The sequence below is a fragment of the Ostrinia furnacalis genome, unplaced genomic scaffold, assembly GCF_004193835.3.
Source record: "Ostrinia furnacalis isolate ACB-3 unplaced genomic scaffold, ASM419383v2 OfSCF7613, whole genome shotgun sequence".
NCBI lineage: Eukaryota > Metazoa > Arthropoda > Insecta > Lepidoptera > Crambidae > Ostrinia > Ostrinia furnacalis.
This window is the reverse complement of record NW_021137852.1, coordinates 16,347-304,704: the sequence shown is the minus strand read 5'-3', so window position 1 is coordinate 304,704 and position 288,358 is coordinate 16,347. Positions and strand designations below refer to the sequence as shown.

The 288,358-nt window shown below is 36.5% G+C and overlaps 13 protein-coding genes and 1 pseudogene across 28 annotated transcripts; 7 read left to right on the top strand and 7 right to left on the bottom strand.

Annotated features, from left to right (window-relative positions):
• The first annotated feature begins 9,385 nt into the window (after positions 1 to 9,385).
• LOC114365694 (uncharacterized) lies at positions 9,386 to 18,508 on the top strand. Its single transcript, XM_028322328.1, has 5 exons — positions 9,386 to 9,579; positions 12,977 to 13,142; positions 15,522 to 15,630; positions 16,772 to 16,913; positions 18,368 to 18,508. Exons 1-5 carry the CDS (start codon positions 9,559 to 9,561, stop codon positions 18,506 to 18,508), a joined length of 579 nt encoding a protein of 192 aa, XP_028178129.1. The 5' UTR covers positions 9,386 to 9,558.
• Positions 18,509 to 42,248: 23,740 nt separating this feature from the next.
• Positions 42,249 to 92,448, top strand: LOC114365693 (uncharacterized). Its single transcript, XM_028322327.1, has 2 exons — positions 42,249 to 42,888; positions 90,710 to 92,448. Exons 1-2 carry the CDS (start codon positions 42,330 to 42,332, stop codon positions 90,793 to 90,795), a joined length of 645 nt encoding a protein of 214 aa, XP_028178128.1. The 5' UTR covers positions 42,249 to 42,329; the 3' UTR covers positions 90,796 to 92,448.
• Positions 92,449 to 134,957: 42,509 nt separating this feature from the next.
• LOC114365696 (homeobox protein ceh-19) lies at positions 134,958 to 141,148 on the top strand. The gene is made up of 3 exons (XM_028322329.1): positions 134,958 to 135,893; positions 137,198 to 137,308; positions 140,471 to 141,148. The coding sequence occupies exons 1-3, from the start codon at positions 135,443 to 135,445 to the stop codon at positions 140,839 to 140,841; spliced, it is 933 nt and encodes a 310-aa protein (XP_028178130.1). The 5' UTR covers positions 134,958 to 135,442; the 3' UTR covers positions 140,842 to 141,148.
• Positions 141,149 to 144,377: 3,229 nt separating this feature from the next.
• Positions 144,378 to 152,628, bottom strand: LOC114365699 (uncharacterized). The gene is made up of 6 exons (XM_028322333.1): positions 152,359 to 152,628; positions 151,866 to 152,066; positions 151,262 to 151,452; positions 149,832 to 150,037; positions 148,691 to 148,941; positions 144,378 to 144,520 (listed from the first exon to the last, which is right to left on the bottom strand). The coding sequence occupies exons 1-6, from the start codon at positions 152,607 to 152,609 to the stop codon at positions 144,400 to 144,402; spliced, it is 1,221 nt and encodes a 406-aa protein (XP_028178134.1). The 5' UTR covers positions 152,610 to 152,628; the 3' UTR covers positions 144,378 to 144,399.
• A 1,215-nt stretch (positions 152,629 to 153,843) lies between these two features.
• Strip (striatin interacting protein) lies at positions 153,844 to 156,995 on the bottom strand. The gene has a single exon (XM_028322321.1). It carries the CDS (start codon positions 156,817 to 156,819, stop codon positions 154,363 to 154,365), a length of 2,457 nt encoding a protein of 818 aa, XP_028178122.1. The 5' UTR covers positions 156,820 to 156,995; the 3' UTR covers positions 153,844 to 154,362.
• Positions 156,996 to 157,536: 541 nt separating this feature from the next.
• On the top strand, positions 157,537 to 162,297 carry Abi (tyrosine kinase Abl). Its single transcript, XM_028322337.1, has 8 exons — positions 157,537 to 158,048; positions 158,333 to 158,521; positions 159,305 to 159,429; positions 160,142 to 160,217; positions 160,514 to 160,581; positions 160,891 to 161,016; positions 161,255 to 161,351; positions 161,419 to 162,297. Exons 1-8 carry the CDS (start codon positions 157,616 to 157,618, stop codon positions 161,580 to 161,582), a joined length of 1,278 nt encoding a protein of 425 aa, XP_028178138.1. The 5' UTR covers positions 157,537 to 157,615; the 3' UTR covers positions 161,583 to 162,297.
• Positions 162,263 to 171,265, bottom strand: LOC114365703 (cell division cycle and apoptosis regulator protein 1). 2 transcript variants are annotated; one of them, XM_028322336.1, is made up of 15 exons: positions 170,467 to 171,264; positions 170,194 to 170,336; positions 169,717 to 169,942; positions 169,024 to 169,313; positions 168,379 to 168,643; positions 167,938 to 168,094; positions 167,559 to 167,848; positions 167,140 to 167,310; positions 166,593 to 166,835; positions 165,550 to 165,785; positions 165,085 to 165,187; positions 164,833 to 164,947; positions 163,941 to 164,176; positions 162,920 to 163,035; positions 162,263 to 162,839 (listed from the first exon to the last, which is right to left on the bottom strand). In XM_028322336.1, exons 1-15 carry the CDS (start codon positions 171,121 to 171,123, stop codon positions 162,674 to 162,676), a joined length of 3,414 nt encoding a protein of 1,137 aa, XP_028178137.1. In that variant the 5' UTR covers positions 171,124 to 171,264; the 3' UTR covers positions 162,263 to 162,673. The 2 variants fall into 2 exon arrangements, 1 of the variants encoding a protein (XP_028178137.1); XR_003656974.1 differs by having other exon boundaries at positions 162,264 to 162,839; positions 163,696 to 164,176; positions 170,467 to 171,265.
• Positions 171,266 to 173,554: 2,289 nt separating this feature from the next.
• Positions 173,555 to 182,186, top strand: LOC114365698 (uncharacterized). Of its 3 annotated transcripts, XR_003656973.1 has the most exons (6): positions 173,561 to 174,164; positions 177,783 to 177,843; positions 178,035 to 178,243; positions 180,079 to 180,244; positions 180,706 to 180,773; positions 181,643 to 182,186. XR_003656973.1 is itself a non-coding variant. In XM_028322330.1 (5 exons), the coding sequence occupies exons 1-5, from the start codon at positions 173,999 to 174,001 to the stop codon at positions 181,743 to 181,745; spliced, it is 705 nt and encodes a 234-aa protein (XP_028178131.1). In that variant the 5' UTR covers positions 173,555 to 173,998; the 3' UTR covers positions 181,746 to 182,186. The 3 variants fall into 3 exon arrangements, 2 of the variants coding, with proteins under 2 accessions (XP_028178131.1, XP_028178133.1); XM_028322330.1 differs by lacking the exon at positions 180,706 to 180,773 and having other exon boundaries at positions 173,555 to 174,164; XM_028322332.1 differs by lacking the exon at positions 180,706 to 180,773 and having other exon boundaries at positions 174,117 to 174,164; positions 177,767 to 177,843.
• Positions 182,187 to 182,279: 93 nt separating this feature from the next.
• On the bottom strand, positions 182,280 to 187,878 carry LOC114365697 (uncharacterized; annotated as a pseudogene).
• Positions 187,879 to 191,785: 3,907 nt separating this feature from the next.
• Or-60 (olfactory receptor 60) lies at positions 191,786 to 198,231 on the bottom strand. The gene is made up of 5 exons (XM_028322322.1): positions 197,300 to 198,231; positions 194,554 to 194,650; positions 194,257 to 194,370; positions 193,796 to 193,951; positions 191,786 to 191,927 (listed from the first exon to the last, which is right to left on the bottom strand). The coding sequence occupies exons 1-5, from the start codon at positions 198,229 to 198,231 to the stop codon at positions 191,874 to 191,876; spliced, it is 1,353 nt and encodes a 450-aa protein (XP_028178123.1). The 3' UTR covers positions 191,786 to 191,873.
• A 5,458-nt stretch (positions 198,232 to 203,689) lies between these two features.
• LOC114365692 (putative sodium-dependent multivitamin transporter) lies at positions 203,690 to 220,325 on the top strand. 4 transcript variants are annotated; one of them, XM_028322326.1, is made up of 11 exons: positions 203,709 to 203,994; positions 207,583 to 207,712; positions 208,497 to 209,059; positions 209,333 to 209,429; positions 213,589 to 213,753; positions 215,436 to 215,593; positions 217,226 to 217,430; positions 218,316 to 218,510; positions 218,934 to 219,098; positions 219,639 to 219,702; positions 220,047 to 220,325. In XM_028322326.1, the coding sequence occupies exons 2-10, from the start codon at positions 207,596 to 207,598 to the stop codon at positions 219,651 to 219,653; spliced, it is 1,680 nt and encodes a 559-aa protein (XP_028178127.1). In that variant the 5' UTR covers positions 203,709 to 203,994; positions 207,583 to 207,595; the 3' UTR covers positions 219,654 to 219,702; positions 220,047 to 220,325. The 4 variants fall into 4 exon arrangements, with proteins under 4 accessions (XP_028178125.1, XP_028178127.1, XP_028178126.1 ...); XM_028322324.1 differs by lacking the exons at positions 219,639 to 219,702; positions 220,047 to 220,325 and adding an exon at positions 214,512 to 214,623 and having other exon boundaries at positions 203,690 to 203,994; positions 213,589 to 213,641; positions 218,934 to 219,619; XM_028322325.1 differs by lacking the exon at positions 219,639 to 219,702 and having other exon boundaries at positions 220,047 to 220,158.
• Positions 220,326 to 223,761: 3,436 nt separating this feature from the next.
• On the top strand, positions 223,762 to 229,569 carry LOC114365688 (putative sodium-dependent multivitamin transporter). 3 transcript variants are annotated; one of them, XR_003656971.1, is made up of 11 exons: positions 224,858 to 224,925; positions 225,207 to 225,328; positions 225,941 to 226,503; positions 226,577 to 226,673; positions 226,782 to 226,946; positions 227,037 to 227,194; positions 227,669 to 227,873; positions 228,268 to 228,462; positions 228,547 to 228,714; positions 229,140 to 229,197; positions 229,465 to 229,569. XR_003656971.1 is itself a non-coding variant. In XM_028322320.1 (10 exons), the coding sequence occupies exons 2-9, from the start codon at positions 225,212 to 225,214 to the stop codon at positions 228,712 to 228,714; spliced, it is 1,668 nt and encodes a 555-aa protein (XP_028178121.1). In that variant the 5' UTR covers positions 223,762 to 224,023; positions 225,207 to 225,211; the 3' UTR covers positions 229,140 to 229,476. The 3 variants fall into 3 exon arrangements, 2 of the variants coding, with proteins under 2 accessions (XP_028178121.1, XP_028178120.1); XM_028322320.1 differs by lacking the exon at positions 224,858 to 224,925 and adding an exon at positions 223,762 to 224,023 and having other exon boundaries at positions 229,140 to 229,476; XM_028322319.1 differs by having other exon boundaries at positions 229,140 to 229,474.
• A 48-nt stretch (positions 229,570 to 229,617) lies between these two features.
• On the bottom strand, positions 229,618 to 242,126 carry LOC114365686 (centrosomal protein of 290 kDa). The gene is made up of 32 exons (XM_028322310.1): positions 241,852 to 242,126; positions 241,594 to 241,669; positions 241,111 to 241,382; positions 240,817 to 240,952; positions 240,404 to 240,540; positions 240,229 to 240,333; positions 239,875 to 240,165; positions 239,611 to 239,798; positions 239,232 to 239,498; positions 239,022 to 239,158; positions 238,663 to 238,837; positions 237,721 to 238,577; positions 237,478 to 237,643; positions 237,183 to 237,321; positions 236,996 to 237,105; positions 236,675 to 236,851; positions 236,337 to 236,598; positions 236,039 to 236,264; positions 235,294 to 235,969; positions 234,889 to 235,023; positions 234,717 to 234,822; positions 234,475 to 234,648; positions 234,184 to 234,383; positions 233,934 to 234,083; positions 233,299 to 233,433; positions 233,065 to 233,219; positions 231,448 to 231,617; positions 231,103 to 231,263; positions 230,785 to 230,912; positions 230,508 to 230,608; positions 229,850 to 229,987; positions 229,618 to 229,736 (listed from the first exon to the last, which is right to left on the bottom strand). The coding sequence occupies exons 1-32, from the start codon at positions 242,032 to 242,034 to the stop codon at positions 229,671 to 229,673; spliced, it is 6,399 nt and encodes a 2,132-aa protein (XP_028178111.1). The 5' UTR covers positions 242,035 to 242,126; the 3' UTR covers positions 229,618 to 229,670.
• Positions 242,127 to 242,585: 459 nt separating this feature from the next.
• Positions 242,586 to 282,210, bottom strand: CAP (Cbl-associated protein). Of its 8 annotated transcripts, none has more exons than XM_028322312.1 (17): positions 282,117 to 282,210; positions 281,197 to 281,336; positions 280,753 to 280,819; positions 280,577 to 280,612; positions 279,628 to 279,850; positions 278,107 to 278,221; positions 277,753 to 277,785; positions 275,919 to 275,984; positions 275,080 to 275,174; positions 274,417 to 274,586; positions 260,228 to 260,388; positions 250,336 to 250,590; positions 249,732 to 249,972; positions 248,405 to 248,566; positions 247,587 to 247,716; positions 246,370 to 246,515; positions 242,586 to 244,579 (listed from the first exon to the last, which is right to left on the bottom strand). In XM_028322312.1, exons 2-17 carry the CDS (start codon positions 281,269 to 281,271, stop codon positions 244,557 to 244,559), a joined length of 1,998 nt encoding a protein of 665 aa, XP_028178113.1. In that variant the 5' UTR covers positions 281,272 to 281,336; positions 282,117 to 282,210; the 3' UTR covers positions 242,586 to 244,556. The 8 variants fall into 8 exon arrangements, with proteins under 8 accessions (XP_028178113.1, XP_028178112.1, XP_028178114.1 ...); XM_028322311.1 differs by lacking the exon at positions 280,577 to 280,612 and adding an exon at positions 267,918 to 267,977; XM_028322313.1 differs by lacking the exons at positions 275,919 to 275,984; positions 277,753 to 277,785 and adding an exon at positions 267,918 to 267,977.
• Positions 282,211 to 288,358: the final 6,148 nt, after the last annotated feature.

Here is a 288,358-nt window from a genome sequence, read left to right as displayed (position 1 = left end):
GTCCCATGTGAATTTGAAGTCGGTTTTATTTTTTTTTAAAAGTTAATTATCATATAAAAAATCACGCGCAGAGACGCGTTATCAGTGTGAAGTGCCGCGCGTGTTTTCTATACAAACTGAGGTACTTGCATACAATGATTAAATCTGTCGGATACGGTCTGTAATGGAAGCTTGCGGTGGCTTATCTTTGCAACGAAAAATAAAGCCTACTGTGTGCAAGCTTTAGCATCACTGCAAAGATTTTAAAGTAGGTACACTTAGTGGTCTATGAATGGTCTTAGTGGTCTTCTTCTCAGCACTTGCCAAATTTTTGTCTTGAAGCGCTGGTAGGGCAAAAAAAGAATGAGACATGTATGGTAGGGTGGGTCACTCTAGTATGGAAAAAAATAAAAGTTGGTGAATCAAATTCTAATAGTAATATTATGTTGTAGTGTACTATAAAAAGTAGTTTTAGCTAAAAAACGGATATTTAAACATACATCTTCAGCCGGCGCATGCGCTTCAAAATTTTAGGTTTTTCAAAAAAACACGCATTACTAAATGGCATTGTTTTTTATTATAAATTACTTAAAATATTATTGAAACAATGCAAATATTTAGTGAAAGACATAATTATTAACGTTTAAAACAAAAAAATTAAACCAATACATATAATAGGTTATCAAAAAAAATCTTTATTTTTGTATAAAAAATTCAGCCTACTATTATTTCGGCATAACTTTCCTAGAAGCAAGTTTTGCATGAATCATGCCATTCCTTGTTTTTTTTTATTACATGCCGATATTGCAGCGTCTGTCACTATCTTTATACATAGTTCAATCGCCTGTGTATGTCAAGGCAGCCTAATATACAACATCCTTTCGTCACCTTTTTTCTCTATTATCTGAATAAGTTCGTCATTCGTATGATTACTTAGAATAGGTGGATCAAAGTTGGTATCTTGCCAGTTTTTTAGATCAATGTAACATTTAGCATCAAAATTAAGTTTAGCACTTCAAAAGTACGTGGTAATTTTCCCGTTTGTAGGTGAAATACGCGTTTTTAGAATTTTTCTAGCTGCAAGATTCTCTTATATGCTTTCCGGAAAAGAAACACTAATATCAGTATCACTACTCGTTGATAACATTAATTCTTGTTCTGGCATTTTGGGTGAGTTGTTATCGTTCTTCAGACAGATATTTTGTTGAAGCTTGCTTTCGTACAAACTTTTTTGTCAACTTTTTGTTCGATTGCGATCAATACGGCCGATTCTCATTTTTCTCTCACCCTGTTGATCAATCAAAAAGTTGTGTTCTTCTTTAGGGACTGTAATTTCTCTGGTACAATTGCACTGACTTATTAACTTGCATTTGCATGAACAAATATCGATCAAAATTTTGCTTAGCTGCAAGAACTCAGTTTTTTTCTCAGCAGACAGAATGATAAGCTTTCAGGAGCTGAATGAGTCTTGTATGCGAGACTACAGTAATTGATGCCTTTTGCCATACTTCTTCAACTTTCTCGGTTACAATTTCTGCAATTTCGGAACACGGGGGCTCTTAGTTACTGCTATTTTAAAATTTTACCTGTAGTCTATTCCACTCGTAACATTTCATGACATCCTGGTGTGTTGGTAACTCGTTTTCTTTTATATCTTCTATAGTTACTAATATAGGGCACTTGTATGACTGTTTATTGATACATGATAGAAAAATTTAACTTCCAAAGCATAAAACAAAAATTACACAATTCACAATTTCACATGATTTCAGAAGAAACTAGCCTGAATGTACTTACCTCAAAAAAATGTCTTTTAATAAACAACACGGTTTCTAACACAAGTAACGTGTATTTCAATGGATACTAATTAAAACACTAAACTATACCCAACTTCAAACGTGTAACTTAGGGTGTAAAAGTTGATACTGAAACTTTTTTTTTTTTTCAAAACTTCAATGACGTTGCGCGGGCTGTTCCACTTAAAATAATTCAATAATATTTTAAAGGGTTTATAATGATACCTAACTACAACATATTTTCGCTATTAGAAATCGATTATTCAAAAAAAATTTTTTGACCCACCCTAATGTATGGCTCCTTAAGAGCATTTGACGATTTGTAAGTACTTAATTAGTCTTACATATTATAAAGATAATTTTGATTTTGATTATGATTATGTACTATAGGTCTATCTCATAACTTAGTAAGTGCCTGAGGTATGGGAGCGGCACGGGAGGGTGTTTTTTGTTGTCAAATGTCAGTGAGACTTCAGATTTGTAAGCTCTGTCACGTTAGACTTATGCCCGTTTTCACCATCAATCCCTAATTTTTAAGTGACCCTTATGGTAACAGATAATATGAATTTTGTGTTAATAGGGGTCACTTAAAACTTAGGGGTTGATGGTGAAAGGCATAAGACTATAATCCGGTCCTTTTCAAGGCGAGAGTGAATAGGCACTTACAGGGCAGATAGTACCATCCTAGACTGCATCCCACTTAACATCAGGTGCGATTGTGGTCAAATACCTGCCTTGTTATGCTTAAAAAAAAGTTATAAAATGTCAAAATCACCCCTATGCCGCTCCTATACCTAAGGCATTGACTGAGTAAAGTATTAGTCCTAATAGATAAGCTGCTTCTGTGAGCTGTTTAGAACAAAAATGTGTCATACCACTGAATAATAATAAGTACTACGTACAGAAGTTTTACTTCGCGAAGGTATTTAAAAATGTATGCTCAATGTCATTAACAATATGGTGTAATTTAGCCTGTCTCAAGAGTCAAGCACCATTTTGTTGACAAACGTCAGTGATCGGCACTGCGCCGAAGCTATAGGGCTGACTTCGGTAAAATGATGTGACATGAGGTGCCAAACTGCGGAAAATGGCGGAGGAAATACATGATTGAGCATGAATTATCATGAATAATATTAACTACTTATTTACCTCTCAGTGTCTTGAGCCAACTTAAAAAAGTACATTCTGTGTTTTTATTATTATTTAGGCAGTTAAATACTGCACAGTATTTAGTAAACCATTTTCTTTATTTTCTTCCATCATACACAAGAATACGCGTGCGTGAGTCAATGTTCGCTCGTATATGAGGCCTTGTCGAATAGTATCCTGTAGGTGGGCTATCGTGCGTGTTTTGTTTTCGATGTAAGCTCGCGGAGATGAACAGGCCTGGTCATACCGCAAGCTCGCCCCGCTTACCTCTGATAACTTTTTCATTTGTTTTTGATGGCAATAACCTCGGTTTTGGAGAAGTAACTTCTAATGAATACAACAATATGAACAACAAGAGTTGTAGGTAGTTGAGAGATCGTTTGACGACTACATCCTCCGCGGGCCTCGAGGCAATTCTACGTATACTTCTCTCATAAGCAATATTACAGTTTCAGTACACCAACAAACTTCAAAGCAATATCTCAGTTCAGATTAAGTATCTGTACAAATGTATGTACCTTTGTATATTGCTTACTTACAATGTTCTTGACTTGAAGTTATTATTCATCTGTAACATTTGTAGGTACTCATAAGATTTGTTTTGTTATGCTTGTGACCACGGCTGCAGCATAGCAGTCGACGTTAAGTGAGTACATAGTATGTAACTCATATAAAAATGTCGCGTGTTTCTCTATTCTTTTTCGCAAAAAGAGAATATTTGCATTAATTTGATTGACCTCGCACTTGTGGAAACTGGGGAAGGTAGTTGTGAAACGTTTTATTTCAATTTCATCTTCAGCCGTAAAAATAAATTTACTTCTCCTTCTGAAGCTCGGCAGGGCAACATTGTCATTACTACATTGCCACTTTCTTTAACTACTTTCGCAGTGAACAAAGAAGATAATAAAGTGTTTTAAATCACTTGCAATTATTTTGAAGGCTCTTGTTGTCAGTTTAAGTGTTAAACTATTATACTATTGTTTGTAATCTCAGGGGGTAGTGGTCTGATTTAAAAAAAATGTATTGGATAGTCCATTTATTGAGGAAGGCTTATGGATATTTAAGATCACCCTTCAGCTAATAGGGACAGAGCAGTAAAGAAAAATGTTGCAAAAACGGAAAATATTATTCTTTTTTCACGCGGTTATAAAAATGTAGTTTCTATACTATCAGTACTATCACCGACTTGTAGATGGCAATAATCATTAGCCTACTGTTTGTTAATGACGATTTGCATAAAATAATAAAAACCACACGAGTGCATAAAGTGTAAATAAATCTCACTGTTTTAGCACCTTGTTTTGCTTTAAAAATACACAAAATAAAACTGAGTGTTATAGCATTTTTAAATGGACTTTTGTGTGTAACGTCTGTTGGTTCCAGTGTTATACTAATTTCCATGCAAATGAATCTCGTGCAATAATTGTCACCGGCGCGGCGAGTGTTTGCATAATGGACACAACCGCAGATGCTATGTTTCGGCACGAACGCAATGCAGTTATACTGTTGGTACTACAATGTACGCAATACGAATGAAAGAGCCGTGTTTTGTTTTGACAATAAGGTAGGGGTCTAACGAGGCCCAGCATGATAAGCACCTTTTGAAAGTCATGCGTAGAGTGTGTTGCGACGTTCGACAACATTTTTGCGGGTATACGAGTGAGTTTAAAAGATGAACTTGTTATTTTAAATTTTAAAAGGTCATAAATGTCAAAGTACTCGTACAGTTCGCACGCATTACATAGGTATATTGTAAAGGTTGACAAACGTGGATGAAGCTTTTTGCCACTTCTTCTCATCGCCAGCTGATAACAAAAGAGCGAGAGATAAAATTCGTATTAAAGATCATCTTTTGGTTAGCACATAATCTTGTCAAGGTATGTTAGTATATTATATGTTTGTGAGTGTAATAATCGGTTTGTATGTGACACGAACTACGGAAACTGTATGTTATTCTGTCTATTTATTGCCGCGTTTGTGTTTTCTGGTTAAAATAATATTCGGTGAGTAAACATCTTTTTTTTCATTTAGTATATTATATGACGAAGTAAGTATACTTATTTTTGCATAAGTTAATTAAGAAGAGCCTTCATAAAAATGATCACTGAATAAATAGAATTATAACAGAAAATGGTTTGTTTTTGCCAAATCTGCAATAGATTTTAATTGGAAAACTTATACTAATAAAAATAGATAATATTTTCGTTTAATTGAAAAAATCATCCCTTGTATCTCAAAGCCAAATAAAGTCTAAGTTCATAAAATAACTTTAACCTATAAATTAAGTTGAACTTTTGCGACTTTGACGTTGCATGGTATAAATTCATTCGCTTTATCTCAAACGGGACTTTATCTTCACCACTAACCGACAAATACTCGTACATATGATGTCATCCATTCCAGAATTCTGTGTCATAAGTCCTACACACAAGTATCTTCAAGAGACATGATTTCACTCTCACAGCTCCGGGGGCTCTCATATTTCACGTCCGCTTTTTTGTGGAATAAAAATGCCCTCATAACCTAAGTAGCGTTCCCTTTTGTTACTTGGTACCTTATGATACGAGAGCAAATAACAAGTAAGATAATGGTATGCAGGTGCTCACTTTTGCATAACATCATCCGAGGTCGTTGGACGAAATTGTTTTGCGTACCATATTGTTTCACTTCGAAACAAATGGGTTTCCAAAAACGCGTGGGAAATGTACTTTGATAATGTAAATTGCTTTTTGTTGCTTGTGTACACAGTATGTGTACACAAAACAAGCGACGTGTGATCTTTTTTGTACCTACCGCTTACTTATTCGTAATTAATGAAGTCATCATCAACATCATCTGTAATGATTTCAGCCATAGGACGTCCACTGCTGAACATACGCTTCCCCCAATGTTTTCCATGTTGATCGAAGGGTAGCGGTCTACGTCCAGCGCCTTCCTGCTACCTTTATGATGCCGTCGGTCCACCTTGTGGACCTTGTGGGATTAATGAATTATTTTACTAGAATCATGGTCGAGTAACTAGCCTAATGCAGTCTATTACCTCTATAAATACTCCGAAATTGCTTGAATCGAAATGTTACATCGATATAAACTGATAGAATGCGTGCCCCCAGCCCTGTAGACCAGGCCTCTACAATCCCCTCACGTACTTGCCACCTGTTACCAAATAAATAACGTCAATATATCAATGGCATACAGGTCCGTATCTATTGTAGGCTCAGTAGCCGTGGGGCAGCGAAAGAAAAACATTTTAAGTCAGATTTACATTAGATAACTTCTAAGAAGTATTTTTTCATTAAGTAGTTAATAAGTCAAGTGCTTTATTGGGCTTAATAAGGATATCTATAACAAACTTTTATCTTCAGTAATAGGCTAGTTGCCTAAAAAAATTTTTTTAGTCCGTAATGTTTAATATCAAAAAATATTGGACACATATATTTTTATTTGTCAATCTAACAAATAATTACATAGTTATGGTGCGTTGAAGTTGCGCACGACGTCACAACGTGCGGCATTTTTAAGCAAGCGTTGACGTCACGGGCCTCTTCTTATGAACTTTGGGGCGCTTTATCTCTTTAAATTTTCATTAGTTTGAAAAAGTGAAAAATACGTGTAGAGTATTTTTTGATAAGTTAACTGACGGACTAATTAAAACTCTTGCTTTTTGACCCAGGCAACATCCCCATTGACTTAAATAGGTACCTATGTACTTAATTGATCCCGCCATGATCTATTTATTTCTAATGCCATTGGTATTAGTTTTTGGTATTGTACAGGAATTAGATTCGTTAGTCAACTTTACAATGAATAATAAATACAGCTGCTTTTATGTATAATCTTATAATTATGTTATGTAATTTACATATTTCGTTTGCCTCAATGTTTTGACCCCCGTTAAGCCGTTTATTATGAGTTACAAAACTGACATCATACACGGCCAAAGTTTAAAAGTTATAAATCAAAACTCCCTTTGTATGTGCGTATGATGTAACTAAATTAAGGCTTACTCGTGGTTAGACTATACATACTCGTAATTGTAAATAGGAAAAATCCACTTTTAGCATAAATATTTCACGATAATCACAATTTATTTCAATAAGTTTCTGTTCAGTATTAGACTTTCACTATTTTGAAATAATGCGAACGTCCTTTTACCGTGTCTATATTTTCATACGAGAACATGGACCAATCACCATAGGTATGTCGCAGGCAAATTGTATGATTCCGCATTTTACAAACGCCGTCGTCAATTTACAAACGCTCGCTGTTCTATGAAATGCCGAAGGCAAATTGGCAACTCGTTCAATTGATAAAATTTCGACTATGATTGTTGCAATAGGGTGACCATCATAAAACACACGTTGGACAAATCAGACATAATTTCAGAAAACAGGTAGGTATCTATTCAAGTAAGACAAACCTAAAATACTTGCTACTCCTAAAGTAATTAAAATATTTTCGTAACAAAAACAACACTAGACTAATTTAAACTATTGACGTACCTATAGGTAGGTACATAAAAATATGACATTGAATAAGTTTCGATAGTCAGTCCTTTAGATAAGTCTTATATTTTAATTATACCAAGAAGAAGTCTAGAAGACATAACACAATATTTTTATACCAATATATTCCGCAGCAGTCCTCCGAGCACCAGATTCCATTGTCACCTTAGCGTGTTTTACGTGCCGGATAACCTCAAAAACTATTTTATTTTTCCATAGCTTTTTCACTGCTCCTATTTGTGAATCGTAAAATTTTCTTAACTCACTAAGTATAATAAATGTCTTTTTTTGTGAAAAGTCCTTTGAATACGTAGAATTTGCACTGTTTTCTGTATCACAAAACCACTATCCGACGCCATTTTTCTTGTTTTGATTAGCAGCGCCTCGCGTGGTGAGAAAAAGAACTAAATACTTCAATTTGCCGCGGCATTTTGTAAACAGCGATTGAATTGGCTATCAAATGTTTTGGCATATTATAAAGTGCCAAGGCAATTTACATTTTGCCTTCGGCATTTCATAGAACAGCGAGCGTTTGTGAATTGACGACGCCGTTTGTAAAATGCGGAATCATACAATTTGCCTGCGACAGGTATACTTAGTAGGTATGGATTTCACAAATGGAGGCGACCAAAAGTTTAAAAGTTACAGATAAGGTTTTTTGCCAGAATCGCGATAGTTCTTCGTAACTGTTGACTCAAGAGGTGTGATAAATTACGACTGTTAGTCAGGCATGGTGTCTGGTTTGGAAGGGATCGGGTGATGTCGACATTACTGTACCTCTAGTAGGAAAAACTTTCGAGTTCGTTTCGTTGCGTATTCAAAGTGTCATCGAAAAATTTTGTATGAAAAATTAAACAGCGCCCCCTAGGGCGGCTATAATATAGGGGGCGCTGTTTAATTTTTCATACAAAATTTTTCGATGACACTTTGAATACGCAACGAAACGAACTCGAAAGTTTTTCCTACTAGAGGTACTGCACTTTAAAACGCGAATCGTTCTTCAGTTTCAGCAATTTTTATGTTTGCAAAATGTCTTCTAACATAAGTGCTATTTATTTAAAAATACGAGTACCTACTTACTTGATAACACTACTGTAGCACTTATACTAAACTATAGCAATTAATCCAAAGATGAGAAGTATTTCATGATAAATAAGGCTGAGTTGCACCACTTAACTTTAACCGTCACTTTAACGATAACCGGCACTTTTTTATGGAGTTTGATATATTTTTGACGTTTGTTATAGTTAAAGTAAGATGATGCAACCCAGCCTAAGATAACTTGCCAGCCATAAGTTAAGAGCGACTGCTGCTATGATATTTCTTCCATAACATCACTAACTTCCTACACGCTCTCTCGAAACAGTCAAAACCTCAGGTCAAAATGCTTGCATAAACAAAGAAGAGCACCGCTGCGGTTAAGCATTTCAGTCCAAATAGCCATTTTAAGTATTTTTTTCCTGTTGCCCTCTCTGGCCAGCATCGCGCTTCCGTAAAATGAATTGAAGTTTTAATTTTACATTGTATTTTACGTTTTTTGCCGCGCCTGCTCAGTGGCGTGAAGACTTGGAACTAGCGCTTAGGGGATTGTTTAATTGGTTCGGCTTCGAAGTTTGTAGAAAGTTTAATGGATTTTTATAACTAAACTGTCACATAAACTTCATAAATGAACGTGGAAACTTACCTTACCTTACTTATTTACTGCGATCTGTGACCACGCTATTGCGTTTAATTGTTATTGTGCGTAATAAAGTGTAAAATATTGTCCAAATAAATACACATTCGTACCTACTAAAGTATCCTACGATCCTAGTCCTGTCCTAGTCCTACTAATATTTAAACGGCGAACTAAACCTGTGTATATTTTTAACTCTACTTTAATAGTAGTTATATTGCAAATTAATATCCTCACGAGAAAAAGTTCAATAAAAGTGATATATTCCCAATTCGTGTTTTCGCATTGCCGTCACGTGCCTACTCTTGTATCAGCTATTTGTGACTTTGAATTTTATTATCTCTAAGTTATCACGAACGCCTGTATAAGCTGGACCGTTGTTGCAGGTGCGGGGAGCCCGGTAGCGACCGGTGCGAGGCGATGATCGGCCTCATGGGCCGGCCGCGCGCTCACGATGCGACAGCCGTCGACCGACGTAAGTATATATCATAGTTTATCTTATAATCTATGGACTGCTTTAACTGTTATCCATCCACTGTCATCCGCTTTGCGATGAAGGGAAGTCGAACCTTAACTTCGAACTCCTCCTATGTTCTTCCGATTAATTTTGTTGCGTGTCCAATGACAGTTTAACTTTCCCGCGGGATACACTTGACCTACACTGGTTGGGTTTTTATTGGCGGTCAAGCTGTAGAGCCTGGATACACAGGTATTACAGCGGTGGGAACGAGAGTAGGGAAAAGTCCCGTTTAACTGTTTTATCTAATATTCTAGTCAAAAGCAGTGGGATTATTAGTATTGTCCAAAAGCAGTGGGAGGGGCTTCAAATGTGGTGTCGGATGATCGGATCTGAAATGTTATTTTAAGCAAATTATTTTTCTTATAATGTTGTTTCTTCTAATATTTAGCTTAGATTTCCTTTTTATTAATTGATTAAAGTCCTTGAAAGTTTAAAGATTGGATAGCCACTTATTATGAATGATGCTTACAATACATCACTGTCAAAAACTCATGAATAGTGAAAGATAGACTGAAATTGATTGAGCATATCTTTTTCATATAAAGAAAGAATATATAAGAGAATTTATACATATTTAATGAGATCCATCATGAAGATACAATTCACTGTGTTGAAAAATACACGTCATAATATTTTATTCTCCAGACTGTATAAAAGTGCACACGAACAAAAGAAGTGTAGCTGTGATTTTAAGACCAACCAACAAGAATTTATTTCAGTCATAATCGCTGCAATAAATCCTCAATACAATCGTTTATCGTAGCGTTTTAGAAACATATCTTTATTCCCTTCAAGTTAACGACCTGCATATAAGTACATAAACTAGCTGTACCCGCGGCTTCACCCGCGTGAAATTTTAAACTTCATCGCGCGCATCCCTGTTTAAAAAACCGGGATAAAAACTATCCTATGTCCTTTACTGGGACTCAAACTATCTGTTTTCAAACATTAAAATCGGTAAATTAGTATAGGCGTGAAAGCGTGACAGACAGAAGGTGGTATGAACTACATATCATAACTGTGATAATATAACTTTTCGAACCAAACGCGGGTACTATGAGCACTTCACTGATGCAGTGCAGTGACCTGGATCGCGCAAGCTGGAAACTTTCGGTCCGAATATGTTCGATCTAGCGCATAGGTATTCAACGTGTGCCTACTGTGAAATGGTGGAAATGCTACATTTAATTTTATTCTTAGAGAAAGAAGTTCTTTCTATTTAAGACTCTACTTTTGGTTCTTTCAAAGAACCAAAAGTAGAGTCTTGTATATTAATGCAACAAAAAACAATTCAAAATGTTGTTTTTCTATTGTATCATACAATATAACCACTTGTGTTTACAATGTCCGTAATGTACAATGTACAAAATAAATGTAGAGTTCAAAATAACCTAAATGTTATTAAAATTGTCTCAATGATTTGTTACCTACACAGTTCTATGACTTAACTGCTTTGATAAACCTGATATTGATACCATCTTATTATTATAGGTTATTAACATATTCAATCTCCATGCTGGGAATGTGTAGCACATTGAAGTACTAACAATTTGTATATCGTAAATAAATACGAGTAGTATTGCAAACTGGAAACTTTCAGACATTGCAGTTTGTGCATGCAAAACTATTGTTTTGCAACCTTAGTTGCAGTTGTTGTTTTAAATTACTACAGTGAAACATTCATAAAGCGAGCTAGGAGCTTTATATCATGTACTGAGTACCTATTTCCATCTTATTTTTGTTGTAATATGAATTCGAAAATTTTCCAGAGAGTCTAATTTTCAGTTTCTATGATGCCTTAGTAATTTTAAAGTAAAAAACAAAAGCTCAAATTACTTTGATATTTAACTTCGAAATTAATTTCATAAGGACCTTTAAACTCGGGATAGAGCTATTTGCTAAGGACAGTTAAAATTAATGTTCACATTATCTTCAGACATTCACTTAATGGGCTAGTGGTTTGTACAGTCTGGTTTACTTCTTATTTGTATATCTACTTGGCTTCTGCCCACGTCTTAGCTCGTGTTAAATCCATAAAGTATTCTAAATCTGTTATATAATCTAATATTAAGTATACTTTTGGAATGTAATGCTGCATGTTAATATACGTTCGTGTCAATCAGTGCGGTAGTTTTTGCGAGATGAAAACAAATGTTCAGTTCCATTCATTTATTAAACTTTCACGTTAGTATTATTTATGTACTCGTTTATTAATTACTAAAAATACAAATTACTTATTTCGCCCTACATAAAGTCATCAAATATGTATTTGGTGTTATTTCGAATGTTCTTACGCGCTATTACGTAGTCTATTAATGGATTGATTGTTGTGTGATGATAAATTACCACCATGACCTCGAGGCCGTCTCTTTTGATGGTTCACATGGCCAAGACAACAATCCATATAGCTTTCTATTGTATTGTAAAATAATCTACATAGTTTTATCTAAGAAACATATATCTGTTATTTTTCTATTACCGGCTACTTCACATTTTGGGCAGCTGCCAGTTCTCTTAGTGGTTAACATAGTGTGCTTAAAATGTCCTTTATAGAGGCCATTATACAAATTTTGCGGCTTTAATTTTGAAGTACAGCCCAATTTAGGTTTATTAATTTATTAAAAGGCTTTTATAAATATCAATAACAATTTACGTAGTCGTTTGGAAAACTCATTTACGCTTCGCTTTTCAAAGGGGATTTAATTGTTTCGTGTTCTTTGCTCGTGGCGGTAAACAGAGGAAAATAATTTGCATAATGTCTAAACAAAACAATTAATTTCATAAAATACTTTATTTCGAGTTTAATTAGTAAATTATTTTAATTTCCTGGTAAAACATTCATGGCAGTGAACTTATCGGCACTATAACTTATGATAAATGTAGGTACACGACAAGTTTGAAACAAAATCTAAAAGGGTATTGAGTTACTTCTTCTTCTTGTCGTATCGACAAAAAACCTACAGAGTGTCAGCCCAAAACTCAAGAGTAAATCTTCCTGCGTGTAGTTCTTTGGGCTCGCAGGGCACGACGACTGGGGAACAAAACCACACTTGCACTCCAAGTTTGAGCCATCCATGAATCCACTTGAACAGATTGTGTTACTGAAGTGGCTAATAACGCCCAAATGAAAGTCAAAAAGATTTTTGATACCGGTTTCAAAGACACAATTAAGGCTGGCAACTTGCTTTAACTTTGACAAACGTCAAAAATCTGTCAAACACCATACAAAAACACCGTATATCGTTAAAGTTACGGTCGAAGTTAGGTGGTGCAACTCAGCTTAAGTGTGACGTTGTATGACTCTCCTTTTACCAATGTCAACCAAATAACAAATAACAACTCTTGATTCCAGACGGTCGACAAAGCAGTATGCACGGAGGAGAGCGGCGCGGCGCGGCTGGAGGCGGTGCTGGTCGCGCTGGTGGAGCGCAAGGCACGCGCGCTGCACGCGGAGCAGGCGCGGCGGCGCGCGCGCACGCACCCGCTGCTGCTGCTGCTCAGGGACCACCTGCCCGACGGTCAGTACACCTGCCCTCGCTATGACGTCACTAGCTCAGTAGCACTGGAGGCGGTGCTGGTCGCGCTGGTGGAGCGCAAGGCGCGCGCGCTGCACGCGGAGCAGGCGCGGCGGCGCGCGCGCACGCACCCGCTTCTGCTGCTGCTCAGGGACCACCTGCCCGACGGTCAGTAGCCTACCCTCGCTATGACGTCACTAGCTCAGTAACACTGGAGGCGGTGCTGGTCGCGCTGGTGGAGCGCAAGGCGCGCGCGCTGCACGCGGAGCAGGCGCGGCGGCGCGCGCGCACGCACCCGCTGCTGCTGCTGCTCAGGGACCACCTGCCCGACGGTCAGTACCCTGCCCTCTATGACGTCACTAGCTCAGTAATACTGGAGGCGGTGCTGGTCGCGCTGGTGGAGCGCAAGGCGCGCGCGCACGCACCCGCTGCTGCTGCTGCTCAGGGACCACCTGCCCGACGGTCAGTACCCTGCCCTCTATGACGTCACTAGCTCAGTAACACTGGAGGCGGTGCTGGTCGCGCTGGTGGAGCGCAAGGCGCGCGCGCACGCACCCGCTGCTGCTGCTGCTCAGGGACCACCTGCCCGACGGTCAGTACCCTGCCCTCGCTATGACGTCACTCAGTAAGACACTGAAAGCGGTGCTGGTCGCGCTGGTGGAGCGCAAGGCGCGCGCGCACGCACGCGCTGCTGCTGCTGCTCAGGGACCACCTGCCCGACGGTCAGTACCCTGCCCTCGCTATGACGTCACTAGCTCAGTAACACTGGAGGCGGTGCTGGTCGCGCTGGTGGAGCGCAAGGCGCGCGCGCACGCACCCGCTGCTGCTGCTGCTCAGGGACCACCTGCCCGACGGTCAGTACCCTGCCCTCGCTATGACATCACTAGCTCAGTGAGACACGGAGGCGGTGCTGGTCGCACAGGTGGAGCGCAAGGCGCGTGCGCACGCACCCGCTGCTGCTGCTGCTCAGGGACCACCTGCCCGACGGTCAGTACCCTGCCCTCGCTATGACATCACTAGCTCAGTGAGACACGGAGGCGGTGCTGGTCGCACAGGTGGAGCGCAAGGCGCGTGCGCACGCACCCGCTGCTGCTGCTGCTCAGGGACCACCTGCCCGACGGTCAGTACCCTGCCCTCGCTATGACATCACTAGCTCAGTGAGACACGGAGGCGGTGCTGGTCGCACAGGTGGAGCGCAAGGCGCGTGCGCACGCACCCGCTGCTGCTGCTGCTCAGGGACCACCTGCCCGACGGTCAGTACCCTGCCCTCGCTATGACATCACTAGCTCAGTGAGACACGGAGGCGGTGCTGGTCGCACAGGTGGAGCGCAAGGCGCGTGCGCACGCACCCGCTGCTGCTGCTGCTCAGGGACCACCTGCCCGACGGTCAGTACCCTGCCCTCGCTATGACATCACTAGCTCAGTGAGACACGGAGGCGGTGCTGGTCGCACAGGTGGAGCGCAAGGCGCGTGCGCACGCACCCGCTGCTGCTGCTGCTCAGGGACCACCTGCCCGACGGTCAGTACCCTGCCCTCGCTATGACATCACTAGCTCAGTGAGACACGGAGGCGGTGCTGGTCGCACAGGTGGAGCGCAAGGCGCGTGCGCACGCACCCGCTGCTGCTGCTGCTCAGGGACCACCTGCCCGACGGTCAGTACCCTGCCCTCGCTATGACATCACTAGCTCAGTGAGACACGGAGGCGGTGCTGGTCGCACAGGTGGAGCGCAAGGCGCGTGCGCACGCACCCGCTGCTGCTGCTGCTCAGGGACCACCTGCCTAACGGTCAGTACTGTCAGTACTCCTTTCTCCTGCCCTTGCTAAAGAGTAACTAGGCCAACGGGACTATTTGCACCACTCGTTCCCATCGCTGCAACTCCTGTGTCCACAGCTTGACTACCAATAAAAACCCAACCAGTGGACCAGTGGAGTAACAAGGCCAGTAAGATACTGGAGGCGGTGCTGGTGGACGGATCAGGCTAGACTAGGCCCTAGCGACTAGCTAAAGTTGAGACACTGATGACCATGGCTCTATTCTTTCTCTCATAATCACTGAATTGGTATGTAGATAATCTAGTCAGAATTAGAACAAACAAACAAAATTTACTTTACCTACTTTATGTAGGTATTTAATAATAAATACATTGCAGCCAATGCATCAATTCGAGAAGACTTATTATGAATTCATATTGCGATGTGGTTGAATACTTTATTAGTATTATGATGCAAAACCTCAATGACCAAAGCTGATGATGTGTTATTTATACTGGTCAGTTTTTCGTTAACCTTAACGATATTTTGATTATCTTCTCAGTCTGAACTATTCAGATGGACTATATTTTAGATCTTGATTTTACTGATTTATATCGTTTACCGTTTCAGAGGAGGCGTCGATAATTGGCAGCCCGGGCGAGGAGCTGCCCTCCCACTGGTGCGAGCATGAGGTCTCCCGGCACAGGCAGAAGAAGCTTAAGCTGCAAACCCATCATAGGTAATTAGAGTCGCAAAAGTGCTTTTCGCTATGGTGACACTTTAACGACATGGATGCTGAGTCGAAAATTCAGGAGATAATTTGGAAATTCGTAATTCCGCTCACCAGTTGGCTCCAGTGGCGAGTGACAGGACCTTACTTTACAGTGGCGCTACTCTAGTGAGAGCAAATACGATAACCCCATAAGTTCACATTCGAGTCTATAACTTTTGCAAAGGCAGGTAAGGCACAAAATATGTATTTAAATAGCTTGTTTAGATGAATAAAGAACCAACTACGAAACCGCCATGTAGGCATGTAGCACCTAATCGTTTTCGCCATAATATGTACTTACTTTTTTTTAAATTTATTTAACAACTAAAAGACTGACAGTTACATTGGGACAATTACATTTAGATAGCTTTAAAAACCACTAGGGTTTGATGTAAAGCTAACGAGATTGCAGTGGGTACATTCACAATTTCACATACAATTACATAATACTTATAATATACTATATCACCAGCTGATGAGCCGTTAGCTTATCAAATAAATTATTCAGAGATCATTAACATTAGGGCAGGTGCGATTGCGTCTACCACCTACTAACGCCTTGTTCTGACACTTTTTAGATTTTTTACTTATTTTGATATTTGGTTGTGTTCCTCTGTTGATGAAGCACAAAATATCGTGACCTGCATGCCCATGCAACTGCACGCAGGAAGATTTAATGATTGCTACCGTCAAAGCCTCTCTTTTAGCAGAGTTTTGGGCTCACACTGAGTAGGTTTGTTGTCGACACGACAAGAAGAACGGACACTATATTTAGTGCTTGTTCACGTTGACTCGCGGACGCGGTGACGAAATATCAAACATATGTAGTGATTCCAAGTGTTCACGTACGAAACGCACGTGCGGTCTAACTAGCGGGCAAGCTAGCGACTGGCGCGCGCGGAGCGCTCGCGGTTATTTCAACGCGTGAAGATGTTTGTGTTCATGTCAAACTAGCGGCGGCGCGCGCGTTTCACTTGTCGCTAGAAACGATAGTACGTCACACTCGCGCGAACGCCTGGTCGTCAATGTGAACACGAGCTCGCGACGTTTCCCGCGCCCGCGCCCGCGCGTGCCTACGTGAACAAGCACTTAGTCTCGTTTACTCCAGGGAGCTGGGCAGCCCCGAGCAGCTGGAACTGGAGCGGCGGCGAAGGCGGCGCCGGCGCAGCCCGCACGCGCACACGCACAAGCCGCGCAAGCACCGTACGCTGCTCGTCTCTGCAATCGACGAGCAGGCTAAAGTCATCCATGTAAGTTCCATATTTGTGATCTAAGCACAGAATAATGGTTCTGGTACCTGATACCTCGCGCAAATGTCCTTCGCGCTAGTGTCTTTTCGCGCAAATGTCTTTCGCGCTAGTGTCTTTCGCGCAAGTGTCGATGCGCGCAAATGTCTTTCGCGCTAGTGTCTTTTGCGCAAATGTCTTTCGCGCTAGTGTTTTTCGCGCTCATGTCTTTTCGTGCCAACGTCCGTTCGCGCTAGTGTCTTTGCGCTAATGTCTTTCGCGCTAATGTCTTTTGCGCAAGTGTCCCGATACGCAGAATAATAGTAGTAGTCGAGAGGGGACCGTCGTAAGAAACCCTACGTCACTTGATACTAAGATAAGCTCCATGGCACACGTCCAGAAAACTTGTGCTAAGCTTAGAACAACCCGTAGTGACCCGTTTTATTTCCCGGGAAATAGCAATTTTTTTGTACTTTCGGACAAATCGGAGTTTATTAAATTATTGTTCCAAGCTTAGCACAACTTTTCTGAACGTGTGCCATGGAGCTTATTTTAGTATCAAATGACGTAGGGTTTCTTACTGTCCCTTCTCGTACTATAGGTACGTTGTTATTTCCCACCGAACCTCTGTATAAATAGGTAAGTTGGACTTACGCATGATTATTCCGCAAGGAGACACTTCGGCAAAACTTAGGTCATCAGCTGCCCCTCTCAAAAAAGTAACATTCATGGCAGTTTTAATTGCGGGAAGCAACTTTTTTTTTAAACGTATGTAAATATTAGTTCCCTTCGCATGAAATTGAATTCGTCGTTATTAATATTAGATTAGAGTGCTCTGCCCCAGCGTCTCTTTTTATGACTGGAATAGATAGTGGTGTAAAAAACTTTGGTATAAAGAACCGCAGGCCGATCGTAACCGTCATTATGAGTAGGTACCTACCTACCTAGGCTAAATTCAACCATGTTTCATTATCATCATTTCAGACACAGGAAGTCCACTGCTAAACATAGGCCTCCCCCAATGATTTTTACATCGCCCGGTTATTGGTAACCTTTAAATTATCATGATGCTTCTTAATTTTAAGTTTCTCTACGCTCATGTTTGTTAACGAACTTTAACTGTTTTTGTGTATTCGCCTAAACATTTCACATAAAAAAAACTTTGTTAAACATGACGCTTCACTTTGCCGCCAAAAAGTATAAAAATCAACGTAGAACCTCTTTTATATTTTGGTTGTTTAACGCCATCTATCCAAACGTTACGAAAACAAATCGCATGGAACAGAGGAGGTTCTCCTATTTTGTAGATACAGCCCCATCTGTTGTCGAAATAAGTCATTGGACGCTCTCTTTTAGTACATCCAGTGTTTGTAGATGACGTTTTTTACGTGTGGCAAGGTTTTTGGGTTTTTCATTAAGGTGATTTTAAAGTGAAAAGCCTGATTTTAAAGTTAAATATAATTATTTCTTTGTCCCAGGTTCTGGATCCTGATGAGCTGCCACGTCGCGCGCGTTACACCATCATGGTGACCGCGTGCCTGCTGTTGTTCCTTTGCTTGTTGTTAGTCGGCGTCACCCTGAGGATGGCGCCCCTTATTGATGATATGGGTAAGTTTTAGATTAGATTAAAACTATATAAACTGATCAGAGGTGGAATTGTGTAAAGCAATCGTAATCATTTGACAGTTCATAACGTGCGATAAAGTCAGTTAAACAAAGCGTTTGACAGAATAATTGTACGTTATGAACTGTCAAATGATTACGATTGCTTTACACAATTCCACCTCAGGTTCCAGTAAAACGAGATTAGAAATCAGTAATGGTTGCTTGATTAATTAATAAGAGCACAGATTTGAAAAACTGAAAGTAATAATATGGTAGAGACTCTAAATTATATTAATTAATACAATAATTAACTATCGATTGAAATAAATTTACTTAGTTTTTAAACCTCAAATAGCTCGTGACACCCAAAGGAGTCAAAAAGTTCGCAACAATTAGCTGTCATTGTAGCAACGTGTTCAGTATTCATAGATGTAAATTACTCACGCAATGTGCTTATGAGTTGTGCTCCAATTTTTGAACTTCTCTCAACTCAAATGTGTCTTACGGCATCATCAGAGTTACTGGCCTACCTATATCCTCAAATTAAATTCAAACTTTTCTCGCATAGGTATTTTAAAGAGTTTATTAATATTTACATAAACCTTCATGGTCAGGTATGTAAGACTGAAACATAGTACTGTATGCATGTTTCGGTCATAGTAGGTACTGTAAACATTTTTCTTTGTCTACCATTAACCCATTTAGACCGATAATTATTTTTGTAAATAAATATCGTTTTTTCAGCAAAAACTTACAAAGGGAAGCCTAAAAATCATGAAAAAAATATTTAAAAAAATAATCCGTAAATAGGGGGCCGTGGGGAGCCCGTACCATATAGGGTACAGTAGGTCTATAAGTAAGCAAAACATAGTCGTTGTTCGAAGAAGATTTTTATTTATTTTTGTATGATATAAAATTAAAATAAAATCACATGATCACTAGTATCACACTTGGCATATCTTGTAAGACGTTTTCTGTGATACTAACCACATTTGGTTCTTTTTTCCTACCTTCTCCTAAGTTAGTGAGGATAGCTGAAGAAGACCTGGCTTCTTCTGATTTGTTACGTTTAGTGCTATCCATAATCGCATTTAGCAACACGATGATGGAAATTTAGCAAATCCATCGAAGAAAACTCTGAGGGTTATTATTTACATTGACACTATCTTTATCGCCTAAATCTTCGTCAATCTGATCATCATTAGCGGTCATCTGATAAGACAGCAGTAGAAAAATACCAAGACTGCTTTATGTTTGCTGAAATTATCAAATTTTTCATGAGTTGTGGCAATATAGTGAAGCATCAATAGCCTAAAACAAATAAAAATAATAAATATTAATTATATTTTTTCGCATGACTTGCTCATGCATAGACCTACTGTACCTTATACGGTACACCTATTTTAGACTGGAATAAAATCTGAATAATCTGAATAATATTTTTTTTGTAGTCATGATATCTATTGTACCTACTCTATTTTTAAAATAAAATTGATAAATAACATAATTTACCATGAGTAATAAGAAATTATACCTTCTTATATCATTGTAAATATTTTTTTGGTTTTCTGTCGAGGAATTTCATAAATATTTCCGAAACCACTTGTTAAAACATATTTTAAAATATTTTTTTGTAAAATAATCACTTTAAGCTTACCTTCACGATCATTTTTACAAATTAACAACAGTTTGGTACTTCGAAATATTTTCAAAAAGATACCGTACCACATAGGGTACGGTAGGGCTAAATGGGTTAAGTTGGTACTTACTATTAATAAAATAAACACAGAACATTTCCCCACATGTGCCAGTAACATTATTGGGACGACATTTCCTCAAATGCTACAGACATTGATTATATTATTGAGTTGACCAACCAATCTTATGATTCGCGAAAATAGAAGATTGTTTATTTTTTCTCTCATGTATGTATTTGTGTTTGGACTCGACGCGCTTCATGACCGCTGTTCTTCGCATCTGAAAGGTAAGTCAGGTAAGTGTAGAAAAAGCCATTTTAAAAATACACCGACAGTTTCATTTCTTAAAATACTTACAGCATTCAGTAGACACAATGACGATGCGATATACTTACAGGTCTTATTGTAAGTTATCATCCTAATTTATCAAAATAGTAATAAAATTAAGTCCTTGATTCGTGTAGGTAGGGCCTACATGCCTCTACCTACGTACACTGTAGGTGAATCGGTATTTCAGAGTTTCCATGAAAAAACGGCATGTCTTTGTAGTGTAATATTTAAGTTTAGATATCTAATTTAATTTTAAAGGAATCTATTGGTCGAGCACGTTAGTCTTAACTATGTTACAGTGATAAGTAAGGGAGTTTTGAAAACACATAAAAGTTACCTTTATCTGATGTTCAACATAAGACCATCCACAAAATCATTATTTTATAACACGTGACTATATTATGTTATTACTGCAGTATTTTCAGCAATTATGCAGATAAGAGCCTTTTTAACAATTACGTGGGTCGTAAAAATCTATTAAGCTTTAATGTAAATTGAAATAAATAGGGTGTAGGAAGAAATATGGCCGCCTTTTACATCGTTATAAGAAAAAAATTCGGCATTTCATTTTAAAATCTTAAGAAACTTTCAGAAACGGTAAAATAAAAATCAGAAGTAGGTACTATCAAATTTTAATAAAGACGGCTAGGAGTTTGTGTTTACTTTACTTTTCAGATAACTTGTTTGCGGCTTCTTTATTATTGAAGTAAAATGAAAAATAGGTTATTCGTGAAAATTTTAAACAATTCAAAGTAATTTTCAACGAACTGCTTTTATTATGCTGGTAGGTATCTTGAAAAAACTGATCTTACGTACAATTAATAGATTAAATAACAATATATTGCGCAGCCTTTCATTTCAATTACGTTATTTACCTATTTTATTCTCCAGAGTTCATGTCGTAGGGTATTGTAGGTATTATGCTATGATTAACTCGTTATTAAATTTCAAATTACATCGTCAAGCTTTTCTTAAGAAAATCTAGAAAGCTCTATGGCCTAAACCATAGAGCTTAAACGTAAAAAAAGTTGTAAAACGAACTTTTAAAGATTTGCCACCTAAATTAAATTTTCTATGTAAGTATCAAAACCTATTTACTTATTCAGTTTACTCGTTAGCACAGATTAGGTACACTACTACCCACTCTATAAAATAAAATCCGCTAACATTTATTTGATAAAAAAGTGAGTAAATTAATGTTTTTCTTTGAATACTAAATACATAATTTATCGGTCTATTTATTAAGAAATTTTGTTGACGCTGAAGCGTGTCTTAATTAACTAATGACCGATGTCCTAGTTTATAGTCTTGATTAATTAATTACTAAGTTGATGGTGATCAATTTAAGTGTTACCTTTATGTCAGAATTAAATTAGCGGAGGTAGAAAACGATTTTGGTTTTACAATGACGACATGAATATTATTTTTTACGTTTTACGTTTCATTTAAATGAAACTAAGCCGATTATGGAAAGGTTTATTCAAGAAAGAAGAATATTTCTATACTATGAACCTACTAAAGTTTTACAAAGACATTTATAATACTAGCGATGATGGATTGGTAAAAAAGTTTTTTATCTTTGCACGAATATTTTTTTCATTTTGTTTGGCACTCTGCCAGACGGCAAATTCAAATTTATGGTTTGTGACGGTAATAAATATTGCATTTTCTTTGACCCATAATGTTTCAACTGCAGCATGACTGTCACTTGATACTTTGGGTTCTCGCTTTTGCACACTTGTAGGTACATAATCAGCGTCTATTCAGCCCGCGCTGTCAAGAGTTTCTGTGCATGTGAATGTAGAGACGCCGGTACATCAAACAGTGTGGCACTTATGTGCTTGAAATAGGAACCATTTTACAGAAACGATTTTGTAGACTGACAAGCTGTTGACTGTATACTGTGTGGTACGTGTTAGGTAACTTTTGTTGTAAGGGAATAGTTAGATTGTTAATATATTATCTATCATAATTTGCTTCTGTAGTGTATTTGTAATACCGTTATTACCATTTATCCGTATAAATAGTCGTTTTAACGAGACCTTTGCGTCTGAAGTGGGTCTATCAAACCGACATACTACGGTGTGAAATGACCTCTTTTTTGGAATCTTCAGTTTTAAAATCAAACTGTAAATAACTGACAATCGATTGTAGGATCTCTAGTCTAGACAACGGGAGACACATTGTCACGGTAAATATTACAGAAATTACGCTCTATACTTATTAGTATAAAACCGATACTTTCAACTTCCTGTAAAGATATTTTCAGTATAATTAAGTTCCTGTAATATTTTACCGTAAATCGATGTATTTTGGAATGTTATTGAATGCTTTAATAACGTTATTAATAATTTTAATAACTTTCGAAGCAATTTCAAAAAGAACGAAAATGTTAATTCATCTTGATTATCCCTATTGGCCTTTTAGTAGGTGTAATCGAATTCTAGAGTTACAAAAAGTTGTTACTTCCACATACATATAACATTTTTCACAATGAGTTGAGTATGTTGAGATCTATTAATTACTAGCTGACCCGGCGAACTCTGTTCCGCCTTAAAGGCAATAAATAAGCCATCGCAATTTTTCCTTATTTGCTCACCGTTTAGACCTTCCCTGGACTACGACAAACATTTTAAAACCAAAATCAGCTCAATCGGCCCAGCCGTTCTCGAGTTTTAATCAGACTAACGAACAGCAATTCATTTTTATTTATGTATAGCTGACCCGGCGAACTTCGTACCGCCTTAGCGTAGATAGAAGATTACTTTTATCAGCCTATTGTTTGGGTTTCAGTATAGTTTTCAGTACTTTTCAGTATCTTATTTGAATCCCGGTTATGAAACCTACTTGGTAAAAAAGTAATAATACTACACTGGTCATTATAAAGCTTCATTTCTTCGAAGGTTTAATCCATTGTTCGTAGGGAACCGTTCTTTGGGCGGGTAGTTTAATTTTGAGTCGGGATTACAGACGCAATCCCTTCGAAGTCGGGGCCAAGATTCAGTGCCCAGCTTAGTTTCATATGTCTAACACTTTGTGATGATTTCGAAGTATTATAATTTATGTTTATATTTTAGTTTATGGAACGTTCTGTGCCCGATAGATTCAAAATTCTTTGAAGGTGTTCAAAATGTATCTTTATCGTTATGCAAGTTTGTACGGCTTTTCACAAAATCGAACTTTTTCAGGAAATAAAATCTATCAGTTTTGTTTCAACTTAGGAACATGGTCTGACAAATCTATGTTAACTTGGTAATCTAACCCTCTCATATAAGTTCCTATAGAACAAAATGAGTTTAATATTAAACAAAAGAGTAAACTACCCTTTTTTCAACCTTTCGGCCAATCCTCCGGGGCTTAGCTCGAGTAGTTCTACTTTATTTATAACATTAGCTATTGGGGCTTTGTATAAACATAATACACATGCGTCCGTAATCACCTGCATTCACCGGCAGAGGGCGCCCGCGGCCGCGCCTTGAACTTTCTGGAATAGCTAATAGATTTTACCGCAACCACTCCAAGTTCTATGGAGACATTATTAAGCTAATGAAATACTTAATGGTGCAGCGAAGTTTGGGATGAATGAGCGTCTATCAATAAGTTATCACTTAACACACAGTTAGTACATTCTTGTCTTGTTAGAGTCTATCTACGTACGTTAGCCACAAAAAGAGACAATATGTTTTCGGTTTTATGAGATTTTTTTTAAACATACTTAACTACTGAATAACAAGGTTCCAATTTGTTTAGTAAAAAGTCTTCCGTTTCAAGTTATAATGAAAATGAGTGAAAATTGTTAGAAACATAGAAAATCGAAAAATATTCAGTATCACACTCCACACAATACTTTTTTGCATTTTTTCACATATAGATAATTTTATGAATTAAACTATCACATTAAGGCTTACTTGCACCAACTAACTTTAACCGTAACTATAACGATAACCGGTGCTTTTTGTAATGGATTTTGACAGATTTTTGACATTGGTTAAAGTTAAAGTAAGATAGTATTAAATAGAAATGTACCCTACATCTACGGACGAGGTTGAAGGTAAACTTAAATTGTGAAATGTAACTCCCATTGTCCGTGGCCTCTTAATCTTCCTTTGTTCTTGACCACGTTCAAATTGCAGTCGTCATTACGCTCGTCTTTCCGGGATGCCATTTATATCCGACGTAGGTAATTGCTGCACAAATACAGGGCTACTTAGGAATGTAATAAACTCATTGTAAGGTACTTGATACAAATAAGGCCTACCTAACTTTAAATGCTTATATTTCAATAAATATTAACGCCAGTCAAAAAAAACAAGGTTAATTAACTTCTTCCATCCTTTAATTTTAGCAATATTACAAAAAATAACACAATTTTTAACTTAATCTATTCAAAATAAGCAAATTACGAAACCACTGATTTTGGCTTTATTAAATCACCTACACGGAATAAGGCCTATATGATTCAAATGCCTGTAGACCTTAAAATTGAGGTTGTATTAAACAAAATGCGGTCTTATAACATTAAACACGTCGATTTGTTTGCGTTATCAAAATTTTACATACCAAGTAAACAGAAATATACTGTATATCTCTAGTTAAACTTAAATTCCAATTATTAAGAATAATACATAAATTATAGATAAAATTAAATATTCATAGTAACAAAGTAATGATTCCTTACTTAAATTATCAAAAAAAATATCAAAAACAAACAATGTTATTTTTTTCTATAGGGCTTATTAAAACACCGTGTTCGAATAAGGCCTACACATTAAACCTTTTAAATAAATCAGTTTAGGAACATCATTTAGTCTTGATTTTTTGTAAACAAAATGAGATCTCAATTTTTGTTAGAACCAGGGCATAAAAAGACTTCTGAATCATCTTTACGAACTCCTACACAATCTTTATGATACCACCAAAAGCAGTCCTTTATGGTAGCATATCTGCTACATTGTCTTCGAGACAGGCATGATAATATCAGCTTTAATCCTTTAGAATTATACATACGGCTTTTTTTTTCTTATTTTTTATTGGTTTTGTATTTTGTTTCTTTTTTTTTACAGGTTTTTTACTCTGTTTTCCTTTTATTTTCTGTGCTGTTAGTAACATTCTTATTAAATAAATATTTAGTTACTCTTTGACTCATTTAGTTTAATGAATTTGTCCGTAATCAGGTGTTAACATAAGTATCCAATATGGCCTACCATGCTGAAATAAGGCCTAGGCCTTATTAGATATTTCGCTCTTGTTGTCTTTAAAAATTTACAAATAATGCTTCTATAGCCAGTAGTACAAATTAAGGTAATTATTAGCTAGTAAGAAATATTTAGAAACGATTACTAAGAAAAGCTTAATCTAAAACAGCGTTATTTTACCGAAAATTTAAGATGAAATCGCCAGATTTTTATAAGAGAGCACGAAATCACCCACCACCTTAGAAGAACGCGTGCCAATTGGTGCTGGGATCGTGGATCGTGACGCTCTTGCACTCTACCGGGTTGTAGGGCATATGAGTACGTGTCCTTGAAGTATTATCTCGGTTGGATTTGTTTATCTGTGTTTTCTGATGTATAGGCCTTATCAGAACGTAGGCCTTATTTGTATCAAGTACCTTAATAGAATTTTAAAAAAAGACAAGGCATTTAAAAATGTAGCTGGATAGTTGAAAAAATTTTTGTTTGCCATAATAAATCGTTATAGCTATTCTAAATCAGATTGTATACAAAAATTTAAAATATGCGTCTCATAGCGATAGAAAAAATATTGGTTAAGTTGCTTCACATGTGAAATATGATTTAAATCTAACCTGTGAACCGAATAATTTATTTGATTCCTATTTTTCTTTTTATTTAAATCAACTTTTGGACATAATGCCAAAACACTACTTAGAAGTTTTCTCACCAGCAACCCACTCTATTTTCATCTCTAGGTAGGTGTAATCTTAATTTATTCGCTTTTGTATTCTAGGAGTTTTAATTATATCATATTCAGTGTAAAATTGTTAACTTGAATAGACATCAACATGTCAACGCGGACGGGAGCTAAGCCAGTTTGCTGAACTAGCCCGAACTAATAATTTTATTACCCTACTCGCTCTACTTATAGCATAGACTTTGATAGATGGATGACGATAATAAAACTTATCTAGGAGATATTATTACGTACCTAATTGGGTTCTATTGGTACATGAAATGTTTATTTCTGGATAATTCTAATGAAATGAATTTAACTGCTACAAGCAGGTAAAAAGAAAAAATAATAACTCCACGAGCTAATCGCATAAAGAAAATACAGTAAAAAAGAGTTTCAGAGTAAAGTTCTGGCTAAAGGGTTGAACAGTGTTTTAAAGTGACGTTTAGTATGGAAATGACATTTTAAAACAGTGTTCAACAACTGTGTAACTTTTTATTAGTAGGTAAGTCATTAACAAATCATACATTCCCAATCAAAATAAACTTTTCTACACATTTGACAAGAACTACTTATAAAGGCATTAAAATTTCCACGCCGCGAGAATTCGTAGAGAATCCCGTCTGAATCTATCACGGCGATAAGATGATGAATGTACTATGTTGAAAGCCGTAGTATTAATAAGGGCCTTCAAGTCGAGTTATAATGAACCGCAAGGCACAAACAAGGGAATGTCAGATGTCTCCAGCAGACGCCCGTGCCGACGTTCACCGCGGCTCACGAGTTTGGGCTAGTGATGAGCTTTGTCTAGAATGCCTATCTATTAAAACAAATCTAGTCGTGCGTACTTTATCGTCAAAATTAAAACTTGTGAAATAAGTTGTATCATAATGGATTTTTGAATAGTAATAGTGGTACTTATAATAATTAAATAAACATTTTCACTTGTCCTTGTCAAAGTATTTATCGTAGATCTGACTTATTAAATAAATATTTATTTTCATGCGTATTTATGTATCCATGGCCCTAGTATAAGTAGTTCGCAAAACTCTAATTATTGTTAGTGTTGTTGAAATCTGTTTTTGTCTTAGTTTTTATCGAACACAGAAAACTGTCTATGTAGCAACTTTCATTGAAAATTAGTTTACTTACATCTTGAAAAATACGTCACAAATCGATTACATCGATGAAATAGGAACACAAACGCATCACTAGTAACGTGCGTTAATTAAATAGTGGATGGTGGTGTTCCCGTTGACAATACGTCGATGTACGATGTAGGCAATTGTGGTTGCGATCCGCGCATTCATATGCCAGGCCTATGCCAGAGGTTATACATACATATGAACGTCTTAAGATTCTATAGGAAATTTTACTTGAGTAAAGGGTGTGTGTTCCCAAAAGGGAACTAAGCTGCAGTTATGCTTACGAAGAACTTTAACTTAGATCCAGCTCCAACTAGTGTTACAAGAAGGTAGCGAGGGTTTCACTAGGTAGCTTTAGAAATAATCGTTACAGCAAGTTTATTTAAATTTCACAAAGTTCCTAAAACAACAATTTTTGGTGTTAATCATTCTCAAAACTTCGAACTCGAATTTGGTTCTCACTAGAAATAAGTAAGCATTAATACAGGGTTCTAGATATTCAATTAAAATTAAATTTCCCTCACTGCGTAATAACAAAACGGTGCCAGCCTAAACCCTCCGCTATTTCGGCACCTAAATTCAAAGTTGATTAGTTCTGCATCGGACCTCGAAGACGTCTTGAATTTCACGTCAAATGTCAAATTATAAATAGCCAAAGCTTTTGCGAAGATTTGTTGAAAAAACGAGCTCCAAATTGGGGTAATTAAAAGCTCTCCAAACAGATGTTTGGGGGCTGATAAATTGTTTGATGCCAGGGCGGCGGGGGCTGCAAGTCACCCCGAGTGATAGTGTCACTCACACCGCCTACCTGCTTTATGCCGAGCTGTTTTTAGCCAAAGAAGATAAAAATATGCTTGTGGCACACCCGAATTAAGAACTCACGAAATAAGCCTCCTGATGCGCTCGGATTTGTACTGTTTGTTTAAAGAATTATTCGAGTGAAACAAACATACCAATTAGCTTGTAATATTATGAGTACATAATACTCGTATTATACTAAAATCTCTCTTTGTCTCTATATTAAGTTTTATGAACTAATCCAAAGCCTTCGGAGTTTGACGTATTGGGAATAAGTTGCCCACTGAATCGGAAAATCTAGTTATAAAGCGCCTTCAACTTTTTATAAAGAAAGGTATAGCGTGTAAGACTAAACCTAGAATAACTTAGGCATATGAAAAATTCCAATAGGAGCTGAAATCAAATAATACCCCGCGACTGTGTAATAGTGATACGTATTTATTTCCAAAGTCGAATAAAATAGAACGGAGCACCCGTTTTATTTTTTCGCCTCAACCCTCCACTACTTGCTATTCAAGAGTACGGGAATCAAATCCCGAAATGTCTAATTTTAATGTCGTGATAAAGTGGGAAAGAGTTAGGTCGGGTAGACGTTAAAATCGGACTAGTGTAACCTGCTGAATTAAACATGGCCCCACATGCCGACCTGTTGAGAGCCCTTGGCTTGGCGCCAGTAATTCAAGTAGTATCTGGTCTGTAATTTATACATGACCTGCTTGCACTTTCCAAAAGTTAACAAGTTAATTATTAATAATAAATAATAAATATCCTTGGACATTTTACACTGCGCCTCTAGTCCCAAACTAAGCAAAGCTTGTACTGTGGGTAGTAGACAACGGATATAAACATACTTTTTTTTTTTGATAGAAAACAACAAGTTGTTTACTTGGCAGTCATTTACAGTACTTAGGAACAATTACTCTTAGATAATTGAAAATGTTGTTTACTCTACATCGGTCCTTTTTAATATTCTGAAAAGGTCGCGGAAGTATTGATTGCTTAGTACTAAACTCTTGTTTACTCGTACCAAATAAACGTGGTTCAATTGCTTATTTTTCTCTGTTATGCCATCAGATTTATGTTGTTTTTGCATTTAATCAGAACATAAAGTTCTACCTCTGAAATATTTCACGATAGTTATTATAAAAGGTGAGTCATGTTCATGAAAACCAAGGGATTTTGTTTCGTGTTCAATTTATTTGATCTATTAAAATTTCGCGTTCGATATTGATTAAACTTTCTAATGGCTACGAGATCGGTTCGTCCGCTATGTGCAAATGTAAATATGTGCAAAATTGTGTGTTTGCTGCGGTGTGGGCCGGGTATACCGGGTAGTATCTCTGTCAGCACATTTTAATGGGCCAGGCTGGAGTACTCACGGCTTGTGGCTCGAATAACGAATATTGAGAATTTCGCCGCATATTCTTGATTCAATTTTGCATTTTACGCATCGACGAAGTTAATTTTCGGATGTTTGGCGCTTTTTAAGAAGTAGGAATGTTCTTTATATTGCAAAAAGGTCGTATAGGCACAACGTTTTGTTTTGTTTTTTAGATAGAGTCAAAGATACTTTAACAAGCCTGAAACTGCTGTCATTTCAGTTGAAAGGTATTATTGTATTTTTTTATGTCGGGATTCGGGATTATATCTACTCTTCTTCAATTCTTCAATTTCAGTGTTACTAACCATGAAAGTAATGGCTCGTTAGATGTCTATAGTTAATTAAATCATAACTTTTTAATAATGCTTTTAGTTGCATTATCTTTATAGTGCACAGAGCATAAAACTACGCCATTGATGGCTGCGGTATTATTCTTATTCAGTCGAGTCGTGTTTTGTGAAGGAAATAATCAGGCCTTTTGTATTTCGGAATAATGAAGAAATATTTGCTCTGGATCCCCAGACGTTGTTGGTGCTTACTGAAATAGATTTTAACGATATGGATCTACTATAAAATTACTTACTATTCTTTATTTGTGTAAGTGTAATTTACATTAAAAGCTGAACATTATTTAGGTCTGTTATCAGAAAAAAGCTCCAGATGATTGTAATAATGGTTTTAGAAAGTTATATTTCAGTAAAGTAAGCACAGTAATTGTTTTCGTATATTTTGGAAAAAATTACATGCTGTAAGGGATAGGTCGGCAAAAACTGTTTAGTTTGTTCCGACCCGCTTCTACGTTAAAAGCCGGTGGAATTTCATCCAAAAAGACATATTTTTCCCCACATTTTTTCAATGTTAGTACTTTTCATTTTTGTGTGTAGTAACTTGGTAAAAGTAAATACGGAATAACATTGATTAATGTTTTAAACTCTTATGTTAACACTATCTTTTTCCAATGTTTTTTTTTTTAAGTTGTTTCTTGTTTGTTTTTCATTATTTTTTTTAATATTTAGTATTAGCTAGACGCAGGTTGAGAATATCACGACAGAAGAACATGAACTAGAATCACCCATCAAGATGGAATAGTACAAGTCCACACTGAAAAATGATTTTCGTTTTATTTTTGTCTAAACAAAATCGTTTCACTGTCCAGTCAGCGCAGTTTTCATACCAGTGCAAAGTACAGTCGGCCACAAACAAACAACAAAGCCTGCAGATGTCACGTGACTGCTGGTGACACTCCGTTTAATTGGAGAGACCCTCCATAGGCATTTATAGTACAAAGAAACCTGGGAATCTTCCGTTTCTTAATTGTTCACGAAGTGACTTTCGAATTAATAAAACTATTTTTTAGTACGAAAGTTCAATGTCTATTAGGAAATGTGACAATCGCTATTATTAAGAAACACAATTTTGTTTAGGTTTTTAATAAGTACATTTCGCTTTACCACGGTTTGTATATGTAATGTAATGACTCCTTTAATAAAACATTCTTCAACATAAATATTATGAAATTGGTATAAATATCGACGTAATAGTTATTTTTCAGGTAAGTAAGTATGTGTAGTCTATGAAAGATCGTCTCGTAGTGCTATAAAAATAGTCCCACGTTGGGCGCCAATCATTTTATAGTATAGGAGCATACCTACACCAATCTTTCGGTCACGTAACATGTCACAGTATATTGTGTTGCGTTGCTGTTATGTAAAATACATTTATGTGTTGTCACTGAAAATGTTTCAGGCGAAATGTTCATACTGAATGCTATGTAATTTCAGCTGAAATTTTGTCAGAATAAAGTCTATAGCGAGCGACGTATAGTTTTTAGTCAATACACCAACGTTCAACTAATTACATATATCCTCAGGCTAATTTATTGTCATTCCTGAGACAGGTTATCTCGTGATTGAGCCGTTCATAAACTTAATCGACGAACGCGATGCTCGGAATTCCGGGCCCACAGTGATCTAATGAAATACCACGGCGTTGTTCGCATAGCAGACCGTTCTTTTATTGTAGTGAGTTCGGCTTGAAATTCATTGGTTACTCGTATTCGGAAAACTTGAATAATTTGTTCGTTTTCACAAGTACAGTCGAGCACATGAGACAATTTGTTTTTGTTGAAAAATCGCACCTATTACAACCGTAATAGATGTCACAGTGTCAAGCTTGATGTGCCGTCGTCCGTACAAACGGATCGTGGAACAGAGCAGGATGAATGCTAACTTGTGGTGAACTCGCTGTTACAATGGTGTCGACAGGGCTCGATGGTTTCGGAATTTGCTGTGTATTGTGTGGACTGTAGGTAATAGTGTGGGTAGTTATTAGGTATTAGTATGCTTTAATGAAACTAGAATAAATCTCATAATTTTAACTATGTAATGTGTGTCAATTCCTTCAATGTACAGTCGACAGCACATCAAGCTATACATTTTCGTTGCAAACTCGCCCCTATCGCAACTACGTAAGATGCCGCAGTGTTTACGTTGACGTGCTGTCGACCGTACTTTTTTTGGCCAAAATACATCTTGATTAAATAATATGTTACGTTTTATCATGATTTTTGTATTTACGACATAAATCATAATGCACATCCAAGCATCCTCAAAGTAATATCTACTTTGACTACTTACTCTAATTTGTTTTTCATGCAGCGCAATATCCGATTACAAATACTTTTCCAAGTAGGGCGGACTTAAAGAATTCCTTTGGAACCTCGGATGGACATACTTTTCCGGTTTAAAACGACTCGGAATACAAATAGCCTTTTAAAAGCTTGTGAGGGCTGTCAGACAATTACAACTTGCTCATGATTAGCGGGGCACTCGCGCGGAACGGATTTAAATCGACTTATTGGAAGTTGATAGAGCTAGTTTTACGAGACTATTGGGATTTAATTGTGGAATTTTTGAATCAAACTCAAAGATATCTTCCCTTTTGTTTGTTTTTAGTAAGATGATGGAATAACACCCATTTTGCTCATGGTGAGCAAGGAAGACAGGGGGAGTGGAGGATTTCGCAATCTTGTATACCCATTCTTATAAGATACACCATACAAGAATGCATGGTAAATTCAGTGAACTGCTCCTGAATCGAATGTACCTACTACTACTATTTCTATTTATTTATATTAACCGGCAGACAGTGGTGACTGAGTTTGTTGCGGCGCTTCTTCTCAGCACTTGCCAAATGTTGGTCTCGAAGCGCTGGTAGGGTAAAAAGATTATGAGACATGTAGAGGCTCCATAAGAGCAAAATGACGATTTGTAAGAACTATTTATTAGTCCAAACAAATAAAGAAATTTTGACTTTGACTTTTTGACTTCGGATATTCGGATGAAACTGTAGGTAGAGTTGATAATTTATTTATCGTCTTCTTATGTCGTTTCACATTTACGTATTTATTTCCTCCCCTTATCCGACATATATTTTCAATTATATTAACAGAAATAGCTCATCCTATCGCTACAAAGGACTACGGCAATAAATCATAATATAAATGAATCACAGCTACAAATCTCGGCTCACCCCATGCGATAACCGCGACCGTCACGTTATAGGGCTACTTGAAGGCATTAGGCCAACTTTAATACGTCCCCCGGTTCGTACATCTCGCTTCTTTACCAACAAACTTCGACCTACGCTTAAATGAAACTAAATGACCCTCATTTACAGTAACAAAGTGACCGATTTATGTAAAGACCAACAGTCATTTATCCTCATCGGGAAACTAAAAACAGGTCAAATTATTACTTAAGTTAGACGAAACTTGAGGTATTTGGGGAACTAACGATTGTATTTTTTGACCTTCGGCTGTTTGGGCCGGTGTTTTCTTTTGAAGCTCGGAGTTTCTTAGGAGTATTATTTTATCAATCAGACCGGGTTTTGTTTTGTCTCTACCCATTATTTTGGGAAAGGTAATACACATCGAAGTTTTCATAAAACTAAGACAAAAGAAGACGTATAGAGGATGAGAAATAACTTTTAGTTGATTGATTATTTTAATATGCAAAGAGTTTCTTTCTGTTAGGTTTTCATTCGTGAAAAGTTCTTCTTGTTTTTTTTTGCTTATCATTTTTGTTTACTCTTAAAAAGATATAAAATAGGGGTACCTACTTACATACAATGATAAAATAACTCTATTCATTTTTGGAAGATTTAATGCCTAGTTTTTGGAGGCGTTGCTATTTGTCAATAAATGGCGGGCTGTGTAATAAAAAATGTATAAAAACTACATTTGTGTTACATGCAAAATAAAGAGGGAGGGTAGGTGTTACACTTTTAAGGTCGGGGTTTGGACCTCTTAAAAAGCTTTTAAGAACCCTTACGCGTTACCGGGCGGTGTTAACCTAATTTTACGAGTTTAGTGGGGGTTTATTGTGGTATCATTGATTTATGCTTGTTTTTTTGCACGCCTACACGGCGAGTAATAAATCTCGAGGTTACTAAATGTCGCTTTTTGACTTGGGTTTTCTTTTTTAGTTCGGCAAGGACTTTATGGTATTACATTTTTTATGATAAGCCATAAAGTAAGTTAAAATTAATGAATAAATTAATTTAGTAAAAAAATAAGTGTAAAAGAAATTTCTTAAAAGCGAAACTGGTCAGCATTTTGTGTCTCTAGCCTGGATCTCGTTTTGAGTGACAGGTAAATGTATTAGAAAGTACGAATTTCTGATTACAAATAACAGATTTTACGTTTTGCGGCCATCCACTAAATTACACAGTGGAACGGGATGTTTCGTCTATGCATTTCACTGCAGACCTAATGCAAGAGTAGTACCTAAACACGTTGTGGTTATAGTCCAGTCATTATAGTAAGTTCACCTCGGAATTCGAGATACCCAGCTGTAAGTCTATAAATACGTGTATATTGACACCCTAAAAGTTGTCTCAAAACCTACATATGGTAGGGTGTATGCAACTATTAAATTTCAAGGTCAACGGTCACAAAAATCGGTTTTTTGCGCTTTTTTTAGAAATATCTCATTTCCTGTGGGTTTTTTGCTATTTGTATTTATTATCAATATTGTAGAATACTAAATTCTCTACAAATTTTGTTTAAAAACTTTTTTTATACGGTGAACCGTTTTCGAGATAGAGGGCGGAGAGCGCGCGGTCACTGCATCACTTCAGGTCTACTTAAGCGGTTTAGATTTTTCATACAAAAGGATTTTCCCGCTAATTCCTGTGGGAATTTCGGGAATTCCTTGTTGTAACTAAGCTTTGAGTTTACTAAGGTACCTACATGCCAAATTTCAAGCGTCTAACTTCCGTTAAGCGTTTAGATTTTTCATACAAAAGGATTTTCCCGCTAATTCCTGTTCCCGTGGGAATTCCTAAGTATACTATAACCTGCCCAGGTGTATGAAGAATAATTGTACCAAGTTTCGTTAAAATCCGTCGAGTAGTTTTTGTTTCTATAAGGAACATACAGACGGACAGACAGACAGACAAAAATTTTACTGATTGCATTTTTGGCATCAGTATCGATCACTAATCACCCCCTGATAGTTATTTTGAAAATATATTTCATGTATAGAATTCTGTCCGTCTGTATGTTCCTTATAGAAACAAAAACTACTCGACGGATTTTAACGAAACTTGGTACAATTATTCTTCATACACCTGGGCAGGTTATAGTTTACTTAGGAATTCCCACGGGAACAGGAATTAGCGGGAAAATCCTTTTGTATGAAAAATCTAAACGCTTAACGGAAGTTAGACGCTTGAAATTTGGCATGTAGGTACCTTAGTAAACTTAAAGCTTATTTACAACAAGTAATTACCGAAATTCCCACGGGAATTAGCGGGAAAATCCTTTTGTATGAAAAACCTAATCCGCTTAAGTTGACCTGAAGTGATGCAGTGACCGCGCGCTCTCCGCCCTCTATCTCGAAAACGGTTCACCGTATAAAAAAATTTTTTAAACAAAATTTGTAGAGAATTTAGTATTCTACAATATTGATAATAAATACAAATAGCAAAAAACCCATAGGAAATGAGATATTTCCAAAAAAAAGCGCAAAAAAACGATTTTTGTGACTTTTGACCTTAAAATTTAATAGTTGCTTACACCCTACCATATGTAGGTTTTGAGACAACTTTTAGGGTGTCAATATACAAGTATTTACAGACTTACAGCTGGGTATCTCGAATTCCGAGATTCTTACCTAATTTAAGCTTAAAATGACTGGACTATTAAGCATAGCTCGCGGCAGTGTGGCGCCACCACCCTGGTGGCAAAAGTAAAATAGTATTTTGACGTCACGTATTGTATGTCATTTGTTGTTGTGATCTCCTTTGATTCATAAACTATAAATAGGATACATAACCGGTGCTAAGCACAAAAAGAATTAGCTTGAGTGGTCTGGTCAATTTCATTTTTGATTCGTTTATAATGATAGTATTATAGCCCTTAAGGACCAAATCTTACTTATCAGAAAACCAAATAGTCCTGATAATTGGTATTGCGAAAATAATATACTGAACTGACCAGCAATGATTAGTTTATTGTGTACCAAGTGTGTATATGGCCAGCATTCGGTTAATATTTGTTCAAATTGACTTAAGGCTCCAATCACAGCGAGCAAACATTGGTCCGGTATAGCCAACGTTCTTAATTGTAACAAATATAAGAAATCGAAATAGCTCGGCTGATATAATGCAGGGAAAACAATTAGAGGGCGACACTTCACTTGACCTTCAGATAATATAGTAATAAATACAGCAATGGTTTAGCCTTTTCTTTCGAGATTCATGGATGTTTATTAAAAGGGCATAACTTATTATTATACCTACATAATTCTTCTATTACTTTATATTGTGATTCTTGTGATTAGCAGTTTTGTGTGGCATTCAATAAAAAGTAACTGTCTAGCTACTTTTCAGACACGCAATGCTTATTGTTTCCAGTAAGTACTAAGGCTGAGTTGTACCACCTAACTTGGACTGTAATTATAACGATAACCGTTGTGTTTTATATTGAGTTTGACAGATTTCTGACGTTTGTTAAAGTTAAAGTAAGATTGTGCAACTCGGCCTTAGTATGTAACCTGACTTTCCCATTTGCTTCCCTCATTGAGTTGCATATAAGATGCAGTCTGTAGTGACAGTGTAATTAACTTAGTTGTGCTGTCGCCTTTCCGCAATATTGGGTAGGGCATCTTGACCCACATCTATGGGTAAAGACGACGTTTTTATAAAGAGAATAAGGTACAAATTGGTGTAATATAAATGTGTAACTAAGGATCATTGTCCTGTACAGTCAGCTTCAAATAATTCGCGTGACATCCAAAGTAGCCATAAAGTACACAGCACGTCTTTGTCACAATTAATGGAAGAAGGTTATGTTGTCAACTTTTTGGTCATTTTCGATGTCACAAACTATTTGACGCTGACTGTACATGATAATATTTAGTATATTTCCAGAAAAAAATTGCATTTTAAATATTGGTTTGTATATTCCCGCCCGTTTGCCTACAAATCCGTTCCACGTGAAAAATGTCATTTCTAAAACCTACAATGGTTGTTTTAAGAATGGAACCTTTCAAGAAACTCACATTTTAAAATGTGCTATTTGCGGAATTTGTCTTTCAAAGAATCTTTCCTAGACTTGTGTATAATTTCTAAGAATTAAACCTTCTTACAAGAACGCAGGAAATGTGATTTTAAAAGAAATGTAACGTCAAAACCTTTATAATTTTTTTTTTGATGGAAGAAACTTGAAAATTATTTATAAATCAATAATAAAAAAAACGTACATTCATATACATTGTCCAATCCTGAGGTTCAATCTTAACCAGGGGCAAAAAGTAAAGTTAATTTTTCCCCATCATGAAAGAAACCAGTTTGTGCCTTGATGTTCATACTACGTCGTAGCAGATCATCAGTAGTAATGTAGTCGTAGTCGCATTTATTTTCCGTAGCACGTAGCACTGTAAGTTGTCAGCAAGTTAAGCTGGGTAATATTTACATTTCGTAGCATATTGTCAACCCTGTATTTGTTCCCTAATTGGAAGATTAGATAATCAAAATTTTTAAATAATTAGTGACTTACTAAAAACTTAAATGCAAAAAATATGTTTATTTTAATGTATCAAGAATATACGGGTGCATTAAAATTCAGTACAGTGAATTTTGATATTTTAATACCTAAATTAATAAATGTTTTGAATGTAAGCTTCTGCATTACTCCCTGAAGTCTCTGAAGTTTATTACATTCCAATGTAACATTTCTCCTGCACATGCAGTTAAATATTTCCTTTTAATAAAGCTCCACATGACCCATTTAATTGTACACGGGCATTTCACTTTACTTTTATGTTATTTCACTTAATTGGTTACACAATTGAACTGTACAATCGTTACATAATATCCTACAGCACACATTGTACTGTAAACTTCACATAAACAAGGTAGTAAGAAAAAAATAAAGAATGCTCTTGCATTTACGGTTTCAATAATAATATGGGTTATTTAGTATCAGGAAAAATACTTTATTCCGCTTAAAACTCGGACTACGGTCCATATTTTTAAGATAATGAGTATTTCATAGTTAGTATAATTTCGCGTCGAACTTTTTTCAATGAATGATAATAATATACTCTATTAGATACAAGAAATAATATAACACCAATACTTACAAAGTATGACCATATTTGTTAAAGGTTTTGTTACGCACAAAAGTCAGTTCGCGAATAATTTATGAGCAATCACTAAAAGTTGCGTTTTAATATGTTCTGAACAATTTTCAATGTATTTGTAAGTTCTCTGAGAAAAATATTTTGGTGACATCGATACGCATATTTCAATATTTCAGTAAATAAATTAAGGAAATTGGACGTTTCTATAATTTATAGGGCCCGCAGATAAATATTCAATTTATTGACAGTCGTCCGTTTTAGAGGACCGACTTATATTATTTTCTGTTGTCGATTGATGAATTTATCACGGTTATTGTTAAAAATACATTACGTAAGTTTTGTTATTCTTCCTTTCACAATTATTTTATCCAATAGCAAATGCTTGACTATATCAAGGTATTTAATATAGACGCAAAAGATACTCTGCAAGTTAACGTTGAAATTCAGGAACTTTTTTCTTGCTGGACATCGGAATTCGAGTTTTAAATTAGTTTACAGGGAAGGTAAAGTTTTTCTAAAAAATGCCTACTGATAAAAATAAATTTACACAGAAATATCCAGTAAAACAGTTAACAGGAAATTTAAAGAACACCTCTACTCGCAAATATCCGGCCGGATACAGCCATCCGGGAAATTTTGAGTTCAGAAATTACAGTTTCATCGAATACGGTTCGTTTGCCGAAATGAGCTCTAATGACTGTCATTGTGCGATCTGATTAAAGAATTTGATTGTCTAAAAAAAGAACCGTCCCGATATAAAATCCGTTTAAAGAAATCCCCTCAGTTAATTGCGTTCCGAGAATGTTCCTCGGATTTTTGCTTCTGAATACTTTATTAATAACACTAGGCTAATTTAGTAATGAAATAATTCCGCACTGCACAGAAATCATTGTTTAAACACTCCGAGTGATTCTATCCAGACATTCTGACTTGTTGAGGTTTTAACTGAGTGAGTTATTTATACAGTGTGAGTCACGTTAAAGTGTACATATGAAAATAGATAAAACTAGACCTGTTTTTACACACTGAAAACCAGCGTCGTGGCTTCCCTCACCGGGGGCCACGGCATATGCTGAGTGAGGTCCCATTGCGATGGGCATCGCTGTGCGACAGGGTGGCACTGCTTAGTTTATTCATTCATTTATTGTATGTTTTATGTCACCTCTGTCTTATTTGCTTTTTTTTTTCATTTTACCTCTTTTGTCTTTTGTGATGTCCATAGCAATAAATGTTTCTTTCTTTCTTTCTTTCTTTCTTTCTTTCTTTATCGACAAAAAAGAGGTCAAAAATTTTTTGAGATTTTTTTTTAATTTTTTATAGAATTTTTTTTCTTCCAATTACTTAATGTAAAGAAAACGTAATAACTTTTAAACTAAGCGGTATATCCTAATAAAATAAAAACAGTAATAATGCTAAATAACAGGCGATACTAAAAAATACATAAAATACACAAAAAAGGCCAAAAAATAATAAAAAATTATACTTTTTGAAAAAAATCTGCTTAAAAATTCGTGTTTTTTTGGTTATTTGATAAATTTCTCCAAAAAATGCCCCTATAACTGGTGGTTTTTATTACTTTGTATTATTCTCTATCGTATTACCTTCGTAAAACCAAAAATCGCATGTCTCTATCCCTATCACAACGTTTGCAATGATCGTTTGAACTAAGCCTCTCCGGGCGCGCCATTCAACGCTTCGTTAACAACAAAACTGAAAATGGTTCTAGATTTGTAATTTTGATAAAGACAAGTTAGATTTCAAATAAAAACAAAAGATTTCGAAGTAAAATAAGCATTTTAGTTAAAATTAAAATTGTCTCTACCTGTAGCGGAGAATAATGTTGTAGCAGGCCTTTGTTCAAACGATCATAGCAAATGTTGTGATAGGGATAGAGGCATGCGATTTTTGGTTTTACATAGATAATACGATAGAGAATAATACAAAGTAATAAAAACCACCAGTTATAGGGGCATTTTTTGGAGAAATTTATCAAATAACCAAAAAAACACGAATTTTTAAGCAGATTTTTTTCAAAAATTATCATTTTTTATTATTTGTTGGCCTTTTCTGTGTATTTTATGTATTTTTTTAGTATTGCCTGTTATTTAGCATTATTACTGTTTTTATTTTATCAGGATATACCGCTTAGTTTAAAAGTTATTACGTTTTCTTTACAATAAGTAATTGGAAGAAAAAAAATTCTATAAAAAATTTAAAAAAAATCTCAAAAAATTTTTGACCTCTTTTTTGTCGATAAAAATAGGTCTAGTTTCATCTATTTTCATATGTACACTTTAACGTGACTCACACTGTATAATGAATCCTGAAATAGCAAAATACGCCGTTAACTCAGCACAGATTACAAGGTTTGCTCATCATTTCCGTTAAGGTGGTTGAATTGTTTCGAATATGTCCCCGGGTTGTCTGGGAGAGATGGCTTTGTTAAGATAAGGCCGCCTAAATTGTACCATTTTAAGTTATTGTGTAAGAATTGTATAGGTATGGGATTATGGCACATCCAGCTGTAAAAAAATCTGGCGAATTATGATGTTGTCATTTTGCAACAAAAATAGGTAGAGTTCCATCTTGATTACTGTTATAAAACGTGGCCTAAATTATATATTATCTATTCTGTGACAGATGTGAGGAAATATTGCAGGTTTTTCTTTTGTTATCTAGAGTAGGTATACTCGTACTTATTGGTTTTATCCAAAATATTGCCAAATAAAATGAGCAGAACTATTTCTAATATAAAACGGTCATATATCTTGATATGAGTTCTATATTCGAAATAAGTGAATATACGAGTATTTTTCCATTTGTTATTGTACCTGTTACGGTTCGTATTTTGTTCGCATCAAAGGTTTGGAACGGAGCGTTTGTATCTTATCTATGGGACGGCCGATATCGTCCCGTCATCACTCGGGCATTGTGCGCCCGTGACAACTGCCACAGCGAAAACTTGCGACTTGTCAACCGACACATTCGTTCCGTGTAAAGAAAAACAAATCAACGTTTAAAAAAGGCGCTACATTTTTGTATACGACTGTACCATTAACCGTGCGCTTACTGCAGCATTAAACGAACAGCATTTCAACGCGTTACAATCTCGAGCGTGTTTGATGTTTATGTCCGAGTATTGTTGCGAGTCTGCGGGATTCGAAAATTAATTCTGTTTTCATTCGAAGAATTTTATTCACTTGCCGAAACAACGGCTGGCAATATTATGACGAGCATAGTACGAGTAGCGTGTCTCTGTCGTGCCTCGTATTGAATAGTGTCGATGTGGCGGCCTCGCGGCAACTTCTCTACTATCTGTTTAGTTTCCCGCCTCCGAGACAATTTAACTTGACAACGTGGACTCTGCAACAAAGGCTGCTCGCTCTATTTAGCTCTCAGCCTGTGCCAATGGGAGAATTGTAGATATTAAATGCTTTTCTACCGTGAAAACTTACTATCAAAGTTACTTACAGAAAGTTTACTAAACACTTTCAGTTTCGAAAAGTTAATAACTGCAATTGGTTTTGAAACAACAACAAAACATTTCAATTAACTCTACAAATAAGTAGGTATGTATTTATTGCATCGAAATGTCTGTACATAAACTTTTATTTACGAACACGGTTAACTTGTTAACTAAATAATTCCAAAGTTGTTGCAATTCCGGGGACTGAGCAAACGTTTGCTTGATAAGCGCGAAAAGGAAGTCCAAATACCTTTAATCGTGTAAATACGAAATCGGCGACATCCATTTGTGCGAGATTTCACGTAAACGTACCTTGCTATGTGGAGAATATTTTGTGAGCGTTCTTTGTGAGATCGGGGACGAGTGTAAACACGGGTGCGCGGCGCGGCGTGACCACGGGCCGGGAGGGCGGCTCTCGCGCGGCATTCGGGCGGCCGCCGCCGCGCGCTCCGCCCGCACCATGTCGGTGCGCGTCGATCACCGCGAGCGCGACCGCGAGCGCTTCTCGCGCCACTCGTCGCGCGCCTCCGTGGACCTGGCCTTCCCCAGCAGTTCCACGCGCGACCACTCGCTGCGCTCCGTGCACTCGGCCCGCGTGCCGAGGGCGGCCAGCGATGACTTGATGGTGCCCGTGCGCACCCTGCGCTCCGCCTCGTGCCGCGTGGCCCCCGGGGCCCCCCATCGCCTGCGCCGCCACCACTCGTCCGCCGCGGAATGCGAGCGCGCGCGCCGCTCCCGCCGGCACACCCTCGAGCTGCCCAACAGCCGCGGCCCCAGCGTCCGCAGCCGCTCGCCCGAGCCGCCGCCGCCGCCGCCGGAGCCCGAGGTGCCCCCCGAGGACGCCGGCAAGGAGGCCCGCCGGCGCCGCGTCGTGGCCGCCGTCGCAGCCTCCTTCTTCGCGCTCGCGCTGGCGTCGGTCCTCGTCGTGGTGGTGACGCTCACCCACAGCTCAGTGCTCCGAGCTCACAATCAAACGGCCAAGTACTACACGTTCTCCGTGCCGCCGCACCATCCTCTCAGTGAGCCCCGTTCATGTTGCCCCACCGTCGCCCCTCCCGCTTCGCATGCGACTGTCTCCGACCCTGAGTGCCAGGGGCTGCGAACGTCACCGCGGTGCCTCGTCTGCTCGCCACTATACGCGGTACATATTGTGCAATACTCACATGATTAAACAGACTGACGCCGATAACGGCAAATGCTTAGCGATCTTGTTGACTCGTTTGAACTGAACGCGGAATTCGAAGACCGGAGATCACAGGAACGCGAAGGGTTTGTGTGATGTGGGTTTATGGGGAACAGAACCGCTAGGCCTTTGTCAAATTAGGCGTCAGTACATACAGACTACACATAATACGCACGTTCGCAACCCCCTCTTCTGCATGATTAGATACTGTACTATAGATGTTATGTGTTTGTGATGGTTAATGTTAAGTATAATTAACTTAATCTATAAGTTCGTCGAACCACATACTTTGGTGTATTTATACTGTGTGGTGTGTTTATAAAAGTGGTGATTATTTGTATAGGTAGATATTATAAATCTATTTATAAAAGAAATCCCTGCATCGATCGGTTCATGGAAGAAAACAATAGCTAGACTTGCCACGCAGGTAATTAATTGCTATCCGCCGCGATAGCTCAGTTAAATCTCATACTTTTACGGGAATCCTTTTGCTGCACCTTTTCCGGAGGCTTACCCAGGTGAACTAATATATCTTCAGGGGTTTCCAGCCTCCGGCAGGCCGAGCAATAAATAAGTTTATGGATCTATCGGAAAACGTATTATTGCCATTTAAAGTAACGTTTACGTAGCTGTGCTCTTAAACAGACAATGGATATTTAACTTAGTTCTGATTTGATTAAACTTTAAGTACCTAAATTCACGATTCCCACCCAAACACAACTCATAATTCGCCACTTACTGAAATGTGATCGTAATTTAATTAAAGTGTCAAAACGTTCGTCACGACATAGACATTCATTAGAAATGTTCCCAAGTTTTGAAATGTTACTCCATTCAAAGTACATTTTGAACGGTAGTTAAATTTTCTACGAATACTCTCGCTTTTGGATACGGGCAATCTGAAACCAACAGGTTTTAAGTTTTAATCTCGTCGTCTCATTTTCATGAACCTTAATATCGCTGCCTTAATGAATATAAGGTGCGAACGCTGATTGGTGATCTCTCCCAAATCACGTTGTATAAGGCAGGTGGCATACGATCCCTCATCTCATCAATATACAATTCCCTGAGCTGTGTGCTCTAATCACAATAAGGCCCAGTAGCGTTTAGCGGACATTGATTAATGTTATTAAAGCCAGTATTGGACGTCAGTTGGTTAGTTCACTTGATATCTAGTCAAAATAGTGATACAATCAGAACATTTGCCATATTACAAGTGATTTACACCTGAATAGATAATTATAAGTATAATTTAAGAATACGATCGTTACTATTTGAGTCCTTTATCATCAACATCGTTATCTAACTCGATGAGGTAATTTACAATAACATAGTAATTTATACAAAATGATTTACGATAAAACTTTGGTTCAACTCTATCAGCGCTTCGGGACCAATTAATATGTTGAATATTACATTAATAGACAATATTGTTATTTGCTTTAAAATCATATTATTACATTACATAAGTTGTAGCTACTTTTGTGCGGGTTTTGACATTTAATTTGACTTTTTTTCCAATCTCAAGTTGTTCAGAGCCGCAAAGAATAGCCTTCAACTATCTCTCGAACGACTTTTCCGTAAATTAAAGAACGTTATAGCCCAGTTACTGTCACGAAGTGGCACCTAAATTGAGTCTGTTGTAAGCCGGTATAAGAGTGGCATTACGGGCGATCTGCAGCTATAAAGGCGAGCACAAACAATCCCTCATCAATATACAATCCCTCGTGCTGTTTGCCCTAATCCCAATAAAGCCCGTTCAGTCTATAACGGTCCATCTTAAGGGAACGATTAATTATGTCATGTTGCTGTTGTTGATGCGTTAACGGACACGTATCTAAATCAACACGATACATTAACTACTCGTATTAATAGATATTTTGACGATTTTGTTACTTTAAGTAGGTACAACACAGGAAGGAAAACTGGATAATCAAAATCTACTCTCTGAAAGTAGGTACATATTCATAAAAGTACCTTTATTGTATCCAAATAGTTAATGAAATGTGTAAGTAAGCTCTACCATACATTTATTTTCGCGTTTAATGAACCAAAACCCATTTCAGACGGTTCCTTTGGAGTCAAAGGACATCCATATTCCATTTTATTTATCTTGTTCCAATGTCGGTAAGTATTTATTATTCTTATGATAATCTTCCAAATATTTTTTTGGTATTTCGCTGTGACGTGAACTTTCTTTTGGGGAGCTACGTTAAAAACGTCTTTGTCGTAAAAGATAAAACTTTCAAAAGGGTCTTGTGACATTATTCCCTTTCGGAGTTATGGTAGCAATTTTAACGATGCAACCCGCTCGCAGCCTGCGAGCCGTAATGGCTGCCGACTTGTTGCGCGGGATGACCAAATCATTTGTCAGCTTTTGAGTCAAATATTTCGGTTGTAAAACATACAGTGTTACAATATTATTACCGTCTATCAAGTGCATTCATAAGTTCGAACTTCGATTAAAATGTTCTGATACAAACAAAAAACGTAATAACTTTGCATCCGCGTTAACTTCGTTATATTTTCACAAAGCGAACTCATTAATACTGGCCACTTTATTTTGTTTCTTTTCAAAAAGAATGCTAGCAAGTTTGAAACTCTGTGGAACGCGGTTAGATTCTGAGTTTTATTATTCTCCTCGTTGCGCGTTGTGGGATAATATTTCTTTAAATATTTGTGAGTTAATCATCCCACTCGAGATAAGCACACCTTTTAATATATTCCCGTTTTATCTTGCCTTTCTAATACCGCCACATGTTTCTGGCAGCATTTAAGACATTTAACGTGTAAGCAAGGCTTACATTCTAAGAACATTGTTTAATTTAGTTTGGAGTGAAAAGTGAAGGGGCGAAGGTAACGTTGAAATTACTTGTACATAGTTCTTCAGGTCACTTAATCAAGACTTTAATAGTAAATTATAATACAGCGTTGAAAGTTACTTATTACAGACTGCAATCCGAGCGGAAGACGAGGGCGTTATTTAGCTCAGAGTGTAATGACTAAACCTTCCACACTGAAAAGTAAAAGAAAATTTATCAACATCTGTGTCAACATTTTCATCTATGACTTTGCTCAGTGGTTATGGTGCTCGTTATGTAAGAAAATTTGTGGGCTTGACGCACGTTGAGCCCCACCTAGTTGTCGCTTTTAATTCATTAGGTAAGTAGTTAGGTATTACCTCGATTTTACGATAATAGATTTTGATTACTTTCCTAGTAACTAGATAGGTATACCTCGAGAAAATCGTATCACTAAATAATTTAATTTACACGTGTTTTCATGCGATGGCCAAGTCAATATATTTATGTAAAACGTTAAAGATTTCCTGGCCTGGACTTGGTATTACATGGATCTCACAACTTTTTACCGTAGAACAACTGAGTTGCGAGACTTGGTTTTTTTGACAAGTATTGTTTTTGATGGGATCTCATTTCTTTTTGTATTTTGTAGACAGCAGTTATGTATCTAGAAAACTGGACCGAAATTGAAAAATTTTACTCGACTTGGCGGTTGCACTACCGTGCCCCCAAATATTTTAGTTTTTCCTTGATTCATACACCAAACACTACTTATATTCCAAATTTGAAGCTTCTAGGTCTGCTAGAAGTGCCTTAGAGTTTTGATGATCGGTGAGTCAGTGAGTGAGTCAGTGAGTGAGTCAGTGAGTGACAAAATTAAGTAACTTTGACCCGTTATAATTCTTAAACTACTGGTTCAAATTGAATGAAATTTTAAATATACCGTGTCTTTACAATGCCTGCATAGCTAATGAAAATTCAGCCATCTAGTTTTATCCACAACGAAGTTACAGGCGGTCGAAAATGGCCTGAATTGCTTCGAGAAAAGGATGGTACGGCCGTGCCGCTTTTTTGCTCGACTTGGTGGGGGCACTGCCGTGCCCCCAGATTCCTTCCCTAATTATGGAAGACAACAATACAGAGAGCCCAATAATACAAGTTAAAAGGCTTCGTTATTATCATGTTCCTTGACATCATTCCGAATACAGAGCGAATCCAGCGGTTGTCCGTATCCATTCCTTTGTGAATGATTAATGGTATTATGAATAGGTTGTAATACAATACACTAATGTGGTCTCTATTTGTAGAGGCCTCGCTGGACAGAATCTGTATCTTTCGTTAAGTACGTAGTTTGGGGCGTTCGCGTCACTTCAGTGATACTTTTCACAAAAATACCTACTTACGAGTACGTTTGTTTTCTGCATTTAAAGTATTTAAATACCTATAGCTTTCATACTTTGTAGTTTTGGGATAGCCCAATCAATAGTATAGATAGACTATCGGTCAAGTTTGTGTAATGTGATCATTAGTAGGAAATATTTATGTAACTACTTAACGTTAATTAGTGGAATAGTGGTTCAACCCACCGGTTTATGATTTTCATAAAATTATTCACCGGTTAACAATTTGACACGTGAAAATACATAAGTAATTGATGTAAGACTCTTCAAAGTAAGTAGGTTACTTACATTATCTGTAGCAAGGTAAATATCACAAATCATCTTTATTTCTCGAGTAGATTATGTGGGACCACCAGTGCTCAGAGGAAGCTCTGCAAACTCAATCACTGTTGTCAGCCTTTTACAAATCTTCACAAGATGTAGGTAGATATACTGTACCTACTGGTGGGAGCTTGGGGGTTCTAAGTCAACACAATTTTGTCTTTTGAAGAATCTTTTAGTGACTTTCAACTTGCCGAGTAAGAAATGTAAAGCTCTTATTATTAAAATGCTTAAATAAAAGTGTTCAACGTTGAACTCGTGTTCATTTCGTTACAAAGTTGCAGTAATAGTAGATACGGAATATTTATTTATATGGAAACTACAGCAATACCTATGCAATAAGACGGATGATAAGTGAGTTTTCGAAAACTTAATTGGTCTTAACGCTGATAAAAACTACTACTGGATTCTTTGACATTGATATATTGATAGGTGCAATGAGATAAGAGAGACATTGGTTCAAGAAATAAGTAACATATAAGTTGATGCATATCTGAACACATTTATGTCATATGTTCATACTCGTAATATTCAGCATATCGTCTCCTCAAAGAATGATATCACAGTCGCATTTATTGCAGCTTTCTTGCAATAAATTCAAATATCATACGAATGGTACTCTTTTATCTCTCTGAGCACGTATCTGTCTGTTACATATTGAGATTCCGATAGTTTAAATATTTGTTAAGTATGAGTTAGATACTTCAAATCATAGTTAAAGTAAGTTCAGTCGACATCACATTAAACTAAGGCTGGGTTGCACCATCTTACTTTTAACTTTGATGAACGTCAAAAATCTGTCAAACTCCATACAAAATACACCGGTGACCGGTTATCGTTATACCTACTTACGGTCAAAGTTAGGTGGTGCAACTCAGCTTAAGTAGCCGTCTGTACATTCGATGTATTAACTTATATTTTATCGATATACTTTCAGGCGAACAAGTTTCAGCCTTAATTAGGTTACCTTGTATAAACGAACGGCTCACAATAGACGCAGCCATCGTTTATAATCTCNTTAAAGTATCGATATCTTATCGACTCCATTTTATCTTTCTTCTCTCTAATTGCTTTTTTCAAAGTGTGCGTCACGTCACGCGGCCATTGATTGGCCATAAGGCACGCCTTCTGGCCAATCACAGCACTTTTAAGCCGGTTGCACATGTTGTCGTAGACTCTCAGTCGCTTTGTTTTTACACAGTTGAATGTGTGTGTGGGAGCTGTGGTGGGGGAAATGTGGGGACACTGGTTCTCGTTGTAGTTACGCGCGACTTCATATCTATTCTCTTTCTATGATCTGAGTTTATAATCATCGGTAAAAATATTCACGGTATCATCGGCAGACGCGGATGTGGTTTAAATTAGGGATGGGTGGGTATTTCGGATAAAGATACGGATATTTTGAACCAAAAATAGGTGTACAAAAACGATTGTTTCCGAATAACCGTTACAAAAATCTGATTTTTTATTCTTTTACTGATAGCGGTGCGTGTCGGTTAAGAAGCGTGAGTTGAATATTTAATTTACCTATTTTAAGCAGATTAAATGAAAACCGGAGTTATACCGAATATAAATTACACCGGAGATAAATTACACTCACTAAAAAAAATAATTACTCCACAATATTAGTAACTAATACCCGTTTGATAGTGGTCCCTAATTTTAAGTGCTCTTATATAAACAAAATTCCTGTTTAGTTTAACCATTGGGGGACACTTAAAAATTAGGGATTGATGGTAAAAACGGCCATAAGAGTACCAATTTCGTAACTAAAACCCACAATACTAATAAAATCATTGTACTTGAGCAGATATACAATAGATAATAACGATAGCGTGATAATTAGGTAGGTACTCGTATATCACAGAATTCAATATGAAATTCTTGCTTTCACTGCACGAGATCAGTTAAAATGCAATATTATTTTCATTTCAGACGCTCATAACCATGATTGTTTTTCAGTTATAGATTGTAATTGATATTTTGCAATGCTTGGAATGGGACAAAGCTATTGGGTGTATTAAACGTTTTCGTTTGTTTTTTCGTTTACGGATATCTGCACATCCCTAGCCTCCGATTTATATTCGCTGGCCGTAAATACGAGATGATACTGATTTATTTCATCAAAGATAATTTCGGGATGCGTGGTAGGTACGTTCGTTGTTTATTTTATTAGATGCGTGAGTTCATGACTGTGCGCAGATAAATAAAAATGGTACGACCATTTATTAAACGCTCAAAACAATTGATGTTATTTTTAAATAAGGAAAAACGGATTCACAAAGATAGATGATAACCGTTGATGGACTCGGGATATTTTTTAATACCTAAAACAATAGAAACGTAAAATTGTCTTTAACTTTTAAAACGGAAGGATTTATTTATGGAATCGTTCAGCTTATTATAGCCATTGATTTGAAATAGAGTAAGAGGCTATTCCCATTATTGTAAAGACTGATTTCTAGATGTATTCTATTTCAGTAGTAATTCGTCTTTGCTTCAATTTACATTGAGAATGTATCAATATTTCAAGAAGAAACGCAAAAGCCCAGCCAAGGGTGCAATATACGTCAGAGTGATCTGACTTCAACTGAGCATGTATAAATCCAATCTGCCAGTCGATCGCATTCATCGCATTAGACACATTTCCACCTTCTGGCCCTACTACCAGACGGTTTCTTAGTCGAAGCTCACGTATGAGAATTCAATATTTATGTATAAGTCACTGAATGAAAGTTGAGACAGTTGAGACAAACACGTACTCACATTGATGTAATATTTGAATACGGAACAGAAACAACACATTACACATTCAAGTTTGAATTTCGAATACCTACACTAGCTAGCTTTTGTTAAAGGCCTGCAAGCGAGACAGAAAGCACTTGTCAGTCCGACTACGCTAAACGTCACGACAGCAGACAGCGTATACAGATACAATTTAAATCATCGCTTGAGTTAATAGACTCAACTTTCGTTGCGCCACCTATACTTATGGTGAATTTCCTCAACATAACATAAAATTAAACATATTTATTTCACAACTATACAAATACAAGTTTTATGATTAATATATTTCTATTATTTAAAGCAGCAGATGACAACAACCGTCGTCACGATAATGACAGCTCTTATACTAAGTTTAATTAAACTCGCGTACGAGTACTTTAATGGTGAAAATCCTCTCTTACACGTGTAACTGAAACTGGATAGAAAATAGGTAAAGAGTTGTAGGCGTTGTTCGAATTTAAGGGTAGTATTTTATTGCCATTATTTCATTCATTTACCTACGCCTGTCCCCAACAAGACCCGTGACAATAAATAACATTAAAGTGTTTTTGTATAAATAACGCACATTTAATTCTATCGAATGTACAGTCGACAGCACATTAGACTATACATTTTAGCATGTAGTTAGTTAATACAACGAATTAAGACGCCACTGTGTTTAGCTGGTTTAGCTTAATGTGATATCATAAAATAATATATTATACATTTTTGTGGCAAAAACACTACAGAAATGATCACTTTTGAAAGAAAGAAAGAAAGAAAAAATATTTATTTGGTACTAAATGATACATTGACATTACAAAGTAAAAATAATAATGTTGTTTTTAATTTGCGTGTTTTTTTCCAAAAAGGTTTAAGCAATCCGTTCGACTACATTCCGAGTTGTTCTTAGTAGCGCCTTCGTCGGGAACCCAGACATGGCTTACCAACCGGTTTCATTTAATTCGCGACGCCTGCCGCTCCAGTGGTCTGGAAACCTCCAGTACCATTTCCAATTTGAACAATCACACCACGGTCCGAATCATTCTTGAGCCGGCAGAAATCAAACAACGATTTGGATTCTGGCAGTATGACGTCTTTTCAGTGTCATGTTTAAATACATTGTCATTTTCATGTAAGTGGACATTTTAGGGTCTTCAATAAGTACTTATTGTTCAGACAGTTATTTTTGTGTACTCTTGTTCAGGCGAGGTCGGGCATCGCAATGTAAGTTTCATTTGTTTTCTTTATGAAGTGTTCTACAAGAGGCTTGATTGAGAGACTGAGGTGGAAGTGGAATGCGGGATTCCAGTTGGCAGACTTCCAAAGCCTTATAGAGGTACAAACTGCGAAAAACAAACGACTAAAAGGATAAAGCGCCATAAAAAATAGTTATTTCTATTGGTAGAAATTTAAACAGGACGCTGTGCTTATAGCTGCTGTCATTCACAGCGAAATCAGCTTCTATAATATGATACAATTCGAAACTGTGGAGAGAAAATGAACCCTACAGCGTAAAATGATTTGATTGTCGGTGTTTATCCCACGAAGGCCTTATAAACATACGAAAGATTTTTAAATTGTTTGGATGTCTGAAAGTTTTCCGACGAAATTCGGACCACAAGTAAACTTTCCTGAATGAATTAAAACTTTTTTATCCTAGTAATACGTAATGGAATAATCGTGATTTGTGGCTAACGTAAAAAAGGTTCATGAAAACAAATTCACGGATGAAATAATATATTTACCTACGTAGTATGTAATCAGGGTAAACTTAATCTAATTGTAAGTTAATCCATCACTATAAGGCTGAGTTGCACCATCTAACTTTGACTGTAACTATAAAGACAACCAGCGTTTTTCGTATGGAATTTGACAGAGTTTTGACGTTTGTCAATGTTAAAGTAAGATTGGTGCAACCCAGCCTAAGGCTTTTAGTTTGATTGAAGTTGATAGAGGCCTACAGATGAACCCAGATTTCGCTCTAAGTAGTCCTAGGATCCCTAAATTAAGGTGGACCTAAAATATCTATAGGAAATTTCTGCAATCGCTGTAAACAGCGTCATCGCAATGAAACCGAAAGAGGGTCATGTTATTGTAGGTAGATCGTTATAGCAGTTGTTTCCAATAATAACTGGAGTGTTTGAGTGCAGCGTTTTATGAGATGTACAGTCAACAAATCAGACTATTATGGTTGCAAAATGATTCCTATCATAACTACATAAGATGCTGTTGTATTTAGGTTTATGTGCCGCCGTCTGTACTGTCAGCTAAAGCATTTGACAGTTTGTGGATCATATTTATAAACACATAAAGCCCGTTTTCACAAACGATGCTAGCTTAAGTGAAGCAGCAAATCAAACGCACAGCGTTGAATAGAGCTCTGTGATTGGTTCGTGTGTCACCCTGTGCGCGCACTGTAAGACCTCATAGTAATGTTTGCGAATACGGGCGTAAGAGTCAATAGCTGTGAAAAGTTTGTCTCTACTTTTGCTGCAAACCCTATAGAGCGTTTGCGTTGAGTCCATTCTTGACAATACGAGTCCGCATCATGCAAAAAAGTGGTAAAATATCGTATATTTTCAGTTTGTTCTTTACAATTTTGTACCAATTGTTCTACCACTCCATGTATTCGAGGTACATTTATATGCGCTGGTGTGTAGTTTTCTATTTTGTATTTCATAACTTTTCAGATGCATGAAAATTTACCGATTCTTGACACCTATCGTAGTATCTCTACAACCCGAGTGAAAGGCCAATATTTTAATACTTCGTTGGGGTACCTATGTAAGTAAATGTTTTATTTTTGGTACTTACACCAGAATTCATATTATATTTCTGCTACTTATACATATTTCTATTTATTTCTATGCAACAGTACAAATAGAAGCTGCATAGAAAACTATCGTGGAATGAATAAGTCTAGTTTAACCAAGAAAATATCTTAACATTCAGTGGGTAATTTGAATTTTGCGATTTATGAGCGTCACGACCGCGCTTGGCTCAGCCCACTGCCTGTACACTACAGCTCTACAATATTCGTATTTGCTGCGAGCAACAGGCTGGTGCTTTCATTTGATACACATTGGACCCAGTTTCGAGATAGTACTATTTCTTTTAGACAGAGTTTGTCCAACACTTTCTTTTGTTGGTAAAAGAGTTGTCATTTGAAACGGGAAAACTGTATTTAGTGACCTGCTGCAAGTATTGGAGTAATGTTGTTCCAATATGTCTTATAGCGCTTATATTATTGCCAAAATAAGTGTGATTTAAGCAAGTTAATCAATATTACAAAATTAACACATAAACATAACATTTTATTACATTTAGGTTACCAGGAGTTAATTATGATGACGTCAAAAATATTTTCATTGAGTAGTGCCAAATATTCAGACCACAAACCAAGCGAAATTGACAAAATACTGCAGCACAAACATTGATTTGTAGTGTCCGACCGAATGTTCGGTTTCGGTTTCGTTTTCGGTTGAGTTTCGGTAAAAACACGAGTTTCGGTTTAGTTTCGTTTTCGGCGGCAAACTTGCCGAAACTACGACCGAAACCGAATGTACATTCGGGAGTTTCCTCGCTGCTATCGGTCATGTTCGGCGCGTTGAATGAGTGAATGAATCCGATCAGAGCCAATGTCGTGATTCGCTCGCTTGTTTGTTTGCTTGGAGAAGCAGCTTTTCCTCAAGACTACTCCCGCTACCTCAAGGGCGAGCGCACGCAGCGGGCACCCGCTCCGAGGCTAAGGCTGGTTTTAGTCTGGCTGGACAGGGACAGTCCACGTGACACTAAAACCAGCTTACGTGGAGGCCCCTAGAGTAATAATCTTTAACGTGACATGTGTGTAAAAAAAAATGCACTATTGAGTAATTAATATCAACTTTGAAGTAAATCACCATCAAAATAACTTTCTACCCCTTTTTAACATAGTTTCACTAAAAATACATAGTTTCACTAAAATACGAAACACGTCTTCCATTAATTGTGTTATAGGAATGTTTATGCAAAATTTGAAGTATACAATCTACAGATTGGACGAAGGAATCTCATTATCCCATATAAACTTTGCCCCCCCCCCCCCCCCTTTTTACCTCCTTAGGGGTAGAATTTTGGAAAATCCTTTCTTATCAGATGCTTACATCATACAAAGAACACATCGTCCAAGTTTCAGGTCTCTNGAAAATCCTTTCTTATCAGATGCTTACATCATACAAAGAACACATCGTCCAAGTTTCAGGTCTCTACGACTTATACCTATTGTGATTGTGAATATTAGTAACTTTGTGATTTAAAGTGAAATCTATGTGATTTAAAGAGAAAACAATAAAGTCTGACTGATTATAATAACGTTTTCTTTATTTTCCCTCAAAATATGAGCCTTGTAAGGAAGTTTCGGTTTCGGTTTCGGTTTCGGCCGAAATAGACACATTTGCCGAAATTCGTTTTCGGTTTCGGTTTCGGTCGTAAAACTAGTTTCGGTCGGACACTATTGATTTGACCTGAAAACTACCTCTACATGAAATTTTAAACGGTAAATATTAATTACCACATTTATACATATCAGGCAGCATTTTAAATTATGCAAACACTAAAGTGCAAGATAACCGCACGCTGCGTCGTGTTGTGTTCGCAATTTATTACGCTCTCGTATCTGCTAAGTAGCCATTTGTTGCACGATTAAGTGCCGGTTGGGTAACACACAGCAATGTGAAACCATATTAAACAAATATAAGCCATAAATTGTGCTGTGAACTCTTCTAGTGGGCTGTAACAAACCTAGTTACACTCTATGATACGAGTAGCAATACATACATCTTGTTACACACATAAAAGCACTAAAAGTGTGAAATTTTTTTCAAGGATATGTTATGTATGTAATTTTTTGATGATTGTACGATATTATTTAGGTTACACGGCGATATTACATACGTAGTTTAATAATTTGAATTTACCTATTATGTAAGTATACCAGCAGTCACATGATTTCATCTACACAAAAACCGAAATCATGAATACCCTAGATTTAATGACCACTACATCTAGGCGTTCAAATGCCTACTAAACATAATATTCCGTTTGTTTATTCTGAACAGAAATGAACCTAATTCACATAATAGTCTAGCTCAAAGGTAACTGATCCTTTGATCCATATGAAGTCTTAATTAGATTTGTTAATCCTAAGTAGACAATCCTAAGCGTAATCAAAATCCGCTCGCAACTTTTCGGGGAAATCACGGCCGTGTTACACAGTTGGGAAGGTAAACAAGAGACGTGTGTTAACTCGCACGTAACGTTTTCGAAATAAACTACACGTTTTTTGTACAAGATAGTTTCAGCTGCACACGTTCTGTCCCTTTGTGCGATTTCACTCACTTTTATAGTAAAACTAGCTTCTTCCCGCGGCTTCACCCGCGTGAAATTTTGTTTGTCACAGATCGTCATAAATTATAGCCTATATGTTATTCTGGGTTTATAAACAAAGCTTTCCGCCCGCGGCTTCGCCCGCGTGGAATTTTGTCTGTCACAGAAAAACTTTATCGCGCGCGTCCCTGTTTCAAAAACCGGGATAAAAACTATCCTATGTTCTTTCCCGGGACTCAAACTATCTCTATGCCAAATTTCATCAAAATCGGTTGCGAGGTTTAAGCGGGAAAGCGTAACAGACAGACAGACAGACAGACAGAGTTACTTTCGCATTTATAATATTAGTTGGGATAATACTGTAAAGTTTCATCAAAATCCGTTCAGTGGTTTTTGCGTGAAAGAGTAACAAACATCCACACAAACTTTCGCATTAATATTATAAGTAGGATATTTGAAATGTCTAACAGTAAATATTTGATGATGAATTGTACTAAACGTAATATTTTAAACCTATGTTTGAAAATAAATAATTTTGAATTTGTAAGTAAACTTATTTTTAGCCGTTGTTGTGATTTTTTGTCTTTTAACGTAGGATTTCCTTTAAAATTTAAATCAATAGCCTCTTCAAATCTTACAAAGTTTCAGATTTTAACTTATGATAATATGTGAATGGACGGAACTCCTTGCGCGCTTGTTTGACTTGCATTTTATTGGATTTTCACATCATTGTGTTACCTGTTTAATTTCCCTTGTGCTTATGTTACGTGCCGTTTTATTGTTAATTCATAATAACCGAGAAAATGTATTTTCCTTCCCAAAGTGAGCCTTTAAAGGTACTTCTGTTTACTTTGCATTACGAAATCTCAAACACTTCACAAATTGTTCAGATGTTTTGCGGTGGTTAAAAATTTTTGCTCTGCTTGGTAAAGAAAATTCTTCAAATGTTGAGACTATTACAAACAACTTATGAAAGGATTTATAAAAACAAATTTTTAGGTTTCGGATTTTTAGGTAACTAAGCGCAGTCTAAGCTATAATCTTCAATGAATTTAAATCATAAACCTCACGCTGGGTGCGTGGAGGCCGTTAGTTTAGTTTCGCATTCGGAGTTAAGGCTTTCTTTTTTGGATATTTAATTACAGGTTTAATGAGTAGAATGAGTTAACACGCATCTGACTTATGTAATAAATTTAAAAAAATATTGAGGAAAGTCGTAATTTTGTATTAAAATGTGACTGATTGCGCATTCGATGAAGTAATCACATTTAGTAAAATATCTGTAAAATAAACATTTTTAAACGTAAACATAATGCAATCTCCTTGTAAAGCATTCATTCTTTAAAAACAGATCTTTGTTGGTGATAAAAAGCACAATAAGCTTCGTGCCGTGTAATCTGCTTGCTTTGTTTTCCACGGTTCTCCTAACTTGCTCTTTCTTCGAGAGAATTTTAGTTCTGTAGACCATTATACAATATACATAAATATAAGACTGTTGAAAGTAACACTTATTGTATTTAAGAACCACTTTAAATGGAAGGAAGTAACAATTTCACGCCACAAATTATTCCCAGAAAGTCACTTATGTATTACACAGTGAATTTATGAATTAAGTAATATTTTAACCTCAAGTAGCGCGTCGGCTTATAAAAATGTCACAAAGAAAAGGTTTAATAATGAATAGCACGAGAAAAATCTGGCATCCGCCTATAATACCTTGAGAGCTTTCTTTAGATGAAAAGGCAAAGGAGCTGTATTTTGGGTATTTTAATCCATTCAATTGAATCACTCGGGGCGTGGTCTACCCCAAGATTAATTATAAGTTTAAATTCTACCACTGTTTCTTCGGAGTGGGCATAAACGGTACATTAATCAATCGGTACATGATACAACGCGGATTTAATTAAGAAATATAATAGTTCGGGTTCATTGAGGGGTTGGTCGGCTAATCAATTATGTACGCCATTTGACACCCCATTTATATTTTCTGCTGTAATTTAATTTATGGGTAACTAACTGACCTTACAGTTATAGACGACTTTCTGTCAAAAACTAATTGGCTTTTTACGTCTTCTGAGAAAATTTTCTCCATTTTCTCTTATTATCCTACTTCGGACTTCAGTAAATATGTATTGGAAAAAATGTCGAATGATCCAGCGGTAGGACTCAAGTTTGCAGCCATTTATCAAGCCATTCAAAACAGCTAATCTCAGTTTATTAGAATATGTACATATTAAACTAACCCGTATTCACAAACGATGCTTGCTTATGTCAACCAGCAAATTGAACGCACAGCGTTGAATAGAGCTCTGTGATTGGTTCGTGTGTGACCCTGTGCATCCTCGCGCACTGTGAGACCTCATAGTAATGTTTGTGAATACGGGCGTATGTTATATTTTAGCGAAAGCTAAGTGCGGTTGCGCGTATAAATAGAGTGGATTATAGGAACGGCTCCCGCGCTCGGAGCCTCTGCGAGTGCCGTTCTCAATTTGACTCAAACGTCAAATTGGGGGTGGCAATATGCACTCGCCTCATTTGCAACGTTCACTGACGTTATTCCGTTGGAACGAACCAGCTTTGGCATTGCCTGATCGAATAGATTGAACCAGTAGAGACGAACACACATTCGTCTGTACTAAAAAACAAAACAAAAAATGAAATGCTTACAAAAATTAATATACAAAGTGGTATGAAAATTAGAATAAACTTTAATTGATAAAAAATTGAAAAACGCGTTTCTTAATTTCAGTGTTCATAATGTTCATTTTTAACGGATTTTATTCGTTTTACTATTATAATCATGTAAATAAGTATGTGGGTTTGTTTTATTTTATGTAAATAACGTTTGTTTTTTTTTGTTCGATTCGTAATCACCCCTGAAAATTGGTCTCTACATTTTACACCTTGTTTAGACTCCTTTGTAGAAACTGACAACTAATTTTGCAAGGCAGTTTAATCAGTGGTTTAACTAATGATATTTGTAACCATTAGTTACGCGTTTAATCCGTGGCCCGACTGACGGAGGTAATCCTCTCGTGATCATCGGCCGTACAAATTCTATTATTAATTTGACTGACGTTGGCTTAACTAATCTTTGTGCTTATGGTGGAATAAACCTGATGATTTTCTAACAAATCTTTTGTTTACTTGTGTAAATATTAATAATGTAAGTTTACGTGAAGAAATAAGGAACTCTATTTTAAAAGTGAAGGCTGAAAAGGAATACAACTTCGTTTCATTTAAAAAAATATTTTTTTAAGTACCTACCTACCCTACCTACCTTACAGAACGCAAGAATGGTAGAAAAATAGACATAAGTATTTACTTGAATGAAAATACTTAAGAAGGTCCTAAAGTACTTAAGTACTTGAAAGGTATTTTAGCTTATCATTCAAAACATAGTTTGATCGGGGCAAATCCGTTGTAATCTCTTTGAAGATTTCTCAAGCACATGTCTGAGGATCATTCTAAGTATTTTATAAATAAAGGATTATGTCCACATCGTGGGTTACGTACCTTAAAAATACCTGGAGGTCAAAATACATAGCATATTTCAAACATTAAAAAACTCTAAGTGGGTGTATGATGGTTCAAAGATCGAATGTTTGAACGCTCTATCACCAGATTTGTTTGTAATATGTGAAGAAAAATATTATAATAGGCAACCAAAATCCTTTTATACGATTATAGCGAATAAGAAAGAGCTTACGTAGCAATATCTGATTTAGTAGATACAACTCACAGGTTATTATTGATACAGAAATACGGTGCCAAAAACGATTATATTCGCATAAAACGATCAATACTTATAGAATAAAGTGGGGAAGATAAAAAGTGTAGCACCATTGATTTATTACGCTCTCAGTTTACCGAGTGAGATACTAAAGAAGTAGTAAAAAGTCGGATATTGCGCCGGCGATGTAGGTATAAACACACAGCAACACGGGCTACTGAGTGCGTAATATTATGATATCATTTCCAGACCATATACTTTGTTAAATCAGTTTTGTTTTTTATGGTTGTGTTCCATTATTTGCTTTAAATTATCTCGCGTCAAAGCTATTTTCGTTTGCACCTACATACGACGGCGCGTGAATATTGTTGCTTCTTATGTCGTTGTAATAATATGCTATTTTGGAACGAAATACTAAACCAAATTGTGTTGTTACTTAATTGTTAATAGTAATACCTACTATTGATTATAGTTTTAAAGTGTTAAGTGTAGACTTTTGTACCTAAACAACTCTCAAGTCGCCGTTTGACTCTAAATAAACTTACTACCACAGCTATGTAGGTAAGTACTATTAATAGTACACGCTGCAAATATAAACCTTATTCGACCATCGGCCTGCTCATTCGCAACTTTCAGTGCAAACCACTAACAAGCAACCAGTGGCGCGTTCTCACTGTAGATATATGAAACTTTTTTAATCTCACGCTCCATTCGAGCCGCGTCCACACGCCAAGAACGCACTGTTGTCACTCCGCTGCTGTGTGCAACTGACTGATGTGTTTTCTTACACATCGCTGGTTTGATAGATCCCAGATTTTCGTTTTTCCAACGCGAGACATCAATGTGACGTTTATTCGAAACAGACGCTCTGGCGCGAGTAACATTTTAGATCGTCATTTATCTTTTATGTGGGTAAATAAATTAATGTGCTAATACATTAAATGCTCGTGCGTGACTGTACCTACCTAAATTATTATGATTGATTTACCATAAAATATTTTCAATAACTTTTCGTACTTTTTAAGTTTAGACTTGACGCTTTTAAAACAAAACTCCGCGAGATTTTAATAACTTTTAAAAAGCTTTAAACAGTTTTCACGTAAATGTTACAAAGGAGAAAAAATGGCGAATTCAAAGAGCGCAAGTACTCAATAATATCGGCGCCAAAACAAAAGGCATTTATACTTACGTACTTAATACTTATTAAAAACTTGCGAACGGCAGTTCCTCTTCCTTTTTATTCCAGATCACTTAGCGAGTTTGTCAGTTTCACAGAACTTTCTTTAATTTGTTCGCTGTCTCTGAAACAGGAGAATCACTGTGTCATTTCAAATAAGTTGAATGTTCAAATATTGCTTACTTACCTCACTTGTCAACTTTGTAACACTTGGAAGTAGAGTATGACGTTTTAGAGGTGTGTCATGGTGTCGGTTTTATTTTGTAAAGCCTGCTTGGAAGAATTTACACCATTTTGAGTGAGCAGCTAATAAAAAACAGTTATCGTAAAATAGAGAAATGAAAATCGTGTAATAATACGTTTTATGAGAATGATTTTAAAATATTATTGTATTAGATACATAAATATTACATAAAAGATTTCGCCCTTTTGTACGTATCATTCTTATGTGTGTGCAATAAACTATTTAAATAAATAAATAAAAGATTTACATTTCGCCTTAGGCAGATCGATTTTTTCAAGTTGTTTATTTAAAATGATAGTTATAAAATGTAGGTACGTTTAAAAGGCTCATGAAGCTCTCGTTATTTATTTACTTTCCGTATTTATTGAATGCTGTGTAAATAACTCCGCATTTGCACATTTATTACATACTGAATTTATTCATCCGAGTTCCAATTTAATAAACTTTACAGTGTTGTTTTGAATTTCTTTGGTAATTATCTGTTTCTGTTCTTTTTATAACTATTTATTTTCAACTTCTTGTTCTTTGTTGTACTTTATATGTGAATTCCAAACTTTATAAAAGTCTCTTTCCCTTTCAAGTAGTTTAACGGATGGTATATCTTTCAAGATTCGAGGGATTAAGGAATTAGTAAGGGTGGTTAAAGGGAGACCCGAGTAACTTCAATAATATCGGACTAACTTATCTAATAGATAGACGATTCGGACGATATTGCGAAGTTTACTTTGCTAAGTTTTTCCTTGTAAGTTCATATAAAATGGGCATTGCGAATGACTTGGTTATAAGTTCATATAAAGTACAAAGTGGATGCTAACCTTAATTTCCTTAAAATGTTTATTATTAAGTTACTGAACTTGGGGTACTACCACTGATTTGTGACTCACAACCTAGTGTCAGACTTCATGAGGCGATACAGGCGACGTGATTCAATTGGACTGATGGCTTTTTACGTATAGTCACACAATGACATCGCCATCCGAGGTAGGTAGGTAGGGAATAATGTTTTTCTGAAATCAGAAAATCCGAATGAATCAAACTTGCGACCCGAGTAGCAAAATCTGGTACTATAAAAGAGAGCGAAACCTTTTTAGAACGTGCTAATTTTTGTTCAAGATTAGCACTATATTAGTGTTGTAAACGTATCCTAACCGAACTGGTTACAATTATACACAAAGTAACTACTTAGAGATAAGTAATTAAGTTAAAATATGTTTTTTTAAACTAAATTCTACTTTATAAACAAGAAATCAGAGCTTAAAATAAAATTGTGTCTCATCAAGACGAACGAAATAGACTATTTTCTTTGAGCTGTAGTAAACAAGTTAAAGCCCAATAAATCTCTTAGTTACATTTAATACCTTTTATTACTACCTGCGTTGGGAAGCACAATGCTCTCAGGGAATTTCGCTCTATAAGACATATCCAGATTAAAGTTGTTTACATCGTAAATTCCCCAACGTAACGGCCTTAAACGCATACGTTGGATACCTTCACCTTCAGATTAGGCCAAAAAGGACTCGGTTTAGTTGTGATTCTTGGAGATAGTTTAACATTAAAACTGACTTGGATTCGTCTCTGGATAACAGTAACGTACTCGTATGTCTGTATTTTTAACAGTAACAATGATTATTTTCAAGATTTAAGTTCTTTTAAATTATGAACTCAGTAAAGTAGTTTTTAATTAAAGATAAAATGGTTTTGCCTAGAGATGAGAATCCCAATGTTTCCGACCCAAAGGCCACATTTCGGGAAAGCTGCCAGGAATATTTCAAAAGTGGAATGATACAGACGAGTATCGCACTGCTGGACTTATAAACGCCAATAGTAAGTTTGTACTTTTCATTCATAGATTCATAGGTTAAAAAATAACTATTCTCTATGATCTAGCGCGGGTAACTTTTTTCAAAAGAACTGTTTCAGTTCATGCTGTTCATTCGTTTGTCCTGACGGATTTTGCCACAATATTTGATGTTTTTATCTCCGTCACGCGTGCGAGTTGCCCGCAGTTGATGTTTGTTGATAGACAGTGTTGCCAACAGCTACCAAAGGCTCGTAGCTAGGAATTTAACAGAAAGTAGCTAGATTGAGTATTTTTTTCTCCCTAAAAAGTAGCTAGAAGTAGCTGAATTCAGAAGTAAATAAAATACTAAAGAAATAAACACTGCAGTTAATAAATCAGCTATAAACTTTTAATCAACTTAACTTTAATACTGTGACTACTTAATTAACAAATAAAAGAAGACAATATTTTGATTATCTACCGAATATTATAATTATCTAATATCCCATTTTGTCAACTAGGTACGGCTTTAGGAAAAACGTAATTGTGACAGCACTGGCCGCTTTTCCTGAGCGAATCTTTTATGCATAAAATAGAATTCAGAGTTATTAAACTCATTCTACTATTCCTCTGTTTATTTTTTATTAATTCATTTGGGAGAACAATCTTTCTACCTCAGCATTTGAATGCGGAAGTGAAAGACATGCTATAGCGAGTTACAAATACTTTGTAAAAATTTATCATAATCAATAGTTGCTAGAAAAAGTAGCTAAAAAATTTAGCTACAAGTAAAAAAAAATTGTAGCTGCCTGACATCAAAAAGTTGCTAAATCTAGCTATAAAGTAGCTAAGTTGGCAACACTGTTGATAGAGCCGGTTCGCCACGATAATTCCAACCGCACTGTTGAATGAATCTCAGAGATTATGGAAATCCCAAATCCCACGTTAGCGAGCTTTTGTATCGCACGTAATTACTAGCGGACGCCTACATACTCGTTTGCGTGAACTTCAAAACTTTAATACCCCGTCTTAACTTTAGAGGCGCAGAATATACAAAAACATTACTACTGCTACTATATTATTACTTAGTCTAAGCGGATTTTTATAGACTGTAAATTACATTTCAAAACGATATCTTACGTCATAAGTACCTGCATTGGCAGTCCACTGTCGCACGTACCCAAATCTCCCCCAAAAATAACAGAAAACTTGATGGGCTGTCTAAAGATGCACTGGGTCAATTTCCCAAACACATTTTTTGAGCGGCGTAGCTGAAAATCATATGTTTTTTATGACATAGAACTTTGATTTTTTTTTTACACGAAAATATACAGAGGTTCCATTTTGAGGACAACATTATTAATGAGTATTTTCTTTTACAAATTCGACAAAAAATAATTGAACTAAGCGTTTCTAATTTTGGTGCAGTGTCCACATCCTTAATTTCTTACAATATGTATTTTTTTAGCTGAAGATCAACACAGAACTTAGGGAAAAAGTATATTTTTGGATTATACAATCTATCTATTATCTAAGATTACCAAATTAAGCAAGTTTCCCAAATAACTGTGATTAAGTCAAGTCCTTAAGTTTTGTCCGCGAAAAATTTATGATTTTGGTGTCAATAATGAAATAGCTCGTCAGTTTCTTTAAAGATCAAACAGGATTTAAACACTCCCATCATTCGTTAGGTTTAGTACCGCCCCCGCGAGCAGTGACGGCAGACGGGTGCAAGACCTCTGCGTCTTCCCGCCAAAAACGTAAATGTGTTGTTTTTTTTTAAACGGACAACAATTCTGCAATTTTGGTGTCTTTTTGTATAAGATTTCTAAGCTATTCTTTTTAGTTGAATTCCTCGTATAATGTAAAGGAACTGTTTTCATACCATGTGTTAAAATGTTATTGTTATATTTAAAACAGATTTCATATAATTTAGCTTTTTCAACGAGAATCTAATTTTGGTGAGTCAATTTTGGTGTTTTTGGTGGTGCACCAAAGCATTTTTAACCGACTTAACTCCGTCAATTGTGAACCGATTTTCAAAATTCTTTTTTTGTTCNATTTTAGAAACAGTATAAGTTTCAATAAATTTGATCTATAATTAAAGAATAAAAATACACAAATAACAATTTCCACCAAAATTAGGCAAAAATATGCACTTGTTGAAATTCACCCCACTAAGAGCTATTTGGCACTAAAGCCTTATCCATTTATATTTTGAGCATATTATAATATGTTCTTTAAAGAGAACATTAGCCAATATCCCCGTCAAAACTTTAATACTCTAACGCCAATCTACATTAAACAGCAATCCAACAGTGACAAAAGCAATAGTTGATGATACTAATCGCGTTTGCAATCGCAATACATTCCAATTCGTCGGCTGCTACTGTGAAACTGCTGTCAGTCAAACTCGATTGCCAAAACTCATCTGCGTTCAGTTAGTTTGGAGTTAGTTTCATGTTTCATAATTAGAAGCTATTAAAGCAGATCCGAGATGAAAGCGCTCCATTCAACCAAAATATACGCAAGGTTATTTTTTCTTTACTATTTTTAGACAACCTTATTTCAATAGTCTTATGGAGTGTTGTGGTATGAAAGTTGTTCATTTGTTTTTATAAATATTGTATAAGTACTACTTACTTAGGTAGTTAAACTACTTTATTAAAATGAATGTACCTATAACTTTACATGCCTCACTACAGCGGTGGCTTATCATTTCCAGCACGGAACTTTGAAAGCTTTCAGTTCTAAGTTTTCCTTTTCACGTAGCTCAGAATCACGGTTTTCTTGAGGTCTAGAATTCAATAAACGATCTTTAATAAACTGCGTAGGCAGAGACCTTTTGCTACAAAATGTACTCGTATTTTCATAAAGGTGTAAACGCTGGGTTAGGTAGACGTTGTTAAAATGTAACTAGAGAACTTACGTTAGTGATATTAATTTAGCGTGTGTCTATAAAATGACGTGCACTTTCAATATGAACGTTAACTTGGGCGCGGCTTATGCAAGCAGTGTAAAACTGTTGAAAGCATCGAGGGAGGTGGGTACCACACTAAAGGGAGGTTTGCCCTCATCCATCAAACCGTTTCTGCGGCGTACACACTGTAGAAAAACAAAGCAGACGTCATGTAAACCTTGTACTCATTGACTTTACCTACAGCTCAGCCCTGAGCAAACGGATTTGGTGTGCCTAATACGTTCGCTGGCAAACATTATAACAAAGGTATTGGCGCTGGAACTGTGGACGAAACGATATTGATGTCAGGTTTATGTCCCGAATGTACCTTAAGTTTGTTATTTAGGTACCTACATTGCCTCATTCTAGCTACGGCTTGGCGTTCCTACAATACAAATTGTACTTTATTAGTCAACTAGATTGTGTCTTTTGGAAATTAATTGAGTTTCCTTTAGTATACTGTAAATCTTCAGTGATTTTCGTTGCGATGTAATGTTTACAGAATCCTTAGTTACTAGAAGCATTTGAATTCCAATTTGTATTTAAATTCGTTCCAATCATGTGTATTCATAGACCTAATATACTTTTGGGGCAGATGCGAATGCGAATTTCAATTTGAATGTTTTGTACAATATATCGTGGTCATTTAGCGTCTATTCTATTTATCTGAGAACATTAGAAGCGTCGTGAAATATTTCCTCACTGACAGGTAACATTAATGCATCTGCGAGTGCGGTAAAAAGATGAATAGTCAGACGCAGCCTGGATTTTAATCCCGCGTCTGAGTTAGATTAGTTCGCTAATGTTTGTTTATACCATCAATCTTATGTTAGGTGTGTGAATGGAATAATAACTTTAGCTAACGGTTAATATAAATGCTTTTGCTTTTATCATTGGAATTTACGTTTGTTTAACTGTTACTATGTTAGAAATCAAGAAGATATAAAATAGTTTGAATATAAATGGCTTTAGTTTAAAGTAGCTTTATAATGGTCTATTAATATAGCAGTTTGAAACAACATAGACATCGTTTCATTCTGACCGAATATCAGACTTATCGCCCACACAACCATCTCAGTTTCATGTACAAATAGCGTTTAATGGTATTATTGCTTAGGCTTCTACAAAACTCTAAAAATGAAACCATGCCTATGTTTAAACAACGTTTTCCGTCGAAGAAGTTGCGTGCCTCCTCGCGCATACGTGGGATCCTTAACTGCAATAATGTGAGCAGTACTTGTTAACTTTGCGAGTGGGTTTAGCAAGCAAATAAAGTGCTGCAGCCTCGACCAGCAAAACGAGTTGTTCGCCGAAGAAGAAGTGGCGTGCAGCCTCAAGCATACGTCGGATCCTTAACTGCAATAATGTGTGCAGTGCTTGCTAACTCTGCGTGAGTTTAGCAAGCAAATAAAACGCTGCAGCCTCGATAAGCAAAACGAGTCGTTCGCTGATGATGAAGGGGCGTGCATCCTTGAGGATGCTTAAGCATACTTACGTCAGATCCTTAACTAGAATAATGTGAGCAATACTTGCTAGCTTTATGTAAGTTTAGCAAGCAAATAAAGTTCTGCAGCCTCGACGAGCAAAACGAGTCGTTCGCCGATGAAGAAGTGGCGTGCATCCTGAGGATGCTTTAGCATACGTCCGATCCTTAACTGCAATAATGTGTGCAGTGCTTGATAACTCTGCGTGAGTTTAGCAAGCAAATAAAGTGCTGCAGCCTCGACGAGCAAAACGCGCCGTTCGCAGGTATTTGGCCGAAAGTTTCTCCATTGAGGAAGGAGTTCCACAATAAATTCCTGTCGTCGACTGGTTTGTTCGGGTTCCCGAGCGATAAAAATGCAACGACTATTTTTCAGCTACGCTCCTCACACGGCGTGCTTATGGAAAGTCCTTTGTTATTTGTTTTTGGTACACGTGTACCTTTCTATATCTATTACTCTAGTACATCAGTTAATACATATTTGATATTAAAATTTATAACAAACTAATCAATTATGTTTTGTAAGAAAAAAGTATAATTATAATTGCAGGCAAAGTTTATTATGATATTTAATATCCAAGAGTTATTTTATCATTAAAGTTTCTTCATACGAGTATTTAAGAAAACTAATTTTGATAAGACTCCATTCTGGTCAAGTCTCTGCGACGTTTCATCACATTTCTTGCCGCTTCTAAAAGGTTTTGTAATGTCAGGTAAAAGATTCGCTGTCTTTTTTTCTCTTTTAGTTTTCTTAAGAGCTGGTTAGACGTTCTTTTAAAAGCCACCCAAGGCGACAGACTTAATTGCCTTTCTTACAAATAAGCCAGGCCTATATTTTTGAAGTAAATCCATTAATTTCAGTATTCAGGTAAAAGTTATACATTTTCAGCACATCAACTTATTTTATCAAAAACGTTGAACCTTATATGTATTAACGTTATAAAGTTCCAAATCGGACAGAAATTTAGTCATTTTACCTGTTGGTAACTATATTTCGAGGCTGTTCATAACACATGAAGGACAGGACGTAACCAGGAAGGCCCTCTATGGGCTATGAAAAGGGTTGATGGGGTGTAGGAAATATTGTATTATACTTGTTCTGTAATACGACAAGTTCGAAGGAATCGTTGGGAAAATATGAGGATAAATATTTTCCCTATGCACTACCTGATTTTTAGCAATAGTTCAATTAATCGACGTTGAGTCAGAGATGATTGCACAGTGTTATTTTGTACCTGGACATCGGACCAGGGCTCTTCGGATTTAGGCCACGGAAGCATTCAAATATAACATTTATACTTACCACAAAATAAGTGAATCTGAATTGCCAATATTTTGAATCTCCCAAAAGTTATATATTCCCATTCATACATTTGCATAAAAGTAATTTTAAACTTTTCCCGTCTCATATTTTGCGAGTGCTGTGACATAAAAAGAGATATCGTGGAAATGATATCTCAATTGAATCATATTATTTTTTGTTCAAATGCCTACTATGAAGATATTATGAAATATCAATATTGTGTTTGGGCATTTTACTGGTCTTTAAAATATGTTTTGAAAAAATTGGGGCACTTAATGATTTTTATGAAAATCGTTCGTTCGTTCGCTTCAGCCGAAAGACGTCCACTGCTAGACAAAGGCCTCCCCCAAGGATTTCCACAAAGATCGGTCCTGCGCCGCTCGCATCCAGGCATCTCCCGCGACCCTCACCAGATCCATCGGTCCACCTAGTGGGAGGCCTGCCCATTATGAAAATATTTTATAATAATATGTGTCTGTGTACATTTGCCAGGCTAAGAGCCTAGGATGAAATGGATGAAGAATAAAGCAGACATTTTGAATAAAGCTACTTCAAGCATTTCTATTATGGACTTAATACAATTAAGTATTCATTTTGAGTAGATCCGAACTGCTTAAAGTTATTTCCAAAACATTGTAATGACTTTAATGTATTTTTAACCCTTAGCAGATCAGGAATCAAGGTGCTTAATTATGGGCCTTGTCGCTGTAGGATTACGGATAATTCCAAAGTACTTAGAAATATCCGAGTTCTTGTTAAAATGGCTATTCAACACAAATTTTCATAATGGCTGCTTCGATTCGCTCGGAGGGACCATCGCGACCCCTATTGTGATGAATATTGTAAAGAATGTTGACCTTACGCCTTAACTTTCCTTTGCCCTCTTATTTCTTTTCAGTTATCTATTATTACGAGAGAAAATTCATTATTGAAACGCAGGAAAATTATGCACGTCCTAGTAGAAATATCTATGGTGAAATGACAAAGAGTATCTTTAGGTGAGTTTTTACAATTTAAATGCTCAGTTCAGGGAAAAAGACGTGTAACTTTTTTACAATGCGAGCCATTAAAGTTTTGTCTTGGCAACATTTTACATGAAAATCTACTGACTAATTTCAATATAAAACGGTCAGAAAAAAAAAGGTTTGCATGAAATGAAAATAACATAAGTGTAGCATGTATTAAATCCCGCTCGCCGTTGGCAATGCGAATTTATCAACTATGCTGAGTACTAAGAAGTTGCATCGCGATGCACCCGCGCTCGATGCATTAACTATTCAATGATGAGTTGCCTATCATCGCACGGATATTTTAAGTACCTATCAAGCCCTTTAGGGAGGTACTTATTACATTGATTTCGGTAGGTACTTACATGTTACATTCAAAGTCACGTAGACTATTCTAGAGTTACAAACAAATAAAACTTTACAACTGTTTAAAATATTTTCCTTTCTGGTGTTCAATAACAGTCGTGATTAAGAGTTTTAGGTGTTGCTGGTAGTAAACATAAAAAAATTACCTTTACCTTCTAGAAAATGTACCTGTAATTCGCTTGAATTAATCGGAGCATGGTTGTAAAATTACGTCGACATCACATTACATTCGACCGTAAAACCGTACAACCCAATAAAGAATATGAAATTTGAGAAAAATTTCCAGCGACAACCGTCGGTGGAACATGTGTTTACACGCTCAAAAATTACGTAAAAGCTTCCTAAAAGCGGTGGAAGCTCGCGCTGAGTTCCATTAGTTAGGACATTTTAAATCCGTGCTCGTGTGCTCACACATTCTGATTTAAAGCCGGTACACACTTGGTCGCGTCGCACTTACTCATCGCGGTGAAAAATCCTGATCCGGATTTCTTTTGTTTGTGTTGGACTAATATATCACACACAGTAACATATAGACTAAGAGCTAGTGAACGCCAGACCTACGTCATTTTATAAAAGCTGAAAGTTTGTCAGCGTATGCTCCCAATATAGGATATAATGTTGGTGAATTATGAAGTTTGGGTCGTGGTGGCTTTGGGAGCTACCCTAAAAAAACTGTCTGGCAAGGAGTTGGAACTGTCAAAACTGTCTGGCTGTTGGGGAAAATACTTCTAATTATTATCCAAATATTATACATAAAAATCAGATTTAATGGTATAACTTTAGTAGAATTACAGTCTATTGAATATACAGAAAAAGCCACCGTAAAAGTTAGACTTACATTAAACTGTAAAATCTGATTTTTATGTATAATATTTCGGCAATAATTAGAAGTATTTTCCCCAACAGCCAGACAGTGTTGACAGTTCCAACTCCTTGCCAGACAGTTTTTTTACGGTAGCTCCCAAAGCCACCACGACCCAAACTTCATAATTCACCAACATTATATCCTATATTGGGAGCATACGCTGGCAAACTTTCAGCTTTTATAAAATGACGTAGGTCTGGCGTTCACCAGCTCTTAGTCTAATACGTATTTTATGATGTGGCTTGCTGAGCAGAGCGTAAACGTGTCTGATATTTAGAGGATTATTTTAAATACACATTTGTGTTTCACCTTTACATTCCAGCCTAGAAATGTCCATAACTAAATATAGATCTGTTTAGGTAGGCTTTGGCTTGCCGAACCACGGGGCTATCTCGAGTGCTTTTCCACGTAATACTACCTATTATCATACTACTGAAAACTTGTTATTATTTATGTTACCTGTTGTTGTGTGTTATCGTAGGTACGACTAAATATTGGCGTCAAAAAAACAAACAGGCTGGGTTGCACGATCTTACTTTAACTTTGACAAACGTCAAAAATCTGTCAAACTCCATACAAAAAGCACCGGTTATCGTTATGTATAGTTACGGTAAAAGTTAGGTGGTGCAACTCAGCCTAAGATGTTATTTTCAAGCTTTATAGTTCGAAATTAACTTAACCTTAAATATCGTACGAAAATTCAATAATTTACTTATTAATTCTTATGTTATCACGTAACTAAATCCATTAGATATCACGGCAGCCGTAATTTGCTTTGCGTCGAATCTCCGCACTCATCAGCCCAGCTTTGTTATAATGTTGTCAATATTGTGTTGTCATTCGATTATCTTACAGCCTTCGTACCCAATTTGAATCCATTATCGATAAATTGTTACGATTTTTGACGATTTTTCCTTAAAGCTACTTGAATTATTTCAATTAGGTACCTTTGGGTGAATCTGTTGCCGACAATGTTGACAATTCATTTCGTGATTGCTCGAATAAAAATTGAGTGTGTTTAATTCAATTCGTTATTTATAAAGTGTTTTTTACTCACGGACTTATACTAGCCCAGCCAATGGCTTTCATCAACCCATAACAAATGTAAAATTCTAAATGATGCCTAGTTTTCTCTTTACGGACCTGCGGTCTTCAGCTACTATCGACAACAATTATCTAGTAGTAGTGAAATTAATAATAAACAAAACATCGAATTATTGAGTTCAAATATCTAGTTCATTATTAATCAGAGTCCAAATTGAAAATGGATGTGGTTTGTAGTATTTGCTGTCCATATTCGAATAATTTCCTGGATCTCCGATATTATTACATTAAAATAAATGTAGGCCATTGAAAATCCACATCTATCATTCAAAGGCTTTTGAATAATGTTAGGTGCCTCTATACACAAATAGTGAACAAACCAATTAGCATATCGTACTAACGCCCGACATTTGGTTTCAATCTGTCGTCTGGTATTTGAAAACGATTGATGGATGAAACATTCATTGGAATATAAATGGGTGTTATTCTCGTGTATTGACAGCTCATAATATTGTATGTAGTATATTATGTAGTTTAGGTATGTTTTCGGGAGCATGAAAATATTTTTGATTAACAACATGCGTAACATGGTCTAAACTATTATGAAGACAGTAAAAAGACTGATAGACTAAGAACAATAATTGTCAAACTTCCTCTTCGTTCATCGTGTAGGTACGTTGTAACAACTACTTAGCGGCTGAGGGCTTTTACTTACATGCAGGAAGTGGCAGGTAACTGACTTTAACATAAGAGTAAACCACTCAGCCAAATCTTCAGCACCATCTATCCAAAAGACCGAATAAGCTGAAATGATGATAATACATTTGCATGCCGGAATTTGAGGGGTTCTTTTTTCCATTTTATTTGCGGATAACGTTGGCCGTCATGAGGAAACTCACCATTCATTAATCTGAGGGGCGCCTCGTACAGATTGCTTAAACTTTGCATCCGTAAATTCGAAATTAACTCACATTGTTCCACTTCAAACGGCGAACAAAGGCCTTTATTCTCAAATCCCTTTTTCGAGCGAAATTGATTGATTTATTTTGAACTGTCTAATTACTTAGACGAAGATAGAATTATAACCTAACACCCAAGCCTTCTAATTGGATTCTGTGTGTAATTAACTCAAGCAACCAATTACATAGTTGAGATCGAAAAGGCTCACAGTTGGTAGGTATTTATAACGCCTATAAATATTTAATGACGGTTCGTATTGTACGGTAGTACGTACTCTTTAGTTAATCTCGAGAAGTCAGAATTAGTAGAGATTCCTTCCGTTTTCATTGTTTAAGTAATTAGTGAAGTTAAATTAAGTGTTGAAATATGCGAGTGAATTTACTTAATGTGTAATGATGAATGAATCATTATAAAATTAGAACACTAGGATTATACTTAACCGGTGTTTCATTGTCACTATAGATAAATAAACACTAATGAGTTTTACAAAAGTAACTAGGTACCATGTAATAAAAGTTCCAGATTGTCACAACTTTACATCATAGACTAAACTTTTTCATTTTCTAGAAGTTTTCACCATTATAGTCTGACCAGTTATCTGAGAGCTGAGTTCTAGTCTTAGATAAAAATAGAGATAAGTAGTAACCATGATTAAAAACGTGAAATCGTTTTGACAAGTTTTGGAAGACTTATTTTTTGTTAAATGAAAAGTAACTTTTCTTTTTCGCATAGAAAAATCTACAAGAGTGAATTCTAATTGCGGTATCTCAGAGACACGCGTCAAAGAATATTTCAGGGGTTTTTAATACGACATCAATATTACTTACGAGCGCTCGCTACGTTTGAGCTGACGTTTGCGTTCGACATTGCGAAATCACGGTTTTCGACTCGTTCAGGCGTTTTATGAAACTAGGTAAGATTTTTAGTAGACTAAAAGCTTTTTTGAGTGCTCTTCTGCCATAACTACGAGCATTTTAAGATAGTATGTTTTCTGGTCCAATTACATGCTTGTAAAAAAGACGATGTTTTGAACATTGTGTACCGATCTAATAATTAATATGAATACTGACCTATATTGATAACTACTAAATTACGGTATTTTAGTCTGAGTTATGTAATTGACTGGCTATAAAATACAAGTCACCTTTACATCGCGGCTCAATTTGGTTTTCCATCAGACGGTTGAAGTTTCTTTGAAATGAGCTCAATGCATTACCGCGAAAAACATTATTATCAATCTATTAAATTCTGAACAGCTCGAAATTGCGCTTGGTTTGACGAAAATTGGAATGTCGAAGTTCAGTATTTCGGAATACGAGTATTTGAGTGTCAATTTTCCCCTCTTCTGAAAATGCTGGTCTCTGTAATTATCAAGTATAGGTACCTATTATCAGGTCTGTGATCTTTCTCGACAGCTTTTGCCCTCAATCTTAGATCAGAATGCGACAATATTAGATTAGAATGCGACAATATCTCTCATATTTTAGTACGTAGGTTTGTACAATAAATTACATCGCTAACTCAATATTTATTTAATAATCAAAATTAGTTTTAGGTAGAGTTAATAAGTAAAGCTGAGTCTGTACCTACTTCTGGTAGAACATACCAATCCCAGAAAATAGAGAAAAATGCGTTGCTGCTTAGAATTAGGTAATCTTGGCTCCGCCATTGCAGAAATACCTCATGTTGTAATTTAAACTAAACGCAAGCTTGGTGTTAGGTTTTATAAGAATTAATCTTCACTTTGTGTAATCGCAGCACACCTCCGTCTCAGTCAGGCGCCTCCATCATGTCTCTCCGTTATACTCTACACCTCGCATTTTCCAGTATAATTGTTTCACAAACTAAGTTAAGAATCCACACGGGAAATTCGTAACCGGTTGATCAATTTATTACTTCGTTATTTTCGTATCGAGGCATTTCTTATGTGATCAGAATATTGGAAGTTCTACCTCTGACGCCTACTTGTTTCGAAGTGTGAACAAAGTTACGAGTACATTGTTTCCTACTTACTTCTGTACCTAAACAGAACCCTGTGAATTGGAATAATGGACGTTAATGATGTATCAATACTGTGTACAGTAGTTAGGCCCTAACCGGTATTCACTGCCATTAAATTAAGAAAAAATAGATTTAGTAAAATAACTACTTAATAAAAACAAAATAGTATATCAAACTTTTTTCGAAAAAAGACACAGAACTTTCAAATAAAAACAAAACACGATCGCCATTTAAAAAAATATCCAACTCTTTGCGACCAGTTCGCGCTGCCAGTCAAAGGAGGTTGTAATTTAAACAATGAAATTAACATCAGGACTCTCGTAACAACGAAAATGTACTCACTAAAATCTCAATCACAAACAATTGAATACATTAACTCGGCCACTCCCACTTGACCGAGCTCCGAGGGTCGAAGCCGCGGGCGACATTATGCTAACCCTTATGACGGCTTAACGGGAAGGTACCACTTATTCAACAGATGAACTGTGGCATTTTGATAACTTACTGCCCGTTTTACTGCTTTAGGTGTTCGTATGATATGATTTATAATTTACATAAAGTTACTTGTGGCAACCACATGTTTGGGTGTCTAATAGTACTACTACCTAATCAGTTTCATACTTACTTACATAAAGTGGGTAATCTATGGTGATTGTAAGATTGATCTGGTCTTTGAAGACAGGAATTGACAGCTTATTATAGTGCCAATCAATTAGGCTGGTTTTAGAATCGCGCTGACCGCTCGCTGATCGTCGGCGCTGACAAATCAAAATGTACCTATGTTATTAAAGGGAACGGTCCTGAGTGACGCTGATCGCTCGGCGCCGACTCTTCATACATTTCGGCTGTCAGCGCTGACGGTCAGCGTGCGTCAGCGTGATTCTATAACCAGCCTTAAGTTGGCACATACTCGTAAGTAAGTCACATAATAATTTTTAAGTATTTTATCTCTTATCAGTGAGACTTCAGCTATAAGCAAATATTTCTACCTACCGCTAATATTAAACACTGCCTTGGTTAGTTTATGAAGGAAACCGTCGTTGTTTCCTACCTAATTTAGGTTGTGTAAACATTTTATTATAACCATTAACATATCTACAACCTTTCACCCCATATCAATACGAAACAATTTAAGATTTCTGGGAAGTCACACGGCAACCCTCGTCTGAAATGTAGTCGACAGCACATCAACCTGCCACAAAGTGACAAATTAACCCGATAGTTTTTGAACTTCATGCCTCTGGTTGTAAGGTGCAAAATCAATTGAAGAAACATCTGTCCCCAAGTGAATACGAAGCTATCGCTACAAGCAAAGACATCTAGGGATGTCACAAATACAAATTAAATAAACCCCAATTTACTGTCCACATTTCCACAAGCATTCCCAATGTTTACAGCGCCACACGTCTTTATTTATTTTCCACATAAACTCCACACGCGTATGCTGACCGAGAAGAATATTTTATAATTACACGCCATTTTAAATGAGGCGACTTTTTTTGAAACTGTCTGCTGCATACTAATTACTCATAATTTGGTACTAATTCAAAAAACGAGAGAAACGCCGGGACGTGCGCATGAATGATGGGTGCTTTGTCTTGTGTTAGACGTACTAAGTCCCCGCTAATCTAATTTCCCCGTGACGTTGTCTGCAATAAATTACCGATAGGTATTTTTTGAGTTTACCTGACGAGAATATTTATTTCGGAGGGGAGTTTCAATTTGGGGGATTTGGTTTTAGAGTTCCGTATCTCAAGAGAATACAGGATAATGAATTATTAAGTAACCCATAGTTTATCTTAAAGAATCAAGTTGTTTATTTGTCGGTTTGTCAAAACTTTTAGCTCGAAAACACGTAGAGACAGTCGTTAGCCGTGGAATTAATGTGTTCATAGAAACCAACCAATCCTACTCGTCATGTAACAATATCAGCCATGTTTTTAGTTCTAAGTATTAGTTACGTGTCATTAACGCGACAAATAGGATTTCTGTTCTAATTATTGTTATTATCATTAATGAGATTTTCTTTGAAGTCAATAATATGCTTGTAACAACCTGAGCCATAAACTCAATAACTAAGCTCGAATCTTGTTACGGGTAATTGAAGGAGACTCGCCCAAAACAAGTTATAAACTTGTTCACAAACTTTTGCTAGAATATTGTTCAAAAGTGAGGGCTAAGTGGTAAACAGTAGCTAAACAATTTATATGTATTTATCCATCTAGAGTGCAGAGTTATGTTCGGTAGTGGACTATCGATGAAAGTACCATAACTTTTAACTCAGTTATTTTCTGATATTGGTTTATGGTTCGGTGCAGTCACAACTTATAGCATACCTAGTACAGGATATAATGGTAGACAAGCATTGCGGCCTATCGCCCGCGCTTCCCTTGACCAAAAAAGTCCTGGCTACATTCGTCTATCGCACTCCTTGGAAGGTTGGTAGTAATTCGCAAGCAATCTCAGAATCCGTACTTAATTGACAATTATTTTAGACCATGCTTTTAAGTTGAAAGTCCTCATCCTCTCGGAAAATTAACTGTTTTAGACAGCAAGAAACATTCGTGGGTATTAGGTATGTTCTTTCCAAATTAGTTTTTGAATAACTACTTGCAAGAGTTATTTTTCATGCTAAGTATCGCATCTCTCATTTCTATTTAGTCGTTCAGGTGCTTAAGATTGCATTACAAATGGTCTACTTGTTGATATTAAAATTGTCTAGCAACTTTCTTGTCAGATTTTCATTTTCATGTTTAACGCGATGTAGTCCTCAGGGAATAGTCGAGTCATCGTGAGAAACTCGAAACATCAATTCGGTTCGTGTTGAGAGCTTAAATGACTTATGTTTTGTTTAAGTCATTCGACCAGAAACAGATTACCTTAGACCTTAGAGGGCTTGTTCCCACGGAGACATACCGTTTTTTGCAGGATCCCATTTAGTAGTATACGTGTTTTAATATTCAATCACGGTTGCAGCACGGTTGCAGTCACATGAGGTTGCAGTGTTCCGCAAAAAATCGATCCGTCCGAATTTGTAATTCGAATTTCAAACATACATACATACTTATGTGTGTTCACACGACAGTCCAGTGGGCTGAGTGTGAGTTTTCTTCAAACAAAAAATGACATTAAACGATGACAGATTGTACAGCGCCCCTAGCGGGAAACGTTCAAAAACTCACTAGTGAGCACGTTTGATGTAAACTCACACGTTTTGCGAGATCCTGCATTACTGGATTACCGTGGGAACAAGCCCTTACTTGTCATCTTGAATGATTGCTATTCCCAAGTCATAAAAGTTGTTGTTTTTGGAATTCGTCACTGTTTTGTTTCATTACTGTTCTGATTCTCGTTGCTGTGGTTTTCCTTGAAGATTTTTCTGGAATTTAATTGAAAACAGAATTCGCTGCTTGAGAAAGACGAGCTATTATTAATATTATTTTACATAATACTATCTACTACTCCGGTACAAAAATTTAAAGAACAATTTAGCATTAAATGTTCTCGTCTGTTACATTTTGTTTTTAGTTAGGCTCATGTTTCTAAAATCAATTCGATGTTATTTTTCTGTGATGAAATGAAATTTCCGTTTAGTATTACATCATTTTTACGAACTCAACTCAATTTTCTATTACGTCGACATGATATGGATGATAATATCGAAAAGATGACTACAGAGAATTCAATCGTCTGAGGAAGGTCATGTCCTAAATAGGTAGTAAATAAATTGCGAGAGGAAAGAACGTCCTGGATGGAAACAAATAATTCCGGAACAGTTCTACAATGGTCACTATTGATGATCACTATTATGAGTATTGGAAATATTGCTCTAGGCTAGTAGCCTAGTTCAAGTTTATACTGTTTTGTAAGTTGCATTTTGACGTATTCTCGTTTCTGTTTGGCTCGTTTTTTAATCATCAATGTCAAAATTTTCCAAATTATTTCCGTGGTGTAGAACTTATAAACGACTATTTGAGTTGATGGGTAACTTAAGCAAAATTATTTCTGCAGGTTTTTCTACTCAACTGATAGTTGTTAAAAAACATAATCTTGCGTCACTGATTTCGTATAACCAGCTACATGAGTGACACGACTTCCTAAAGTAAGGGTAGAGCAAGCTATGTATATTTGGAACATGTATAGTGCCCTGAGAGAGCCTATAATTATAAATGAACAATTGAGTTAGCCTCGTGATTAAGTTTTGCTAATTTGAAAGGTGGTCATATAAACTTGGATATGGTCGTGTATACCCCGAAAGCAAACTTGCAAGTTTGCGGAGGTATCCCTAACAGCACTCGGGACGGGTAGACATGTCCGAAGTTGTAAATGAATAAAAACAAGTGAAGCGAACTTCGTGGGAATGAAGTAACTAGCAACCGTCCCTTTGGTGACCCACTTAACGTTTACATTCTCTGGACTTCGAAGACGGTTTCTAAAATGGATCAACGGTTGTTCTGTCACACGCAAATGTAATTGGACCAAAAATGTAACACAAAATTAAATCTACTCAATTTGGATACACAGTTAGGTTATTAGCCCATAATAACGTTCCTAAGCAGGGCGCATTGTCTTGGCTAACTATCGCTTGGTTGCTGGTAGTGGCTCCATCTCTTAGGCCCAGTGGGATTTGATGAAGTGAAGGAAGTTTGGAACCAACCTCAAGTTTCAATACTATCTATGTCGAATATATTAGGTAAATAGGTAATCGAGTCAAACTACAATGTGCCAAGGAGCCTAAAGATACTTGTTGAATGTTAATAAACATGACGTGTACGTGGATACGTATCTACGACGTATGGATACGTGTTATAACAAAGTTATAATGTACCTGAGCTAAAGAATGTTGTTTATTAATTTATTATACAGGGTGTTAGGTAAATGGGTATATGAGCCGACACTAGCCCATGTTAACATGGGCATATAAATGGTATGGTGAAGTCAGAAATAGCATCATTTTATTTTTTTTAATTTTCATACAAAATAAATTTTATAAAATCCGATTTTTATGAAAATTAAAATAATTAAAATGAAAATTATACCCATTTACCTAACACCCTGTATAGGTTTTTTCACCGAAATGAAATACGTACCTACCTAAGTTATGTGTTTGGAAAAGATATAAAAAAGTTGCGCCATTGAGTGAATCTAATTATAGTAAAGAAAATCTATGAGGAAACAGCAAATTCAAACCATAAAAAAGTAGGTCAGTAGACTGATGGTGTTTACGTCTCTATTGTTTTTCTATAGTTACGTAAGTACTTTAACTTCACAAAAGAACAAGTTCGTGAAATGAGTAGAAGCAAACAGCTGTTAATTTGGGAGTTATTTTGGATCAAACATGTTAATTTTACTTATTTTCTAAACATCTTCACTTCAGTTTTTCTTTTTGTTTATAATAGTCATTTTGAATAAGATGTACCTCTATCAGCGAGTAGAAATGATGCAAAGTTCATTTTAATTTTTATGATCCCATTTTATAATTTTTCTTCTGTGACCACTTTTCCAAGAAGTTCTTAATTGCTTCTTACCTTCTAAAGAACTAAAAATGTATTTAAGAGTTGAAAGAGCGAGCAATGTAATTGCCTATCATTTCAGTTTTCTTGTGACGTTTTATTACCTTTTTCTATCAAAGGACGTCTTTCCGATATTGCATCGCGTGGAGCAAAGGGTCTTTTGAGTGTATTACATTACAAAACGTGAGTCGTCAAATGCACTCCAATAAGGTGCCTTCGTACGTTTCTGTGACACCTGAACTATATTGATAACTAGCGCCCGTGCTGTTCTGTGACACTTAGACTATATTGGAATATGAGGGTGTACTTCGACTTATAATTTTTCAGATTAAACTTAGGATAGGGCTGAACATTTGCGAAGGATATTACAATAAATATGCCTTACGTTCAATTTGCTTTCATTTAACTTTTGGCCCCAAATCACTTGAAAATACGTTATGCTCGTATCTGGGGGCACGGCAGTGCCCCCACCAAGTCGAGCAAAAAAGCGGCACGGCCGTACCATCCTTTTCTCGAAGCAATTCAGGCCATTTTCGACCGCCTGTAACTTCGTTGTGGATAAAACTAGAAGGCTGAATTTTCATTAGCTATGCAGGCATTGTAAAGACACGGTATATTTAAAATTTCATTCAATTTGAACCAGTAGTTTAAGAATTATAACGGGTCAAAGTTACTTAATTTTGTCACTCACTGACTGACTCACTGACTCACCGATCATCAAAACTCTAAGGCACTTCTAGCAGACCTAGAAGCTTCAAATTTGGAATATAAGTAGTGTTTGGTGTATGAATCAAGGAAAAACTAAAATATTTGGGGGCACGGTAGTGCAACCGCCAAGTCGAGTAAAATTTTTCAATTTCGGTCCAGTTTTCTAGATACATAACTGCTGTCTACAAAATACAAAAAGAAATGAGATTCCATCAAAAACAATACTTGTCAAAAAAACCAAGTCTCGCAACTCAGTTGTTCTACGGTAAAAAGTTGTGAGATCCATGTAATACCAAGTCCAGGCCAGGAAATCTTTAACGTTTTACATAAATATATTGACTTGGCCATCGCATGAAAACACGTGTAAATTAAATTATTTAGTGCGATGGCCAAGTCAATAATTTATGTAAAACGTTAAAGATTTCCTGGCCTGGACTTGGTATTACATGGATCTCACAACTTTTTACCGTAGAACAACTGAGTTGCGAGACTTGGTTTTTTTGACAAGTATTGTTTTTGATGGGATATTGCTTACCTACCATCAAACGAAATAGCAAATGTGATTACTTTTTACCTAGGCTCCTAACTCATAGGCTTTAACTATCTTTTTATAGTTTAAGAACAATCTATAAATTCACAATTCTCTATTAAATTAGGTATAATAGGTACCTCCGAGATCTGTTAGAGGCTTCCCGGAGTTCTGGGTTTGTCGATTTATTAGATAAGGCACTTTAATTGAATAATAACTAATATCATTATTTAGGTATCCAATTTGCCATAACAGGCTGGAGAATTACGGATTTTAGTTAAGATATTTTCATAAATTGCAAGGCACATAAAGTCGTCATTCTGATGAAGCCATGTGCAGACACCTACTCTTGCAAAAACTATAACCCATACGGTAATAGAAGATTAATAGAACTCTTTAACATCGGACGATATGACTCTACCTGTACCATTTCCATTTTAAAATACTTTTTGACTTATTCTCTGTAGCTATGAGCATCACCTTAATATAAGGTTAATGGTGCTGCTATCAGATCCTGGCTTTCATCTTACTTCTTATTGGTGTACGGTATCCCCGCTATCGTCGCCGGAGATTAGACTCCTCGTAGCGAACTTGGTTAGATTAAACTGTGAAATCATTTTTCGCTTCGACTCATCTCAACTTGGAATATTTTGCACATTTTTACATAAGGTTGAGATTTTCTTTAGAAAGTTTAGATGATAGTTCTACACTTACACTATTGAATATAGTTTTAACCAGTTTCTCATCATCTGCTACTTGTTTACTTACATGTTACCTATAACAAGTTAGGTATAATAATATTATTTAAAGGATTGTTGGGTAATTCAGTTAAATCTTACCTTGGAGTAAGTAAACTGTTGATTCAATATTGATAATTTTTTGTCTTCTTCTGTCTTGATTGGATCTTGGAGGAGACATTTTTTGGCCGCATAATTCTTGGAGGGGTACATTTTTGTTGTACAAAATAGCACTTAAGTACTTTACAAACACATAAGAGTTTAGCTTGTGCTTTTACCTGCAATATAATATTTCTGTTTAATTTCGATGAAGACTGAAACCCATGCAAAAATATGAAATCAGTACTGCATTATGATCTCAAAACTGGATAACAACTCCAAATTCCAAATCTTCACACAAACTTCCCCCAATTCATCCGCAGTCTATCGAACGTTTCCGAACCAATTCAACCGGCTATATTTGATTGTTTCTACGTCTGATAGTTACGTTTGTTGTTCATTCAAACAACTCAAGATCCGGGCATCGTCGTTGGCGGATCGTTAACTCAACTGCTCTCAACTAGTGCTGAGTGTAATCTTCTCTTGAGAACGATCAGTCTTGAATTCGTGTGTCTTTAACTTCGATCTTGAAGGTAATATTGTTTCAAAGTTGATAACACTGTTTGCGTGGAGCAGGGAGCTTCCAATCTGATGGTAATAACGGTTCCGTGATAGCCAACACTATTTTCTACTGCTTGTTGCTTTACGATTCAAGATTATCTTCCTGTAACATAGGCCGTTCAATAAATTGGTCTAAAACACGGAAATAACATAGTTATAACAATTGATGCTGAAATAAGTTACCACATGGTAGGCAGGCGGTAAAAGGCTTCCATTTTTTTAACATGAAATAAATGAATAACTAGGTTTTAGGTGTTTTCTTCTTCGTTATTTAATTCAAGTGTACTCGTAGGAACTACTACTATGTAAACCCCTCTTGTAACAACAATTAAAATCAGGATAACTGTGAATTTCCTTAAGGCTGTGTGTTGTGTTGTTTATAAATCTGGATTGGCCTTTTTTTAAAATATATTTTAATAAATACCTTTAAAATCTTCTGACTAACTAAATCTAATAACCGTACGGCACGTCTCTAGTCTGTTTTGCTGAATCTAGGTAAATGCTGGGTGCTCCTACAGACCGATACTCCGAAAATAAACTCGCCGTTGACTCTTGGCAAGAAACTTGTTCGGCAATTGTTGGGTTTGTGTTTTCCAAATTAATAGCTCCTGTTGAATGTTGGTTCAGGTTCGTCTACCTGGAATAATTTCCCATTAAAATTTCGGACGAAAATAATTAATTTTATAATGCCACCCTGAGTTCCCTGACAGTACGTTTGAGTGTTTCTCGTATTTGTGTTTGTTCGAGAAATCGAGAATAATAGAAATATTTTCTCGAGATTGCATTGTACTCGTAATTCTGTAAGTTTTCAGAAAAAAATAATCAGGAGTTTCTGTAAACGCAATTGAAATAGTTTTATTTTAAAAGTTATGTTCATTTTACTAAGTTTTTTGAAAAACCTTTAGAGCCTATTTTTTTTTGTTCAATGTTTGTCGGCCGTTTGGTGTAGTGGTTCAGAACGGACTACTATGCCGAGAGGTCCCGGGTTCGATTCCCGGCCGGGCAGAAATTGAAATGATGAATTTTAATTTCTGTGACGGGTCTGGGTGTTACTATGTATAATATGTATGTATTTAAAAAAAAAAAGTATATAAGTAGTATATCCGTTAAGCTAGCACCCATAACACAAGCATATTTTATATATAACTAGCTGACCCGGCGAACTTTGTTCCGCCTTAATGGCAATAAATAAGCAGACTTTTTTTTTAATTTCGAACGGGATAAAAAGTATCCTATGTCCTTCTCCTGGCTCTAAACTACCTCCCTGACAATTTTCAGCTAAATCGGTTCAGCCGTTCTTGAGTTATAAATGGAGTAACTAACACGACTTTCTTTTATATATATAGATTGCTTACTTTGGGGCTAGATGGCGCTGTGTGAGATTGTCCAAAGATATTTATTATTATTATTATTTACTAGCTGACCCGGCGAACTTCGTACCGCCTTAGCGTAGAGATTTTCTTAATATTTTTTTCCGTAAGAACCATCCTTGGACTTCCACAAACATTTAAAAAAAAGAATTATCGAAATCGGTTCAGCCGTTCACACGTGATGCCGTGACAACGCGAAACGGGTTTCATTTTTATATATATAGATTATTATTATTAAAATGTTAACAACAAGTTAATTCCAAACTCTTCCTTTGCTGTTTTGAGCTGTTCTAATTTTTCCGAGAATAGATTTTGATATTACTTGCCACGAGCACCTAAATACGGAGTGGCCAAAGAGTGGCTACGTGAGAACGAACTTGGAGTGCGGCCAGACAATCACATTCCTTCGGATTGGCTCTACTTGGAACTGGATTTTAGCGAAACTTCTTGGCCTTTCACGGGATTATGGCTCTATGGTAGTCTTCAGAAATGCGAAGCCAGCGAGTTCTTGGAATTTTACAGCCATTGCCTATTTGAATCGTGTTCTATTGTCGTCTTGCAAAAGAAAATTATTCCTTCTTAGTAACTTTAAAGGTGTGTTCTCTGGAACGTAAACTTTGTGAGTTCTCTGGAACGATTCCGAAACTATTTTGATTGATAATACCTACAAACTTTCACCAATTGCTATTATATTACTTAAGTAAGGATCGTATCAGAAGGATGGAACTACTTACGTGAAACAACTGATGTGAATTTGAACTATAGTCATAAATTTTATTTAACCCAAGAAATAGTACTTATATCTAATTATAATCTACTGGTAACTAGTTTCTTTTCCTACATACCAATAGTTTTTCGATCAATCTGTCTTCTTTCTAAAATCTCCAGGGGTTTCTTAGTAGCAAACAGAAACCCCTTAGAGTTCCTATTACGAAGTTGAAAACACCAGTTTTCAAATGTCTCGCAATTCAGTTGGGACAAATTTTATGAGAATAGATTAGCAAGCCAAGTCTGCGATGGATCACAATACCCTCCAGAGTTTCATACATGCCTATAAATATGCCATTCCCGTCATTGTTGGCGAAAGTGACCCTTTTGTTGATAACTGAATAATTTGATGTGAGAGGCCCGAAACCGCCCGTTGTGGTTTTCAATAGAAACTCTAAGATTAAGATGTCTTTCTGTCGATGGGGACCCTTTATGATATGCAAATTGTGTTTTCAGCCAGATATCATTTGGTTAAGAATAAAGGTCGCAATTATATTTTAATTAAACAACGTTTATCGTATTTAACCTTACTAATAAAAGTTACGTGCGCGTTGGACACTGTTTAAAGTGAGGTTTAATATGGTAATGTCATTTTAAAGCAGTGTTGAACATTATGTGTAACTATAATATTTATTTATTAGTTAGGTCTATAAATATTGTTTCTACTTTCTACATTTGCAGAAAGTTGAAGGACTACAGATTATGAAAGTTCTTCCACTTGTGAAAAGTAGTCTATTTTTATTTGTGTATATTTCAGTCATGTTTTTCACCGCGGAAAATACAGTTCCCGGGGGAATCACGATAGTAATTTAGTGATGTTTCGAAATCGACGGGAAGAGCCGCGGGCAATGACTTGTAGTTGGAGTGTAAATAGATATCAGACATTATTGCTTTTCTTTTAAGATTTCATAAAGTACTACTTACCTTTTATAGTTATTACTGAAATATAAAGCCTGACATTTAAGTCTGTAGACAACAACCTAAGTAAATATCGCTTTCTTTCTCAAAAGCTCTCAAGTTCGTTAAATGCAGCTTAAGTGAACTTTTCAGTGCATTTACTTATGCTCTGTTATTTTCAAGATACGAGGCACAAAAATATTTCTCATTTGTTTATTTTCTAACGAGATTTACGTTGGGGATTTCGTGAATAAAAAGATATGATGAAGTTGTTGTGTTAAATAATTAGGTAACTATGAGGTATAGCGTGTTTCTGTCATTGAATATTGGGTACGTTAGCTTCAAAATGAAAGAATATAGGTACACTTCTTTTTATACGTAAGTATGTCGAATCTCAAAAAACTCTAAGAAATTGTTCCACATATTGATGTGGTTTTCAAAATATTATGTCGTACGGCAGGAAATAACTAAGTACACATCGGGAAAATCCGATTAGAGAACTATTTCCACAACCCTGCGCCCAGCATACTCTGCATCGCAATTCGTTTTTCATCTCTATCCATCGATCTCGCTCTTGCTGTCATCTCCGTACGTGCGACAAAGTCGGATAGATCGTAAACGGACCTTGTTACGTAGCCGAGGTGGCCGCCACGGGAACAATTGCAAGCACAGCTAGTTACAGATAATGCCTCCCTATTCTGCATACGTTGCCACTCGGCGGGGCGTACATTTGAAATCGCTTACAAATCCGGGAGTTCTGGCTCACCGTCCGTACCTACTTTACGTTTGGAGGGCCGCCAGAGCTCAGATGGTCGTGGATGATATGCCTGGGGAGTTCTAGAATACGAACAACTGTATAGCTTTACATGATGGTTTTTATTTAGTTGTAATAACAACGACTTTGGAACAAAAATGGTAATCGATGTACACAATAAGGTCTTATTTGACCATTATTTTAAAAAGGGTGCGTTGTTGACGATTAATAACTGGTAAACGAATCCACCGCACGAGGGCAATTGTTTTTGTTGTTATTTGCGCTTTTTGTTTAACATCTACTTCATACATGTACACTTACTTAAACCATACATGTAATATTATTTTGATAAGTTACACCAATTTTGAAATTCAGGCAATAAAGTAGTACCTATGTAGAATTGTAGATAGAAATTTCCAAATAAGCTACTTCTAGTAGCAGAATAATATACTCACATCACAATATACCTAATCTTGCTCTGACGAAACTCAATCTACGAATGGAAATGAGAGTAAGGTCTGTAAGTGATAGAGAAGCTCAAGTTTCGTTGAAAGGTGGGTATACCTACGAGTACGTCCCTATTACACGTACGAGTTATTTGCGATCATAAATAAGGCTGGTGATACATTCTCGACGCCACTAAACGATGAGTGTCCCGACTTCCCAAGTTTACGCCATGACAATGTGTTTACGATAGCACTATTTCACGACCACCTGTGAGTCTTTCTTACAAAACGTTCAGCGTTCAGCGTATTTCTCTTGTGTTTGTTGGTGTTTCAAAGTATCGGAGTTACAGTTTGTGGGGAAACTTTCAACAGACCTGAAATAGTATTGAAACAACATGCAATGTAAAACACCTGTTTTTTGTGAAGTCACACTTTATTAGTATTTTTTTTAAGTTACTAACATAAATTCACTAATATTTTTTTTAAATTTATTAATACAAGTAAAAATCATGTTTTAAAATGTATTACCTATTATGTATTGAAGTTAGTCTTACCATAAGTTTTATATCGTAAAAATACAGCATGGAAAAAGCCAACTGAAATAATTTACTTAGCGAATGTAAAATTTAACGGCTCCGGAAAGAATATGAACGAAGTCACGGACACAGGCAATAAAATATATTCGACTTAAATTGTTCTGTTCAATCGCTTTTATGTAGGTAAAGTATGTACTCTGCTTTAATCAAACGTTAAGCCTTTAATAACTGCGAAAAATTTAGCTGTACACGTTTGTGATGAACAATTCTGTTTCGACAGAAAATAATAAATAACGTTGCAAGTTATTGCCGAATGCATTCTGGCGTATGAATGAAACTGAAATAAATAATATTTCCAAGAATAATAAAATACCGGACGATTGAGCATTTCTACGGAAAAGCTTGATTGAGGTCCTTTGATAGTTTATACCCGAATATACATATTTATTTACGCTGATTACTTTTACTACGAATTCCAATTCGTTCGTTCGTTCGTTCGTTTCAGCCGAAAGACGTCCACTGCTGGACAAAGGCCTCCCCCAAGAATTTCCACAAAGACCGGTCCTGCGCCGCTTGCATCCAGGTACCTCCCGCGACCTTCACCAGATCGTCGGTCCACCTAGTGGGAGGCCTGCCTCCTGATGAATAAGAATTGGCAGTTTTGATTGTCTTGAACCAGTTTCAGTGGTTCCTCACATAGGTTTAGATGTATATCTGACATCAGTAATGCTATCTAATCTAACAATAAGAGACTGTCAGGGACTTTATCAGCAAATGATGTGTGATGTCAAACTAGAACAATATACTCGTACCTACGTGTGTTGTTCATTCAATGTCTTTCATAATGTGTTTGTCCTCGCAGTAGTTCAATACAATTCCTTCTAAGCCCTTTCTTTCACTGATACCTACTCTCTATTTAACTTTGTAGGGTCTTTTGCATATTTATAATGATGTAAATCTTACGTACTTTTTACATGCCCTAATGTTTTTGCATTAAAATAAAAAAGTACCTTTTAATCTTTTAGAACTGAGTAGAGTGATATTACCTCTTATATATCGCTTTTACAAATATTCTGACCTCTTTAAAACTATATCCCCATAAATAAAATGTCTATTTCATTGAATTATATTCTAAAAATGGGGGCCTTAATAGCTGCGCTCTCAACGTGAGAGTTTTAACAACGTTATCCTTTGGCCAATTTAATTGCACTGTAGGGGTGCCACTTCACTTCAAATGATATTTTTGTCACAAAAGAAGTCTAAAAATAGCTTCGCAATATTTTTGCCATACAATTTTCAGCTTACGGACTCTGCTATTCGGCATCACGGCACAAATTATTTGTTATTGAGAATCATTAGTAAATATTTTTTTTAAAAACTTGAGACACTCAAAGCACTTTACGCAATATTATTACTGTATTTCAATAAATTGTTTAATAAAGTTCATTTAATATATTGTATATTATCTTCTAAAAACGTCGCTCTTCTCCAGGTATCTAGTTAATAAAGTAAAAGTTATTTAAACTTGTAATATGGCAAAGATCCATACAAATTAATGTAGTCTACCAACGGAATTGAATAGAGACGTATTCATAGATATCTCCACGTGATTACTTAGGGTCTTTCGTGAAAAGGAAAGCAATTTTCTCGGTTCAATCACAAGTTTTCTTCGGCCACATTCATTAATCTTCGTATAGTTGACATAGTAGTTTCCGTAGTACTGTCACTAAGGTCCATCATCCACCGCTGCTGTGATTCTAAGAGACCGGCGAACAATTATTTCTTCCCCGCAATCCTTGCTTTGATGTGCGACGTGCCTAAATGGGTTTACGTCAGGAACACGCCAAAACAATTGGTATCAAACTGAGCGATCTCCTGTAGGGAATAGAAGGCCCTTATCTCGTACAGTCATTCGTTCTTTGTTATGAAACCAACAATATCAACGTGAGAGTAAGTCGATAGGATTAGACGGTACTAATCACCTAAATAAAAGTGACATGTCCCTTGAAAGAGTCGGTATTCGGACAAGTTTGAATACTAATCCCTCTTGCGGACGCGACTAACTATATTCCTTATTTTAGCACCTAAAAACAACATAATTTGTAAATATTAACGTAACCCTAATATAATTGGAAAGCACGAACAAGTTTTTTTTGACACTCTATCTCGTAAAGTTTATGGTCACTTTGCATTTTAGAAATAAAATAAGGCTCTTCATTGAATATAAGATATGTTGTAGAAAACCGATCTTAAGACTCGTCTTGACAGCCCTGAAGCATGTCATCATGAGGGCCTTACCCTTAGAGCACCTTAAACACGTGTGTATTTGTTTAGGACAATTAGATGTCGTTTCACCATTTTGAATCACTTGGGGCACAGTTACAAAACGCTGTTCCAAGTACTTACCTTCTTTATTGACATTTCTATCTTATTCGCTACAATACAAAGAAGACGTAAACATTAATTAACTACAATATTAACAAAAATGAATCAACAAAATGTCACAAGATCCAAATTAATAAATCATATTTGACTACCCATAAAATTGAAAATCTGAGCTGTACTCGTACAATAAATAACGTGGATGAATTATGAAATTCATTTAAATGTATTACTTACTGCCATATTCTGCTACATATTTGTATTCATACCTTTCATTATTCGCTCCCGTGCACAACCACAATCTCCAAAAGAAGTCGTAGGTAGAGTCGTCTGTTGGCGAGAGGAAAATATTACTTTTTAAATGTTGATTGGATTTTTTGTGTATAACATTTTAATACTCGGGTTTTACTGCCCACAAGATATAAGACGTAATAACATTTACCTAATAACTTTCAAGCTAAATGACATTAATATTTACTAATAAGATTAACATAATAACATGTCACTTAGGTAATAGAAAGCACCTTCTAGAACTTGGAATTCGTTTGGAATCCCTGTCCCGATTACAGAAAACAAATAGCCCCCTAGAACTAGTGTGATGTTAAGTCCCGGTTGAGTAGACCCCAACCACACGTGCTCGAGGAAATGTAAACACCTCCAAATCTAATGACGGTGGATAGAAATCTAGAGCTGTTAGTCCGAAGTGTGGTCCTGGCAAAGTCCGCCCCTGTCGTCGCCGTGTCACTATGATCGTTAAGCTCCCATTTTGTTTGTCGGCAGTTCGGCAGGAGAACGAGCGCATGATGTACGACGTCCTCCAGGCGGGAGTCTTAAATCGCACCCAGTCGTCGGGGGCATCGCGCTGACGCCGCGCTACTCGCCGCGCCCGCGGATCGACAACGTCCGGCCGGCCGCCGCGCCGCCCGAGGAGCCCCCCGACAGCGGCCCCCAGGAGCCCGGGCCCGACCACACCGGCGCCGGCGCACTGCCCATCACGGGCCACCCGCACGTGGCGCCTCTGACGGGCCACGCGGCGAGCGACGCCCCCGTCGGGCACTCGTGAGCCACGACGCTCCGGCGGCCACCAGCCTCGCCCATGACCAGTGACGTCATACTGTGACACTGTACAGACAGAATTTTTACCCGTTCGTGATTTGAGTGACGATGCTGTGTAGGTAGATAAATGTGAAATTGTGAATAAATAGTCAAGAATGAAATGTTAATTGTTCAAGTGTAACGGATAGGTTATTAAAAGACAAATTGTCAATAATCCACGCAAGAAGGGTATTTGACTATTTTTGGTGTAGGTATAGATAGTTCGGGAATTTATGTTAAAGATTGGGAGCTTATGTCTTGAGATGGAGCGAACTTGGTGTGGCAATGCTATCTATGCTCTAATAGGTAGGTACATGCTTAACGCATGTGACTGAAAAAATACTCGTGTGAAATGTTAAGAAGTTATTTAACTAATTAAGTATCTGCGCTTAAGAAAGTGTCCATCTTCAGTAACCAAGTAATCTTTTAGCTTACAAAAGTAGACAAATACCCTATTGTAATTATAACTTAAGACTTCAATTATTATGGGAAGCTAAAGGAAGAAATCTAACTTAACTTTGTGTTTTAATATCTGTAATAATAATGGTATTAGTAAACTAAATAAGAATTTTATAACATCAAGGGAATTGTTGCCACATCGAAGTGGTTAATATTCCCTTTGTTTTACCTCTTTATAGGCGTTATGACTTTGAAGTTACAAACACTTGATTCAATACCTAAACATAAACCTATTAAGGTTGAATGTTCGATTTGGGAACAATGTTTATCCGTAAGTTACATTTCTTTCTTTAGAATGTAATTAGAATAAAATACAAAAATAAATGTGGAACAGGTGCCATAATAAGCACAATGAAGTATACCTAGTCAAGTATATGTAAAATGACGCCGATATGAAATAATGTAGAATACTAGCTATTGAAATGGTGTATGAGATGTTAATGATGATATTATTCTGTAATGAAAATTTAAAAGCCTATAATTTTACTAATAAGAGCACAAAGTAATATATTGTTTAAATTAATCACAGTACACTTGTATGCTAATATATCCATAAGCTTGGATCTGTTTATTTTCTATTTCCGAACGAACTAACGCTTGGACACTTGCTGATATTTCATAGCCCATTATGAACCAGATTCTAGTCAAATGAGCTTTCGAATTTGTGCTTAAATCTGTTAAGAATAAGAGCTTTTTGTAAAGTAGTTGTTGTAGATATTATTCTAATGTGCAACGATGGGAATTTCTTGTCGATACAAGCAGGTACGCTTCAATAAACTTGTCGTGGGACATGGTGTTGGGTTGTCACAGGATTGTGGGCTGTATTGCGGGTAGATAAGTGTTAATGAGGCGTGCACCTGTGTGGGTCGTGCTCGGGTGAGCGGCAAGGGAGAGGCATCGGCCCGCAGCCCCGCACTCTCTTCTTGGCTGTTGGGTAATCTGGCGGCTTGACGTCAAAGTTACTGTCTGAATAAAAATTTTAAATCCGAATATCTCTTAAGTTCTAACACCACTTAAATCAGAATTATTAATAGGAGAGCAGCTTTACTAAGCTTTACTAAATTCTATTTGTAAGTAGTAATAACCATTCTGTTCCTTATGGTTAATTTGTGAGTTTCATTAGGAAGTTTCTTGTTTCTTACTGGACCAATCGGCGCGACTTTCAATTCTCTAGCAGACGTCATATAATTTCATTCCATTACCACTTAAACTTTACAAAAGCGGTGTTAGAACTTATACTATGTAAAGCTTTTTCACATACTTATGGACTTTCACTTAGTATGAATAATTTAGATAGGCCTAGTTACTAATGGAATCACTAAAGATTGTTATAAGACTTCTAAACAGTGCGTTCAATAACACCTCATGTTTCATGTGTAAAATAATTTCTTTTATCGAGTTAAAGCGTATCTATACTGTTGATAACGCTATGTCGAGAGTTATGAGAAAAAGCTTCACCTATTCAGATTTATGATAATAATAAACCATTCTTTTCCTGGAATCTGTGACAATATTGAAATTATATTATTTCCATTCGTTGTTCATACCTACTATGTATTATTTTATTTATACCTACTTACTTCATTTGGTATTTGTATGCTTTTCAGTTATTGAAAAATATTAGCCAAAGCACACGATACGTTGCGGTGCCGCACTGCAAATATTTCGTGTGCCCGCCAAGATGACGCAGCGACACCGCTCCGGCGTCGCACCGCCGCCGCAACGCATCGTGTGCTTTGGCTCTTACTGAACATTTCAAGTTTCAGCGTTTTCTGAATTCGCCCTGGGAAATCGATGGAAATTACATTGGGAACTTCTAGCAAATATTGCGGGCCGATACGATAAGTGTTACGCTGTTATTGACACTGTGTTTATTGATTCTGACATATTATTAATAAGTGCTGTTAAATTAATGTAGTAGGAATCCATTATCTCCAAAAACAAGATATTTAAGATAAATTAATTATTATAAACGTCGAAACAACTTAATTGTAACAATTTATTCATTGATTACACATGATTTGTAAAATATCGGTAGAGCGATGTTATGTCTACCAACACAATTTTGTATAACACTGAAATTACACTTAAGAACTATTTAAGATTCTAAATACTAATACAAGGAAGTATACATTAATTATATTAAAGCCACTTGATAATTAAAGCACAGCGCATTATGCTCGAGCAAAATAAATTATTATGCAATATTGAAAAACATAAAGGTACCAACTCACTGTATTTTAAAGCGCGGAATATTCGGCGCAAATATGTTCGCCGATTCTTTTTAACGGTAACCGTTAAAATTCGCTTAGGCGTAATTTTTATGGGACCCGCGTCCACTCGACACAGTGACTAATTGCAGGGTAACACTCAGAGGGTTACTGTTCCATGTTACGGTACTATTTTAAATGTGGACGAGCGTACAGGCGCCAGCACATCAGCCTGTAAATTTTTGTAGCAAAAGAGCACTTATTACAACGGCATAAAACATACAGTGTTAGCTTGACATGCCGGCGTCTGTACAAAGGTGCTCGGTTATCGGAAATTTCCGCATCGACGCCGACCGTTGGATTTCGTGTGCCATTCCGCGTTCGTCTTTTAAAATAAACCGCTACATAGGTTGATGGGCGGCTCCTTCTAGACTTGGCGAGATGTGGCTTGTACAATACAATACAATGGGGTGTAAGTGAGAACGGACTTGAGTACTGTAAGATTCCCTTGATTGTACAGGGAAACTGCGATTCCTTGTCAATATGTAAATTCATTTTATCCGCTCAAAAGTTTAAGACTGTAAAATTGAACTTGCGTTAACCCTAAAAATTATCTACTTTCTCTCAACTCAATGGAGTTCATATTTCGTACTCTTTAGAAGAACCAAAAATATCGCATGCGAAATTAATAAAATTCATCTTTTAAGTGCTAGGATTGATTTCAAATTTTTTTAGAATTTTTCTGCAGACACTCATCCGCATAAAGTCGAATTTTTCGCGTTCTTTTTGTTACGTGCAGTTTCAGCAGTTACAAATTTTTGTTCGTATTTAAAGTTATATTCAGTTGAACACATGAATTCATGCTTTCATCAACAACAGTTTACATGCTCCTTTAAGGCAGTTAGTTCATCTTACATACTATTTTTCAAACATCGATTAATTTTACTCTTACAAATACTTTAGTTCTTCGCTTTAAAAGCAATAGTGTCTGATTTAAAGAGCTGCCATATACATCAGACAAACCTCCACCAAATCGAGACGGCTTTGCGTGCCGTTGCATATCAATTTCCTATTGGACAGCAAACCTTTTCAAGTCTACAATATCCATACAAAACTAGGCTTGTATCTGGGTATTTCTCATCGCCACGGTTCTCATCGTCACCTTCGTGGCGAATTTTATTTCTAACTTATTTCAACTTTTTGTAAACAAAAATTGTAGCGCTTGATGTGAAGATTGTATTCTCAGTAAATCAGTCAAATAGTGAGTCTCGTTTGGAAGATTTAACGTTTTGAATTTTTTGATGCCACGAAAGTGATTCTGTACTTCACAGCAATAATTTTTTCAAACTTTACTACTGTAAATGACTCTTAATTGTTTATAAAACATATATTTTGTCTTATTTTCATAGATAAATAGCAATAACAAAATATAAATAGGTACCTACTTAAATACAAGATAAAATTTTACCGATTTATAGGTCACCTACTAAGTTACAAGATTCTACGCAATTGGTTTTAAGGGTGACACTGGTGGCATTCTGAAATGCTAAAGAAGCAAAAAACGGATTATCAATACCTCAATAAAAAAGAACTCTAACTGATTATTAGTCCCTCAACAAAAATATTTTTTTTATTTAGGCCAGAGGGCCTNGTTTAACGGCAATCTTGTATTATTACTCAAAATTTTAGGTACCTAAAATCGTGTGACCAACGTATTTCGCTTTCTCAATTCAAAATAATTATAAGAAGATATATTTTTGACTATTGTGTGGAAAGTATATTTAATTACGATGATTTTAGTATATGCTACACACAAATTGAATGAAAATTGTGAATGCAGTAACCAAATGTTTCATTGCAACCGAAGGTGTGACACGATGAGAACGCGAAAAATGACCCCGTTTTTTATAGTTTCATATGATTTTTTTGTATTATTTTTGCTTCTATTACGATAAAATTGATTTTGTATGTAGCTAAATAGATATTTTATCATCTGATTTCAAAGGTATTGTTCTAACTTATACCGTTTATGAACTATTATTGTGTGACCATCAAATTTGAGTGTAAATGAGAAGTACCCATCTATCTTCTAGGATAATTTGATCCTACGCTTTGAAACTATTTCATACTTCAAATCACTTTAAAAAAACTACATAACATAAAAGAAGTTCTGGTGTGGACAAATCTCTTAAACGTCTCACTTGTTTTGATTCGGCCGGACTTTTGGCGGAGATTTATGAACAGAAACACCCTGACAGCTGCAAATGGACTTGAGATGATTAATTGCTCTTCGGACAGTACAAAACGTGGATTAACAGGGCAGTGTTTCTGTAGAAATTTCCGTTTGTAGTACGATGTTCATTTTTTGAGCGGATGAAAAAGGAATCGAAAAGCTTTCAATTTTGTAAAAAATTGAGTTTTGGACGCGTTATGAACAGTCAGCGTCAAATACTTGACACTCAAAGTGGTCAAAAAGTCAAACAACACAATCTTACTTATTACAAATTGTAACAAAGACCTTTTGAAAACTTTTTGTGTACTTGGGGTGTCACGAACTATTTGACGCTGACAGTACTTACTTATTTAAAAAGGTGTTGGCGCCCAACTTGAAGTATCTGCCAGTCTCATAGTCAAGGAAAAATATTTTTAGCTCAGCATAATGTTGTATGATAGAGCCAGCTATGGGAGCCAGCCACGGATTGAAGTAACCAATAATTATAAATAATAACAATGTATGTATCAAAGTTACTAATATATGTATCGACATTAATGTATGAATTGTATGTATTAGCAAATGTAATACGACCCCATCCCCTCCCATCCTAGTGATACGATACGCTACGTGTTCAATATCGTACAGTACAACTACACTTAGGTAAAAATTGAACGAACATTACCTTACCTTAATAGTACCTACTATGAGTACAACTACTTGCAATAGCTTTGTACCTGACCAGTATAAATATAGGCAATGATCTGAAAAAAAAAAATTTTTTTACTTTTACCAAGCGTTTTTTCATGCATTAGTCATCCTCAAATATTTTTCATACTTCTTAGTTAACTCTGAAAACGTTATTTAATATTACAATTTTCATACCATTTGTATGATTGTTTAAAAATGATATAGCAATTAAAATATCTGTTAATAAAATAACAATGATTCTAAGTGTGGTTGTACTACAATCGTTTTATCCCTAGTTCGCCTCCGCGCGAGGACTGTGCATCCATTCGGCTATACTAGAGATCAATTCCAAATATTAAACAGGACTATTAACGTAATTAGTGTTAGATGGAGAATACAAAGAATTTTATAGTTGTTTGTTGTAAATGTCAGTTTTAATTAATCTATTTTACAGAAAAAATGTTTAATAAAATCTTTATAAAATAGTGGGTTTTTAATTTTTACATTCTTTTCGTAGTTTTGTCCAGTCGAGATGCCTAGCACCTGGTAAAAAAAATTCATATACCTAGTTCATAAATAAAATTTTAACGATGTTTAAGATACCTCAGCATTTTGATAATTACCTACCTACTTACGAGTTCGGAAAAATCTTACTTTTGCGACTGCTGAAAAACCACATATTGCGGTGCGTGGGATGCCATGATGTTTCTTAAATCACATAAAAATCATAAAAATGATTAGTGTAAGGAAGTTTGTTAAAACATGGTGTGTCATACTACGTATCCTATACGAAGTAAGTACGTATTGGTATTTAACCGTAGATACGTTTACGTTAGTTTTTCGGCCGGCCATTTTCAGTCAAACCACGCGAGAGGTAATTTGACTAGGGTCGCTCGGGTGTAAACATACACCGAGGGAAAATCACCCTCTGTTCAGTTTTACGTACTGTGCAGAACTCATGTGCATTCGGTATATCCTTTTACAACCCGACCGAGTTAACTGGTAGCGCGGTACCAGGTACCTGGCAGCCGTGACGTCACATCGACGCTCTAGTACGGACGGGATGAATGCGGGAAGGTGTGCGAGTGCAAGGTAGAGATGAGACGTATTTACTAGAACAGATCCACACACTAGGTATTTTACAGTACTAGGCGGCACCTATTCCATTTTAAAAAATACTTGATCCACCTAGTATTTTATAAATTACACGATTTCCGACCCTACCCTGAAAGTAATAGAGGTTATTATTGCGTAATCCGTAGTCGTGTATTACGCGCACCTAGTATTTCTCGCTAAGCTTATGTGTGAACGTAGAGATTCACTCCGTCTCTGTCTAACCAAACAAATTTGAGCGCGACGAAGCAAACGCACACAAACGTAGTCAAACCATATTCATGTAAATAAGAAAAAAGTATGTAAATATTTTAATGAAATTGATATCTTTTAAATACGCCAACTTTTATTTTGACAGTCCAAAGCCTGTTGAAGTATGAAGGGAGGAATTATATTATTATTCAATTTCAAATTGCATTATTCATACTACGGTTGTATCTTTTCAAAGAAAATTGTATTTTAATGTCATATTACTTGGATTAGTCCGCACTAGTCGCGTCAAGTATGCTAAATTACTACGTACTAGGTGGAACAGGTATTTGGATCGAGTATTAATAAATACTTGGAATAGGTGCACCTAGTATCAAATTTACCTAGTATAACCCATCTCTAGTGCAAGGGAGAGTCGCATTTCAGCGAGATGCGCAGTTAGCTCGATCGGGTTGTATACTTTCAAAGTTTCTCTACATTTATGCACAGTCAAAAACACGTAAGTGACATTATGGCATCTAATGTGCTTGTAATATGTTTCATTTTGGCATCAAAAATGTATAGAATAATGTTCTGTCGACTGTACAGAAACACCAAACGTTATACACTTAACTTTTAGAAATTATCGTTAAGGGACTCGACAGAATGCATGGGTCTTAATGATGACAGGTTTCGGTAGAGTGGCAAGTAAAACAAAAGAACAAATGATAGAGTAAATGGAATATTTATAATCAACAGAATCTCTACTAGAAAGAGAATCTACAGACTTAATAAAAAGTAAAAATCAACTGTTTAATCATGCCGTTCAGATTGTAGTAGTTTTATATTACGAGGATCCTGAAAATAGTAATTGTAAGAACGCTTGAGGCAATCATGTGAGAAGACTGAGTGGGTGAGTTTCTATCAACAGTTGTCTGTCTCGTATTATTGAAAGAAACACTGCAGGCTATAAATAAATTTAATTATGTGCACCCAGCGTGCACATCTTCGTAATAAAATTATTTTCTAGAATGTAGCAGGTTTATTTAAAAAATCAACACAATCTGTTGTGCCTAGACTTATATTGAATAAGCTTAGCTTCTGCCCAAGGCAACACTCATGTGAAATATTTGACACTAGCGGCCGCCCGCGACTTCGTACGCGTGGATCCCGTTTTACCCCCTTCATCTATCTTACGCGGTTTAGATTTTTTCATACAAATGTTTTTTCCCGCTAACTCCCGTTCCCGTGGGAATTTTGCAATATCCTGTTGTAACTAAGCTTTAAGTTTACTAAGATATCTGCATGCCAAATTTCAAGTGTCTAACTTAAGCGGTTTAGATTTTTTCATACAAATGTTTTTCCCCGCTAACTCCCGTTCCCGTGGGAATTTTGCAATATCCTGTTGTAACTAAGCTTTAAGTTTACTAAGGTACCCGCATGCCAAATTTCAAGCGTCTAACTTAAGCGGTTTAGATTTTTCACACAAAAGGATTTTCCCGCTAATTCCCGTTCCCGTGGGAATTCCTAAGTATCCTATAACCTGCCCAGGAGTATGAAGAATAATTGTACCAAGTTTCGTTAAAATCCGTCGAGTAGTTTTTGTTTCTATAAGGAACATACAGACAGACAGACAGACAGACAGACAGACAGACAGACAGACAGACAAAAATTTTACTGATTGCATTTTTGGCATCAGTATCGATCACTAATCACCCCCTGATAGTTATTTTGAAAATATATTTCATGTACAGAATTGACCTCTCTACAGATTTATTATAAGTATAGATAAAAAATCTTTAATTTCACGCATCCAAAGTAAGTTACCACTATCATGCCAATTCATTTCAATCAGTCAATCATAATGATTTTCTTACCCCATTTTAACCTCGGAGTTTTATTTCTTGAGACAAAAGGTAGCCTAGCCTATACTCACAAGAGATAAGTATAGAGATAAGTAATAACATAATTGAAATTGCTTAAACATTTTTGGCATGAAAATGTAACAAACAGTTACTTAGCATTTATATTCTTACTAATAGTACCCATATTTCATTACATAACCTATGGTCTAGATATCTAATGCTGAGGTATCCTAAACACACAAACATGTAAAAAGTATAAACATAAATCTGTAAGATATAACTGTGTGTACCCTACGTAAGCCAGACGACAAAGGTTGTATTCGAGCGAGGGCGGCATTCCTCCGTCCTCCGGGCCTCGCAACTATGCGGCCTACCTGCCGATGGCGCATCTGACAGCTTGTTAAACAATTTTATGTTAAACTTGCCAGCTACTTCTAAATTATGTACCTACGAGCAGCTTGCTTAGAGACTTGGTTTTGATGGAGCACAGTAAATATAAATATAGTTTAGCTACCAAGTCCCAAAACTTAGTAGTTTGTTAATACTAAAGCCTAAGTAAACCTAAGTAAAAATACATTTTGGAAGGACTACACCAAGCTGAACTCTGTGGCATATTATTATAGTGGTATTAAGGTGCTATTTTGTAACAAAAATAGCTGATGTACTACTACTACTTTATATTCGTTTTAGCCAAATGACGTCAAAAAGTAAAAAAAAAGTCTCTTCCAAGGATTCCCACAATGGCCGGTCCTGCGCTGCCCGCATCCAGGTTCTTCCCGCGACTTTCACCAGATCGTCGATCCACCTAGTGGGAGGCCTGCCCACACTACGTCTTCCGACCCGTGGTTGCCACTGGAGAACTTTTCTGCCGCAACGGCCATCAGCTCTACGAGCTATGTGGCCCACCCACCGCCACTTGATTTTGTATGCTTTATAGGTACACTAGTTTATTTATGCTTGCTATAAACTTCCATACAGTTCTCGATCCTGATGTTTCCCTCGTAGTGTGACAACGATTTCGTCTTGCTGTACCAACTTTGCCGACCTCTTCAAGAAGGATTAGGTAGGTAAATGCAGTAAGTATTAGAATACTAAAATAGCTAGTAGGGCAGGTGACCCGGTTTTGGCCATTTTAAGAATTTTTTAGACTTTGAGGCTATATCATTTTACAGTTTTTGTTATCACGGACCTATTTCTTGTAAAAANGATAAAAACTAAATGGCCAAAACTGGGGTTCTTCGTGCACCACTTTTGGCCAGTCATGTGGCCAAAGATGGGAAAATTCATTCATTCTGGCTCCATTAGTGGCCATCTCTCATAAACCCACTTAATAAACAAATAGCGATAAAATATCATTAGTACCACTTAGACAGTGTATTCTTTATTAAGGATTAGCATAAACATTTAAAAAAATAAGAAGGATTTAGAAAATAATGATTGTTTACTCACCCGCTCGCCTTAGCCCTTTTGCTAAGACTTAAAACAATTAACGCTTCTCAAAAAATAATGACTTGTTGGATTGAAGTGTAGCTTGACACAGCAAAGCTGTTAACGCTATCAGTGTTGCTAATATTAGATATTTTTATTCCCGTAAACCATAGAGTAATATATTAGTCTTTGCCTTAGTTATAACGATTTAAAGTTCTAAATGGCTACAAAGGGGTCGGTGGCCACAACCGGGTCACTTGCCCTATGTTGGTCTATAAGCTAATGGAAGTTTTCAATACTACTCAAAAATAGAGGTTAACTATTAATATTTGCCTCTAAATTAGAAAATGTAGTTTTAGTAGGTACAAAATACAGAAAAAAGAAAAGCTATCGTAAGCAGGTAAAGTTCAACTATAGGAAAAACGATCGATGGGAAATGAAGATATGCGTAATCTCACCTACCCTTATTTTTGTTTTCCTCTATCGTATAGGTATTTCATCCCTTTCGAGATTGGAGGATGATTTTTATGAATAAATTGGAAAAAAACTGGTTGTTTTTTATACTGCTACTCGTATAAGTAATCTTGCGTGCCTGCTATGTCACAAGTAAAACCTCTTAGACTAAATTATGGTAACATAACTATTTTCCATAGGTTGATTCTGTAATCTTGATAAAAAGTTCCAGCATCTAAAAACTTTTTACATTGTCTTGTTACCATTTTAACGAAACTTGATTTTTGATATGACAAAAATCAGCTATCCATTTTTTGAATGAAGTCGTAAACCCACTTTGGCTGACGTATTACATACATAATTTCAAGGAGATTTGCCCACATAAGTACCTATACAAAAGCTATACGTGTGCGTGCATTCAGGTGGGCTTTTGTATCGGCTGTCGCTAAAGTTCCGAGGCTTGTAATACAGTGTGAGTCACGTTAAAGTGTACATATGAAAATAGATGAAACTAGACCTATTTTTATCGACAAAAAAGAGGTCAAAAAATTTTTGAGATTTTTTTTTAATTTTTTATCGATTTTTTTTTCTTCCAATTAGTTATTGTAAAGAAAACGTAATAACTTTTAAACTAAGCGGTATATCCTGATAAAATAAAAACAGTAATAATGCTAAATAACAGGCAATACTAAAAAAATACATAAAATACACAAAAAAGGCCAACAAATAATAAAAAATGATACTTTTTGAAAAAAATCTGCTTAGAAATTCGTGTTTTATTGGTTATTTGATAAATTTCTCCAAAAAATGCCCCTATAACCGGTGGTTTTTATTACTTTGTATTATTCTCTATCGTAGTACCTTCGTAAAACCAAAAATCGCATGTCTCTATCCCTATCACAACGTTTGCAATGATTGTTTGAACTAAGCCTCTCCGGGCGCGCCATTCAACGCTTCGGTAACAACGAAACTGAAAATGGCTCTAGATTTGTAATTTTGATAAAGACAAGTTAGATTTCAAATAAAAACAAAAGATTTCTAAGTAAAATAAGCATTTTAGTTAAAATTAAAATTGTCTCTACCTGTAGCGGAGAATAATGTTGTGGCAGGCCTTTGTTCAAACGATCATAGCAAATGTTGTGATAGGGATAGAGACATGCGATTTTTAGTTTTACAAAGATAATACGATAGAGAATAATACAAAGTAATAAAAACCACCTGTTATAGGGGCATTTTTTTGAGAAATTTATGAAATAACCAAAAAAATACGAATTTTTAAGCAGATTTTTTTCAAAAAGTCTCATTTTTTATTATTTGTTGGCATTTTCTGGGTATTTTATGTATTTTTTTAGTATTGCCTGTTATTCACCATTATTACTGTTTTTATTTTATCAGGGTATACCGCTTAGTTTAAAAGTTATTACGTTTTCTTTACAATAAGTAATAGGAAGAAAAAAAAATCTATAAAAATTAAAAAAAATCTCAAAAAATTTTTGACCTCTTTTTTGTCGATAAAAATAGGTCTAGTTTTATCTATTTTCATATGTACACTTTAACGTGACTCACACTGTATATTAATAATCCCTCTTTTACCCGATCTGGGTCGGCTACGAAAAATCTTCGCTCAGGATCGACGCTTAACGTAAGTGATTTGGGCTGCAGGTCTCAGGTAAACAAACGGACTTTACACCATACTTTAATAAGACAAAAAAATCAGGGGATGAGTAACATGAGGGAAAGAAAAAACATTTTTCATAGACACGAGTTAGTTAGGAATACACTTTAATTCAATAAATAATAAATAAATAAAGGAATACACTTTAATTACATTTTATTTGATCTAAAATGCCTGATAATAAAGATGATAAGTATTGAGAGAACTATAATTATTTGAGTTTAAGTCTGTCGTCAAAAAAGCTACGACCTAAAAGAACGTCAGGTCTTCTGTAGTAGTTATCTTCTTACCTTTCTGTAGTAACTTGTAGAAGGTACTTATGGTATCATGTTAATTACACTTTCAGTATTACCATAGATACTCGCATACTTATATTTATTAACTAAGCGACCTTACCAATGTTTAACATCAGTTGAAATAGCTTAAGTAGAGTTTGTTATAGGAAAGATGAAATCTGGTAATGTTACAATATAAAGTAAGTTTGGTCAGGTAAAGCTCCAATAATTTAGTTAGAAACATCTCTCAGTAAAACATGTGATGAAATTAAAAAGAAACATAACCAGTTAGCTCCATTTTACGACCCAAAATTAATTGTCCCAAACAAAGGGAAGAAAATGTATTTAACCTAATAAAATGGTGTCCGACTGCGTACCTAAAACGTTTTGGTTGTTTAATACATTATTTAAAAGGGTGAAGGTAAGTGCGTACATCCAGCTGTTTTAATATAAATTACTTTACAAATTACAGCATCATACTCGTATGACTATGCCTTACCATTCCTGTCAATATGCAGCTTTTTCTAATGGGCACCGTAAAACAAATCATGGGACACCAGATACCAAGTACCTACCTAACCTACAAACATTTTCAATACCAAGTGAGATTAGATATTATTTTTTGCAGCTATGGGCCCGTATTAAACAAAGCTAAAAAAATAGGTAAAAGCATCTGATTGACTGTAATAATTGGATTTAAAAAACACGGACTTGAATATAGATACCTACTCTTAGGCTGGGTTGCAACATCTTATTTTATCTATAACAAACGTCAAAAGTCTGTCACACTCCATAAAAAAAATACCGGATAACGTTATAGTAATGCTTAAAGTAAGATGGTGCAACTCAGCCTTAGATTAATAAGGCTTTAATCAGTATCCATTCACAGCTCCCACATCGCTGTTTACCACGTTTACATCTTTAGTATCTTTACAACTACATGAACTATTCCAGGCACCCCGTAAATAATTAACAATATTCCATAGTTTCAATGGAAACTTGGATTATTCCAGAACATTCAGGAGTGCAATATAGGTGCGGGCAGGTAATTATCCTCATACTGAACTTAGTAGGTTGTAGACATATACCAGCTACTGTTGCGGTTAAACTTTGACAGGTCAACTATGCGACACACAAATTTATTACAATGTAATATTACGGTGTACCCAAGTACCGAAACAGACAAAAAAAGGCTTAAGTAATACAGAATGCGATACATATGTATAATAAATGTAAGCTTAGCCCATTAACATATGCCATGGGTCACTTTTGACCTTTTGACCTGTAAAACAGGTTCTAGAAAACGAGAGAGAAGGAAGAGCAAAAATATTTCTGAGCTTAAATGAGTTACTGTAATAAAGCATTCAGTATATTTAAGCATACTGCTACTTTTTTTATTTTTTTCACCCTCTCTATAAAACACTTAGCAAAAGATGTCAACACGTTTCCACGAAAAAATACTACATGTGTTACTTTTATACACCTAATTCGTTTTGCTTGGGTGAAACGTAAATTTCATACTAACCAGCTTTCAGAGTGTGTCGCGACAGTGGAGACAAAGAAAATCTCTACAGGGAGCATTTTCTTGTTTTCCTCAAAGCGCCCTACACTCGGGTTTTAATTTGTTAATGTTGGTCATATTTTTTCTTCCAACGGGCTCACCTAGTGAAGATAATAAGGGCTATAGTTTCAAAGGCGATTGTAGCCTGAGAGTCTCAGGGTCTCAGGCTGAGACCCTTGAGGGTCTGAATGAAATCTAGCACCATTTCTGTTATAAATATAGAACGTAAATCAAATCAGGTTTCTATGTTAAATAGGCTTACACGCGAATACAATTAGACATAAGATACATAACAGAAATAATTTATATTATTGTCGTTTAATGTTCACAAATTAAATTCTCATGTCGCGAGATAAGAACAAAGGTACAACACGTATGGTCTTCTTAATAAATTAAGGTGTAAAACAAAAAATATTTAATAACAACATACTTACCTACTTAATGTCTATTACATATTATACCTACCTACATACGAGTATTTACACACTCATATAACGTGAAAATATTAAGTTATTATTTAATATACATTTATGGTTAGTTACGTTAACCGTTAAGGTAACTTCCAGTAACAAGATAACAATGGATAACATTACACGTGGATAAGCGACCCCAACTTCTGCAAACCAATATCACTAAGTACTACCATTGAAATAATGGAAAACAATAATTAAGCAAAGTGAATTAGCGTCAAAACTATCGTTTCCACGTGAACAGTTGCGAAAGTGGATTAAACATGTAATAAGTGTCAGTTACGAGTTAATCCTCGCAACCGGATCGTCGGTTTAGTGAATTTTAAATTCTAGTTTGTAAGTTAGTTCATTTTGCGGTATGGACCAAAATACATTTTCTACTTCTGACGTTGACCCTGGCGTCACGAAAGTTTTGTGACGGGCGAGTGAGGTGGCAACTTTGAACTGTTCCTTGACTTTTTAATTTTATTTAGTTTAATGGCAAACTATCGTTATTGCCTGAATATGTAACTGACAATCAAACATTTAGTTCTTGTAAGTAATTTATGGATGTTATTACAGTAATTGCAGTAAGGCTTTTGTTATCAATTTGAATTAATTAGAACAAATAGTCTTTATGCACAAAAATAAGTCAAAATTAACTTATTTTTGTGCATTTATGTATTTATTTAATTTAGGTAATAACTTCCCAAATAACTATAGAAAGTAAGTTGAGTTGATCTATTGGCGATCAAATCATCTCAAATATCTTCAATCAAAGTTTCACACTTCATATCCGAATATAGACTTTGAATCTAAGTGATTCCGTTACAACTTAACACTAGCAATATTAAATCTGATAACGCTGTGATGTTCAAACTTCGACCGAACTTCGCAAAGTAATAAGATCCTTTATCTCCTGAACCTGAAACACTAACAAGGTCTTAAATAACGTTTTTAAGAGAACTTGACTTTCGTCGGCTTATTCAAATGCCTCTTAGGGGTCTGTTCAATATTCCCAAGTCACAATATCGAGTAGCCGAAAAACAGTAATCAAATTCTTTCAAGTCCTTCCTTTTGGCTTCTTCGGTGCATAAATATTCAGCGGGCGGTGTAGTGATGTCGAGGCCCATTCTCGGAATAAACCTTTAAATAAAAACTCGCAGTTTGTGCTGAGTACTCTGAGTTATATGGGTAACAATGGAGAAAATTAATTTTACCCTTAATTTTCTTAAACTTAAAAGAAAATACTTTAAATGCTGAGAATTTTGTAGAATGGACCTAGTAAAGACTTAAGGCTGTGTGCATATAGGTAGTTTTACTTAAGGTTATGTGCAGTATTTGCCCTTTGAATATACAAACATATTATTACTTACCGTTAAAAAAGTACGTTCAAGGCTTATTTATTCCAAGAGATTCGTCCTCACATTGTATCAGTAGATGACAATAAATCAAAGATTTTCCTCATTTTGAGTAAGAACTATCGGAAAAGAGGAAAAGTGCTTTAACCTTCTCAAATGAGACGACATGAAAAGAATTTACGCCTGAAAATAGGTGGAGATGATTTTTTTTATAAGTAGATTATGAAAAGTAGTTAAAAGATTTCAGGCATCATGTTTACCTAATCAAATCAAATCATTTATTTATGCAAGTAGGCCCAAAGAGCACTTTTACATTTCCCAACCCTACCACTGCTACCTTGTAAAGTAACTAGCTCCGACTCTATGGTAGGACCCTATTAAATGCTTCAATAACTCATTTTAAACTATTTGTGCACGATCATTTTCGAGTAACAGCGTGAAAACCTTTCCAACCTCAGCCAAAAACAATTAGCTTGAAAGTGAATTCCTGACAATGAAGTGTAAAGTGAAGGATTAACCTAATACCTGTACCTCATTAAACCGAGCCAAGAGTGCGTAATTAATAATAATTAAATCCACGCTCCGCCGAGCGATGTCGCCACTGCTAAACACAGGTACCGTAAATCCGCTTATCGCCGAGTTACGAAATTCCATTTCATAATGCATATTACAAAATGAAGCTTTAGCTACGCATCATCTAGGCACGGCTATGGTAATTATTGTCTATATTCCTGGAACAGATTGTTAATCAAGTAACTCAAGTCCTGCCTTAGTTTTATGTAGAATTCCCCATTGTCGAAGAATGTGGTCATTATTATTGCCATAGTTCTGGAGTAGGATTCTCTGTCTACGCCCAAGCTACCTACACAATGCATGTAACAATAAGACCTTTAAGGCTCTAGTTTATCTAGTGAATGAATACCTAGTACCTAGGTAGGGGTTTCTTGGACAAGCTTCCTTCACCATGGTTCGCATCAACACACCCTTCAGAGAAGATTGTGATCAAGAGGAAGTCCAAATAAGTGAAGTCAATTACAAATGTCTTTTTTAATTATCATTTTCACACACCGCTACTTCTACTACGGTTTTCACAGAAAATACTGAAGGAAGACCTTTTGACATTTCCAATAATTGCTAAAATTCGTGTAGGTACATAATATAATCTTAACGCGCGCAAAGTCAGCAGAACTCCTTACTAATAAATAAATGAGTAAATCTCAACACCAATATAGAACCAAGTAGAACTTGAGGATGCTAATAAACCTGTACGTTTATAAAGATGCGTAATTTTGTGAGGATGATGGATGATACCTAGACTTTAACCAAAAATTTAGACAGATTTAATGAAACTTTACGCATTTCACGGATCTTAATAAACACGATATACGTATATAAGGAGTACGTCATCCGCTGTTATTAATTAGGCTACAAAATTACGAACGAAGTCGCAGTCAAAAGCTAGTAATTAATGAAAACTTGACATAAACATAAATGTTTACAATGACGGTTGGTGAGTAGCCAAAATAGTGATGTATCGAATTCGGGGAGGGGTTAATGTTAGTAATAAAGTCGCGTATGGCCCTCGATCGCCTCATTAGCGGACAATGTGACCGGCGGAGTGGAACTGATCCATCAGTCGACTGTGAACTACCCTCGATATCAAAATAATCGATAGTCGTTGCTGACCGTCGTGCAGCAATGTCATCAGGAATCATGTCGGGGTTAACAGTAACGCGCGTTGGCTGCGCTTGGAAAAGCCATAATACTCGTACCTAGACCTACATAAGTACTTATCGTGATATTGGGAGGAAAGACAGTGACAAAGGCACCAAACAATAATACATATTTGATAGACTTTTATCGTCATCATCATAGCTATCTCTTTCCGGAATAATATTATCTCCCGCTTTTTTCATCAAGGCATTTTCTTCTCGAAGTCGTCTGTCCGTCGAGCAGGAGGCATCCTCTAATTTTGGTCTCTACTTATTCTAGAGCCTGTTTACTGCATCTTTAGTCGATATTATCGTAGTTAAAGTAGTGTATTTTATTACTTCCGTAGTAACAAATCTGTTAAGTGAAAGCTGAAAAACAAAAGTTTCCCTTATACAACAGAATAATAATAAGTACAGAAAAATACTATTTATGTTTGTTTACTTCTACACACAAAACTTAATACCTTAATTGCAAATAAAGAATTGCCCCGTGCTTCTACCGCAAACAAAAGGTACAAACGCGACCCTATCCGCGGGCACGTACTATCTACAGAACAACTTTTGTTCTACGAATATGATTTCAGCGCTCTCATAAAAGAATTCTCTTTGCATTTCAGTAGCTGCGCGATGCAAAACAACTCGCGATTTGTCCGTACTACAAGCAAATAGGTCAAATACGAGTAACTTTTACAAAGATATTGTTTTCGAGCATGTAACCGTCGGAATACTTGCCATGGACCTAGAATTTTTACATTCTTTTTGTCATCAAACTTTGATTGTAAAAGTTGTCAAAGTGTACTCAAAGGTTATTACGAGTATTATCGACGTTATTTTATGGATGAACATACTGTATAAAATAATCTTCTTAAACATAGATCATTATTCAGAAGTTTGATCTCATACTACTTACTTATTATGCATGAGCAAACGATGCATTGTATTGGGATTTTACTGCAGTGCTCCTTTTAGTGAATTTTTTCGAAACTTATTACATATAGCTTTCCGCCCGCGGCTTCGCCCGCGTGGAATTTTGTCTGTCACAGAAAAACTTTATCGCGCGCGTCCCTGTTTCAAAAACCGGGATAAAAACTATCCTATGTTCTTTCCCGGGACTCAAACTATCTCTATGCCAAATTTCATCAAAATCGGTTGCGAGGTTTAAGCGGGAAAGCGTAACAGACAGACAGACAGACAGACAGACAGACAGACAGACAGACAGACAGACAGACAGAGTTACTTTCGCATTTATAATATTAGTTGGGATAAATAAAAGAAACCTGATAAATACAGTACTTAGATGATACCGTTAAAATATTGAGTTATTAATAAACCTCAAGAAAGTTAGAACATTAAAATGAAAAAATCAACTTCGAGTTCTTAAGGATAATTTATTACTTACAACTTTGTTCAATATCCGCGCTTCAGTAGACAGACAAGTAGGTAGTCGTTACATGAGTCATGTCTATAACAGTTCATAAAGTAGAAACCTAACCTACAAAAGATTCACGACTTCGAAACTAAATCTTCAACATACAAATACAATAGATACAACAATCTTTCGCTAGATTTGTGAAATGTGACATTTAATTTTCTTGTTATTTTCACAACACTGTAACGCGGTAAACAACGTAAATTTTTCATTTTCATTTAAATTGGGTACAGTGATAAAACACTGGTTCCCCTGAAAGTAGTTATTTCTTGAAGCACTGAGGTAATCATGTATTTCTACAATGTAGAATTGCATCCTCTGTAGAAGTGAAGAGAATTTACATATTAATGGACAGTCTGATCATGATAGTAAGATGCGGTGGTTAATCGCTCTCTGTAAATGTAGAGACTTCCATTCCATTCTTAGCGGTCGAGAGATTACAGTTAATACGAGCTTGTGGTAGAACGTAATCCTGTATTAATTCTTACTTCCAAACTAATTCGTAATTGAGAAAACTGTACCTGTTTGTGTGTCACGTTTTCGCGTATAGACCATTTAACCGATTTAGATGAAAGGCAAAGAGATACTTTGAAGTCCAGGGAAAAACATGACAAAGTAGTTTTAGTCCCTGTATTAGAAAATGCGCGCGTCCCGCACTATATAGTATATTTTTGTGATAGACCGAAACTGATGTGGGCAAATTCAAATTTAATTATTGTGAAACAAAGGTGTTTACAGATAATATTTGGTTGTAATAGTCTCACTATTTTTCGCGAAGACGCGGAAATTGTAAAAACGAGTATATATACGAAATAAGTTGCAGTATGTTTTATACAGCTCCATAGTAGAAAGATAATAAAAATAACCGTTCCATCAGATGTCTAGGGAAGTACGACCGCAATTATAGTGCCGTCCCAATTTCGCTTTTTGCAGCAAACTGCTACAACTGCTAAGGGCTCTTATGTCCTTAGTCAAGAAGCAAACGCTACGTAATATTCTCTTTTTGCGACCACATTATGGCTGACGTCATCGACAATATTGCAAGCTGAAGGGAAGTACGATGGCGGAAATTGTGTCACAGTGTTGAGAGCATTCTTGTTTGGTTTACATTATCTTTAATGAAATGTTAAGGGCTTCAAAAATATTTAATTAGAGAAGTACCTACCTAACAGTTAAATTAATTTTAGATTAAGTATTAATATCTTCTTATAACTAAGTTAATCTTTATTATAACTAAGTAACTATCACCTCAATCTAACTATGGAAAAAGTCATAATAATTTTTGAAGCTTTAAGATTTCTGTAAAAATTCTTCCAAGAGTGGGGCACTGCATGCAAAATTAATATTTTCTTGCATACAAGTTGCTTAGTTTAACATTTTTATTAGCTCCAAGAATGCCATACATTATAAAAATATGTATAGTCAGAATATTTTTTGCATAATTATTTTCATCAAAGGACATAATTTCCCGCGATCTGCGAACGCGTAAAGACCGCAACCCGCCGAGGCGTCACAGCAATTTAACTTTCTTTATTATCACATGCAAATAACATTGAAGCTTATTTGAATAACATCTAATTAAAACGTTCATCCTTTAGCCTTGTTCCAACACTTTAATTAAGGAATCGTGAAGTTTCTTCTAACGTATTCATAACGCCCCCGGACACCGTAAACCTTTATCTTGCTTTATTATCTAGTATAGAATGTACAATATGTTTCTGTTTATTTATGATTGTGTAGCCTTTACTTATTGTAAGTTTTTTTCCATACTCTACTTCTAGACCATCATAATTTAACACTCCTAACTCAGAACTCTACAATTCAGTAATTTTAATTTTCTTCTTTTGTAAAGAACTTTTAAAAAATTTCCAATTACTCTTCGTCACTTATTAAGTTTCATTAAGTATGTCACATTTTTTAAAACCTTCTAAGATATTGTTATTTAAAATAGTGAAAGGTTTTATGCGCAGTTAGGTACCTACCTATTAATAAATGTTCGCTTACGCTTCGCCGCCATTACTTAAAACCTCATAAAAAAGATTGGCGACTATAATATAAATAAAGAAGCGAATGCAAATAAAGATATATTGGATACATTTCGTTTCAACCTCCCGTTTCATGTCTCGTTTGCCTAAACTACACATGACGGGGCATGTGCTCCCAAAAATGATATTAAATCACCAAAGATCTGTCGCACGCTATTCCAAAGCTCATTTCTTTTTATTATTATGATGCACTGTGATGTCAAAAAGTTTCAACTTGATAAACAACATTACAGATGAGTGTTGCTAAACTTTATAAACTCCGAATACTGATAAAAATATTTGCTGCTGGGTTCGTCATGTTAAAACTTGAGTTTTTCTTAAACTTTTGTACACTCGATCACTTGATTAATATTGCTTCGGTAAAAATCTAGATTAGGTACTATACTCGTATCTGTATTAGTTTTATCTTTGTACCCTCACAGATACATAAATACAAGTTTAGGGTGTGAAATAAAAGTAAGTTAGCTGAATTTATCCAAAGTTAAACTACCTATGTTTATACCAAGATACTGAGGAGAATTTGAAAGCTAAACCACGGCTCTTATTTATACTTGCTCATTACTTTTTAGATTAATTTACAATTTTAAGCTCTCGTGTTGAGATTGCTGCTGAAAATTAAATAAAAATGGAAAAAACGCAGCAACTGCAATGTATGCATGAAAATGCAAATTCCTTGCATGTTATCAAGTGTGTTATTCCGCGGTATGTCCACGGGGATACTGCTAATGAGCTTCAATAATTTTTACTATTTACTAGATTACAGACACTGCAAACATTCGGGAAATGTCAGATTTAACTTAAGGGCAAATGGTTAAAAAACCTAGTTTATGATTTTTCCTGGAAAGTAATGTTTTCTGTTGCGAAATACACTATGTAGTGTTTTCCCATTTATTCATATAAATATTTCAAACTGGTACGTAACTATTAACAACTAAGTATGATCAGTGTGCTTACCATGAGTTTACGTTAGGTGTGCTCGCTAGCGACTGCGTAAAAAAATTGACATTAATTGTATGACATATTGTGCAGCGCCCCTAGTGGCTACTTTCAAGTAACAAAAACTTCATAGAGATTTTTGACGTACTCGCTAGCGAGCACACCTAACGTAAACTCATGGTAGGTACACTGGTCAGGATCAACGCGACGCATAAAACCCTTTCATCCAATGTTAGTAAAATTACATTTTTTCCGCCTCAAAAGATCACACTCTCTATAACGTTTATGGAAACAGTACAGGTTACTATTACGCATTGGAAATAGACTTGCAAAATGTAATATTTCTCAGTTTCGCTTTGATCTGGTGAACATCCATTTTTCCCGAAACATCCCGAATTTGGATTTTCGGAAGCTATCTACATCGAACATTCCCGTGATTTGACACACATTCCATCGTTTATACCTTTAATATCGCATACTTGCGAGACATCCTGTAACAAAAATAGCGTAACAAATAATGCAAATATAGTTGACTTTTAATAAAAGTTATTGGATGCCAAGTACTTTTACCGAACATTAGTAATATCAAAGAACAAAACGAACTATTGATGTTTCCATTATAACAACTAACAGCCGCGCAAAGAAAATTCCCGCAAATTGAGTTGTTCATTTGTTTTCCCTATAGAACAAAGTGTAATGTAATCAATACAAGCGAAGTGTATTTATTTACCGCGCAAAGTTCCGTGCGGTGTTGCCGGTACGTAAACCCGGTGACGATCGCCAGGCGCATCAAAAGAACAGCCTCGGTAATGGAAATTGACGCCGGCGGCTAATGAAAGCGTTACAAGTATACCGGCTGAACTGTAATCTCATTACTGGTTTAAAAAAGGTTTTGGCGGAAATATTATCTGCGTTAACTCGGAAACTGGGACAGGATAGAAGCTTATTGAGACGCTGGGCTAACTAACTTAGTACCTACTTCAACAACAACAAAACTAAAAAGATTAAGTAGGGATTTATAATTTAAAAGCTTAGATGTTAACGTCTCCCACACTTAAGATATGATATTAATAATTTATTTATACTAAGCTCTTCTTAGTTAACAAGCAAACGCTCCGATGATGGAATCCCAATACTTTCATAGCTTATTTCCAAAATAAAAGTTGCTCGGGGGCTTAAAATTTAACAGGCCAAATTAATTAGAATTCCACGAAACTACAGTTTGCTTGTTTTCTGAAATAAAAATGCATCAATGGCACAGATTTAATATTAAAGCATGTCATGTCATGTTTCACCGCGCTTCACGCGGCACAAATACCTACTTATAACATTTGGTTACAAGTAAAGTCTGAAACTGAAAATTGGGGGCTCAGTAAGAAAAATTGCACCCATCAAATAAAGATATAGACCCCAATTCGGGACAGAGTTGGTGCCAATTTAACTGCGTAAAAGGGTCAGCCCTTTTAAGGTAACGATTGGTGCACATTAGGAAAATCCCTTAGGGTCGACAGACAAATGTTCGAACATGTTAAATTATTGTAAACAACTGAACTTTTTATTAATAAAATAATGTTAACAGGAACACAGATCATATTCATTTTCATCACAGTAAAATCAATATTTGACAAAAAGGTGGCGTAAATAGGTAACGAAAAAATTTTTTTTTTTATTGAAGTGCTATCTATCGGTTTGTACTTACTTACTATCGGAGCTAATGGGTTACATGATTATTTTGGTGTCAATTTATTTCACTCGTCTTTTGAATTACCAAAATTGCTATAGACTTTATTGGCAGTGCCTAAGTTTCGTTAGGCTTGTTTCTAAATTAAGTTGTAACATGTTTATACATACACGTAAACTTTGAGTCAAGCAGTAAATAATAAAGTACTTAGTACTTGTATACTTTAAGCTCTATACTAATGGTTAGAAACTTCGATAGCCACGACACTGACCTTCAATTTGGGGAACAGAAACTCGGAGATTGGACGCGAGAGTGGACCGAGCTATGACGAACTAATCAAGATTTAGGCGAACCAATACCGGTGGTGTCATGGCAAGTTTTATTTAATCACTTTCTCATGCAATAAATAACGCATTACATAGGTAATAATTAAACCTCACAAACAAAGAGACAGTGAATAATATAACACATAGTACTTACATAAATTCGTGGAAATGTGGCATAACCAAGCCAGTTTAAATTTTTTCTAATGGGAACATGTTTAACATTACTAAAAACTTTGTAGTTACCATGGATTTACTAGAACCAATAAAATAAAGAATAGAGCAAAAGAGATAAAATATTCACGATAGCTCTTTCGAAAGCCGACAGTTAGATATCAATACCAATTAACTATTTTCTCCGGGGATAACTCTATAGTTATAATTAGAAGAGAGCCTATATGCTCTCTTCTAATAATAACTATAGAGTTATCCCCGGACAAAGTCAACAGTGTGTAAGACGTAAAAAAAAAACAATAAAACATTAATTTGTTTCATACTCATTCCAGTAACCGAACCACGGAATAGTTTTACTTAATGTATATTTTGGCCGACTCTCGGAAAAGTAGGACAAACAATAGTAAAATGAATGCCGTAAAGCTATTTGTTATTCTTGTAAATACGTCAAATCCGAGTGATGAATCTGATTCGCGTAACTTAAATAACAACTATACCTACTTCCAATTCTCATTTACGCCAAAGGAATTTAACGCCCGTATTCACAAACGATGCTTGCTTACGTGAAGCAGCAAATCGAACGCACAGCGTTGAATAGAGCTCTGTGATTGGTTCGTGTGTCACCCTGTGCGTCCACGCGCGCTGCGAGACTTCATAGTAATGTTTGTGAAAACAGGCGTAAGAGGCGTCTATGGTATAATTGAAACTTGGTTTCAGGAAATAATGAAAACAAACAGTGCGGCTTAGCCACTGAAGGTTTTGTATAATTAATGGATTTAAGGAAAATCATTTTTCCATTAATACGGACTTGAGCGTTTGAAATACACGTCAGTTCTAGCTTTCATAAAATTAAATCCATTTTCAGTTTTACAGTTATGTAATCAGTGCCGTAACTAGGGCGGTGCCAGCGGTGCCCAGGCATAGGGCGCAGACCCTGGAGGGGCGCAGAAATGACCAGACCAAGCATTATTCAAGGGCGCAGTTTTGAAAGCTCGCACCGGGCGCATAAAAGGCTAGTTACGGCACTGTATGTAATTAGTACTTATAGATTCGTCAGCAGTAGTAATTCGATTGACATTTTTTTAGAAAACCATAATAGCCTTTCATTATAGCCTACCATAGAGACCTCGGGGAGCCCACTCTGACCACCAAATCTTTTCTTGAACTTGTAGCTAAAAACTCTATCACGTTTCAAAGTAAAAAGTTAATAAGCTAACAGTAAGACTGGATTGCATCATCTTTCTCAATCTGTCAAAGTTAGGTGGTGCAACTCAGCCTTAACAAGTTTTAAGCCTTAAGGGGCAGCAGTTGTTTTGTGATGGATGAATATTTTATATTAATTAAACCTACGTATAGAAATAAACCATAAATATTTCCCGAGTCTTATATACAATGTACATAGCACTCTTGCATATTATTTCATACCAACATAAATGCAGCAAAGATGGGCGGAACGTTCAAATACCTCGCGGCTTGCAGCGGTATCCCACCAATCTTTTAGGTTTGGACTGCCATATTTGAAAACTGGCCCAAATAAACCTCTGTAGATAAACAGGGAGTATGAATGCAACCCTGACTATTGTATTACACCGTGGCATGACATTTTGTGTATAGTTTATTTTATTTAAGTAATATCTAAGTTATTTTACAAAAAAACATGAAGACTAGGATATGTGTTGACATTTTGGGAGCAAACGCCCACAAATCTTTGGTGACTTGGTAGAATGTCTCTAATAAATACATTGAAATTATAAAAAAACTAAACACCTATATCCTTATGGCATGAAGTTAGGTGTAGCATTCAATTGAAGTCTTTACTCTGTAGTGCGTTTTCTTAGTTTGGCAAAATACAGTTTTATCAATCTTAAAAAAATGAATTTCTTGAAACCATTTTCTTGAAATTATATCCATACTTTTGTATTAAATAGGCATTAAGGCACAAGCAAAAGTTTTAAAGGAATACCAATTGTCTTAAATCTAAAACATTCGTCAAAATATTTTGTTACTTTCTTTCTTAAGCCGCAGCAGTCAGAGCGTAAATTCTTGTAAATCTTTGTAGTTTTACTTCAAATGAATTCTTTGTTATGACTTTGTTTTTAAAGAAAAAAGATGTTTACTATAACTTTAAAAATATTTGTATATTATTTTTATTTTAATGTAGAATAAGTAAGTAGGTACTTACCTGTACTCAACTATTCTTCCAAGTAAATATTTTGAGTCCTGTTTTATTAAGTAATTTTGTCTAAAGGTTAGCTGGTACTTAAATAACACGAGCGCCCTAAAAGTAGGCTTATGCGTCCAGATGATAGTTCATAAATTTTAAATTGATGCGCCCATAAAACACCGCGTTATATTTCTCGCATGATCTCTTGTGACAGGTATATTTATGTGTGCTGCCTCTGGGGTCTATTTATATGGGAAATATCATGATTGCAGTACTTACTACACATTTGTTTCCTTTTTTTTTTAATAAATGATGCGTTGTGCCTTCAGTGGGCGTTACATAAGTAGGTACTTCTATTTTGAAATGTGTACTCAAATTGCAGTAACTTAAATTACAGTTATTTGTGATTTTCTACCACTTAACTGATTTGCAGATTGACAAAATCTGCAGTCTGCAGTAACAAATGTGTTCATAGCCATAAATCCTTAGTGCTTTAACACCCTAACTTTATTTAAAATATTCCTCTGAGAGCAACTTATACATAGGTATAAGTCACTAGGGCGGTTTTTACTTTAACTTTGACAAATAACCGGTGTTTTTTGTATGGACAAAAACACTGGTTATCTTTATAGTTACGGTCAAAGACAGGTCATCTCAATGTAAAAAATAGGCATGTTAGGCAACAAAGTATTTGTCAGTGATCCTAATAACTTCATAACAGTGGATGTACTTGTACAATTCATATTCACAATCACAATGTACCCGCAATTCGGGCGAACCTTACAAAAAATGTGCGCCCAACAATACAAGGGTACAAGTGTGAATACCGTTCATTGTTAGTGTTATCTTTCCATTTCATTAATTCCTTTCAGTTAGTACAAGTAGCCATTTCAAACCTGTAGTGAACCGCTGAGAAACTTGTTAATAGAAGGTTAATACGTTTCTATTTGACTGATTATTGAAATAATATATCTTTCAGGCAACCTAATAGAGCATAAATAACCTAACTTAGCCTACTATTTAATCGTTATGACTATTGTACCTATGTGATGAATTTGAATAATAACAACTGAAAATACTCGTTTACACAGGATCATTAACTGTTCGGGTCTATGGTAAGAGATTACACAGCTTTTTAAAAGTTTAAATTGGAATCAAAAAGGACGATATTAATTCCGCAGGGCTCAGGGTTGACGCATGTAAAAAGGAAAATGATTGATAAAAGCTTAGTCAAAGTCAAAGTCAAAATTTCTTTATTTGTTTAGACTAATAAATAGTTCTTACAAATCGTCATATGCTCTTATAGTCCAGTCAATGAATGCCTTAACGACGGTGTAGAGAGAAATCCGTGGAACACAATTTCTGACCTCGGGACTTTATTTAGCCTAGTTAGGTGGTGAACATAGCAAAAGTCCCCGCCCTTAGCCCTTGAGCCGGCGGGGAAAGGGGGGTTTAAAGGTACCACTTTTCGGTTTTTCGCTTAATCCTCGGAAACTATGCGTCCTAGTGACATGACTACTATGAACCAAAAAAAGCTTATTCAATTTGCTACAGGTGAGACCGTCAAGTTTTTCTATATCTTGTATAGTTTTTGCGGCATCTGCTCTAGAAGGTCTGTAAAATTGGAAATTTTATTGTTGTCTTACATGTTCCTTTCAGGAGAAAATCGACTAAATCAACATTGAGCAAACACTATAGACATGCGGGAGCATGTTAAGCCTAGTTCCATGGAGGGGACTGCACCGTGCGTATATTTAGACGAACCAATTAGAGCCACTTTTGACTCCTCATCATTCAAAAACTAGTGTGCATTAACACTTCAAATTTGGCTCATGTATTGAGACTTGCAAGATATACATCAGCTTCAAATTTCATAAATATACCTCAAACGGTTATTTAGGTATTGACGTTCAAAAATCGATATTTAGAGCACTAAAATCTATCTATCACATGTAGGGTTTCTGATTTCTCGACTTATTTTTTTTCTCGAGTTTCGAGAATTCTCGAGGCTAAAGTCTCGAGTTTTCTCGGGTCTCGAGTCTTTTAATGAAAACTGCTGAAATCGGTTGAAATTTAATAAAAACACAGGTTTTTTTTAATCTAATATACCTACTTTTATGCACAACAATCAATATTAGAACTTAGTACCACTTATTTTGGGGTCCGTGGCCGAGTCCCCCAGTTTTCGACGCACCCGTGGTCAACGCCCCCGGTCAGTTAAATTCGATTTGAAGCAATTTTTAATCAAATGTACAGTCAGGCACAAAAATGTTTATAAACGAATAAATATTTATTAGGCCAGTAGAATTAAACACAGAAATGAATTTAATGAAATGAAAATAATTCCTACAAAAGTTTTTTGTTTCTTACTACTGCTGGTTTTGGGTTAAAATTTTGCTCCCAGATTGCATTAATAGCGTCAAACATGCATAGTTTAGTATAATAATTAGCTTGTGAAACTTTTTTCGTTGACTGTACTTAGTGCAAAAGCCGAAAAAAATATGATATTAAATTTATTTAAATCGGGGGCGTCCACCACGGGTGCGTCAAATACTGGGGGACTCGGCCACGGACCCTTATTTTGGTAAGGAAAGAAACAAAAAATAAAATCTTCTTTCATAATTAATATTTACTAATAATCATTACTAAAGTCTCGTGTACTTTAAGGATAAATAACAATAAAAATCTGGAGCTACAATTGAATCACTTGTTTTCTAAAGAACACAAGTCCAAATAGCAAAATTACGATAAATAGTTTTTATTATGAACAAAAAAAACTTTTTAGTAAATTTTTAAATTTCTTACAGATTACGACTTGAATAAACTTTACGAGGAGGCACGAGTACCTAACCTAACGTCTGTTAGGTAAGGTTACTGTCTAGTTAACAAGTTTTTCAGTCTTTAAATCAGTCAGAGATAAACATACATAATAAATATGTTATCATACTCGTTGGTGAACATTATTATTACTTAGTTTCGATTCATTACTTGTTTGCAAATCTAATCAGTTAAGGAAAGACTAGGCCAGTCTTAAAGCAACGTTGACCTATTAAATAATTTAAACCTTACTTTTGTATAAGAAAATAGGCTTTCAAGAATATTAAAGCTTCAAAATCGAAACTCGAGAATTCTCGAGCTCCGGTAATTTTTTTCTCGTCTCGAATGAAGCCAAATTTCTCGAGTTTTCTCGAGTTCGAGAAAGCTCGAGCAGAAACCCTAATCACATGTGAAATGTTAAAATTTACTGGTTTTTTATTTGTTCCTTTGTATTTACATAACTACCTTTCTGGATGCCTTTGAACCTTCGAGGTCATCTGGAAGTGGTTAGAATTTGGTCTATAGGTCAGACATGTAGATTTTTGGACGTCAATATCTAAAGAACCGTTTGAGGCATATTAATGAAATTTGAAACTGATGTATATCTTGCAAGTCTCAACACATGAGCCAAATTTGAAGTGTTAATGCACAGTAGTTTTTGAGTGATGAGGAGTCCAAAGTGGCTCAAAGTGATTCGTCTAAATATACGCACGGTGTAGTCCCCTCGCAGGAACTAGGCTTAACATGCTCCCGCATGTCTATAATGATTGCTCAATGTTGATTTAGTCGATTTTCTCCTGATGGGAACATGTAAGACAAAAATAAAATTTCCAATATTACAGACCTTTTAGAGCAGATGCCGCGAAAACTATACAATTTATAGAAAAACTTGTCTATCTCACCTGTAGCAAATTGAATATGCTTTTTTTGGTTCAAAGTAGTCATGTCACTAGGACGCATAGTTTCCGAGGATTAAGCGAAAAACCGAAAAGTGGCACCTTTAAACCCCCCTCTCCCCGCCGGCTCAAGGGCTAAGGGCGGGGACTTTTGCTATGTTCACCTCCTAACTAGACTAAATAAAGTCCTGAAGTCAGAAATTGTGTTCTGCAGTTTTCCATCTATAATGCTTTATTGACTGGACTATTAAGGAGCCTCTACATGTCTCATAATCTTTTTACCCTACCACTTTACGTAATAATTTAAATAGGTAGATAGAAGCATTCCTTGTTGCTACTTTACTTATTACAAGTTATACTAAAGCGCAGGCTACACCGCGAATGAAATCAATATACCTAGAGCTCCCTAAGTAGCAAGAGAGCTTAAGTAGTTCACTTAGTTAACTCTATGTCTATTAGCACGCCGCGTGAATCCGAGTGCAGAATACCTAATACATCCACCTAGAGCATGACTTAGCCTAACTAGTACTTAAGTACTTAGCTCAAACAGTTGGTTGGTAGTTGGCTCCATAACCATTTTTGCGATGTTATGTCTGTTCGTGTAAATTAAGTAATACATTTCTAAATGTAATTGATTCGATAGAACTACCTATTTAAGTCTCTAATCGAAATCAAAATACTAAAAACCTTTATTGTTAACAATCTACAACGCGAGGAAAGAAAAATACACATTACCAATTTTTCTTAGAAATCGTTGCTAACCTACAAGGTAATCTTACGCATAAGAGAAAGCAACACCATATTTACCTAATCCAATCATTAATACCTTCTTCCAAGAAACTCATGAATGGGATTCACCAAAACATCAAATACTCACGTAAATGTGTCTACACTCTAATTCTTTGTGCTTTTGTGATGCTGCTCACCACAATATTCATCAGTTTCACTGGAGTAACTTCCTTTTACGCGCTTATAATTTCCAAATATGAATGCACAAACAGACTTCTCTGAACAGACAGCTCGAAAGTAACCAATATTCAAAAAGCTACTTTATTGGAAACAAATTCTGTCATGGATTTCAAAGCGAGCTTGAATCAGTTTCCGAGAACATATTACATTTGAACATAAAATCATGTCAGAGTAGGTACAACCTACACGTATACAAGCATAATCGCAATAGTACAAAAAAGTAAAAACCGGCCAAGTGCGAGTCGGGCTCGCGCACAAAGGGTTCCGTAGCAGCAAATATAATAAACTTATTATGTCAATTTAATCAACCTATCTCAAAAACTATAAGAGATACTTTGATCAAACCAAAAATCGTTGAAAGAGTTAATTAGCATGCATCACCTCTATTTTTTTTAGAATTTTATACCCCGTAGTTATAAAAATAGAGGGGGGGGGACATACTTTTTACGACTTTGAGAGCTGATATCTCAAAAACCGTTCACTTTAAGAAAAATGTTTTTTAGAAAACTTTATATCATTTTAAAAGACCTTTCCATTGATACCCCACACGGGTATGTACATCGAAAAAAAAAATTATTCACTTATTCCGATTACTGATTAATTTTAAATAAAAAATATTTTATATGATACTTTGTTTAGTTTTCCAGCGATAACTTCGACAATATTGGAGATAACGTAAAATTACTTTTCTACTTTTAATGTTTACTTTTTCGGATGCAGTTTAATTTTTAGTCGGTTTTATTTAAACGAAATTATTTTACTTTTTTATGCAATTATGCTTACGTATTGTTTCATTGTTTATTTTTAAGAAAATAAAAAACTTCTTTCTATGAGTGGATTTTGACATAATTATCTGCCAATAACATGTCAAAAATAACCAATCATGCAGCATTTGAACCTCGCGTCTACGTATTGCTATCTGGTGGATTTTTCAATCGCGAAAACCCTCATTGATAGCATCTTAAATTACCTCCCTAGCGGAATAGAGCAACAAAGAACTGAGCGAGCGAGATGTCACTAGTAGCAACACTGTCAAACAGAACTTTTTGCAACTATTTGAAGTTTAATAACTTTACGGATATCATTGATTGTTTTACTGTCCAGTGTGTTTTTTGATTACATCTGTGCATACAGTTTGTTTCCTGTTCTCGAAAATTTCATAATCTGTTCACCCGGCGATGATACGCAAGTACTACAATATTTCACTTCGCGATTAACGAGAGGTTTTGTCGCATCACTAGTTCACAGACTAAAAATATTTTTATATCAGTTGGCCATATTTGATGACATTTCTGCTGATTTCTAAAAAATTAGACTGTAGGCGCAAATATTTTTCTTACAAATTATGCAAGATCTTCGTATACCAGAGAAGCGTTTCGCGTAATTCGGCACATGTTCCCGGTATTCGTGTCCCGCCAACCGCCGCTGATATTAGGAAGCATCCCGGAACGTCATCCCACAGAATCTGAGCAACATTTCTCCGTTAGAGATAATGTAAGAAAACAGGAACTACCAGATTTAGCATTTTCATATTAAATTGAACAGAAATCGTTTTGGCAATGGTGCTACATTCGTTTGAAAATTAATCGGTGGGTAGTTTTAAAATATAATTTATCTTGAGAAATTGTAATTACATAAGTAAGTAAGAGTAATTAATTTAACACCTGAACCAGCATAACAGTACACGGAACTGGTGTGAGTCCGTAACATACTGAAAAAAATGTAGACAGCTGTAAGCACACCTAGTTCATCTTCATACATATTAAACTCTAATTTATTTATTTGATAGGTCAACCAATACACTAGAAGACAATCAATATTTACAACGTATTAATTACGAGTATGTAGATACGTTTATTTTATCTAACCTATAAATCTAGCCATCTTTTGAATTTTCGACAAAATTCCCTTTTTCAAAGTCTAGCTGTGACATTAGGCCGAGGCCATGAGACGTAGTTTCAATTCCAGGGCTTGCTCACAATGCAAAGGTGTGACATTTCACATCTCACATTTAACACATTCTGGTTAAAAATAACTCGTGACATACCTAATTAATGTTCAAACGTGTATTAATGTACATTGGCAGAATGACTTAGTGGCGGATAGTCCATTATAAATAATGGAAAAAATTAATATCCGATAGGTAACGTAAGAGATGATGTCATTAATGAACTTCACAATTATGACCACTTTAGTTAAAAGCTGTGTCAATGCCATTAGCATCCAACTGGGCGCGATATTAGTATCTACCCCATTACCAACCATATAATGAATTTAACTAGTTTTTGCACGCGAATTTACTATGTTGGAAGTTATATCTACCCCATATTTTTCCAGGAGTCTTAAGTAAATATAGTGTTTTCTCGCGAATTTTTAACGTGTTACCCTTTAGTTTTCGAGGAATGTTTTCCTTATCGTTTAAAAAAATAACATCCTTATCTCAAAAAACTCAAAATTCTCAGAGTTCGACATCGCGATGTAGATAAAAATAAGTAAGAAATAAGTTAGCTAACTGTGAAGGTGAAGTAGCCATCCATCAAAACTTTCCGTTCGACAAGTGTAGCGGAGCGTGTCAGTCTCGCTTGACTTTTGATGCGAAAGTGAAATAAAGGATTAGAAGTTAGAATAAACTTAGAAATAGGTAGGTACTCGTATTTTTATGAAGTCTTACTTATCGTCGGTCTAGGATGTTATAACTCGTAAATAAAAGCTTTCAAACTTTTCAGGAAGGACAAAAGGGGTAATAATATTTTAAAGGGACAGGAGGCAAACGAGCAGACATTTCTATGTATGTATTGCAGGAAACATTTATTTTAAGTGTGCATCAAAATCTCAATTTACTAGAAATTTATTCGTGATTTATAAAGTAATAATTTACCGTAGGTATCTTTATAAAGTACCACCTACTTACTCAATGCTTTGGTGGGCGTTTCATCATCAGGTCATTTAATTCCACTGCAGGAACACGAAGCTCTCCTATTCACCAGAGGCAAATGGATCATTTGGCTTACACTCCCCAAGCTGGCCAGACGGGTTGGGGAGGCATTTAGCCGCTATGATAATTGCACTAATTTCCTCTTATTACAATGTCAAACTAACAGAACTCTACTTGATACTATAATTGCTGTTTTAGAATAGATTGGAATATGCAGAATCATAATTTAGTTGTGGTAGAGTAACTTTAGACGTATGGGTATTATATTTCGTTTTCTGATCATTTGTATTGATACCTCAATTTAAAAAAAAAAGAAAGAAAATAAAAAACAAAAAAAAAGATAAATGCCCTCAGTATTGTAGCTTTTAACATAAATGAAAGAAGGCCAGAAAAATAGCTAATCTCGTAAATAAGGTGACTACCTCTATGGTGAATGCGAAAAGAAAATAGAGCGTCATGGCATAAAATTGAAAGATTAAACAAAAGAACAACGGTCGTTAAAATATTCACTTTTTAAGCTTATCTTTTTTTTCAACAAAATAATGGCAACGCACACGTGCAAAGACAATAACCGAAAAAAAAAAACATATTTATCTTTCAAACCATTTCTCGTTTTCATTTGTTTATCGTTTTCATTTGTTTACTGACATCGCGGCTATGATTAGATAGTACTGATGTACTATGCAAGTCTAGCCTCATTTGTAGTTCAGAGCGACACATGAAGCATGCTTGATTGCCCAATCAGGCCCTTTATTCCAGTGCTTGCATGTTATTTGGAACTCATTACATGTCTGTCAAACTTAAATTGTATCAAACAAGAGTTGCGTTGATATTTCAGTAACAGACGACTATTGTGTTACTTAATTACTGCTACGTAACTAGTGTTTATTATTGGAAGGTAGAGAGAGAGAGAGATGTGAACGTTAATAAATTACAGTACACTGTGTGCTAATAACTTGTAGAAATAGAACGTAAAATTCATACTAGGCATGATATTTTCAAAAATAATTATGACAACCATTAAAATGGAAATTAATAATGTGTCTTCTTTTGCTATTAATGTTCTTAGTGATAAATATTTTTAGCACTAATTTAATAATTTTTAAAAGTGTAATGAAAAATTGGACTTCAATTTTCAACCGACTTCAAAAAAGGAGGAGGTTCTCAATTCGACCCGTATGTTTCTTTTTTTTTCTATGTTTGTTACGCGATAACTCCGCCAATTATGAACCGATTTGAACAAATCTTTTTTCGGTGTATAGGTAATACCTCAAGGGTGGTCCCATTTAAATTTAATAATAAAAAAAACAACCCCCAAGGGTGGAAAACTGGGGATGAACTTTTTTATACGCAATATCTCCGCCGATTATAAACCAATTTGAACGATTATTTTTTTGTTGAATAGGTATTATTAAAAGGGTGGTTTCATGCGAATTTGAAGAAAATATTTCACCCCCAAGGGTGGAAAAATGGGGATGAACTTTTTTATACGCAATATCTCCGCCGATTATGAACCAATTTTTTTTGGTTCAGTGTACTGCCTACCTTCAGTGGTAATATCAAGGTAATAATTAGTTAACTAAAAAGCAAGAAATAAGTAAAATTTTATAAAAAAAAATAAAACCGACTCCAAAAAACCTACACTAAAACGTAGAAAAATAATTACTAATTACCTACTTATTTATTAGGACGAATTATTAATATTTATGTAGGTATACCATGATTGATACTTTTGGAGTCGGTGCAGGCAAACTTTACATGTTTCATAATCTTGGCACCGACTCCAGAAGTATCAATCATGGTATACCTACATAAATATTAATAATTCGTCCTAATAAATAAGTAGGTAATTAGTAATTATTTTTCTACGTTTTATGTAGGTTTTTTGGAGTCGGTTTTATTTTTTTTTATAAAATTTTTAATTAGATGTTTCATGATGATTGCATCCATAGGTATAAGGTATTCTATGGTCTTATTTATAGCCCGAACAATAGTGCTAGTAACAATATCGACGCGGATTGATACCAGATACTAAACAATAATTGTGTACCACAACAGAGCCTTATCGATGGCGTTACCCTCGTCACAGTGACGTCACCGGAGACAAGCGTGTCGCTGCTGTAGTAACGGAATACGTTACACCATTTCTGTGACTATAAAGACTAGGTCACAGACTGATGATTTTTAGTATTGTTAGGTATGTGAAAAACATACACTCGAATTGAGAACCTCATCCTTTTTTTTAAGTCGGTTAAATATATTTTTTAAATTACTTTGTGTCTTTGTTTAACCAGAATAAACCGCCTTTATGGCACTATTATTTACATTAACCTACCTACTTACTTACATTATTATGTTATCTGCTAATTCAAGTTTATGTTGTTTTTTTATCTATCCCACATAATTTGTATAATGATCCAGAGATATTGATAGAGTGCCACTTATAGTACGTAGGTAAAATTACTTAGAAGGAACTACCTAAATTTACCACAGGGGCTCTATGACCTTTTCCCTACTACTTAGACTATTAACTATTGCTTAAACAAGTTAATAAACTTAACACATCCAAAATTATAAGCTTTGTTCTTAATTATTGCTTCTAGCTTAGCACACTGATTATGAACCCTAGTGTCTGTTTAATAAATTACATGGGGTCACGCAACTGTAGCACGCTTCATCCATCATCGTGTTCTAGACCACATCACTCAAGACCGACATCTTAGAAAAAATGTTTGACCTTTGCCAAGAGAAAAACTACGAACATCTTTTGTTTATTGTTTGTTGCAATTCGGGCTACTCTAGACCTGTGACATGTTTTCGCACTTATGGTGGTGTGTAAAATTAGAGATGTGACAAGCCCTCCGTCTACCGAGAGGACAATACAAATTGTCGGTGTAGACTAGGGATGTTATGGATATGTAGTTTCGGTTATGGATACGGTTACGAATATAGGAATAATATTAGGTATGTATACCGGTTTCGGTTACGGTTACGGATATTTTTTTATTTCGGATATCCGAAAGTTTCGGTTGCGGTTACGGATATCTGTGCTTTAGAATGCAATTTGCAATGGGTAGTTGTCCAACACCGTTTATTCATGGCCGCACACTTTACATCGAATAAAAAGTAATAAAAAAAATATTGATACTAGATGGCATCATAAAGGTAAATCAGGCTGTTATGCCTTTACATATTATAATGATATACAAAAAACAATTTAAACTGCCTACATCCGAAACTATCCGAAACTTTTTAATCGGTTACGGTTACGGTTTCGGATATTTTTTTATTTCAGATACCCGAAAGTTTTGGTTACGGTTACGGATATCCATAACATTCCTGGTGTAGACGGTAGCACCTCTAACTCAAAGGGCGTTCGATAATATATCGATAAATCGCTACCCTTGTCACCTGACGACATTCGACTCAGGTGTACTCATGAGAACAATATTAAAAACGCGAACGTGACCGTACATAATAGTGAGCTTTGTGGAAGAAAACTAACACCTTGTTCAGATTTCATCATGCTTTTTCAAAAGCCGATAACGAGGTCTACTGATGCTGATGAAAATGTGTATGATTGTGAAAGCAGTTGGACTCAGTGAACAATAATATAGAGCCACTAAAGTTATACAACTAATAATAAAACTATAACCAGTAGTTAGTCCAGCAAACAGGTGTGCCAAATGCAAAGTACATTTGGTTCAATTTACGTAATTGTGATAACCTATTACATGATATTTTATGTGGATTTGGAAATTGCTTACATTGTAATTGTGCAATCATGGATAACGAAATTGTTCTTATCTTGATCCCCGAAAAGTAACATATTATTATGAATATTTTTTTTACATTATTCGACAAACTTTACACGTGCCGATAAGCTTTACTAGCTTACAGTTGCAAGTCAGTTATTATGTGCGTCAACAGCACATCAAACTATACATTTTTGTTTTAAAATCGCACCTATTCCAACTCCACAAGGAACCACTATGTTTAGGTTGATAGGCCGCCATCTGTACTATGGTCGTGATTAAAACAGTACCAGCGGCCACGTGACAACCTTAATCGGTCCAATACAGGATGGATGACGCGATTCGTCATCCCCGAACCAACGAACAAGGCCAATATTGCAACGGATACAAGTTTTGCTAGGGAATTACTCCATTGGTGCGCAGGGAATTTCAATTCTTTGATATAAAAATAAGCTGCACATACCTATGTGTCGTAGTATTAATAGCATAATAATTAACATGTTTTTATGTTCTTGATACAAACTTATCTGAAGAGCTCGCCTTGAAAGATGGCAATTCGTCAGTAAAGTTCTCTAACAGTGCGTACCTAAATCTAAAATGTGCATTTTACAGGAGATTGATCGGAAAAAAATACATGGTTTTTCACGGACATCAAAATGACAGAACCGTCATAAAATTACTTACACACCTGACGAATTGTTATTTTTTCCACTTGTTCAACAACTTTGTATTTTTTTGGCAACGATGCGTTTGAATATGAGCTAACATTAATTACATAATTAGGTTTATTTCTTTTCACCTATTTCTTGGTTATTTTTTTATTCAGATTCGCCTTTTTTTAATGGTACGATAAATGGTGTAAAGAATTCCCAAAAGACTTCATTCAGCGTCACGCTAGCGCCACGTGTTGCGCTTCAATTATTGCCTTAACAAAGCATCAAACGCAGGATTTAATATTTTATTTCTTTTCTTTTTTGTATTCTCGGAGTTCTCGGAGTTCTCGGAGTTCGCGGAGTTTTGTATTTGTCAGGAAATCACTAATTTTACTCGTGCTTCTTCAATTTGCTTTATTTTTTACAAATGTAAAAAGGATATTATATGTTTTTGTACCTAATACATCACTAGGTACCTATATTCATCAAGACTGCACATATCACTTGACTACAGCTATTACAGAGCTTCAGAGCTTAGTTTCATGCAAGAAAATTAAATATACTTTTTAGAAACAATGCTAAATTATCCGACTCTATTTTACTTTCGTCTAGCTCCTAAGTTTCGTTGACAACTGTATGTTTAATACAATAACTTAAGTTTAGCAATTAGTCTAAGAAGTATCATAAGCTTTAAGCTCCAACTTTGGCGCAACTAGAATCCAATGAAGATTAAAGCTCGCCCTGGTCCAATGTAAGAGCTTTCCAGTGAATTTGTGCAATTTCCGACACGTCACTAATGTAAAACATTATTTGATTAGTCAGTTTAAATGCTGGAATTTAACAGACGGTTTAATTTAACTTTCAAGCTCATTGACCTACTTACAGAGTTTTCTAGCTCAATTTTCTTATTTGAAATACTTTTGCTTTGAGAGATGTAATAATAGAATACCTATGAAATCCCAGAACTTTCCTTACATTCATGAGTTGTAGAGTTGTATAAATGATTTGAATAATTTACAACGTATAGATACCTACCTACTTTAGGTATTACAATTAAACTCTAGAATTCAATCCTCCTGTCGGTTTTTAGGGATGTATAAAAACATATTATATCTAAGGATACAAAATTATATCCAAATCTAAATATAGAAAGCTAGCACAGAACATGTACCCGTAGGTATACCCCTTGATGGGTTGAATTATACACAATCCAAAACATTTAGGTATAAAAGAGGCTCAGACCACTGTATCAAAAGAAGCGATGGAATCTGAAGTACTCAGAAGAACCAAAAAGCCTACGGGCATGAAATCAACGAAGTAAAAGATTTGTAAATAGAATAAGCCTTCTCTCAGACGCCAGGTTTAAATGGTATAAGTAGACATTACATTTTTAGAGTAACAATAATATTTACTCTGTCTACAGCCACTCTCCAAAAATAACTTTCACTACATTTATAGTCCACTTTGATTAAGGAAGGTCATTTTGAAAAGACGCTCGAAGTTCAATTGAAACTTAAAAGCATAATTAATTATTAGGTTAATGTAGAGTCAAGTGATTGAATTTTAATTTTGACTAATCTATTCATGAGAGTAGATTCATATTTCAGAGTTTAAAACTCGACTCAATCTCAGTTAGATCCTGTCCTGTGATTGGTTTAAATCAATTTAGAAGCTCATCAATGTTTTAGTTGAGATTGAGATAAGTTTTGAGCGTTTTTTTATAGTAGAGCGTGTCTTACAGAGGCAGTCTTTTGTTTTTTCTAACATTCAAGTCTGTGTCAACATTGAACAACAATCTACACAAATGTCAATAAATAAAATAAAAAACAATTCTTATAGAATAAACAAACACCTGATCCTTGTGCTCGTTAACTCGTGTCGGATATGAGCGATACTGCTATTTTATTGAATGTAACGTAATCTGACAAGTTACCAGTGACAAAGGAGTAAATGGATCCCAGCCGCAGCCCTGATGTATGGCGTAAAACGAGAGAGGTGTCTGGAAGGATTTTTACTTCATTATAAATAGGGTTGGCGATGTATTCTTTTAAAATACTATCATCATCATCATCATCATCATCATCATCATCATCATCATTTCAGCCATAGGACGTCCACTGCTGAACATAGGCCTCCCCCAATGCTTTCCATGTTGATCGATTGGTAGCGGCCTGCGTCCAGCGCCTATATTATACCTAAATCCATATTCATCATCGCCATCCTTGTAAATTTATTTTTGGGGGATATAAAATCATTTTCGTAACGTAATTTCGTTAGTGTAATAGTCTTCCCCACTCAGAGCGTGCGCTAATTTGTTAACATGGGCGGTCAGCTTCTCCTGGTATTTCAGGCTGTTTTGGGCTATTTCCTGCCGAACTGTTTTTAGGCCGAGGTCGAGGTATATGTATCTATTACTTATACAATGTGGAATGCCAAACATTATTCGCAGAGCTTTGGTCTGGAATCTCTCCAGGATATCTATATTACTGTTGCTGGCGCTCTTCAACACACCCGGCTAAAGAGAAATGACATACCGAGCCTACATGAAAGATTTACCACCTGACATCAAGAGAGTCGTGTGAAATGAATTTTCATACAAGTATGGCTCTCGAAGAAAACATAATCTGAGGAATCAACCAAAGAAGTGGCTTATTGTTGAAAAAACAGATCGCCATGAAGCAGAATCATCAAAAAAAAAAAAAAAAAAAGTAATCGGTTAAAAAAAAGTGAATGAAGTCTCTCTATAACGTAACCTCAGCTCGTATCGAGTACACTATTTAATAACACACAATTTAAACACCCAGTGTGTGTACATTCGCGAACTATAAACACAAACAGTAAGTCAGCTCCATAAACCGCTTATCGTGTCATGCCAGGCCCTACGAATGTGGAATGACGTCATAACACTCTTAAAAAGACTAATTGTCCTACATTTTGCAAGTTTATGTTTTAAAATTACATGTCTCTAGGAGTATAATACAGACTCTCTTATTGTTCTTTCAGCATAAACTTTAAAACCAAGAAAAAAAAATCAAACGCAAAATTGTTATAGGAATTTTCCAGTTTTAGTGGTTCAAGATACATACATATTTCCTTATTTGACACTTGATTACTAAACTCTTATGATGCTCTCAGTAAAAACATTAACACAAAAATCAATAGTAGGTAATCTATACCTACATGATTTTTTTTATCGAATTGAATACAATAATAAAATAGAGTATGTGTAGTGTGTAAATTACCTATTCATACTATTACACTGTAATGCATTTTATAAGTAAGTATATTTGCTATTCTCCTCATAGTTTTACCCTATAATTATGTTGGTAGTTCGAACACAAAGCCAAACTTTTTCTTTCAACAGGTTGTTTAAACCTGAAGCCTTAAATGTGAACCACGAGCGCCCTCTCTCACTAAACGTAAGAAACATTTACCATTGGTTAAAATGAACTCATTCGTAGAATCTGTGTAGAGCGCCATCTGTAGTGAAAGCTGTAAATCACATAACACCCAACGTCTCGTAGATCGTAGCGCCGTTACGTGCTACAAAGTTCGTAGCGTACTTTATTCGTAGTATAAAATAAGGTGAGAAGGTGGTTTATGAAAATTACGTAAGATGTAGGCATGTTGGCCAAGACAGTCGAGATGAGTGATTTTAAGATGAGCTCATCATGAGCCAGCTCTTTCAAATGCGCCGGACGTAAGTCGCATGAGCCAGCTCTTTCAAATGCGCCGGACGTAAGTCGTCCGTTTTCAGAACCGCACTAGGAAAATTGTAAATATGTCAACTGCGTTGGAATAAAAATGTTTATTACCATGCAAACGCACAACTTACATACTGATAAGTAGTCGGTAGGTATTTAATATTACTACTACTACGAGTAGAATTTAATGGTTTAAAAGTAGCAACCAATTCAGAAAAGCAAACAAAATCACTTTTTTATACCTTTTATTTGCTAATTACTTACTTATATACCCGTGCGAAACCGGGGCGGGCCGCTAGTTTATATCATAAAGAACATCCCGCTTGCAAGGAATGTCTCGCAAAAAACCGATCTTCGTATTTTGGAATTCGAATTTCAAGCACACACTGTGTGTTCACAGTGTTCACACGCCAGTCGCCCAGTCCAATTTTGTGAGATCCTGCATTACGGATCATGCAAAACTGGATTGCCGTGGGAAAGGACCTTTACTCAGTGAACAGTTCACTTTCTAGTTATTATAATTTACTCTATGTAAGTATAAGTAACGAGTAATAATTTAACACTAATACGAGCGAAACAAAATGTACAATGTTAGTAGAAAGTACTTTTTACGCTAGTCATAAAAATTTAATACATACAACAAAAATTAATCACTGCAAAGTGAATGCCACTTTTTTTCATATGCATCAGAGGTGGAATTGTGTACTAAGTATCCGTTCGCGATAAGTTTGCCGCTGGCGATGTGACGTCACTCGAAGGGAAGCGTCTATAAATAGTTGTATACCTCTAAAAAAAACACCCTATACATTAACATGCCCCTGACAAGTTTGTTCCAATTTTTAAGTTTATTTACCATGGCAATTTAATACTAAGGCTGAGTTGCACCACCTAACTTTAACGGTAACTATGACGATAACCGGTGTTTTTTGTATGGAATTTGACAGATTTTTGACGTTTGTCAAAGTTAAAGTAAGATGGTGCAACCCAGCCTAAGTCTTGAACAACATAAGTGAGAATATTAGGTATTTGCCATCTTATGTGAACCATAAGCTTAGGACTTATGTATTATAGTGCCGCAATAAAGTGAATTTATTAGGTGGCAAACCTCAAAATCTCCAACGTCGAGCTATTGGAACGCCGCCCTGGCACGAAATTCCGATCGACCAGCAGATCAAGCGCCGCAAGTGGAACTGGATTGGCCACACTCTCCGAAGGGACCCCGATCGCATCCCTAAGCACCCCAAGCAAACTTGGCGGCGCACTGTAGCAGACGAGGCGAAGAAAATCGGCAAAACCTGGAGCGAGATCGAGCGCGAAGCTCAAGACCGAACGCGATGGAGGACTGTTGTGGACGCCCTCTGCCCCATCTAGGGGACATAGGACCTTAAGTCAAGTAAGTCTAACCACAAATTGGGCAAAGATCGAATAAGTACTAAATAAGTCAGACTTTAGTTAATATAAGAGATCTGTTTGATAAATTAAAAAGATAAATTGGACTTTCGAGGGAGAATCTTATTTTTGGTAAGATAAACAGATGTTCAGTTTTTTTAATATTCTCTTAAGGCATGGCATTATTCTAATTATGGGCTTTGAAATTTTATTTTTATCTTTGCATTTCACTTGAATTTTTTAATTGAATATGTACGTAGATAAAACCTTCTTCTTGTCTACGACATAGGTACATACTCTCGAAAATCATGGGGTTTTCTGAGTTAAAGCTCCAAAATTAAGTAACAAAATATGAATTAATGAATAGAACTGAACTCCAATGATTATTACGGTACAAAAGTATGAACTCTAATCACTTAGTTTAAGATAAGACCATCAAAACATTAGTGGTTAAATCTACATCATCTCTACTCCATTATCTAATGCTGCCATAAATCACTTAAATCGGTGACATGATCAAACAATAAACTGGGAGCAATTCGATCCAGCGCTCATCACAACCTTTTAGAGATCCTTTGTGCGGTAAAGAGCCCTGACATAACGTGTTATCAAATAAAAGAAAGGTGTGAATTTTCACAGGCCGTCGTGAGGCCCCTCCTACTTAAGATGGCGGTATCCCCACCATCTACTTATCAACCAGTAGCGAGCCAGCATCTCGTATCGCTCGTACCTACAGCACCACCTATTTTCAAATTCAATTATCAGATGCGACCATCTCAGATCTCCGGCTACGAAGAATTAGTCGCACCATCGGATTTCGGACACAATGTCTTTCAATAAATTGTAAATGTGTACTTTAATGACGACTGCAATTTGTTAATGCAAATTGTACAATAATGGACGCTACCAACGATATATCGAGCACGTGTGAAAATGATTCTTTATCAAGAAACGACAAGTTTTGTGACTCAAAAAACCTCGGAAAAAACTACGAATGTGAATCAGAATCAGAATATGACAGTGAAAATGAAACTATTGATGTTATTTGTGAAAACAGTGGTGATTCAAAGTTTGTTGAAAGAAACAGTAATATTAACAATCCGTATCATATTTTAAATAGGGAATTTTTTGAAGCCAAAACTTTTCAGTGTCCGAAAAACTTTGTCAGTGCGCCGCACCGAAGTAGTGCTAAAGATACATTAAGTAGTGAAATTAATAATAGAAGTAAAACATTTCTAATAGATAGTATCTTAGGTAATAATAAAAATTGTAGCACAAATAGTACCAATACAACGAATACAAACGAGGAAAGTGACAATTTTGAAGAGTCCACGGATGAACACAACGGTAAGAGAACTCTCATAAGTTAACCATTCCTTTAAATAAAGGTAATTTTAATAAATAAACACATGATATTAAAATGGTTAATAAAGTAATTAACACAATAACTCTTGGAGATCATTTTTTTAATAATTAATGTAATTAATTAATTATGTCCATCATGGTTGTAATCATCCGCGCAAAAATAACTTTGCTGTATCTACTCTTTATTATCTCTATTGAAGTGACCGTGGTAGCATTAATTAATTTGATTTACTGTGTATAAAATAATGTGAATAATTAAATTAAGGAATCATTACACAAAACCTATTTTTTTAACCCCGACGCAAAAAGAGAGGGGTGTTATATGTTTTTTCCGCAGTAAACAAAACTTTATTTATGAAGGCCTTCATCACTTAAAATCTTCTGAAACAAGTATTAGGTACTCTCAGTTTATTATTTGCCAAAAAAACTCTCCTTTGTATATATTTCGTATCTGCATTTAGACATGACTCTAAAGTCTCTATTTATTGTCAACACAACGACTAAATAAGTAAAGCCGTGGTACTCCGTAAATTAAGAGAAGTCACGAAAATAAAGAGCTTTAAAAAGATACCTACATTATTATAACTAGCTATCTTTTTTCACTTTTTTGTGATCTACGGTTAAGTAGACAAATCAAGGGATCGTCTTCTATGATGTATCCGTTGCGCAGAAAATTACTGATTACTAGACTAAAATGCTGCAGGTTCCAGTATCGGTGTCGGTAAGGTAGTTAGTAAATAACAGAAGTTTTTATTAACATTTAATAAGACTACTAGGATAGTAAACGAGAACTCTTCGGTGTAGGCATATTACCAGTATTACCTACCATAAAAGTTAGGAGTTGCTTTGTCGTCTTATTAATCCATGGATATAATTGTTATCATAGATTGCAGTACAAATCAGTAACTACTCCAGAACTTTAGCATGAATGGGAGAAACGAGTAGGTGGAGATGATATATGTATACATAAGTATATCAAGATCCTTTTGAGGACGGCTCTACCATAAGATTGATGCATTCTAAGTACCTAGCTAGATCGCATTACATATTCGTATTTCTTCTTCTTAGTCTGGGTACTCTTGTCAGAGTGGTCGTGGTTGCGCTGACGAGGTACATGGTGGGGTAATTTCATCTCCGAGGGTAGCTCTCCTGGCTATGTGCTTCCATTTCTGACGGATAGAGGCGTCGCGAGTACACTTGACCATGGTGGACTCAGTGGCCTTTGTGATGGCGTCTATCCAGCGGGTTCGTATTTATTTACAGTTAATTTGTTTCTTTGTTATCAGTGACGTCGTCGACGTGCCCTGAGTTGAGCGCGCTGACGGACGCAGGGCTGCTCGCTGGGCATGCCTATGCGCAGTGGCTGGCCTCGCACCAGCCTTCGTCTACATTCTATGGTAAATAACATTATAATCACTACATAGTATAAAACAAAGTTGCTTTCCGATGTCTGTCCCTATGTATGCTTAGATCTTTAAAACTACGCAACGGATTTTGATACGGTTTTTTTTAATAGATAGAGTGATTCAAGAGGAAGGTATATTTTGCACCCGTGCGAAGCCGGGGCGGGTCGCTAGTGTTTTATAAATACAGCCCTTTAAATGTCAAGACGTCAGTCGAGTGATAAAGGTCTTTAAGCACTATTAAGAATTAATATTAGTCTCTGTCATCAAAACTCGAACATTCTAGTATTTCTGTGGTATTACCATGTTCTTAAGCAAATTCCTCGACTTTTCTTCTTCATAGGCTTTGTGTAATTTTAAAGGGCACCAAAGAAATCCTAATTATTAAAAACAGCGGAGTTTTTTTAGGAAGTTTGTTAATCGCAACAATGTATCTACCTACATATTCGTTAGTTATTTCGGATTTTGCAATTACACTACTTATCTTGGATTAGCAAAGATATTAGCAAATAGCGTTTGCATCTCCAATAGGTATTGATTACGCAATACTAACCCCGAAGGTGTTTAGATAATAGTATAACATGCGCAATTGCGTGACGCGCGCGGGTGTGAGTGTTCACACGTCTCCGCACGCGATGGTGCAAGAGCTAGAGTCCCACAATTTCACTCCAACTTAATCAGTTTTCCTAGTTTTTTTATGAAGCCTTTGCTTCGAGTCTTTGATGTAACTGTAGCAAGTGTAGTATCGACATCTTTCCCAGTCATATATTTAAAGATTTTTAAACATGTTTAAATTTTTTACGACTTTGCTTTTCACTTATCAAAGTTTTATCAAGTTGAAAAATGTGTGTAAAGTAGCTATGATAGGTACAGTTAAAAATCAAGCTGTTTGAAGTTATCTATTAGCACTCAATTATTTTAGCAGCTTTACCAACTCGCTGGTCGAGGTTATATTGATTCCAAGTACAATAAGAGAGTCTAATCCACTAGCTTATTTCATGTATTTGTAAATAATAATTGACATGCCAAATCATAAGTAGTCCATCCCAAGAGAGAAGATTTAAAAAATATTGAAATAACAGAATATTGACGATGCCTAGCCGCAAAGCTAGGCTTCCTCTTTTAATCTGTAGAGATCATTCATTTGCCACTAATTTATGACCAAGTAGGTACTGTGCCAAGTGGTCCATACCTATAAAATATTCATTAGTTAAAGTGATAAATTTTTGTACCGCTTTTTTTCTTTGTGTGTGCAAAAAAGTCTTTAAAAATTAGTCATTGTTGCATAGTCTTTTACTTCAAGAAAGCGTGAAAAAAGCTTTCGACAACATAGCATACAAAATAACATGAGACCTAAATTGGAAACAAAATCAAAACCAATAGCAAATAAAATCAATAAATTATTTCGTATCATGAAAAGCGTTTTTCCTGAAAATAGGTAAGCTTCTCCGTTAAGCTTGTTAAATAACTGTAAGGTACTAAAGTGATTTAAATTCAGTGTGAAATACCTGATAAAATATGTAGGTAATAACGGTATGATTACTAGGGGTACATTTATTACCAACAAGTAGACATTTCTCGTTGTTAAGTCAACAGCTAAGAGGCATTCGGTGGCTATAAAATTAGTGTGAGCGTGTCATCTCTGGGAAAAACTGACGAGGCGAGGTCTACTTGTCCCCAAACTTTCTTTGTCACCTAAGTAAACCCAGCATTCTTCTACTACGAGTAGAATTTTGAAGTAAGTCGTTTTTAAATACTTGCCTAAAGACTCAATAGTTTTTCAAAGAATCTCGTGCCTATAATTTTACAGCTGAAGAAAAATTTCAGCTAGCACATGAATAAACACAATAATTGACTTTAGTAACGTTTGGTATCTACCTACTCATGTGGTTACATGGTAATTACTTATCCAGATCTCGAAGAATAAACTATTTTAAGTGAATCTTGTTAAGAAAATAACGTTTTGAACACTTCCAAAATCATAATCTTGATGGCTCAGACTCAAGAGCGAAGTCATAAAAAATATTAATAGGCACGCTAACATTCGCCTTCCCCATGCCTGCATCACTTCAAAACTAACTAGCCAAATAAAACCACCAATACCAGCGTACACGCTCTAATTGTTATAGCCCACACTGCGTTACGTTTCGCGCGATCTGTCCCGCGACATTCGTTGAAACGTCGCTGGTGTCGCGGTGGTCGCGACTTCGCACCGAGGTGACAGCAAACAGCTGCTGCCGCGATAATTACCAACAAAGCTCGCTGTTTGCCAACTGCCTTTTAAGAACGCTACAACACTTCTGTGAACTGTTGAGGAATTTAATGTCCTCCGACTGGTTAAAGTTAGGACTCGGTTTGAAAAGATGCCAATTAGCAGACTTCTGACGGATGGAATTCTGACTTTGCTTTCTGCAAAGCAAATATTACGGTGTGTAAAGCATTTTTTTTACTTTGATTATAGAAACACTGGTTTTGTTTAATTTGAGAAGAGTCTATAAAACTTGAGCAGTAAACATCAGATTAAAATATTTAAGTATGGATAATTTTCAAAATCAATTAGGTATCTCAGTAAAACTTCTGCAGAAGTTTATTGATTCGTTTCAAACGGTTGAAAGTTATTTAGAGAACTTTGAAGTAGGTATCTCTGTAACTATTTATACTCGAGGATAAAAAAATCTAGTTATAACAATTCGCTTGCGCAAATACTTGACGAGCAGTTAGCGCTCGCTAGCACACACGGCCACAATGCGTGTTGACACACGGCGACAACCGGCGCGGGCGCAGGCAAACACCCTGATTGTGTTTATAGCCAGTTAACAAGCGCCCGCGACAATTCCGATTAGTGCACGAAAAAATCTTTACCACGTATTTGTTTTTAGCGAGAGCAGCTACTTTGTAAACGGGGCGTGTTTATGAGTGTGCACTGTGCGTAGGTGACGATTGTGGATTTTAAGATTCAAAAGACTATCAGAACGGTAACGGTTGAATAAATATTTTCGGATAGCACTATCTACTGCAGTAAACTAAAACTAACTCGATAACATTATTTTAGGTCTAAGTAGGTTATTTGTACAGATGTGCTCATAGTATTTAAACTAAATTTTTATTAAAATTACGTACGAGTACATAAAGCTAATATATTTCTTAATTTATCAGATGATAAAAACAACAGAAGACCGCGGCGAGTGGGTCCAGAGCGCAAACCACGGCAAGCATACAGCGCAAAGCAGCTCGAGAGATTAGAAGCAGAATTCAAGCTGGACAAATACCTGAGCGTGTCGAAAAGAATGGAACTTTCCAAAGCACTGGGTCTGACTGAGGTACAAATAAAAACGTGGTTCCAAAATCGGAGGACGAAATGGAAGAAGCAACTGACGTCACGGCTGAAGATAGCGCAGCGACAGGGCTTGTTTCCAGGGCAAATCTTTGGACACGCGCCGCAAGCGTATTCTCTTATAAACCCGTACGGATACCCACCTCTCAGTTGCGTATTTACCCCGGTCACTTTGCCGTCTTCGCCTCCGTAGGTCTATGGTAACAAGATGTAGTACGTTAATTATTGGAGTACGATCACAGTTAGAAGTCTATTCTTATAATTTTTCAAATTACCAAAAGGTAAGCTAAGTTTTCGGTTTACTCTTTAGTAGGTATCAGTTTAACAAACATAATACTCCTTATTTCTTTCTAATCACGTAATCTTGACGACTTCTAAGTGCATCAACCATAATTTTATAGTTTTTCAGGTTCAGGTTTTTATAGGTTTCAGTAATCTCATGGAAATAGGTCTTTATTCATAAATTATAAGAGAAATCAAACTAGCCAGTAGATAACATATTTTAGCCAGTATTAAGTATTAATTTAACCATCCATGACACAACATTTGTAAATATTTTATCGTTTTGTTTCAAATTTTTATTTATAATTAAAATGGTTTTTAAAATGTCTAAAATTTTAGGCCGTCTTGTCACCGGGAAGTAATATTAATTTGAATTTCGGATATAAGTGAAAAACTAACTACATGGTATCTAACTGAACTTACAAAATAATGGTAACGTTCAGTATCGGATCTGTGGCTCTTAGAACATCTTTATTTAGCTGAATAAAAATTAATTCAAAGAATCTACAGCCGGAGTGTGACTCAAAAGTTAAGCTTTCTGAAAATGTTTCATAAATAGATAGGTATCGCGTATTTAAGTGACACTAGTTAATTAATTCAGAATACGTAATGACAGTAAAGCAATGTTCAAACACATAGCAGTATGATTTCAAGTTTACTATTAGTATTTTATGTCGGTGTTAAGTATTTTAATAACTGTGCGAAAAGCACACAATGTCACTTCGTGTCCTAGTTTAGAATAATTTACCTAGGTACCTTTTGATTTTAGATATCAATACCTCAAAAATCATTGTTCCAAACGAATATTATTACTTAAAAGTGATCATTTCCTTTTTGAAAATAACATTTAGTTTTAACATTAATCGATTGCTTAGGTAAATCATAAACGTTTAAAAACCATCCTTATGTACGACGTGCAACATTTTAAAAAATATGGATCCCTAACCTGTCTCTGCATTTTCTTAGAAAATACTTTGTGGATCAACTTGAGGTTAGATGAAAATTAAGGTATTTTGGTATTAACCTCTTACTTAAAATGTGACTCAAAAAGGCGTGTTATGAAAATATATGGATATATAAAATATACGGAATACTTATACGCATGTAACTCGCAAAATATTTAAACCACTGTTTACAAATTAGTCAAAAATCAAAATTATCTTTATTTGTGTAGACTAATTAAATTAGCACTTACAAATCGTTAAATGCTCTTATGGAGCCTATACATTTCTCATTATTTGTTTGCCCTACCAGTCAAAATCAAATATAGAAATGTCCATTCACAAACTTGGTGTTAGGCATCGAACACTTACTTATTAAGTAGCTATTGTATAATTTTATTCATAGATGTTAAGATGTCTCTTGACACGTTCGGTCATCCTCGTAAAAGGGAGTGTTAACTATTTTTATGACTGCGTTGCCGTTGGTAGTGCGAAAAGTACATACATTTGAAACATACCGAGCAAAATAGCACCTATTTCAAGTAGGTACACAAAGATGCAAATATTTAACTTCATGTGCTCTAGTAAGTACTTGCACGCACCCAAATTGACACATTTTTGACTTTTGTTTATTACAGATCATGTATAAATTATTTACCTACATAGCAAGTAAGTACGAATTAGGTACTAAAATTGAATTAAAAAAATATCCACGAAAAGTTTTTTTAAGCTAGTAAAACATTGCTTGCAAAAGTCAATTTATTGTATTTATTATTTAATTGTTTAGGTGATTAATACTTATTACTTGTGTACCATTCTAAGAAGACAGCAATATTTTGTGTAGATACAAATAACGTGCAATAAAATATTACTTTACAATTTATTACGATTGTTTCATTCTTTGTATTCCCACATTAATAATTACTTTAACAAATGAAACAAACAATAGTCGTTTAATAAATGTAAGTAGAATAAGAGTATTTCTCAAAAAAAATGTACGTAACGAAACGGTAGTAACGAAATAGTAAGGCCATAAGGCTTGTTATACATTGGCGAAATATTGTGAATGCTCTAAATTTATTCAATTCGAAATATTTGTAAGTATGCACCCAAATACGGGGTAATATTAAGGGGTTAGAAATAAAATAAGGGAGTAATCATTCATACTATTTTAATAAAATTATTTTTGTTCCATCTTGTTTATCCATTTTGAGTCGTTCTCTGTAAGCTTTTTGCCTTTTGGCATTGGTTTTTGGCGGCATTCCTAAAAAAACAAAAGAAGTAATCACATAAAAACGTAATCTAAATGATTTGATTATTTTTTTCTGGTGGCACTTCTGTAAAGCAGATAGTATCCAATCCTTTTGTTATTGACGCTCTATATTTTTTGAAATAAATTAAGTAGTGAATATTACTATGCTTAGTCAGGTAATAACAGTATACACTCAGCATTATGTTGTACTTTTTCGTAACGTAACGAAATTCGTAAAAAACGTAACGAAATATTAGACAAAATGAGATCAGAAACAAGTATTTTTTTGATAAAATTTGTTACAGCAAATATAAAAGCTTACTAAATGTTCGTACCACACGTATTACAAAAAATGGTTAAATGAAGACTTACCGTTCTATATAAAATCGCTGATTTTACTGCCTGTTACGAAAAAGTAATCCCACAAAACACACACGTTTTCACTAATTTTCGCGATAGATGTCACCCCCTGGTACCCCCCCAGGATTTTTGGGGTTTCCTACCGATTGAAAGACAATCGCACCCCCCACCCCCCCGTATCATGACATAGACCGCAGATTTGCCATGCAGATGCGCCAGTGAGTACTAATCTGCGCGACTTGTGTCACCCCCTGATGCTTGGCACCCGGGGCGGAGCGCTTTAATTTTGTCAAACTGGTAATGACGTCAATTTTGGGAGAAGGGGGGGGGGTCATTAAGAAATGACGCTAGGATGATTGTAGGGGGGGGGGGTCTAAAATCTGAAAAAATCGATGACGTAATTTATGGACGGCCCCTTGTTCAGAAACCATGGGAAAGTAGAAATAAATCGTAACTAAAGAGTAAATAACGAAATAGTAAATGAGAGCGACTCATTTTGTTTTTTTGCTTTAAATTGCCAATTCATTATGACACCCCATAGAAAATCAATTTGATACAGAAACTGCGATTACTGTAGAACGATAATACAAAGAAATTTACAATAATTTAGTTACGTATCGCATTTTATGAAACAAAAACATATGAAAAAGCTAGGGTGGCAAACAGGTTTTTGTATGAAAGGTAAAAAAGGACTATTTTTAAAATATCTTAATATTTGGTTATAAGTAGGATTATAGCTATAATTCTTCGTTATATTAAAGATTAATATTCATCCTTCAAAATTGTGTGTGTGTTTTTTTTGTGTGATGATTTATAAATATAAAACTTTTGAACTGTTTCAAAGCACACTTTTTTTTCAAAATGTACATTTTTTTTTGAGAAATACTCATAAATTAGTTTGTATTACCACTTCGCGTTATCGCTGTTCTTGGCAGTGGGCGGGCGGGTAGAGAGTGTCGCATTGGGCGCCGCCCAGCCCCAGCGCTGCCGCCTTCAGGGCGCCTAACGCGCTTCCCTGCGACCATGCCACACCCGCACTGGTGACAAGCATCTTGGTTACGACCTCAGATCATAGAAAGAGAATAGATATGAAGTCGCGCGTAACTACAACGAGAACCAGTGTCCCCACATTTCCCCCACCACAGCTCCCACACACACATTCAACTGTGTAAAAACAAAGCAACTCAGAGTCTACGACAACATGTGCAACCGGCTTAAAAGTGCTGTGATTGGCCAGAAGGCGTGCCTTATGGCCAATCAATGGCCGCGTGACGTGACGCACACATTGAAAACGTTAGTGAGAGAACAAAGATAAAATGGAGTCGACAAGATATCGATACTTTAAATCGCTAGGGGCAAGGCTCGAAACTGATTTCACAAAATGCTTATGTATGAAAACCTTTTTATTATTATACGTTATTATTAACTACTATCACGCATTTACTTTTTAATTATGGCGATCTGCGTACCGCATTATGTTTATCAAAAATAATGCCTATATTAGGCTTTCAACTAGCTCTTATAGTGATTACATAGTTGACAGTTACTAATTACTTCTTACATAGTTGACAGTTACTAATTACTTCTACTGTTATTTTTTTTTTTGTAAAATCTTATAATCCCAAGTAACACATCATTTTTTTATTTAAAATTACAGAATAGAAAATTATAATTTACTTCTAATTTATCGATAATAGGAAACCGCATTAGAACACGAGCACGGCACTATGTTACGACCGGCACATGCGGCCGTACTGTGTATTTTCACACGACAGTGGATATCGAAAGAAATTAAATACATTGCGCAGTAGTTGAGCATGACATAAAGTGGTGGCTAACTAAATCGTCAATGTACAAGTGTGTTAGAATTTTTATCACCATTGATTTCGATATCATAGTAACTGTTACGGCACTGAATTCGTTCGTAAAAATGTTTAGTTTTTTTTATTTATAAGCAAAATACCAATTGATTTGCAATACTTACATGTAGTAAATGACTCCATTGTTCCTGTAGTTCTTCATTTCACTTGTTTTATTGCACGTAACGACGCATTATCCAAAATATCGGAGAACATTTCCTTAGTACGACTGAATCGCGACTAACCTAGCTACGCGGCCGATGTTCGTTTCTGGGCATATCGCGGAGACACGCGCCACGCCCCCGTTTCACATCTATTCCCTTCTATGATCTGAGGTTACGACTAAAGGTCATAGCACACTTATCAACCTGGAAAGGGATCAACACCGTATCGCCTTTCGCCGTGCCGCGTGCTATTAACCGCGAGGCGACGCGTTTACGTTACCTTACGGTGCAATAAGTGTGTGTTGCAGTATGGAGTTTCTACAAAAAATACTGACCGCCTCGCGTTGATACGGTTACGATCCGTTTCCGGGTCGATAAGTGTGCTTCGTCCTTAAAACTACTAATAAAATATATTAATGAAGAAACGAAGGAAGCCTACTCGTATAAAAGGGTTTGCATGGACACTAGTCACCATAATTCCTTGAGCTATACAGCTTAACCCATTTAGACCGATAATTATTTTTGTAATTAAAAATTGATTTTTCAGCAAAAACTTACAAAGGGGTGCCTAAAAATCATGAAAAAAATATTTAAAAAAATATTCCATAAATAGGGGGCCGTGGGGAGCCCGTACCATATAGGGTACAGTAGGTCTATAAGCAAGCAAAACATAGTCGTTGTTCAAAGAAGGTTTTTATTTATTTTTGTATGATATAAAATAAAAATAAAATCACATAATCACTAGTATCACACATGGCATATTTTGTAAGACGTTTTCTGTGATACTAACTACATTTGGTTCTTTTTTCCTACCTTCTCCGAAGTTAGTGAGGATAGCTGAAGAAGACCTGGCTTCTTCTGATTTGTTACGTTTAGTGCTATCCATAATCGCATTTAGCAACACGACGATGGAAATTTAGCAAATCCATCGAAGAAAACTCTGAGGGTAATTATTTACATTAACACTATCTTTATCGCCTAAATCTTTGTCAGTCTGATCATCATTAGCGGTCATCTGACAAGATAGCAGTAGATAAATACCAACATTGCTTTATTTTTGCTGAAATTATCAAATCTTTCGTGAGTTATGGCAATATAGTGAAGCATCAATAGCCTAAAACAAATAAAAATAATAGAAATAAAAAAATATTTTTTCGCATGATGTGCTCATGGATAGACCTACTGTACCTTATACGGTACACCTACTTTAGACTGGAATAAACCCTATAAAAATAATCTCAATAATATTTTTTTTGTAGTCATGTTATCTATTGTACTCTATTTTTTAAATAAAATTGATAAATAGCATAATTTACCATGAATAATAAGAAATTATACCTTCTTAAATACATTGTAAATTTTTTTTTGTTTTCTGTCGAGGAATTTTTAAAATATTTCCAAAACCACTTGTTAAAACATATTTTTAAATATTTTTATGTAAAATAATCACTTTAAGCTTACTGTCACAATCATTTTTACAAATTAACAACAGTTTGGTTCTTCAAAATATTTTCATAAAGGTACCGTACCACATAGGGTACGGTAGGCATCGAAGAAAACTCTGAGGGTAATTATTTACATTAACACTATCTTTATCGCCTAAATCTTTGTCAGTCTGATCATCATTAGCGGTCATCTGACAAGATAGCAGTAGATAAATACCAACATTGCTTTATTTTTGCTGAAATTATCAAATCTTTCGTGAGTTATGGCAATATAGTGAAGCATCAATAGCCTAAAACAAATAAAAATAATAGAAATAAAAAAATATTTTTTCGCATGATGTGCTCATGGATAGACCTACTGTACCTTATACGGTACACCTACTTTAGACTGGAATAAACCCTATAAAAATAATCTCAATAATATTTTTTTTGTAGTCATGTTATCTATTGTACTCTATTTTTTAAATAAAATTGATAAATAGCATAATTTACCATGAATAATAAGAAATTATACCTTCTTAAATACATTGTAAATTTTTTTTTTGTTTTCTGTCGAGGAATTTTATAAATATTTCCAAAACCACTTGTTGAAACATATTTTTAAATATTTTTATGTAAAATAATCACTTTAAGCTTACTGTCACAATCATTTTTACAAATTAACAACAGTTTGGTTCTTCAAAATATTTTCATAAAGGTACCGTACCACATAGGGTACGGTAGGGCTAAATGGGTTAAAATAACGACTTTTATTATGTATGAAAATCTGGACCAATTATTTTGAAATGCAAGGGGCTGATAAATAAGTATGTAAATGACTCTACATATGGGTGTGTAGACACTTAAATAAATAAAAAATGTGGCTCTATTCTGATAGAGGGCTGCCTACCTGATACCATCCTCAGTATTTAAGCTAGTGGGTCCAAATTCCACCGGGGGCCAGGGCATAATTTCACACCCGATATTGTGTAGTATTTAGAACATCTAATAATTACTTGCATGCTACTGCATAATTGGAAGTGATACTGATGACTAGGTCGTTGATGTTAAAAAGGAAACTCAACATTTCCCCGAAGCATGCCAGCAGAAATCAGATTCCTTGCCGTGACACAGGTAGCCAACAGAGCATGTCTTTGTAGCGTGTTTATGTATAGCAATACAGAAGGTGTAGCAAGTTATTTACCGTCTTGATAGTAAACTATGAAGTTTTACTTCGTCTTCACATCCATTACTCGTTTATTATACGAAAGTAAATATTGTAACTGTAACCAATGATCCATTTTTGATGACGCAAATTCCCAAAGTATAGATAATAATATACGTATTCGCAAACATTACTATGTCTCACAGTGCACGTGGACGCATAGGGTGGCACATGAACCATCACAGAGCTCTATTCAACGCTGTGCGTTCGATTTGCTGCTTCACTTAAGCAAGCATCGTTTGTGAATACGGGCGTGACAATATTACCTACATAGTAGGGATAGGTAAAATGAAAACTACTTATTCAAGAGTTTTTTAATGAAAGCAAGTCGCGAAATGATGATTTTACAGGCTAAAGTCCTCGCAAGAGAAGTCGCGAACAGAAGTTTAGTATAGATACTAAACATTTACTTACTGCCACACAGGAAGCCAATAGCGACTGCTATCCCGCAAGTCGCGAAATGATGATTTTACAGGCTAAAGTCCTCGCAAGAGAAGTCGCGAACATAAGTTTAGTACACAAAACATTTACTTACTGCCACACAGGAAGCCAATAGCGACTGCTATCCCGTATCTGTCTCGCGTGCTTGTTGCCTAGACATAGCGCTCGATACAGGCACTGGGTAGACCGCGGCCTCAGCGCTATGAGAGCGTAGCGCGCTAATGTGTTCATAGAAGCCACGACGCTTCTTCTAGGTTCCGTGTCGCGTTTGAATCGAAACACGTCGTCGACGTTCATAGAATCGCTGTTGTCGACCATCTGCATCACTTGAGTTTGTTGTGGATGCTGTAAAGGTAAACGAATTAGTATCACGACTCTGAGAAATTGGCAGTAAATAGGGTACAATGTTGGGATTCGGGATAGAAAAGTTCTCGAGCGGTAACCACACGGGCCGGAAGACGTAGGGACCTAGTGCCCAACTAGGCAGATTAAGTGAACCGACTATATCTTTTGAGGGTCGCGATAAGCCTGGATGCGTGCAGCGCAGGAAAGATTGTTGTTGGAATCCTTGGAGAAAGCCTTTGTCTAGTATTGGTTGAAACTAAGATACAATGTACCTGTGTACTTTTCGACGGTAGGTACGCCGGCAAAATCGCCTACAGTCTGATGTTATTTCGACTGTAACTACTTACACTCGACTAGTCCGCCTGGCTAGCTACCACCATCTTACCTAAGTCTGTCGCAATAACAATAATGTTAACAGCATTGTTGTGTTCCGGCATTTAGAGGTAAGATAGCCAGCTCCTCCGTGGTTGAGGATTCCGTTCCAGGTGAAGCTTCCACCTTCAATCTGATCATCACTTACCATTAGGCGATATACAGGCCTAGAGCTTCCTCGTTGTGGATAAAAAAACTTCTATTGTGAACAAAGGTCGGAATTAGGTAGAGTTATTCATGTACCTACTTACCTACACTGATTTCATACAGCGAAAGAATAAAGTGGAAATCCCGAGATTAATTTTAAAGAGCAGAACAAATCCGCGCGATGTTGCCACATATCGGTTTACTTATTCACTCTGCTCATTCGCTTACCTCGGTTCGTCGAATGCGCTTACTTGTTTCCTATTGTGTTTTGTTTGGTGTATCGGAAAGGTCCACATTAATATCAACATTTCGATGCAAGTACATAAATGACTCTACCTGATTCTGACCTCTGATTATGAATAAGGACTTACCATGGTAATACACATAAGCACTTGCAGCACGAACATGCCGAACGACAAGAAGGCTATCCCCGTGAGCGATATGTCAAACAGTTCAGAGATGCCCAGCCCGTGGCCGTCTCTCTCCACCGAGTATTCCTCGTGCTCCGGCTCCTGCGATGACGGGTGGTGGTACAGTGGCGGCGGCGGCGGCGGCATTGAGTATTCGTAGGCTCCACCTAGAAATAGTCTTGTTAAAGGACGTGTGTCGACGAGGCCGGTGCCGGACGGGGTAAAAACCGGCTCGTTAAGATTTAATAAGTTTGTACCTAGACGTAGGTAGGCTATGTAGCTATGGTCTGAGAAGCCAATATAGCACTTTTGGCAATAAATTTAAATGAGCTGAAACAGAAATTGTGTTACAGTACCTATTCAATTTCGATGGGTGCCTGGAATAAAGCCGCAATAGCCATAGCAGCAGTTTTCCGATTAAGCGATTTTCGTAATCTGGGGGTCCCTATACACCTTGTGATTTTTTTTCAGAATTTTATCTTTGAAACTGGCTGATTTACCAAAAGCACTATGGATATTGAATCGTTATTCCCGGAAATTTGTTTACCAGAATAATCGTGGCATGTTCAATGTTAAAAGTTTTATTTCAAACTTCTACAAGTAATATTCAACTTTGTACTCATTTCGATACGGACCATATGAACATATAATGTACACAGCACTCACCAGTACATTTTCCAAGTCGATCATTAAATTCAAGCAAACCGCTATTAATGTATTCGCCATACATCCTTCAGATCAGCGCACAACGCTGCAATGCACTATTGCTGTATGATTACTTTTGCACTTTTTACCGGAATAAAACCACAATGGACTCTTACGGAACCGATTTTCAATGTATGAAGCGGCAATATGTATTTCTACCTTTTTTAAGGTATATTCTAAGCACTATAACCTTATGCACATTATATGTTACTCCAGAAAAAATAACGCATCGTTTGATATACAAACCATTTGGATACGCCTCGTAGTTTAGTTATTATTCAAAAATTTCACTAAATCTCTTCTCCTGTAAAATTGTGTTTTGTCGATTGCGGCTTTATTCCAGGCACCCATCGATTTCATTATGTTTTGTTAAAGCTAAAATAGGTAAGCAAATTTTTCAAGAATGAGACTAGAAACTCAAAAAACTATAAACTCAAGGTTTGGCAAGGCGCATAAGTAGGTAAGTAAGTAAGTAGTAGGTACAACCACAGAATAATAATAACTTTGATTTCTGTTGTTTTCAGGAACCGAACTAAGTAGAACTACTAGCTAGATCATATTATATTCAGAAATGCTTTCTTTCGGGGTAGAGTGAAGGGGTCCCGATTTTCGGAATTAGAAATCACAGTTGATCTATGGAATCTATCCACCTCTGTTAGTTTATCCTAAATAAGTAAAAGATTTACTGTATTTGGATATATCCTGGTACGCCGCGTCTGGTTCGTTGTACGTGGCCTCTGGTTCAGCGGGCTCGTAGACCTCATACTTGTCCCGGGGTTGGGAAGGGCCGCTGGCAGTTGGAAAGGTGAAGTTACCCCCAGCTTCGAGGTTGGGGACTGCGCTCAACTGGCGGTAGCCGTTGTTTATTGCAGCTATTCTAAAATGTAATGTATCAAAGATATTATATAAAGTGTAAAGCTGTGATGTAAGTTCCACCTAAAACTAAACTTTATGAAAAGTACCTACCTACCATGGACAACATACTTACATGTAAGTATGAACAGGGTAGTCTACGACCTACTTAGTGACAAAAACTTCTTCATCAGATTTTTAAACCAATTAAGTAGGTAATGGGTACTTAAAGCACTTAAACTCTTGATTTGTGTAATGTAGAGCTCTAGCACCCTAATCTTAACTTCTTGACGCATTCTAAATTCAAAATTAATGAAAAATGCAAAATAACTTAAGAATGAGAGCAGTCGTCCAGCAACGAAAGGTGATGGGTTCGATTCCCACTTTACCCAATTTGACCTGACTAAAAATAAAATTGAATACAGTTAATTTACTAACTTATTCAGCCACTCCTGGTAGTTCGCCGAGCCGATGTCAAACAGCGCACTGCTCCTCAGGTCTGACGAGCGCCGGTTGACGTCACCAAGATCCTCAAACCCGAAGGGCTTCCCGACGCGGCTCTGGACTACACTTTTACCCATTTCTTCCAGTATTTGCTCAGCCACGTAGTTTCTGCAGTGGTACTCGTTCATCATTTGTCTGAAAGGTTTAAATGGTTAAATTAAATAAATACCTAACTATTAACAGTTCACATAAGTAAGTTGGAATATTTTATATTTTACCTACTCATACCTAGCTACTTACATTGATGATTGCGAAAATAGGTGGTGGTAAATACTAAATAGGTAGGTGTTATTCGGAGTCAACTTCGGAGAGAACTTTGTGAAGGCTTGAATCACACTTTAGGGCTGTAAAAGCCCACATGATTGAACAAAACCTGAATTTATGTATTTTGAAATGATTTTGAACCAAAGATGGACGTTAACTTTACCTGTGGAACGCCAAAGTGGACAAAGCTGCATCAATAGATCCATTTATTGATTTGTAGGTCGTTTCTTCAGCGCTATCAGTGGTCCTCATTTCCGGAACACTCTCAGTCTTATTCTCTTCTCCACTCAACATAAAGAAGGTCGGCATCAGATCAGTTCGCAAAATATCATTCACATTAAGATCATTAGAATACATCTTTGAAGAATACACTGCTTTTAAAATTAACAAAACAAATAAACTTGTAGAGAACATTTTAGAATTGTCACTCAGAAAAAACTGTCGTGAAATGACTAACAATCGCTGTGCGTGCGCGCATGTTGATAGCAGTTTTCTCGGTTTACGAAGCGGAAAATTCTCTAGAGCAAATCTTGACTGTTCCGACCCAAATGAGACGGCGGCTAACGGCTAATAACTAGTTTAGGATAAGGTACACATTCGCGATTCTGGAAAAGAATTTTAAAACATCTTTGTTGCCATCAGAGAATCAAAGATCTTAAAACAGTCATGTCTGCTGGATTAAAAAAAAAACATTTTCTTCCTTGATCAACTAAGAGTAAGTAGGTAAATATTTAATCCTTAGAAGATTGTCAATGAAGATTGTAAAAAATGAGAAGCGAAAAAATTTTTCAAAGAAAAGTAGCTTAGTCCCAAAACCTGAATCTAAACTGATGACAAGAAGAAAGGATATCCAAGGAGATCCAACCACCTACTTTCACCTCGTTATACCTATTAGCATCCCCAATAAAAGCTTCACGCCACCCCCCGGCCGCTTAAGTGCTCAACCGAGCTATAAAAGGGTCCTTTGCATTGTTGGAAGCATTACAAATGTTCGGATGTCATCTAATAGACGTTTGATGTGGGAACAAACCACCTGGCTCTGGGAATATTATTTTTCTATGCTCCCGCTGTTTGTAATTAAATTGATAGCGGTAAAAGAACAAACTACCTACTTAGTAGCAAAAAATTGATAATGCAAAGTGAACATTGTCGTCTAATTTAATTAAAATCTTGTGTTCAACTCCTATATTTTCTTACCTACCTACCCTTTAAGCATTTTACATGTACTAGGTACAAATTTTTCTTGACTTCAATGAAACACAAACATCTACTTACTAGAGCCGAAATAAAGTTGCGAACTTGAACGAGATTCATATTGTAAGGATCTTTCCATACAACAAAACCTCCCAAAAATTCTGTATACAGGATAAAACGGATGGGTTCTTGATAATGCAATAAGATTATAAAATCAGTGATAATCAAATCATACCGTGATTTAAAACAAGACACCGCCATCTAGTGGCCTACTATGTTACAATGGTATTATCGCTTTAAAGCGATCTCTTCCATCAAACTATCCCACTAGGTTAATAAATAAGAAGTATTTAATGTCTCAATACAATTTTATTGTTAATGTAACTATTTAACTATACATTATTAAGCTTGTTTAGAAAACCATAAAAGATCTAGCTTCAATATTGTAATTCCATTTCATTATTTTGATTACTCTATTTAGATATTTTAACAAAACTGGTTCAAAAAACAATTTGTTGTCAATATCAGTTCTGATGTTTAAAGGCAACTTTATTTTACTTCATTATAATTAAATGTTACACATAAGATGAGACAACTACCACTCTAAGCAAAAATTGCATTTAATACATGACAATTTAATGCATATCTAGTTATTTAAAATTTGATATAACATGCTTAAATATATAAATACTGTCATGATATAGATATTTTTAATTTTTTAAATTCCACTATAAAATTACCAATGAAGTAAGAAAATAAATCTAAAGCAAAAAGACATCAATTTGTAGTAAAAATATTACAAAAAGAATAAAATATTTCTTCCCTGTCTAATGACATCTTGAATTATCTTTGAGTACATTCATAATCTTCCATAAGCATGTAATTTATCAGGGAATCTCATTATTATCAATTAATATTAAGTATTAAGAAAGTATATCAACATGAAACCTTAACAAACTTTTATAAAAGTGATTCATGCTGTCAGTAATATGTCCCAGTTTATTTCGTTATTATACACCTCCTGTTCTAGCCATAGCTCATAGTTTTCTTTAAACTCTTCATCAAGCTCAACATTTGCTTCAAGAATACTGTTAATATCTGTTTCAAGGGGAGTCAGATCTATTTCTTGTTCACCTCCAGTGCCATATCGCCTGTGATTGAAGCGGTCTACGCTTACTCTCAATGCACACTCCTCATCCTGGAAGTCCCAAGGCCTTGCGTCTACATCATTACCAAAAGCCCAATCATCGTTCAACCGATGACGTACTTTGGAATAAATGGCACTGATGGTCTTCATGTTCGTTTTTCTCCATTGTCGCCCCAGATATTTCGTCTGCATTTTGAGTAGCTTCAAAACATAAAATTGCATAAGAGCATGCCTAACCTTGAGTGTGCGTTTCAAAATCGGCGCACTCTTGAATACTACAAGCATCATGATTCTTGCGTTCTTCCATTTAGTTAGTTTGTTTAAAATTCTCAGCAGGTTTATGCACGAAAAAACATTTCTCCACGAGTACGGAACTGATGAATCTCCAATATCCAAACATTCTTTGGTCAGCTCAGGTTGTTCTCCAATGACACAAGCCGGGAAGTCAAATATGGGTATGGAATTCTTAGCTCCAACATATGACAAAATGTTTTGGTTGAAAAATTTGAGTATTAAGGGCATGCAATTAGCATAAACCAGATGCTGAGACATAAATTCAAATTGATATACATGATTTAATTTAAAATGCTTCAATAGTAAGAGTAATATGGCTGTGACTGCTTTCACAATGATTTCTTTGTGTCTATTTACATCAATGCCCAGTTTTAAAGACTGCAGGACTGTCATGGGCATTTCTTCAGGCAGTAGATCAGCCATGATGTTTATTGAGTATGTTTTAGCTGTAGACGTGGGTGCAGCAGCCAGAAGTATTTTCAGTAAAGCAATCATATATTGGGGTAAGTTTGGCAACATAGCTCTATACAATACTTCAACTTCAGTTTCTTCCACATCTCTCTCACCCTTAGTGAGTGGACTTCGAGCAATCTCTATTTCTCTTTCAGCTTGGATTTCAGATAAGCTTGTGTACATGTGTTTCTTCAATATATCTATGCCTTCATGAATTGGCTGTGGGAGGCCAGCTATCGTCTGCCTATCTCCAGGAAGAGAATAACCAACGAACTTTATTCTGACATTGTCCAAAAACATGTCTATGTCTTTCTGTCGCACTTTGGACTGCCACGGCAAACTTCTGGGCAGAGGTGGTGGCGGAGGTGGGCTATCAAACTGTTTGAAGTACATGTAGTATGGACATTGTTGGTTGTTGTCCCCTCTTGTGCCATCAGCAGGCATAGTCTGGAACTCCATTGAGTAATCTTCAGAGCCATTCCCAGTTTCCTCTTTGTCAACAAATATTTGTTCATCAGACTCATCCAAAGAAGTCTGCTTCATAAAAGTTTGTCTCCTCAATGCTCTTTCATTTTCCTTCATTTTTCTCTGTCCAGGATTTTGATTTTCCAACATATCTGCAGCACTTGGAGGAGGGGAGCTGGCACGCATACCTTTAATGATTTCCAGAGTATCTTCACGAAGAGGTGGAAGTCCATGTTTTTCTCGCAATCTAGCTTTTCTCTCTTTCAATTCTTTTGAACCACCCAAATATACAAGTAACACTTTCCACAAAAGAAGTAAAACCTTTTTCATAGGAAAGTGTGGAGTGGTTCCTGCACACAGATGTGTCACCATACTGAGGAGTTTCACTGGCAATAGTTCCTCACCAAAAGGTGTACCAAGTTCTTCCTTGAAATTCTTCACCAGATGAGCATATTCTGACTCAGGATTGTCTTTTTCAGTTCTCATGTATTCTGTGATTAAATACAGGACAGATAAAATGACACGCAAATTGGTTGAGTCTGCTAGGGACTCTGCTAGTTTTCTGGATGCTATGGCAGTACTGCTTCTCACAATCTCAAGGTTTAGAAGTTCTACAAAAGCAGCAAACGTTCCCATATCATACAGGGTCATGACGTTAACCCTGGCCCAATGGGCCTGTTCGGCATCAGACTGCATCTCAGCCCAGCAACCCTGCGCCAGGTAGAATATACACCTCGTCGCACGCATACGAATATCACTCACTGCAACATCTAAATGCTCTAATAGTTTCATTATCACTGTTCGTTGTTGTTTATTTGTCAATCTCTGCCAGCTAGGAGGGTAATTGAACTCTTCCATGATATCCTCGAAAGCTTTCACGTTCAGTTGGAACTCCGGGTGCTCAGTGTAGCTGTAAAGCTCCGCTATTTCGTTTGTTTGAGTGTCGCAATCGTCGTATATAAAATCCAGCTCTGGGCTCTCCATATCGTTGATACAATCGCCTTCTTCAATAGGGCGACGGACATCGGGGAGTTTTGTGCCCCCGCGCCTCCCGTTCCCGTTGGTTCCCATCGTCTTATGTATAAATCTAATCAGATTAATAAAGTTTTGTCAACGATTCTATCAAATGATTTAAAATTCCAGTTGATCTCACAAAATCACTAAAAAGAAACTCGGAATTTTTACATCATGAATGAAATTACGACAAGTACGAATTTGTACAATTGAGACCACAGACAAAACAGATGATAAAAATGACATAACTAGAGGTGAGCATAAGTGATTGAAATCGAAGAGCTATTAAAAGTCCGGTTTTATATCTCGTCAAGTACTAGTTAATTAGTTCTAGATTTTTGGTCAGAAATGTGGTCATAACTTTAGAGTAGACTACACATACAAATCAGTTGTAAAAATTAAACTTTAATTTTATTAAATTTGTACTGTTCATTTCAATATCAATTGAATAAATAAAAAAAGTAACAACACTAAAAAGTGACGTAAATGTCAGTCACTTTGATGACACTTGAGTTTATTTTTTCTGTGATTTTTCATCCGACAAATTTTGGGTGTGTGCCTGTGTTTGTAATTTCTGGATATTTTTATTTTGTTTACAAAATCAAAAAAATGTAGTTAATTAATTTAAGTAAAAAAACGTCTCGTGTATTTTCTATTTGTGTAAGAAAAACATTTACTTAGAAATCAACTATTGCAGAGTCGAGTTTCCAGCGGAAGGAAGTGTTTCATTACGCATTGCAGACGCTACTTCATACTCTCTAATCTGTGCGCTACTTACTGATAATACTACCTACTTTACAATATTTTATATCTAAGATTATACCAGCTAAAACAGAACGAGAACTACAGCACAATGGCCGAGTTAGCGGCTTTACTCCAAACGGAAATCCCGGAGGGTCGTAATCACCTCACCGACAGTCACACGAACCTTGAACGGGTAGCAGAATACTGTGAAGCCAACTATTTCCAGTCGGAAAACAAGAGACTAGCGCTAGAGAGTACGAAGAACTACACGACACAATCTTTGGCGAGTGTGGCCTATCAGATCAACACACTTGCGTTCAACTTTCTTCAATTATTAGAGCTTCAGACCATGCAGTTGGCTGAAATGGAAGGTCAGATGAACCATATCGCACAGACAGTTGCTATACACAAAGAGAAAGTGGCGAGGAGGGAGATCGGTGTGCTAACAGCCAACAAGGTCATCACTAGGCAGTACAAAATCATAGCTCCAGCCAACCCTGAAAAACCAATCAAGTATGTTAGGAAAAGTATTGATTACACAGGTAAGCAATAACGTAGTAATAAACCTAGTTAACTAATAGATGGGTTTCTATCTACAGTAGATCAATAAGATTTGATAAAAAATTAGTGCAGCTCAAATCTAAGAAAAAAGTCTTAGAACTTTTATTTCTATCAAAAATCATATTGGCGGCTGCGATACAAGCTTTCTTGCTTAATCCAGAGACCGCCAGAATAAAATTGTACATGTGACATCTCTTAGTAATAAATACTTTTTTACTTTCTAATATCATACTTTATTCATAAATTCTACTTTTGTTTCAATCAGCATTAGATGACATTGGACACGGGGCCCGTTGGAACGGAGGCCAGACAGGCACCCCCCGTGGCCGCCGATCAGGGTCGGCCCCAAGCTCTGCTACACTCCCAGCTCCCACTACCAAGCCTCCCACTCCGCCTGCCGCTGTTAGGGCTGCAGCTGCTGCCAACACTGGCACTTTGGGACGTGGCACTCTTGGTAAGACAAACATGAAATGAAATAGTTTATTCAGTACATAGGCACTTTCCAGGGAACTTATACATGTCCCAAATATAACTTGCCCTGCCACCACTTTGGGACAACATATGGGCTGGTGCTGAGAAGAAGTGGTGGAAGAAACTCAGTCAAAGGTGACTGACTAAGGAGTCAGCATCTTTTTTTCAATCATCATCATTTACTTTCCATCACAGAATAGGATATTGTGGGTCATTAGTAGCTAAAAAGGTTCAAATATTGTAATTGAATAATTACATAGAGAGAACAGAAGCCAACTGTGTTTTTGAACAATTGAATAATCACTTTTTCTTTCATCTATTGAAGTAATAAAAGGCAAAAATTTTCATTCAGAATAGAGCTTTATTTTGCTGTCACCATTTAGCATTCCAAAAGTTTAAGACACATCGAAATTATATTTCTGAAAATATTTTTAAACTAGCTTTCTGCCCGCGGCTTCGCGCGTGTGGACTACATTATCTACATATTTTACGGAACCCTATTTTTTTCCAAAATTAAATTTAGCCTATGTTACTCGTGGATAATGTAGCTTTCAAATGGTGAAAGAATTTTAAAAAACGGTCCAGTAGTTTTTAAGCCTATTCATTACAACCAAACAAACAAACAGTTTTCCTCTTTATAATATTAGTGTATAAAAGTAAATTGGTATGAACCCCAAGTTAACTTTACCCAAATGCTGCAACACAATGGCTACTATTGTGCTGAAAATATAGAAAAAAAAAACTATAATATCTATATCTTTTGCAGGCAAGTCATCACGCGAGTACCGCACGCCGCCAGCCGTGGCGCCGCCTCAAGTGCCGTCGCACTACGCGCCAAACTATCCACGCAGACCTCCTGGATACTCCACACTGCCGGTGGCCCAGCCTCAGGTATAGGCTTATTCCACTATTAAGGGGATTAAAATGAACAAAAAGTTCATTAATGCCCGTTATATTAGGATTTTATTTTGATTTTATAAGTTCACATTGGCGTTAACGGGGAATAGTGAACAAAAAGTTCACTAATCCCCGTTGACGGGTATTGTCAACGGGGAATAATGGAATAAGCCCAGGTATAATAATTTAGAAAGACAGTCTCAAAGCCTAATTGATCAAGCAGCAAATATGAAACTTAAGTAATACGTAATGGTAATTAATCTAGCTGTTCATTATTCATAAAACTATTACTTTATTTTTTAGTGCGCAATTATTTTTCAATTATTATTACTCAGTGTATAAATATTGTCAGTGGTATTTAGTTTAAAGTAATGAAGCGTGACATAATTGCTTGATATTACCACATCAAATCTAAATAATTACTTATACCTTTCTGGTTTGTGAATTTTAGTTAAGAATTTCATAATTAACTAGCTGACCCGGCGAACTTTGTTCCGCCTTAATGGCAATAAATAAGCAGACTTTTTTTTAATTTCGAACGGGATAAAAAGTATCCTATGTCCTTCTCCTGGCACTAAACTATCTCCCTGACAATTTTCAGCTAAATCGGTTCAGCCGTTCTTGAGTTATAAGTGGAGTAACTAACACGACTTTCTTTTATATATATAGATTGCAGAAAAAATACACAAAAACATTATTGTTTTAGGTTGGTATGGTCCACCCAAATCAGCATCAAGTACCATCAAACTATTCTCAACAAGATCTGCACTCCAGTATGCCCCGTAAGTGTGTTATAAGCTTACGATTATTTCTAAAGCCTGGTCCGTGAGCACGTAGAATTTTGTCCAATGACCCCAAGCTACCCATCCTTATCGCTCGCGCGTAATTATGTTGCTGTCGCACTCGCACACTCACTGCGGGCGCCCGTCGCACAGTCGCGACAGCAATATAATTACGCGCGAGCGATAAGGATGGGTAGCTTGGGGTCATTGGACAAAATTCTACGTGCTCACGGACCAGGCTTTAGCTCCATATTTTGTAACAATTCACTTATTCCATGTTTTTTGTTTCATTTTAGCTCCGCCATCTCCATTGATCGGGTCTGATGGTGAACACAGCCAACATTCCATGAGTTTGCCAGGACAGGTAAGAGACAATCAAGATAGTGAATCAAGACTGCCATTATTCCACGTGAAATAAGCAACTATTTTTGCAGTGCAATTGTGCAATTGCTATGATTAATGTGCTGAGGGCTGAGTGTGAGTTTTCATCAAACGCGCTAACTAGTGAGCGCGTCAAAAAATGACATTAAATGTATGACGATGATATTATATTGTACAGCGCCCCTAGCGGGAAACGTTCAAAATCTAAGATTTTCATACATTGTTTAAACGCGCTCACTAGTGAGCACGTTTGATGTAAACTCATACTCAGCCAGCCCACTGTTTGTTTTAGCGTGCCTCATCCTCATCGACTGGCGGAGCGTCCATTCGCGGTGGCTCCGTGTCCCCGCCGTTGCCGCCACCGCCGATGGACGATGAACTGGCCCACGATGCCTTTGGACGACCGCACCATCTTAGCGTATGGATTTTTATTAACTTTCTGAGCTAGTTTATAACCACAAATTGACTAAAAATCACCAGCATTTAGGTACTTGGACAAATTTGTGACTAAAATAGAAAGACACGGGTCTTAACGCGACATTTATAAATGAGTTACATTATGTACTCACGGCTTGATTATTTTAGATGAAATGGAACGCGAAAGTTTAAAATCTTACATTTATATTGTGCTTATGGAAATTTTGTTTATTTTGCAGAGTAAGATGAACTCTCAATACACAAGTGCTGTACCAGCCATCGTTCCTGATGAAGAGGATTTGCCTGGTTGGGTGCCAAAGAATTACATTGAGAAAGGTCAGTTATTAGCTTCAAAAATTGTCTTTAAAACTGTGCAAGTCATTAAAACGTTGTCTGTTTCCAGTGGTTGCGATCTACGACTACTACGCTGACAAGGAAGACGAGCTGTCATTCCAGGAGAGTGCAGTCATATACGTGCTGAAGAAGAACGACGATGGCTGGTGGGAAGGCGTCATGGACGGGGTCACTGGCCTCTTCCCAGGGAACTATGTCGAGCCGTGTGTTTAGAATGACACGCACAAGTATAGATTGTTTCATCCATGAAGACGTGCCCCACCACTTTTTGGTCGAGGGAAGCGCGGGGTGCGGGGAGTTTGATCCAAGCGTCATTATTCTAGTGTGTGTGAACTCATGGATAATTTAGCGTATACCGATAACACTCAAACATTAGCGGAAGAAAGGTGGGGTTCATCTTCGTGGATGAAACTATCTATAATTATCATGATTATGACCCTTGAGGCAATAAAAATAAGGCACTCACCGCCAACATTCGCTTTTAGAATTTCCCCCAGTGAGTGCCTTCTTTTAGACTAAATTATTACTGTAACTTTTCCATTTTAAATGATATTTACACACGTTATTTTAAGTAGAATAAGATTATAATAGATATTCACGTATTGATTTATTATTACTGTAATAAGACTTATGTGCACATGCATTTATTGTATACTGCATTCATTATTTATCTATAAATATATCCACTCTAGTATGTATGATCTATCTAAATTTTTAAGTGTAAACATGTTAGAGTAATCTTGTTTAGATAAATGTAGTTTAGTGTAATTAAGACTTGGATTGTAAGGGAGAAAGAAATAAAACAGGTAGTTATTATATTTTATGTCTATTATTGAATTCAAAGCACAATTCCCTAATCAACAAATTAACCTACGTTACATTTGTCGCTTAGAAAACATAAGACTTACAAGCTACAGACTCTTACAATAATTAAAATAATGGTGACACAATAAATTTGTGTCAATGGATCACCTGTAACCCCAAAATAAATCGATCATTATTGCGTTATCCTCTCGGATAAATAACTTCTAAGTTAATTGAAGACTCCATCAAAAACATGTCACTTGGTTCTCCATACTTTATCAAACAATGATTGTAATGATTCAATGAAAAATGCAAATAATCTAAGTACCTTATACTTAATGAACAAGATTCACTGCACTCATCATCTCAAATATTAAATTGTATTCTGAGTCAAGTTTGTATTTACAGCTTTAATTTAGTGTCCTTATCAGAAGCTCCTGCTTCTTCTGAATGCTATAAGTATAAGAATAACTAATTGTTGTTTATCTTGATGCAAGAGTTTATTCTTTGTCATCAAGGTCCATGCCTGTTGCAGTGGTGTCGTCACCTTCTTTATCTTTTTCTTCCTCTGTCACTGTGACCTCTTCACAATCACTTTTGTCTTCCTCTTTTTTTGAAGCGTCGGATTTATCATCAACTTTCTCCTTCTTTGTTTCTGCATCCGATCTAAAACATACATTTCGATTAATATACTGTAAATATACACATGAAAAGTATGTGAATAAGATATGAATGTTCGAAATTACTTTGTGGGGCCGTTAACGATTTCCACGACGTCATCGTCTTCGTATTTGATGTTGACCACAGCTTCGACTTTGGACTGGATACTCTTCAATGCGGAGTGGAATATTTTGGAGCTCGCCTGTAAACAAACAGAAGTGTAAGTATCATGGTACCACTGTGTTCAGCAAGACGAAATTGACACCTTGCTTTTCTAGTTGAAGTTCAAAATGAAGTTTTAGAATGGAAGATTATTTAGTTTAATCTGGGGATTACTAGAGGGAATCAATGCAGCCTACGATTGTTATTTCACTGGTATCTATTCCGTTCCAGGTGTTCAGCTTTGTTGTGCTCAGTGTTCAGTTCCACACAGATTCGCCCTGCTTGGATGCTGAATCGTCCAGCTGGCTTAGACGAAGAGCCTATAATGGTTGATAGTTACCGTGAGCGAGGCGTGTTGTTGTGCGATAGATCTTGACAGTTGTCTTGGCTCCACGTTCCGCCTACTGCGTGGAGGAGGCGGCTGCTCTCTAGAGCTGACAAGCTGACACTGATGCGCACACTGATTGTATAGTCTGGTCGCCGAGCACGTAGAATTTTGTCCAATGAGCCCAAGCTACCCATCCTTATCGCGCGCGCGTAATTATATTACTGTCGCGATTGTGCAACGGGCGCCCGCAGTGAGTGTGCGAGCGTAACAGCAACGTAATTACGCGCGAGCGATAAGGATAGGTAGCTTGGGGTCATTGGACAAAATTCTACGTGCTCGGAGACCGGGCTTTAGGTATAAACGACTATTTATCGTGAGCGACGCAATCCTTGCGCGCGCAGCCGCCAGGTTATGTGACAGGTCAGACAGCTGCGTCTTAGCTCCCCGTTCCGCCTGCTGTGTAGAGGCGGCGGCGGCGCGGGCGGCCCTAAGCGCGGCGCGAGCGCTCTCTAGCGCTGACTCAAGGTGAGCGCGCGTGAGTTATAGGTACTATGCGCAAGGTAACATTGATGCGCACAGCACTGAAAAATAAGTGTATAAATGACTGCAATAGTTACCGTGAGCGACGCGATCCTTGCGCGCGCAGCCGCCAGGTTATGTGACAGGTCAGACAGCTGCGTCTTAGCTCCCCGTTCCGCCTGCTGCGTAGAGGCGGCGGCGGCGCGTGCGGCCCTAAGTGCGGCGCGGGCGCTTTCTAAAGCTGACTCGAGGCGAGCGCGCGTGGCCGACCCGCGGGCCTCGGCCGCTACTAATGCCCCCACGTCCACGATGCGAGACTTGTACATCACCACTCCTGTTCAAGGAATAGAGTGCAATTTAGTATTTTAAACTATTATGTTGCAACCGAATGAGGGCTATCGTTTTTATACTTAACAGTTGGCACCTCTGGCGATTGACAGGACATTACTCTACAGTGGCGCCATCTTGATGAGTGCAAATGCGATAGTCCTCCTACCACTTTAGCGCTCACCAGTTGGTGCCACTGTCTTCGCTACTAGCAAGTGACAGGACCTTACTCTACAGTGGCGCTAACTGGTGAGCGCTAAAACGATAGCCCTCATTGAAACGTCGGGAGGGTAAATATCTTATTTACCGTTATAAAAGTTTTGTTGTAAAATCCCGTGAAGTGATAATTTTAGAGTGCAATTTGCAATGAAACATATCTCTTATTGTGTTTGTTGTATCAAACGAGGTCAAAATACTCAATATGATATTCTGACTTGGCTCAATAAGGCGGTAAATTAAGGCTCCATGTATACTATCAGCTGCTGGACATGGCTTGGCTTATATCGATACAATCACGAAACTTTTATTAGGTACGTCCGGCAGTGACGCTGCACGTGATAAACAAGTACATTCGCGCTATTCGAAAAGTTTAACTAGAAATAGCAAAAATGAGAACTACAGCTTCAATTGAATCAAATAAAATTAAATCAATTTCAGACATACCTGTGTCGCTAACATCTTGAGTTTCACCGGAGCGTCCTTCTTCGTCGCTCGGCCGGTTGAATACAGGCAATAAGTTGCGGTTTCCTGTTGCAATTGTTGCTTCTAATTCAGCAATCTATGAAAGAAAAACAGTTTATAAAACATACTGACCATTTACTTCTCACGCTTATGGTTGTGTGGCCATAGCAATATCTTTTTGGCTAATGGTAACGTCAAAACGTTCTGCGCATCTCTCTTTGAAAAATAACTTACATGAGGCGGTACTTCGGTAGTCGCAACCGTGGTGTCCAACGGCAAGTCTTGAATCGCCTCTGGCGTGCCTGAAGCTAGGTCTTTGATGGCTTGAATCAGAGTCCTGTGCAAATAAAATATATTTATTACACAATGAGCATTAATCGTTATAAAATACCTATAAAAATTAAGCCTCACTTTGTCATAGGAAATTCATTTTTATTTGCTATTTCATTATGTTTTGGTTAGACCTACGTTTATGCTACAAACGTGTGTAATTATTTATTAATAACTGTAAATACATTGACATGTTAAGGTTTGTTGATTTTTCCTTTATAGAAACAATAATCGATTACAATAGACTGTTTACACAATTGGACATAATATTTCTGTTTATTACAGAAATAGCTTGTGTACAATGTACATACAGTGGAATTGTATTCCTAGAATTAGTCCAAATAAAACAATGATGAAAATAATACTCACTTGTAGCTGAAGTTATCCTTGATGCACACTTTCTCAAGCACAGCCCTGATCTGAGACCTCGACAGCGAGAGTCCGAGGCCCATGAAGAGGTTCTGCAGGTCTTTCTTTGAGACGTTGCCGCCTCGTGACGTGTCGAAGTAGACCAGAGACAGCAGTAGGTAAGGGTCGGCCGGTAGTTCCACGCCTCTGCTGCGTCGGCGCGGGGAATTGCTGCGCTCATCATCGCTGTGGGACTCCTGGGTAGAAGATAGGCACGTTAATTAGAATATTGATATGAGACTTGCTGCCTTATCAACGCTGTGGAACTCCTGTAAGTCTAGGATGCGCGCCGCGATAAGCGGTTATCACGCTATTATATCAATTTTGCCCTTACATTTTGACGTCGATAAAATATATCACGGCGCGCATCCTAGCCCGACTGGGTAGAAGACAGGCACGTTAATTAGAATATTGATATGAGACTTATCATTTTTTAATAATAATTTCGGCTCAGCTCAGTCGTCAATAAAGTTGTTATTATTATTGAGAACTGATAAAATACTGGGTAAATATCTTTGTTTTTGTTGTTCATTATTTGCTCAACTTAAGTGTTCAATTTCTGAGAAAAGAAGCAGACATTTTAAAATGTATACAGAGATGTCTAGAGTGTGCTTGTAACCGGGTTACAGTACCTCTTAATACAAATTACTTTTGTCATCTAAAATTATTCGCTTTTTATGAAAATCAGAAGTTAAGTTTTATCTGATACATCTTGAAATAAAACGAACGCGTGGCCATTGTCAGATAAATCTTCTTTCTTCTTTCTTTTTCAGCCAAATAACGTCCACTGCAGGACAAAGGCCTCCCCCAAGGTTTTCCACAATGAACGGTCCTGCGCTGCCCGCATCCAGGCTCTTCCCGCGACCTTTACCAGATCGTCGGTCCACCTAGTAGGAGGCCTGCCCACGCTACGTCTTCCAGCCCGTGGTCGCCACTCGAGAAATGCCTTACCTAAACCAACAACAATATAGTATCTTTTAGCAAAATAAGCAAGTTACACTTACCCTCCTGTCACCACGTCGGCGGGAATCGCGCCTCTCATCCCGTTTGTCAGCCTTGTCTTTTTCCTTATCGTCTTTCTTATCATCTTTCTTATCTGTATCTTTCTTGTCGCCCTTTTCGGCGGTTTTCTCAACCACTTCTTTCACCTCCTCCGGTTTTTCAGGGAGAGTGTATAGTGTTTTGTAAATGTAGAAGCCGAAATCGCGCATCAGCATCTCGTTGAATAACTCGGCGAACACAAACAGCTGAAATAAAATATTATTATAGATTTAGATAATTTGATTATTTATTCTACTGCTGATTATCAAGTTCATGGTGAAAATGATCCTCTTTCTTATTTTATTCTTGCCATAAACACAATGGTCAAATCACTCAAAACTCTAGTTTCAGACATGATGTCATATCACCCTTGGCGCATAACATAGCTCAATTCTAGACTAACTGCTACCTATTATCATTAAAAACTTTATTTTAACAAGTAATCTATCGACCTAGATGATTTTATCATAAGTAACAAAATATTTATAAACCTCATTTGCAAATACTAACCTCAAAGCTGTGTTCTTTGTTGTCTGTGACCCTGTAGTCCAACAAAAGGGAGAGAGTGGCAACACTGCAGTTGAATTTGCCGCCCTTCGCCGAGTTTGAGGGATGCACAATGATGTGGGGACTCGTGGGGAGTTCATAGCGGGTCTTCATCTGTTGCTTTTCTTTCTCCAACTAAAACAAATAAGATTTTTTTACATTACAATTTTTGAAGATGACTATCTTCAAGACACATACAACCTCTGAAATATAAATAATCTTTGGACAATTTCACACAGCGCCAGCTAGCCCCAAAGTAAGCAACTTAATGCTTGTGTTATGGGTGCTAGCTTAACGGATATACTACTTATATACTTTGCTTGTTTATATAGTTTGCAAATATAGTTTGCTTGTGACAATCAAATTCCATAATAAATACTTGCCTTTCTCTTTTCTTCTTCCAATTCCTTTTCGGTTTTCTCTTTTTTAGGCTCCTCTGGCTTTTCTTCTGGCTTTTCCTCATCCTTTTTCTGTTCATCTTTGTCACCTTCATTCTTCTGTTCTGTTACTTCAGGCTCTTTCTCGTCTTTTCCCTCTACATCATCAGATTTCTTTTCCTTGCCTTGTTCATTGTCTTCATCCAGTTCCATTGATTCCTCTTCACCTTTGGACTCTTTGTCTTCCTCAGCTTTCAAAAGTTTCGACAATCGAGACACCAACTGTGCACGCAAACCTAAAAAATAAAAATAAATCGTTAGATACCTATGCTATGGCTGTAACAACAATTATTTCATTTAATTTATTGAAAAGTATAAATCATACCTTTGCAGCTAGTATTTCGCGCCCGCAATTCTTGTCTCAATTGGTCTACTTTGATCGTTCTGATATCAATCTTTGAATAATGCGTCGGCTCAGGTTTTCCTTCCTCATCATCATTCTCATCAATCGTTATCGTGCTATCGTTGAGATCAGAGGTCTCCTGAAAACATTAGAAACAACCATCAGTCATCTTATAATCTTTCCAGAAGTTGCAAAAAGGCATTTAATGTGGATATAATTCTTTCATAATCTACTAGCGTAAATTATTGCCGAAATTCAATCAAAACTGGGGCACATGGTTTCGTAATGAGATAAATAAAGAAAAAAATGTGGATGTTTTTATGGCATCCATTGGTAGATTGGAGTCGGCAGCACTGCAAAGAAGATCTTCAATTTAGTTGCGCACGCAGCCGGAATCTTAACTGAACAAAACTAGGAACAAACAATTTGTGATTTCTCCGCCGGCGCCGGGTCCGCCGCCGTCGCCGTGGCCGCCGCGGGCGCGTCGGGCTGCGCTCCGGAGTCCGGCTCGCCGTCGAGTTTCCTTAAGGCGTGGTCGCAGGCAGCTTTATACTGCTCCTGAACGTTGCTCCACTCGATACGCGACGGTTGCGCAGACCACACGTCTGGCAGGAACAACACCACACACTCGAGCCGCGACTTGCCGCCGCTGCCCTCGCGCCAGTAGTAAAACTCCACCATTCGGTACCTGCGCGGGTAATACAGTTATAGTACATACTCACTAGCGCGCCGCCGCCGCACGCATGGACACGACACATCCGGTACGAGAGTTATACAACAGCGTGGTAGTCACTACATCAACTCAGCATCCAATTAGTTGCGCCACTGACGACGTACTAACGCCTCCGTACTCTCACATAATGAATGTGTGCTGTACCATGACTACTTCCACGAACAGTAGCCCAAAGCTTTTTCAGGAACAAACAGCTAGATTGACTTTATGATGGTTATCGAATTTGCAAGATGGACGTGTTAATGAAACTTTTGGCCACTGTTAGATAAAAGAACACAAACCAGAAATCAGGACACATCACCAATAAGGGGAATATTGATGTCAAAGATACTTACCATTGGGTACAGGAGGATAAATCGATACCCGTTAGGGCTTTACATGTACGTATAGCTGTTTTCACCAAAACCTTTGGGTCAGTTTGTGGGTTTTCACCATCTAAGGAAGGACTCCATGGCCCTCCGATTGCGAAGTTTTCTCCACCTTTTCCTTTTTGCCCAACTAAAAATTTGATCAGTCTTGTTGGGTGTAATGGTGATTTACTAAGACGCTTATCTTTGTCATCAGTTTTGGTTAATCCGCACTTTTGATAGAGGGATTCTAACGTAGGCATACTAATCAACATAACCTGAAATAAAATAATGGTGTTAAGTACATAGTTGTGAAACAAAGTAGCTATTGTGTGAATCATGTGAATGCCACATAAATTCAAGTTGATCAAATATAAAAGGTCTACACACATCAGTATGAATATTTATGCAAACAAAGGACACTTTTAAGGATAAAATATTATCAATTGAGTAAATTGTGCTAATTATGTTGCACTAATCAGTCAATACAATATTCATTGCAAAACCTTGCACATCAAATTATCAAGATCCAATATACTAAATAAAAATACCATGTTCATGTAATTACAAAACATGATGTAATTTCATGGTATTATTGTGTATATTTTTCTTACTACAATCAATAATCTCAATATAGTAAAGTATAGACCAAAGACGCAGTTCAAAAAGCAAAAACCTTACCTTTGCTGAAAACCTGTAATCTGCATCTGGAGGCTCCAACACGGAGTCATTCGGGTTGGGGTTATCAATTTCTCTGCTCATGATGTGGTATCCACAAGGGTTGTTCAATGAAAATGGTGTTTGGGGAGGGAACGTTTCTCCCCACTTGACGTGAGCATTGAAGAAGTCAGAAGGGATGTACAAATTGGTGTATCTTTGAGAAAGTCCAGGTACATCCATCTTTTGGCTGCAAAAAATTATAGTCATTAGATTAGTGCAATCAATACTAATTGAATCATTAAAAAATACCACTGGCAATTGAATATTTTAAAAATACCACTTGCAATAAAATTATTTAAAAAAGACCACAGCAAAACATCAATTTGCAGTGGTATTTTTTTAACTAAAATTGTAACAAATTAAAATAGGGCATGATAAATCTATGATTTTTATAATTTTGATTATTGATGAATCAAATTCCTACAATGCAATACTTACATATCCAGAGGTATGCGAGGAACTCTGACGATGTATTTGACGGGCGATGGTTGGTGAACTACAGGCCTCTTGCGAGGAGGAGAATCTCTGCGGTTACGGCCGCTTATCCTTGATCGGGAACGACTTCTTGAGCGAGATCGCTTCTGTGTTAACAAATATAGGATTTAAGTTTGAGTGCTACGATATATAAACAAAACTTTGCATATTTTTGATTCACTTTATTGAATATACTGGAATACTATAAAAATATAACCTCAAAAATTTAGAACTTACTCTTTCTTCTCTTCTAGGTGGCCGATCATCATTATTTCGGCGTGGTGGCGGCTGCTTTTTGTTTGAAGGTGGCGGCACTGCATTATATGAATTAGATTTTGGATTGTTACCCTTTGGATTGGGCCCTCCTTTGGGCAAAACTTGTACACGGGTAGCATTCCATTTGAAAGGCATGTTAGGGTTGTAGGTAGCTTCTACCAACACTCTGTCGTTTACTTTTGGAATGATACCTTTAGCGCAGACCGACGTCTGATAAAACACATCATGGTCGACGAAGCCGAAGTCATTGTGTGTCTTTGTCACAGTTCCTGTGAACACACGCTGTTCACTGTTTGGTTGAGACGAGTTAGACTGCGAGTTTTGATACATGCCAGGGTTCATCGCACGTGGAGTAGGATACGCGACGACATTACCGGGATACATTTGACCTTGGGCCATCTGATTCATCGGCATCTGACCGGCCATGGGCATAGCCATTCCTCCTTGGGCTTGCATCATTCCAGGATTAAACACCGCCTGTGTTTGTTGAAATGGCATCATCCCTTGTTGAGTCATCATGGTGTTAGGATCCATTATTTGAGGATTCATGCCGGTCATGTTTGTATTCACGTTGGATCGAGCCCATGGTGGATTTTTCGTACCACTCCCTGATTGCATCGTAGGTCACTTTGGTAACAGTTTATAAACACTTATATTCCATTCACAAAACAATACGAGCGACAGTAATCACGTAACAAATAACACTGAGAGACGCGTTCACAGTCGCGGCGCGGTCACAACAATATGGCGCGCGTTTCCGCTTTTTTTACGCCCTCAGTGAGGGCCCCTCACGCACGCCTGCTTTTGGGGATACCAGCGTGAAAACCATTTTACCCTAAAAGAAACATATTTTGCTTAATAGTGTTTATGAATTATTATGTTTCTTTTAATATTTAGCTTAATATGTTTTTTCCCGTGGTCTAAGATTTTATAATTTTAATAAAATAGTAAGAAAAAAGTCATTAATTGAGTATATTAATTGGTTAGATCGACTCGTTGAAATACTCGTAAGTTGTTAATTTAATTACATACTTTATGCCTCTATATCTTCGCCGTAATTTCGACGTAGGACCAGTTAGGCTTATGTCTTACTAAAATGTGATTTAAATCTCATTTACATGCAATATTTTTGTAATGGGTAACATTATAAACGGAAAGGGCAATGACATACAGTATTGACAACATAAAGGAAAAAAAAATAGGGTTGTGCTAACTTTTGTATTATTCGTTTGCAATAATTCAATTTAATAATCGATTGTAGTTACGATTGATAAAATCGTTGGGCTCGTGTGAGCTGACATTCTTGCTTCCTTGCTTAGATTATTCTTCGTTGGATATTGGTCTTAATATTGGTTGACGGCTCACATCGCATTATACTTTAATTATTGTCTCCGTAGCTCAGTGACTGAGTGAAGTCATCCGGCAAGCAAAAGGTCGTGGGTTCTATTTTACGGGGATGATTTTTCAAGCTACATCATAATAATTTATGTATGTGCCGCAGACATGTCATTGTATTCTTTCTTACTCGCCTTTAAAACGTAATACCTAAACCTATGTATGTTTAGGTATTACGTTTTAAAGGCGAAGGCATCGGCCTAGCAAATAGTTTTAAAGGGTTGGTACCTACTTAGATAGTAGTAATTTGTCTAGATTTATTATTTAAAAAAATAACGGACCCTACTGGTTGAAGGTCACCTACAAGAATTTCCAGACTGGTCCTTTGCTGCCGCGCTGCACGCATCTATAACGCTACCCGCGACCATCGTTGGTCCAGCGACTAAGATTTACGTACCCAAGTAGGTATTCAAATTCAAATTCAAATTGTTTATTTGCCTACTAAGTGTACATTAGAGGTCTTATCACTAATACATGTGTGCTTATTACTTAGTTACCTAGTTAAGGCATTGCAAAGGTTTGATGGGAGAGCTACATTATTTATTTTTATAAATACTTAAGTAAGTATGAGTGTTACATTAATATTAAATCAAATATTCTATTGAATATCATACAATTATGTTATATATAAACTATGTCGTCCATTCTGGTGCCCAGACGGCGAATAAATTGTCCTTTTGCGTGGGCTGTGACATTGTGTGTTGATGTAATAAGAAATGTCGTCTAATTTCGTTTAAAAGTTGTAAAACATAATTTAGTTATTTATAGATGGGTCAGCGGCGGCCAATGACTTTCTCAAAGGCATTTTTCTGCAAAATAATCGTAAACTGAAAACAAAATTATTTTTGTCTCATTTATTTACATGACTTTGTTTCTAGTTACGTTACATCTTTAAATTAAGTAAAATAGCCTAGAATAGAATTTATTAGCCATAATAATTAACTCTTAAACTCATAAGCTGATGGACACCTAGGTGCGTGTCATTAGTTTATTAAAATAACATGTTTTGGAAGATACCAACTTAATGTAGACCTAACGAGTGGGTAAGTTAGTACCTACCAATTAATTAATTACGTAGGTAAGTAGGTAATCCGTAATAGCTCAAAGGAAGGACAAGTACCAAATTAGTTAATGTTAAGTATTTCTGTTTATAACAATGACTGTAAGACTGTTAAAATCCTTGCAGGGGGGGCCTTTGTTCAGCTGTGGACGTCATTTGACTGAAACGAAGTAAGTAGGTACGAGTACTTACTCGTACCTACTTACTTCGTTCGAAATTTAAAAAACAATAGCAAATAAGTAGGTACTAAATACAGGCGGAAATAAATATGTAATAGCATAAGTATTCCGTAAAAGTATTATCAATAATTCAATTATTATTTTAAGTGTAGGTTCAATCAAGATAGGTATACGTAGATTGTGTGCTCGCAAGCAATCTCTTCAAGAGCGGAAAGACGCGCTTGTTCTTTACGCACGCATGAATAAACAGAAACGGACTATTGTACAGACGGCAGAAAATTTTCGTTGCAAAATCGGAGTTATTACAACTAAATAAGATGCCTCAGTTTTTAGATTGATATACCATCCGTACAGTTTCCATATCTGGAGGATGCGACGTCGGCTTCGTCTCTTCGGTGTCTCAGTTATTTCTAGTCCACGGCCGAGAGCGCCCGCGCGCCCTCAACATGCAAAGCGCGATACGCGAAGAAAAGCGGGGAAAACATTTCCACTTTTACAACTTTTTTCCCAACATCTAACACTCACTCAACTATCAAACATGGATTTGCAGTTCTGTGTATAAACTCGAGACCTAAATAAATACACAAACAAATCTCTGTATTTCCTAATTTTTGTTACGAACGGTTTTCAAGGTGCGTGATATTTTCGTATCCGGGCACATCGCCAGTGCAACTATAAATGCAATGATACGTTGTGTAAACATAAGATTTCGTGACAAACCAAAACGATGGCGGAATTTGACCGGTGATTAGTGTGGAATAATGAACTGTGAAAGCCTTGAGATGAGCATGTAAAAAATAAACAGTTATTTAAGTGATCACCTGAGTACGCTTATCTTTTGTATGGTAATGACTTCGGAATGAGTATCGATTCAGAGTGCGCGTCCAGCCTTCAGGATCGGGACTCGATCAATCCTCATTGCCGTACGAGGAGGACCTATGAGCATCCTCCAAAATCAGTGGCATCATTTCTGTGGGACTGGCTGCAGCCACTTGCTAGATTATGGGGACTCATAACAGCTGTAGGTAAGTTACCTAGGTATAAAGTGAAAATTGCGCGTTTTCCATTAAACACCGGTGAGGGCATGAGGAAGTCAAACGAATCACCTTTTCTTTAACAAACTCTACATAGTTTTATTTAACTAACGTACACACACATAACATTACTTAAACGCTCTTTGTAAGTGAATTAATGATAATTATGTGAAATACTATTGTAAGTAGGTACCTAGGAGTAAGCCAAGGAGTTAGGCCCAATCAAGTATAATCGCGGTACCTACCTATCTGTATTTTTTGTTTAGGAAGCCTACTTCCTATACCTACCTTGAAAAACCAGAGCAATTACTTTATGGCTATAAAATAATTTATGTTTTGCAATTAGGCTTTTAAAAGTCGTTATATTAACTCTACCACTGCTCCGTTACTTAAAAGGCTTCATTACTACCCTCTACTTACTTCGGATCGGGCCGCCTACATTGTGTAGTTAGTATTCCTTCATTATCTACCTATAGTACTCTTGGTTTGTCTAAGTAGGTATACCTACATCTAATTCCATTTCAAATTATTACTTAAATTAAATGTAATTTGTGCGAAGTCGCGGTTACACGCTGTAACGCTAAGTACTTACTACATAGGTATCCAAGGTTTTGGCATTTTTTTTAAAACCTTTGGATAATTTACGTTATACAAATTGCAAGTTACGATTGTCTAACACCATACATTCAGAAATTACCATAGAAAACTTCTGTTCTGGCTGCAGCTCTACAGTGTGTTCGGCCAAATTAAATTTGAAAAATTGTAAAACGTAGCTAGATCTTTATCATAAAAGACAAATATTTATCAACCTTGAAAAGTCACTTGATATTTTTGTCTGAGATAACAATGATTTACTTGTATGGAATTCTTCAGTGAAAATATTGTAGAGAACTACATTGTCTGACAGATTGCGTTGCAGACATCCAATCTATGAAGGTCAATAGCTAGTCTATCAGTATAAATCATTTTTATGAGGCATCAAGGACTAAATGAGTGCACAATACCTTCCTGCTTAATAAGTACCTACTAATAATTAAAGCATCACTAGGGTATACGCAATTGCTTGTGTATCAATAAAAAAAGTCCACTTTGTCGTAATATTTAAACTAGTTTGAGCTAGAGATCAATCATCACGCGTTGTTGTAACAGTTATTTAGTTATATTGTTTTGCAAACTCTCGACTGCGTTATTTATTTGCCAACCAATATCTAATCCTCTTACTAATAAAACCTACACGCTCGTTGAACAGTGTTTCAAAGTGACGTTTAGTATGGAAATGTCATTTTAAAACAGTGTTCAACAACTGTGTACAAAACCAAACGCAAAACATACGCAAACGCAAAACTCAAGATCAAGAACCCTGTCGTGGCTAAACGCAATCCGCGAGAGCCAGAAAGAAGAAGAAAAAAAAAACAACTGTGTAACTTTTTATTAGTAAGGGGGTTAATGTTTTAAAGAGGACGGCACATAAAGTAAGCACTGTAGCGAGCGACTGTACAAAGTTAGCATAATAATACTAAATACATACGAAATGCAATGTGTATTTATTCTTATTCAGTAAAGTGTATTAATACGACTCGTTTGTGCAGCTGTCGACGCTTTTAAAGAAAAATCATACCTATTTTTTTGTTTTTAACTCTTCTAAACTTTCTAAAGTTGAACAGCATGTGTTATTGACAAGATCGAAGCGTCTAAAACAAGTATAACGACATAAAGTTGCGTAATAAAAGTTATAGAAAATGCTAACAGAACTGTGCTAGAGCCATAGATAGTATTGCTCTACTAGCATGGGACTTTAATGATTGTTGAATCTTATGTTGTTTATTTATTTAAATAAAGGTGCTATAGAAATGGATAACAACATTAGAAATGAACTTGACTGATGCAGTATAGAGCTACAGCTGAAAATAATTATTCAATTACTTGCGTGATCTCAAAGTTATACCTACTTTGTACTACGATATGTAATTTGTTCACGAAATTTATCGGTTAGGCACTTGGTAATGTTAAATAATCTAGAATCTAGAGTCAAGAGGTTAGAGGGCCATAACTATCAGGGTGAAATATTCGCTAATCAAAGCGATTAATGACGTCATTTTGTCTAGACCCACGGAGCAGTTTCCGGAGCTTTTGACCGATAAACTAATGTCACTTGAAAAATTCAGGTCTCGGTTGGGAGTTTACGTAACTCTTGCAGTCACTTTTAATTTTTGCGTAATATTTAGGATCGTTCGTTCGTTCGTTTCAAGCAAATACTTTTTAAAAATTATATTCAGCTGAAAATTGCTGGACTTTATAAAATCTTCTAGAGAAATAAGTACTCGTATTTTATGTTATTTTTCAAACTACATAAATATTTTTCCTCGCCAATTTACCATAGGATTGGAGGAGTAGGCCATTTATTCTGATTAGGCCTACCTACTTACACTCCTCAGGTTGACGGGTCGGGTTGTGCTAGCAACGCTTTTTTGACTCGTACTATTGGCTCCGTGCACGATTACAGCGCCAACTAGCGTCCACAACTTTGTGGGCTCTGTCACATTGACATTTAGGTCGTATATTTGTGAAAAAATATCGAAATGAAAAAATAACAAATATTTTCAACTAATAAATTGTTGTGATACCACGATTTGGGTGGAAAAAAGGTTTTGAAATCATTTTGGTCATTCAAATCAAATGAGGTAAGTCCAAAAAGTGTGTTTAATTTTGATTGTGTCAGGGTTTGTTTACTTCATTTATAGTTGTAGTTTTACAGTAAAACAAAAAGAAAAAGCTACTTTAACGGTTTCATTATATAACAGTAAATATATTTAAATGTTTCTGTATCGCTAGTAATAAATTAAATATCGTTTTCAGATCGAAATGAGTATCGTTTTGAAGACCGGGTTTGTGAGAGTTACAATATCAAATTCCAACCACAAACCGTATTTAAAGGAAAGTTGTTGGTATTGGCTGGACAAGTCCGAGATGTAGAAGAATTAAGAACAAAACAAGGGCAGAGTTCAATAATTCACGCTCTCATCATAAGGCAAACATCTGTGCACAACAACTACTGTGACTCATTTTTGTACTACCACGTTGTATAGTTTAGTTATTTCCAAATTGTAAACGGCTATTAAAACAGCCCTATCGAAATACAGTCCACTCTTTTATTTAAGTTCCCAGTAGGACCCTTTTCATGCGATTAATTAATGATATTAAAATGTATTATGTAGAATCGCTTTGCCATTGACAGATACATATCTGATGACAGAGCTAACATTATTTCTACTTTTGACCACCATGAGCGCTGCGATAGATTATGTCCCCCCCACCTAGTACTTCGCACCCAGCGAATAATCATAATTATTGACGGGATTGCTTCCATGTATAGTTCCAAAATACTGGACTGTCCTGTCGATGACATTGACAGTGGGGCGCCACCGTCAATACCGGATCGCTGTTTCAGATTTTTGCCATGTTGGAAACCATATAGTTGAACGATGGTAGCGCCCCCCTGTCATTGAGTTTGGCGGGACAGTTCAGCGTGGGTCATCTATACTTTAATTTCTTAATTTAGTTTTTTAATAATATGTTTTGTTTAGGTAATGTAGTATTTCCTATTTTCAGTGATGAGCGGCGCAGGCGCGGAGCTCGCTGTGCTAGGATACGAGGTGGCGCCGGCCTTGCTGTGAGTACGTTGTTTTTTATATTTTGGACAAACCCACCAAAACTTAATTTGTATTATTTATATTATATACAAAACAATACACAATATCACAATATTATTTAATGCCTTATTTACTATTTAAATACTGGGGTCTTGCGGCCAGCCTTATTAGTCCTGTACTATCTGGTACCAAACAGTATTCTTGTACACAGCGTGGGTGCAGCCGTGGTCCTTATTCTGGAGACGATGTGGGCCGTAGCGATGTTTGTGGACCTGCTAGCCCGGAGAGGAGAGTACACGCTATCGCTGCGATGCTGGGACTTTATGAGATGGTCGTGTGCTCGAGCGCGAGCGCCGTTCTACGCGTGTGTGGCCACGGCGCTGCTGTTCTCTCACCTTACTCTGCTGGCTACTGCTGCAGGTATTTGTTTTATCTTCTTAGTTGTTGCTTGTCTATAGAGTACTTGTGGACCTGCTGGCCATAAGAGGAGAGTATACCCTATCGCTGCGATGCTGGGACTTTATGAGATGGTCGTGTGCTCGAGCGCGAGCGCCGTTCTACGCGTGTGTGGCCACGGCGCTGCTGTTCTCTCACCTTACTCTGCTGGCCACTGCTGCAGGTATTTGTTTTATCTTCTTAGTTGTTGCTAGTCTATAGAGTACTTGTGAACCTGCTGGCCATAAGAGGAGAGTACACGCTATCGCTGCGATGCTGGGACTTCATGAGATGGTCGTGTGCTCGAGCGCGAGCGCCGTTCTACGCGTGTGTGGCCACGGCGCTGCTGTTCTCTCACCTTACTCTGCTGGCCACTGCTGCAGGTATTTGTTTATCTTCTTAGTTGTTGCTAGTCTATAGAGTACTTGTGAACCTGCTGGCCATAAGAGGAGAGTACACACTATCGCTGCGATGCTGGGACTTTATGAGATGGTCGTGCGCTCGTGCGCGAGCGCCGTTTTACGCGTGTGCAGCCACGGCGCTGCTGTTCTCACACCTTACTCTGCTGGCCACTGCTGCAGGTATTTGTTTATCTTCTTAGTTTTTGCTAGTCTATAATAAAGTACTTGTGAAACTGCTGGACAAGAGAGGAGAGTACACGCTATCGCTGCGATGCTGGGACTTCATGAGATGGTCATGTGCTCGAGCGCGAGCGCCGTTCTACGCGTGTGTGGCCACGACGCTGCAGGCTGTTCTCTCACCTTACTCTGCTGGCTACTGCTGCAGGTATTTGTTTATCTTCTTAGTTTTTGCTAGTCTATAGAGTACTTGTGAACCTGCTGGACAAGAGAGGAGAGTACACACTATCGTTGCGATGCTGGGACTTCATGAGATGGTCGTGTGCTCGAGCGCGAGCGCCGTTCTACGCGTGTGTGGCCACGGCGCTGCTGTTCTCGCACCTTACTCTGCTGGCTACTGCTGCAGGTATTTGTTTATCTTCTTAGTTGTTGCTAGTCTATAGAGTACTTATGAACCTGCTACCTTACTCTGCTGGCTACTGCTGCAGGTATTTTATTATCTTCTGATTACTGCTATTACAAGCATTCGTGGCTGAGGTGACATTCTGGAGACAATGTTAGTGAACTTACTTGGAATCGATGTAGAGCTACTGCTGCAGGTTGGTAAGTAATTTATTCCTGTCATTGGGTCAGGTGACATTCTGGAGAAGATGTTTATGAATCTACTAGTAAATACGTGTGCACACACACCGTTGCGTTCCGTACCTAATATTGTCTGAACATTGTATGAAATTAAAACCTTTGAACTTTTAACGTAAAAGTCACAAAAGTGCTACGGCTCGTTGCGCGTAGCTACGTCACGTTTTCCTGCGTGGCATCTCAAATGCGAAATCATTCATTTGTTTTTTTTTAAACACGACTGCACGGCGCAAAGGAGGGTATTGTGTTTATCAGCGTATGTATGTAGATTGATATTGATAATGGGTTTGGGATTTTTAGAAAATCATTTTTCTCGCCTTGAGTTTTTCTTTGAAATAGAAAAGTAGGTAATGAGTGTGTTAAATAACCCTCCTTCTGGCGCGGTCGGGTAATTAGTTTAAGAATTGTCCTTAACTTGTAACATCTCCAATTTTACCAATAAATCAGATATGCAAAACTTGGAACAACGATAATAAGTACCTACAATTACCGACTGAATTTTACAATGGAAATTATTGTATGAATGTCATCATTAACCTTCATCAAGGCTTTTGTTCTGATGACGTAAGCTATTGATAATGACGATTGTGTTTTGTTCTTGAGGTGGCATGCTGCTGGTTCTGGCGACCCTCCGAGCGATGGTTCCGTTCTCGCCGTATGCCAGTCATGGCCGGCATACTCCTCGAGCTGGCAGCTCGCTCATCAGCCAGCATGATTCCCCGCTACCGAGTGTGTTCTACAACGCTGCCCACTCGAGTGAAGACGCGAGGTAAGTGACAGAGTTCCATCACTTTTTTTAACATCTAAGGGCGAATTGTTAGACAGGTCAATTTCAAATCCCTGTTAACAGAATTTTGGTCAAATCTGAGTGAGTCAAAGAACATTATTTTTAATTAACAAATAAGAAAATGTATGAAATCTTCGCGTTTTCGGTAGTTTACGTTTGGTGTTTAGGTATCTCCTCAACAGCTCTTGTGTTTGAAATCTTAATGTTAATGTTGATTGCTTACAATTAGCTGACTCACAATATGTACGAACAAGTAATACCTTTTTGCCTTCTAATTATGTAGAGTTATGTTCTTTGACTTTGATAAATTATACGGTACACCTACAAAGCTGATCAGGCTTTGAGTTAAAATAAAAATACTGTGACGCTGTTTTGTTTACAATTAAAAGTCGTCACGTCCTTTAATTTCCGTGTATTTACCCTACCTTTTTGTTTTTTACCAGGAAATAGCTTCAGAATTCTTGCTTGTTTAGGAAGGGCGTGAAATAAATCCGTATTTCTATAGCAAACAGTACGTACGTTCCCATAGGTAGACATGTTGTTACGTGACTAACATACTGAGTAGAATTCAAACACCGTGGTAATGTGAAATGGAAGAGAAATATTACTTACGCACCTTGTAAATTATGTCATGTTTATTTTTTACTTTTACATTATTTTTCTTTGAAAGGAAAAATGACCTTGACTTGTTTGCGGTAGTATTTAGTTTGCACTTTGCACTTCGATGAGAAATGTCGATCCGAAGTATAGCTGTAATTATTTGCATTTTTTTTAAATCCGCGAGTTTTTATAACCTTCTTACAACAAAAAAATTACTAATTTATCCATGCTTCAGTCTAGTAGAGTAAAAAACTTGACTAAAAAACCATACATTTTATTTATGTCTAAATCTATCATCTACATAGGCGGTTATCCGGGGCAACAGATTTAATCATTGTATGCAAGTACCTTAGTTTATATAGAAAACACACGCGGCAATTCACACTGACAACGCGTCCGCGCGCGTGATTTTTTATATAAAATTCACGCGCTCCGCGGCGGAGCGCGGCGCAGTGTGATAACCGCCTTAATCTGTACCTTTCATGGAAAATAATTACTTCGGGCTGAATTCTCGTGATTCGAATCGGCTGCAGTGCGTAATCAATCTTAGTAGAATTTCAAAAACATTAGAAAATTTTCATACGCACGCTCTACTTCTAATTTTTATCTTGTGCTTAATGCATTTTTGTGCGTAGAAATGTACACGAGTGAAGATTTGTTGTAGCTTTCACGAATTCTGATCATTAATCTTAGATTTTATAGGTCCATAACATCTAGTACAGTGCTTTTTACTAATAACTCGTATTTTTCGTTGCTCTGAGCTGAAAATGTTTCTTCCAGGTCGGAAGAGATGACAGTTCTCGACGTTAAGACTACATTGCCCATGGAAGAAGGTGAGCAGTCCCGCCCTGTCACGCCAAAGCAGCCTCTCTTAGAACTATGATGTACTACATTATAGACATGGAACATTTTATGAGACCGTATCTTAAGAACAAAATGGTCTTTCGATAATCTTGCAGTAAACTGCTCGGAATCAGGATCTTTAGTGGAATTAATAATACTTAACTTTGACAAAATAATTACGCGACTCAAGGAATAAAATCCAGTTGCGGTTGTTAGAGAGAGTTATTACATTTTGATTGAGACCACTCTACGTAGTTACAATTTTCATTTTGGAGTTGCGTGCGTAAGCTACTTACGTTCCCAGTTGGCAAAAAAATATGTACCTAAGCGACTTTATCGAATCGAAATCTATGACGAGCATTATTTTATCTAGAAGCATTATACCTACTTTTATATCTTGTGAAACTTCCAATGCTTCTAATGCTTAAAGTACAAAGAAATACCAAGAAAAGTACGAGTCCCATAAAATTTTCCTTCTAATTAGACACAAATTGTATCAATAAATTAAAGCTCAGTCTTTGTAACTACGGGTGGAGGCGATAGAATACATAAACTAGGTCTAGGGTTATTGGTAGTTTATTTATTACTTTTGTATAATTTTATACCTGCGGAACAACTGTGATAGTTTAGAGTTAGTCAATGCGTCAATAAAATTAAGCTACAAAGGTGTCAAATATATAAATTAAGAAATCATTTGAGTGTTTTATTCTGCCTTCTGACTCAACACTGCATAATATGAATACGCTGCCTTCATTATCTGCAAATGAAAAAAAGACAAAACAAGTTGGAAGCTGAAAAATTGGCGATAATGTATGAGGGCAAAGACAATGTCTGACGCACAGACGAGGGAAATTCAAGTTAAACACAGCTTTATTTAGTTGTAGGTATGTAGTTAGTAAGCGTTGTTTTGCAACAATACTCATAAGATGAAAAAAACATTATTTTTTGTTTAAATTAAGTGTGAGTTTCGTATTGCCAACTGTTGTCAGCTAATGGATACACAGCTTGGACGAATAAACCACTGGACGCGTAACGAGTGACGTTTTCGTCTTTACCCCGCTAGCACTTGCCAAGGCTAAATTAGCCATGGTAAATGTTGTCAGGTTGTCACTTTGTCAGTATGACGCGAGCTCTCTAAGAGTAAAAATATCACGAAAAATGGGTAAATGCGCCATACTTTATTGCAAAAATTATTCCGGTCACACAAGAAAAGTTTCTTATCACGCGTAAGTACATTTTAAATCTATTATAGTAGCTATTTTTTCGTAAAATAAATAAAATTTGATATGTAAACAAAATATGATTACGTTATTTTAAAAAGTACTCATTGTACATGTAAATGCTTAAAACATGTAGCATATTTAATTTGGTTGGATTATAGGTTTCATTCATTCATTCACATCTCATTTTTTATGACGTAAAGGGCTTGAAAAATGTCGATAAGTTTATCGATATACCAAACAAACTGAAACTGAAATTATTCAAATTAATTTTAGATTTCCAGTGGATCCAAATAGAAGGAGAAAGTGGATAGAGGCAGTCAGAAGACAAAATACGTGGATTCCAACTAAAAACCACTGCATTTGTAGCATTCATTTTGCGGAAGAATCGGACGGATTCTCATCAACAAAATACTGTGACATTAGGATATACCAGCTCGCCTGTACGTACAGGCCGGCACGCACACATTCATACCCTGATACACCACTTCGAGTGCAAACTTCACACAGTTGACACATTTACGCGGCGAAAAAAAAACACAAATACGACATGTCTTGCGTGGTGAAATTGTGTAAAAACCGTTCTGATCGAACGAACAAAAATCAAGGAATCACATTTCACAGGTAAACTAATAATCTAATCACTTATTTCCCCGATTTTATAAACATTAAAATATTAAAATCAAACGTCAATCACCCGACAAAATAATACGTCAAAAGCCAGTGTTCTCAGTTATTTACGTGGGAAAATTACCCGAAAAGTGGGAAATCTATAATTTTAAGACTTTTTAGGTTTTTATTACGCATACTATTGAAATAAAATAATGTATCATAATAACTGTGTTTTAATGGGATAATATATATTTTCGTAGGCAGATTTGATCCTTCCCAAGGGCGTGGAACTACGAAATTCAAATTTTCTTATATTTTTGCAAGTCAGTGTCAGGTTGTATGTTAAAATCTATCAGAGATAATAATATTGATGATACATAAGAATATGATTACGTAGGTACACAAGATTGATAATTTGTAACTGCGTGAATCGTACCTGACACTGACTTGCAAACAAAGTAAGAAAATTTGAAAATTTCGCGTCTACCTCAACGTATTCATCTTTCATCCTTTTCAAATGGCACGATATAATTTCGTCTACATTTCCAAGTAACATATCTGCCCATCTATGTTTTTCTTAAGATAAATGGGTAAAATGTTTTGGCTAACATGGCATCCCTAAATTCACTCACACAATAGACAAACGCCAAAATTTTGCGTCACAGTTTTGTTGTAGCGCGAGTTCCGTCCGCCTTTTTTTATAGGTCCATGGTGTTTCCTTAGAAATTTTGTAGGTTTCGTGTCCAGTGGTTTATTCGTCCAAGATACACAGTCATGGCCATAAGTGACATACCTACTCCTATTCAAACTACACCGTATACCTACTTACACACCCCCAAAAATCAGTCGTTAATATAAAGCAAAGCCCTCATCATTAGAGATGGGTAGTGGGTAAAAACCCATTTCACCCGATTGGGTTTAAACCGGGTGATTCGGGTAAAAACCCGGTTTTTACCCATTATCACCCATTCTGGCGGGTGAAAACAAAAATAGCGTTTTTTTAAAGTGAGAAATGGTATTTGTTGCTAAGGGGACGTTCTAGTGTTACGTAATGCAANATTAATTATACGTATATTTTCTACTTTGCCGAACTTTAGCGCGAGAACGGTTTGTCCAAAACATATGAATTTGGTCTTATTCAATGCAGGATTAAGTGCCCTTCAACCGTCATGAAGACCATTTTTTGATAGGGTAAGTTCTTTACGCGGTATAACCAGAAAACCGAAAAATTGCCTCTTTCGGGGGCCCCCACCACTTAAGCACAACTCCGTCGAAGTCGAAAACTTAGGAGAGTCTTAATGGGCAACCAATAAAGCCATTAAAACAATAAAATCTTTTGTAGGAATTATTTCCGATTTAAAAGCTAATTCTACTGGACTAAATTAAAAGAAAAATTTAGATTCCTTACATCAAGGTGTACCTAAATCACCCCCATGTATATTATACGATTGTGCTTAGTTTAGGAGATTGAGTTAATTTTGTGATATTTTAAAATTTTATGACCTAGTAGGCTTTAAACATTTTTATCTTTTTTTTTGGGTTGACTTTTTTCAGATTTCTTTTTTTCGACAGATTTGTTATGAATTGCAGATGTTTGAAAACAATAATCACCTTTCTATCTTTGATTTAAGATACAAAACTTTTGCTAGAAACATTAAAATTATGCTTTTATCAGAACACTATCAAATTTTCAACTTAAAAGTTTAAGTAAAAAAAAGAACTTCCATAGGTCCAAAACCATTTTAAAAACTGCGCCGTTTCCTGAACTCTCACAATAATACAAAAAAACATGTACTTAATAGGCCTCTATTTCCTGTAATCGGTCCACTAAAGTGGTAAGACGGAGATTCCTATACATGTTTTTGACTTTCTTAGAGTGAATTAATATTGGGAATCCTCTACGTTTACATTACGTAGAACAGATTTAAAGCAGTTACTAGGCAGAACATGTTTTTATTCTCAACGAGGAAGCTCTTGCCCTTCATCACACCTGGAGGAAACTGATGATTAGGCTGAAGGTGGAAGGGAACTTCAACTACAGGGGAACTATGGCTTCCTACCTCCAAATGCCGGAATACAGTAATGCTTTTAACATGTATTTTNAAAATTATTTGTTTTCACCCGGTGTAAACACCCACGGGTGGAATGAAACGGGGTTTTACCCTCATGTGGGTTTTTACCCGGGTGGAAACCCATCTCTACTCATCATCATTATAACAAGCATCTTAAGAAGGCGCCAAGCCTTGCGCATGCGCTCCCACATTGCACTGTGTCACTTCTATTCATACTGTACACACTTATGCCAAACTTGGTGAGCCATAGGCGTCTGACTCGGCTCCTATTTATACAACACCAATTACTTACCGCCACAAAGCAGTCGTTGTTCATGTAAGCGAAGCCCGCAGCAGACAAGCGGAGCGGACGCTGTGCCCTCATCATCACCATGATGAGCATCCTCCGAAGGCTCGGCGGCATGCGCTCCCACTTACACTCCATCACTGCATCTGAGATGCGAGCCGCCTGGAGGTAAGTAACTTTTTATTTATTAAACACATTATGATAGAGTCAAGAAATATAGGTAGGTAAACGTCTGCTGGCTGAGAATAAAATACAATTTATTTGCATTAAAAGTGGTAATATTCTGAAAAAAATATACTTACTTCTAACGTAAGCTCATTTCCAGTGAAACATTGTAGACCTAGTTGAATAATCATGGCCATGAAGAATGCTAGGGAAGTAACCAGACGAATAGATTTGAAGCTAGAAGCATCTTGCTGAAATTTTAAATTTACATTACAGCACTTCCATGGTATTTTATGTCACAGAAAGATAACGGAAGAAATGAATAAAAGACAGATTAGAGAATTCTTTTTTACCTATGTGCAAATAATATTACGCAATTAATGCTATTACTTAGTTAATATTAATAATTATGGCTATTACCGAAACTTGGACCATTACTACGCAAATGGCCGTCATCTATCTATCTATATATATAAAAATGAAACCCGTTTCGTGTTGTCACGGCATCACGTGTGAACGGCTGAACCGATTTCGATAATTCTTTTTTTTAAATGTTTGTGGAAGTCCAAGGATGGTTCTTACGGAAAAAAATATTAAGAAAATCTCTACGCTAAGGCGGTACGAAGTTCGCCGGGTCAGCTAGTGCTAGATATAAGTGGAGTCATGAATTCGTACGAGTAAGTCTCCGCAAAATTCTCGACGCATCTGAAATGTAAACAGTTTTGGTCGAAGGACATAGAATAAGTATTTTTTCTTGGCAGCTCAAACAGCTTGATTTATGGCCATCTGCTCACTGCCTTATTTTATTAACTAAGGCACCCTGTTAGTACCTGGTGTTGTCGGAAGCAATTTTTCAATGTTTCTTGCAGCGTTAACTCTACCTCTTTCTCTGAAAAGCGAGCCAACACAAGATCTTCCATCTCATCGTGCGTAGTGTGGTCAAAACTTTCTTCGTCATTTGGAATCACCGCTTTCGAAAAATCATGCTGATGTTTTGCATTCATATACATCTTTATTATAGTGCGATCGTATGCCGTCACAATAGCTTCTCGTAATATAGTAAACTGCGAGCTCATGAGCAGTATAACAGACCCAATAAATGTGTCGATTCCCAGAACAATTATGCCCCGTCCATAATAAACCCATCGTTTGAAGTGCGGAAGCAGAAATGTACGATTGGTCTGACTGATAATTCCATGGAATGTAAATCGCCCATGGAAGGGCTCGTGGAGGCTTAATTGACGATGCATTTAATTTTGCGACTTCAGCTCTCCAACGAAAATCCATTATTGTACTATAAACATCCGTGTTCGCAATAACTAACCAACCGAAAAACACGAATGATGCAGACATTATTCTTGTGATTTCAGAATGACTGTTGCTCGATTTTTTCTATTGTTTTGATAAAAATTGTACAAATCCACTTCTAGAGTTCGCACGATGTCCTGTATCTGAAGGTTCTTGAAGTAAAAGATGCAGAGTTTGATGAGGGTTAGGTCGTGGGTGATGACGAACGAGATGCTGATCATAAAACGATCGATGTCTTTCTCACCGATGAAAGGATCGATGGACTCGAGTGTGACGAAGCCGATCACGCACAACACTTGCGTTACAATGGAGTAGTAGAGATACCAGCCATGGAAGTTTCTCGTGTCGCCTTGATCAGGGTGGTGCCACAAGCCCAGACCCAAGACTCTAAAAAGGATATAATGAAAGTAAAAATAGCGCGTAGGCCGACTTACAGAAGCCATGGTGCCTAAAGCAGTGATTTATCAACAAGTAACGAATGTTCAATTCCCTTGAATTTACTCATTAAAATTTCACGGTTAACCAACGACGAATAACACAATAATTACAGGGTGGGTGGGTACCACGTTGCAAGAATCAATTATAAATGACACTTACGGACATTTGTAGGAGCTGGCCGTCTTCAATCGTAATATTATTTGGGATTTCTAAAAATTCTTTAAAACTCATTTACCTATTTTCATGAATTGTTAAAAACAATCACTACACCTGAACTCGGCGTTACACCTGAAGTCGCTATACAGGGTGGCCAAAACAGTGAGTAGGCCAGTAGAATTAAACACAAAAATTGATTAAATCGGAAATAATTCCTACAAAAGATTTTTTTGCTTTAATGGCTTCATTGGTTGCCCATTAAGACTCTCCTAAGTTTTCGACTTCGACGGAGTTGTGCTTAAGTGGTGGGGGCCCCTGAAAGGGGCGTTTTTTCGGTTTTCCGGTTATACCGCGTAAAGGACTTACCCTATCGAAAAGTGGTCTTCATGACGGTTAAAGGGCACTTAATCCTGCATTGAATAAGACCAAATTCATATGTTTTGGACAAACCGTTCTCGCGCTAAAGTTCGGCAAAGTAGAAAATATACGTATAATTAAAATGACCCTCTCCACGTCCAATGGCTTGTTTAAATCTGTTCTACGTAATGTAAACTTAGAGGATTCCCAATATTAATTCACTCTAAGAAAGTCAAAAACATGTAACGGAATCTCCGACTTACCACTTTAGTGGACCAATTACAGGAAATAGTGGCCTATTAAGTAGATCTTTTTTTGTATTATTATGAATGTTCAGGAAACGGAGCAGTTTTTAAAATGGTTTTGGACCTATGGAAGTTCTTTTTTTTACTTAAACTTTTAAGTTGAAAATTTGATAGTGTTGTGATAAAAGCATAATTTTAATGTTTCTAGCAAAACTTTTGTATCTTGAATCAAAGATAGAAAGGTGATTATTTTTTTCAAACATCTGCAATTCATAACAAATCTGTCGAAAAAAAAGAAATCTGAAAAAAGTTAACCCAAAAAAAAGATAAAAATGTTTAAAGCCTACTAGGTCATAAAATTTTAAAATATCACAAAATTAACTCTATCTCCTAAACTAAGCACAATCGTATAATATACATGGCGGTGATTTAGGTACACCTTGATGTAAGAAATCTAAATTTTTCTTTTAGACCTCACTGTTTTGGCCACCCTGTATATGAATTTTGTACTAAAATATTATGTTCATGGCAGTCAATCCAAAGTTGATTTGAAAAACCATAACTCGAAAAGTATTTTTAGTCCGATATCAAAGTTTTTTATTTAAATCAAAGTTCTAGTGTGCAGAAAATATCCAACAAAAACTTTTCTCTACTCCAATTTTTAACACTCTGTATTAAAAGCGATTGCCATTGAATTTTATTAATACCAGATATAGTAATTATAGATAGAGCAAATGCCAGTCAGCACAAAATTTGAATTTGTGCAATGAATGCCTTCTGTCGTTATTTTTATAAAATCTGAAAGTCTGTTAGCGCATGCTCACTACGTTGGACCATCATGAAGGTTGGGTCATCGAGGCTTTGGCAGCCTTGTGCTTATTTGGCAAGGGATTGGAAAGGTCAAAACTGGCTGATGAGGAAAAATCATCTAATTATTGCCCAGGGTGGAATTTTATAATGCCACCTGGAGGGCCAGTACTCATAATACTGTAAGACAGAAAAATTTACTTAAAGAAAACATTCCTTTATTTTTGAAAAGAAAGAGAATTGCATTCAAAGATTTCCGAATGATTTTTATTTTTAATAGGTTCAGAGTTGAAATCCCCTAGAAGATGGCGAGCAATACCATCCTGTCACACCAAAGCAGCTTCATTCAGAACTTATGATGTAAGTACTTACGACCTAAATAATTATAGACATAGAACATTTAATTTTTATAAGACAGTCTTGAGAACAAACGACCTTCTGATGAATGCCAATTAAAATAATAGCTTTGACAAAATAATCATACGATTCAAGGAGTAAATGCAATTAGGAGCCTACTATGGTTAATGGAGTTTTTAATTTGAGACCAATCTACACTCGTAGTTACAATTTTCATTTTCAATATTGTTGGAGAATATCAATGAAAGTAAATACTAGGCATTTGAGTAATTATGAATGCCGATTAACTTTGCATCTAATTGTTATTGAAATCGATTTATTTATCTAGAAGCACGTGTCCTGTAAAACTTCAGAGAAGTATCTATTGGTGCCAATGCTTTGAAGTACCTGCATACAAAGAACGACCAGGAAAAAACTAACACTTACTTACGTGTCCCATAAAATGTTTCTTACAATTAGACACAAATTATATCAATAAATTTTAAAGTCCAGTCGTAGTGACTACTCGGTGGAGGCAGATAAAGTACATAACTACTTATACTATCAGAATGTGTTGACGCTATCTAGCAAACCATTTACGGTAAAATAATGAGAAACAAGATACCTAAATACTAGGTTGACTATCACAAACCTACCACAGTTGTAATAGTCCAGTCAATAAAGCATTATAGATGGAAAACTGTAGAACACAATTTCTGACTTCAGGACTTTATTTAGACTAGTTAGGAGGTGAACATAGCAAAAGTCCCCGCCCTTAGCCCTTGAGCCGGCGGGGAGAGGGGGGATTAAAGGTGCCACTTTTCGGTATTTAGCTTAATCCTCGGAAACTATGCGTCCTAGTGACATGACTACTTTGAACCAAAAAAAGCATATTCAATTTGCTACAGATGAGATAGACAAGTTTTTCTATAAATTGTATAGTTTTCGCGGCATCTGCTCTAGAAGGTCTGTAATATTGGAAATTTTATTTTTGTCTTACATGTTCCCATCAGGAGAAAATCGACTAAATCAACATTGAGCAATCATTCTAGACATGCGGGAGCATGTTAAGCCTAGTTCCAGCGAGGGGACTACACCGTGCGTATATTTAGACGAATCACTTTGAGCCACTTTTGACTCCTCATCACTCAAAAACTACTGTGCATTAACACTTCAAATTTGGCTCATGTGTTGAGACTTGCAAGATATACATCAGTTTCAAATTTCATAAATATGCCTCAAACGGTTCTTTAGATATTGACGTCCAAAAATCTACATGTCTGACCTATAGACCAAATTCTAACCACTTCCAGATGACCTCGAAGGTTCAAATTTGGCATCCAGAAAGGTAGTTATGTAAATACAAAGGAACAAATAAAAAACCAGTAAATTTTAACATTTCACATGTGATAGATAGATTTTAGTGCTCTAAATATCGATTTTTGAACGTCAATACCTAAATAACCGTTTGAGGTATATTTATGAAATTTGAAGCTGATGTATATCTTGCAAGTCTCAATACATGAGCCAAATTTGAAGTGTTAATGCACAGTAGTTTTTGAATGATGAGGAGTCAAAAGTGGCTCTAATTGGTTCGTCTAAATATACGCACGGTGCAGTCCCCTCCATGGAACTAGGCTTAACATGCTCCCGCATGTCTATAGTGTTTGCTCAATGTTGATTTAGTCGATTTTCTCCTGAAAGGAACATGTAAGACAACAATAAAATTTCCAATTTTACAGACCTTCTAGAGCAGATGCCGCAAAAACTATACAAGATATAGAAAAACTTGACTGTTTCACCTGTAGCAAATTGAATAAGCTTTTTTTGGTTCATAGTAGTCATGTCACTAGGACGCATAGTTTCCGAGGATTAAGCGAAAAACCGAAAAGTGGTACCTTTAAACCCCCCTCTCCCCGCCGGCTCAAGGGCTAAGGGCGGGGACTTTTGCTATGTTCACCACCTAACTAGGCTAAATAAAGTCCCGAGGTCAGAAATTGTGTTCCATGGATTTCTCTCTACACCGTCGTTAAGGCATTCATTGACTGGACTATAAGTTTATTTATTACAACTGTGGTAGGTTTGTGATAGTCAATGCTTCGATCGATTTATTTGTATAAGCTACAAAGTGTCAAATATTATTATAAGAGAATTTATTTGAGTGTTTTATTTTGTCTTCTGACTCAATACTGCATAATACGAATACGCTGCCTTCATTATCTGGAAATAAGACACAAAATAGGTTAGAAGCTGGAATATACATGAAAATCTTGAACAATTTTTGGTGACAATGTATTAGGGCAAAAACAAAGACTTGCAAAATGTATGCATGACGCACGTAAGAAGGCATATTATCAAATTGAACACAGTCTTTTATTTAGTTGTACGCGTAATGAAGAGGCGCTGTTTTCCAACAAAAATGTTATTGTTCATCATGTGCCGACGCGACGGTTGAAAATATTAAGGCTGAGTTGCACCATCTAACTACTTTAACTTTGACAAACGTCAAAAATCTGTCAAACTCTATACAAAAAGCACCGGTTATTGTTAATGTTACGGTTAAAATAAGGTGGTGCAACTCAGCCTAAGTATTTTTATTCGTATTACCAATGAACTTGTCTTCTATTGGAGACACGCCCAAAATTATTATTCTTGGAGTTTTATCCTCAAAACATTTAACTTCTTTGTATATCACGTGATTATCATCACGATTACAATCATATTTCGAACTAGCGGCCGCCCGCGACTTCGTACGCGTGGATCCCGTTTTACCCCCTTCATCTAACTTACGCGGTTTATATTTTTTCATACAAATGTTTTTTCCCGCTAACTCCCGTTCCCGTGGGAATTTTGCAATATCCTGTTGTAACTAACCTTTAAGTTTACTAAGGTACCTGCATGCCAAATTTCAAGCGTCTAACTTAAGCGATTTTTCATACAAAAGGCTAATTCCTGTTCCCGTGGAAATTCCTAAGTATACTTTAACCTGCCCAGGAGTATGAAGAATAATTGTACCAAGTTTCGTTAAAATACGTCGAGTACTTTTTGTTTCTATAAGGAACATACAGACGGACAGACAGACAGACAGACAGACAAAAATTTTACTGATTGCATTTTTGGCATCAGTATCGATCACTAATCACCCCCTGATAGTTATTTTGAAAATATATTTCATGTACAGAATTGACCTTTCTACAGATTTATTATAAGTAGTTATACAGGGTGGAAACGATAAGTGATCTCACTCGATTATTTCTAAACTATACAAGATATTGAAAAACTGGTTACTGATCCTGAAAGTGCTTCACGAGCTCTTTTAAACGTACCAATAATAGGTTACAGAATAAACTGGAACTATCCGAAAATTCAATGTTTCCAGCTTCCATACTAAATGTATGCCAACCACAATATTAGAAATGTAATTTATTTTTTGTTAAATAATAAACTTAAAAAGTCGGTTGAATAAACTCGTAACTTGCATCTTATTTGAAATTATTTGTGGAAAACATTAGTTTATAGGCTTTACTTGCTATAATATTATCAAGAGATGAGTGCCATGACTGTGATAGTACTAAATGTATGGAAGGTGGAAACATTGAATTTTTGGATAGATCCAGTTTATTTTGTAAGCTATTGTTGATACCGTTGGATAGAGCTCGTGAAGCACTTTTAGGATCAGTAACTAGTTTTGCGATATCTTGTGTAGTTTTTAATATTATGTAATTTTACCAAATGTATGGAAGCTGGAAACATTGAATTTTCGGATAGTTCCAGTTTATTCTGTAACCTATTATTAGTACCGTTTGAAAGAGCTTGTCAAGCACTTTCAGTATCAGTAACCAGTTTTTCGATATCTTGTATAGTTTAAAAATAATGGAGTGAGATCACTTATCGTTTCCACCCTGTAGATAAGAGCCACCATAGCGAATAACACTCCAATTCAAAACCCCAAGCGGTCGCATATGACAGCGTAACATTTGATTATTCTCTATTGTGTCTTGATTAGCAGGGTCTTAAGGTCTACGTCAAAACTTGATGAGCCATAGGCTTCTGACCCGGCTTCTATTTAATCTGTAACACGTACTTACCGCGAGAAAGCAGTCGTTGTTCATGTAAGCGAAACCCGCAGCAGACAAGCGGAGCGGGCGCTGTGCTCGCATCATCACCATGATGAGCATCCTCCGAAGGCTCGGCGGCATGCGCTCCCACTTGCACTGCATCACGGCATCGGCGATGCGAGATGCCTTTAAGGCAAGTTATTTTTGAAACAATTCAAACACAGATTTTTATATAAGATAGAGTCAAGAAACATAGTTAATGGTGAGCTTTTAAAGATTTTTTTCAGTCTGCGATTTCAGCGGATTAAATTAATGTTTTGAATCAGTTAAATGCAAATTTTATTTGCGTTTAAACAGTTCCGTAAATATTATAGTAATCGCATCAAATGTGTTCTAGACTTCAAATTAAGTAGATGAATAGAGACGATCCTTGTTTTCAGCAATTAATCTTTTGCCTGAAAATCGTCTTATGGTAATACATATTTACTTACTTCTAATGTGAGCTCATTTCCAGTAAAACATTGTATAGCCAGTTGAATTATCATAGCTATGAAGAATGCTAGGGAAGTCACCAGACGAATAGATTTGAAGCTAGAAGCATCTTGCTGAAATTCGAAATTTTCAGTACAGTAAGTAAGTATAAGATACGTAATAATATTCTATGTTGCAGAAAGATAACGCAAGAAATGGATATAAGACAGATTAGAGCAATCTTATCTATGTGCAAATGGGAGGAAGTAATATTAATTAATGCTAAACACTAAACTTCAAATTATTATGGCTTTTACCGAAACTTGGACCATTACTACGCAAATGGCCGCCATGCTAGACAGAAGTTGAGTCATGAATCCGTACGAGTAGGTCTCCGCGAATTTCTCGACGCATCTGAAACGCAAAACTTCTATAAACGAAAAATATTCGAGAAAAATTCATCCCAAAAGGTGAATATGAAAGATTATGTTGATTTGAGCGTAGAAAAAAGCCTCAGAGTGACAATATTGGGGTGGTAATCCTGGGATATTGCAGTTTGTCTCCACGTTGATCGCAGACCCTTATTGCTTTCATATTGGGTGTGATTTGACATTTTTTGCTAGGCCTAACGGTGTCCCTTAAAGTGTGTTACCATTTTATGCCGCTTCTATTTGACATAGCGGGCACGTTTTCAATAACCTGAGCAGGGTGATTTACCGACCCCGTTCTAAGTTATGTTTAAATCAGTTTCTATTGGCAGTCATTTCATTATACGCCTCGGAAGGCAGTATTTGACGTTTTCCCAAGCTGGCAGACGCTAACCTATTTATTCGGGGGTTGCAATGTTTGGCTCGGGCCCGGCGCCGCTCAGCCTCTCAGTTAATTCACAGTGCACTTTATGGTAGTTTAGCAGAGTCTGCTGGCCCTAACAGTCTTTCGTTTGCCAAAAAAATAGAAGCCACGATAGCCGAACGGTGAAGGGGTCGGACTGGCCGACTCGTGATCCGGGGAACGCGGGTTCGGTCCCCGCCGCCGCTCGACTATTGTGGTGAGCTCACTCGTGACACAAGCATATTTAGCTTAGTACGAGGGGCTAACGGGAGTATTAGTAATTTGTGTAATAACAAATTACTAATAATCTTTATAAAAAAAAAAAAAAAAAAAAAAAAAAAAAAAAAAAAAAGTTTCGGCACATCTATTATATTTATAACTTAATCCCGATCGCAGGCCAAATTTGAAGTAAGTTTAGGCTGTATAGTGAATTGGTGGATGTCTCGATACATTAGCCTAATTTGACAAAATATTTTTGCGTCTGCTTTTATATTTCAGATGAACTTTCTTTAGTAAGGCTTCGGTGATTAACAGAACGGTTTGTGCATAGATATGGCTTCTAACATTTAGGCAAGTCGTCCTACATACGAGAGCGTCTGTGGGCATCCCATCTCTGAATACAGAGAATGTAGGTGCCTTTGATTTATGTACGCTACGCCGCCATACGGCTTCCATTCACGTCCTACTTACATGGAGAAGTCTTTCTGCAATACAACCCATCTTTCGTATTGCTTTGCTTATGCATGCCGCATACCTACTTGGAGGATGATGGCAAATATTTTTTCTTGCGTATTATAGCGTTGAGGATTTTATGTGAAGACGTCGATTTATCAGGATATATCTTTTAGATTTATTATACTATTAGTAGTTGAGATATTTTTTATGATTAAAATGTCGCACTAAAATGTAATGCAACATTTAATTTAACAACTAAAATTTAATAATAAGGTTTGTAGAATTATCAATGCACATGCACGTGAAACGGAGTTATTTATACTTATAATAAATCTGTAGAAAGGTCCATTCTGTACATGAAATATATTTTCAAAATAATTATCAGGGGGTGATTAGTGATCGATACTGATGCCAAAAATGCAATCAGTAAAATTTTTGTCTGTCTGTCTGTCTGTCTGTATGTTCCTTATAGAAACAAAAACTACTCGATAGATTTTAACGAAACATGGTACAATTATTCTTCATACTCCTGGGCAGGTTATAGTATACTTAGGAGCAGAGTAGTGAAGGGAAATTTGGGAAAAGAAACTGACTGACTGACATATCAACGCACAGCCTAAACGGCTAAACGTAGACACTTGAAAGGACGTAGCTTAGGTACCGTAGAGGTGCACTAAGAAAAGAATTCCCGAAATTCCCACAGTAGCGGGAATTAGCGGGAAAATAATTTTGTATGAAATAGTTAAACCGCTTAAGTTAGACGCTTGAAATTTGGAATGCAGGTACCTTAGTAATCTTAAAGCTGAATTACAACAGGATATTGCAATATTCCCACGGGAACGGGAGTTAGCGGGAAAAAACATTTCTATGAAAAAATATAAACCGCGTAAGATATCTAGATGAAGGGGGTAAAACGTGATCCATGCGTACGAAGTCGCGGGCGGCCGCTAGTTATTAATAAATATATAAAAAAGTAGTCAGTCTCTACAATAATTAGATAAGTGTCCGTTTAACACAAACTTGTGACATTTTTTTAATTTTTAGTACTGTAGTCTGAGAAAAGTTATCGTCTGCAGTGGTTAATGGTTATAGAGCTGTATCGTACTTTATTGTAGGTACGACTCCGAAAGTTGGAAAATCAGTTCAGAGATAAAAAAGTAATTAGGTAATATTAAGTAGTATTAAAAACCTAAATAGTACCTATCTACTTACATAAAAAGTATAAAAACATAAAACAATCACCTAAAATATATGTATAGTAGAGCCAAGTGTCTGAAACTGGTGTTGTCGTAGACGCTATAGAGATAGGTCACAGTTAGGTCTCACAGAACTAAGCAAAAGCTGCGAATAAATTATGAAGTAATATTAAGTTAGGAAGCACTGCAAAAGCACTGCAAACTAGCACTACAATTTCAGTTGTTATTCTGCAGGAAGCGGTGAATCAGCGCGAGTGTTAATTAAAATTTAACGGGATTCCGGCGCATTCGGCAGCGCAAACAACCTGATTTATGGCCCTCTGCTCACAGCCGAAATAAATAATACACCCTACATACGCACCTTATTAGTACCTGGTGTTGCTGAAAGCAATTTTTCAATGTTTCTTGCAGCGCCAACTCTACCTCTTTCTTTGAAAATCGAGCCAACACGAGAGCTTCCATCCCATCCTGCGTGCTTTGGTCAATTGAAGAATTCTCCTCGTCATTTGAAGACACCGCTTCCAAAGAATCATACTGATGTTTTGCATTGATATACATCTTCGTTATAGTGCGATCGTATGCCGTCACTATTGCTTCTCGCAGTATAGTAAACTGCGAGCTCATGTGCAGTATAACAGACCCAATAAAGGTGTCGATTGCCATAACAATGTGTCCCGTCCATAACAAACCAACCGTTTCAAGTACGAAAGTGGAAATGTACGATTGGTCTGTCTGATATTCCCATGGAATGAAAATGGGCTGTGGAAGGGTTCGAGGAGGCTTAATTGACGATGCATTTAATTTTGCCACTTCAGCTTTCCACCGAAAATCCATTATTGTTCCATAAACATTCGTATTTCCAATAGTTATCCAACCAAAAAACACGAATGATGCGGACATTATTCTTGTGATTCTTACTGTGGCTCGATTTTTTCTATTGTTTTGATAGAAATTGTACAAATCAATTTCTAAAGTGCGCACAATGTCTTGTATCTGATCGTTCTTGAAGTAGAAGATGCAGAGCTTGATGAGGGTTAGGTCGTGGGTGATGACGAACGAGAGGCTGAACATGAACCGATCGATATCTTTCTCACCGATGAAAGGATCGATGGTTTCGAGCCCGACGAAGCCGACCACCCAGACCAGTTGCGTTACAATCGAGTAGTAGAGGTACCAGCCACGGAAGTTCCTTGTGTCGCCTTCATCAGGATGGTGCCACCAGCCCAGACCCAAGAATCTTAAAAGGAGATAATGAAAGTAAAAATAGCGCGTAGGCCGACTAACAGAAGCCATGGTGCCTACAGCAGTGATTACACACAAATAACGAATGATCAACACCCTTGAATTGAGTCATTAAAATTTTACGGTTAGACAACGACGAATAATTACAGGGTTGGTCTTAGTTTGTAAGCATAAATTATGAAACAAACCTACAGGCTATTGTGGGTGTTTTTATCTGGGGGCACGGCAGTGCCCCCGCCAAGTCGAGCGCGAAGCAAACACTGCCGTACCATCCTTTACTGGAACCATTTCGCCGCATTTTCAGGCCCCTATTTGAGAACCTCTGGATAAAACCAGAACGCAGAAATTTTCGTCATCTAGTAAGCTATAATCACATACTTAAAATCCAAAATTTCAAGTCTGTAGGTCATTTAGTTCCGAAGTTATGCGAAAGCAAAGTTTCGCATTTACGACACTCACTCACTCACTCACTCACTGATGATCATCAAAATAGAACTAGTACTTCCCATCAACTCAGAGAGCTGAAATTTGGTACAGAGTTAGGGTTCAATGGCCACATAAAGGGAAAACTATAAAAACTAGGAAAATCGAAGATCTGGAGTAACACCACATTCATAATCAATACTACTCCGGCACCGTGGTGTTCGCCTGTATCGCTCACCGCTAGATGGCGCTAGCGGCGTCCAAGCGGTGTCCAGATTTTTTCCTTTCTAGAGCCCCCCGTCGATTAAGTTGATGTTGTGTAAATTTGCAGTTCGTTGATTTCGTTTATTATATTGTAAGGTTCGCTAAGGTTATGTTATTAAAACAATTCTGATTCGTTGTCCATTTTAAAGGTCGTTGAGTTTATTTGTGTTTAATATCGTAAAAAAATATCGATAAAACGACGACGTTAAATAATTTTGCCACTTTCTACAAAAAGAAGTGAAATCCCACTAAAAACATTCTGTAAAAAACTAGCCAAGTCTCGATGGAGCTGCTTGTTTATCTCTAAAAAGTAATGAAATCTAGACAAAGTCGTGCCAAGTCTATGGTTCCTTACTGCGATTTCTTTATTATTATAGTTAATGTTGTGTGACTTGGCCGTTGAACAATCTTTATTAAGATAATCATACATAAGTATTATTGAAATACGCAGCTTTATTAAACCTACAATTGAATGGTTATTGTTGAATCAACGTTTTCCAAGTGGCAATTTTCCATCGTCAATGGGTAGCGGTTCTGGCGACAGATTGGTGCAATGGTATCATGGAGCACCTGGTTTTGTACCCTTCAACGGCCAAGTCACACAACATTAATTATAATAATAAAGAAATCGCAGTAAGGAACCATAGACTTGGCACGACTTTGTCTAGATTTCATTACTTTTTAGAGATAAACAAGCAGCTCCATCGAGACTTGGCTAGTTTTTTACAGAATGTTTTTAGTGGGATAATATTTTTTGGACAATATTATTATCAAAAGCAAGAATGCATCGATAGGTTAGGTACTGTATTTTGAACCAAAGTGTGAAACGAAACTCTACTATTTTGTAATTTTAAAATAAACAAAAGGTATGCCAAGTTGCAAACACTTCTGTGCAAATACATATTATGTACCTATAGGTAGTAGGTACCTACATTGCAATGTGCATGCAATAAATAGGGTTCACTGTAAAAGGTCCTATGTAGAAATCGTTGGTTCAGATTATAGGTAAGGAAGCTAGTGAAAAGTCTGAAGCTGAATTTAAATATTTCACTAGATTGTGTTAAACAAACTGGAATCAGAGCGTTAAGAAAAAAAGAGAGTTGCAGAGTCTATCTTTGAATGGCTCTAAGGAGAGCTTAATTATGAAGTTAAAATGTAAGTAGTCAGAACTCGACTTACTCGTAGACTTTCCATAGCAATGGAAACTAATAATCACTATTTTAGATACATTTATTGTGTCATGCAACTTCAAAAATACTGCACGCAGTCAGCAGTCACAAAATACAAAATGATATTTACGATGGCTCTAAAAACGTCGAATCTGAATAACGATAAGTATAAAAACTGCAAGCGGTCGTTTAGATTTTTGTTTGGTCACTGATGACCAAAGCAAAACATTGTCTCGTAAATAACACCGCGGACGCTCGTATTTGTTTGACGCAGGCAATAAAAGTTTACAGTGATGCATGCCAGTTGCGTTTGTATTACAGGTTTGCATGTCAAAGGACTTGACTATCGAATTTCAGCGATACCAACCTACGAGGTGCTGGGATTCGTAATTGGAAAAATTGGGAAAAACATTAGTTACTTATGTTAGGCTCGGTTGCACCATCTTACTAACAACTTTGACAAACGTGAATATTCTGTCAAACTTCATACTAAAAGTACTTACCGGTTAATGTTATAGTTATGGTTAAAATTAGGTGGTGCAACTCAGCCTTACTAACTTGGTTGGTTATGATGATGTATGAAAATACATTTTATTTGCTCTTATTTTATGTCATGTTGTATTTTAATATTCGTGAAGTATACAGCTGTTCGTACCTATGTTAGAGATAGAGAGAGTCTAGAAATGTATGTCAAACAAATCTCTCTCTTTCTTCTCTATTTTAACACTCTGTATTACGAAGCAATTGTTATTGAATAATTATTATAGAAACTTAATTGCGTTATATCAGAGCCCTATAATTACGTTACGGTCAACGGGCGTCACGTAGGGCTGAAAGGTGTTAACTTGGGCGGAATAATAAAACTCGAAGACGTTTTAATTAAACATGATTCCGATCACCAATAAAAGTTGAGTAAGCTAATAAACTTAGTAGTTAGTTTGTAATAAACGAAAATGTTATTTTATACTTACGAGTACTTTGTTTCAAATTCTTTATAATAAACAAGATTGAAGAACTTTTGAAGCAAAAAATAAATGTAGAGCTACTTTTTTGATACACCTGCTATTCCTGCGTGGTTGTAATAAATTAACTCAAATAAATATTTAATGCATAATTTACTGAAAGCTTTAAGGCTGTAAAGGCAAAAGGAACTTATCTCTCGTTTTTTATCAGAAAAGGATTCCCGGTTACTTTCTAAATTAGTCGAAAATTAATCATAGCATTATTTTTTACGACTACAAAAACTCATACACTTCTTCCTTATCTACCGTTTAGGCAAGACAAGTCCTTTATTATCTTCTTGCTTACGTAATCAAATGAGTCTTTCTTAAAATTTTGTTTTGTATTGCATTGACAAGTTAGTAAGTCAACACCAAAGGTCAGGAAAAGAGACTCTATGAATGATTATTAGAATTTTGTATTTTTTTTTAATAATTTTTATACTTAATGACGTTATTTCACTGAAGTGACAAGCAAATAAATAAGTTTTGGTGTATTACGTTCCTAATAATCGAAAAATAGAATGTAAAGACGAACAGACTGAACTGACTTTAAGATTTATATAAGTAATTAGTTGATCCTGAAAAACGTAGCAAAATGAAAAATTTTAATTATTAAGAATTAAGCCCAATAAATATTTATGTTATTTTCTATGGTGATCTAGAGCTAGACGCTTTCCCATTATTGACATACGTAATTGAAAAAATAAAGATTCTCTTTCTTTTCTTAAGCTTAAGACTCCGCTAAGTTTGTAAACGCTATCGAAGCGTAGAGGCATAAATCTGAAAACAAATTAACTCTAAGTTTCACCCGATGGGAAAAGAAAACCGCAAATTTCTTCCGCATTCTAACTTTATAGTCAAATTAGTTTTATTTTCTTAAATATACACGATTTGTAATATTCTAGGTACATGAAGCATTATCGAAAATACGAAAACAACATATTTTATGTTAAATGGTAGAGCGATGATGTAGGTACCTACTCGTATGAAAATTAAGTTTTATAAGATTTCATGATATCTTACGATGAAAGCTGAAATGCTATTGTTCGAGAGAGGTAAATATGCCAAAGAAATCATGTCTATTTATATCACTTTCAGGAATGAAAGAAAATGAACGGATACTAAAGTTTGCACGCTGCAAAGTAGGTACGAACTTAATGCACATCGGAGGATAAAGTACCTCACACAAGTAAAACTAGATGTCGCTAGAGGTTCTGAAAGTGAAAAACTCTATTAATTTCAGGAAAATAATGCTATGGACGTAATAATTTGTTGACATGTAACGTTACTAAGACGAGTGAATTATTTTCAGTTATAAGCATTTCAATACGGACTTTAAACAGTGTGACAAATTAAAATTTTGTTCACAAATGTGCGCGCGCAGGACTCTACATCTTTGCAGCGCTGTAGCGCTTTAACGTTTTTAGGAGTTTTAGAGACATTTACTTCTGCTGATGTTTCCAGATGTTAACCTATTACTAAATTTCGTTAGCGATGTTTTACTTGTACTATAATGTTACAATATTAACTTATCATTAGGGCGTAACTCTTTGACTTATCATTGAAAAATATAAGAAATTCACTATGTAGAGTCATTGCCCCACAGACCACTGTGCTTGTACAATTACCTTTTATTATTCACTACTGACTTTTTTGTAAAAAGTCCTGAATTGAAAATATAATTTTTAACTCTGTTAAATGAATTTGATGAATCAATTAAGTTTTTATTTATAAGATTCTTGTATTTTTTTATATTTGGAGCCCTACATTTTATAATTTGCTTTAGTTTAATGTTTAGAGCAACTGAATAGAAAATATTTTTTTTAACTCTGTTATATGAATTTGATGAATCGAGTAAGTTAACCTATAAGATTCGTGTATATTTTTATACTTGGAGCTCTACATTTTATAAATGGTCGCTTTAGTTTAATGTGTTATACTTCCAAGGGGAATAAAATTTCAGTAAGTATTATTATCAATATTTTAAACACATATTGTCATGTAAATCAAAATCGAAGTTGTACGGTACATGATTTGTGAGGATTATAAAATACCCTGTCGCAGTACATAGACAATGCCGGAAATTGGCGTCTTTTTTTTTCGCGCGGCCATCGACCAAACCTTGTTTTTTTATTACAAAATAGTGTAATAAACCAAACTTACTATGACATGTATACCCCTAAACTCAGTCTGAACTGAGTTACGAGCATTAGAAGTTTGATGATTTTACATAGCTAATAGATTTCCTTTTTGCGCGCAAGTTTTGTAAGAAATTGCAACAACATAGTGACATTGTATGTGAAAACAAACAATACCATCCATTAAAGGCTCCAGACATCAGTATGCAGCAGAATCAGCGCAATAAAAAAATAGCGCAAAATTTTGTTGCAATTTCTTACAAAACTTGCGCGGAAAAAGCAAATCTAGTATGAAAATCATCAAACTTCTAATGCTCGTAACTCAGTTCAGACTGAGTTTAGAGGTATACATGCCATAGTAAGTTTGGTTTATTACACTATTTTGTAATCAAAAAACAAAGTTTGGTCGATGGCCGCGCGAAAAAAAAAAGACGCCACCTTCCATACAAAATCTGGCATTGCCATTTGAGCGCTTCAAGCGCTTTACTGCCGCGTGGACTTTGACATCGTACGATATCGTGAAAATGTCTAACCTCACCTAACTGTATGCGAGCAAAAAACAATCGTACACTTCTAGTTGTCTCCAGTTAGCCTTCTCTTTTCAATGCTATCCTCTGCGACGGCCAAACGTTGTCAAGATCCATTTTATTTTACATTTTCAACAACATTTTATTCAGGGTTACCAAGGTTAAGTTGTTTATATTTGTGTATAGCACGTTAGTAGCAGGTTATTACACAATGTTGTCAATGGAAATACGTAAGACGTGATACTGTGTGCTCTGGGAGAAACGCCGGCTCTGTCAGTTCTGGATTTAATTGGTGAGTAGGTATTTTTTAATCAATACTTATGTTAATAACTCTTACAATTAGGGAAATTCTCAAGGCAATTTTTTTGGTTATCTTTGAAATGTATTTCAGAAATTGCAACATTTACGTGTAGGTATGTTCTGTGAATTGTTTTAGTAACATAAATGTGGCGGGAAATTCAATTTGCATTTTGGAGTTTGGACCATTTATAGTGTTTGATTAACTGTTCTATGCCGATTGTGTACAACGGTAAATCTATAGGTAGCTACTACGTTTACATAAAATCAGCATGGGAAATAGAATTTGATTTGATTTTGTGGTTAATTTAAGTTGAAGAATTTGATCGGAATTTGAAAAATAATTTACATAGGTCTACCTAATTAATAAAAAAAATATTTTACCTTAAGACCTAAAGGGGTTAACTAAAATATTGATAGGTAATTGATAGAATATTACTAGTTCCTAAGTAAAAAAAAAATAGAACCAAGCCAGTACTTAATCAAGTTCTACAGAGGAAATAGGTTTTCCTCTTTTAATTATAGTTGAGGAAAACATATTTTTATCAGTTATCTCCTTCATAAATTTCGTGTTAGGAAACTCATAAGAGCAAAAGTAAGTAAGTATGTCTGAAACTATAAGGGTTCCGTTTTTGCCATTTGGCTACGGAATCCTTAAAACGGTTGTTCAGTATTTTAACCATTGGTTGCATTTTTGGAATAAAACAGATACTACTATTATCTGGCTTATTTTTTTTATAGAAAATAAAGGTACATAAGGTAAATAAGGTACCTAACCAACGTATCTACCAATTAAGTAAGTAGGTACGTCGCTAATTTTTAAAAGTCGGTAATTCATATTGAAGTAGAGACCCCAAAAGGGACTTTAGTAAAGAGTCATAAATAAGTAGAGCAAATAAGGTTTTTATTAATATATGTACTTAAGTAATAGCTACAGTAACAAAGATGAGAGAAGCATTCGTATGTAATCAAAAATTAACTGTAGAACTTATAATCATAACTTTGATATGAAGTTCATCTACGAAAGAACTTATTTTTATTACGTTACGAATCACCGATAAATATCAAGGAAGTTTTTGTGTTTTTTTAATAAATATAATTACATAACGTGCGTAGGTAATCGGTGTTATCATTTCAATAATAATAAAAGGAAACAATAATTGTTATAAGGGTCATTCCACAAAAATATGTCAACTCTTAGTCCGCGCCACATTTCACATGAAATATTTGTTAATATTTTATTCCAAAATTGTTAAATAACAGCTCGCAATGTGCTTTATTCATCACCCATTTATATTTTTTGAAACTATTTTTAAAACATCTTAAATTCCTTTTGAATGACCCAAAACGTCATTCCCTAGGCATGTCCGTACTCCAAAAGTTTGTGTTTTGGGACCCACATTTATAAAAACATCAACTTTATCCTTTGTTTTAATTAACGAATAATCTATTTAAATGTATATTACACCAAATTCTATTAATATTTTGCGGTTTCAATAAACAATAATTTGATTTTCTTTAGTTGAAAAAGAGTCTACAGTTTTTAGCGTCATTCCCTCGCCACGCACTGATTTTATAATTTTGCGCTTTAATATGTAATTAGAGTGAATGATATTTAGTTGATTTTAAAGTACGATACGAAGTTATCCTCAGACCATACTGGCTTTGCGGTAGCCGTTTTTTGAATTAGTGCAAACGTGCCAGTTGTTACCGAAACATGTGTTATTCCAGTCACTTCGTCAGTCCCTAGTTGAGTAGCTTTATTGATTATAATAGGAAATTGTATATAATTTAATAGTATTTACGTGTGGTTTTTTGGCTATTTTCGGCACATCGTATTAAGCATCTTATAATATAAAGTTAATCTGCATTTGTGTTAAGTTTTACTCCAAATCGTCAGTCCCTAGAGCGTCAGGCCCTAGCTTTAAACGGCACTTGGGACTAAATTACTAGTTAGGGAATGATGTTTTTTATATAGTGATAATAACAAAACAACTACATTATGTGTATTAACTTATCTATAAATTTTAAGGTTAAAAGTTTTATACTTTATTAGAAGTCATATAGGAGTAATGTAGTATGAAAAAATTGAAAATTATAATTTCTCCTAAAATAAAGCATAAAGTGACTGGCCCTTTTAGACATAACATAATTAATTAATAAACAATAATTTACACTAATAAAGTATTCAAAAGCATCTTAAAAAAGTTACGGACAAAATGACGTCGAAAATATACAGATTTTTATGGAATGGCCCATAAAAGAATTATAACTAAATTCACGTCTAAGAAGTTACTTTACTTATGTCTCACTCTACAATTTTCCAGTATGAGCACCTATTGAATATATTAAACAAAGTAAATAATAACTTATATGAATAAAGTTATAATATTTTATACATGGAAATGAAATTCTATAAGGAGGTACATGGAAATAAATCTGGTGTAACATAAAAACAACGTTAAATAGGTAATTACAAACAATAGAGGCTCTGAAAAATATTAACAGACTCTGCTAAGTATTCGTGTAGTCACAAGGATTTTATGATTTATCATTACAATGTCATCTAGCGTAAACTACAAAAGTGTAATCTGAAAATAAATGACGATATTGTCAAAGTGTGTGCTTAATATTAAGGACAATAAAACTGAATTAAACGTGTACTTCTGAATTGTAATACATAAATAACTAAATAAATAAATGAGATGTCAATGAGAGCGAAATTGTCCTACATTCAGGTTGATTAAATATAACTCATGAATCGGTCAAAATAACTACTGTTTGTTATTGAACAACGCTACTATTCTTGCTGGCGTAATTAAAATTGATTGAGTTCATTAGATGCTCCAATTGACAGACAAGATAGTTGACATAATTTTATGTTTGATTTGTAAGCATACTCGAATGATGTAATGTAAGCTATATTGTAATTTTCCCATAGCATATTACTCATAGATTATTAAAGTTTCTATTAGGTACATACTCTTGACACCTGCACAGTGCACAATGTGCCATTCTTTATCAAAACACTTTAAAACATGTTGTACAAGTTTTAACTTTTTGTAAGCAAAAACCTTCTTAATTCATTGACAATGACATATTACTTTTCGTTTTTTTTATTTTTTATTTTTCGTTCGTTTTTATTATTCAAAGACGAGATAATTTAAAGATGAGTTCGGTCTGAAGATAAAATGATAAGCTGATAAGCAATAATCTCCGCTACTTACAATAATAAGGATAATTTATTTTTAGACTGAAATCTAAATAATGACTGTCGCTAAAGTCGCTATACGTTTGTCGTGTGATAAAAAAAAGTCTTAAGTTATACAATAAAGCTATTTGTATTATCCAAAATGATGAACCCGAGACCCACGAAAGACGATGATGATGAGAGATAATGGTGATTCTAATGTAACAGAATCATCATTATGCCATTTTAGTCTTCTGTAGAAGCACAACACTCTCTTTACGAGCGGTAAATAGAGGTCTTCGCATATTTTGTCCTTAAAATTGCTTTTTATCGTCATGGGTAAAGGAAGAAATTCAATAATATTTATTACAATTTAACAACTTATTGTTCCAGCTTTCAGCTCAAAATGGCGGAGGCGGTTTTCGGAATATGGGACTACCTGGTCATGGCTGCAACCATGATCGCGTCTGTCGCCATCGGACTCTACTTTCGGTTCAGTGGGGGAAAACAGAAAACAAATGAGGTGAGAAAACTTTCTTCACAATTTGAGTAAGTAGGAAACATTCGGACGAACTAGAAAATGTGTAAGTAGGTAGAGAGCTGATGGTTTTATAGCGCTAAGTAGAGTTTTTCATTTTGCTGCGCAATGCTATATTATTATGTATATTGTGTCGTCTGTATCTTTATTTATGGAGCTAATCACTGCTGCGCAGTGTTTAAAATGTATTGATTAATTAGGACTTGTTTCAAAAATGTCAATTCTGTTGAAAAACTGGTTATGTGAGTACACAGGCCGAAAAAGTGGTGACCGTTTACCTGTATTGGTGCGGCATCAGGTTGTAGCAAAATGATTAAAATGTTAAATACAGTATGGACCTTTAGGAGTTTCTGTTTCTCAAAAACCTGCACAAAAGACAACCGACCCCGAAAGCATCTAAAAATCATTAATATCAAAAATGATATTTCAATCAAATACAGCTTTCGCACTCTACCTCATAGAGGCGAAGAAAAATTCATGCGCTGTGAAAAATGTACCTACTTGGCTACCTCTTACTTGATCGCATGACAACGCCGTGCAATTTGCTCGCTTAAATTTCCATTGACTCCAAACGATAACTGATCTCCATAAAGATAACTCAATATGCAAACATTTCCACAAAGTTGTTGAGAACTAAGTAACTGAGATTATTTTATCAAACTGTCTTCGTATGATTTGTTTCCATTAAAATTAAAATGTAGAGTAATGATTTGTAATATATTTTGAAGAAGATACGCTCCGCTTATTAAAAATATTTTTTTTTACACAGGAGTATCTCCTCGCCGACCGCAACATGTCAATCCTGCCAGTTTCTGTTTCGCTCATGGCGTCCTTCATGTCAGCTATCACCCTCCTTGGGGTCTCAGCTGAGAACTACTACTACGGCATGCAGTTCGTGGTCATCAACATATCCTACGGGATAGCGACACCCATCGCCAGCAGTCTCTATCTACCAGTATTCTTTGGACTGCAAAAGACCAGCACCTACGAGTATTTAGAGCTGAGATTTGGGCCGACGATACGAATGCTCGCATCTCTTACGTACACGTTACAAATGGTGCTGTATAATGGAATAGTGTTATACGCTCCAGCGATAGTGCTGGAGGCTGTGACTAAACTGGATAGACTGATATCGATACTAGTGGTAGGGTTAGCGTGTACGTTCTACTCTACTTTGGGCGGCATGAAGGCTGTTCTCTTCACCGACCTGTTGCAGTCAGCGCTGATGTTTGGGGCTGTGTTCAGCATAGTTATCTTCAGTTCGGTGCAGCTTGGTGGATTCGACCAGATCTTTGTGAAGGCATTGGAAGGCGGCAGGCTAAACTTTAGCAAGTGAGTTTCAGGTTTTTCCATTTCCTTTATGTTCATATTTTTACTAAAGTATAAACTTGCTTCTTTATAGAATTTGGAAGAAAAACCCCTCTAATTTTGGGTGGGTATAGATTTCCCCGAGGCATTCAGCGCGTCTAATCCTCTTATCATTTTGTATTTTTAATTAATTGCTGTTCTTTGCCTGAAAGACTGTCTGTCACAATCTCAATTTCTCTCAGGTTGGAATCTTAGGATGTTAGATAATTATTTACTAACACGTATTTTCTGTTACAGCTTCAGCATAGACCCTACAGAGAGACACACTTGGTGGTCACTTATCATTGGCGGCCTTATCACTTACTTGTCGCTGTATGCGGTAAATCACACACAGGTACATACCTACGTTATCTAAGATACAAGCTTTGATTAATTTTTGGTGTTAATTAGATATGATTTTGTATATTTACAACTATTAATTTTAGCTTATCGATTTCAAATCTCAACGCTTTTCGTGTCATGTTTTAAAAAGTCGCGGTGTTAGTTTAAATAGGTACGACCTATCCTAATGTTGTAGATGTGTAACTGGCCTAACAAAACATTCAATGCAATATTACTTTTTACTCAGATGCGAAATAATAACTGCTATATTGAACACTTAAGCGAGAATAATCGATAATTGTTATTTAAAATTGAACGGTGCCGGATGACTGGTGTCTACTTAGCAACGCTTGTTTTCAGATGGAATTATGCCGCTTGTAGCAATTCAAATTACCTACTTAGTCTGTATTTGATGACTGATTGATTATATTAATCTACAGCTTTATATGTATAATAGTAATACATACTATGTGTTACGTATATTCTAACTGGTAACTGGTCTTTACGCCAGCCAATACCTAACAATCTATGTATTTCACTACATTTTGTTTCGAGTTGTTGACACACTTAATGTAATTAAAATGTGACACAGATATTGCCACATGACATTGAAAAAAAGAACTAATTTTCTGTCGACGACTGTTTTATCTTTATAATACTTACGATAAGTGTCAAGGTGCAAAAAATATGCGTGATTATTAAGGGTCATTGATAAACGCTGATTTAAGAATTTTGATGCTAAATATATCTCAAACACATAGCTGGGCATTAACTCGTTAATCCGTTAATCGTTAATTAACGAAGTTAACATTTCTATTAACGGATTAACTTTTAAGTTAACCATAAAAAATGTTAACGGACTCGTTAACTTCCGTTAAATTATCCTAAGTCCGTTAATCGTTAATCCAGTACTTTCTATTTACCAAAAAGATACAGCAGGCATGCTGAATAACACTAGAAAAACGCGTTCTGACAAGTACGTTTGGGCTTCCAGAACCTCCAGAACCCAAAACAACAGTTTTTGTAACCAGAACGAAACGATATAAAAATAATTTTTTTTATTTATTTACAAGCTTTATATTGACAATATTGACATCACTTGTTAGCATGTGTGGGACAAATCTTGTAACTGAATTTAAGACCAGTTCTCAACCGATTGAGCTGAAAGGACATCATCCATTTTGGTCCAAAATCAAAAGTGACGGCCAAAAAATAAAAGTGCTGTATTTTGACTGAATACGTCCGCCTTAGCATTTATTACTATTTTATTTTATTTATTTATTTATTTGAACACCAACAAGGTTACATTGAGGCTTCACAAAAGTAACTATAGAAAAATGACACTTGTTAAATGCAAACTTAATTATAGGTGAAAACATCGTGCGTTAGAGACTAAAGCAACAGCAATTAGGGATTAAAAACTAAAAATACTTATTTAATATGGTGTAAAGAAGTCCCTATGCTTGTTCTAATCGGTGAGATTTGTCCAAGCATGTGGACTTGTATTTACGTAAACTAAGGAAAAAAATATCAACATTAACATTATTGGACCTAGACAGGGCATTGTATTGATTAAACATTCTATTTAAAGGGGAAAACAGACCTATATTTGATTTGGAGCTCCTGGTCGCAAACAAGTTGTATCGGGATATCCTAGGCAACTTATAGGGAACGTTTAGATTAACTTTTGAGAGCAGGTTAGGGCAGTCAAAAGCACCGTTGACCAATTTGTATAAAAACGAATTATCAAGCACACAGCGGCGTTCCTGAAGAGTATTTAACTTGAAGTAACGTAATCTATCTTGATAGTGGGGTAATTTTTTTGCCAGGTTGACACTGAATGCCAGATGCCATAAAAACCTTTTTTGGATGCGCTCAAGTTTTTTTATATAAACGTCGTAATGTGGATTCCACACTACACTACAATATTCTAGACCACTTCGCACGAGTGCGTTGTATAAAACTATTTTAGTTTGTGGCTTCTTGAACTCTTTACAGTTTCGCAACACAAATCCAAGTAATTTATAACTCTTATTTACAATGTTATCTATATGAATATTAAATCGCAGTTTATTATCAAGAGTCACTCCCAGGTCACGAATACAATTCAATTCCATAAGTTTGTCAGGTCCTATAGTATAATCTCTAGCGATGGACGTTTTGTTACGGGTAAAATTAATTACAAAACATTTTTTCGCGTTTAGAGACATGCCGTTTACCTCGCACCATTCAACCAGACTATCCAAATCCTCCTGTAGTAGTTTAGTATCACTTATGTCCTCAATTTGCCTTTGGGCTCGTGGGATTTGTCTTTTCGAGCACTTTAGTACTAGATGATGTCCAGGGTCCTGATGATGGAGTCAGGAGGTGGCCATAGGAATTCCTAAACGAAACGGTGGAAAGTTATTGAGTTTGGGTTTGTTGGATTTGTCTTTTCGAGCATTTTGGTGCTAAATTGTATTGTAATGGAACCAAGGCTCTGAGATTGAGATACTATAGACTAAAAGCTAGTGAACGCCAGACCTTCGTCATTTTATAAAAGCTGATTTTATCAGCGTATGCTCCCAATACGTATAGGTTAGAATGTTGGAGGATTATGAAGTTAGGGTCATCGTTGCTTTGGCAGCTATCCTAAAAAAACTGTCTGGCAAGGATTTGGAACTGTCAAAACTGTGTGGCTGATGTCGAAACAACTCATTGCCCAAATATTAAACATAAAAATCAGATTTTTTGGTATAACGTAAGTAGAATTAAAGTCTATTGAATATACAGAAAAAGCCACCGTAAAAGTTAGGCTTATGTACCATACGAGTATACCATAAAAGCTGATTTTTATATAAAATATTAGGGCAATAATTAGAAGTAGTTTCCTCATCAGTCAGACAGTTTTGACAGTTCCAACTCCTTACCAGACAGTTTTTTTAGGATAGCTGCTATAGCCACGATGACCCAAGCTTCATGATTCACCAACATTCTATCCTATATTGGGAGCATACGCTGACAAACTTTCAGCTTTTATAAGATGACGTAGGTCTGGCGTTCACTAGCTCTTATTCTACTACTAAAAAGTGTAAAATAAAATTATAATAATAAATACTTTTTTAAAAACAAGCTTTTATTCTGAAATGCAGTTGTTACTAAAACGAAATAAAAACTGTATGCAAGGTTCAAATAATTTCGAAAGCTTGTAGCGCAAACATAAAAGAGGAAAGGAATTAATTCCGTGCGCGAAACAAGCTTTCGAAATTAGTTTGAGCCTTGCATACAATTGTTTTTTTTCGTGTGTTAACGGATTAACGATTAACGTTAACTTGCGTTAAATCTTGCTAAATGTAACGTTTTAACGTTTAACGAAGTTAATTTTTTTATTAACGGTTTAACGATTAACGAAGTTAACTATTTGATTAACGGTGCCCAGCTATGCTCAAACATAATTTAAGCCTCAGGTAGTAAGGACTTGTGTTCAGTAAGAACTGATCCCGCAAAGCTCTTGAGAGTAAAAACAGCTTTGTGGTGGGTTGATGACCCACCTGAGGCTATCGATTTTTTCAACTTAGGTTTCGTTGTCACAAAAGTGGTTTGGTGAGTCTGACGCAAATAACAGGGCATTGACCTATTTTAGGACCAAGTGTGACGAGTGGAAAATATTTTGTAGTCTACTCTACTTGGCACTTGCCTGTCGCTTCACTGGCGATGTAACTCGCACTGTGGCTAAAGCTTTTCGAAGTCGTAGTCCATCATCATGTCTGAAAATACTAATTGTGAGATGGAATAAACTGTCCATATTTTGTACCACATTTAAAGCAAATAAGATGATTCTGATTCTGATCACTACACGGCATACAGAGACGTATCTCCATTCCCTATAATAATAGTTATACAAACTAGGTAATTAACAAAATTACACCATACACTTATTTTTTGGGCGTGATGTAGGAACTGGCACTCTTCCTAGGGATTTCATAAAAAGCGACTAAGGGATAAATGCGAACATCAATTTATTCTGGCCTTCCGAGCCCGACTGGCCTAGCGTGGCAATATTCTCCATTTACCTATGGTAAATGATTCTGATGAGACGTTCCTTTTGAGGTCGTTGGTCCATCACAACAAAGATACAAACTAAACTACCTATATCAACGAAAGTATTACTTAAGTATAGACTTACCTTTCAGGTCCAGCGTCTCCTGACAGTGAGCACCCTGGGCCGCTCCCAGAAGTGCCTGTGGTGGAGCTGGCCGGTGCTGTCGGTGCTGAGCATTTTCACCTGCATCAGCGGGCTCGGCATCTACGCGGTGTACAGGGACTGCGATCCGCTGGTGGACGGGAGAATTGATAGCGTGAGTTTTGGGAGTCAAATAGAACTTAGCTTATGAGGTTGCCAAATAGAAGTGGTGCAGTAGTTTAGTACTTATGAGGTGATAGCAAGGAGCAGTGAGTACCCTGGGCCGCTCCCAGAAGTGCCTGTGGTGGAGCAAGCCACTGCGATCCTCTGATGGACGAGAGAATTGATATCGTGAGTTTTGAAAGAAAGAAAGAAAGAAAGAAAAAACATTTATTTGGTACCAAAAAATTAAACAATAAGTACAATCAACTTAAAAAGCAGAATACATTGTACCAAATTGTTTTGGGAGTCAAATAGAAGTGTTGTAGTAGCTTCGTACTTATGAGGTGGTAGCAAGGAGCAAAGTTGAAGTCTCCTGACAGTGAGCTCCCTGGGCCGCTGCCAGAAGTGTCTGTGGTGGAGCAGGCCGCGCTGACTGCGATCCCCTGATGGACGGGAAGATTGATAGTGTGAGTTTTGGAAGTCAAATAGAACTGGCGCAGTATGTTAGTCCTTATGAGGTGGTAGCAATTAAAGAGAAAAGTTGAAGGCTCCTGATAGTAAGCACCCTGGGCCGCTGCCAGAAATGCCTGTGGTGGAGCAGGCCGCCCTGACTGCGATTGATCTTCTGATGGACGGGAAGATTACTAGCATGTAGTTTTGGGAGTCAAACAGATGGTGCAGTAGCTTAGTACTTATGAGGTGGTAGCAAGGAGCCAAGTTACAAGTCTCCTGATAGTGAGCATCCCTGGGCCGCTCCCAGAAGTGCCTGTGGTGGAGCTGGCCGGTGCTGTCGGTGCTGAGCGTGTTCACCTGCATCAGCGGGCTCGGCATCTACGCGGTGTACAGGGACTGCGATCCGCTGGTGGACGGGAGAATTGATAGCGTGAGTTTTGGGAGTCAAATAGAACTTAGCACTTATGAGGTGGTAGCAAGGAACCAAGTTACAAGCATCCTGACAGTGAGCACACTGAGCCGCTACCAGAAGTGCCTGTGGTGGAGTAGGCCGCGAGATTGCTAGCGTGAAATTTTGGAAATCATATAGAACTGGTTCAGTAGCTTTGTACCTGTGAGGACTACCTCTACTAAGCAAGGAGCAAAGTTGAAGTCTTCTAACAGAAGTACCCTGGGCCGCTGCCAGAAGTGCCTGTGGTGGAGCTGGCCGCGCTGACTGCGATCGATCTCCTGATGGACGGGAAGATTACTAGCGTGTAGTTTTGGGAGTCAAATAGAACTGGTGCAGTAGCTTAGTACTTATGAGGTGGTAGCAAGGAGCAAAGTTAAAGTCTCCTGACAGAAGTACCTTGGGCCGCTGCCAGAAGTGCCTGTGGTGGAACAGGCTGCGCTGACTGCGATCGATCTCCTGATGGACGGGAAGATTACTAGCATGTAGTTTTGGGAGTCAAACAGATGGTGCAGTAGCTTAGTACTTATAAGGTGGTAGCAAGGAGCAAAGTTAAAGTCACCTGACAGATGTACCCTGGGCCGCTGCCAGAAGTGCCTGTGGTGGAACAGGCTGCGCTGACTGCGATCCCCTGATGGACGGGAAGATTGATAGTGTGAGTTTTGGGAGTCAAATAGAACTGCCGCAGTAGGATTATCTTATTTTATCAACATAATACCTTTTCAATCATGTTCCTCCCCTTCGTATGGCATTTTCACCTTCAAGTCTTCAGCAAATCTGTTAATCAATTGCAGATCGACCAGCTAATGCCGTACTACGTGGTGGACGCGATGCGGTCCGTGCCAGGACTGGCCGGGCTCTTCGTGGCGGGAATCTTCAGCGCCTCGCTGTCTACAATATCAGCCGCTTGTAACGCACTTGCTGCAGTCACACTCACGGACTACGTCAGCAGGTCAGTTTGTCATTTACCAGACCGGTAGAATAGAATCAATACAGTGTGTCCGGGCATGTAGTGATCAAACTTTAAGGGCGTAATCTATGGACAATTTTATCGATGAAAATACTTCAAATTTGGGGTCTGACCCATTTCTCGAAAAATTACATCGATTTAAGTTTTTAATTTTTAGTTTACACCTCTTCTTTAAAAAACAAGTGAAAGCGTGGGTAGCTTAACATTAATAGGCAAATATTTTATATCATGCGATAGCCAATAAAATTATCTATTAGTAGAAGAAGAAAGCAGACACAAGTTTCATACATTTTATGGGAGTAAGAATGGATTTAATTAGAAAAATACATTACTTTTTTCACTTCTTTTTCAGTTATTTTCCAACACAAGAAAAACCAGGTCGTCAAGGTATGTTTTATTTGCATTGTATTATTAGTATTTGAGCTATTCTACAAAACGAATGTAAATTTATTAGTCTACGTCTATTAGTTTCGACGTAATTGTTGAACAAAGATACCCCTTCCCAGCGGTTTCCATAGTAATCGGAATAGGTTGTGTGATTCTTTCAGGCAGTGCATTTTCGCATGTCGCGTGCGCTATGGAAACCGCTGGGAAGGGGTATCTTTGTTCAACAATTATGTCAAAACTAATAGACGTAGACTAATAAATTTACATTCGTTTTGTAGAATAGCTCAAATACTAATAATACAATGCAAATAAAACATACCTTGACGACCTGGTTTTTCTTGTGTTGGAAAATAACTGAAAAAGAAGTGAAAAAAGTAATGTATTTTTCTAATTAAATCCATTCTTACTCCAATAAAATGTATGAAACTTGTGTCTGCTTTCTTCTTCTACTAATAGATAATTTCATTGGCTATCGCATGATACAAAATATTTGCCTATTAATGTTAAGCTACCCACGCTTTCAATTGTTTTTTAAAGAAGAGGTGTAAACTAAAAATTGAAAACTTAAATCGATGTAATTTTTCGAGAAATGGGTCAGGCCCCAAATTTGAAGTATTTTCATCGATAAAATTGTCCATAGATTACGCCCTTAAAGTTTGATCACTACATGCCCGGACACACTGTATAAATGTTCCAATGACAAATTATTCTTGGTCTTTTTAGTCGAGTTGCCTACGAATATAAAGTTGCTTAAAGTTGGAGTTAAAAAAACTGGCAAAATCTTTTTACTCATCAATCTTGTCGTTTCCGTAACGCGAGATTGGTTTTTCTTTCATTCACTGAATTTTGTTAATTTAAACTTGAATTTAAATATCGGAAGCAATTTACTTTGTATTCTTTATTGCACGTTGTAGCCACGATATCTAATCTAAAAAGTACCTACTTACCTACCTAATATTTGAAATCTTACATCATTTACTAACATTGACTTTTTATTACTTGCAAGCAGGCTTCCACAAAGGTAACTTCAACTTCTTACTAATCTTACACCATTATTCATCTCTCGCTTTCTTCATACTATCCCACAATAATACAGTCTTAGATAGCATCTTGCGAAATTCCTGTGTACCTTTCGCGAGTATGAAAGAGTTGACGGTGGCCATTCGTTTTATTACCACAACATTTGTTGGAGACCTACTATAGTACCTTGCGGAACTCCTGTTCTAGATGGTGCACCATTCGCGAGTCATACATCTCCTGGCTGACGAAGCTGGCTGCGTGTGCCTACGGGCTCATATTTTTGGCGCTGGCCTTCTTAGCGGAGCATCTGGGAGGCGTGCTGCAAGCCGCACTCACCATCTTTGGGGCCGTGGGGGGACCGCTCTTTGGGGTCTTCACTTTGGGAATGTTCACCACTTTTGCTAATGAGAGGGTGAGTAGAATGTTAAATAAATAGTGAACTTGAATCACTTTGATAGGATTCAGAAATTGAAATTGGGAATAATAAAAACATGTCTGTACCACTTTACTGTAGAGTTACAAACAAAATAATCATATTTTAATACACATAATACAATCAAATCTAGATCAATTTAATATAATAGAATAATTCGTTAGCCACGATAGCCGAACGGTGAAGGGGTCGGAGTGGCCGACTCGAGATCCGAGGAACGCGGGTTCGAATCCCACCTCCGCTCGACTATTGTGGTGAGCCCACTCGTAACACAAGCTTATTTAGCTTAACACGAGGGGCTAATGGGAGTGTTAGTAATTTGGGCAATACAAATTGCTAATAATCTTAAAAAAAAATGTAATCCAATAATGATTTCAAGAAGGAATAGGTTTTCTCTCTTTCCACACCAGATGTTTCTTAATGACTGGTCTAAAAGTAACCTTCCAGAAGGAAACGTTACGGTTTAGACGATTCAAGTTATTCCTTGTGTTCAGTGACTGTTCTAGTTCTATAAAGTCCTAGTATCACTGCGACCGGTATCAATCTATTGTGATAAGTTATTCCTTATTTCGATACGGACTACTATGCCGAGAGGTCCCGGGTTCGATTCCCGGCCGGGCAGAAATTGAAATGATGAATTTTGATTTCTGTGATGGGTCTGAGTGTTACTATGTATAATATGTATATATTTACAAAAAAAAAACTATTTAAGTATCACAAGATAAGTTTATATCCGTTGTCTAGTACCCATAGTACAAGCTTTGCTTGGTTTGGAACTAGAAGCGTAGTGTAAAATGTCCAAGGATATTTATTTATTTTATTTTTATTTATCTCACAAAATGTTTACTTCTCTTCATATTCCAGGGTGTCTCAATCGCACTGCTCAGCGGCATGGCGATGACGCTCTGGATGAGTTTTGGGGCGCCTCGGCCTCCGCCCGCCAAGCTGCCTCTTAGCGTGGAAGGCTGCGGGCACAACGTCACCTTAGCGGAAACGCTCGTCTCCAACCCATCTGATTACTTTTATCTCTACAGAATCTCATACATGTGGACCAGTCCTGTGAGTTTTCGTCTATCGTTTGTAGTATTTGTTTTAATTTTTTTCATGTTCCAATATTTTTGATAAGTAGTAACCTACTTACATTTTATTAAGAAAATAGAATACCATGAATAATGACCATAAACGGCAAAATTGTCACACAGTGTAGCCTGATTTTCTTGACATCTTCCAAAACTCTCTAGAAAGCTTTTCCCAGCTGTGGACTGAGGCAGCTGGATGGCGATGGTCTCCCAATATCATATCCCGAGCAGCAAATGGAGCTTTTCATTTGTAATTCTATTAGTGGAACCATAGGCAATATTTTGTGTTCCCAACTACAAACAGGCAATAAACCTGTGGTTCTTGTTGTAGAATCAAGAGCAACAATTTTTCCATCTCTCTACTGTGTAATGCATGACAATAATCAAATCAATCTACCCTCAGTTCGGGTTCGCCTGGGTGATCGTGGTAGGAGCCATATTATCGCTGGTGTGGCGCCACAAGCAGCCATGGGAGAGAGCGGGACGCATGCGTCCCGACCCCGCACTCTTCACACCTCCCCTCGCTCGCCTGCTGAAGGCTAGGGGAGATTCAGAGAAATCGGCTCAGGTAACGAAGCGACGCTACATTTTGCATGACGTAGTGGATTAGATAAGCAATGCAAGATACAGTATTAGTTATTTCTAGTATGCATGACGCATGTCATTGTGGAAAAGCATGAAAATTATGGGGAAAAATTCGTGGAGTCTGGTGGTGATCTTGATTATTAGAATTGGTATGGGGGTATTTGTAAGGTAGCTTAATGGGTAAAATACAATATGGAAATTGTAGTATGGATAGTTAGTAAGTATTTAAGTACATACCCTTTGAAGCTCAATCATTTCTTTTGCATGGGGTAGAAATCTCATTACCAGTTTGTGATATATTCCAGGTTTTCTAGCAATTTTCTCAGAATTACGGGGTTTACATACCTACTTAGACAATCACAAATAAAATAAATTAGCTCATATTTAAAGTATTTCCGATCCATACGTGCCTGTTCGAAAATTTTCCATAAGAATTGTAAATATTTCATTCATAACGGGTTACCTTTTCATGTTCATTAACTCGCTTGCTATTGCCTATTGCATGTGGTAGTTTTATTTCTAGAAGGACGCGGAGTAGCACGTAGCCGCAAACGCTTCGGGCCTGCTTGTAGATAGCGCTTGAAAAGGTTGGTTTTGTTCTACTTTTTCAGGAAATGATTAAATTTTTGTACATTACAACGACCTCGTCAAAGCTATTTCTCTGGACTGTTCTGGACTCAAAATCAATTGATTACTTCCTGAAAAATCTTATGAATGAGAAATAAACTTAAGAACTTCGTTAGTCGTTTTGAAAAGAAACAGTAGAATATCATTAATTAAATGTTAGGGTAATAAGCTTTTTAATGCTTCTGAATGGAAATTGTCAATGTCCATCTATGTTTTTGTTGGGTCAACTAGAAAGTAAAAAGTTCTTTAATATTAGAATAATTTAGATAAACCATTTTTTACTAATGTCTTTGTTGTTTTACAGTGTGAACTCCTCAAACACAACGGTATTCACAAGTGACGATGGTGTATTTACTTTTATAAAAAAATATAGATAAATTGTTGTTAGATCTATTTTAGATTGGAAATAAATAGTTGACATTCCTAAAAATATTGTAGTGGCTATTTTGTGAAATGACAATATTTATAGCACATATTAGGCACTACTATTTTGATAATCGTGTTTCTAGCAATAAATAGGTGTTAGTAGCCATTCAGTAATAAGATGTTAAAACGTCTAAGACCTTACTGATGTACTTAATGGGTACTTAAGAAATAAATTTATATTTTGACGATATTTACAATTAACGAATCTATATTGTACGGACTCCTATCTACAGTAGGTAGATATCTACTTACATTTAATACGAAAAAGTCATGTTGTGAAGTAAAGGTAAGTAATGACTCTTTGACACTGATAGAGGTGCATCATTGTAATTATTCCTAATAGTTACACTTGAATTCCATATCAATAGTTTAATACCGTAATTATTTACAAGGATTCCTTCCTTCCATTACCGTCAATCTAATTCATATCATTAATGTCTGGATTTTTTGTGATTTTAACTTCTACCCTATCGAGTTAACTGCGCACCTGGCAGCCGTGACGTCACATCGACGCTCTGGCACGGACAGGGGGAAAGCGGGTGAGCAGTGTTGCCAGTAGGGTCTTGTCAGAAATTACCAGAAATATAAAAAAAACAAGCTGACCCGGCGAACTTTGTTCCGCCCTAATGGCAATAAATAAGCAGACTTTTTTTTTAATTTCGAACGGGATAAAAAGTATCCTATGTCCTTCTCCTGGCTCTAAACTACCTCCCTGACAATTTTCAGCTAAATCGGTTCAGCCGTTCTTGAGTTATAAGTGGAGTAACTAACACGACTTTCTTTTATATATATAGATGTAACCTTTTTAAAAAAAAAGTAACCCTCAAGAGGGGGGGTTGCGGTTGATATCATAAACCTGATTCGTACTAACATCTTTCAACTTCGACTCTTAATCAGCCAAAATTCATACAAAGTGTTATTATTAATGAAAATTAATTAGAAATCATCAACATTTTGAAAGTTAATTCTACAAATTCCAAAAAATAACCTTTTCATTAGTGTAACTTAAAAGTAACTAATGCAGTTCAAAAATCACCTAAAAGGTTACAAAAGTAACCTTCTGGCAACACTGCGGGTGAGTGCGAGAGAGTCGCATTCCAGCGAGGTGCGCAGTTAACTCGAACTAGTCCTATTTTGTGTCTATGCTCACCTAATTCCAGCAGTACCGTACCTATAGTATATATTATACTTATTTTATACACCACTAAATTTTTATCACCGAAAAAAATTTAACAGGTTATGTAGAAACGTGTGGAATATTGAAAGCAAAAGAAAAAGAAATGGTTTTCATGAAGTTAATTTTTTTATTAAATTTTCGTTAGTCCGTATTTTACGCGTCACAGCTGGGTCACTCCGCTGCTCGCTAGAGTAGTATTACGCGCTCGCACGTTGCATCGATCTGTCTGTCTCGCTCACGCCTCGACCACGCTTCCAGTGTTATTATTACATACTTAGCTAACTTAGACCATTTTGAATTCTAATAAGTGTTACATTATCATACGTAAATAGTGCTAGCGACGCGTGTGTCCATAAATTACCAATTTTAGGAAGAAATTTTGAGTCACTTTATTTTACTCTTTTTTTTGCACAAATGGGATCAGTATCAATAACTCATTACCCAGAATTTTTTTTTCGGTGATTAAAATTTAGTCGTGTATACAGTGGTGATCTAAGCATAAGTTTTGAAGATTTTCCTTACTTTTTAGTATGTGTGATTTGTTTTCTTTAGCATTAAGGGACACGAATATCAGCCACTAAGCTTGCTGTGATAGCGAAAACGTTCTTCCAGTAGAAAATGTAGCACATAGCTTTTGTATACCTACTTGTATAGCTTCTTAATATTTATTAAGCTTAGTACAGACTTGTGTAATGTCTGAAATTACGAATAAGAATGGATAACACAGAAATTGAATGAAAGAAGCATGATGCGAGATACTTTCGACCGAAAATGACGAGTTAGATTATTAGAGTAACTCTACACCTGTCTGAACCAGGTTTTAGGTTTATTTAAGAGTTTTTATGTAAGTTTAGCACTTGATTATCTTTGAGTTGACAGAATGCTGTATTAGCAGAGTGTGTAATCAATATTAGATTTCTACGTTATTCAATAATTAATACATTTTATTTTGGAATGATGGAAAATTACTATTAGATAATAGAACACATTATTTATTGTTATTATCTTGCTTGTAAGGTTTATTGAATAAAATATTAGGTATAAGTAAAAAAAATGAAAGAGACAAAACATTTCAATGTCAATATTCGACATAAGTAGAGCACAGTTATTTGATTTCATTGCAAATGTAGTAAGTAGCTTTTATGTTTGTGTTATCACAAATTAATTATTAACGCATTTATCAATATGTTTTTCATTTTTACAAAAATTACAAAAAAAAAATGTAACGTACTTAAATGTAAAGAAGTATCTAGAATTCAATAACTATCCTGAAGCTTAATTTGTAAACTTAATTTACGATAGTATGGCTCTGAAAAGTTCGAAATGATTGTGAAAATCACATCCGAAATTATATGCATATGAAAGATCGTTAAACCAAATTATTTGAACCCATAATATTACAACTGGCTGTGGAAATATAGACGTATTTAATTTAATATTTATTTATTTATTATTAACTTATTCGGCCTTTGTGTTAATTAAACTATATTTATAGCGACTGTTTTTAGAATCTTGTTTTATTTTTTAATGAACTTAAATTAAATGAATTAAAAATTATAATTAAAATAAAACTATGTAGAGTTACGGTACATATATTATGTATTTTATGTCTACAAACGAACATTGTGATGTGATGTAAAATGTTCCAAATATACAACCTGTTTAAAAATACTTTTGTTTTATTTTTATTGTAATGTAATTTATTATGCATACTTTATCTCCCTCTTGTTTGTTATTTAAAACGACCGAACAGTTCGCGACATTATTTTATGACAGCTCTGTGATGAATCTTACTAGTTTATGTAGAATAATATTATAAATGCGAAAGTAACTCTGTCTGTCTTGCTTTCACGCCTAAACCACTGAACCGCTTTTGATGAAATTTGGCATAGATAGTTTGAGTCCCGGGAAAGGACATGGGATAGTTTTTATCCCGGTTTTTGAAACAGAGACGCGCGATAAAGTTTTTCTGTGACAGACAAAATTCCACGCGGGCGAAGCCGCGGGCGGAAAGCTAGTCTACTATAAAACTAAGCACATTTTGTGCACGTATGTATCCTTAGTTGCAGCAACTAAAAATACCAAAATACATAGGTGACCTACTTATGTATTAAAGACGTTTCATCTTTTTACGGCACGTAAATAAAATCAAGCCATTGTTTTTCTAACTCTATCAAGTTTAAAAAAATGGACTAGTAGTTAACCTGGTTTTACTAGGCACACTTGCCAAAAATAAAATGATTGGTCTGCGTGATTGTAACTAGGTGAGTAATTAATTAGTTCTACACACACAGTACAATCTTCGAATAATCGAAAACATCAGAGACACGACTTCATCGAATGTTACTACACGACCTGAGACATTTAATGGGTTTTGATAAACTTGCTAAATATATTTGCCAGACCATGCGTTTCGGTCGCAGAACTCTCCATTCACAAGTTGCATACGCTAGACGACACACGTGTGTGTAATACTGAATAATATTCATTATTATTCACCTAGTGTTGTGCCCAGTGCTTCACCGGTGAACTTTTAACTTGTAAAAATAAGGTTAAAAAATTTAAACACGTTATGCGTACGAAAAAGTGATAATTTTACCGTGATTTATTCTAAAATGCATCAAAATTCAGTTTCTCACATTGCCGGCCTTGATTTACTTTAAATACTTGGGTCTTTGGTAAGTACGGTTTTGTTTGTTTTTTAAGAATTCATACGACTTTTGATCACTTAGAATTACCTACTTACTTAGTAGGTATGTAATCTGTTTTGTAAATGACTCCGGTTGTAAATAAATACAATGTTAGTTTCGGGTCAAGGCTAGATTATTGCTATTTGTGTGATCAACAAAACACTGAAAGTACCTAATAATTAACTAATCGTAGAGTCGGTAAATATAAAAGTGAAATTTCTTATATGGAGACTATTTTCATCATCATCATTTCAGCCACAGGACGTTTACTGCTAAATATAGGCCTCCTCCAAGACTTCCACATCGCATAGTTGGTAGCGGCCTGCATCCAGCGCCTTCTTGCTACCTTTATCAGGTCGTCGGTCCACCTTGTGAGTGGATGTCTCACGCTGCGTTTTCTGGTACATGGACTCCACTTTAGAACCTTGCTGCTGATGCTGATGATGAGACTATTTAAAAAAAAATTGTTCAGTCGAACTGACCCTGGAATTTTCAGTCAGAAGGTGGATTGACCACCTAATAAGAATAGAAGCTCTTACCAAATTAATTACAGACGGTTAGAATGAGCTATAAATATGAGGCCATGAGGCCTAGGTTCGGTAGCAGACGTCCTAAGGCTAGGCTACTATGTGCATGGTTACACAATATTCTTGAGCGCTTACGAGTAATTCCTTGATAATGCCCAATACATACAGGTATTTCAATTTCATATAATATTACAATATAACATCTGCAATGATAAGTTAAAATGCGTTTTAAGATGAAGATAATTTTGTGATAAGCAGATAACATACATTTGATATAAATTCGGCAGACTAAAAAAATCGACCTTGTCTTTATATCAGTCTAATAAAAGCAGTATCTAATCCAGCAGTTGTCGATGTCTGTAGGTAGGTAAATAAAATTCTATATCAGAATTATATTTTTTCTTTAAAATTGCCAAATCTTGGGAAAAATTGAACAAGTAGATATTGCATTCCAGTTCGATTTTATACGAAAAATTCTAAGGGATAATTCCATTAAGGAATTTAATTAATAAAACTTTTTGCACGCATTATAACATCAGAATCAGATCAAAGTCGAACTTAACGCTTTAAAGAATTCTCTTCCAGTTAACCTCCTAAATGATATGCAAATTATAGTCAAGTACACCATAATCCTTATTTTACAGTAAAAATGGTCGAGAACGTATTTGGGGCATGGGACTACGCCATCATGGCGGCGACTATGGTGGCATCGGTCGTCATAGGACTCTACTTTCGATTCAGCGGCGGTAAACAAAAGACAAACGAGGTAATTAATGTTACTTAGATAATAATACCTATAAATATGAAAGTAACTATGACTGTGTGCCTGAATTTTGGTAAAAGAGACAAGTACTTTGTGTAGGCTACCTTTAATGAAAAAAATCTAGGGATGTGTAAATTACAAGTAATTTTTATTTATCGTTTGGTAAGAAATCAGAAAAGTCTCGGAGATAAGTATTTTGTCTACGATACGAGCCATAAAAAAAATATGTGACTGAAACATGCGGCTGAATTCGCGAGAAGAAGCTTAACATAAATAACTGTAGTTTAGACAAACGTAAATCCTAGCTTGTAGTAAAGAGGTTATCGTCTAAAAGCTAGCAATAACAATGTGATTTATAACTACTATAGATGTAGAATAGTATTCATTGGTTAAATGGCGCTTGTCCGCTCCGCTAATAACGGCAACAACTCAGTGACTTGCAATTAAGTAGGTCATCGTTCATTTAATCTGATTGAAACAGTGATCTCTTCTCTACTCATGTAAAGAGAAAGATAAAATTAATTTTATTACGTTCCAACAAGGTAAATACAGATAGAACCATTCAAAAAGTGCCTCTACCTAATCCGTAAATGAAGACGCCCTTCTCTTTTACAGGAGTACCTAATGGCCGATCGGAACATGTCAATTCTTCCAGTAGCCGTCTCACTAATGGCATCCTTCATATCTGCAATCACTCTACTCGGAGTGTCTGCTGAAAACTACTACTACGGCATGATATTCATCGTCGCCAACCTGGGCTATGGACTGGCGACACCTATCGCCAGCAGCCTATACCTACCAGTATTCTTCGGACTGCAAAAGACCAGCACTTACGAATATTTGGAACTGCGATTTGGACCAAGATTACGCATGCTCGCTTCCCTAACGTACACATTGCAGATGATATTGTACAATGGAATAGTGCTGTACGCACCAGCGATAGTGCTGGAATCAGTAACTGGGCTAGATAGGCTGGTATCGATACTAGTGGTGGGAATATCATGTACCCTGTATTCTACTTTTGGAGGAATGAAAGCGGTATTGTTCACTGATTTGCTTCAATCAGCGTTAATGTATGGAGCTGTGATCAGTGTTGTTGTGTTCAGTTCAGTCCAGCTTGGAGGTTTCGATCAGATTTTCATAAAAGCTTATGAAGGGGGCCGATTGGACTTCAACAAGTAAGTTTTACTTGCATCATAAAAGTAAGTAAATACTTGTGACTGCGAATAACCCTGTTTTTTTTTTGTGTAGGTTCAGTTTAGACCCAACAGAAAGGCACACATGGTGGAGCCTGTTGCTTGGAGGGATGGTCACATATTTGTCTTTGTATGGCGTTAACCACACACAGGTAGCTACAGCTTGACCATCCCACAGATGTTGTGGAATGAAATAATCTGTGATCACGTGAAATTTTCACAATAAACTATTGGGCATTGAGCATTACAAACCATTCCAGGTCCAACGGCTACTGACAGTCAGCACACTGAATAGATCGAAACTGTGCTTGTGGTGGAGCTGGCCAGTCATGATGCTGCTCAGTACCTTCACGTGCATTGGTGGGCTGGGCATCTACGCCGTCTATAGGGATTGCGATCCGCTGACTAACCATAAAATCACTGCGGTAAGATATTTTTTTAGTTTTTTTTGGGGCCGTCACGATGTATTGCAAATTACACCTTAAAACTAAACAGTCTGGGTACAATTTTATCAGATCGACCAGCTAATGCCGTATTACGTGGTAGACGCGATGCGCTCGGTGCCGGGACTGGCCGGGCTCTTCGTGGCGGGAATCTTCAGCGCCTCGCTGTCTACAATATCATCCGCCTGCAACTCGCTCGCTGCAGTCACGCTCACTGATTACATCAGTAGGTATAACTATTTGATATTTTTGAGCTTACATTCATACGAGTATCGCGATGCTTATCAGTTGTTACTACAAATTATCGCATTTTCAGAACCATTGCTCTCCATATTAAATAGGGTAGATCATTACCGTCACAATCCTGGTCATTGTGTTTAGAGCGTCAATCATTTGGAGCAAGTTACCCCTTTATACCAACCGGGCAACATGGAAAGCATTGGGGGAGGCCTATGTTCAGCAGTGGACGTCCTAGGCTGAGATGATGATGATGATGATGATGATGATGATGATGATGACGCCTTTATAATGTGTTACAAACACGACAGTCATATTGGGTGTTTCTACAAAAGATCAGCTCGTCCATGTCTCGAACATCGCCACTTGGTTTGCTCAGTTACTAGCTGCGGTTAATTTCTGAAGTTCATTTATCAATTCGGTTTGAAATCATCTACAAAAACAACCGTAATAATGCAATTTCGCAGATGGTGTAAGATTCGTGAGTCGTACATCATATGGCTGACGAAACTGGTGGCGTGTGGTTATGGGCTACTCTTCCTGGCATTGGCATTCTTAGCGGAACACCTGGGCGGCGTGCTACAAGCTTCTCTCATTATTTTCGGAGCAGTAGGGGGACCACTACTTGGTGTCTTTACCCTGGGCATGTTCACCACTTACGCTAACGAGAGGGTAAGCAGTTTCAGATTATTTTGTTTCATAGTACTAACAGAAAGACTCCATTTAAAAGAACAGACGAAATTCCATGATTAAAAAGATATTTCCACATTTATGAAAAATGATAAGAAATTTATGTAAGTACATATTTGGATACACGACACGTGTAGAGAGTGCACTGGTTATATGGGTAGGCTGTATATGTTATATCAGTTTAGGATATCTTTATGAGACTATAAGATATAGATTCTGTCTGTATACCTTATCACTGTGCAATAAAAATTAATAAAAAATTGCGGTAAACCAATATAATAAAGATTAAAGATGCGCTATGCGATAAAACTGAATTAATGATAATTATTATTTCATGAGTAGGTATTATTATTTAAATATTTTTCCCCGTTTCTAGGGTGTATCTATTGGGCTGCTCAGTGGCTTGGCCATGACTTTTTGGATAAGCTTCGGGACTCCTCGACCTTCACCCACCAAACTTCCTCTGAGTATCGAAGGATGTGGAAACAACATCACAGTATCCACTCCAATGGCTACAAATCCTTCGGACTATTTGTATCCTTATAGATTATCCTATATGCTGACAAGTCCGGTATGTATGAGCACTTAACCTTAGGTATTTCATACTCTTCAAATTATATCTGGTACCTATTGTTCTTCGATGTTTTTATTCCAGATTGGATTCGCATGGGTGTTGCTGATAGGCACATTGCTGTCTCTTTTGTGGAGACATAAACAGCCGTGGGAGAAAGCAGGATGCGAAGATCCTGATCCCGCACTCTTCACACCGCCCCTGGCAAGGATACTCAGGGCGAGACGTGAGAAAAAACTGTCTGCGAAATAGGTATAGTAAAGTACCTACAAACCTGAATATTTAGCTGTGGTAATAGTACCTAGTATTGCCTCTTTGGACTAATGGCTTACACTCTATATTTGTCAGGAATGTTTCACCACTTGTTGATAAAGGAGTTTCAAGGATCTCGGATTACCTACTGTTTTAACTTATATCTGTAAGATAAAGATACCAATAATCAAATCGGAAATATACTAGGATCTGGATGATACAGGCGCTATAGGTTTTTTTATTTATTTATTTTTTTTGACATTTTACACTGCGCTTCTAGTCCCAAACTAAGCAAAGCTTGTACTATGGGTACTAGACAACGGATATAAAAATGCTTAAATACTTTTTTTTTTGTAAATACATACATATTATACATAGAAAACACCCAGAGTGTTGTCATTTTCATTTGGTGGTTTTGGTTTTAGGTGGATGTGGCCAGCTCATAAAGATCTTTGGTAAAGTTCGGTTGTGTCATTGCATCAGGTATGTTGTACTTACTAATTTAATAAGATGTTTGGAAATGAATAGATTTTTCCTGTGAAAAATGGGTGTTGTACTTAGATATTATTTTTAAATGTTTACTAATCCAAAAAGAGTCAAGTTTGAGGAAAGGAAAAACAAGTTACGGGGCTATGATGCTACTCTGTGACTAAGGCAGGGGTGGTGAATATTTTAATATCGTGTCAAAAAATTGTATCGTTGTTTCTTCAAAAACTTCCGTTATTATTTTTTAATTTAATTTTTTTTCAGGGTGAACTTACGAAATTAAATGAAATTGAAGAAATGTAAACTACGTATCTCGTAGCTTTTAGAAATTGTTAATTTTATATTAAAAATAGAAATATCTTTTAGAAATGGTGTTTTATTTAAGATTGAAACTTAGATTAAGATCTTATTCTGTTAGCGCTTAATTAATCATTTAAAACTAAGAACTAGGGATAAAAAAATCATATTAGTTATGCAGACAGAAATCCAGCTTTGTGCCTGGTAAGTTCATCTAACTGGCGACGTAGATAGGCATTCTGAAAAGTAAAAGTCATAATGATGACTTAAATTGAAGACAAAAACCACCTATTATGGCCAATCGAAATTTCAAGTACATTAAAAAATAATTAGACAGCTAAGGATATCCCACCTCTCTCAGCAACTCGTCTTCCCTCTCCGCTGCAATTTTCAGCATCTCCTTAGACCTCTCTAGAAGCAAGTCTTTGTCTTGCAGACTCCTTTTGAGGTTCGCTATCTCTATGCGGTGCGACTCTACTTGTTTTCGACTCTGAAACAAACGTATACATGATGAAGGACCGTTTCTTTCACTCATTATAATAAAACTCTACACATTCGTACGCAGAACTGACGGCCGATGGGGCAGCAAGGTTCTGGAATGGAGGCCGCGTACCGGAAAACGCAGCGTGGGACGTCCACCCACAAGGTGGACCGATGACACCATAAAGGTAGCAGGGAAGCGCTAGACGCTGGCAGCTACCAATCGATCAACATGGAAAGCATTGGGGGAGGCCTATGTTCAGCAGTGGACGTCCTATGGCTGAAATGATGATGACGATGATACACAGTCGTGTTTACATCATATATCAATTTTTGAAGACTTCTTGTGGTAGTCATAGAGATATAATTTAGAAAATAGATGTATCATTATTGATGTTAAGAATAAAGTTTAGGCAATACTGTAAATGTGCTGGATTTTCCTGAAAACTGACTCATACCACTACTGACTGGCATTTCAGCAAAGATACACAGACGGCAAGACAGTTTGTTAGAGTGCTATAAATGTTTACCTTTTCTGTGACACTTGCATTGCTCTTTCCACTGCTCGGCCTTGAGTCTGTGCGTTTTTGAGTACCAGACCTCTGCTCCGCTTGCAGTTTACTGACAAGTCCTGAAAAAAATAAGAAATGGTCGACTGTACATCTTCGAATAGGCTACCATTAAGTATACTTACACAAAGACATTGAACTACAGTACACATGGTAGGATATGAGGTATGCAGGGGATGGCACAACCTATTTTGACAAAACATTTACCTCCGTAGTTAGTAAGATCAATGTTTCTTACCTCTTAGAGTAAGCACGGTTTGCTCCAAATCGTTCACGCGGTGATGGTTGGCGGTCGTCGGAGATGTCTCTAGAGCGTTTACTCGCATATTGAGTTGTACATTCTCTTCTTTCAGCATTTCGCAGTAACTGAATAAACAATAAACGATTTTTTGTGGGTACAGACATCACATCATGAGGTGGCGGTGAGGGTAAACAAATCCTAAGGAGTTGTAATAGGGGTGAGATTGCTATAAAAACGTCTAATGAGCTGCTTACTGTATCAAAGCAGGTTTATCTAAGGCTAGCATGTCGTTACGAAACAAAAAAAGCAGAGTACCTTTTCCAATAGTCGACCTCTGGCTGAGCATCGTGTGTTGACTGGAGGGGAGTTCGAATCTGCGACTCTAGCAGTGTCGATTCAAGTTTCAGTACCTGCCCCTTCAAGGATGTTATTTCAGCCAGTGATCTTTCATACTCTGATACTAGAAGTTCATTTCCCTGAAAATTATGAAAACGTCAAATACATAAAATGACTTGCACACCACGTGTGATCCGACTATGCCTTTGAGTACCTATCTTCCTTCAGAAATAGCTGTGTAGCAGTGTGGCAAATTTAAGGACTGGCAAAACACGTTTCGGACAAAGGATGAGATTTTTCAAAACAAAAAAGGTATGATCTAACCTTTTCTGCGACCTCAAGTGCCGCAATGCGCCGTTGCTGCGCTTGGACTCGGTCAAGAAGCGCGCGCGCAGACACGGGAGGCGGTGACTGCATGCTGTCTCGCTCGCTCTGACGGTAAGATTTCTCTAGTGCCTCACTGTCTTGCTTCTCTATAGACAGTTGCTTTTCATCTGGAAACACGATAGATAGAGAAATTCCTGAACCTTGTATAGTACTGAAAAGATCAATATTGATTCAATAGAGACAGGGCCGGATTAACCATCTCGGGGTCTAGGCACAGCTCGTTTCGCCCCCCCCCCCCCCTTTTTCATACCACAACAAAGCAATTTGGAAATTTTACTGTCTACATTACGAAATTGAATAAAGGTAGCTAACATCATTATCGCAAAGGTATACGCCTTCCTTCAAGTGAAAAGACGTTCGCCACAATTCTACAGGACGAAGTATCGGAGTCATTTAAAAATGAAACAAAGAATCCCACCAAAAACATTCTGTAAAAAACTAGCCAAGTCTCGATGGAGCTGCTTGTTTATCTCTAAAAAGTAATGAAATCTAGACAAAGTCGTGCCAAGTCTATTTGCACGAGCACCTGGTTTTGTCACCCTTCAACGGCCAAGTCACACAACATTAACTATAATAATAAAATATTAAACACAAATAAACTTAACGACCTTTAAAATGGACAACGAATCAGAATTGTTTTAATAACATAACCTAACCTATAATAAACGAAATCAACGAAATGCAAATTACACAACATTCAACTTAATCGACGACTTTCTCTAGAAAGAATAAAAATCTGGACACCGCTTGCTAGTGCTAGCGCCATCTAGCGGTGAGCGATACAGGCGAACACCACGGTATGGGAGTAGTATTGATTATGAATGTGGTTACTCCAGATCTACGTTTTTCCTAGTTTTTATAGTTTTCCCTTCATGTGGCCATTAAACCCTAACTCTGTACCAAATTTCAGCTCTCCGAGTTAATGGGAAGTACTAGTTCTATTTTGATGATCATCAGTGAGTGAGTGAGTGTCGTAAATGCGAAACTTTGCTTTCGCTTAACTTCGGAACTAAATGACCTACAGACTTGAAATTTTGGATTTAAAGTATGTGATTATAGCTTACTAAATGACGAAAATTTCTGCGTTCTGGTCTTATCCAGAGGTTCTCAAATAGGGGCCTGAAAATGCGGCGAAATGGTTCGAGTAAAGGATGGTACGGCAGTGTTTGCTTCGCGCTCGACTTGGCGGGGGCACTGCCGTGCCCCCAGATAGGAAAATCTTGCATATTTTTATAAAACTAACATAAACATTAAAAAATAAAAATTTACAGTATTGTACTGATTAAGAAGCATGTTTAAATATTAACCCTTCTATTTTTTTTGGATACAAAATCATTTAAAACTTCTTGAAAATTGACCTTTTTTCATAAATCATCTTTAACATGTTTTTTTTTTCATTTTTTCTCGGGAGTGCTGTTCCCCTGGTCATAGTGGGCCCCTAGGCACTGGCCTAAAGTGCCTTATGGATAATACGGCACTGAATAGAGGTATTTGTCATCGTTGACTCTACATAAAGAAAGTGTTAGGAAATGTATAAAATCTTCTTTTACTTACGTTTCACTTCAGTAAGCCTCGAAAGCAGTAAACGTTTCTCCTTCTCCAGCCTGGCAACAGCTGACTTTGCTAGATTAAGACTACCTTCCAACTTTTTGACTTCTTGACATTTTTCCTCGTAGCGTGCTTGCCAACGTTCAGATGTTTGTTGCGCTCTATGAAATAATGATGTAGGTAGATAAATTCCTAACAAATGAAAGGAACCAAAGGAATTTATCTCGAAAAAAAGCGTACCTCTTCCACTTATCCCATAAAGCAATAGAAGAACTTGAGTCCCGTCTCGCGCTGGTGAGTTGAGCTTGGAGAGAAGCAATTTTACTTTGGAGAGCTGCTGACTCGGCAGTCACTGCCTTGCTACCAGATGTGCTTCTGTAAATGAATTACAAAATCCATTAGAATCCCGATAAGGACTTTCTAATTACAACGAGAACAGCAGCTTACCATAAAGCTATGGATGATGAAGTATAATAATAAAAATAAACTTTTTTAAAAACAAGCTTTTATTCTGAATTTCGAAAGTAGAATTAAAATACTCATCAATACAAAACGAACGAGCCCAAACTCGATGCATTTAAGTTGTTTTATTATAGAGTTCCTATGGCCACCTCCCGCTCCATCATCAGACCAGCTCAATGGTACCATAATATTGCATTGTCATCGGACTTACACATGTATGCAAAATTTCAGCTCAATAGGAAACCGGGAAGTGGGTCAATTTTAAGTTGCAAGATTTGACGACAGACACCAGACATGTGAAAGTAATAAAAAGCTTGTATAAAGTGTAAAAAGGGATAAGACCATAACACAAACGAAGCAATAAATTCGACAAGTTTGTTACCAGATGCAGCTCTTTATGAATAAATTCTCACATTCTAAACACTTGATTCTTCAAGTTCTGTGCGTCGAGCCGAGCGCGTCTCTCTCGGGCTGCTAAAGCCTTTATCTGTCTCCGGAGTATAGCGTTCTGTTTGCTCGTAAACTGCTTTTCTTGTCGAAGTCTTTCTATTACTGGTTCTTGCCTAAAATAACAGATTATCTTTAATACTCTGAACGCAAAGATTTTGATATTCCGACAAATCTATTCCAATAAACTTGTCCTTGAAATCATTTTCATCATACCAAATTGCTGTAGACGAGGCAGGCATCCGTATAACATCATCCATTTCGCGTAAGTCAATAGTGGAGTCAAATCTTAATTCCAATCTTTCAGAGCCATGGTGCGAGATCATGTCACTACTTTCATCAACCTCCACGATAGCGGAAAGGTCAAAGCTGGGATCATTTACAGATATCATACTTTGCATACTTATGATTTGCGTCTAAAACAAATTATTTACTGACTTTATAGAACGTTGTGAAAATATTTACCAAAGAACATGAGAAGTAAAATCACCGTGTACAAAAATTCACCTTCAAATTGTGAACTGCCGAGCGAAGTTGTTCTATTATGGAATCTTTATCAGAAAGTTGTTTGACGTAAGAAGCCTTCTGTTCCGTTAATCTTGAACGCAACTCTAAATGTTCACGTTGAGTTTCGTTCAATTGCGACAGCCAGTGCTGATTTTCTGCTTTGTAAGACTCTACCTAAAATTAAATAGTTAACTTATTAGATTACTTTAATGAAATGGATAGAATAGGCAGTGTTTACAAACCTCGTGACTATGGCGTTCTTCTAGTTGCGAGTTGAGTTGTTCCATTTTGGCCAGTCTCTCGTTAGCTAAATCCTTCCACCGATCCAATTCACTTTGATACGTCACCCTACAAAAGTAAATTCACTATATTGCCGTGGCTTTATAAATCACACTCAAGTAAAAGTCCACTAACAATTCCGTTCTGCGACTCTCCAGTTCACTTTGCGCTTTGAAACACTTATCTTCAAGAATCGCAATTTTTCTCGTATACTTGCTGATGACTTCCTTCACGGCTTCTGCGTTGGATGAGTTAGTAGCACTATCCTTTCTGTAATAAATACGTTAATAGCTTATTATGTAAACGATGACACCGTTATCTATGAAGCGTGGTGATTGATCTAGTGGTGACATAGTCATTTCAGAAACGTTTATGAACTTGTTACAAACACATAAAATAATAACAAATCACATCTGAAGTCAAACAAGTCCGAAATTGTGGGTGCACAATGCACAAAGTAGTAGGGATGCTCACGAAAGCTGAATTTTCTTTCATGTTCTTATTTCCTTTGTGGGATAAACATTTTAATTTATTTGTTACCTATCTAGTTTATGTTGCAGTTCTAATATTTTGGTATTTAACTCTTTCATAGATTTTGAATACTCATTTCTTTCAATTTGCAGCAATTCTTGGTATTCGGACACAATACTATCTTTGTCGCTCTCCAATTGCTTAATGGCATGTAATAACGATTTATTTTCTTCGTTTGCTGCATCTCTTAATTTATTACGCTGTGCCACTTGGACAGATCTAAAATCGTCATTCTGTCGTTTTAATTCTTCAATCGTCGCGCGAAGTCTTTCATTTGACAAATCTTTCTGGTGGTTGGACGCAATAAGATTTTCAATTTTACTTTTCATACTGATTTGCTCAGCATGAATTTTATTTATGTCATCAATATGTCGATTAGCCAAGGCAATTGCATCGTTAAGCTCCTTTTTAAGTTTATCATTTTCTGTTTTAAGACTAGCATTTTTTTTCTTTAAATCGGCATTTTCTTGGTCTCTTTCTGTTTGTATTAATTTAGCTTCTTTCTGGACTACCGAATTTTCTGTTTGTATAGAGATGTTGGTTTTTACAACTTTTTGGTTTGCTTCATTTACACTTGATTTCCCGGGTTTTGCCTCCATTTTATTGTCGGTGACATGATTTTTTCCATTTGGAATTTGATTTGGTTTTAATACTTGCGGTTTTTCTAAAGTGATTGTTTGACTTTCTGTAAAAAGAAAAATATTATTTGTAAAAATAGTCACTAAGATCAGAATTGTTCAGTTGTGAAACATACTTCTGCCACTTGATTCTTCATCTGAATGAATATCTTCTACTTTCAAGTTAGGGTCATCTTCTTTGTCGATGTTTCTGGTAACTATATTGGATTTTTCGAAACCCTGATTTACAAGAACTAAGGTGTTTTCCAGTTCGTTACAATATTTCAATAGTTCTTCTCGAGACTGTTCTAATATTTGAAGCTTTTTGTCATTATGTTTTTCCTCTCGAGAATGTATTCCTTCCTGAAATGATTAGTGATGACATCAAATTCTAGACATTAAAAAAAAAACAAATAATGGAACTAAATACGATACCATGACCATATTTTTCAACTTATGAGGACAACCATCTTCCTCTTCAATGCATTTATTTTTCGAAAGATCCAATACTTGTTCAAAAACAGAATGTTTTGTCATCAAACTGATCTGAAGTTCTTCAATATCTTGTAGTTTTTCATCGGCTGCGCGTGATTTTCGTCGGAGATCTTCTTTCTTGTTGAGGTAGTTTTCAATTGACGTGATTGGTAAACCCCCATGATATTGTTGTCTAAGAGCTTGCATTACTTCATAAATATACCTTAAAATATGTGTTGAAATCGTTAAGAAGAGTAAAATAAATAATGGAAAGTGCAATAGTCTGATCTCTTACACACCTGAATTTAGATTCATATCTCAGTGCATAGATGTCGAAAACCTTTTGCCGTGCTATTAGCATTTCTTCAGCTTCGACTCTAGCTTGTTTCTCTTTGTTCAACGATGCACTCAATCTATCTATCTTCTTATGGCTTTCCGATGCTTGTAAATGTGCTACTAATACTTCTCCGCTTAGCCTGTGAAATAATTTATTATAAAACTATCCTGTGCCACATCATTAATTATCGTAATGCTTAATTCATTAACAGTAATATCAAGGACTTTTCAAGACACAAGCTTAGCATCATATAAGTTTATAATAAAATAAATAAAATACTTACCTTGCAATGATAGCTTTGTTATCACCAACAGCTTGTAAATCCAATATCTGGTGCCTCAGCATATTGATTTCCATATCATTACTCATTTGCCTTTGTTGACTATCTTGTAACTAAAATGATTGTCCCATTAAATATACTGCATATTACAAGGAGCAGTCATAAAAAAAAAAACATTATTTTTATTTACCTGTAGTAACGCAATATCGAGTTGACTTCCTATGTGTTGGCATTGTTCCTTCAGGATTGTATTCTCATCAACTAGTTTTTTCAATTGTGTCTTCGTGAGATCTATTTCCTCTTTTGTCGACGATGCCAAATTATCATCTCTGGAAACAATCAATTATCAACAATCGGTCTGATCATCATTATACAGGCCAAGAGCTTCCTCGTTATGGAAAAAAAAAACAAATTAAGTTAACGAAACTTATTCTTTAGTGTGTAAGAAAAAGCTTGCTAAATATTAGCATTGTATTCAATCTTACATTAATTTCGCTTGTCTTTCTTGTAATTCAATATTTTTCGATTCCAATAATCTGATTTCCTTTTCTTTCCTTTCGAGTTCAGTGCACATTGCTTCCAATTGTTTCTTTGTTATTGTTTGTTCTGCGCCACTTAGTATGCTTTTCACTTTCTGTTCATCACCTTTGTCTATGAACATACATTCATTATTTTAACCAAAATCATACAAATTTACCTAAAGACCACAGTAAAGAACCAATACGTACTTTCACTACATTGTAAATCATTTCTGATGAAGTTAATCATATCCATTTTCTGATCATTTAGATACTTGAAGAAATCGAGTGTTTCTTCTCTCTGCATGTTTTCTTCTAACACTTTTCGGAGGTTTGTCATAGATTGATTTAAAGCTGCATTTTGATTCCAAAAAAGATCTATAGATATTGAACTTCGCAGTTTATCAAATAGGTTTGCTATTATAAGCATAAGACTTTGAATTTGAGTTTCGTAATCAAGTGTCATATGCATTGATTCCTTTTTACTTTCTAATATTTCATTCTTCATATTTTCATTGATAGTTCTGATGTATTTATAGGACTCTTCTAAGTATGAACACTTTCTTTCCAAGGAACTTGAATGGTGTATCGGAATAAGTCCAGGGGAGTCTTCACTTATATCTTCTTCTTCGTGTTGAGATATTTGAGCCCTTAAATTTTCGATTTGTGCTTTATAATGTTCTTCTTGAATTGACCACTTATTTTGTTGGTCAGCTGTCTGTACAACTATCGATGTCATCTTTTCAAACAAAGTTTTAAACTTCTCGTGAAAGTAACCTAGACCACGTTTTAAGTAATCTTCATACGAAGCATTTCGTTGTGAGATATAGCTTTCTATTTGATCTTTATTTTTGAAATCAATTTTACTATCCTCCTCAAAAGACATCCACGATCCAAATTCACCAAGTGTAATTCTCGTTGGTACTTCTACTTTCTGTGTTTCATTGCTTGTGTCATGTCTTTCTGACTTCTGTTGTTCCGATTTAATTTCTTCTAATTGGTGTTCTAACTCTTTAGATTTTTGAGTCTCTTTGGAAAGTTGGGCCATAACATCGAATGTTTCTTTCCTACAAAGTAGATTAAACAGTTATCATTGACAACTAACTATAAATAGTAAGGAACTGAACATGAAATTTTGAGATCGTACTGCACCTAGCTTCATGTAATGCACTGAGAAGTGCATCTCTACCACCCAAAGCCGCTCGTAGTTCCATGACCGTAGCCATATGAGGAGCGAACCAACCAGCAGCATGACGTGCTTCCATTGATTGTAATATCGCATCCAAACTAGGACACTCTAAAGATAAGATTCCTGAAGATGTGGTACCTGAAATTATTAGCATAGTAGATCCCCATGTAACTAATATACGAGTACTACGTTTAGATATTTAAATATTTATTTTATATGTTCTACTTTTTTGCGGACGGCTTTCAACTAGATTAATATAAAAATAAATTCGAGAAAACTTATCGTAAATGAAAATAAATATTAAGGAAAGTCGGGTACTAACTATTATCTTTTAAGAAATTCAAAATTTCTTGGAGGCCTTTCCTGAGTCCTTCATTTTCGTCTGCTATTACTTGCATTTCTGCTCCACAATTGCAGTCTTTCTTTGAATCTTTTTGTGGGCTACCTTCACCATTTACCCTACAAAATCAATCAAAATGAAGTGTTTGGAATGTAAAATTATTTACAATGATGAACTGAGTAATTTCCTTACCCATCATTATCAGTATCATTGTAATATTCACTTTCTTGAATTATCTTATCAATTTCTTCTTTTGCACATCCTACTTCAGACAACATATCGATGAACTTATTACATTTTGTTTTTAGAACTCGATTATCCAACTCCACCTGGGTAAGTTTATCTTCAGTCTTTTTTAGATATTTGCACATTTTATTATACTTTTCTTCTGTTTCATAAACTTTTTTTAGAATCCCCTTTGTTGGAACTTTTTCCCCGATTGGTATATTGAGTTTTCGTCTAAAACATGTTTAAGTCAGTTTTGTTAGATAATCAATAATTTGATTCGCTATAGTTACCAGCTCACGAAGCACCCAATATTACCTATAGCCTATAGCCAATATCTAGTTACCTGAAAGTTTCATTTTCTAGTTGCAATTCATCTACTAGTTGATTTAAAGTGTTCACATCTTGAACCAACGACTTGATTCCTTCATCTTTCAGTTTTAGCTGACGTTTCTTATTTTTGAGTCCGTCTAGTAATGACTTGATACCTTCATCAGACTGGACTAGTTGCAGTTCAGAGGTGATATCTGCTAGCTAAGATACAAAATTATAATTATATTTCAATGTTGGTAATTAATTTCCTGTTAAAGTTTAATTTGCAATATCTTACCTCTTTATCTCTAACAACGATCATTTCTTCAGCTTCTTGCAAAGCTACAGTCAATGATTTAACCTTCTTTTTTAATTTTATTATCAAACTTCTTTCTTTATTATCATCACATTCATTTTTAGTTTCGGATACAGCTGACTCAACAGTGTCTTCGATCAGTGACTTCATTTGTTGATTTTCTATTTTTAATTTTTCAATCAAATCGGCGGAATTCTCTATTTGCTTCGATGCTTCAGATAATTTAAGTTGCAATTCTTTAATTTTGCGCTCTTCTGCATCTCTCTGTCGGGACTAAAATTCACAATTTAATAAGACGATCTCACAAACTAAAACAATTTATGGAATCATTATTACCTTTGGCGGTGAAGAAGGTTGTATTGTGCGACTTAGATTCTCTTTTAATTGGTTGTTTTCGTTAGACAATGCTTCGACTTCGGCTTTCTTAGATCGAGCTACATTCTGAGAAGAAGACGTTATTTATTGACCAATAAATAAAAGTGACAACAAACTTAACTTTTATTTTACAGACCTTCCAATGTTGCGCTTTAGATTTTATTTCATTATAAATGCTATCTTTGTTAGAATCTTTATCAATCAACTCTTTTCTGAGCGACTCGATTTCCATGGATAAGAGACTTTTAGATTCTTCGGATTTACCTAACATTTCTGTAAGAAAAAGGTTACGGAAATAAAATAACAGAATATAAAATTCTTGGCAGGGAGAAAATAGGCCAAATGAAATGTAAATAATGGGCAGTCTGGGATGTGAGAATTTGTATTCGTTACAATAGTAAAACATACCTACATAATCTAAATTAGATTTGAACGTCACTAATACGGTCACCCAGTAAACAATTAACCTTCAATGAATTTAAAAATACCAGTCTAATAGTCTTTAGTGTGGAAAAAATAGAAAGATATTAGGAATAATGTGGTACAAACCTTTTAACTGTAAAGATTCATTATTTAGGGCGGTTAACTGTTCAGTTAAATTTTCTATAAGATTTGTAGCTTCAGTCAGTTTATCTTTCACAACTGAGAGCTTTTCCTTGAGTTTGGTGTTTTCTTCTTCTAAAACCTGTGGAAATCAGTCGTAAATCATAAGTTAGCTAAAGTTACTAACGGTACTCTTTCACGCTAAAACTACTAAATGGATTTTTATAGGTATCGCATAGCTTAAAATTTAAATTCACATTTCAAAGCCTAGCAAAAAAAAAAATAGTTGATCTTTCTTACTTTGACATCACTGAGCAATTTTCTGATGTGCCTATTCTTCATAGTTATATCGTTTTCAAGTTGAGCAACCTCGTTTATCTCTGATAGAACATCTCGACTTGATTCACTGTCTTTATCAACGTTGTCTCTATCGTCTTCCAATTTACTTTTCTTTCCTTCTAATTCGGCGATGTCAGCGTATAATTGTTCGAGTATTTCTTTATTAGCTTTGATTACTTCTTCTTGATTAGCAATAGTTTCCATGATACTGTCAGAACCTTTGCTTGGGGATTCTGTAGGGATTGCATAAAAATGTATTGTATTAGTGTGAATTAAAGTTCTAACTACGATTGTATTATTCTTACGGGTCTTTATGAATTTTACGGAATGCCAACTCGACTTATGACAATATCAAACCGTGAGTCGATTTTTAAACCGCCTTCTAGATCTAATAGAACGTAAGCTTCTTACTGGAAACGTATAAATTAAAATTAAAATTCTCACCGGCATATGACCCCTTTGTTCTTGATTTACCGCCTTTTCTTTGGACAGTTTCCAGTTGTCCATGCAGATTGTTTACCTGAGTACGTGGTATTAATTTTTAATTTCGACTTTGCTTACAATAAATCAGATTATAAATATTACCTGGGAACCTGGTAGGTAGGCTATGTGTAGGCAGGGCTAATAACAATAGCTTTTATTCTTAAAATTCTGAGAAAATTTGGGGGACCGAAAGAATTGGACGAGTAGGTACCTACTTACCTGTTCACTTTTGTATTTTAAAATATCTTGAGCCAGTCGAAATAGCGTTTTCAAGTCTGAAAAGTTTAATTCAATATCGTCTGCTTCCATCCAAGACAAGCTCTCGCACAGTTTTTCCTTATCGGCCTGCATGAGTTCTCGTTGTGAGAAACTTAGAATTTCTCTCCAGTCCGTTTCTGCCATTTTCTGTACCTTTATTTACACAGTACTTTGTATAAAATAATGTTTTTTACACAGTAGAGTGTTTTGTATGCAGTGTCGTCGAATCACGTCGAATATGACATGAGTCACTCGCTTCGTATTGTTTGTAATGTATGGTTGCGTAGCAACCAGACAACGCAATCTTGACCGCATATTGGCTGCATTGCTGCATGCCACAATAAATACCAACCAAACATATTGTGGCCCAGTACCTACTCAGAGTGTGGACTTGCGAAATAAATACAGGATGTTCGAAAAAAAATTGTGGCTGGAATGAAACTTAAGTTACATCTATTCTTGAGTGTAGATTGACTTAATATGGGCTTTCTAGTCACACATACGTATTCCTATCTGAAACTATTCTATTTAAAATTAGAAATTCAGGGTGTAATTTCAAACAGGTCAAGTAATAAAAGTCGTTTTAAATAGAAAGATTATTTTATTAGGTGTGATGATTTTGAACAATAGCAGTTAATGTTATCGTATGTCGAGGTGTCAACAACAAAATAAAACATTTGTGCTTCTTATTAAAAATAAATTAACAAAAGTAAATACAACAATACAATGGGTTAAAAAATAATGAAAGCTTCTGCCTACTACACAAATCAAGCTTAAAATAGGGCGAGGGGATACCTATCTCTTTGAGAAATAATAAACAACTATTACAACATTTTATACCAAGCCAATGCATGCCTAAAAATCCAACTATACCCTAATAAACAGCTACACATTGTATATAAATGTATAATGTAAGATTGTATAAATTATAGTCATCGTAATGAAATAGGGCATTGTATACAACAATGTAAAAATGTACAAAATTTGATTCATGACTAGATTACAATAAAACATTTTTGCATCTATGCGGCTTTATCTGGAAGATAACGATTTATTTAGAAAATTTCAGGGATTAGGGTAACATTAATAAACTGAATTTTACATCTAAAAAGGATAATTAAAATTTTTTGTTTGATTTCAGTTGATATGATACATATAAAATATGTTCTGGATACATTTAAGTTTAGCAATATAAATACTCAGTATCATCCAGTAATACCGCTACGGTTTTTTTGCCAGATATCTCGAGAAGCTACGATACAATGACGTCAGATTACATATCACTCATATATTTACCATCCACCTAATTTTAAATTAAGCATACAGTAATGTATTGTCAACGGTTGCCGAAATAACTCGCCCTATATACAAAATCGCATAGTCGCCTGAGTATTACAATATTACACGATTAAATAGCTATGTTAATGTGGTAACTAATACTTATACTCGGTAAACATTATCAGTTTTACTGTAGTAATGCGGAATAATAAAAAGTGCCGAAGGATTTATGCAAGAATGAGACACGGTAGCATGCTGTATAAGTAGATATAGTATGCGTAAAAATGGCAGAGAAATACACTTCTTTATAAAACTAGGATTAAATATGACTACTTCATACACTTTTTATTATTCGGTGGTAATAGCCGATCGATACAAATAGTCTAAACTTTGTTACCGTCCAATATTTCAAGTGTTAAAATTCAAAGTTTGACCTTTGCTTCAAGATATAAATCGTTAATCATAAGAATTAGTAATCCACGTGAACTACGCTCTTTTAAAATCAACTTTTAAAAGACGAGCCCTATACTCCATTCATACGTTTAAATAAATAACTATGCTAAACAATTGTACAGGTATATAAGTATTTTTATTATTTTTTATACAATTATACAACATCATAATAATTATTAACCGATAAAGATACTCTTTGGGAGGCGTAAAACAACTTTGGATTGATTATACTGACATTGGGTCTGGTTAGCTTTCGCCAAGTAAAGTTGAAGCGGTAAATGTGATTATAAATTAAATATTCGAATACACGTCCTATATAATGTGAACTTTGGGGTTACAGGTTAAAAAGTGACGATGTTAATAACACAACTGGGATTTTTTATTCTGTACACAATTCTAAAGTCATGGTATAGTTTTGGTATCATAAGGTTTACTTTAGGCCGTCTGATTCGCCTCGACTGTACAGTACAACTAATTTTGATATGAATCTGAAGTACCATACAAGTGCAGGCTGAACAAAAAGACGTTTTACGGCATGCCTGTGAAATTGAGTAGCTGACACCATTAACCAAAATCTTTGACATCAATAAATAGTTGGTCTATAGATTTAGCGAAAAAGTGACGTCATAGTTTTATGCTATACTTACTTAATTTGTGGCAGAAACACGTTTGACAGTTCATAACCACTGACCAATGGTATCAACTACCCCATTTGTGTGCGCAAGTCCCAAGTATTCTAACTGCGATTCATCGCTCCGTATTCGCTCTCAAATCGTTGTATTTGCTGCCTCGTTAGTGACGTTTGAGAGCGATATCGGAGCGATCGCGTGACGTCATGAGAGCGATCGCGTTGCGTACGCGTGACGTCATCAACGCGTGCGGCGCGCGCAGAGCGTGGCGCGGCGGAGGCGGCGCAGCAGCGACCACTCCCGCTATCAGATGCGCTCCACGTAGTTGCCTGATATAAAATTAAAAGTAAATAATTATTGATTGTTGATACCTTCGTCCTTGGAAGTATCCAAGTGGGTCTAGACAAAGTGCATGTTATAATCGCAAACCTGTCGAAAAGTGGTCGAAAAGCCTTTTTTTGTATGGAGTTTTGACGGATTTGATTTTCGATTCGATCAAAAAGTGCATTTTGTCTAAACCCAGTGGTATATACCGTATATACCTTTGGATTGTATGGATTTACTAGTATCTACCAGTGAAGCCAAAAGATCCAGTCAAGCGATCTGCGGCGGGAGCCGCCGCACGTCACGAAGCTCTAAAGTGATCCGCGGCGGCTCCCGCCGCAAATCACTTGTCCAAGTTCGGGACCTTGTCATTTAAAAAATATAGTTCTATTCCTTTCGCACGAAAGTAATAATGCTTAAATATGAATGTGATAGCAATATTTTCTAGGCACTATGGTTGCTTTTCAAACAAAATTTTTCTCAGTCTGTGTTTGAAGAAGACGCGCTCCGCGGCGCCCGTCTGGGTAGTGATAAAGATGGATGTTTTTTGTCGTTTAGATGCTTTGGAAGTGTGTTTTTCTTTATAAAAAACGTGTATAATGTGATTAACTTTGGAAATAAGTGTTAATAATATAACATTACTTTTATTTTTGAAGGTGAATCAAGTGCAATCACAAAAAGTGACAAAAATGACAAATCTTTTTCTTTCAAGTAAATTTTGTACCTAAAATATAATTTGTTAGCCTTAAAAGTTACACCACAAGATGGGGAATATTATCCAGATTCCAAAAATATGAATCGATAGTATCTAACGGTAATAATGATAAGCTATTTTAGGGAAAATGCGCATAGGTATTTTTTTCCCGCGGAAAGGGGGGGGGGGGGTCGCGGGCACTTCACGCATTAGCGCCCTCCCGGGGCGTTAGCGTTGAAAGGAGATACAGTTACTGTTTTAAAATTGAACACTCCTATTTAGCTTAACTGACATTAGGTTCTTGCTTTTTTACGCTTTAGCTAATAAAGTATCTTCCTCATTCTTACCAAACAAAATTATAAAAATTTTCAATTGTTTTTCTTAATTTTTTTGAGCAGACAAGTCTCTCTATACCGCTAAGTTTTTTAACTAATACATCCCGTCCTGGCGGCCCCTGTGGTATAGTAGCCCATGGGCCCTCTATCATTGATACGGCTGATATGGCTGTAGCTTTTGTGCAAGTAATACACTCGACAGCAAATAAATCGCACCTCGCGCGACAAGCACTTTCAAACGTATGCATCCCTACTTGCCACCAATATTGGCACCATTTAAAAGCTTAGTTCTAAACTTCATTTCATTAAAGGAAAGGTTTTTACCCCAAAAATGTGTCTTTAGAAGGATCCAGAATAACTTCTTCAAAAAATAGGTAGTTACGCTTGAGCCAACTTTTATGGCTATAAAACTGTTAAGTTGGGATTAATCGCTATCCATCTGTTAAAAAGGACACGTGAGATCATTATTTGGTTTTATAACCATAAAAATTGGTCTAATTGATCCTAGAGGTGAGCCCAAAGTGAGGTGTTTTTTCAAGTCACATTTATGGTATATATTAATCATTTATTAAGAAATTAATTATGTGTTTTTCGTTAAGGATATTTATTGGGCTTTCAAATAACACCAATATTGTTAGGGCACCATGATTGTGTCAAAAGAAAATCTTTAAAGTTCGCATCGCGGAAGGTGCGATTTATTTGATGTTGAGTGTATTTAGCTCGTTGAGTGCTCCAAAGGGGCTTCAACAAAGAATGTTTTGATTACCTGGGAAGGTGCCGAACCGGCCGGTGCGCTGGCTGGAGCCGACGTACCAGCCGTCGTCGCACTTCTCCAGCACGTACACCGTGTCGCCTTCGTTCAGCTCCAGCTCGTCGGGGTTCTGTGGCCTGTACTTGTACATGGCTCGGTACCTTTAACGAAAGATAATTTATATAAAATTATATTTTCAATCTGCCATAAAATTATTTCTAGAAATTTAATCAAAAAACTGTAATCAGAGTTTGGGTTAGAACACGATCTTCATCAGATAGTTAATCAGAAGACCGTCGTGTGGATTTCATCATTTTACAGTATTGGTGCACGATACTCGATCTCCGATATAGTAAAGTAAAGTAAAAGTAAAAAGTAAAAATGTATTTATTACTAAAAGATGTCACATTGTACAAATTATTCTGGCAGTCTCTGCACTAAGCAGGAAAGCTTTTATCGCAGCGGCCAATACGAACAATTACCTTATAAATAATTACATCGGTCTTATGATGCATCATTCGAAATTTTTAAAGTGAAACACGGGTTATTCTTTCAGACTGATATTCCAGTGGCGGGCTTACACATTCGCCTTTCATTCCAGTGGCTCCCTCTAAAATCTTCCGCCATGGCTCGGGTCTAGTGGCTACCAGGGTAACACTGGTATATTCCACAATATGTCTCACTTATCCCTAACTACTTATCCCTAGTTCACCTGCAGCTTATCGTGTATTTTTATGTCATGTACAGTCACGGAATGAAAAGGTTCGTCAGTTTTCAAATTGATTCCTGCAACGAATCGCGAGCACATACCTATTACCTTTTGAAACTATGTTACAGAATAATCTCGAGTTAGAGAAAATAATCTTTAACTGTTCCTTTGTAAAGTTCAAAATTATTCAGATCGAAGTTGTTTGTCGATTTATCTTGTCAAGAAGATTATTATGATTGATAAACTAAAACCTTCTTGTTGGTTCAACCTGCCAGTATTATTTCTATAAAAAAAAACTACATTTTGTAACATTGCACTGATGGGATAGAAAAATAAACAAGCAAAACCTTGATCGTTAGCAAACGTCATATTTATTGAAATGTTAGCAGCACTGTTTCTTGCACTGTTATGTTGGCAGGTTTGACTCTTACAGTACCTAGTGCAAGCGAAAACCGACACTAAGGTGACGAACCTTTTCATTCCGCGACTGTACTTGTGACTTGTATATTTAATGTTCACTTACGGAACGGCCTCAGCATTGGTGTCGACATACAGCGGCTCGGTGTTGTTGAGGTCTACGCCAGCGCCAGTTGGCGGTCCGTAGCCGCGCTCCGCTGGCGTCAGCGTCGCTTGCGCAGGCTTCGCTGCGTAACCTGGAGAAACAATCAACATTAGACATTATTTCGGTTGCAAAAGGTTCAAAATGGAAATATTATAATTCAAGATTAAGCGAACCACAATCTTCTTTACTACGTAACCTGGAGAAATAGTCAACATGTAGGCCTTATTTCGGTTGCAAAAGGTTCAAAATGGAAATATTATAATTCAAGATTAAGCGAACCACCATCTTCTTTGCTACGTAACCTGGATAAAGAGTCGACATGAAAACTTTATTCTAGTAGCTAATGGATTGAAAAGGTAGAGCTGACATGAATGGCAATGGCTGTGTGGTAGAAGGCGCATAGCCCAGGGCGGGAAAATTTGGCTGCGATATGTAGCTGTGGGTATCCATACTTATTTTCACTGTCTAATTAAGTCCCACGCCACCAGGTCCACCAGTGGCTGTATTATCAATTATGCTATGCTATAACTGACCTGGCAGTTGCTGTATTATGCTATGATAACTGATCTGGCAGTAGCCGTGTGGTAGAAGAAGGCGCGTAGCCCAGGGCGGGATAATTTGGCTGCAGTTTGTAGTTATGAGCACCCGTACTCCTCTTGGCCACTAGTGGCTAATCATAATAGTGATATAACTGTGTTATGTGGGCACCCATGCTCCTCTTTGCTGACTCATTAAGTTTCATGGGCCACCAATGATTCTATCATCGTACTATAACTAACCTGGCAGGGGCTGTGTGGCGGGAGGTGCATTGCCTAGGGCAGGGTTATTGGGCTGTGGCATGTAGCTGTGGGCACCCATGCTCCTCTTAGCTGTCCCGTTGAGAAGCCCATGGGCTGCTGGGGACGCCACCGGCTTATCAGTGTTCAAGGTTGGGTGAGGTTCTGAAATTAGTTTTCATTTTGGTTATGAATGACGATTTGGTGTGGTTCGAAATCGAAGAACTTATCCATACGGGGATACTTTCAGGACCATGTAAGGTGTTCGACTTAAAACAATTAATTTTATAATAATTAATTGATATTACATAATTACGTATTTTAAAATACATGAGTGTGATAACATTGGCAATCACCAATTAAGTAGGTACTTACTGTTATTAATCAAAAATAGAGAAAGTTTTAATTTCAATCATTCATTAATTATCTAAATAATGTACCTATTTAACACATAATACAATAATTACAAATAATAACTTCCTGCTACCTAATTCAATCGAAGTTTATTCCATGTACCTTTTCGTTATTGAGTTTAAACAATAAATTATTTGTAATCATCGAATTGGCATCCAATGTTGTTAATTTTAAGACTTGTAAATGTTTTTGAGAAACGAAATGTCTCGATACTTAGCATTTTCACTCTTGTAACGAGCTAGTAATTTTAATGTTATAATGTCATTAACGGAGTTTTATTTATTGCATCGTCGTCCGTCACTAAATATAAATTTTCACGAATTATTAGTAAGCACGGAAATGTCCTACTATCGTTAAACGCGATAAAGTTACGAGTATGTAAGACATGAGAACAACAACATTTAACTATGTAGTTTGATTTGTGTTTAAATTATAATATACGAGTACGTTAGGTACATTTTCTTAAACTGATGAACCATTTTAGCGCCGCAGTAAGTTTCGGGCTTGATTTTAATGAGATACTACGAGTACAAGTGAGTTTTCTTTCTTTACCATTTGCAGTTAATTTTTGACTAGAATAAATACTCGTATGTATAACAATACTTAAGTAGGTACTGCTTTTTAAATTGATACAGAAACTTTAATGAGTTATACTCATAATGAAAAAAAAAAGAAACCAAAACCCAACTGCATAAAAATGAACTGAAAAGATAGAAACAAGACAAAGCGTTCACAAATGCAGTAGGAGGCATCAATGACTATTTTTTTTTGTTGGTAACACCAACCAAGTGTTTAGTCGGTTAAAAACATAGAAAAAATTACCAAAAACAAAGCGCAAATCGCAGTCATTTCCTTTCCATACTTCGATAGTCAATTGCTATTTAACAGCCTATGAATAAAAGAAATATAAACTTACCCGGTTTACTTTGACTGGGTTCCTGCAGGATAGTCACGTAGCTATCCGGGAAGATGCCAGTTTTGGTGCCGTTCCTGCCCTCCCACCAGTTCTGGTCGATTCGCCTCGTGAGGACCACCACCTCCCCCTTCTTCAGAGGCAGTTCAAGGTTGGTTTGCGCCGTGAAGTCGAATTTCGCGCGCGCTCTCCCTTCGATCACTGCCGGCTTTTTGGGAGAATGGGCCACTTCGCCTTTCATTATCTGAAGATGAAAGAAATAGTTTTTAAATAATAAATCATCGAACTCTACACGCTACTTTTTTCTAGCCTCTTTTTGTAAATTAAATACTGTTTCATTCGAATAACATAAAATTTAATTTTAAGGCAAATATGGTGGAGATCCACAAATCATGCTCTCCCATTATTTATCCCATTGCCGGTTGGTCTCTACTACTTTTGGCGAGACGTTGTGTCTTGTTCGATACTATCCTTACTAAACATTTTACGTAAATAAAATGTTGCAGAAATGCAACGGGTGTGATCATTGCTTGCTTTACATCACTATGATTTACCTACTTTTTGTCTTACGTGATAGCTCTATTAAAATACAAAACAAACAACATACCTCAACATAATTGTACGGGAACAGCCCTATTCTCCCATGGATCTCTCCCTCGTACCAGTTCGCGTCGATCTGTCTCCTGACGTGGATCAGGTCTCCTTTCCTGAAGCTGAGCTCCCTGGCCGTCTGCCCGTTGAAGGCATACAGCGCTCGAGCAACTACTCTCTCTGCCTCGTCATACCGGTTGAGGGGTAGGATGTTCTTTTGGGATGGCGTGAAGTTGTCCTGATGCCGCCTGTTCTGCATGTCTTGTAGTTCCTGTGACGTCATTATTGTTATGTTTTATAATTTTAAAATAATATTTTGTTATCTCGTGATATGGAAGCAAGTTATTATAATACATAGCTAGCTCAAAATTTAGAATTTGGAAAATCTGTAACGCAAACGATCCGGCACATTCCTGTAGAAATTAGTCGTTTAAAAGTTAGAATTCATTATTGGTTACGAATAAATTAATGATACATTTTTGAGTGATGGTTTGTCCGATGATTCAGAGCTAAATAAATGTTTGTTAATAGCATGAAGTTGTGATTGTAGAGTGTAATAAAATCAATATTAATCTTAATGATTACAATCACGCAACAAACACACGACTCTCAAAGATCACCTTCATTGATGCATCAAACGCTTCTATATCTGCGGGGTGTATTTCATTTTCCTGTAATTTTTAACAATGATCATGTAATTTGATATTTAATTTCCTTTGTTTTTAGACGCGAATTGGACAATTATACACACATATCGGCATTCGCACGCGTCAATTGAATGGTAAATACTTGTTGCATAAGAAAATAATGGTTACTTTCACATTCTATGTATCTATTCATTGATTATTCAATTGTAGTCTATGGTTTCGCTTCACGATATTCACGCACTAACACAATACTATCATGATCTTTCTCGCGCACGCGCGATCCGTTTGGTCCAACGTTCTGTTTTGTTATGCCTCACGCACATAGGACTATTGGACAACCATATCCACACTTCCCTCATTAGATCCGCAGCTTTACAGTCCAATATTTAAGGTCACATTTACAGTAACAGCAATCTGTGGCCACAGCAAAGGAAGTAAGCAATACGCTGGTCATTTTGCTAACGGACTTTTGTATTTGTTATTCACGATTCACGAGGTATGCGCGAGAGCAAGGTCGACAGTTTCCGCATTTTTAATCTCGCCCATAACGTGTTTCACAAGTTTTGACCATTGTATTTTAAAATGTTGAACATCATTCCAGTTTGGCGAATATTTTTAAAGATTTAATTTATTTAATCATGTTTTAATGCGCAATGTTGTTCGTCTGCAAAATGTCTTCATTCACAGCGTCACTGTTACGCTCTCCAATTTTAATTATATTTATGCTTCAGAAAACTTTAACACTTTTCCCTTTTAAATCTTATTTAAGTACTATCTCATAAACAACACTGGCAAAAAGACTCACTCAACTACAAGACATGTAACGACACTATGAAATTAAAACAGTAAAAGCGGTATAACTCGTATCTAGCGGATGAAAATATAAGTGTTAGAAATCGTTGCGGTTTGTGGAAGGGCCGGTAATCGCGACGTGTTTACCGACGGATAATCAGCAGGCAATTTCACCGCACACAGTGAAAACGTTGAAGAGAAAATGTCTATCTCCGTGGAAACATGTGGCACGTAAGTACGTATGTAAGTATGCAAACACGCGTCCGCTTGCAGTGCGCTACTGTGTCGCGGGCGTGACATTTAGATATCGCTCGTAGCTGAGCTAATTTACATAAATTTGTACATTAAGCTACGAAAAACCATTCAAATACAGCTCAAGGTTTTCGACAACATTAAAAGACAATCAATATGTAAACTACTAAGTATACATACAATGTTGTTTCGTTCGCATCACAACCGTCTTATACATGAATGGTAGCTCTAGCGACGAAAACACAAAATGTAAACGAACTGTAGTAAATACCGCGATGTTCGAATAACTTGCCGAAATAGCCAATTTGCTCACACACAATGTTACGTGACAGACTGTCGTGCGCGCGTTTTATGTAAATACTACCGGAGCGTTTGTGGAAACGAGAATGGAAATAAACTTAACCGATGTCGATGACGGGCAGAGAAACCGCAGCAAGATAGAGTTACTGTGACGTTTCTACACCAAACCTCAAGTTAAGAGCCATTTCACAAAAAAGTTCCGCGCGAATTTAGGTACAAACTGTCAACGCAACGTAAAAAGAGTAAAAAGAACGCCGAAATGGACAAAAAAATCTTGAGCCGTGATTAAGACTTGATATAAGTTATTAATATTAAGGTAGAATAAGTAAATATTAAAACTTGATAAATTAATTTAAAATTTTAATAGAGTTTATGTAATCTTTCAAAAATTTTTATATTTCGATTAATAATAATGAAACACGAATAGGTATAATATGTAAAATATATATTAAGTACAAAATAAAGACAGTCACATAGTGAAAAAAAAATGCCCTCTTACAGCTCTATCATCCGACCCTGGATATCATTTAGGGACGAAGTATTCGTCAAGGCGAATCACACAAGCCCAAACTGTTCTGTTGTGTCTGTGTTCAACTATCACTCGGGTCGGACGTTCCTATCGCAAAACCGTTGGTTCACTCAGTTCCGATACGACTCTAGTGCTGTGTGTAATTATTCTCGTGAATACACTGAGTTTATTAATTTCTACGAGTGGATTTCATTTTGCCTGAGACCTACGCCATGAACCCTGAACAAGAAGACCCTGTCGCCAGCGACAGCGACACTTATCCATCTCTAGCGTTTACCAGAATTGTGCGCATACTCTGGAGCATGCTACATACAACTGGCCGTCGGAGAAGCATAGATTTCCCTTAAGTCTACTCCCGCTACCATATGGCACTCCGCTAAAACTCGTGAGGGCGCCAACACTTGCTTTTGTATCGAAAATTAGTATGAGCAGCGCACGTGGTTGCCCGTTGTAGGCTCCACCACGCTATTTTAAACAGTGGCCCCTAAGCATGAGATGGGAAACTGCACTCTCTTGAATTCTCTTTAATTTGATGGTATTAGGGGAATCCTAGGAACGAATACAGACTTTACAATGGAATCTCCTCATCAATGTTGAGACATTGCGAGTTGCAATGTTACGTTTTCTTGCAATCTGACCTTGATTTTTCAAACACGTGTCAAAATAAAAAAATAATTTAAATCAAAAGCTCTAAGGAATATTTAATTGACATCAATTTCAAAGCAAGCACAGATCACAGAAACTTAAGGGAGATGTGACAAGAGCCGCCCCCTTGAGCCTTGAGCCGGTGTCGCAACAATATGCCCAAAAACAGAACATATTGCTTGTGAAAGCAATGATGACAGCAGCGACGTCATAATGTAAACAGTTTACATTGCTTGCATAGTACTAAAGATTATTCGAACGTTAAATACTAATACCAGAGTGTATAATGAACACATATTTTGATTTCTTTGTGTGTGTGAATTTCTACTGCGACACTGAGTTTCGAACTCAGCGCAATACTTAGCTAGCATCTCTCTCTATGGAAGCAAGTTATCTCCAAAATAACATTCTACACCTTTTTAACCTAGTCAGGTAATAATTTTATTAAAATACGAAGCACTTCATCTATTAATAGGATATAAAATATATTTTAGAAGTTAATAAATTAATTATGCATAAAATATAAATGTTACGGTAAATATGATAAATGTGAAAATTATGAATAATCGCCGGTTATTATGAATAATTACCTCATGATTTGGTAAATGTGATTAATATGAGATCATTTATGTGTGTATAAATCTGAAAAGGGCCACCCCCGCCGCTCCTTTCGGTTTTTTTTTCTCTAAGAGATAACTTGGTATTGTCATTCTCACTAAAATGTCTCTGGGGTGGTGGCGTAGTGAGGCGGGTCGTTACATTCCCTCTAATATGGTCGAGTGAAGCGATGGCTGGTTCACTCGTCATGTCTGTGAACAGGCGCTGCTTTCGGGGACTGGTCAATCCAAGTTATTCCAATTTATGTATGCGAGTCATTTCTACTAGTATTTAGGTATGTAATCTGTAAGTCTAGATATTAGCACGTCACTACCTTGTTTAATATACCACGAAATTTTGTATACCCATTATAAGATACACTATACAAGAATGCATGGTAAATTCAGTGAACTGCTCCTGAATCGGATGTACCTACTACTGCTATTTCTATTTATTTATATTAACCGGCAGACAGTGGTGACTGAGTTTGTTGCGGCGCTTCTTCTCAGCACTTGCCAAATGTTGGTCTCGAAGCGCTGGTAGGGCAAAAAGATTATGAGACATGTAGAGGCTCCTTAAGAGCAAAATGACGATTTGTAAGAACTATTTATTAGTCTAAACAAATAAAGAAATTTTGACTTTGACTTTGACCTTAACTTGTTTTTCACTTTAAATCAAAACAATGTTTTATAGGCATTATGGGAAAGTAACGTAACGCAAAAAACAGTCCAAACTCACTATGCCAAATTATATTCATAAATGATATCAAAACGTTCAAAATGTGAGGCTGTACATGACCGCTGTACACGAGCCGGTGTTCTCTTTTATGATATTTGTTAGTATTAAGATTACATGATAAAATAATCACTGATAAATGTGATTAATTTATCACTTTTACCTCGCCTGTCGGTAATTATTCATAATAACCAGCGATTATTCATAATTTTCAATTTTACATACTTACATACTTTTTTTAATAATTTATTTATTAAAATAAATACATACATAATTAATATACATAGTTACACCCAGACCCGTCCAAAAAATTCATCCTTTCAGTTTCTGCTCGGCCGGGAATCGAACCCGGGAGCTCTCGGCATATTAGTCCGTTTCGAACCACTACACCAAACGGCCGACTTGAAACAGGGACCTCTCGGCATAGTATCAAATGTATTTGGTCGCCGTATAAATCACCGTTTCACGACACTAACGCACGTAAACGTCATGGCGGGAAAAGCGACACAGGTCCTGCCTTGACGGGCGCTCGCGCCATACTAATCGATATCGGCTTGCGTATTGTAATTTATACTGATATTCACATCAATATTTTGACAAAGTGGTTACTAATATTTAAACAATAACTGTAGAAATCTATTCTACAATGCATATTCTTTATTTTGGGACACTTTTATTGCAGTTATTGCTGTGTTTTTAAACCAAAAACCACGATCAAAATGTGACGTTAATCTTCAAATTTGCCAAATTATTTTTAAATTTTACTCAATAATGGTAGTGAAATTCAAGAATCCATTTCATTAATGGACAACAAGAATATATGTCCGATGATTACTATATATTTGTAAGCTTATTATATGAGCATAAATAATAGATACAGGACTTTGAAATTGAGTCTGCGGCAATTTTTCCGTAAAATGGTTGTGGGAGATGGGGCACTGAGAATTAAGCAAAAGAGTTTTAGTAAATCCGTTTCATTAATGGTCAACACTAAGGATTGACCTATCTTTCGCAGTTATTCAATAATATCTGGGTGTTGCTTAAGATAGTAATTCATGCTTCCAAAATCTTAGAAATTCGCACGAAAATGTAAAATGGCTCTTAAGCTCCTTAGACGAATTCGATACTTAGTAACGAGCGCCATGCGAAACTTCACCATTGCGTTACGATTATCCACAATTTTGTAATCGCGTTGCAGAATAATAACGTGCATTTTCAGACTATTGTAGCTAATGAAGCATGGCTATCGCAATTTAGTTCCCGATACAAATACAATAGATGGATCGTGGGATAATTATTGTTGTGATATCGACCAAACTGCAGTCGCGTGCGGCAACTGTTTACGAGTAAGTGGATTAAACAATCGTCGGTCGAGCCTTGACTGACGCGCTAATCGCATTCGATTCTGCGTTCGTGTTCCAATAAATCGATAGCTACTCACAATGTGTTACGAATCGATCTCCGCCGATTCGCTGGTTTAAGGAGAAAATTGTTCAGGCATGGAAAAGACGGTGGAAAGTGATTTCTCGTACTTTAATAATTATCGAGAGTTCTGTTTTTATCGTTTGATTCTCGATTTAATTGTTCGAGTGACTGTTAATGTAACACTGCGATTATGATCATGATCGATTGAGATAGATACTAAATATTGAAACATAAACGCACTCGGATATATTTCAATTATTTTTTTATCAAATGACATCTAGAGGTTGTATAAAATAATTCAATAACAAAATAATGATCGTGCTTGTTTTAACGAGGGTCAAAGTTTATCGTTGCAATATGATTGATTCCTTTGATGTTACCTACAAGGCTAATACAGTTCGAAGTAAACGGTATCTTAAAAACCTTAACGAATGGGTAACTTACGCCTTCAACACTAGTATTTATCATCAATTACAGAAAGCATAATTTTCGCGCGCCAATAGGATTAAAATGAGTTTCATATCTCTTACATGAGAACTTTATTCCCCATACAAATAAGACTCGTGTTTATAAGAAAAGGGAGGTACCTATATTTAGTTCTATACCAAAATTGACTGTGTGCTTTAGGAGTGAAAATCTGGCAGAATTATCCCCGTTGTAGTCACACTAGTCACATAAAAACAACTACCCATTTGTTTGTGTTATGTCAAAAAGGAAGCATATCCTTCTGCTAGGTTCCATTAGCTCTACAATTATACCAACATTGTTTGTGTGGATTAGGAGTAAACGTCAGACATAATTATTAGGGTGTCCCGTCGTTGTATGGGAAAAATTTTTTTTTGAGCTACGGTTACGCAAGAGGTGTCAAAAGTTGCGTTTTGAAAGATAGATTACGATTAGCATTAAATTTAATGAGATATCTGTCATCTTGAGGCCTCTACCTGTCCTTAAAAAAAATTTAAATTGCTATTTTAGGGGTTCCTAACAAAAACTATTTATAATACAAAAATAGCGTTTTTATGAAATTTGAGGGTACACAATGAGTCACATCAAGGTTTAAAATAGTTTAAAAACCAATAAATCCATAAATACTTTCAAAACAGAATTGGCTTTTTGACCAGAATTAGGCATTTACGCGCGCGATTTTAATGTATTCCTAATTAATCCATGGGTCAGCCAAGATATCGATTTAATTTGAGGATACTCAATTCCCTTCTCACAGCAGGTCAATAAATTTATTACGCTATTATAANGCTATCATGGCTTTGAGGCGATTTATAGCTAGAAGAGGTACCCCCTCGCTCATCTACTCCGATAATGGGACTGCTTTTGTTGGAACTAACAACAAGCTAACAGAAATATACGACTTCGCTGCTAGCAATAAAATCGTATGGAAGTTTATACCACCAATAACTCCATCGATGGGAGGAGCGTGGGAACGGCTGGTGAGGTCCGTCAAGACTGCGCTATCGGTAACCCTAAAAGAACGATCACCCCGCGAGGAGACGCTGCACACGCTTTTACTGGAAGCAGAAGCGTTGGTCAATTCGCGTCCACTTACTCATGTTCCCGTGGCGCCGCACGAAGATCAGGCCCTAACACCATTCCATTTCCTTATTGGAACAGCCACGAATGAACCAGTCCTGCGTCCTGTTTCAGACACAGACCTTTGGGGACGCACCCAGTGGAAGAAAGGGTTAAGGTTAGCTGACCATTTCTGGAAGCGATGGGTTGATGAGTACCTTCCAACACTCGTACCAAGGCGCAGCATACCCCCGCAGCCAAAGGTTCAGCTGAAAGTTGGCGACCTTGTCCTAATTGGTGATGGAGCTCTTCCTAGAGGAACCTGGCCCCGAGGCAGAGTGACCGCCGTGTGGCCTGGATCAAGGGGAGTCGTCAGATGCGCTGACGTTGCCACGAAAGGAGGCACATTACGTCGCCCCGTCAGGAAGCTGGTGCTGCTGCCGACTGTCGCCTGACTGCTTTATGGTTGCTTCACACCGCGGGGCGCCATGTTGGCGACAGACCTTTTTTATATGCGTTTTTTGTATTTTTTCTTTTGGAATGTTTTTTATATTTTGACGCTTTGTTTTTTTACTTTTTTACTTCAGTTGTTCATTAAACACCATTAGTCAAAGACGTGTTTCAATATAGTAAAAAGTGAACATCTCCAAATCAATTAAATATATTATATAGGTATAGTAACGGGCACACCCGGTGCCCAACAATTATTATAGGTAACCTGGTTTAAATAAATTAAATGAAAACATCAATCGAGCTAGTAGGATTTATTTTATTATTCATCAATAATCAAATTCAGAACTTGAATATTCAACTACAATGTCTGCTCATGAACGCATCAAACTCGGTACTTCTTTCACAATTCCATAAAATTCAACACTTAGAAAGTGACAAAAAACTTTAAAATAGGTAGTTGAAACAAACCACAGCTAATTTTCATAATGGACTGTACTATACGTACTATACGATAAACATGTCAGTCAATTTGACAACCTTTGTCGGAAACATTATTTAATGAAAATATTATCCGAACCCTTAGTATTTCTCTTCGACAAATACTTTAACACATTGTGAACCATTTTTCTTTCACGACGTCAAAAAGATTTTAGCAATTTAATTCACAAAATCAATTGCACACATTTAAAATGAAGTTTGTTTACACTTTGACAGCAATAGACTGACATGCAAGGTGACAAGTCAATGAAGTTTTCAGTTACTGTTGCCATTAAAAGAAATTAGTACCATTAGTTTTCCGCAACATGGCGAGGGTTTTTATGTTCCTGGTCGGGCTATAGTTTGGTTATACCTTTCTTTCTATCACATACTCGTAATATGAATCTAAATATTATGTATAATGTTATTGCTGGCCCGATTTAATTTGTTTTTTTTTTCATTCCATTTTCGAATTCTAGGAACAAAAGAAAACAGTTCAATTTAGGCAGTGTTCAGATAGTCGCAATCAAGGGCAACCTACCTTAAAACCGAATCGATTATCCGAACGCATACCGATTATTATTCCGTTATTATTAAATAATAGGGCCTTAATGAGGGTGAATGCGTGTGGTATACCGTTTTTTGCAAACGGGAAGCTTTTGAGGTCTTTATTATTATATTTTTATAACAACTCAATTAGGAAGGCGCCGCGCCGCCCAAGTCGATTGATTTAATATAATTTCCGTCCCTCAAAACGCGATTTCGATGGACTCAGGCAAAAAATCAACCACTTATAAGATAACTATGAAGCGTGCTTTAATCGTCTGTCGATAATGTTGTTATTGTAAAATAATAACAAGCAGAGGTTTTAAAACGGGACTATTTCCAAAAAACCAAAAATTGTCGACAATTACAGCAAAAATTTACCAAGTGTTATACCATTTTGGAATCCTTACTAAATGCGCCAAATTATGACGTCACTTGCCACACTCGCGTAGTACATTTTTTTTTCAGTACAGTCAGTTTAAACTAGGCAAAATTTTTATTTTGAATTTTTTTTTGGTAATAATGTATTTTTTTCATCCAAGCTGGAGCAGCTGGTTTTGTAATTTTGATAACAATTTAGAGAAGCATTATTCAGGGTTACATAACAAAAAAAAAAATTGGAAAAAGTGAAGATTTGTGGCAACACGAGCAAAAGGACCGTCACCTGGAGTAGAATTTTTTGTTTTTTTTTTTTTAAATGCCTATTATTTTTAAAATATGCCACATAGATTTTTTTTTATATTTTTCTGATAACCAGCACAACTTGCCTCAACACCCAGTTCCGGCTTGACGTTACATTACGGGACACCCTGTATATTCACTTTCAGGATCCCTGTTAAATCCGTTGTAGATTAACCTCTTACTAATAAAACTTACACGCTCGTTGAACAGTGTTTTAAAGTGACTTTTAGTATGGAAGGAAATGTCATGTTCAACAACTGTGTAACCTTTTATTAGTAAGGAGGTGACTTAAAAGATCAGCTTACCTGTAAGTACTTGTTCCTCCTCTGTTCCCTGTAGAGTTTCTTCATGTGTTCCGCCTGCTGGCGGGCCAGCTCCCGCTCCGGCACCAAGGGGAGCGGGTCGTGACGCACCGGGCATCGGTAGTGGATGTTCACGTCGCTTTCCAGGTAACGCCGGGGGGATTCTGGAGTTAATTAAATAAGTTGACTTAGAGGCGAGAACTAGGCCACTAGGTGGACCGATGATCTAATGAAAGTCGCGGTAAGTGCCTGGATGCGGGCGGCGCAGGACCGGTCTTTGTGAAAAACCTTGGGGGAGGCGTTTGTCCAGAAGTGGACGTTTTTCGGCTGAAACGACGACGGCGTAGGCGAGAACAGCCCAACGGTTTCGGTGATTAGCGGGGTTGATGTCATAACATACTCCGAAAAGGGATCAACACCTTATCACTTTTCGCGAGCTAACCGCACGGCGAGGCGAGGCGTGTACGTACGGTGCGGATAAATGTGCGTTTCAGTATGGAGTTTCATACAAAGAATACTGATCGGTGACCGCCTCGAGTTGATACCGTTACGATCCCTTTCCGGGCTAATAAGTGTTTCGATTCTGTGGATTGCAGAAAAATTGTGGGGAACCTAACACCTGACAAGAACGTAATTTAGTTTAGTTAGTTTAGGGACAATAGTTTCGGTTTCGGCGACAGAGTACCGATTGGGGTTAATATGTAGTTGAGTAGTTACGATAAAGAATTAATGTTGAGTAAACACTAACAAGTCTTGAACTTATCTTAAACACTGTAAAAATATACACGATTCACCTACATTCTCACAATATGCAGGCAGGTAGGTATCGATAATGTGAGAGTGTACGAGAACAGTATTTTTTCCCAACAAAATAATATTACATCATATAGGTAAATTAGAGCAGATAGTTTATTACGGCATCATAAAGTTACGAATATATTACACAAAGTCATGTTAATACTATTAAGCGTTATGTAGGCACGCTTAGACACGTTTATCTATGTTAAACTCTTCCGGAGTACACAATTACCATATCAGTCTACAATTAAATGTGTATCTCAGCACTTTTCCATACACGTAATGTACATAATACGCTAATTGCTTTCAAACTTTCACGGCGTATTAAGTATTTAATTACGTGTTTCGTATTAGGCGAGAATACAGTTTTGTACATTTAGAGAGGCGAAAGTGGTAGGTACGGCGGAGTAAACGATGGCACTCTCGATGGAAAATGTATCTACTGTTAAGGCGTCATCAGATTAGATCGAACGATCGTGATAAGATCACTGAGCAACTTGTTCGCCATTAGAGAAAACATCTGTCGCTCAAGCTTCAGCTGAGGATAAAATAACGTTGCTTAGAATAAGCTGCTTTGAGTGGAACATGTCTTATCAGCCAATCAGAGGTTTATCATTTTGCTAATGTTGTTAATATTTGTCGTTGAGTTAATCGATGTCTCTATTAATGTTTATCCAGCATACTAAAAGTTTGGTAATACATTTCTTGAAAATTTTTCTTAATTGTTATATTTTTCATAATACTCGTACATAGCACTTTCCAAATGAGTCAAAAATACGCTTCGCCCGGTAAGAATACAAACAGAAAGTTTCAAAAATAAAATCGGTCCACAGGTAGCAAAACAAACCTCAATTGATAAAGTGATCAATTACGTTATGATAACAAATAAATATTCATATCAACGCAAAACAGTCGCAAATGTAAACGTAATCGAAAAATAGAGCGCTGAACTCTTAAATCAGTCAGTTATAGTTCGATTGACTACCTATCAAAGCTCGTTACGATCAGATAAATCTGTCCGCACCTTTACCTCATGGGATGCGGTAACAGTGGCCATCGGCAATATTCGATTATGTGATGGGTCGTAACTTCGTCTCGGCGCAACCGGTCCGCGCATTATTTGCCGGAAGTGTTACGTGTGCCATAAGAGTTTGTTAAGCGTTTATTTGGATTTGATGCGCTTTAGGAAGTTGGTTAAACGTGCGTCTGCCCATTTCAATAGTTAATTTCTTCTGATTATTTCCTTCCGGACTACGGCAGTTCAACTTTTCCCCGAGACTAAATTATGCCCAGTTTTTTTTATCTGCAGATAACTCTATATTTATTGATTATTTATAATAAATATATTTTCAGTTGGCCTTAGTGTTTGCTGATATTTAATCATCAGTAACAAAATGAGTAAAGTCAATTAAGAATCAAGAGCTGCTCCATAACCTTCACTGTGAGTTTTTACTGGCGGTTAAGCAGCAGATTAATAAAAACATTTGACGATGTTTACACAATCATTGAATTCTTTATCGGTTCATTAATTTTAAAACAATTGAAAATCAATGTTTAGTAAATTGTAAGAATTTCAATTAGTGAGTGAGTGTGTACTATCTCTAGCGTCTACTCGTAACTTGTAAAAGTAGATACGTACTTGTGGTAATAAGTAGGTAGGTTGATGAAATCGAAAGCCCTTCGTTATGAGCGGTCGCGCCTCTCGTCACAGACAACTTTCTCGAGGTACTTATTCCAGGCACGTGCTTACAACACATGGTTATTTCTTACTTAAGTAACGCTACACGTATCGCCGTGGGTATAGGCCAGGGATGGCAAACCTTTATGTCTCAACGTGCCACTTTTCCGAAAAAAATGTTTGATGTAGTCATAGACGTGCCATCAAATAACACCTAATGCTATCAATGAGGGGTATAGATAGTACAAATAAAATTTTGTGATTGGTGGCGTGCCCTAAATATTGTGGCGCGTGCCATTGGTTCGCCATCCCTGGCACAGGCCATCAAATCGATGGCGTGGGTGAGGTACTTGAGATTAGGTTCCGGGATAAGATGCGCGCCGTGATAAAATCTTATCGATGATTTTAGACGACAAACGTATGGTAACATATCGCACCTTCGGTAGAACAAGGGCACAATTGCACTTTTTGCAATTTTACAGGAGAGCTTTAATCGTAAAGTGGTCCTTACAGGAATATTATCAGAGCTAGACCATATTAAATCCAATAAAAATCTTAAAATAGCTCTCCTGTAAAATTGCAAAAAGTGCAATTGTGCCCTTGTTCTACCGAAGGTGCGATATACAGGATGGATGAAATCTTAAATTATTATAATTATTTACAGAAAATTGTATGGTATGGCGGTAAATTTTTGAAAAATTTTCGAAAATCTTTGAATGCAGTTCTATTTCTTTTCAAAAATAAAGGAATGTTTTCTTTGAGTAAAATTTTCTATCTACAGTATTAAGAGTACTTTCCCTTGCATTACAAAATTCCACCCTGTATAAAAATCGATAAAATGGCGCGATAAAGGCTTATCGCGCGCGCATCTAGGCCTACAGGCATTGGTTATACAGGGTGTTTCTTTGATGAGTCAAGGCACGAGGTAATTTGTTGGGAACCTAAGTTTGTATCGATTCGATCATTGATTAAGCCCCCATTGTTTTTAATCATTTAACTCCAAAAATACGAAAATCATTACAAACATGAGGGTTTCATCTTATCAGCTTGACAACTTAAAATATGGTTAGGGGTATTTGTACTATAACTGTTAATATTTGTTAGGCTTTCGACTCGATTATCAAAAAAATGTAAATTGGATTTACAACATGTCTTATTTATTGCATATTTTCTATCGATGTAGTTATGTAGTCAATATTTTTTATCAAGAAAATGCAATTTTCTTTTCAAATAAATCTATGCGACGTGTTTGTGGTAAGGAAATGAATCGCAATTTAGTTGATTTTAAATTGAAATGCACATTATAGATAATCTCATTGATTAAATGTAATTGACGTTGCATTGCTGATATTAAGATATAAAAAGTTGGTTGTCGCAGACATTGTTAAAGTCAATACGGTGGTTAATTTGTGTACAGTCACGATCAGAATAATTATTTCTCGTGAGTAGGAATTCTTCGATTTCGATTCAATAAAGTTTTGCAGCTAAAAATTAGGGACTGAAACGGTCACAAAAATCGAGTCTTTCTTAACGATCATCCAATTCTCGATTAATATGACTGACCGGTCGTTTATGGTTGTTAAATACAGATCGACGTCTTTCCTACAGAGACGGGTGTAGTATTTTCGAGTATTTTAGACATTTTACGCAACTTCCGTCACAGTTTACTGTATCTTTTTTTAATCAAAAATCTAAACCTCTGTTTATGGTTTCTTGGTCACGTAGACTGAATAAAAAGTTAGCGAGCGGGACACTTTCGCTACTTAGTTCAATTCATGTAACTGTGACAGTGACCGTTTTATTGTTTCACAAAAACATCTCATTTGAAACTAAGAATTTCGTTTCTACGCTGAGATTTTATTACTTTATAATAACCATTACAATCTTTGTAAGCTATTTTCTAGCTGTTGATTACCACTCGCTAATGAAACATGCTTGTTATTAACACTTAAATTTTTATATTGTGACAAGATCAATTAAACAATAAATAATATATTGTACTACATATTATATTTCAGTCACAGAAAAATAATTTCTTCGGATAGAATTAGAATGCGGTAAGGAATCTGTGTTTCGCCACAATTTAAGCAAGATGAAGGTATTCATTACGACACGACCTTCCCATTTCATAATTCTCCAGTCAGCCATGGCATGGCCAATGTTGGCAAGATCAGATTTCTTTTTTTTTTGTAACTTAATCTAATTAGAATGGCTTATTTCTAATTAGTTTCTGACGATTCAGAATCGAAAGGTCAACACTGACAAATGATAATTTTGAATTCATAATAGAAGTGGTCGCTAAAGGTAAGTAATAATCACATACCTAAATGAAAGATTCACATAATGAAAATATCTTCTAATCTGTTCCTTTATTTACGAACAATTTGTACGAATGGTTAAATAAATGGACTGTACCTATTTCGTATTTACCTATGAACAGGAATTTATTAAGAGTATTTTATAAAGTTCCGGACTGACATATTTTAACTTGGTTATCTGATAATTTTACTGGCTCATTAATTGATAACTTATGATGTATCCCGAGAGTTAACTTTCAGGATACTGACGAGACAAAATTATTTTTCAATTTGATGAATTGGGTTCCGTATGGGACTGATTAGACTTAAATGTCCTGAGATGGTATTAAATTGCAACTGTGTGAAGTGAAGGCTGGTTTGGCAGGCGAAATTAAACAAAATTATTTTAATTTTTTTATCATAATAATATGTAGAACGGTATAAGTATGGAAGTTTATAAAAGAACATAACATTTAAATAAATAAACCAACCGTGAACAGTCATCCTTTTAATCTGCTTCAGGATTCCCATCTTAACTGTCACTCACACACAACACTGACACCTGTCAAATCGCGCGGCAGAATCGTCGCGAGCGCAAGCGCGGGCCCGCTGACAGCTACAACCGCAATGCACTTGCAACTTTCGTCTACCATAATGACTCCATCTCCCGCCTAAACTGAGGCCCTACTCCGCAATAGAAATCGACACACTCTACTACAACTATCCCTTTCACTCACGCTGGGATGCTGCCACGAGTAACAGCGACAGGTAAGTAAAGCCGATTGATCGAAATGGTTGAAACAGAGTAGATCCTCAATGCGTACTTTTGCGTGCGCGTGAGTTTATCTCAGACGTTTTTTGATAACGTTGCGTAGCTTTGCTGACTAATGAAGTTATGATTTCAAAACAATGACTGCATTCCATTCGGTAATAGTCTAAATATATCGATGGAATGTCTATTGTAATTTCGGATACGACGTCTATGATTTATGAATAATTTAGAATAATGTTTATAGCACGTTAACGATGCGGCTAATGCGGAAGCAGTAAAGTTTGTCATCGCATAAACTAAAATAAGTTTATTAATGATTAAACAACAAACGACATTTTTTAAAGGTATCGATCGTACAGAAAGTTAATTTAATAAGCTTATAAATAATATGACTTAAGACTTTAAACACTGGTAGGGTAATAATTTTACACTGCCAAATATGTAATTAGATTCCACAATAAGAGTTATTATTATCTTGTTTTGTAATATATTTATTAACAACTTACTGTACGGAAGTGGGGCATAAACATCTGGGTATATGTTAGTTCTGTTCGCCCAATCAGTAAAGTCATGGATCGTGTGCCGTTTTTCTTCGTTTTTCTCATCAGAAGATCTCTCCCGAAGTTTAACTTCATTTACATTGTGATCAGTTTCGTGTTCATCAATTAGATTCAAATTAGCAAGAGATACGTGCCTGTTTTCTTCTACTATTGATGTTGCAGTGTCAGACTCCAATCTCTGAGGGTTTTCAAGCAATAGCAACGAATTTATCTTATAATCATCGGTCAATGCATCAGTATTAGCTACCTCTATGTCAGGAACCTTTTCTGTAGAGTCAACAGAAGGATTGGCATTCAGATTTTCTGATAACGGCACATGCTTTTCAATTGACTCATTACTCCTTACACTGTCTGAATCACATTTAGATATAGACTCGTTAGGACTATTCTCTTTTGTGAAGTAACCCTTATCATTTCCGTAATCTTCAGATTGGTCGTAAAGTAGATTTTTCTTCACATACTTATTCATTGCTCTTAACGATTTAGACAAAGATCCTGAGCCAGGAACGTCACTGAAGAACCCATCGTCTTCGTAGATCGTGTTATCGTTATCTAAAACGCAGCTCTTCCGAATTATTGTCAGCACACCGGTATGCGCTTGATCGCCTTCCATCATTTTCACTTTGAACTACTTTTTGATTACATCACTATAGCACCGCACTCGTCAGGTGTAGGATTTGCACCAAGTAAAACTGACGGTTGTATAGATAAGCCACACTTTATCTGTTTACTGAACGACCGATGATAATACAGCACTTGTCGATAATATTAATAATGGAATATTCTATAAAGACAACGAACTTCACAAAGTATCACAACAACACAATGCGCGGGTAAAGTCGACGCGAACTATTTACGCAAAAAAAACCGAACCGACAACTTTTGGCGAGCCAATCGCGGCGAATGACGCAAATCTTATGCTTGGAGATATAAACAATTAGATATCAGTGCTCATTTTGTAATATTTTGGAATTTATAAATGCAGCATTCGTTATTAATTTTAATGATAATACCTATCTGGTATCATAAAATACATATTTTTATTTCTCGCAAACACAAGACAAGACAACTCAAGCCGCCAGCGTCGGTCAGAAGAATAAATTAAGGTGGTCGATTATTTTGAACAAAGGCCATTGTTTCTTTTTTATTCGCATAGATAATACAGACGTAATTGCAACGTGTGGTAGCTCTCACGTTAGCCAAATGACTTACGGAAGGAAAGCTTGGTAATAGTAAATTACCTAATGTATTAATTTAATATAATTAAAAAAAAACAATAATAATGTTAATGTTTACATGATGTTGTGTTATGTATAATAAATAAATAAATAATAGAAAAAACACGAGTAGTTGAGTCCGTAATGTGCGTACATATTTTTTGTGTACATGTAATGCCTACTGTGACTTATGAATGTGGGTGGTCGCTAAAGTACCTAAATACACAGAGGGTCATCAAAAAAGTAGGTCAAGACATTATCTCCGTTCTGTATTCTTCTTATTCTTATTATGAGTGACATACTTTAGTGTGTGTACCTCTATCGAAATATGGTGATATAGATTTGGTTCTAATAATATAAATTATACTTGCCTGTATCCGAATAGCTCCCGTGTGGCGTTCTCCTTGGAGGTTCTGGCGCCGAGTCCGTCTCTATTAGAGTACAACAAATTCATTGCGATAAAGATTCTATAAAACACCTGCATGTAGTCTAAGTCAAAGGAATATTGACATCGTTATGCATCAGTTTATTTTAGTAAGAGACTTCACGGTTTTGTTAGATTTATATTGACAACATAAAACATCCAACGTCGAAGGTATAAAGTTTGGGTAACGAGAAATCACGCAACACAGACACGCAGGAAGCCACGGCGAACATAACGAGCATCAATAAAACTTTGACAAGGAAAGCACGTCTTTGTACAAGTTACTCCAAAATAAATCAGGTTATGAAAGAAAAGTATGAACAGAAATTAACCTTGAAATGTGACAGTATGTCGTGACGGCGTGACGTAGGGCGCGAGGCGGTAGGGCCACGAGGCGGGCGGCGGCCGCGGCGGCGCCCGCGGGGGCTCGTAGCGGCTGGCCGGCCGGTGAACCGAAGGGTCGAAGTCTTGCTTGGCAAACAGATCACTTTTCAAAATAGAACTCAATTTCACCGACTCTTTAGGCACAGGCCGCTTAACCTCCCTTTTGACGGGCGACAATCGACCGCGCACCAATGCACTGGGATCTTCAATCGACCTGTTGTTATCGCTTCTCCTAGGAAACCTATGGGCCACCCAAGGACCCGCTAAATATGGTGCGATATCTCGAAGCTCACTCATGTCAGGGGCAGATGCGTATATCTGACCGAGCAACGACATGGCTTCAAATCGGCGCCGAATGCGATCGACTTCCCCAGCTCTACATTCCGATGCTTCCTCCGCGGACCTGGATCTGGGTGTTGTGCGTCTACGAAGAGCGGCCAGTTTCGATATGATGTCGATATGGGGCATGTAACGATTGGTGGGACGTAACGGCACCCTTGCCACAGGAAGCATGTTTCTCTCCCGGCGGTTGGAAAATTTTTCGAAGGAGGACCAATTTTTTTGTAGAACATTTCGAGCGATTTCAGGATCGCTGCGGTGCCGGCGTAGCACAGCGCCAGCGGCAGACGGTGAGTCGAAGCGTCGCGCGAGGCGGCGCACTTCTCCCGCTCGCGCCAGGTTGAGGTAAGCGCGCCAGTAACGCTCCGGGTCGGGCGATGGGCTTCGACTGCGCCACACTGTTTCTTCGCTAGAACACCGTAGCGTGTCAGGCGTACGCCGGTCCGTACCAATAACTTGTACTTCAGAATGCGGCGACGGTGATCTTGAATAAATTTCAGGATTGGATGGCAACGATAAAAATTTATTCTTTTCACTTTCACCGAACAGTTCTTTAAAATTTGTGCACGATTGTGATTGAATCATTACATTTTTTTGAGGTTCCTTCTCTTTTTTTTCAATGGATTCACACGAGCTGATGTTTATTTTATCCTGGTTTAGTTTTTCATCTGAATTCTCCCTGGCGTGATGTATGATGCTAGGTAGTTCCGTGGCATTTTTAACTGATTCGAAATACTCGACTTTTCTTTGAACTTCCTTGCTGGGACCGCGATAAATAACAGTCTTATTAGAGACGTCTGAGCTAGCAGTGTCAGTTTCACTTGCTGACGACACGTATTGATAATCTTGCTTGTCACTTGGAAAAATCATATGTCTCTTTTTCTCTTTACTTGTATTAGACAAATTTGGGTTGTTTTCTGAGCTTACACTCTCTGCAAGTGCTTTTTCGTTTTTTGATGGTAATACTTCTTCACGTTTATCTTTCTCCTCCTTATCATTGGCAGTTTTATTTAACTCAGTGGCTTTTAATTCGTCTTTTAAAGAAAGCGGTGCAGAATTATCAAATTTGCTTATTCTGTCCAAGATTTCTTTGCTGAGTGTTTGTGAAATTTTCCTTTTTTCATTTTCACTAAGAGTCATTTGAATTTTATTTACATTATTTTTCAGCTCTTTAACTGAAGTAATAGGGCAAGAAATGGCAGCAATTGACTCTGATTTACTTAATCTTGTCTTTGGATCATCTTCAGGAACATATTGCGGGGTGACAAGTGAGTTACATCTCACATGTAACGAAGAAGAAGAATTTTCCAAATCTTTTGAATCTTTTACATCAATTGCATATTTGTCAAGTTCTTTGTTTGATTTAGATTCCAACTCTTTGCTGTAAATAGCGTTAAGTTGATTTTTCAGTGCGTTTACTTGTTCCATAGATAAACTACTCCAAAGACGATTACCAAGTCCAATCTTTTTACGAAGCTCACTCAAAGAAGTTTCTGGAGTTAAAGAAACTGTTGGTTTAATATTTACACGTTGATCACTTTTATCACGAACGTTTTTCTTATTTATTTTAAACGCTGTCTCAGCTACGCTGGTGCCACGCCAAAGTGGTTTATACGTATCTTTTGAAGGAGTTTGGTCTAATTCATTGGAATCAAAATATGAAACTTGTTGGAAGTGATCTTTGAGATCTTCAACAGATTTTTCTTTAATTCTGAGCCCCCATTCTCTATCATGATTCCACCTGAAGTCTTTTAAATCTCTTGGATAAAATAAGACGTCGTTTTCGTTTTGTGCTATCTTAAGTTTCAGGTATAAATTATTTAATTCTTCTTCAGCCCTTTCAATCGCTCTTATTTTCTTCCAACGATCGAAATCAATAATTTCTTCGTCCTTTCTTCTATGTCGCAGATCAGAATTTGATGTAGTTTTTTCTAATTCGGCTACTCTTTCTAGGTATGTGTAGTATCTGTTTAGTTCACGGAATCGTTCCGACCGGATTCTTGTGTTTTGCATATCAAGTACATATTCTTCGTATTCGGGATCGTGGGCATTTAAATTTGAATCACTTTTGGTTTTGAAGGGAACATTTCGTTCCACTATTTTCTTGTCAGCATCTCCTGCGCTTCGGGTTCTCAGTACACTTTTTAGAGCACTTGTGCTGTCTCCAATTTGCTTTGTGTTTTGCAATCTTGCATTATGTATTCGACGATATGATGGGGACCTGATTGTGACAGGAGATGTAGACTGACTTCTGCTTTGGCTTGTAGTTTTTTGTTTCCTAGTCACTTTTGGCGACACGGGTCTTGATGTTTGAGAGAAAAATATTGTGGAAGGATACTTTTCACGATCCTCTTCAAGTTCTAAGGTTACTGATTTAGTAAGACGTTTTGTTACTATGGGTGATACTGGTCGTGTGGTTTCAGTAAATACGATTCTTGTTGGAGACTGTGATTGACTTTGAACTTGAGGCGAATGCCTTACAATTTTCGGAACAACTTTAGGTGATATAGATCTTGACGTCTGGGAAAAGTACAACCGCGATGGCGATTCTGAAGTACGAACTGGAGATTCTTGAGGTTTTTCTTTTTTGTAGAAAACTATAGTCGGTGATATGGGACGAGAAGTTTGAGAAAAAAAAATTTTGTTTATTGGTGGTTCGCTTCTACTTCTAGTAGTCGCCAATGATGATGTCGATCCAAATTCATCACATTTAGACAAGCTATCAAACTTACGAATTTCATTGTGCATTCTACCTGGCCAAGATATGGAACGTGGACTTTGCACTCGTACTGGACTCGAATGTCTATCCCACATTTTAAATCTGGACAGTGAAACTGGTTTTCGATGAATCAAATAAGTGTTCAAAGATTTCGCCTCCCTGTAATCTTGCGGGAATGATTGGAACATTTTAGCTTTCTGCAAAACTGACGTGTTTGGTTCCAAGACGGGATAAGTTGCAGTTGGGATAACAGATCCACCAAGGAAAAGATGTTGGAAAAAGGAATCTGATATAACAGCATCTCTTGTTTCTTTGATGTCGTTAGCGTAAGAGAACCTTTTATCAATATTTTCAAATGAACCAAAGTTCAAAGCTTCACTTGATACGTTGTCACCAAACTGACTTTCTGTTTCCGAGCCCGCTGGCGACTTTATTGTAGCCTTTTTAACCGATTTAGCCGTTACTTCTTTTTTAATATTTTTAGTTTCTTTTGCTTTTTTACTACAAGTTTCATGACACGGAACACTTCGAGGACGAAGGACAACACTATCTAAAGATTTTTTCTTCTTTAAATTAGTAACAACCGCCGTTTTTATTTGATTTTGTCTTTTTATAGGCGATGTTGAAATATTCATAGATGACTTCGAGATACTGGAAGTGTTTTGGAGTGGATTACTTTTCAAAACTTTTGTTTCTTGCTTTGTTGCCAGACATGGGTTGGATTTTGCGTGTATATTCGAAATCTTCAATTTTTGGACTTTCTCGGCGGTACGAACCATGTCTCGACTCTTGTGAGTAACACTTGGCCCTGGTGACTTTATTATAGTTGTTGCTGCTTTTGGAACTTTGGGGGAAACCACAGTGTTTGTCCGAGTACTAGATTTTGATTTAATTTTAGACATATCGATTCTTTCGTTACGTTTTTCTGAACTCCACAGTTTGTCTAATGACGTAACTTTATCTAAGATACTAGTTATAGGCGTTTTCCTGCCAGCACCTCCTTCTATTACGACAGAGGCCTGAGAAGTTCCGTATTTGCTGTGCATAGAATTTGAATACTCTGTGGGCATTAGCGTCCTTCTAGGCGAGCCAAAGCTGCTCGTGCCCGTATTTTTTCCGTCATTAGAAGCTTTTTTAGCTAAATTAGAAACATTTGCTGAACTTTTTCTGTTTACATCTGGCGGTGCCGACGTAGACATATTTCTGACTTTGTTCAAAGTTTTGTCATTATCTGCCAGTGGCTCTTTTTTACTTATTATGCGAGTATTCTGTCGAGTTAGCTTGTGACTAATCTTGTCTTTTAAAAAGTCTACATTTGACTGTGAATGCGATAGAGTACGTTTTGGTGACGTTGATACGGGTCTTGTAGATGTTACTAATCTTAACGTTCTACTATTCTTGGAGGAAATTCTTCTCGGAGGAGCAGGTGGATATTCTGGGGCATCACTTGGTACATTGACACTTATGAAAGATGGAGCTTGTTTCTTGAATTTGGCTTCTGGTTCTATGCTAGTAATTGGATAGCAAATGACTTCGTGAAACTGCGGGGTCTTTTTGTGTACTCTTATCTTCGTCAGCGTGGATGATATCGGAATGTATTCTATTTCCGATTCGTCTGTGGATTGTAACCGCTGATCAGTGATTCGCTTTCTTCTTTTGCTCCATGTTAGATGTGATAAAATCGTGTTTCTTGTGCTCCTGGAATATATTTGTGATTTTCAAAAGCTTTTGCTTATCTAAACGTGGATCTACGAAAGTGCCGTATCAAACAATACTGTGAGTGTACAATGTGCCTGTTTAATTTTGGAGTACGCTTGTTCATGCAGCGAGTTTTAATTACCTTGTTACGTAGCGAGCCGAAGTCCCAGCACCTCGTTATTGTAATATTTTGATTAGACTAAGAGATCATGCATTTAGAGATTAACTTACCTCACGTGGGTTTAGTAATAAACTAAAGTGTACGCGGTAAACAGCATCATCGAGTCATTACGGGACCATTATAATGTGACCTTGATATATCACGTCCTATAGTTGTACCAATGTATGGGTATGTGGTGTGACATGGTGTATGCACTAACCTTGACCAAATTATACGGTTTATTTATAAAATTTTGAAAATAGAAGACCTTATTCTATTACAATTAATGTGTCTCATTTACTGTGGAGAATTCGAAGGAACTATTGGATACTTGTTGGTAAAATAATAGGTCAATTATTAAAAATTAAGTTAAAAATTAAGAAAAGGTAAATATTTTAGTAAAACTGAATACAACTACCAGAATTAATATATTGGTTAATAAAATTAACCACCGACACCGAAACAGTAGATAACAGTTAAACCATGCATTTCAGACCAGCCTCATAAGAAAATAGATATAATGTTATTGTGAAATACAGTAATACATCGAATTATAATCCATTTACAGTATCGAAGTAATATTTGTTTTACAGTTCACTTTTAACGATGTAATTAATCCACGAAATATGATTAATGGTCAGTAAACCACGTTATTAATTTACGGCTTGTAACACTTTCGTAATAAAAGTGTAAAGAATTATTAAAACAAATAAAACTTCTTACTTTCCAATTATCACGAATTTTTAACATCTCTTTCACTCCGCATCCTCATTTATTTTTACTTAACGCAGCAGAACTCTAATTAATAATTCATTGTGTAATCAGCGCTACCAATTGTGGAGTGAATAAACATGAAATTAAATTTTAAGAGCAGTTAGCGTTTTTAAGCCAACAACTTTTAGAAATAGATTTTTTGTGTCGACTAAAATCGAAATATAACCTTAACCACTCTATTTAATATAAAGGCATTATACCTAGGTTTTTGTCACATACACATTTAGGGAAACTTCGTGATAATACAAAATCGATTTGTTTCTCTGCCTTAATCCTTTCACTGCTTCCACTTAAAAAAATAGCTTCGTTATATCCCCTCCCTTATAAAAGCTAGATTTACAGCTCTTTTTCAGTTTTATACTCTTCCCTTACCTGTCCTAGGTGGCGCTGGTGAGCGGAATCCTCGGAGGGGGGGCTCCCCTCCCGCCTGTAGGTCTCTGTAGGCCGCCCGTCTTTCAGCGGGGGAGAGGGGGGCTTCTGTGTCGTCCCGCCGACGGAAGACTAGGGTGGAGTCCGATTCGTAGCCGGATTCTTTTAACGCCCTGGAAAAATAATGGCGCTGCAGATTTTTGACTACATAAAAACCGTCATGTATAGCGTAGGACTACACGCATCCAGATTTTTGAGGAAACAAACAATCTCATAATTTCCGGATGCTTGTGGATCGGGCCTAGAGTCAGAAAAGGACCGTGCAACACAGTAAATCATAGCGATGATTTACACAGATCGTACCTAACTAGTTGTTGGGCAGGCCTCCCACTAGGTGGACCGACGATCTGGTGAAGGTCGCGGGAGGTGCCTGGATGCAGGCGGCACAGGACCGATCTTTGTGGAAATTCTTGGGGGAGGCCTTTGTCCAGCAGTGGACGTCATTCGGCTGAAACGAACGAACCAGTTGTTTGATCACTTTACGTATCATTTGTTTTACTAAAGGACTTCCACTGCTGGACAAGGCCTTCTCCAAGGATTTACGCTAATAATAACAAATTCTAGAAAAAATCTTCAAATTATATTTTTTGATGAAAGCCTTCTTACCTTGCCATATTTGATTTGGATAAAATAGTTGATGTCAGATCCTTTTTCTCCTTGGGAGAAGCTTGAGGTAACGAGGTGGTGCTCGAAATATTTTGCTGCAAAAAACAATACATGTAAGAGCTGCTTCATATGAGAAAATTAATAAGTTTTGAGTTTATTATTCAAATCCATGCCGAAAATATAGATCAAGCTTTACTACGCGTATTTACACACACATAGGCAAGACTCAGCCTAGAAACATGCTAAATAATTACACTCAAAATTTAAAGTTGAAAATGTAGTGTATAAACCACAGTATAAAAATTACAATTAATACGAGTATCAGTTTCATAGATGGCATATTTTGTCATAATTTGGTTTTGCCTAAAGTAATATTTGTAAAGTAGAAATTTTTTATAATGTAAATAAGTTTCTATGTTACAGATGTAGAATTCGATAAAATATACTTAACAATTGATATCCCTAAGGAAATTATAGGTAGAACAAAGGCCAGCATGCGTATGATTCCCATGATCTTAAAATATTTACAATATTTAATCCTAACTGAAAGTCAGATGTTTTATGAATTTAATTTCATTTAAAAAACAAGAGCGAACAGTTCTGATTCTCGTTCCAAAACTATTAGAAAAACGAACTCGTGCGCAATATATGCATACAGCGCCATCTACACAATTTAATTGGAACAAACCGCGAAAAAGACAACGCTTACAAAACTGAAGACACTGAGAATAAACCTTCTTTTGTTTTGATTTAGAGTGACTTTCAGTTAAGGTTTGAAACAAACAGCAAAACACCAAAGGCACACATACAACAGGCAGACGAAACGTGTTAAACCTTACACTCTTTTGTATGGCGCGAGCGAGCAACGTCGTGTAAGGAGGCAGGGGTGAGTTGTCGTCTAGCCACTGTTAGTGCGCCACCACCCGACAGCAATGGAAATACCGTTAGTGGATCAGTGAACAGTTGGTAATATCCGTTAACATTGGCAAAGGGACGGGGCTTTACAAGGCAACCGGGCTACGGGTTCTAGAAGTCAGTTTTGAAAATTATAAATAAGGGATAGGTAGAGACAAAGAAATAGGTCGGTATCGGTTATTGGTTCAATTTGAATACTTAGAACCGTGTAACGTAACGACTTTTAAAACTCCATTCAATCTGTGTAGGTACTTATAACGAATAGACTCATGTCCGTTTTCACCATCAATCCCTAATTTTTAAGTGACCCCTATGTAAACAGAATTCATATTATTTGTTACCATAGGGGTCACTTAAAAATTAGGAATTGATGGTGAAAACAAACAAAAGTACGGATCGAATTAACCCTTAAGTAACACCCTGGGGTAATTTTTTACCCCAGGCGCATGAAAATGAACATATCTTTTTTTCTAGCGAAGCTAGCGTAATGTCGTTTTGTGTATTCTCAATGCAGAGCGTGTGCTTTAAGCTCGTAGACGCGGAATGTGATAAAAATCATCCGTTTGGCTTTTACAGGTAGGTGGGGTAGAAATTTACCCCAGGGTGTTAGTTATGCATGCTTTAATTTATCATCACCTAACATGTTATTAATAAGTATTTATAATATTTAAACAAAATGAGTAAATATTTATATGAATGTCAAGTAGCCAGTTGTCTCGAGAATGCAGAGAGATAAATAAAGCCTGATTTACATGATACTTTTCGAACTTTGAAGACATCCCCTCAGAACAGGGCGTTCATAAATACGACACAGAAATAGAGCTCGAAAGTGATAATTACGTAATAATTCGGTGTGTTTGATGTGTTTCGAAAATAATAATTAGGAATAAAATAAAATAAAAAATAATTTCTCATAATTTTATAAAAAACAAGTTTTTTTATTTTGCTTTGTTATAAGTTCAGAAATTTTCATTTTATTTAACTTTGTGTTTAAAATGTGTATAAAGCATCTATTCAATGTCCGATTAGTGTAAGTTTTTGGTTCCCATAATAACTTTCGAAGATTTTTCTTGAAGATCATTGTGGAAGTTGTTAGTTGCAAGTAAAAAATTCTTTGTTTTTTGTTATGATTGATTTGAGATGTTTCTTTATGCTCGATAGACGATTTTTTAAAGCAATCGTATAATTTAGTGAGCCCTCTAATACATATAAATCACAAATTGAATTGATTTTAAAATTTACTTAATATTTTTCAATTTCCGCTTGGGGTTATTTTTTTACCCCAGGGTGTTCAATGTGTAACCAAAAATAAGGATGTTACTTAAGGGTTAAGAGTGTCGTTTCATAAAAATGGCTCAAGACTTTTTGAAGCCGAGAAATGATTGAATATCTTTAAATATATCTGTTTAGTGTTTATTAGATTGACTTCTAGAATCCGAAGCTTAGGTGGTGAATGTGCATTATTTCGAAATTTTCGGGGGCGGTTGTTGCGATTGTGTATTTTATAATATTAACGTAACTCAATATTTTTAGTTTACTGATAGCATCATATTTTATTAGGTATACTGTACAAATTAAAATATTATTACAATCAAATTGCTCAAAAACATTATTATTTACGACAATGATCATTAAAAATATTTAAAGATTAGAATAAATGCCGAATATTCTCACAATCGAATAACAAATGGAATATACATTGAATGTTACATAAAAAAGTTGTTAAACACACATCAGAAATATAAAAAGGTTTCGTACCCCATCAAAAATGTCCATGACCTCGTCCCACCACTAGAAAGAAAGAAAAAAACTATTTTTGCTTTCTTGCGTCTGTGATCAAACCGTTAGTTGTGAGGTGGATAATGAGTATGCCAATTTTATATTAATGCATTACTAAATAAAACTTAAAATTCACTGATATGATCTTTTAACTAAATGAAGGTTGTATAAAGTTGACAAACTCCCAAATGGCATTAAATTGTCCTTATAATAAACATACGTATAATATTCCTTGAGCATTCGTGGGTGATGATACCATGATGGATGAAATGTGATGTGGCAATATCATGAAATCTATTTCTTCATTTGTAAATGAATCGAATAATTTTGTACCTGCTTGGCTTCTTTGTCAACAACAGACGATTTTCCAGGGACGTAGTTTTCTATCCTTCCAGGTTGGTTTTTGTATACTTCTTGACTAGCTCTTGCAGACGCTAAGGTGCTATATCTGAAAAGAAGATAATGGTATTCTGGTTTTTCTTCAGTTTTTGATGAAAAAATGGACGCGTTGAGTTGAGTATTTCGGGCACAATCTGGGTACAGCTAATAGACACAAATATTGTTTTATCAGAAAAAAAGATAGATTGCTTAAAAACTAGTTTCAGCACGGAGTCAACCTAAGCACTAGTGAGATCACAATCACATGCTTTGATCCTGAATCAGAGATGACCTGTTATCCCCCCTTTCAAGCTCTGTAAGATATCTGGAGTTTTCTGCTGGTGTTACAGAGTGGTCAATCTTTTTGGACGGGTCGTCAGAGGATTGTGCCGTCTCTGCAGTCTTTGGGAGCCGGTAACGTCACTATAGTACATTTTTCTTTATGTGATTCTATCATGTCTGCTAAGCTTGCTGTCAGACTTATTAACGTGCTAACTTGCTACATTGTTTACTTACTTATTATTTGGCAGGTAAGGCGACGTAGCATCGCTGATCCTCCTCTCCTCCTGAACAGACGCGGTCCTCCTCCTCGGGCCGGTGGTGACGTCACTGTCGTACGCGTCACTCCACGTGCTAGAGCCGAGTCTACTAAGCCTGCCTTCTAGCGCGCTAAGGCATCTCAACTAGCATTGTGTACTTACTTATTATTAGAAGGAGGTAATTGCTCATTTATTCTCCTTTCCTAAACGAAGGTTTTACGGGCCAGTGACGTCACTATCGACTCTGCTAAGCCCTTTTTCAGGCGTGCTAATGTTCCACAAACTTTGTGTACTTACTTATTATTTGGCAGGTAAGGCGACGTAGCATCGCTGATCCTCCTCTCCTCCTGAACAGACGCGGTCCTCCTCCTTGGTCCGGTGGTGACGTCACTGTCGTACGCGTCACTCCACGTGCTAGAGCCGAGTCTACTAAGCTCGCCTTCTGGCTCACTAAGGTATCTCAACTAGCATTGTGTACTTACTTATTATTAGAAGGAGGTAATTGCTTATTTATTCTCCTTTCCTAAACGAAGGTTTTAAGGGCCAGTGACGTCACTATCGACTCTGCTAAGCTCTTTTTCAGGCGTGCTAATGTTCCACAAAATTTGTGTACTTACTTATTATTTGGCAGGTAAGGCGACGTAGCATCGCTGATCCTCCTCTCCTCCTGAACAGACGCGGTCCTCCTCCTTGGCCCGGTGGTGACGTCACTGTCGTACGCGTCACTCCACGTGCTAGAGCCGAGTCTGCTGAGCCCTCCTTTTGGCGCGCTAAGGTATCTCAACTAGAATTGTGTACTTACTTATTATTAGAAGGAGGTAATTGCTTATTTATTCTCCTTTCCTAAGCGAAGCTTTTACGGGCCAGTGACGTCACTATCGACTCTGCTAAGCCCATTTTCAGGGTTGGTAAGGTTCTACAAACTTTATGTACTTACTTATTATTTGGCAGGTAAGGCGACGTAGCATCGCTGATCCTCCTCTCCTCCTGAACAGAGGCGGTCCTCCTCCTTGGCCCGGTGGTGACGTCACTGTCGTACGCGTCACTCCACGTGCTAGAGCCGAGCCTGCTGAGCCCTCCTTCGGGTTCACTAAGGTACCCCGATCGAGGATCGAAGTACGCGTACTGGGATTTGTTCGTCACCCGTTGGGGTGGTTGACCTGTAGACACATTTTCAATTACGAATGACTCGTGTAACTTATAGGTATCTGAAACTGCACCTAATTCAAGGACTGTTTATTAAAAAATATTTTTAAGTATGCTCGTTCAGTTGCAGCGATAAATAAAGCCGAATGTCTAGTTTAGCATCCATCACCGTCTATCGTCCCAAGTCAGAAATATATCGGGGAGAGGGCTGGTAAGAAACGAAGATAATATTATGTTCATAATGGTATGTCTATTACTTCAGAAAAAAAAACAGCAATAGAAGACACTGAGTGGGAAAATAATTTGGAATCGACGAGCATTATGGTAATATAATAAGTTGAAATTGTTAACTGTAATTTCAATTGTTATTTCAAAGCAAAGCGGTAAAGCTTATAATTTAAAGTAATATAAGTCATATAACTCATCATCATGATATTATAACGTCATTAGAATTGCCTATATGATTTGTATTATTTTTTAAAGTTAGGGTAAAGTTAAATTGCTTTCAATTTATTAGTAACTTATTCAGAAATGAATCTGGCGAAATGTTATCTAATTGAATATGGATTAAATACTTCTCACTTTTACATGTCATCTCATTAATGAAGCAAATGTATATTTACAATGGTAATAATTTTAATTTATGATAATTTCTTTGTCATAATGTTAATGAATTTAATATGCGCCTGTGTTAAGCAGCCACCAATGTAAATAAATTTGGAAAAGCATTCTATAATCACCTCGGCGATTTTTGTATCGTATTGTCACATAATCGTCTGAAAAAGAAACATTTTAAAATCTCTAACATCTGTTTTGAACTTACATAATATAAAAATAAAACTCATATCTTTATTACTCAATGTCCCGTGATATTATCACCCCGTATATCTGAGATAAATTATAAAATGTTACTTACCATCGTATTTATTTTTGTGTATTGTGTCGTACATCTTTTTGTACCACCTTGAGGGGTCCTTAACTTCCTAAAAAACAAATTGAAATTGTGTTAGACCACATCACTAAACAGTACAATAGTTGAAAGAATTGAAATAAAATTATCACTAATTTTTCCATGAAAATCGTAAAAGGATACTACAACGAAGCGAAAGTAAGTTCGGTAATTCGTTGTACCTATGTTTATCTCTCACGGTAAAGGTAGGTAATGTTTTGTTTAGGAAAATTCTTGTCCCAAAGTAGTAATGTTCAGAAATCACTGTTTACTCAGGATGAAAGACTAACTAAAATAGGGACTCTCGTAATAACGTCACATTATTTTATATTAGGCGAAAAGCATTTACTATCTTAAACGGTGTTAGCTTAACTTTGATAAATAAATATTCAAATTCTAATAAAAACTTACAGATCTGAGTGTAACCGGCATGCCGTCTTTGGTAGTGGGTCCTATGCCTTCGACCTTGCGGGGCGAGTCGGCCATCTTCCGAGGGCCTCGCTCGTACTCCGCCTCGCTTTCGCTCGCGTACTCCTTGCGCAACACATGCACTGAAAATAATTTAAGAATAGAAATAAGTTTTCATGATGGTGTAATTATAGGTTTGGCACATTTTTGTTTTACCTATCACGACTATAACAGACTTCTCAACTGGTAAGAAGGCCGAAGAAGGGCTCCGACAAAAAAGTACGCGTCTCTTAAGTTGTGTAAGAAGAAGAAGAATTAAGAAGAAGAGCTTGTAGTATTGACTGGTGTGATAATACTGGACGGAATATTCTATTCTATCTCCAGGTTCTGTACCTGGCTAGGATAATACTTATAAAAAATAAACGAATACCTATTGTATTTTAGTTTACGCTCGACTTGACACTCCTTTTAGCATTTCTTGTGATTTTCAACCGACTTCAAAAAAAGGAGGAGGTTCTCAATTCGACCCGTATGTTTTTTTTTCTATGTTTGTTACGCGATAACTCCGTCAATTATGAACCGATTTGAACAAATCTGTTTTCGGCGTATAGGTAATACCTCAAGGGTGGTCCCATTTTTTAATAATAAAAAAAACAACCCCCAAGGGTGGAAAATTGGGGATGAACTTTTTTATACTCAATATCTCCGCCGATTATAAACCAATTTGAACGATAATTTTTTTGTTGAATAGGTATTATCAAAAGGGTGGTTTCATGCGAATTTGAAGAAAATATTTCACCCCCAAGGGTGGAAAATTGGGGATGAACTTTTTTATACGCAATATCTCCGCCGATTATGAACCAATTATTTTTTTGTTAAAGTTAGGTGGTGCAACTCAGCCTTAGTAATGTATGCTACATTACCTGGATCTCCTATGGGCGGAGACGGTCTATCTCGGGGGAGGCGCGCCGCGTCTCGCTCCTGTTGCAGGTAGCTGGATATACGCGGGATTTGGCCCTCTGGAAATAACAACACAATTTGTTCAGATGACTAGCTAGCACATACACTCGACATCAAATAAATCGCACCTCCCGCGACAAGCACTTTGAAACTTATGCATCCTCACTTCCTACCAAAATTGGCACCATTTAAAAGCCTAGTTCTAAGCTTAATTTCATTAAAGGAAAGGTTTTTAACCCAAAAATGTGTCTTTGGAAGAATCTAGAGTCACTTCTTCAAAAAATAGGTAGTTACGCTTGAGCCAATTTTTATGGCTATAAAACTGTTAAGTTGGGATTAATCGCTATCCATCTGTTAAAGAGGACACGTGAGATAATTATTTGGTTTTATAACCATAAAAATTGGTCTAATTGATTCCAGAGGTGAGCCCAAAGTGAGGTCCTTTTTCAAGTCACATTTATGGTATATGTTAATCATTTATTAAGAAATTAATGTGTTTTTCTTTAAGGATATTTATTGGGCTTTCAAATAACACCAATATTGTTGGGGCACCATGATTGTGTCAGAAGAAAATCTTTAAAGTTCGCGTCGCGGAAGGTGCGATTTATTTGATGTTGAGTGTAGTTTATTACGTGAACTTTTTATTCACAGCGAGATTACATACAGTGGCCTTTTGATTCCTCCGACTCAGGTCAAAGGTTTTATCTATCTCCATAATACAACTACCAATTAGGGCGTGAAAAGATCTATCTATATTTATAAAAGCGAAAGGGCTTGACTGACTTACACACAGATCACGAAATCTCAGAAACTACAAGTGCTAGGATTCTAAAACTTTGCATGGGCCCCCCTCCTTTAGAATGTAGCTGATCACTAAGACGGGATTTTGCTAAATTCAACCCCTAAGAAGGTAAAACGAGATCAACGCGTACGAAATCGCGGGCGACCGCTAGTTACAAATAAATTGTATTTATGCCAAACAAATAATTAAGAAAACATTCAATTTCTCTACTGTATCATCTACAAAGATTATAAAATTAATTTTCAAATACCTTTCCCGAAAAAATAGTTCTCCTACAAAAGTTAGGTACCCGATTTTTAGCTAACAGAAAAACGAGAAAAAATATTTTTACGAAAAGTACCATAATGACTTTTTCTGAAGTACCTACTCATAGTTTTAGGCAATGTTATGTAAGGCAGAGAATCAAACCGTAAAAAACTGTCCTACTTATGTTTGATACCGTCACAATACGTGACGACATGTTTCAATAATATCGCATGACGGTTTTCACCTGCTAGTTACCAAGTTACGTCTGCACCGTAACGGGCGTATCGCGTATCGGTCAGTTGTTGTTTGTTTGTCGTAACTGGACCCTAGCTAGGGTTGTCGAGCCACTGATATTTTAATTGTGTATTTTAATGGAGTATTCTAAATGAGAGTATGTATTTAACATGTCTTAAATTTTTTTAGAAAGAAATACAGTGTCAGAAGTTTAGGTTTGGGTGCTTGATATTTTATTTTTTCATTTTTGAGATATCGGTTTCAGACAAATTTGTTCAATTACGGTTAAATTACTTACATCGTTATTATGATTTTTACAAAAGACATGATTCATGGTTTTCGAAACAAGTAGATCTTCCTCAGAGTATCATTGTAAAGGTCCACAAAAGTTGGCTACCTGACACTTTATGGTAGGTACTCTATTATTTATTATTTCTTAACTAATTTGTACTGCTGTTGCTCAACAATTCCATTTTAGACTTGCCAACCCTATCATTGGTAATCGTTAAACTTAAATAACACCAAAGCCGACCCTCGTCAATGCCTTAATATGTGACAAGTTATTTACTTTTGTACTAAAAATAAATTATAATAATTCTGAGCAAAAATATTGATCAATTGAAAATCATTGTCATTTGCATAGATGATATTTTTGTATCCATATTGTGATTAACTTGCGATGATTAGTGTACCGTATAGTAGACCGCGGAATGACCCGGGCATGCCCTGACTTGTTCGTGTCTCAATTTACTGTACGCCCCGTACACATCAGATCGGTGTAAGTACCTAGGTAAACATAATTGATTCCAGAGACAGATTTTTAAGATAAAATTCTTCAGCAAATCTCAAGACGACCCTTTTATTGTTCCAATTGGATAATGAGAACGAAACAAAAAGAGCAATTATAAGATTTCTGAAGGATCTGCAATGTGGCTCAGCTAATTAATGGAAGTTCGCCGGCAATTAGCCGTCAGTTAGGCGGCGTGCCGCCGGAATAAATTATAAGTCGGCGTTCTGAATAAAAACTTAACCAAATGACACCCTTTTGCAAACGGTTCACTGCTAGAGTGATTGCGTTGACATCATTACATAAACATTCTTAAGTACATACAACCTCACTCTCCTGCGGTGCGTGCGCGCGAGTGCACGCACTATCATTAGCTCCGTAAAATTGTATTGTTTTTAATGGTAAAACGCTAAAGTCTCACAACAAAGTTATATACGTCGAAACGTTATTAAAAAACATAAACATTGAACTGATCAACTAGTGAAAATAAGTGACAACAGTGCGTAAAAAAGTGTAAACAAAATATCAAAATCACCGAAGTAAACAGTCATTCTCAATGACGTGCGTGTGTGACTCATAGTGCGTGCGCGTGTTCCGAATTCATTGCCTTTTATGGTCATAAAAATCGAAACCAAAAAGTGAAAGTGAGCGTANTTTTTTTTAATACTCATAATCAATATTTTCAAAAATATCTTATGTCAAATTATATAACAGATACCAGTGATGAAGTATGCTTAATTTAAAAGTTATAGCTGATAAAATAAAGATTTTAGAGCCAATTATGTAAAAAACCGCGATCCGCCGATTGGTTTTTTGGCTTTTCCCAAAAAACTGAATTTTGGAGTTGTGCCCATTCATTATTAAGGGTGCGATATGCTGAGTGGGGTCCCGTTGCAGTGGGCATCTTGTTAATGAATGGGTGGCACTGCTCAGTTTACTCTTGTTTTTATTTTATTTTTTCTTCCATTATTATATGCCACTGTCATGTCTATGTAATTGCCTGTATTTGTGTGATGTCCATTGTAATAAATGTATCTTTCTTTTTATCTTTCTAATTTTTTTACGCAGTCGTTAGCGAAGACGTTTGATGTAAACCAGCGCTAAGTTCCCAGAACGGTTTTTTTACTAACAATTTAATAATGAAGTGCTATTAATATCAAGTAGTTAAGTACACTTAATTCATCGCTCAATGCCACTTTACTCTAAAGCTCTCGACCGCTGTATCACTTCAGGTTAAACAAAGTTGAAAACAAATATTTAAGCATGAAGTTTAAATTTTATTACGCGCAAAAGTTAAAAGCTAATAATGAAACTAGGTATTTAAAGTTCTGAGCTAACGGAATGAAATGAGTATACAGGGTGTAATGGTATTCTAAATAAAATAGTATTTTTTATTTTGCATGGAGTGCAATAATTCTGGTATCCTTTAGGAGAAACTTAAGAGAATGCTTTATATTTCATAAAGATTAATAAGTACATATTATTATTACATTCATAAATAGATCTATGAAATATGTATGAAATCGTGAGCAATATCTATCTATATCACAATAAAACGAATCATACATCCACTTTTTAAATAACATAAAAATCAGTCTAGACAAATTTTTTCAATGATTTAGATGGAGTTGGTCGGTTGCATTGACACCTTTTGAAGTTGTTACTTTCGATAACAGTTATTTATTTATAGCTTTATTGCACACAAAACTACAATAGAAAAGGCGAACTTGATGCGACTTTAGCATTCTTTACCAGTTAATCATTGGTCCAAATTAGTTTCTCAATCGTCACCCTGTATTTGTAATTAATAAAAGTCTAACGAAGTACTGTGTGTATTGTACCAAGATTCCGGTTTAAAGTTAAGTTGTAACGTCAAAGGTTGTAAACTGGAGCTTACATAAATAAAGCCATTGATTACTACAAAACGTGACGTGAGTGTAAATAACCACTGGTTACATGATAGAGGCGGAATCTTGCGCGTATTACGGAATACTTAGGTATTCAAAATGTCATCTTGAGTTCTATTTGAGATAGGATGTAGGGCCGAGTTTTCAATCGTCGGATAACTTTTAACTGAAGAATAAACTTGTCATTTTGACATGTTTTCCATACTGAAACTGTCAATGTGCCAAAATGCCTCTGTCCCTATCACAACATTTGCTATGATTGTCTCTACCTTGTAATTTGTCTCTACCTGTAGCGGAGAATAATGTTGTTTATTCTCCGCTACAGGTAGAGACAAATTTTAATTTTAACTAAAATGCTTATTTTACTTGGAAATCTTTTGTTTTTATTTGAAATCTAACTTGTCTTTATCAAAATTACAAATCTAGAGCCATTTTCAGTTTCGTTGTTAACGAAGCGTTGAATGGCGCGCCCGGAGAGGCTTAGTTCAAACGATCATTGCAAACGTTGTGATAGGAATAGAGATATGCGATTATTGGTTTTACGAAGGTAATACGATAGAGAATAATACAAAGTAATAAAAACCACCGAATATAGGGGCATTTTTTGGAGAAATTTATCAAATAACCAAAAAAAACACGAATTTAAAAGCAGATTTTTTTTTAAAAGTATCATTTTTGATTATTTGTTGGCATTTTTTGTGTATTTTATGTATTTTTATAGTATCGCCTGTTATTTAGCATTATTACTTTTTTTATTTTACCAGGATATACGGCTTAGTTTAAAAGTTATTACGTTTTATTTACAATAAGTAATTGGAAGAAAAAAAATTCTATAAAATATTGAAAAAAAAAATCGCAAAAATTTTTGGCATGTATTTAAATGATCTTTTTAAATTAGCAAAAACGGCAAATAAAAAAATCTATTTGGTCATCTATTTTAATGATTGATCCTCTTTCTTTGAGACATAAAATAAATAAAATTGATCGATATTTTAACCTCTTTTGAACTACGCAAAAAAAAATTGAGATGTAAAAATTATATCTGATCGTTACTTGTTGGTCCTCAAAAATAAAAGAAATGAGCACCAAACATTCAATGTTGTGATAGTTTTTTAAATAATTCGATTTGTATAAATTATTTTTTGTCTATATCAAATAATCTTTAAAATAATTATGTTATGATACTTATTTTTATTAAGTTGTAGTCAAAGGATGGAAACTATTTAAAGGCACTTGATGTTCAAAGACAGTAAATATTTGGAAAAAAAAACTTATCAGGTCCTTACGACCCGATGTCGCACTAAAAGTAAACAAATATCGTTTAGTGCTTTTATCGTGTCTAATCGACCCGTTGACAGATGACTTTATGGTCACTGATCACGGTCGAGATCGGTATACTAAGAGAAAATCAACCTTGCGATTTGAAAAAAAAATAAAGAGGTAAAAATTATGATGTCGGGTTCAGGGATGTCAGAAGTAAGAAATTATTGTACATAGCGCCTCTAGTCCCAAACTAAGCAAAGTTTGTAATTTAAACAAACATGGCAATGTACCATTCTGCTTGCTTATTGGCCGCTAAGCCTTTGGCCAACTCAGTAACCAATGTCGGACGATTGTCACTCAAGCACAAAGTACCGCGTAAATTAAAAGATATTTTTTAATTAATATTAACCAATAATATTTTATGCTCAAACATAGTACTCCTATACAAAAAAGGTAACCCAGCAGACATTGGAAACTACAGGCCAATAAGCTTACTGTCCAGCATTTATAAACTTTTCACTTCTATTGTATTAAGCCGAATATCAGCAAAGATAGATAACAACCAACCAATCGAACAAGCAGGCTTCCGTTCTGGTTTCTCCACTATAGACCACATACATACATTGGACCAGATACTCGAAAAGTATAAAGAATACAACCGACCACTCTATATCGCGTTCATCGACTATGCAAAGGCATTTGACAGCATATCACACAACTCGATATGGAAAGCGCTCGCCATGTGTGGAATAAGTAGGAAATATATAGAAGTCATAAAGTACATCTACACGCAAAGTACCAGTATCATAAGTCTGGAAAATAAAGGGGAAGAAATAACAATAGAGAGAGGCGTCAGACAAGGCGACCCATTGTCTCCCAAGCTATTCATAGCAGTACTGGAAGGCATATTTAAAGAAATAGATTGGAAAGAAAAAGGACTGAAGATACAGGGACATTACTTAAACC

Bases quoted from the DNA above. Each gene is read 5' to 3' on its own strand.
- LOC114365694 (XM_028322328.1), top strand. From the start codon at position 9,559: ATGCGACAGCCGTCGACCGAC. The intron at 9,580-12,976 runs GTAAGTATATAT...TCTTGATTCCAG, and splicing joins TGCGACAGCCGTCGACCGAC to ACGGTCGACAAAGCAGTATG. The intron at 16,914-18,367 runs GTAAGTTCCATA...TCTTTGTCCCAG, and splicing joins AGCAGGCTAAAGTCATCCAT to GTTCTGGATCCTGATGAGCT.
- LOC114365693 (XM_028322327.1), top strand. From the start codon at position 42,330: ATGTCGGTGCGCGTCGATCACCGCGAGCGCGACCGCGAGCGCTTCTCG. The intron at 42,889-90,709 runs GTGAGCCCCGTT...GTTTGTCGGCAG, and splicing joins GCCGCCGCACCATCCTCTCA to TTCGGCAGGAGAACGAGCGC.
- LOC114365696 (XM_028322329.1), top strand. From the start codon at position 135,443: ATGGACGCTACCAACGATATATCGAGCACGTGTGAAAATGATTCTTTA. The intron at 135,894-137,197 runs GTAAGAGAACTC...CTTTGTTATCAG, and splicing joins GTCCACGGATGAACACAACG to TGACGTCGTCGACGTGCCCT. The intron at 137,309-140,470 runs GTAAATAACATT...TTAATTTATCAG, and splicing joins GCCTTCGTCTACATTCTATG to ATGATAAAAACAACAGAAGA.
- LOC114365699 (XM_028322333.1), bottom strand. From the start codon at position 152,609: ATGTTCTCTACAAGTTTATTTGTTTTGTTAATTTTAAAAGCAGTGTAT. The intron at 150,038-151,261 runs GTAAATCTTTTA...GACTATTTCTAG, and splicing joins CCAGGATATATCCAAATACA to GTGGAGCCTACGAATACTCA. The intron at 144,521-148,690 runs GTAAGTAAATGT...GCTTGTCACCAG, and splicing joins TATTGGCTTCCTGTGTGGCA to TGCGGGTGTGGCATGGTCGC.
- Strip (XM_028322321.1), bottom strand. From the start codon at position 156,819: ATGGGAACCAACGGGAACGGGAGGCGCGGGGGCACAAAACTCCCCGAT.
- Abi (XM_028322337.1), top strand. From the start codon at position 157,616: ATGGCCGAGTTAGCGGCTTTACTCCAAACGGAAATCCCGGAGGGTCGT. The intron at 158,049-158,332 runs GTAAGCAATAAC...TGTTTCAATCAG, and splicing joins GAAAAGTATTGATTACACAG to CATTAGATGACATTGGACAC. The intron at 161,017-161,254 runs GTATGGATTTTT...TTTATTTTGCAG, and splicing joins GACGACCGCACCATCTTAGC to AGTAAGATGAACTCTCAATA.
- LOC114365703 (XM_028322336.1), bottom strand. From the start codon at position 171,123: ATGCAATCAGGGAGTGGTACGAAAAATCCACCATGGGCTCGATCCAAC. The intron at 163,036-163,940 runs GTAACTATTGCA...GTTTGTTTACAG, and splicing joins CAAGGATCGCGTCGCTCACG to GCGAGCTCCAAAATATTCCA. The intron at 162,840-162,919 runs GTAATTTCGAAC...TGTATGTTTTAG, and splicing joins ATCGTTAACGGCCCCACAAA to ATCGGATGCAGAAACAAAGA.
- LOC114365698 (XM_028322330.1), top strand. From the start codon at position 173,999: ATGAGTATCGATTCAGAGTGCGCGTCCAGCCTTCAGGATCGGGACTCG. The intron at 177,844-178,034 runs GTGAGTACGTTG...TCTTGTACACAG, and splicing joins GAGGTGGCGCCGGCCTTGCT to CGTGGGTGCAGCCGTGGTCC. The intron at 180,245-181,642 runs GTAAGTGACAGA...TGTTTCTTCCAG, and splicing joins CACTCGAGTGAAGACGCGAG to GTCGGAAGAGATGACAGTTC.
- Or-60 (XM_028322322.1), bottom strand. From the start codon at position 198,231: ATGGCTTCTGTTAGTCGGCCTACGCGCTATTTTTACTTTCATTATCTC. The intron at 194,651-197,299 runs GTGCGTATGTAG...TTTGCGTTTCAG, and splicing joins CAACACCAGGTACTAATAAG to ATGCGTCGAGAAATTCGCGG. The intron at 193,952-194,256 runs GTAAGTAAATAT...CTTGCCTTAAAG, and splicing joins GAAATGAGCTCACATTAGAA to GCATCTCGCATCGCCGATGC.
- LOC114365692 (XM_028322324.1), top strand. From the start codon at position 207,596: ATGGCGGAGGCGGTTTTCGGAATATGGGACTACCTGGTCATGGCTGCA. The intron at 207,713-208,496 runs GTGAGAAAACTT...TTTTTTACACAG, and splicing joins GAAAACAGAAAACAAATGAG to GAGTATCTCCTCGCCGACCG. The intron at 217,431-218,315 runs GTGAGTAGAATG...TTCATATTCCAG, and splicing joins CCACTTTTGCTAATGAGAGG to GGTGTCTCAATCGCACTGCT.
- LOC114365688 (XM_028322319.1), top strand. The intron at 225,329-225,940 runs GTAATTAATGTT...TCTCTTTTACAG, and splicing joins GTAAACAAAAGACAAACGAG to GAGTACCTAATGGCCGATCG. The intron at 226,947-227,036 runs GTAAGATATTTT...CAATTTTATCAG, and splicing joins CTAACCATAAAATCACTGCG to ATCGACCAGCTAATGCCGTA.
- LOC114365686 (XM_028322310.1), bottom strand. From the start codon at position 242,034: ATGGCAGAAACGGACTGGAGAGAAATTCTAAGTTTCTCACAACGAGAA. The intron at 240,334-240,403 runs GTCTGTAAAATA...TCTTCTTCTCAG, and splicing joins CTAAAGCGCAACATTGGAAG to AATGTAGCTCGATCTAAGAA. The intron at 234,649-234,716 runs GTTTGTAAACAC...ATTTAATTTTAG, and splicing joins AAGAACGCCATAGTCACGAG to GTAGAGTCTTACAAAGCAGA.
- CAP (XM_028322311.1), bottom strand. From the start codon at position 281,271: ATGGCCGACTCGCCCCGCAAGGTCGAAGGCATAGGACCCACTACCAAA. The intron at 250,591-260,227 runs GTAAGCTGATCT...ATGACGTCACAG, and splicing joins GGAGGAACAAGTACTTACAG to GAACTACAAGACATGCAGAA. The intron at 248,567-249,731 runs GTAAGTTTATAT...AACTAATTTCAG, and splicing joins ACCCAGTCAAAGTAAACCGG to AACCTCACCCAACCTTGAAC.